General features: G+C 49.1%; 4 protein-coding genes and 1 long non-coding RNA gene across 28 annotated transcripts; 2 read left to right on the top strand and 3 right to left on the bottom strand.

The window, feature by feature from the left end:
• Positions 1-11,492: 11,492 nt before the first annotated feature.
• On the bottom strand, positions 11,493-24,769 carry RAB33A (RAB33A, member RAS oncogene family). The gene is made up of 2 exons (NM_001257646.1): positions 24,259-24,769; positions 11,493-12,005 (listed from the first exon to the last, which is right to left on the bottom strand). The coding sequence occupies exons 1-2, from the start codon at positions 24,514-24,516 to the stop codon at positions 11,550-11,552; spliced, it is 714 nt and encodes a 237-aa protein (NP_001244575.1). The 5' UTR covers positions 24,517-24,769; the 3' UTR covers positions 11,493-11,549.
• Positions 24,770-30,469: 5,700 nt separating this feature from the next.
• AIFM1 (apoptosis inducing factor mitochondria associated 1) lies at positions 30,470-67,125 on the top strand. 2 transcript variants are annotated; one of them, XM_015128171.2, is made up of 16 exons: positions 30,470-30,687; positions 39,615-39,757; positions 46,336-46,435; positions 48,358-48,482; positions 48,613-48,743; positions 50,651-50,741; positions 55,850-55,934; positions 56,596-56,672; positions 58,073-58,181; positions 59,294-59,401; positions 59,748-59,836; positions 60,294-60,434; positions 63,021-63,163; positions 64,698-64,822; positions 66,332-66,528; positions 66,867-67,125. In XM_015128171.2, exons 1-16 carry the CDS (start codon positions 30,582-30,584, stop codon positions 66,936-66,938), a joined length of 1,842 nt encoding a protein of 613 aa, XP_014983657.1. In that variant the 5' UTR covers positions 30,470-30,581; the 3' UTR covers positions 66,939-67,125. The 2 variants fall into 2 exon arrangements, with proteins under 2 accessions (XP_014983657.1, NP_001244807.1); NM_001257878.1 differs by lacking the exon at positions 39,615-39,757 and adding an exon at positions 40,937-41,067 and having other exon boundaries at positions 30,490-30,687; positions 66,867-67,080.
• LOC114674979 (uncharacterized) lies at positions 44,565-86,786 on the bottom strand. Of its 2 annotated transcripts, XR_003726071.2 has the most exons (5): positions 86,224-86,786; positions 79,974-80,098; positions 46,283-46,337; positions 45,569-45,602; positions 44,565-44,745 (listed from the first exon to the last, which is right to left on the bottom strand). It is a non-coding gene; the product is annotated as an uncharacterized LOC114674979 (long non-coding RNA). The 2 variants fall into 2 exon arrangements; XR_013413217.1 differs by lacking the exon at positions 45,569-45,602.
• Positions 85,996-133,521, top strand: ELF4 (E74 like ETS transcription factor 4). 4 transcript variants are annotated; one of them, XM_015128186.3, is made up of 9 exons: positions 85,996-86,322; positions 116,607-116,890; positions 123,728-123,896; positions 124,335-124,427; positions 126,058-126,249; positions 127,053-127,136; positions 127,240-127,432; positions 128,789-129,166; positions 130,926-133,521. In XM_015128186.3, exons 2-9 carry the CDS (start codon positions 116,816-116,818, stop codon positions 131,728-131,730), a joined length of 1,989 nt encoding a protein of 662 aa, XP_014983672.1. In that variant the 5' UTR covers positions 85,996-86,322; positions 116,607-116,815; the 3' UTR covers positions 131,731-133,521. The 4 variants fall into 4 exon arrangements, with proteins under 4 accessions (XP_014983672.1, XP_014983671.1, XP_028698096.1 ...); XM_015128185.3 differs by lacking the exon at positions 85,996-86,322 and adding an exon at positions 86,374-86,618; XM_015128187.3 differs by lacking the exon at positions 85,996-86,322 and adding an exon at positions 111,146-111,738.
• Positions 133,522-141,075: 7,554 nt separating this feature from the next.
• BCORL1 (BCL6 corepressor like 1) lies at positions 141,076-219,180 on the bottom strand. Of its 19 annotated transcripts, XM_077989590.1 has the most exons (16): positions 218,794-219,179; positions 217,398-217,508; positions 194,093-194,222; positions 188,738-188,893; positions 186,400-186,490; positions 182,673-185,936; positions 177,413-177,578; positions 175,577-175,657; positions 173,181-173,570; positions 169,702-169,928; positions 163,935-164,156; positions 161,050-161,216; positions 159,303-159,448; positions 148,070-148,147; positions 146,844-147,000; positions 141,723-142,913 (listed from the first exon to the last, which is right to left on the bottom strand). In XM_077989590.1, exons 6-16 carry the CDS (start codon positions 185,817-185,819, stop codon positions 142,631-142,633), a joined length of 5,064 nt encoding a protein of 1,687 aa, XP_077845716.1. In that variant the 5' UTR covers positions 185,820-185,936; positions 186,400-186,490; positions 188,738-188,893; positions 194,093-194,222; positions 217,398-217,508; positions 218,794-219,179; the 3' UTR covers positions 141,723-142,630. The 19 variants fall into 19 exon arrangements, with proteins under 19 accessions (XP_077845709.1, XP_077845712.1, XP_077845708.1 ...); XM_077989583.1 differs by lacking the exon at positions 188,738-188,893 and having other exon boundaries at positions 141,076-142,913; positions 218,794-219,180; XM_077989586.1 differs by lacking the exon at positions 188,738-188,893 and having other exon boundaries at positions 141,076-142,913; positions 217,429-217,508; positions 218,794-218,929.
• Positions 219,181-240,361: the final 21,181 nt, after the last annotated feature.

The raw sequence follows: 240,361 nt of genomic DNA, 5'->3' as shown, positions 1-240,361 counted from the left end.
GTTCCCGGCCGAAAACATGTAATTTTAAATAGCGGTAGTAAAGTGTTCTTTCCTTTTGTAGGACTTTCAAAATGATTGAGAAATACCTTGCTTTCTCAGAGAGTAGGGATATTTTCACTCAGTCTTGAAATTGTCCTTTTCTGTTTTCCCCTTATCTCCATTTTTCCCCTCGTCTATCTTCTCCAGTATGTCCACCTAAATAGATTATCATAACATAGAATCAAAGGAAAGTGTTAAGTCGTACAAGTTTCTTTATTCTTGATAAAATAACAGAATGGGATATTTCTATCTAGCAAACCTTCAGCGCCTCAGAACATAAGATTCCTTGACAAATTAGTAGATACCCCAAGCTTGGAAAACTCAACTACTTAACCAGTTGTCTTATTGATTGAGTCAAATCCTTAAAGGCCACAATTTGAAGTAATTTCAAAAAGTTGATTTAATTCTCTTAGTAACTTCCAAGTGACTTTGTGGTCAAGTTACTTCAGTTTTGAATAATTTAAAAGGGGGACATATTCAGCACAGCTTCATTTTTAAAACTGAATGATTGGGAACTACATGAATGATCTTCCATTTTCATTCTTTCCAAGTGTCCTTTATGTCAGGGGAATTGGATAAGGAATAATACACAAATGTTTATGCACAAAATACATTTTATATTTTGTCTAAATTCAAGGAAATCCCATAAAGGTGATTTTCGATTCCATTATGCAAATGTGGAAACTGAGGAACATCATTTTGAAAATAAATGGTTATCAGGAAGCACTGGCTTGTTCATACTATAGAGCACCATTTTTCCTGCTCTGGTTTTAATCTCTCTTCCCTTTCTTTAATGAAAGGTCTGTACTATTCAAAGCTGACTTCTGATCTGTTGACAAGTAAACAGTCCTTATCTGGAGACCTAAAACTTCATTCTCTTCATAGCTGTCTTAACATGCAATGGCCATAGAAACCAGTGCACAATCACACTATTTTTGTTGTTCAGAGGAATGGAGAACTGAAAAGGACCTTAGAGGTCATTTCTTCCCATCCTTCAAATGGTGCAGGAAGCTCCTCTAAAATACCTCTTTTTAAAAAGTTAACGGTTGTTCAAGCTGGCCCACCCGTTCCTAGACTTTCCATCCCCCTGCAGTGCCCTCCCCTCCTGGGAGGATGATTTGTTCCTCAGGAGCCTGCTCAGCCCTTACCCCCAGGTTCTGGGCCTAAGCCTGACCTAAGAATGAATTCAGCTAAGAATGAAGGGAATGAAGTTGTCGATCTCCAGATAAGGATTGTTTACTTGTCGACAGATCAAAAGTCAGCTTTGAATAGTACAGACCTTCCATTAAAGAAAATGCTCTGATTTGATTAAAACCAGGGCAAGCAAAATGGAGCTCTATAATGTGAGCAAGTCAGTACTTCCTGATAACCATTTATTTTCTGAATGACAAGTGACCTCAGTTTCCACCTCTGCAAAATGGAATTGAAAATCATTTTTACAGGATTTTCTTGAATTTTGATAAAATAATATCTGGCATCTAACATCAACTCCCATCTAATCTACTAGTTAATCCTAAATGAAGCAGAGATGGGACCATTAACCTCAGGCCCAGGAGCACATCCTCTTCTCAGAGTTGAGAGAAATAGAGAAAGATAAGGGAAATTAACATGTGGTGCAGACCATGCAGTTCTAGTCTGCTCCAACACTTGGCAGTCATGTGGCCTTCGGCAGGAAGCTTTGATCATTCTGTACCTCAGAGATAATTGTGATATGAAGATTAAGCATGATGGTCCACATTAAGCATATAACATTGTACTTAGTAGTACACAGCACTAGATAAGTGTTAGCTGCTATTAATAATTGTCATTATTTCGACTGGAAGCATCGAGACTGAAAACTAGGTGTGGTCCAATACCATCCTTCTCATTTGGTGATCTCCCTAAATAAACAGGAAGAACAATACCTGGGGTACCTCTCCTTTTTCTGAAGCTCCAGGGTTTCTACCTGAAATTGGTGAGTAGGGGTCAGGTCAGCCAGTTTTGTTTTGTTTTGTTTTGTTTGATTTGTTGTTTTGAAACGGAGTCTCACTCTGTCACCCAGGCTGGAGTGCGATGGCACTATCTTGGCTCATTGCAACTTCTGCCTCCCGGGTTCAAGCAATTCTCCTGCCTCAGCCTCCCAAGTAGCTGGGATTACAGGCATGGGCCACGAGGCCTGGCTAATTTTTTGTATTTTTAGTAGAGACAGGGTTTTGCCATGTTGGCCAGGCTGGTCTCAAACTCCCGCTCTCAGGTGATCCACCCGCCTTGGCCTCCCAAAGTGCTGGATTACAGGCGTGAGCCACCGTGCCTGGCCCAGGTTTTTTTATTTATGCTTGTACCTGAAACTTTCTCCAGCACTTTAAGATTAAATTCAGAGGGTCACAGTACCTACTTTATCGATGGGGAAGGGATTAAGTATCACCTATAGATTCAAATCAGGTTACGAGGTCCATTTCTCATTCTAGTTCAACTACATCATGGCTTAGGGGCGTCTCTCTATGCCCTCTGGTGGTTTTGTTTGTTTGCTTGTTTGTTTTTCTGAGACGGAGTCTTGCTCTGTTGCCCAGGCTGGAGTGCAGTGGCACGATCTCAGCTCACTGCAACTCCTGCCTCCTGGGTTCAAGCAATTCTCCTGACTCAGCCTCCTGAGTAGCTGGGATTACAGGTGTGCACCACCACGCCCAGCTAATTTTTGTATTTTTAGTAGAGACGGGGTTTCACCATGTTGGCCAGGCTGGTCTCGAACTCCTGACCTTGTGATATGCTCACCTCAGCCTCCCAAAGTGCTGAGATTACAGGCTTGAGCCATCGCGCCTAGCCAGTGGTCTCTCTTAAAGACTACCAGGATTGGCCAGGCGCGGTGGCTCACGCCTGTAATCCCAGGACTTTGGGAGACCGAGGCGGGCGGATCACAAGGTCAGGAGATCAAGACCATTCTGGCTAACACAGTGAAACTCCGTCTCTACTAAAAATACAAAAAATTAGCTAGGCGTGGTGGCGGGCGCCTGTAGTCCCAGCTACTCTGGGAGGCTGAGGCAGGAGAACGGCGTGAACCCCGGAGGTGGAGCTTGCAGTGAGCCAAGATTGCTCCACTGCACTCCAGCATGGGCGACAGAGCTAGACTCCGTAAAAAAAAAAAAAAAAAAAAAAGACTACCAGGGCTGCTTACCTATTTAGCTTCAAAATCTGTCTCCCTGGGCAGGTGAGGTGTTTCTCAATGTCTCCTCTCTGTCCCTCCCTGCTGCCAGGCTAGTAGGTTTCACAGACTCCCCTTAGGAGAGTTAAGCCCTAGTGATTTGGCAGAGGTAGCTTCAGGGCACTCCCAGCCCATTCCCTTTTATGAGTAACCCCTCTAGTTCCAGGTGTCTAAATGCACAGATTGGGACCAGGATTAGCTCCTTCTGTTTGAGCGTCCATCCCAGGAAATGGTCAGTACTGGTCAGAAAAATACTAGAAACTTTCCTGCCTCCTGCCTTCACTAATCTTACCAGCAGGAGGCGCGCGGCAGACATGCAATCTATTTTTTCTCAATCTCATCTTGAGCCTTATGTCCAGATTGGTTGGTACTCAGATTATTCTCGGGATTAGTCTTCGGTTGTCTCTTATAGTTAAGAGGTTCTTGCTTCCTGGTTTCAAGGGAACAACCCAGGGACATTGGGTATAACTGGAACTGTTTCACTTACCCTAAGTTTAAGGCCTGAAAAGATCCACTTTACCAGGTTGAGTTCCCCCGTTACCCAGATCGCCCTGGGGTTCATAAAGCTGGCTTTGAAGCTCTGACTCAGGAAAAGTCATTTTTGAGTTTAGGGCTCACTAGGAAACCTAAGGGAAACGACCCTGCCCCCACCCCACCCCCGCCCCAGACCTGGAGGCACATCAGAATCAGCTGTGGACATTCTAACAATACAAATTAATTCCTGGGCCTGCCCCCAAGATCTACCTGACCAGAGTGTTGGGGACTGCAGCCCCAGGAGTCTGTACTTTAGCAAGTCCCTCACTGATTTCATGCTGTCAGCTGTGAACTGGCATTTGGGAACCATGAATCTAGGGGAATCTCTGGGAACCCATCTCAGTACTTCTGCCCCAGCACCGCCTCTTAGGGGCACAGAAGTCAAGATGACTTGGAGTCAGAACAAGGTTTTTTTTGTTTTTTTTGTTTTTGAGATGGAGTCTTGCTCTGTTGCCCAGGCTGAAGTGCAGTGGTGTGATCTTGGCTCACTGCAACCTCTGTCTCCCTGGTTCAAGTAATTCTCTTGCCTCAGCCTCCCGAGTAGCTGGGACTACAGGCATGCACCACTATTCCCAGCTAATTTTGTATTTTTAGTAGAGACAGGGTTTCACCATGTTGGCCAGGCTGGTCTCGAACTCCTGACCTCAGGTGATCCACCCATCTCGGCCTCTGCCCGGCCCAGAACAAGGTTTTAACTCATGTGGCTGTGCCACTTGAATCATGCTGGGATTTTCAAGGGACTTGGAAGTGGTTCAGGAGACTAGGGAGACCCTTTCAGAGGCAGCAAGGCCCCTTCCAGTGAGGCAATGAGGGATGGTGTATAAAGGAGGGGCTCTTATAAGGTAAGGCGGCAATTATGTCCGCTCAGGTGTTACAAGTGGATAAATACTGGCCTCTCTCTGCCTCTGCTGGTGACAGTTGCAGAAGCAGCTGAGCCTTGCTTTCCAGGGAGCTCTCAGCACATCTGCGCTCTCTCCTCTGCCCCCAGCACACACTGAGGGTGGGCTCAGTCAGCTTCCCTCAAGGGGTGGGGGCTGCTCCAGCTGTTCTGGGCTGGGCATCAATCCCTGGCACTGCTCTGGGTGGTGGTGCTCAGAGCAGCATCTGGTCCTGGGCTCTCTGATGGAAGGACCCTGGCAAGACAGTCCCCAGGCTGGATCCAGGGGCGTGAGCAAATGAGCAGGTTTTGGGGGAAAGGATAGTTTGGGGGGCCCAGTGGCAAGATGCTATAGCCCCAAAGACAGGGCAGCAGAGTTAGCTGGCTGTGTGGTCCCCAGCTTCTGTCCAAGGCAAGGACATCCTGAAGACTCCAGAGCTGACAGAAGTGTCAACCCACTAGGCTTCCTGGAGGTATCCAGTCTGCGGCATCTGATTCAGGGAGGAATGTCCTAGACAGGCCTCCTGGGTAGTGAATGGCCTGCTGGCCAAGCCCCCATGGGTCAGGGAAACTGGCTGGGGTAAACCTGGCATCCCTACAAGAGTCCCAGAGCTGGGAACTGGCTAGAAAGACAGTGTAATATCATAGAAAGAGCCGAGATTGACGTGAGACAGATCCCCATTCATTACTTACTACATTGGACAAGTCACTAAGTCTCAGTGCATCCATGTTCTTTGTTTGTACAATGGAAATCAGCCAGGCATGGTGTCTCACTCTTGTAATCCCAACACTTTGGGAGGCCAAGGCAGGAGGATCACTTGAGCCCAGGGGTACAAGACCAGTTTGGGCAACATGGCAAGACCCCATCTCTATACAAAAACCGTTTTCTTTCTCTTTTTTTTTTTTTTTTTTTTTTTGAGACAGAGTCTTGCTCTGTCACCCGGGCTAGAGTGCAGTGGTGCCATCTTGGCTCACTGTAACCTCCATCTCCTGGGTTCAAGTGATTCTCCCACCTCAGCTTCCCGAGTAGCTGGGACTACAGGCGCGTGCCACCACGCCCAGCTAATTTTTTTATTTTTAATAGAGATGAGGTTTTCCCATGTTGGCCAGGCTGGTCTCCAACTCCTGACCTCAGGTCATCTGCCTGCCTTGGCCTCCCAAAGTGCTGGGATTACAGACGTGAGCCACCATGCCCAGCCAAAACTTTTCCTTAATTAGCCAAGTGTGGTGGCACACACCTATGGTCCTAGCTACTCAGGAGGCTGAGACAAGAGGATCACTTGAGCCTAGGAGTTTGAGGTTGCAGTGGGCCATCATCACACCACTGCACTCAAACTTGGGCAACACAGCGAGATCCTGTCACTAAAAATAAATAATAAAAAATAAAAATGGAGGCCAGGTGTGGTGGCTCACACCTGTAATCCCAGCACTTTGGGAGGCCAAGGTGGGCAGACCTCAAGGTCAGGAGTTTGAGACCAACCTGACCAACATGGTGAAACCCCGTCTCTACTAAAAATAAATAAATAAATACAAAAATGACCTGGGCGTGGTGGTGCACACCTGTAATCCCAGGTACTCGGGAGGCTGAGGCAAGAGAAGTGCTTGAACCCGGGAGGCGGAGGTTGCGGTGAGCTGAGATCACACCACTGCGTTCTAGCCTGGGCGACAGAGTGAGACTCTGTCTCAAAACATACATACATACATACGTACATACATAAACAAACAAACAAATAAATAAATGGAAATAATTATCCTGCTCCATAGAGTTGAAGGAGCATTAAATGAGCTAGTGAATGAATGTAGAATGTTTTAGCATGGTGCCTGGTACATTATAGGCATTCACATGCTAGTAATTATTTCTCCAGGTTCTGTCTCTGTAGCACAGGAAAAGTCCCAAAGGTACGAATGTAGATAGTGAAGGGGAGCCGTAGAAGAAAGATAGGGACCAACATGATTAGTTCCAGAGACACAGTAAGGCCAAATGATGCTGGAGGCACTCTCCTTCCTTTGAATCCCTCCACTCCTCACCAACCTCACAGAAAAAAGAGTCTCATGATTCTCTGACCTCCTGGGTCCCCTTCTACTGGGTATGCTGTGGGTCAAGGCCATTCCCATATCCTCTCCCTCAATCTGAGGGAGGCCTGAGCACCTTCATACAACCGTACTGTTGCCATCATTCATCTTCTGGGGCTGCAAAAGAGATCTCACTAGCTATTTGAGACCAGCCTGAACAACATAGTGAAAGTCCATCTCTACAAAAAATAAAAATAAATTATCTGGGCATGGTGGTACATGTCTGTAGACCCAGCTACTCGGGAGGTGGAAGGGGGAGTTGCCTGGGTTGAGACATCGAGGCTGCAGTGAGCCAAGATTGTGCCACTGCACTCCAGCCTGGGTGACAGAGTGAGACCCCGTCTCAAAAACATAAAATAGGAGGCCGGGCATGGTGGCTCACGCCTGTAATCCCAGCACTTTGGGAGGCTGAGGCCGGTGGATCACTTGGGGTCAGGAGTTTGAGACCAGCCTGGCCAACATGGTGAAACCTCATCTCTACTAAAACTACAAAAATTAGCTGGGTTTGGTGGCGCACCTGTAACCCCAGCTACTCAGGAGGCTGAGGCGGGAGAATCACTTGAACCCGGGACGCGGAGGTTACAGTGAGCTGAGATTGTGCCACTGCACTCCAGCCTGGGCGACAGAGTGAGACTCCATCTCTAAAAATAAAATAGGAAAAGAAAAGAAAACTCCCAGTCATGGCCCATAGGGCCCCCGTAGACCTGGCCTTACCTATTTCTGTACCTCATTTCTTGCCACTCTCCTTTGCTTGCTCTATTCCAGCCATCTCCATACTGGCCCCCTTTCTGTCCCTCAAACACACCAACGTTACACCACCTGCCTCTGGATCTTGACATTTGCTGTTTCTGCTGCTTGGGGTTCTCTTCTCCCTTTTTCTTTTCTTCTTCTTCTTTTTCTTTTTCCTTTTTTTTTTTTTTTTTTTTGTTTTGTTTTTTGTTTGTTTGTTTTTTTGAGACAGAATCTCACTCTCTCACACAGGCTGGAGTGCACTGGTGCGATCTTGGCTCACTGGAGCCTTCACACCCCCAGCTCAAGGGTTCCTCCCACCTCAGCCTTCCGAGTAGCTGGAACTACAGGTACGCAACATTGCACTGGGCTAATTTTAATGTTTTTTTCTAGAGACAGGGTCTCACCATATTGCCCAACCTGGTCTTGAACTTCTGGGCTCCAGCAATCCTCCCACCTTGGCCCCCCAAAGCTCCGAGATTACAGGCATGAGTCACTGCACGTGTCCCTGGTTGCTTTTCTTCATTCATTTCTCAACTTAAGTGGCATCTCTTCAAAGATGTCTTTTGTGCCACTCCAGCAATATGTTGCCCTCCCCCATATCTGTCACCTTCAATTCATTTACCCTGCTTTGAGAGTCCTTATCACTCTCTCAAATGAGCTTGTTTAGGGGCCTCATTTCTTATTTAGTGTCTGTCTCCTTTAGGAGAGCAGGACTTTGTTCATGTATGTAACGCCAGGATTCAGAATAGTGGCACATAGTGGGTTCTCAATGAATGTTTGTTGAAAGCCTAGAAGGTGGCCAGGCACAGTGGCTCACGACTGTAATCCCAGTACTTTGGGAGGCCGAGGTGGGCAGATCACCTGAGGTCAGGAGTTCGAAACCAGCCTGGCCAACATGGTGAAACCCCATCTCTAGAAAAATACAAAAATTAGTTGGGCATGGTGGTGGGCACCTGTCATCCCAGCTACTCGGGAGACTGAGGCAGGAGAATTGCTTGAACCCGGGAGGTGGAGGTTGCAGTGAGCCAAGATTGTGCCATTGCACTCCAGCCTGGGTGACGAGAGTGAAACTCTGTCTCGAAAAAAAAAAAAAAAAAAAAAAAAAAAAAAGAAAGAAAGAGAAAAGAAAAGAAAGAAAAAAGAAAAGAAAGCCTAGAAGCCTAGAAGGTGTCAGAGGCGATCCTGGTTAGAGGACTCATAACACTAGGAACGTTGTCATCCTTGGCCCCTGTAACTGAAGAAAGAGGCCTGACCAAGAGGGGTCTGGACCCAAACTGAAATGTACCCATTAGGACAGACAAATGCACCTGTAGTAACTGAGCAGTGGCCTAGCCCTGCAAGACAGGTGATGGCAACCAAAAGGCAACACAACAGCAGGTTGTGTCCTGAGCAAGGAGTCAGCGTCTGGAGTGTGAGACAAGGTAATGGGGTGTTGCATCTGGGAGAAGCATAGCAACCAGTCTTCCGGCACACAGCTCATCCACAGACAATGGGAGCCCAGCCCTTTGGGGGAGATTCTGGGGCTGGGAGTTGGATGGGGACAACTAGTAAGAAAAGCAGCTCTAACTGGAGTGGTAGGCAGATTCCAAAGACTGAGATCCAGGCAAAGTCAAGTGATGAGAACCAGACTGGTGACTGGACTGAGTCTGAGGCCACTGGGGGCGGGACTGAGTCTGAGGCCAGGTGGGGATGGGATGCGGTAGAGAGGGCTGCAAGGATGACCCAGGCGGGACCAGACAAGCTCTTTATTTGAGTGGGAAGCACATCTGGTGTGTGTTACCCTTCGCTGTCTAGGAGCAGAGCTCCATACGCCTGACAGAGGAAAGTGTTCAGGAGCTGTCTTCCCGAGACCCCCTCAGAGCGGGATTCCAGCAAGAGAGACTCCTGAAGGAGCACACCATCTTTCATGCAAAGAAATCCACCTGGAGCTATTGTAGACAAGTCTTTACTAGCCACTTTTAGTTACTTTCACAATTGGACAAGGAGCTTTCGTATCAGTAATAGGACCAGATGTATAAGAAATAACTATAGGACTCGCCTGCTGGAAAACTACCAAGAGCTCTCATTGGCTCAGAGAGCAAGTCCGGGGTGGGTGCTGTGGCTCACGCCTGTAATCCCAGCACTTTGGAAGGCTAAGGCAGGCGAATCACCTGAGGTCAGGAGTTGGGACCAGCCTGGCCAACAAGGCGAAACCCTGTCTCTACTAAAAAATACAAACGTTAGCTGGGTGTGGTGGTGGGTGCCTGTAATCCCAGCTACTCAGGAGGCTGAGGCAGGGAGAATTGCTTGAACCCGGGAGGTGGAGGTTGCAGTGAGCTGAGATCGCGCCACTGCACTCCAGTCTGGGCGACAGAGCGAGACTCCATCTCAAAAAAAATAAAAAATAAAAATAAATAAATCTCCAAACTGTTCTGCCTGATGCGCAAGCCCTCCCCAATCTCAGCTCCCACTAGCACTGTTCAGCTCTCCTTGGGCCAGATCCCCAGTTGTCCTCTCTTCCAACTTCCAAGGTTATTCCTGCCCCCCTGATTTTGCCCACTCCCCTCCCCTCTTCTTTACCAATCTAAACCTTACACGTTAGTTAACATACAAAACAAATCTAAGTATTTTCCTGTGAGCCCTCCCTGATATTGAATACATAATGCTCTCACTTCCCATGGTGCAACCTCACACTTGGTCATGTTGTCTGGTTTTTGTTTGCATGTAGTTTCAGTGTGTACATAGTTCCTGCAACTAGATCATAGGGTCTCTGAACATAGGGAACGTGTCCTCTTGTAACATTTCTTCCCTAGCACCTAGCAAAGGTCTGGGGACATGATAGATATTTGTTGCTTGAGCCCTGCCTATCCAAGAAAGGGTAGGGGTGGGGGTCACAGTGGGAACAGCCTTAGGGTTCAAGACTGATTGATGAAAAATAGGAAGCAGAACCTAACTATTCTGGAAGCAATCGGGCCCATTGGACAAACTGTCCTTTTTTTTTTTTTTTCTTTTTTTTTGACACAGTTTCACTCTGTCACCCAGGCTGGAGCTCAGTGGCACATTCTGGGCTCACTGCAACCTCCACCTCTCGGGTTCAAGTGATTCTCCTGCCTCAGCCCTTAAGTAGCTGGGATTACAGGCATGTGCCACCATGCCTGGCTAATTTTTGTATTATTAGTAGATACTGGTTTTCGCCATGTTGGCCAGGCTGGTCTCGAACTCCTGACCTCAAGTGATCTGCCCGCCTCAGCTTCCCAAAGTCTTGGTATTACAGGCGTGAGTCACTGCGTCCGGCCATACTTTTTATTTTTTTTATTTTATTTTTTATTTTTATTTTTATTTTTTTTGAGACGGAGTCTCGCTCTGTCGCCCAGGCTGGAGTGCAGTGGCGCGATCTCGGCTCACTGCAAGCTCCGCCTCCCGGGTTTACGCCATTCTCCTGCCTCAGCCTCCCGAGTAGCTGGGACTACAGGCGCCCACAACCGCGCCCGGCTAATTTTTTGTATTTTTAGTAGAGACGGGGTTTCACCGTGGTCTCGATCTCCTGACCTTGTGATCCGCCCGCCTCGGCCTCCCAAAGTGCTGGGATTACAGGCGTGAGCCACCGCGCCCGGCCCATACTTTTTATTTTTAAACTGGAAAATATGGAGAGAGTAGTCTATCCGGGCATTCAAGGCACATATCTAGGAAACCTAGGAAATACCAGTGAGTCCACATCTCGTTTCAAGACTTCTCTATATCACTCTGCCTGTACTTGCTCTCTAGAAAAACATATCTGGCCTGTGCCCCAACCCCACCAGGTGTTTCTGCCCACTGATTACACTGAGTGAGAGAATGAATTCGTCCTGAAGAATTGACTCAAGCGATGAGAATTTCAGAGAGCCTAGAAAGCTGGCAGGGAGTGTGCCACTGGCATGGGGAATATTACTCTAGTAAGACAAACTGCCTGTTCCACTCATCACAATCAGGAATGGCTTGGAGGAAAGCAAGACAAAAAGCCATGTGATAATCTATACAAATTTTATTTTGATATCAATTTTTGTATGGAAACAAGCAGGTGTCAGCATTATGCAGGCACAGAAAAAAGGGAAAGAAAAACTCCAGTGATAATTTATCTTGTATTTACACCGTTTGGTTTCAACAAGGACAGGAAGCTTTACTGTTAGCTTCCTGTGGGAACTCCAGTTTCTGCACCTTCCCCTGCTGCCTCTCAGCATCACGATATAGCAGGGATTTCTGGGCCTTCAATCGGCAAGCCAGGCACATGAAAATCGACTCCACGTTCTGGCTCTCTTTGGGGTCCTTGGCCGATGTCTCAAACAAGAGCATGTTGTGGGCATCAGCAAATTTCAGGGCTAAGTTGGAGGGCACCTGGATCTGTTCCCTCAAGTCACACTTGTTCCCCACAAGCACTTTGGGGACTAGTGGGGGCACAGCATGCCCGTTGCATTCTTGGATCCACATTTTGAGGTTGGTGAAAGATGTCATCTTGGTGACGTCATAGACGAAGACCACGGCATGTACGTTGCGGTAGTAATGCTCGACCATGCTTTTGCGGAAACGTTCCTGACCTGCTGTGTCCCACACCTGAACCTGGAACATACAAAAACGCAGAGATGGAGTCAGAAAACGGAACAAGAACAGAGAGGAGAAAACATGGTTTTGTAGCACTATAAAAATGAAGTGACACGACGGGTACAGTGGCTCACGCCTGTAGTCCCAGCACTTTGGGAGGCCGAGGCGGGCGGATCACCTGAGGTCGGGAATTCGAGACCAGCCTGACCAACATGGAGAAAGTTCGACTCTACTAAAAATACAAAATTAGCCAGGCGTGGTGGTGCATGCCTGTAATCCCAGCCACGGGGGAGGCTGAGGCAGGAGAATCACTTGAACCAGGGAATTGAAGGTTGCAGTAAGCTGAGATCGTGCCATTGCACTCCAGCCTGGGCAAAAAGAGCGAAACTCCATCTCAAAAAAAAAAAATAGAAAAAGAAAAAAAAAAATTGAGTGACAAGCCATGACACAGGAAGTGGTTCTTTGACAGATGAGCAGAATGGACTTATCAAAGCATAAAGAGAAGTTTCAGGATTTGTCAAGTTTTTCTTAAGATTGTTAACTGAAAATTTTGAGTTGAAAAAAATCTTAAGATTTTTAGTTGAAAAACTGGATGTAAATTGGTCAACTTTTCTGGAGAGCAATTTGGCAATATTATCAAGAACCTCAAAAATGTTCATAACTCTTAGGACCTGAAATCTCACTTCCAGAAATCTATACAAAAGAAATAGGGATGTGGTCAAAATTTTGTACTAATATTTTACAGTGTTATTTAGAATTTTTTTAAAATAGGAAAAACCTAAATGCTCACCAGAAAAGGAATAGCTAAAGTTCATGTCTATACAGTGGGGCCGGGCACAGTAGCTCATGCCTGTAATCCCAGCACTTTGGAGGCCGAGGCATGTGGATCACCTGAGGTCAGGAGTTTGAGACCAGCCTGGCCAACATGGTGAAATCTCATCTCTACTAAAAATACCAAAAAAAAAAAAAAATAGCCAGGCCTGGTGGTGTATACCTGTAGTCCCAGCTACTCGGGAGGCTGAGACATGAGAATCGCTTGAACCCAGGAGGTGGTGGTTGCAGTGAGCTGAGATTGTGCCACTGCACTCCAGCCTGGGCGACACAGTGAGACTCCGTCTCAAAAAGAATAAATAAAAATGAAAATATATCTGTACAGTGGGATATTATGCAGCCATTAAAAATAATGTTTTCAACGACTAAATTGTAAGAGAAATGCTCACAAAATACAAGTAAGTAAAAATGCAGAATACAGAATTTTTCTTTTTTCTTTTTTTTTTTTTTTTTTTTTTTTTTTTGAGACAGAATTTCATTCCTGTTGCTAGGGCTAGAGTGAAATGGCACGATCTCAGCTCACTGCAACCTCTGCCATATGGGTTCAAGCAGTTCTCCCACCTCAGACTCCTGAGTAGCTGGGATTACAGGCATGCACCACCACGCCCGGCTAATTTTGTATTTTTAGTAGAGATGGGGTTTGTCTATGTTGGTCAGGCTGGTCTTGAACTCCCGACCTCAGGTGATCTGCCTGCCTCGGCTTCCCAAAAGCGCTGAGATTACAGGCATGAGACACCATGCCCAGCCTCAAAATTTTTCATATGCTATGGTCTCAATTTTTTTAAAAAAATGTTAAACATAAATATATGCAAAGCACAGACTGGAAGTGTACACATCAGAACATTAATGGTTATTTATCAGCAATGAGACTATAGTGATATTTATTTTCTTCTTTTTAAATATTTTTCCTTATTTTCTTCTGCAAGTATGCATTACTTCAGGGTTTATTTGGTTTTTTGTTTTTGTTTTTGAGATGGAGTTTCACTCTTGTCGCCCAGGCTGGAGTGCAATGGCTTGATCTCAGCTCACTGCAACCTCCACCTCCCGAGTTCAAGCAATTCTCCCGCCTCAGCCTCTCGAGTAGCTGAGATTACAGGTGCCTGCCACCACGCCCAGCTAATTTTTGTATTTTTAGTAGAGACGGGGTTTCACCATGTTGGCCGGGCTGGTCTCGAACTCCTGAACTCAGGCGATCCACCCACCTTGGCCTCCCAAAGTGTTGGGATTACAGGTGTGAGCCACTGCACTTGGCATTGCATTACTTTTTATTTAAAACATATATATATATGTATATATTTTGTAGAGACAGGATCTTGTTATGTTGCCAAGGCTAGTCTCGAACTCTTGGCCTCAAGCAATCCTCCTGCCTTGGCCCCAAAATGTGCTGGGATTACACGCATGAGCCACTAGCCTGCATTACTTTTTAAAGAAAACAAAGTTAAGGCCGGGCGCGGTGGCTCAAGCCTGTAATCCCAGCACTTTGGGAGGCCGAGACGGGTGGATCACAAGGTCAGGAGATAGAGACCATCCTGGCTAACCCGGTGAAACCCCGTCTCTACTAAAAAATACAAAAAACTAGCCGGGCGAGGTGGCGGGCGCCTGTAGTCCCAGCTACTCGGGAGGCTGAGGCAGGAGAATGGCGTGAACCCGGGAGGCGGAGCTTGCAGTGAGCTGAGATCCGGCCACTGCACTCCAGCCTGGGTGACAGAGCGAGACCCCGTCTCAAAAAAAAAAAAAAAGAAAACAAAGTTAGTGTTAAAATCTCACCTTCAAACCCTATTTATTTATTTATTTATTATTTTGAGATGGGAGTCTTGTTCTGTCGCCCAGGCTGGAGTGCAGTGGTGCGATCTCAGCTCACTGCAACCTCCGCATCCCAGGTTCAAGAGATTCTACTACCTCAGCCTCCTGAGGAGCTGAGACTACAGTCTTGCGCCACCATGCCCGGCTAATTTTTATAGTTTTAGTAGAGAAGGGGTTTCACCATGTTGGCCAGGCTGGTCTTGAACTCCTGACCTCAAATGATCGAGCCTCCCAAAGTGCTGGAATTACAAGACTGAGCCACCATGCCCAGCCTCCAATTTATTTTTAAGTTCACTTTTTGGTTATGTAAAAGGTAACTTAAGTCACTGGATTTTTCTTCTGTATCTCAGCTTTTGGGATAAAGGCCAAATTGTGAAGAAAAAAACTGCTATCTGTAACATATGCAAAGACACAACTCCCAGGAGATATACATTCAGCCCAATATATTTCCTTTTATATATCCAACGTCTTGGACAAGGGAGATTCATGCTCAGAATGATGGTCCCAAGGCCCTATACAATTCTCAGTTATCAAAGAAAATTTGATTATGGCCACTAATTGACTGCTATGGCTCTTAAAACGAAGTATAGCCTTTATTTGGAGTTAGCAGTCAGTAAGTATAATCTAGTAAATATAATTGAATCTGTCGGCTGAGTGAAGATTTTACAGGGCCCTAGAGTCATCATTCCAAATATCAGTTTTCATTGTCCAGGCTCCCCATCATCTCCCTCTATTGACACGGTTTCCAAGTTCCTCTGGCAAGACCTTCAGATTGAACCCTTCTTCTATTCCGATTTCTGTGTCCCTCGGCCCTCGGCCAGACTCTTCTCTCCTCACTCCTGGACTAGAGCAAAGTATTTTGGATTGTGGATGTTTCCATTGCAGGGTCTCTTGAACACGGCTTGCTTGCTTGCTTGCTTTTTTTTTTTTTTTTTTTTTTTTGAGATGGACTGTGGCTCTGTTACCCAGGCTGGAGTGCAATGGCGCAATCTCAGCTCACTGCAACCTCCACCTCCCAGGTTCAAGCAATTCTCCTGCCTCAGCCTCCCAAGTAGCTGGGATTACAGGCGTGTGCCACTGCGCCTGGCTAATTTTTGTATTTTTAGTAGAGACAGGTTTTGCCATGTTGGCCAGACTGGTCTCGAACTCCTGACCTCAGGTAACGAAAAAGTGAACTTAAAAATAAATTGGAGGCCGGGCGCAGTGGCTCACGCCTGTAATCCCAGCACTTTGGGAGGCTGAGGCAGGCGGATCACGAGGTCAGGAGATTGAGACCATCCTGGCTAACACAGTGAAACCCTGTCTCCACAAAAAAAAAAAAAAAAAAAAAAAAAAAAAAAAAAATTAGCCGGGCAGGGTGGCAGGTGCCTGTAGTCCCAGCTACTCCGGAGGCTGAGGCAGGAGAATAGCGTGAGCCCAGGAGGCGGAGCTTGTAGTGAGCCAAGATTGCACCACAGCACTCCAGCCTGGGCGACAGAGCTAGACTCTGTCTCAAAATAAAAAATAAAAATAAATAAAAATAAATAAATTGGAGGCTGGGCATGGTGGCTCACTCCTGTAATCCCAGCACTTTGGGAGGCCCAATCACTCCTGATCCACCTTCCTCAGCCCCTGAAAGTGCTGGGATTACAGGCGTGAGCCCCAGTGCCCGACCTCTGAATACTACTTTCCACCAGTTTTCCTCAATCCCTGCTTGTATCAGCATTCCATTCACCTCTTCAGGAAACTACTGTAGCCCTCTACTGCATGTGGCATCACATGGATTCCAAATGTGGAATTCTGTCTGCCATAATTTCACCCTTCCCAACCTGGTTTCAAGCTACTCAGCTATACCGGGTTGATTCCCTCCTCTGTACTTTGGGTCATGCTAGTCCACTCCTCCCCTATAGAATCGGCTGCCCCCTCATTGCCCTATCAAAATCTCACTCATTCTTCAAGGTTAAGCTCATGCTTCTGGCTTCTTCCTCAAACCTTCGCCAACTTCCCTTCAATTTTCTTTTCTTAGGAATCTCTGTTGCACTTTGAGTCTGCATCACACCATTTCGAATAGATTTATGTTTTCTAATTGTCTCGTCAGTGCTCTTGGCATCTCTCCAGCAAGACTGTAAGCAGTCTTTTTCTGCATCAGACCACACTCGTCACTGAGGTTGTCACCATCACCATTATCAGCAGCAGCCACGTTATCAAAAGGCAGTGATGGCCTGAACCACTGAAACTACAAGCAGTCTGGCATCCTAGATATCTGCCAAGGCGATTTCAGAGGGAACGTCTGACTGTAATCACACAGAAAAAACATAAGTCCTCAAAGACTGATTTGCTTCTGCAAGCAAGAGACAGAAAATATTTTCATTTCTTCCACCTCTCCGTGGTGTTCTGAACAGGAAGAAAGGGAGAACAGACCACAGGAGGAATGGAGGTCAGTAGGAAGACAGCAGGCATAGCCCAGGAATATCATTACCACTTGGCTCCTGATCCCCACTCCCCACCTCACCCTCCCCAGCAGTCTTCACTCTTGCCTTTTGCCTCTGAAGAAGGCTGAATCCCTACCAGCCCTCAGGCATGTGGCAGATGCTTTAACACCATGAGCTCAGGACTCTAAAAATACCTGCCACTAGCAGGAACATGGGTGGGAGTGTGTGAGGTGATTGAGGCTGAGTAAGGTTGGCCATTTGGCTTTTCTTTGGCTTCATAATTGCGTATGCCGCCCAAGTTGCCGGAACTGCCAGGAGGGCCCTCTCTGCTGGAGACCTCCTCTGTCTTTCCAATGCTATTGGGAGCCTTGAAGCTTTTATTTGGAGGCTCCAAATTTAAACTGCAGGCACTGCTCCCTTCCAGCTCTTTGTAAACCCCACCCTGAGTTCTTTGCAGACGTGTCTGTCGTGAGAGGGGAGCCAGGAAGCAGGCTGCTCGCAGCAGAAAATAGAAGAACCAGTGGTGTGGCCTCAGAAGCATCAGAAAGGAAGATCACAGCAGGCAGGTTCCCTAAACACATGAAATGATCTCATTAAAAAAAAAAGTCGCCGGGCGCGATGGCTCACGCCTGTAATCCCAGCACTTTGGGACGCCGAGGCGGGTGGATCACAAGGTCAAGAGATCGAGATCATCCTGGCTAACACGGTGAAACCCTGTCTCTACTAAAAAATACAAAAAATTAGCTGGGCGTGGTGGTGGGCACCTAGTCCCAGCTACTCGGGAGGCTGAGGCAGGAGAATGGCGTGAACCCGGGAGGCGGAGCTTGTGGTGAGCTGAGATCGCACCACTGCACTCCAGCCTGGGCTACAGAGTGAGACTCTGTCTCGAAGCAAACAAACAAACAAAACATCAGACAGGGTCTCACTCAGTCACCCAGGTTGGAGTGCAGTGGCATGATCTCAGCTCATTGCAGCCTCAACTTCCCCAGACTCAGGTGATCCTCCCACCTCGGCCTCCCGAGTAGCTGAGACTACAGGCATGCACCACCACACCTGGCTAATTTTTGTATTTTTTGTAGAGATAGGGTTTCCCCATGTTGCCCAGGCTGGTCTCAAACTCCTGGGCTCAAGTGATCTGCCTGCCTGGGCCTCCCAAAGTGCTGAGACTCTACGTGTGAGCCACCATGCCCGGTCTCTCTCTCTCTCTTTTTCCAGACAAGATCTCATCATGTCACCCAGGCTGGAGTGCAGCAGTGCAATCATGGCTCACTGCAGCCTCGACCTCCTAGGCGCAAGCAATCCTCCCTCCTCAGCTTTCCGAGTAGCTGGGACTACAGGCATGCACCAGCACACCCAACTAATTTTCATATTTTTTTTTATTTCGTAGAGATGGAGTCCTCCTTATGTTGCCCAGGCTGGTCTGGATCTCCCGGGCTCAAGCAACTATCCTGCCTCGGCCTCCCAAAGTGCTGGGATTACAAGTGTGAGCCACCTTGACTAGCAGTGATCTCATTTTGTTTGAGAGTTAGGTGTTCCTGTTCTCAGCATCTTCATAAACCCCTGGCCCACGCCAAGCAGTGAACGCATCTCCTTCCTCTTTTGCAGCTGCCTCTCCCCTCACCCTTTCCTCCTTTCCTGTGGGCACCACATCCATACAGTGTATGGGGGTGAAGACTGCCTCTTAGCCACATACATGTACCCCAGATCCTTGTTTCTCTCAGATGGCCAATGGAGTATAGTGAAGTCAAACCAATTTGGGTGCAGATCTCGGCCCAAGTCATGTTAGTACATGACTTGTTAGGTGTCCTTAGGTAAGTTAGGTTACCTTAGGTAAGTCACTTTCTCTGTCTTCAGTGTCCTCATCTGGAAAGTGATGATAACAATAATAAGGTAGGGATGCTATGAGGATTAGTAGTCCTTGTAAGTACATGACCCAGTGCGTAATATACACTCTCCCTTCTTTCATGACCTGAAATCTCCACCATTCAGTCTAGATGGGCAACAGTTTGAGCAGGCACTGTTGGAAAGGCAGCAAGCATCCCAGCTCTTCTGCTCAGAAGCTGAGTAAATGCCAGACAAGTATTTTAATCTCCCTGAACTGAGCCTTGTTTTTCTCACCTCTACAATGGGACCTTGATCCTCCTATGGTTGCTGGGATGATCCAGTGAAATAACACATGAAAAAGGACTTTTGGAAAATGTCAAGCACTCTGCAAATATTAGTTGTTGCTCTGGTCTCAGAAAGGCCATCAAGCCCTCTTCTGTCGGTATGGTTCCTTGAATCCATTGGTTTCTCATCCTGGAAATCATAGAAAGCTTGGCTTCTCGAAGGTGAGACAGAGCTAAAGGCCATCCAGTGGGGAGGGGGGAGAAGAGAGGAATGCTGGCAACATGCCATGGGTGGCCCGGGGACAGGCCCGAACTGATGAGGTGCTAGAGGAGGATGGAGGGGCACAGCGTGGGGAACTGCCAAAGAGAAATCTAACCTTTTGAACTATTTTCTGGGTGAGCTTCAGCAAGCCCCCCACCCCCTGCATGTGCTCTTAGCTGACAGGGGGATTTCTTTTCCCTTGGAAACATAACTGGCATCTTTCTATAGATGAGGCATGAATGTCCTTTTGTTGGAGGCTGATGGGGGAGGGTAGAAGTGCAAAAAAAGGAGACAAATACATCTGTAACCTTTGGAGCATGCCCCAGTGGATGATGGGAAAAGTTTAAAAGAAACCTGTTTTCAACTAGCTGGACTGTCCCATCTGCATCTAAGATCTACACACAAAGCTGACACAGAGAATGGCAAAGGAGGACAGAGACAAAGAGAAACTCACACACAGAAAAAACCAGCAAGGGAGACAGAGAAACTCACACTGATGGATAATTAACCATTAAGCTAACTGGCAGAAGATAGAAGCTCAGAAGCACTAAGGAAGACATGATGTCATTCTGATTTCAGGCAGCTTCCAAGGAACACTTAGCTCAGCCTCCATCCACTTGATAATGTAACACAGGAAGGTATTTTTTTCCCCCAGTGATCAGTAGAGGAACAGAAATTCACAGTCCTGAGCTGTACCTGCCCTTAGCCACAGCTGACCTGCAGTTTATTTGGTCCCCAGGGCTGGGGCACAGGGAGTGCCCAGCCTGTGGGAGGAACCAAACTATTATAGACAGAAGTGCAGCTTCCACGCAAATTTACAAAGAATGATTCAAAAATTAGTTTCTTAGCCTCCCCTCTACTACATACCCTCCCTCCCTACACACACACACCCCTATTCAGCATTTTCTAATGCATTTAGGAGACAGACTCAATAAATTTAGCTACATCTGTAGGTGACAGACACATCACAGTCATTAAGGGAAGTTCCACTCTTCCTTTGGGGGTTGGGGGATACCTCCACCCTTCCTAGGCTAATGTCAGGAAAGATTGTCAGCTATCTCTTATGATGTCCCTCTGAATTCTTGTCATAGGCAACCTTGTGGGTTGGATGGACCATGGAGCTAGGCTGGAGAGAGGATTTTGTGCTCTTCTAAGCCAGGCAGCATGATGTGTGGAAAGACCAGAAGGGGAATTAGGAGACCTGAGTTCTAGGTCTGGCCCTGTGTGATCTTGGGCAAGTCACTTTCCCTCTCTGAGTCTCAGTTTCCTATCTGCAAGAGGAGGACACTGGATTACAGAATCTGTAACGTCTCTTTTATCTCTGAACATTCTCTGCATTTCACACCTGAGTTGAGACAATCAAAGTGCAAAAAGTAAACCCAGGGCTCCCACCTGTAATCCCAGCACTTTGGGAGGCTGAGGCAGGTGGATCACCTGAGGTCAGGAGTTCGAGACCAGCCTGGCCAACATGGTGAAACCCCATCTCCACTAAAAATATAAAAATTAGTTGGGCATGGTGGCAGGTGCCTGTAATCCCAGCTACTCGGGAGGCTGAGGCAGGAGAATCACTTGAACCCGGGAGGCCGAGGTTGCGGTGAGCTGAGATCGTGCCATTGTACTCCAGCTTGGGCAACAAGAGTAAAACTCCCTCTCAAAAAAAAAAAAAAAAAAAAAAAAAGTAAACCCAGTTGAGTTCCGTGTGTCCTGAATACAAATTGAAGGAGGCATCTGAAAGGCTCCTGAGGCCTTGGGCTATAACCCTAAGTCCCTGGCCTACAAGAAAGAGCAAGACTGGCTGACTGACATTCTACCTCCCTCTGTCAAACTCCCCCAATCTAAGGGACTGAATATTCCCCTGTAGAGTGGAATGCAGTGGTAAAGGGTATGGTCTCTGAATCTGGGTTGAAATCATGGCCCTGTAACAGGAAAGGCAGGATAGTGAGGTGGCGAAGTGCTTGGGCTCAAGAGTCAAAGACTGAAGCTCAGATCCATAGGCCATTGGGTTATTTCATCTCTCTTAGCCTCCGTCTCCTTATCTATAAAATGGGAATGATAACAATAGTGCTGATTTGATAAAGCTGCTGTGAGGAGCAAATAAGATAATGCATGTAGAGTGCCTAGCCTGGGCTCTTTGCTTATTCAATACATAGTTATTATTATTATTATTATTATTATTATTGCCTACTCATTGGAGGCTTTTCTTGGTGTTCATACAATTGAGTTCACCAGGACTCAGTTGTAAATGCTTTGATGGGGTGAGGGTGGGGAACATAATGATTGGAGACAGCAAATGGGGCTTCAATACCCTAGGGATGGCCTTGAAAATTAATTACAGCGTGACTCTAACTACACCAAATCAGTTGTCCCTAGCAGGGGTTCATGTATGTGCTACCCCGGGACACAGGCAGTCAGCCCAAAAGAGGCCACACCGTTGCTCTTAGACTGAGAAGAACTGGCTGAGACCTCTCTACCACTCTCCTGCAAGGGCTGGTATGTTACAGCCCAAAAGCCTTCTATTGCTGGCCATGGTCTAGGCCAGACCTCGGACTGTCACACCGGACTTTTCTCTCTCTCCCAAAGGGCAAAGCCCTTGGCAGTCATCTCCAAGCATGGCTTTGGCATGTATTCCTTGAACAACTTCAGGCTAGCCAGAGTGTGAGGCCAAATCTTCTCCTATCTAGATCACGTGCTAGCTGCCAGGCCCTGCCATCTTCCCACAGACATGCTGGTCTCTCGCCTGCCAGCTCTGGTCCTGAGACTGCAGCAGCTTTACAAGAAGCAGGGTCACCATCTCCCCACTCTCACACGCTGCTCTGAGCTCCTTCAGAATCTGCCCTCAGAGGACTCCTCCATGAGCAGTGTCACAAGGCTTTGTCCTCTTGAAAATATCATCTTCCCAAAAAAAGCCTGTATTAAGCACTTATCTGCACGTGGTGTTGTGCTGAGTTCTGTTTCTAGTGAGTCACACTGTCACAGGCTCTGCCCTCTGGGAAAAAGTCTGGAATCTTTGCCAGAGACTGTAAAGTCCAGTTTGGCTAAGTACTGGGGTGTCAGAAGAGAAGGAATGGTTTAAAAATTCCTCCGAGACCACTGGGTGGTGACTCTTCCACTCGTGTTCATCTCCCATCCCTCACTTTCTAGCTTCCTCCTCCCTCCTTCTTTAGATTCCCAAACACTTCATTTTTTTCCATTTAAATTTCAGATGGGCTTATTTCCCACCTTTTAAATCCAGGGAACTCTTTGGCTTACTGTAACACTTGATTTTAAGCAAATGAGAGCATTAGGTTTTTGAGGGTTTAAGAGCCCATCCGTAAAGATATTTCTACTTTGGATTACAAAGGCATGTTTTAGAAATTCTAGAATCGTATAGCCTTACATTAAAGAAGCCAGACACACTAGAGGAAGTCTTAACCAAGCAAATGTCAACAGCCCCAGGAAAGGACAAAGACAAGATGCTGCCTTTGACTTTAAAAGGAAATGTAGCAATTCCCCTTCAAAATGCAAGGGGCAAAAAAGATCACAATTTCAAAATAATGTTCTATCTTCCTGACCCTGGGGCTCTCCCTTATCAGTACTGAGCTGTCCATCTTCCTGACATCTAGTGCGTTGGCCCAGTTTCTGAAGCCATTTTTAGAACATGTTCATTTTAATAATCAAGGAGTCAGAGTCTTGCACAGTTTCAAGTGTTTCATCAGTTACTCAGCCCTTCTCTCCACGTCACTCAGAGGAGGGGCCTTGTGGTCACTTTGGCCGTTTGACCAGCAAGAAGGAGGCTTACTGTTACCCCTGACTCTGTCTAGGATCCAACCATACGCTCAAGGAAAGGCCAGCTGTGAGCCTAGAGGAGTTGTCTTCAGTGATTCCATTGCCTTTATAGAGGCCCCCCTCTGCTCCCCTGACACAGGAAGTTGCCCTTGTTATGTCCTCCCTCCCTCCATGCCCTGCACATTGACATATTCGTGTCATATCAGGTTTCTACCTTTTCTGAATTAAAGGTGAGCACAAATGGTCAGACAAGAATATTTGCACTTAGCCTATTACATAAACTCATGGAGGGGGAGGATTGAGCATTTCCCTGGCCCTCGGTTAAGTCACTGCATTTTTACAAAGACCTTCTGAAGACAATACCAACAGAATGAATAAGGAGCAGTTCATGTATTAGATACCCCAGACAAGTAAAGAAAATACCATTCCAGGGGGCCTGTTACAATAAAAAACAAGTTTTGTTGATTACAAAGGGCTGGCTGGTGACCCTGCCTCAATTTCTTTAAAAGGGCTCATGGCTTTCTGCCAGAACCACCTCACTCCACCCCCATCTCAACTCAGCCCTAATCTTAACTATAAACTGCAATTTAAAATAAAGCAGCTTTTTCATTCTCCATGGATTTCCATCCTTTCCTTCCCTCTAATGACTTGAGGCTTAGCTGAAGTGGGGTTTTGCAGCCTATCGGCACCCAAGCGGTAGAAGAGACATCAGGATGTGTAAAGTGCTTTGGGATCCATCCCACAGACTAGGACCCAGAGATGCCTCCTGCCTCCCTCTGCCCACAGGTGCCGCTGCTCGGGCTAGGGGTCAAGGATGGGATCCAACATGCTTTTCCTGGCAGGACCTGTCAGGCAGGAGCAAAGGGTAAGAATGCAACCATTCTCGACCGCCCCAAAAAACTGAGTGATATGGGGACGGGACCCCGCTGAGAGAGGTGAAAAGGGGTGAGGAGGGGCCGAGGGTCCTCGGCTCAGCAAGAGGCGAAACCGCCACGCGCTGGGACGCTGGACGATGACAACCGCTACAGCTATGCCTCGGGCGAGGTCCCCTCCCAGGTCCCTCCCTTCCTGGACCTGACCCCCGGGATCACCTTGATCTTCTCGCCCTCGATTTCCACGGTCTTCTCCCTGAAGTCCACGCCGATGGTGGCTTCAGTCTTGTCTGGGAAGGTACCCCCGCAGAAGCGGAAGGTTAGGCAGGTCTTGCCCACGTTGGAGTCCCCAATCACGATGATTTTGAAGATGCGAATCTGCACGTACTGGTCCAGCGACGAGTCAAGCTCCAGGGACGCCAGGCCAGCGGCCGAGGCGGGCTCCAGGCTCCCATGGCCCAGGATGGGCTGCGCCATCTCCCCCGGACCGAACCGGGGCCCCAACCCCCCTCGAGGGCTCCACACAAAGAGAACGTCCACGTTCGTGCGCTCGAGGCGAGCGAGCTCTGTGCGCGTGTGTGTGCGCGCGTGTGTGTGTGTCCGCCCGTGTGTGCGTGCGCCGGCACCGTGTGCGCGCGCGCGTGAAGAGGGTGCCTCTCATTCCGGGCCCCCCTCCTCCTCCTCCAGCGCACCCTCCTTGCAGCTCGGAGGCACCAACACAAAAGCCAGGGAGAGGAGGAGAGAGGGAGGAGAGTGGACGAGCAGCGAGCCTTCTGCCTGTGTGCGCCCTCGGACCGGATGCTCTGGCGAAGGACCCTACGGCGCTGCTCCAGCCGCCGCCGCGCCTCGGCCCACACTCTCCCCTGCCTGCACCCCCGAGACCGACCGGAGGGAAGAAGCCTCAGGAGGAAAGGGAGGGGGTGGGGACAGCAGCACACGCCACCCCGGGATAGACTTCTTTCTCCTTGCCCCCATTTATGTTATAAGTTTCGGGCTCCCCACCCCCACTGGCTCGGAGCGCACGGGATCAGCGGGCAGGGAGCACAGCTGGGGAGGACAAAGAGCTGCACCCTAAGGCATCACTGGATCACTTCGGCCTCCCTGGAGCAACGCAACTCTGCAGGGATGGGGTGGGGGCTAAGGCACCTCTTTCACTTCGGGAGCAGCCGGCAGCTGAGCCGCGCCTTCCCGGTCCCCGCTACCCCGTCCCCTCTACCCCCACCCTCTACCCGACCCGCGCCTTGGGATAAAGGGATGTTCTGTCTTATTGAGTGAGCAGGTGCACTCACGGGCCCCAGGCAGCCTGAGCGGGCGCTGCCAAGACACGCAGTGGGTTGTCCCGGGCCTGCACAGTTGAGAGGAGGGAGCCAGCGGGCGCGCGTGTGCGTGTGTAGGGGGTGTTACTGTTTCTGTCACAGACTTGCCAGATGTAGGGGGGCGCGTACCAGGCGCCAACATCCCCTCATCACACCACGAGCACCCATCCTCTGAATGTTCAGGAGAGCGGCTCCTATTGGCTGCCGCAGTCGGTTGTGTTTGGCTGGCCAATGGGGAAGGCTCGCCGCGGGAGAGGGCCACACAGAGGCTAGGAGAAGGGGGGAAGCTAGTGGTGGCAGTTCCAGCAAAAGGGGACTTTGTTTATGGGGCTAGCCATTACTGGCCCAGGTGGAGGATCTTGGGACATGGCATAAGCTCCACAGTGCCTTCCACTCCCAAGCCCTCCATATAACCGTAAGTCCTTCCAGAAGGGTGGAGTTTCAGAGGGAGTTGGGAATCCCTAGGAGGGTTCACTCCCCCTGCAGCTGAATGTAGAACAAAGTGGTTGAGTCTAATTTGCCAGAAGCCTAGATTATGCTTGGAAGATGATAAATGAACACAATCTCCTTACAATATTAGGGGGCTGCTTCCCAAAGCTTACTAATCATCACACACATCTTGGTCAAGACCAGTATTCCCTCTCCCTAAAGTCATCCGCAGATTCAGAATTTGTTTGAAATCGACTTTATTGGGTACAATTTACATATGATAAAGTGCACCCATTTATTTTTAAGACTTCATCTCTCCCCCTACATATTTCATAAGCTAAGGTAACACTGACACATGTCACTAGCACTGACTTGTGAGTTATTGCTAATGCGATCAAGGTCAGGGATTCAAGCATCACAGTTGAGCTGCCATCTTATTTGGGAGGCTGAGCTGCAGGAAGAGACAAATATGACCAAATCCATTTCTGCTGAGAGAAAAACAGTTTAGTGCATAAGTGATATATCTGAGAGCAAACTGGAATGTAACTACTCAAGGACGTCCAAGTTACTCAGAATGGCGTCTTCCAGTTAATAAGTTTATAAGCTGAGCTAGCAGATATATTTACAGCTATATCATATATGCAGGTCGCCCATTCCTAAAACCCTAGATTATACTACTCAGCATTAAAACTACCCAGATAAGGATTTAATCTTAGTTGGCTAATCCAAAATCATCCTTATGAATACCAGTTTTCATTGTATTATGTATCAATCATCATTGTACAGTATTTTTGGTTTTGGTTTGCTGGATCGTTCCCCTCTGTATTGGAAGCTAATGCTCCTGATGATCTTTATCTACAGCATAGCTTTAAGGCGGAGAGGGGTAACTATTAATTAGGCACATCCTGTACACAAAGTAGAAAGGGGCTTTGCCCTTTGCCAACCCACAGCTAGAATTAATGCCAACTTCCTGAGAGATATAAAAAAATAAACATATGTACATAATAAGATTATTTCAATGTATGCTTCTAGCAAAAACTTGTCACTGAGTCTACTTTTGTAAGGAAGAAACTTTGATTTCTGAAAATATGATATCTCAAAATGGGCTTCTTGCCCTAATAAAAGGTGTCTGTTACTTCTGTGGGGTGAGACTTTGGGGGACTTCCACTTATATTGTTTGGAATTAATTCAATGAGTATATATTGCTTTTGCAAAAAAAAAAGATAAAAATATAATTTTTAATTAAAAGAACAGGAAAACTACCGTATTGTACCTATTGTAAAAAAATTAAACGTACTATACAATGCCCTTTGTGTTAACTGTGCATTATTAAATTACTGACTTTCAAATACATGCAGTTGTTTTCATAGGTACCTGATTATCATGACTTTGACAGTGTTTTCCAGTCCCTTTGGCAATCAGATATAATTAACTTTGTATTTAATCAATCCATGATCACTGGTTTTTAGAAATATCAATAAAAATCAATGTCTGCAAGGCTGTTAAAATATTAAGTAAATATAAATAATTTTTACGTTACTCTGGAATTGATATTTTCAATATTTATCTCCTGGCCTAAAGTGATCCACCCTCCTCGGCCTCCCAAAGTGCTGGGATTACAGGCATGAGCCACAGTGCCTGACCATATTTTCAATATTTATCCAAAGGAGCTCTAGATAAAATGTCACCCATTGCCTGCACTTCTGAACACTGATCTACTCTGCTTAATGGGTAAGGGAACCCTGGATCATTTTCACCCAATAAAGACTACTTCCTAGGCCTGGCACAGTGGCTCACACGTGTAATCCCAACACTTTGAGAGGCTGAGGTGGCAAGATTGCTTGAGCCCCGGAGTTCAAGACCAGCCTGGGCAACATAATGAGACTGTCTCCTAAAGAAAACCAAAAAACAAAACTGCTTCCTTGGTTAAACTTCATAAAAGAATGTCTTTGTAGGCCGGGCAAGGTGGCTCATGCCTGTAATCCCAGCACTTTGGGAGGCTGAGGCAGGTGATCACCTGAGGTCAGGAGTTCAAGACCAGCCTGGACAACATGGTGGAACCCTGTGTCTACTAAAAAGACAAAAATTAGCTGGGCGTGGTGGCATGCGCCTGTAATCCCAGCTACTCGGGAGGCTGAGGCAGGAGAATTGCTTGAACCTGGGGGGCAGAAGTTGCAGTGAGCCGAGATCTGCCACTGCACTCCAGCCTGGGTGACAAAGGGAGACTGTCTCAAGAAGAAAAAAAAAAATTATCTCTTTTTCTTTTTTGAAATAGGGCCTTGCTCTGTCATCCAGGCTGGAGTGAACGGGAGCAATCACTGCTCACTGCAGTCTCAGTCTCCTGGGCTCAAGTGATCCTCCCATCTCAGCTTCCTGAGTAGCTAGAACCACAGGCACATACTACCACGTCTGGCAAATTAAAAAAAAAAAAAAAATGTTAGAGATGAGGTCTCATTATGTTGTGCAGGCTGGTCTGGAACTCCTGGTCTCAAACAATCTTCCCACTCATCCTCCCAAAGTACTGGGATTACAGGCATGAGCCACTGCACCCGGCCCTGTAATTTCATTCTTTATCCCCATCCCACCAAAATAAATAAATAAAATAAAATAAGTAACTTCATTACCTGCAAAGTTAGGGCCAAACTCTTTTCCCAGTTCAAATCTGGCCCCACCATACTTGCCTGTGCTTATCACTGCTTCTTTTTCTTTTTTTTTTCTTTTTGGAGACAGTCTTGCTCCATCACCCAGGCTGGAGTGCAGTGGCACAATCTCGGCTCACTGCAGCCTCCACCTCTCAGGTTCAAGCGATTCTCCTGCCTCAGTCTTCCCAGTAGCTGGGATTACAGGTGCACGCCATGGCGCCAGGCTAATTTTTGGATTTTTTGTAGAGACAGGGTTTCACCACGTTGGCCAGGCTGTTCTTAAACTCCTGACCTAAAGTGATCCACCTGCCTAGGCCTCCCAAAGTGCTGGGATTACAGGCATGAGCCACGGAGCCTGACCACATCAATACTTCTTAGTATGATGCCCCCTGAAAATGTGCTGGGGTTTGTTTTTTCTTAAACACTTCCAAGCCTTTTCATTTAACAAACAGCATGGTGCTTCCTCTATGACACTTTACAAATATTAGCTCATTTAGTCTTCCGAACACCCTCATGAGATTGGTAGATGAGGAAAATGAGGCACAATTAAGTGACTTGCCCAGGTGGCAGAGCCATGATTCAATCTGGGTTGGTCTGGATCCAAGGTCAACATGTTTAACAATGAAAAATGTTATCTTTGGTCCCAAAGTATTCATCATCTGAAATATCATTCCTTTTCCTCCACGATTTGAATTTTACTACTCATCCTTCAAGATACAGCTCAAATAACTTCTTGTATGAAGTTCTTCCATAGCGATTCCATCCCATAGTCTTCTCTCTTGCTCTGTCCGGCACGACACCGGATATTAATTTCAATGACCGGTGTATGTCATCTCCCCAACTAGACAGTGGCCACTTCCTATACAGATGCTACGTCCAAATAAACCCATTGTAAATTGAAAATATCTTAAGTCAAAACTGCATTTAATACCCTGACAAACCCATCATAAAGTCGAAAAAACGTAAGTTGAACCATGGTTAAATCCAGATGCTCCTCGACTTACATGGGGTTAGGTCTCATTAAACCCATCATAAAGTCGAAAAATTGTTAAGTTGAACCATTGTGAGGGGTAAGTCGGGGACCATCCGTACTTTTCATACCCACTAGAGCCCCTTTTATAGTACAATCCAAGAGGCAAATGCTCAACAAATACTTGTTAAATGAATATGTAAGTTGAATATTTGAAACAGGCACATTTCATGCTCTGCATGCAGCCAAAACATTATTTCCAATTTAGCTTATATCTGGCAGAGTCAAAACACCTATTTATACTCAGCCCCTCACCTTACTCCCATAACTGAAAGTTCTGCTTAGAAGACTTCTCTTCCCATAAAGTCTGAGAAGCACAAACGCTTTTTGCTAACATCCTGCTCTCAAGCATCCTGAAACCACAGCAGGAGACCGTGTGTATCTGTAGCACCTGGTACAGTATCTAGGACACACAACTGCACTAAAAAATAAAGGTGACAGGCGGGAAGGAGAGCGCCGAATTACTCGTCCGCGAAACGGGTTGGGTGGGAAAGAGCCGGCAACTGGTAAAAGATGGCAGTACACGCCGGATCTGGGAAGCCAGGTTCCGCGCCTCGGACTCATGGAAAAATTGGATCTGGATCATAGCAAAAGAATCAGGAAGGCTTCAGTATCAAGTAACTAGTGGCCTAAAACCAAAAAACAAAGTGCGGTGCTGGGGCTACGCTGCTGTGAGATGCTGTTATCAGTTCCTGTCACCAACACAGCGACAGCACCAGGCACAACCGCCAATCAAAGCGGCCCCACGAGTCCCTCCTTGGACAGCTTCCTTAACTCGTTCAGTCCAACACCGTGCCACCAACTCGCGAATACTGGCTACCTAGAGCCAAGGTCTTTGCGAGCGTGCAGTCAGGTAGTGCATGCGCAAATCCTCTCGCCGTGCGGACCAATCGCAATGTGGCAGCGAGTGCTACGCCTGCGCAGTAGGCCTCCGGTCGCCGTTTCTCTTCCCCGGCTCTAGCAGGCCGGCTTCTCTGTCCAATGCCCACCCGGAGCTGGGAGGAGGAGTCTGCGTAGTGTGCGTGTGAAGAGACAGGGGGAGCTGGCCGGGGCTCGCGGTGTTTGACCCGTCGGTCGTGCGTGAGAGGAAAGGGAAGGAGGAGGACCCGAATAGCGGTCGCCGAAATGTTCCGGTGTGGAGGCCTGGCGGCGGGTGCTTTGAAGCAGAAGCTGGTGCCCTTGGTGCGGACCGTGTGCGTCCGAAGCCCGAGGCAGAGGAACCGGCTCCCAGGTGATTGACCCATTCCAGGCAGCCTCCAAGTCCAAGGGCCTGGCGCCTTAGGCTCTCTGTGCGTTGCAGCCCTCTACCCTCGCGTCCCCCGAGAAACTTAACACATAGTCGCGTGAATTCCAAATTGGCAGACTCCGAACCCTGAGTCTTGCAAGCGGAGGAATTGGTTCAGCCATGCCGACCTGACCTTCAAGAGATTTGAACCCAGTAGTCGGCCTGAGGCCTTTTCCGGGGAGCGTTTGCTGTTCAGGGATCCCAGAACAACTGGCCGTCGCCGCCTCCCCGCCATCCCCATTCCCCACCCCCCTTTTTAGAGCAATGAGGTCAAGTAGACTTTATCATTTACCGAATGAGACTTTAAACAGGACGTTTAAGACCTAAGCCTAAGTTTCTTGTGTAAATGAGGGTATTATCTGCTCAGCCTCGCAAACCATAGATGAGATCCATGGATTTGAATGCCCAGTGAAATAGAAACGGTGCAAGGCAAGTAAGGAGTCGGTCGGTTGTGCACCAGACACATAGAGAATTGGCCCAGAATTAATTGGAGATGCCTGAGCCGTGTAGTTCTTGGTGGTTTTTAAGGCTTCAAAGAAACAGTTTGCAGAACGCATTGTATTTGTCCTCCGTTAAGTTGTTCCATCAAATTTTAGAGCTGGAAGGGTTTTGTGGTAAAGTTCAACCCACTCATTTTATAGATAATAAACTGAGGCACAGAGAGGTGAAACTACTTGCCAAAGGTCACATCGTTAATAGGTAGAGCTAAGGATAGTTTGCTAGTCTCCAGGTCCTTAATCCCTTTGCTGTAACTCCATACTGCTTCCTAAAGTTGACCCCAAAAAGTTAATGAATTCGGGTCTCTTCCCAGTAATTAGCCCATTGTACATCAGATATCCCTGAATTTATCTGAGCATTGCTTGAGCCTGCTTATTTTCGTACTGCATTACTTCATGGGGACAATGAATGATCCACCTGTAGGAGCTGCTTTAAAAAAAAATCAGTAATCTTTCAGTGTCCATCCCCAGGGCATTTGCAATGTCGGAAGTTATCCTTGAGGCTTTTACAATACAGAAACACCTGGGTGCTTTAAAAATAAAAAGTGGAAAATGTTTTCCTTGGGTTGTTAGGGTCTTTGCAAATGTGCATTTGAACAGTTTTTCCAGTTGCTATGCACAATGAAAATGTTTCCTGATAGGTGTATTTGAGTTATGTCCTGGGACATATTGCTCTTGGAACTTAAAACCTCTGCTTAGCTTTTAAACTAATGCCTTATCAATGGATGTCATCTTTGTGGGTTTTGTGCATTGAAATGATGGTGCTCTGTGCTTGTTGCACAGAAACTGAAATAACCTGAATTTTTATTTATTTTTATTTATTTTTTTTTTTTGAGATGGAGTCTCGCTCTGTTGCTCAGGCTGGAGTGCAGTGGATGCGATCTCGGCTCACTGCAAGCTCTGCCTTCTGGGTTCACGCCATTCTCCTGCCTCAGCCTCCCAAGTAGCTGGAACTACAGGCACCCGACACCATGCCTGGCTAATTTTTTTTTTGTATTTTTAGTAGAGATGGGGTTTCACAGTGTTAGCCAGGATGGTCTCGATGTACTGACCTCGTGATCTGCCCGCTTTGGCCTCCCAAAGTGCTGGGATTACAGGCGTGAGCCACCGCGCCCGGCAATAACCTGAATTTTTTCATCCACACTGGCCTTTCAGACTTTGAGTAGTTGTTTTGCTTAAGTCTCACGACTTTTACCAGCATTCTAAAGTCTGACCAAAAGTTCTCATCAATTAAATATGCATTTGCAAAGTTAAGTTGATGTATTAGACATTGGAAAGTGGTTGGTGATGTTAGAACTACTGAAAAATACAGACTCCAGTGGTTTTTTCCACTGCATGTCTTTGTTTGAAGGCAGTCTACTGTAGAATATATTCAGACTTCCTGACATATCCATCCACCTCTTTGCATACACTTATTCTTTGTCCTTTGGCCATGCACCAAAGTATGACATCACCTGCCTTTAAAAATGGGTGAGGGTAGTGTTACAATTTCAAAAAGAAGTTCTGATACTCTCATTATAGGAATTAACTCTGTTTTGTGGCTTGATTACTAATTGCCTTTAATCTGATTTCTTTTTCATGTAGTAGCATCTACCATGTGTTTTTGCACAGGTGAGAAAGAGCGAGGTTCGTTTATACACCATTTCTCCCTCCACCTTACCTTTAAACTTCCTTTTTTTTTTTTTTTTGAGACAGAGTCTCGCTGTGTTGCCCAGGCTGGAGTGCAGTGGAGTGATCTTGGCTCACTGCAGCCTCTGCCTGCCGGGTTCAAGCAATTCTCCTGCCTCAGCCTCCCGAGTAGCTGGGACTAGAGGTGTGCACCACCACGCCCGGCTAATTTTTTGTATTTTTAGTAGAGACGGGGGTTTCACCATGCTGGCCAGGCTGGTCTCAAACTCCTGACCTCATGATCCGCCTGCCTCGGCCTCCCAAACCTTTAAACTTTAAACCTGCCTTGCAACTATCTCATTGACATCTGTCACCATTGTCAGGTTCATTTCCATTAGATGTTGCATTCTGCCTTAAAACCATGATAGCTACTGTTTATTTACTTTATTTATTTGGATGCTCTGCCTCCTTCCAGAAATGATTGAAGGTAACTCATAGTCAACACTCTATGTCTGCATTCAGACACAGAGGAGCAGATAGGTTAGATAATAGATATTTTCTGTTCTGTAATATTTTGTTTGGTCACCAAACACTGCCGCCCATGTTATCAAACTGATCACCGACTCCCTGACTGTAGGTTCAAATGTTTGAACATTTTTCTCTATTCGGAATCCTTCTCACCTCTTCAAAAAGGAAACTGAGCTCCTTGTGGGCAAGGATCCTGGCTTTCTGGACACTGCCAAATGTGACTTCTTTTTGAAGCCTAAAGGATTAGTCTTTCCCCGTTCTTTCTGCTGAGACAAGGCTTTGCAGAAGAAATTCTTTGGCAACTCAGCCTTTTCTGTAACCAGTTAATAAGTTAGATTTTCTAGAAATTTCTAACTTTTTGAGGGAGTTACTGCATGTCTTAGCTTTCTTCTAGATCATGTTTCCAAAAGTTGCCTGGTCATGTGAATCGCGTCGAGGACCAATTCCTAACCTTCTCCAGGAGAGAATTCTGGGAATCTGTATTTTAACGAGCCCCTTGACATTCATATGATCAGGCAAGTTTGGTAAATACTGTTTTGGATGAGTAATGACTCTTCCCCTTCTGTTTCACTGACGTAAGGATTAAAAAACCAAACTGAGCAATCTAGAGTATCTTGTAATTTGTATCAAGCTCATGTTCTCATATTCAGAATAGTAGCAGCCATTCTCCTAAACTAAACACTACCTGAGGACATGGATTATGTCCTATTTATTTTTGTGTCGTTAGCATCTTGTACCATCTCTGGTACATGGTAAATTCTCATGACTGAACCCTAGTACAGCATTGTGAAGGACTTAACTTTGCAGAAGAGAGATTTTATTTTCTGTTATCTAAATAATTTTTCCTTGTGTGTCTGTCATCAGAATGGTTCACGCTGTACTATAGTTATTGCTACTCTGTTTCTTCTAAAATTCCAGCAAGGATTGGTACTAAAAAACAAAAAAAGGCTGATACCCAGGCGCGGTGGCTCACACCTGTAATCCCAGCACTTTGGGAGGCCGAGGTGGGCAGATCACCTGAGGCTGGGAGTTTGAGACCAGCCTGACCAATATGGAGAAACCCCATCTCTACTAAAAATCCAAAATTAGCCAAGCGTGGTAGCACATGCCTGTAATCCCAGCTACTCAGGAGACTGAGGCAGGAGAATTGCTTGAACCCGGGAAGTGGAGGTTATGGTGAACTGAGATAGCGCCACTGCACTCCAACCTGGATGACAGAGCGAGAATCTGTCTCAGAAAAAAAAAAAAGGCTGATAAACTTAAATAGTTGTTAGATTCCTTGTAAAGAATCATTTATCTACAATGGACAAACTAGGCTTGTCCTGTGTTTTTTGTTTGTTTGTTTTTTCCTTCAAACAGAGTCTTGCTCTCTTGCCCAGGCTGGAGTGCAGTGACGCGATCTCAGCTCACCACAACCTCCGCCTCCCGGGTTCAAGTGATTCTCCTGCCTCGGCCTCCCGAGTAGCTGGGATTACAGGCGCCTGCCACCACGCCCAGCTAATTTTTGTAGTTTTAGTAGAGACGGGGTTTCACTGTTTTGGCCATGCTGGTCTCAAACTCCTGACCTCATGATCCGTCCACCTCGGCCTCCCAAAGTGCTGGGATTATAAACGTGAGCCACCGCACCTGGCCATCCTGCGTTTTCTCCATGCTGGAAAAATCAGTTTGACACTCAGGAAACAAGTCTCAAGAACATATAGACCTCTTAACCATTGAGGATCCCTGGGTGCCTCAATTGTGAAGATGTGTTTTTGGAAAAGGCCTTTTGGGAGTATGGAAAAAACGGGAGATTGCAAAACCTACAGAAATGAGCTTGCTAGTTTAGCTACTATTCTAAAGCTAGTCTGTGATATTTGAGGTTACTCATTTATGATTAAGCAACCTGAAATAAATGGAATCTGGCTAAAACTTTTTTTAAAAAAAAACCAAAACTCTAAGTTTATTATTTTATTTTATTTATTTATTTTTGAGTAGAGATGGGGTTTCACCATGTTGGCCAGGCTGGTCTCGAACTCCTGGCCTCAAGTGATCCACCTGCCTTGGCCTCCCAAGGTGCTGGGATTACAGGTGTGAGCCATTGTGCATGCCCTGGCTAAAATTTCTTTGCAAAGGATTATTTAAAATGTTCAGTTAGCCGGGCATGATGGTGCATACCTGTAGTCCCACCTACTCTGGAGGCTAAGGTGGAAGGATCACCTGAGCCCAGGAGTTTGAGTCTAGTCTGGGCAACATACCGATACCCTTTCATTTAAAAAAAAAAAAAAATTAATAGTAATAAGAATGTTCAGTCAATATCAGTAGAATTAGGAAGAATTTCTATTTTCTTCCTTCATTAATTCAACAAATACTTATTGAGCAAACACCTACTATGCGTCAGGCGCTGTTGCGCAGGTCAAACTGGCTTCTTAAGAATGAAACCCTAAGTGTGAGGAAGAAATTGTACTGTATGTATGGTTTGACTGCAGAAAACCTAAAATAAGTAAACTGGTGCTATAATGAAAAGGAGTAAGTTGGCTTTTCTATGTTAGTAAGACAAGTGAAAAGGCATGTTTCAGTATTTCCTAACATTTTGAAGCTGTGGGGAGAAAGGTTTGTGAGGAATTTCATAGGGAAAAGAAAATGGGGGGAGGGGGAATGTAAACAGACAATACTTAGTATGTTTTACAAAATTAAAGTCACTTTGTAGGTATGCAGAAAGTTTTAAAAGTTGGTTTATTAATGATAGTAGTGTATTACATTTTTTTTCAAGCAGTAGTTTAAATATTAACCAGTTTACTTTTTTTTTTAAGTCAATTTACTTTTCCAGCCTGGGCAACATGGTGAAACCCCGTATCTACAAAAAATAGAAAAATTAGCTGGGCGTTGGTGGCTCATGCCTGTAGTCCCAGCTACATGGGAGGCTGAGGCTGGGGAATCTCTTGAGCCCAGGAAGCAGAGGTTGCAGTGAGCCGAGATCGTGCTACTGCACTCCAGCTTGGGGACAGAGTGAGACCCTGCCAAAAAAAAAAAAAAAAAAAAAAAGTCAATTTACTTTTGAATGCTTTTTTCTTTTTTTTTTGTTTTTGGCAAATTGAGACAAAAGCTGCTGAACTTTCTCAAATCTACACACTTAGTATTATCAGTGTGTGAAAAGCAAGCAGAAAGAGAATAAACACAAGTATGATCTTAAAACAAATTTGTTATAATGTCTGTATTTAGGGTCTGTCTTCTGGAGGAGTAAACAGAATTAAAAAAAAAAAAACAAAAACAAAAAACGTTTATTTTTAGTAAATGAACCAGGGTTAGGGGTGGAGGACAAACTAAATTCATTGAAATAAATCACGTGGAACTTTTCTTAACCAGTTTCCTTTTCTAAGCTCTGAGAGTTACCACTTTCTACTTCTGATGGTTCATTATTTTTGTAAGCTTCTGAAAATCAAAAGCTTGCCCAGATTGAGATAAGCTTCTGCCCCACTCATGTTTTTATTTTCATGATTTGTCATTATTTCCAAATCTCAACCATTTTATTTCATGTGGTGATGAAGAGTTCTAAAAGCAGGTAAGAACAGTAAAGAAAATTACATTTCCTTTTCTACGAGTATAGATCTAAAGTCTCTTATCTGTAATTCAGAAATTGAAATTGAAATTTTAGAATGACCAAAATTTAAGACTATCAAGTTTTCATTTCTCATTTGCCAGTAAAACCTGACCTGAACTGGAGAGAGGCTACTTTATAATCTTTTTAAAATATCACTTAGCATGATTGGTCATATTAATATGTTTGACTATGAGTTGCTGCCCTTTACCTTGCTAGCTGTCACTATGTGGTATATGCCCCATATGCTTAAGACCAGATAATTCAAAGTTCCAAAATACACATGGTCCCCAGGATTTCAGATGAGAGACCACAGATCCACACTGGGCTTGTTTTACCCGTCTGTGGCCTAACATTATGAAAGCAAGGGGGAAATTCCTTCTCTAATCTCTGCAAGTATACATGGGATGCTACTACCAGTGTCCATTCTGTTTGTCTGTTAAAGCCTAGACAGGACAGGAACATATGTGTCAGCCTCTAGGCTAAGCTTGTCCAACCTGCAGCCCAACACAAATTTGTAAACTTTTTTAAAACATTATGAGATTTTTTTGCGATTTTTTTTTTTTTTTTTTTTAGCTCATCAGCTATGGTTAGTGTTAGTATATTTTTTATGTGGCCCAGGACAGTTCTTCCTCCAATGTGACCCGGGGAAGCCAAAAGATAGGATGTACCTGCTCTAGATGGATGTTTCTCAATGTGTGGTCCCCATCCTAACAGCAACAGCAGCAACAGCAGCATCCCCTGGGAACTTGTTAGAAATGCACATTATTGAGCCCCATCCCAGATCTATTGAATCAGAACCTCTGGACCTGGGGCCTGGCCGGCTTTGTTTTATAAACCCTTCAGGGCATTCGGATACACTCTCAAGTTTGAGAACCACTGCTCTAGATTGGGGTCTGCCAACTACAGCCACAGGCCAAAGCCAGTCAGTCACCTGCTTTTGTGTGCCCCAGGAGCCATGAGCGGGTTTTGCTTTTTTTTATTTTTTTTTCCTTTTTTCTTTTTCTTTCTTTGAGACAGAGTTTCGCTCTTGTTGCCCAGGCTGGAGTACAATGGCACAATCTCGGCTCACCGCAACCTCTGCCTCCTGGGTTCAAGCGATTCTCTTGCCTCAGCCTCCCGAGTCGCTGGGATTACAGGCATGCACCACTAGTGGCCTGGCTAATTTTTTGTGTTTTTAGTATAAGCAGGGTTTCTCCATGTTAGTCAGGCTGGTCTCTAACTCCCGACCTCAGGTTATTCGCCTGCCTCGGCCTTCCAAAGTGCTGGGATTACAGGTGTGAGCCACCGCGCCTGACCTTTTTTCTTTTTTCTTTTCTTTTTTTTTTTTTTGAGACGAAGTCTCACTCTGTCGCCAGGCTGGAGTGCAGTGGCATGATCTCGGCTCACTGCAAGCTCCGCCTCCCGGGTTCACGCCATTCTTCTGCCTCAGCCTCCCGAGTAGCTGGGACTACACCTGCCCAGCTAATTTTTAAAGGGGTTTCACCATGTTGGCCAGGTTGGTCTTGATCTCTTGACCTTGTGATCTGCCCGCCTAGGCCTCCCAAAGTGCTGCGATTACAGGCATGAGCCCCTGGCCTACATTTTCTAAATGGCTGAAAAAAATTAAAGACAATTTCGTGACACATGAAAATTATATAAAATATAAACTTCAGTGTCCATAAAGTTTTATTGGAACATGGCCACATTCATTCATTTATGTATTGTCTTTGGCTGCTTTTATGCAGCATCAGCGGAATTGAGTAGTTGCAGCAGACACCAAATGGCCCAGAAAGCTGAAAATATTTACCATCTGGTTCTTTGCAGAAAAAAATTGCTGCTCTAGGTTGATAGTCAACAAACACGAGGAATAATCACAGAGAAGGTACACTGAGACCTTCCTTTATCTGAAAATGTCAGCATCTCCCTAGAAAAAGAAATCTACAGAACTCACATATTTCTATGTACGGGTGTTGTTATGATCATCACATCATTACATAGCTCTGCATAGTTTTACATCAAAATAACCTTTGTATTATTTTGGAGGAGTAAGAGCCAAGGAGTTGCTGGACACTTTAAATTTTGTCATTATAAAAAATATTTCATAGTCCAAAATTTTTTAGTTCTTTGGGGGAGAGAAACTCATTTAAAATTTTATTTTTCTGGTTTTCTTCTGAGCTTTAACATTTCTGTATTCCAGGACATATTACCTTTCATGCAAGATTGAACTGTGTCCTGGTTAGAGTGTGTTGCGTTTTATTTTGTGCAAGATTGGAGCCATTTAGATTACTCCTTAAATGGTTATTATAATGTCCCAGGTAGCCCATGGTTAACTTTGTATATCTACCTATTCAGTCATCTTTCTGTGTTTACTTCTTTTATGGGAAAGACATGAAGGGAGAGGTATCTGATGAACTATTCATGTTTTTCATGATCTTTTCTGGAAGCTGAAGATTTCCTCACTGGGCAGCATTAAATTTTACTCTTAAAAACTTCAGCAACTTAAGAGTGTTCATTCAGCTGTCTGTAGTATTTATGTATGCAGTTTTTATGATGTTTTTCTTGATCATTTAACGGTGAATATCTGTGGGCAGTAACTCTTGTACAGTGCACTGACGTTTAATCATAAATATGTATTAACTATTTTATTTTTGTATGTGTGTGTCTTAATAAATTATGTTTCTTAGGCAACTTGTTCCAGCGATGGCATGTTCCTCTAGAACTCCAGATGACAAGACAAATGGCTAGCTCTGGTGCATCAGGGGGCAAAATCGATAATTCTGTGTTAGTCCTTATTGTGGGCTTATCAACAGTAGGAGCTGGTGTCTATGTAAGTAGAAAAGCAGCGTGTGTAAAGAAGCTGCCAAACAGCTCCCATTAATAGACTCGATAGTACTCTGCTTTAAAACTTTTGCAACTAATTCCCCTTTCTCCTTTTGGAAAAAATTTCAAAAAGCTTTCTTTTAAGTGCCTGCTGCCTAATATCTTATGGGAGCCAATTCGGGAATGACTGAAATTTAATCTCATGTTGATTGATTTCTGCTCTTTTCACTTGTCTTTTTCCTCTTTACTTGAAAGCCACTGTGTTTTCCTAGATTCAAGTAACCCACAAAATTGTACCTGTTTTCTTGGATGTCACACACTAACCTGTGAATAAAGTCAAAATCCATTGCAGCTCCTTAGCACAATATTTGATTTTGACCTATTTGTCAGACATTTTATTTTTCCTCAGCTTGAGGTTCACATTAAAAAACAAAAAGCCTTCAATAAAATATATTAAGTATTCCTAAAAGGAAAGCTATCCCTGAATCTCACCCAAAGACTAAATTACAGAAGCAGGGCTAGTATCACTGATTTTAGAATGGAGTTTGTTTGAGGTGAGAAATATGGTGTTTAATTGCTACGTAGTATTAGCACCATTATATCTCCTTAAATGAACTCCGATCAGCTTAGCAGGTCACAGAGGAATTATTCTGTGGGTGTTTTTTCCCTAACTTGGCAGGGTTTACTGTGACTAAGCTGATCAGTCTAAAGTTGGATCCTGTAAGGTTGAGTGAACCAACTTAGATAACACCTAGTAACACCTTGATTGAAGCAAGCTGTTTGTTTTACTTATTAAGCCATTACAAGTTTAGGGGTTTTTTTCTACATTGGTAAGACAGTGAATTTATCTTTGTTCCTTGGTTGCTAGGTTAAAGAAAGGGACGTGAAAATTATTTGAAGCTACCTATATCCTCATGCTCTGATGTGACTCCCAAATGGACAAGAAAAGTAGATAGTTCTTGCCTGTTGTGAGTCAAATCAGAGTAAGAAATAGGTGAGAGCTGTCTGATAATGTGATTTGATGAAATATACATTCTGCAATCCTGGAGCAGCATTTTTTTCTTTTTTCTTTTTTTAGCACAGGGTAACCAAAACTGCTTCCCTGCCTTTGTATTGAATGTTTCTTCATTAATTCTTAGTGCTCTATTTCCTTTTGTTTCTCTCTTGGCCTTATCTTTACCTACAGTTGTGCAGTCTCATCACCTAGGATCCCCTTCTAGATCACTAGCATCTACAGGTGCTTCTGGGAAAGATGGCAGCAACCTAGTGTACTTCTTAATTGTAGGAGCAACAGTCACTGGGGCAGGAGTTTATTATGTAAGATGCTTACACTAAAATATATTTTGGGGTAGGGTGGGTGAGACCATGGCACTAATGAAAACTTGATACATTAGAATATAATAAAACATTCACAGCATGTGCTTTCTCTAGGTGTTTATTAAAGGGACATTGTCAGTCACTAGTGAGTCCTCAAATCTCATTCTTCAAACTGTTGAAGTCCTACCAGATATAGCTAAAGCCACAAGTCTAATGATGATCACAAATCCTCATCATTACCTCTTTCTTTGAAACTTTTGCCAATTTTATAATGATTTTGTATGATACCAAATTATATTGTGCTTTAGTGCTGCATATCTAACAAGACAGTCTCAGACTAAATGTTAAATAAGCAAATAAAGGTAATGTGAACACCGTCCATTTTTGAATCATTTTAGGTAAAATGTAATTTTTGTGTTTTGTGGGAAACAATCAGCCAGACTTTGACTGTGAAAAGGCATTTTATTGAATGCTTCTGAGGAGATCCAAAAAGCCATAGAAATTGCAATATTCTCCCTATCTACCTTTCCACCTGCAGCCTCTATTTCAAAGTAAATTCATTTGGCAGTGTCCCTTTGTAATCTCTAATTTGGTCAAAAGTGGCTGAAGCAGTACAAGCTAACACATTCATGTAGATTGCTTTCTTTAATGCCTCTCATTCGTAATTCAGATACTACCCTCTGAGCCTTACTTTTTCCATTTCATATCTCTCAACTTTTCCCATCAGTTCCACCCCATTCATTCAAAAATAGATTAAAGCCTTTGTGTTCAGTATGTTGGTAACAATTTAAACCTGATAAATTCCTGGTCTGTGTTGCTGTACCAGAGTTGGATGGCTTCCACAGAGTTGACCATGCAAATTCTCTTGATGCCAAGCTACAAGACAGGGCTGGTCACTGTTCTTTTCTCCTGCCTTAGAAATATCTAAGAAGCACAAGTTCCTCTCAAGTCATTCAGTTAAATGCCTCATTGTACTCTGTGTTTATCCAACACTGGTAATAATGAAGCTACTGTATTATAAAGTGGTTCCAGGTTAAATGATAAGCTTTTGTCTACCTACAACTGTTATTGAACTGTTATGTACAGTTTTGTTTTAAATCATTGAAAACTTGATCTGAGGTGGCTTAGTTTTTTTGTCTGAAATTGGTATTAGTCTCAAGAGAACGATGAATTTAAAATCGATGTTCAGATTTGATCGGATATTGCTGTAAGTTGTTGGGAATGTTTGTATTAGTTTATTGGGCTGCCATAACAAAACACCACAGGGCCGGGCGCGGTGGCTCAAGCCTGTAATCCCAGCACTTTGGGAGGCCGAGACGGGCGGATCACGAGGTCAGGAGTTCGAGACCATCCTGGCTAACACGGTGAAACCCCGTCTCTACTAAAAAATACAAAAAACTAGCCGGGCGAGGTGGTGGGCGCCTGTAGTCCCGGCTACTCGGGAGGCTGAGGCAGGAGAATGGCGTAAAAACCCAGGAGGCGGAGCTTGCAGTGAGCTGAGATCCGGCCACTGCACTCCACCCTGGGCGACATAGCGAGACTCCGTCTCAAAAAACAAAACAAAACAAAACAAAACAAAACAAAACACCACAGACTGAGTGGCTTAAACAACAGAGGTTTATTTTCTCATAGCTCTGAAGGCTGGAAAGGCCAAGATCAAGGTCAGACAGGGTTCAGTTTCTGTTGAGGGCTCTCTTCTTAGCTTTCAGACAGCCACCCTCTTGCTGTGTCCTCACATGGTTTTGGGGGGTGGGGGGCAGACAGGGAGAAAGAGTGAGCAAGGGAACTCTGGTGTCTTCCCTTTCCTATATGAGCTCCAGCCCTATCTGATTAGGGCCCCACCCTTAAGACTTCATTCAACCATTATCACCTCCCCAAAACCCCATTGCCAAATACCATCACATAAGGGGTTAAGGCTTCAATATAGGAATAGGAAACATTCAGTCCATAACAGTGAGCAGTATTTCTTTGTAACTTTTTTCTCTCATTTGAAGAAGTGTTCCTAACTTAAGTATAAATATTACTTTGGCAATTCCTTTATTGGGAGCTCTTTACCTCCCTCCCACTTTACCCTCCAAAAAGAAGGGAGTAAACTGCCGACTTTCAAAAATTTTTACCATGATCTGCAGTGAGAAATACATTTCTCTTACAACCCATTTTATGACCACAAATACATAAAACAGAAACAGAGCTTCAAAAACGACTCTTACTAGGTGTCATGTAATTACTCTAGCTTCTGTTCTCTTCCATTTGTGTCTGCGTCTAATGCTGGTTGCAACCTACTAAATTGACTTCACAACCCACTAACGGCATGCAACCACGGTTTGAAAAACACTGATTTCAACAGTGCTTCCGCTGCTTGGATTGTAAATATGAACTTCTGATTCGGATTGATGTGAGAGTTTTTCCTCTTTTTGCTGGTAACTTTCACTAGGACCTGAGGCAGATCCTCAAATCTCAGTCCTCTATTTTTTGTTGGTGGGCAGAGCCAAAGTAGCCTTTAGAATATTTAATAAGATTTAGTATTTGGGCCCTTTGCCATTGTTAAACTATGGGATTGCGTTGCCTCATTCAGAAAATGACCTGTTGCCTTTCAAATCCCATTAAGTTGGATAAATGCCACCATATTCATCTGTTTAGAAAAGTTGTCTTCACTAATGGTTTTCATAAATTTATAGTTTTTCTTAACCTGACATGTATTCATGTCATTAATTGGAAATCTGTGCAAACTAGGAGTACAGAAACCCTTGGGGGAAAGGTAAAGAAATAAATACATTTATATATATATCAGACATACCAACCTCATTCTTGTTCTTTCCCGACTAAACCTAGATATTTCTTGGTCTGCTCTTCCCTTCATGTGTAAGCCATTAGCAAGTGTGAGCTGGGCTTAGGCTATTTTGGGATATTCCTCTCAATGAACATGGCCCCTGTTTATTTCTCTTTTCATTCATGTTGACCAGAGTAAGCCATCTTTTTAGGTAAAACCTCATCTCTCGTCTCGTCTCGTCTCTTCTCTTCTCTTCTCTTCTCTTCTCTTCTCTTCTCTTCTCTTCTCTTCTCTTCTCTCTTCTCTTTTCTTGAGAAGTTTTCCCCTCTAGGTTTTTTTTGTTGTGTATTTGTTTTGGAGACAGAGTCTCGCTCTGTCACCCAGGCTGGAGTGCAGTGGTGCGATCTCGGCTCACTGCAGCCACCATCTCCCGGGTTCAGGTGATTCTCTTGTCTCAGCCTCCCTAGTAGCTGGGATCATAGGCGCACCCCACCACACCTAGCTACATTTTTTATTTTTAATAGAGACGGGTTTGCTGTGTTGGCCAGGCTAGTCTCGAACTCCGGGCCTCAAGTGATCCCCCCAACTTGGCCTCCCAAAGTGCTGGAATTACAGGCGTCAGCCACCGTGCCCAGCCAAAGTCCCTTTCTTAAATGTTTTTAAGGTATGAGTAAATACTGGACTTGTGTATTAGTATCTGATGCCAAGATAAAAACTCTTCCTGAAATTAATGTTAATTGAATTCGTTTATTTGATAAATTTAGTAGTAAATTCAAGGAGTAGCTATTGTCTTTTCACATACAGTACTTCTTTCTACTTCATTTGTCACAATGTTAAATGCTTCCAGGTTAAACCCAGCTCTCAGGGTCCAGGTTCCTCAATTGCAGCACATTGCCTGATGGGCTGTTCTGGAAGGAAGTCATAGAAGTATTCTTAGAATATGTTTTATGGGGTTGGGTGCGGTGGCTCACATCTGTAATCTCAGCACTTTGGGAGGCCGAGGTGGGCAGATCACAAGGTCAAGGGTTCGAGACCAGCCTGGCCAACATAGTGAAACCCCCACCTCTACTAAAAATACAAAAATTATCTGGGCATGGTAGCGTGTGCCTGTAGTCCCAGTTACTCTGGAGGCTGAGGCAGGAGAATCACTTGAACCTGGGAGGCGGAGGTTGTGGTAAGCTGAGATCACGCCACTGCACTCCAGCCTGGGCAACAGAGTGAGACTACGTCTCAAAAAAAAAAAAAAAAAAAAAAAAGAATATGTTTTATGATAGTTCCTCTGATTGTCTTTACTTTCTCCTACAATTAATTAATCTGAGATTTCATTTGACATATGTTCACTTAAATTCCTGTTTTGTTTACCCTGTGGGGTACAAAAGAGTGAAAGCGTTGTAGGTTGTTTTTTTTTTTTTTTTGAGACAGAGTCTCACTCTGTCGTCTACACTGGAGTGCAGTGATGTGATCTCAGCTCACTGCAACCTCCACCTCCTGGGTTCAAGCAATTCTCATGCCTCAACCTCCCAAGTAGCTGGGACTACAGGCGTGCATCACCTCACCCAGCTAATTTTTGTATTTTTAGTAGAGATGGGGTTTCACCATGTTGGCCAGGCTGGTCTCAAACTCCTCACCTCAGGTGATCTGCCCACCTCAGCCTCCCAAAGTACTGGGATTACAGTTGTGAGTCACCATGCCCAGCCAAAAGCATTATAATGTCAAGTCATTCTTGCCTACCTTTTCTTTAAAAGGTCTCCAATAAACTCTGGTGCTGTATGTTAAAAAAAAAAACAACACAACTAGTCATAATGGTAAAATTACCCTTTTCCAATTTGAAAGGCTAGAGAAGATAGAATATTTGGAATATAACAGGTGTTTAAGCAAGGTGTTTGACCCCCTAGTAAATAATCTGTGTGTAGTTTTTCTGAATGAGATCCCTTCTACCTTGTGAGTTTAGGAAAAGGACAGACCATTGAGGGAATGATGGGTAACTCTCTAAAAATAGAATACAGGCGGCCATGTTTCTGACCACTATGTGAGTACGCAGCAAAAGCCAGAATGTTGACCAGGAAAACTTGTGTCCCAGCTTCCTACCCGGGACCCCTATAGATTGATTTCACAGCTAGTGTCCAGCATAGTCCAAACCCCCGTTCTGTGCTTCATATAAAGATTAGCCCTTTCTAGTGCTTTATTCTTCTAGTATAAAATGTTTTTTTCTTTTTTCTTAAACTGTACATTCAGAATAAAATATGGGGAGAATTCTTTACAGAGAGCCTAAAAATCTGAAACTGGAATATTTTCATCTGCTTACACATATTTTTTCCAAGCATGTGCACACCCAGTATTTTTTATTTCTTAAGAAAACAACTTTGTCTTAGTGGTTTTGACATAGAGGAACTAACATCAGATAGACAAAAGCTTCTCATTTAATTGAAAGATAATATTACTTACAGTATGAGCTAGCTGTATGGTGAAATAAACTTTCTCCATGTTTGGATCTGCAGGCCTACAAGATTATAAAAGAGGACGAAAAAAGATACAATGAAAGAATTTCAGGGTTAGGGCTGACACCAGAACAGAAACAGAAAAAGGCCGCATTATCTGGTGAGTATTCCCTTAATTCTTGCTATGATTTGAGACTCACAAAGGGAAAGTTATAAACAGTTGGGGTGCTGTGATTCATGGATGTCTTGTAGAAGCAATGGTGGTATGAGATTGCAAGCATCTAGAAAGTATGGTATTACCCTAGAACTGGGAGTGATTTAAAGCATTTGGCTGAAATTTGGGTTTGAGAATAAAGCTAGTGATGATTATGATTGGTTGTTTTTCTGTATATTAATATTAGTCTCTTGGCTGGGCACGGTGGCTCACACCTGTCATCCCAGCACTTTGTGAGGCCGAGACGTGCAGGTCAACTGAGGTCAAGAGCTCGAGACCAGCCTGGCCAACATGGTGAAACCCCATCTATACTAAAAATACAGGCCGGGCTCGGTGGCTCAAGCCTGTAATCCCAGCACTTTGGGAGGCCGAGACGGGTGGATCACGAGGTCAGGAGATCGAGACCATCCTGGCTAACACGGTGAAACCCCATCTCTACTAAAAAATACAAAAAACTAGCCGGGCGAGGTGGCGGGCGCCTGTAGTCCCAGCTACTCAGGAGGCTGAGGCAGGAGAATGGCGTAAACCCGGGAGGTGGAGCTTGCAGTGAGCTGAGATCCGGCCACTGCACCCCAGCCTGGGCGACAGAGCAAGACTCCGTCTCAAAAAAAAAAAAAATAAATAAATAAATAAATAAATAAATAAAAATAATAAAAATACAAAAATTAGCCAGGTGTGGTGGCAGGCACCTGTAATCCTAGCTACTCGGGAGGCTGAGGCATGAGAATCACTTGAACCCAAGCAGCACAGGTTGCAGTGAGCCAAGATCACACTGCTGCACTCCAGCTTGGGCGACAGAGCAAGACTCTGTCTTTAAAAAAAAAAAAAAAAAGAAATCTCTTAAAAGGCAAGCTTAGCAAGGAAAACTATTGGAAAAGAGATGAAAACCATTTTTTTTTTTTGAGACGGAGTTTCACTCTTTTTGCCCAGGCAGGAGTGCAGTGGCCTGATCTTGTCTCACTGCAACCTCCGCCTCCTGGATTGAAGCGATTCTCCTGCCTCAGCCTCTGGAGTAGCTAGGATTACAGGCACACGCCACCATGCCTGGCTAATTTTGTATGTTTAGTAGAGACAGGGTTTCACCATGTTGGCCAGGCTGGTCTTGAAACCCTGACCTCAGGTGATCCGCCTGCTTCAGCCTCCCAAAGTGCTGGGATTACAGGTGTGAGCCACCACACTCGACCAAAAGCCATTTTTTAAATGAGGAAATTCTTCTGGTTTTGTTCCCCTGTTTTGTTCCCTTTTTGAGTCTTTGCAGTTTCGAGTTGCTAAAGGTATATTTGCTTTCCTAAAGCACATACCCTAGCCATCACTTCCATTTCACATGATTCGCTTCAATTTTCAGAGAGGAATGTTTTAATCCTTTAATAAGCCCCACAACTCTGGGTGGGCAGTTTGTTCTGCTTTTTTCAAAAGCACCTCCTTATTCTTGAACATTGTATAATAATCCCCAATTGACCCCCTGGATTTTCTCCCTTTGTTGCTAATGGAAGGTGAAACTGAGCTTGATATTTTCCTGGTGATCTCTAGGAAATTGATGGGAAGGGCAGAAGCCTACTGATGTATACTTTCTAAATGTTTTAGAAGTAACTAAATATTTAAGCCATGTCCTAGTACCAGTTCAGAACTGATGAATGAATGACATTGGTGAAATCATTCTCCTATTTGTCACTTATGAAATGAAAGGGATACTTGCTTTTCCTCTCCCATCAGGATGCTGTGAAGATTGTTAAGGTTAATGTAGGTCCTATGTTTTGCTAGCTTTATGTGGAGGATTGAGACAAGTGCAAGGTGATTTTTTTTTAACAGTGGCAAAGAATCATCTGAGACTTCAAGAAGATTCATCCAGTGTGTTCTGTTGCTTTCAGCTTCAGAAGGAGAGGAAGTTCCTCAAGACAGGGTGCCAAGTCATGTTCCTTTTCTGCTAATCGGTGGAGGCACGGCTGCTTTTGCTGCAGCCAGATCCATCCGGGCTCGGGATCCTGGGGCCAGGGTAAGGTACATGTTTTTTTTGGCTTGGTGCAGAGGGTACAGTCTGCAAGTATTTAGCTAATGTGAACGTTTTGACATTTGCCTCTTAAATTACTTGGCTCTGATAAGCATCATGATTTTTATGTCTGAAGGTGCTGATTGTATCTGAAGATCCTGAGCTGCCATACATGCGACCTCCTCTTTCAAAAGAACTGTGGTTTTCAGATGACCCAAATGTCACAAAGACACTGCGATTCAAACAGTGGAATGGAAAAGAGAGAAGGTGTGTTTGCTTATGTAAAATGAGCCTGACTAACAACTTCAGCTAAGCACAGAGAGTAGGTTAGGATTTTGCCACTGACTGTGTGCAGTGAATAGGAGGGATGACTTGGCTGTCCACTAGAGTCTACTACGGTCCACACTTGGTACAGCTTAGAGATAACAGTCTACAAAGGGCAAGAGTCCTGGATTCTGTTACCAGATCTACCAACAGTTGATGGTGTAATATTGGCCTCTGAAATACTAATGTTCCTATTTCTGGAACCTTTATGTTAAGTTTCTTTAGGTGAAGATCAACTTGGCCTGTATTGTCACTTTTTTTTTTTTTTTTTTTTTTGAGACAGAGTCTTGCTGCTCTGTCACCAGGCTGGAGTGCAGTACAGTGGCACAATCTCAGCTCACTGCAACCTCCGCCTCCCAGGTTCAAGCAATTCCCCTGCCTCAGCCTCTCAAGTAGCTGGGATTACAGGCACGCACCACCACGCCCAGCTAATTTCTTTGTATTTTAGTAGAGACGGGGTTTCACCATGTTGACCAAGATGGTCTCGATCTCCTGACCTTGTAATCTGCCCCGCCTCGGCCTCCCAAATTGCTGGGATTACAGGCGTGAGCCACTGCGCCCAGCCATCACTTCTTTATACTTGCCTAGACATGTCCTACAAGAGCAGAAGAAAAGAAACTATTTAACAGCACTCTCTTTGACAGCCTAGCAGGCATTTAGAATTTCAGGAGTAGAGTAGGAAGACTGTAAGGAAGAGCCTCTGTTAGAATTTTTGCATGACAGACTTGGAGATACAGGTCCAGAAGCTTTTTCCTTTTGAAGGACAACATAGATCTCTTAATTTTAGTACCATGTTCTTTGGGTTCCAGTTTTTTTCTCATTGGTGACCGCTTTGATACCGAACCAAATTTTGCAAACTTACCCTTCTCCCTCACCCCCACTATCATGTTCCATTTTCAAACAGGATGTATACTTTCAATTAAGTTAGTGGCTAACTTTATATGTATATTTATGCATATATACATACATACATATATATTTTTAGAGACAGGGTCTGGCTCTGTCACCCATGCTGGAGTACAGTGGCCAAATCGTAGCTCACTGCAGTCTCAAACTCCTGGGCTCAGGTGATCCTCCCACCTCAGCCTCCTGAGTAACTAGGACTATAGGTGTGTACCACCATGTGCTTTTTATTAATTTAAAAATTTTTTTTCTAGAGATGAGATCTTGCTATGTTGCCCAATCTGTTCTCAAACTCCTGGCCTCAAGTGATCCTTCCACCTTGGGCTCCCAAAGCACTGGGGTTACAGACCTGAGCCACTGCACCCAGCCAATATTAATTAATTAATATTAATATATCATAGTTGTTAACTGTTTGAGGCAGAGTCATCTCAGGAGCTAGAATTAGTTGTTCCATTGAAGAGCACCATTCTGGACAACCCATTTGGGTGGATATGTGAATACCAGCTCCGTGAGTGCTCCACTTGTTCTTACTTTGAAATGAAACTAAATCTAGAGCAAGATCCTCAGCCTCAGCACTATAGACATTTGGAGCAGGATAACACTTTGCTGGGAGTGGGGAGCTGTCCAGTGCATCGTAGGATGGTTAGCAGCATCCCTGGCCATTACCCACTGGATATGAGTAGCATCCTTACCCAAGTTGTTACAACCTAGATTGTCTCTGGACACTGGCAAACATCCCCTGGGGGCAAAATTGCCCCAGGTTGAGAACTCCTGATCTGGATGCCTGTATGTAAGCAAGTCATGACCACGATTTAATAGACTTGGAGACTTACTTTGGAAAACGTCCCTTACAGTTTCTGATAATGGAAACAGTTTTATTAAAGCTATGGGGGAAGCTGATAACAGTTCCACATGCTTATAATATTCTCCCTCTCTGCTCCATACAGCATATATTTCCAGCCACCTTCTTTCTATGTCTCTGCTCAGGACCTGCCTCACATTGAGAATGGTGGTGTGGCCGTCCTCACTGGGAAGAAGGTGAGCTAGTAGACCGCTTCCTTTGTCAGGCTGTACGTATGTGCCCACCAGCCAGTATGGTGATGTGTGTTTCCATTACCATTTATGTCTGTCCTGCCATTGTAGCTCATCAAAGAAGGATCGAGCTGCTTTAGGTTTAATAATGCTGAGTGTGTCTTTCTGGGGAGAGCACTAGTATCAAAGCCTAGGGTAGCATGCTGACTCAACTTGACCCTAAAAGCTGTTATCTCTCCTATTTGCTCTTCTACCCTTCCTCATCCTTCCTATTTTCCCACGCTAACTTCTCTCTGGGATTATTGATGAGAAAAGATTGACAAATATGTATTATTCATTATAGTAAAATAATTTGGGCATAACTCAGCATAGAAGATATTGTTAGACTTTAAAAGGTGAGTGTCTGAGTAATAAGGTCAGTTATTAGAGGGTATTTCTGGAGTCCCAGGATGGTTTTGTTATATTTTATTGTTGTTAATGGCACGTACTAGAGTGTGTGTGTAAACTAATGGCAGTGTTCCAATAGGGAGGTGTTTTCTGAAGGAGCAAAAGCCCAGAGTAGATGAGATACACAGCATAAATGGAGGGATTGTCATTTGTTAGGAACATACCCACTTCTCCTATAAGGGGACATTAGACAGAGAAGATGGATATAGGTTTGTTGATAAGCTGGTAATGAGACATTGTGTCCCCTATGTGTAAACAACACTCAGGCCCTGCCCTCTAGGGGCTAACTGTATTAGGCAGAAACATAAATACATAATCATAACACATAGGTGTGTAGTAAGAGAGATCTGTGCACTATGTTGTGGGAAATACTGGGAAGCATGCCCAATTGAGTGATGACATCAGGAAAGGCTTTCTGGAGGAGAAGGTCTTACAGAATGGGCAGTCTTATGGAATGAAGAGGCATTCACCAGACTAGAGAAGAGTGAAGAGCATTCAAGTAAAAAAGAACAGCATTTAAGCAGAAGCACAGGGGTACAAAAAAGCATGTTTGGTGCCAGGAAATAGAAGCAGCTCGGTACTGACAGAGCTGACAGAGCAGTTAGGTACAAATTAGGAAGTGGCAAGAGATGAAGCAGGGGGCCTGATTGTGGAGGGCTTTGCATGAAAGAGCTTTTTCTGCACTGGAGAGCTGGGGAGCTGTTGCATTTTAGGCAATTGAATTTTAAATAATCACTATTGGCTGTGAGGAGGATGGATTTCAGTGAGACAAGACTAGAGGGAGACCATTTCAGAGATTATTGCAATAATCTAGGCAACAGGTGATGAGAGCCCAAATTAGAATAGTAGTGGTGTGATGATGATGATGATGAAGAAGAAAGTAAGAGGTAAAATTTGTATAGTACCTATTCTAATCTTGTAAGCACAGTTATTAAATGCTTTATGTGTACCATCTCATTTTATCCTCCCAATAATCTTATGAGGTGAATATTATTTCCCTCTTACAGAGAAATAAGTTGAAATTTTTTTTTTTTTTTTTTTTTTTTTTTTGAGACAGAGTCTTGCTCTGTCGCCCAGGCTGGAGTGCAGTGGCCGCATCTCAGCTCACTGCAAGCTCCGCCTCCCGGGTCTACGCCATTCTCCTGCCTCAGCCTCCCGAGTAGCTGGGACTACAGGCGCCCGCCACCTCACCCGGCTAGTTTTTTGTATTTTTTTAGTAGAGACGGGGTTTCACCGTATTAGCCAGGCTGGTCTCGATCTCCTGACCTTGTGATCCGCCCGTCTCGGCCTCCCAAAGTGCTGGGATTACAGGCTTGAGCCACCGCGCCCGGCCGAAATTTTTAAAAATAAATAAATTTTAAATAATTTGCCTAAACTCACATAGCTAGTAAGCGGTAGAGAGAGAATTTGAACCCAGGTCTGTCTGAAGCCACAGAATTGGAACCCAGATATTCTGATTCCAGAGCCTAAACTATTAATAGCATCAGTGTACAGTGTATTAATTTTTTTTTTTTTTTTGAGACAGATTCTCACTCTGTTGCCCAGGCTGGAGTACAGTGGCGTGATCTTGGCTCACTGCAACCTCTGCCTTCCAGGTTCAAGTGATTCTCCTGCCTTAGCCTCCTAAGTAGCTGCATGCGCCACCATACCTGGCTAATTTTTTTTTGTCTTTTTAGTAGAGACGGGGTTTCACCATGTAGGCCAGGTTGGTCTCGAACTCCTGACCTTAGGTGATCCACCCACCTTGGCTTCTCAAAGTGCTGAGATTACAGGCATGAGCCATCATGTCCAGCCAGTATTACTTCTTGATAGAAAGGTGAAGAGAAGTAGGGCGCACACTTGAGGCATGCTTAGGAGGCGTGCTTGATGAGGCTTGGTGGTTGGTTAAAGGTAGGAGATGGAGGAGGCAAAGATGATTTTCTAATTTCTAGCCTGCAAGTCTGAGTGGATGGCAGGGTACCCCCAGCTGAAAAAGACATTACAAGAGGAAGAGCTAGTTTAAGGGAGAAGATAGAATTCAGTTTTGGACCATTAAGTATGAAGTGGATATCTGTGTGAAGGTGTCTTCTGGGCAGTTGGACATATGACTGCTACGCTCAGGGGACCTGGGCTCAGACAGAGAGTCGAGAATCATCTGCATATGTGTAGGAGTTGAAACCATGAGAGTAGGTGAAGCCTCCCAGGGAGAACTGATCTGGTGAGAAGAGGAGTAAGGCAAGGATAGAGCCCTGGGGAACCCCAATTTTTAGGAGGCAGGGTTAAGAAGAACCCAAAACCTGAGGACAGGAGCCAAGGATATAGGGAGTTTCAAGAAGGAGGATGTGATCCACAGTATTACTGTGGCAGAGGAATCTGGGAAGAAAAGAACTGTAAAATGCACTGTGAGATTTGGCAGTTCAGATACCTTTGGGAGGCTGAAGCAGGTGAATCGCTTGAGGTCAGGAGTTAGAGACCAGCCTGGCCAACATGGTGAAAACACGTCTCTACTAAAAATACAAAAATTAGCCGGGTGTGGTAGTGCACACCTGTAATCCCAGCTACTCAGGAGGCTGAAGCACAAGAATTGCTTGAATCCAGGAGGCGGAGGTTGCAGTGAGCCAAGATTGCATCAGTGCACTCCAGCCTGGGTGACAGAACAAGACTCCATCTCAAAAAAATAATAAAATAAACTAAAATAAAACAGATACCATTGGGAAGTTAGAAAAGAGGGTAAAGTACTCTTTCAAAAGATTTAAATGAGAAGAGAGAGATGGCAATTGGATAAAAGCGTGAAGAGGACGTAGAATCAAAGGCGGGACCTGTTGGATGGGACAAGAATGTTAATAGGCTGGGCAGGGGTGGTGGGGAGCCCTCATGCCTCATGGGAAGCTGTGGAAGATCACATCTAATGGCTTCATTTGTTTTCACAATACAATAGAACATAAGATGGTTATCTGAGAGCGAGCAACGTGAGGGTTGAGTAGCGGGATTGGATTGAAGAGGGAGCTTACCAGGGACAAATCAAAGGAGGCTAAAGAAGCTGCATCAGATCTCAGTTCATGTCGTTGCCTCTAGAAAGCTTTACCCAACCCACCCTGACTAGATGGCATATGTCATATGTTCCCAGTACTACCTGCACTGTTCTTACCACTCATAGCACATGTATCACTCTTGATTACTGTTAGTGCTTGTTAAATTGTCTTAGCCAGTAAACTCTGAAAGCAGTGAGGATCACTGTCTAAACTTGATACATAGTAGGTGCTTAATTGAATGGTCTCATAGCTAGTAAAGAGTGGAGCAAAGACTGGGTGCCTATTCTCTCTGACTCCAAAGCTCAAACTCTTAACCATAAGAAGGAGTAGGGTGCAAGGGAATTAAAGGTACTGGCAAAAGAACAGTTTGGATGTTCTACCATCAGCCCAAATTAGTTAGAATGGAGCAGCTAGTCAAATAAACAGAGAAAATTGAAAGCAAGTATAGGAGACAGACTGAGCGAAAGCTGAAGGGATGGAAAATTGTGACCAACAAGTAGGATAATTGAGGTAGAAGGAGCGGTTTAGGAGATAACAAGATGAGGAACAGTATGAGCCAGTTTCCAAGGTCTTCAGTGAATCAGGAGGAGTAGCGAGGAGGTGGCTCAAAAAAGTGATTCATAGGAATATAGGACTCCTCTGATGTCCCTCAGAAGAGAATGAAAGTACAAGAATCTGGAAGCAGCAGACCAGTAACCTCAAGAAGCTTGCAAAATGCCAACACCTCCTCCTGGCCTTGCGATGTGGAGTGTGGGGGAACTAACAGCCTCTACATGTAAGCTCTCCTTAAGAGAGAGCCAAGTTTCAGTGAAGGCTACAAGTTGGAGAAAGCATTCTGTAAAAATGTTGTAGATGTAGGAGGGTTATTAACAAAGTAATAATAAATAATTCCAAACAGCCAAATAAGAAAGGCTATTCCGATTCTCCTTTTTCACACATGGGGCAGGGCTTCAGGACTGTCATGACTTGCTCTAATGTTACCTGCTTTCTGTCTTTTCCAACATATGACTGCCTGAAAAAACTGGGTACCAGAAACTGTGGTTCCCATGATTACTTGGATATGGTTTCTTAAGGATCGCTTTAGGTCAAGAACTAATTCTTCTTATTGGGCTGACAACTTTTGTGTTTGTTTGTTTGTTTTTTGTTTTGTTTTGTTTTGAGACAGAATCTTCCTCTGTTGCCCAGGCTAGAGTGCAGTGGCATGATCTCGGCTCACTGCAACCTTTGCCTCCCAGGTTCAAGTGATTCTCCTACCTCAGTCTCCCCAGTAGCTGGGACCACAGGCATATGCCACCACACCTGGCTAATTTTTGTATTTTTAGTAGAGACGGGGTTTTGCCATATTGGCCAGGCTGGTCTCGAACTCATGGCCTCAGTGATCCGCCCGCCTCAGCCTCCCAGAGTGTTGGGATTACAGGCATGAGTCACTGTGCCCGTCCTGGACTGACAACTTCTTATTGGCCTGGAGTTTGGGGGTGGTGATGGAAATATTCTGAAATCAGATAGTGGTGATGGTGGCACAACCTTGTGAATATATTGAAATCCACAGAATTCCACACTTTAAAATGGTAAATTTGATGTGAATTATATATCAATAAATTTTTTTCAAAGCTAATTCATCTCTACCTCTTTTGTTTATGTGTGTGACTGTACCAGGTAGTACAGCTGGATGTGAGAGGCAACATGGTGAAACTTAATGATGGCTCTCAAATAACCTATGAAAAGTGCTTGATTGCAACAGGTGAGCATTTCTGGAGATGGCTTTCTTTCCTGATACAACTCATTCAAGTTTTAGAGTCCAGCTTTCTCTGTAGAAGGTATTACTACTTAAGAAAATGGAAACCCAGACTCTCTGAAGTGGGTGACTTCTCTTGGTACAAAAGCTGGCTGTGTCCAGGCATCCTGGATCACCAGCCCTTCTGGATGATCCTTGCTCTTCTCCCAGTAAAGGCATGAAGAAGTTGCCCTTTTTTCTCTCCCTGCTTAGCCTTCACCCTGTGCCCTGTGCCCTAAAAGTGATGTTGTTTGTGGCTTCATTGCCAGTTGCAATCAGAAACCAAGAGAGGAGACAGAAGCAATTCATCAAACCCATGTAGCTATGCTAGCTGGCAAATCCTCATGAGAAACTCGAAGAGAACATGGAAGCCAAAAGTAAGGCCTTTTGGCCACCTAGGGGGAGGGTGTACCCCTTGAAGACAGACTCTCAAATCTGCTTCTCAAAGACAACTGACAAAAAGCCTGCTGGGAGGCGAGCTGAAAGCAAACAAAGCCTTCATATCCTATCCTGTTGTTGCCGCCATGGTGCTAAGTGAAGAGGGCTCCACCTTTGTGTGGTGGAGGGAGTATTGTTTGGGCTAGCTCCTGCTTGTTGGGCTAAAGGGTTTTCCTTCTCTTATTTCCAGGAGGTACTCCAAGAAGTCTGTCTGCCATTGATAGGGCTGGAGCAGAGGTGAAGAGTAGAACAACGCTTTTCAGAAAGGTAATTGTCTGCTTTAGTGTTTTCTTTGTGTTGTTTTTGAAGAGGTAGTATAATCTTGAGTCCCCAAGCACCCACCCGGGACTTGGGAGATCCAAGTTCTATTTATGGCTCTTCTCCAGACTTGTTATCTGGCCTTGAGCAAGTCACTTCCTCTCTCTGCACCTCAGATACCTCACTCAAGGGTTTTAAGCTCCTACGGAAAAAATGGAGTGTTTGTATTGCTTGCAATAGATCCTTCTGATTGCTCTTCCATAGTTGTTTTTTCCTGATGTGTTTGATTCATTGGAACCCCTTATAGCCTGTTGGCATTTTCATTGCAACTGCTGTGTAGAGACTTCAGAGAAAAAAAGTACCTAAAGAAAAAGCAAGGGGGTGTTCTGCTGCTTAACACTGTGCGTATAAAAACTGCTGTCATTTTTTCAGGGATAAGATTTGTCCTGTCTTTTTTTTTTTTTTTTTTTTTTTTTTTGAGACAGGGTCTCGCTCTGTTGCCCAGGCTGCAGTGCAGTGGTGCAATCTCGGCTCACTGCAAGCTCTGCCTCCCGAGTTCACGCCATTCTCCTGCCTCAGCCTCCCAAGTAGCTGGGACTACAAGCATCCACCACCATGCCCGGCTAATTTTTTGTATTTTTAGTAGAGACGGGGTTTCACCATGTTAGCCAGGATGGTCTCAATCTCCTGACCTTGTGATCCACCTGCCTTGGCCTCCCAAAGTGCTGGGATTACAGGCGTGAGCCACCGCGCCCGGCCCTGTCTTTTTTTTTTTTTTTCCAAGACTGAGTCTCACTCTATCGCCCAGGCTGGAGTGCGGTGGCACGATCTTGGTTCACTGCAACGTCCACCTCCCAGGTTCAAGCGATTCTTGTGACTCAGTCTCCCAAGTAGCTGGAATTACAGGCATGTGCCACCACGACCAGCTAAGTTTTTTTGTATTTTTAGTAGGGATGAGATTTCACCCTGTTGGCCAGACTGGGTACCGTCTTTTAAGTTCTTCCTAGAACAAGGTTTGTCAGCCTCTGCAGTATTGGCATTTTGAGCTGGATAATTGTAGTGGGGGCTGTCTTATGCCATTGTAGTATGTTAGCAGCATCCTGGCCTCTTGTACACTAAATGCTGGGAGCACCTACTTGCTCTCACAACCAAAAATGTCTTCAGATATTGCCAGATGTCCTCCTGGGGAAGATAGGGACAAAATTGCCACCAATTAAGAACCACTGTTTATAGAAGGAATTTTACCATGAAGAAAGAAATTTGCATTAATAATATAGAAGTTTTAATTGAGTCACTTTATACAAGGAGAAAATTTACTGTTGCCAAAGATTTAGAAGAAACTACTTCCTAGTATTATTATCCTATGCCCCTTTTGGAAATTAATGGACTAAACTGATGTGGTCCTGCAGATTGGAGACTTTAGAAGCTTGGAGAAGATTTCACGGGAAGTCAAATCAATTACGATTATCGGTGGGGGCTTCCTTGGTAGCGAACTGGCCTGTGCTCTTGGCAGAAAGGGTGAGTATTGAGGAGTGACCTTGATATTCTTTCTCTAGTCTTATACAGCTTTTCTGTGAATCCCAGAGATGTGTTTGGCAGGATCCGTAGAGTTTAATTAAGGTTTATACAGTGAAAAGCTAAGCACTGAGATTAGTTCTGGTGAGGGATCCCTTGGTGACCAAAAAGCTGTCACCTGAGCAACTTAACAGCGATGCTTTTTAAATTTTATTTTATTTTATTTATTTATTTATTTATTTTGAGACGGAGTTTCGCTCTTGTTGCCCAGGCTGGAGTGCAATGGTGCGACCTCTGCTCACTGCAACCTCCGCCTCCGAGGTTCAAGCGATTCTCCTGCCTCAGCCTCCAGAGTAGCTGGGATTACAGGCATGCACCACCACAGCTGGCTAATTTTGGATTTTTAGTAGAGACGGGGTTTCTCCATGTTGGTCAGGCTGGTCTTGAACTCCCAACCTCAGGTGATCCACCCACCTCGGCCTCCCAAAGTGCTGGAATTACAGGTGTCAGCCACTGCACCCTGCCAACAGCAATGCTTTCTTTCCTTTCCTCTACCTCTATGCCAGGACTCCTTAGAAATAAAATATTAAGGAAAGTAACTTATGAAGATGATAAGAGCAATGCAGACTACAGAATTATAGGTGTCTTTCAACTGCTGCCTCGTGTAAAAAGCCAAAACCTTCTTTGGGCACATGATGGTTCCCAGCTTGACGGATCTGTGAGCTCCAGTTGGAATGTTTCATGGCAACTAGTTATCTTAATGTTCTTTTTCAGATATATGAAATCAGGGCATCTTTTCAGGAGGATGCTTCCTATTCAGAGGTTGCAAAGCACTTGTGTAAGCCTTAGGTGACTGCATGGGTGGAAGTACACAGAGTTCACCATCTGAAGCTTAATCTGGGGCCAGAAGTTCTGATACCTGTTGTATTTGCGTTACAAATGAACTTGAGCACCGAGGCCCTCATGCCCAGTGTCCTGTAAGTGGGCGCTCTGGCCTGGATTGCAGCTCTGCCCTGTCTTTAGTGAGGGCTGCCTGCTGCTCCTTTACTTCTCTTACTGTCTTCCTAGGATTAACTTTTGCTTCCTGCTATAACTACTCTGTTTCTTCTTCCCAGCTCGAGCCTTGGGCACAGAAGTGATTCAGCTCTTCCCCGAGAAAGGAAATATGGGAAAGATCCTCCCTGAATACCTCAGCAACTGGACCATGGAAAAAGTCAGACGAGGTAGAGAGACTGTTTCTATATGCTGCCACTCTATTTCCTTTGAGTGTGACCTAAGGCAAACTTCGCTTCTATGGGAACCCCCTTGACATAAGCCCTATCACCTGGCCTGTAAAATGTTTCCACCATTCTCCAGTCAGCTAAGTTCATCTAGGTGTTCTGAATCAGATGCCCCAAATTCCTGGAAGTGCTGGAAATGAGCCATGGGTGTAGGTTCTTGCGGCTCTCCAAAACTGCCTGTGTACTGATTATTGGTTTTACCATGAAGGAGACCACTGGTCAGCTTCCCTATTTCCCATGAAAGTGACAGCCTCGTAGGCTCACTCTCAGGTCTTGTTTGCCTTTACAGAGGGAGTTAAGGTGATGCCCAATGCTATTGTTCAATCGGTTGGAGTCAGCAGTGGCAAGTTACTTATCAAGCTGAAAGACGGCAGGAAGGTAAGGAAGGAAAAGACAGTCTGCCAGGAGGCCTTCCAGTTCTCCACTCCCCTTGCCTCATTCTTACTCCTTCATTTGACACCAGTAGATTATTTTTCCTGGCAGTTGCCATTAACCTGATATAATTTTCCGAATTAACTACCCCTCCATTAAAACAGAATGGTGAGAGCCAGAGTAGACACCTGTGAACCACTTTCCCTTAGCCCCTTTCTATCTGTCTCACAGAGTTTTGAGTCCTGGCTAGGGTGGCAGATTTCTGTTCGAATGACATGGGGGATGTGCATGGGATGGGGTGGTGGAGGCTTATGAAATAGAACTTAAAATCCATTTACCAGAGGTAAGTTAACCCATGATTTTTTGAAGTCCCAATTCTTAATGGCATGATGGGCCATTGTTACGCCTGTAGGCATAAATGGGAACTGTGGTAATTGACTGAATTATTTCTTTTTTGCCTCAGGTAGAAACTGACCACATAGTGGCAGCTGTGGGCCTGGAGCCCAATGTTGAGTTGGCCAAGACTGGTGGCCTGGAAATAGACTCAGATTTTGGTGGCTTCCGGGTAAATGCAGAGCTACAAGCACGCTCTAACATCTGGGTGGTAAGTGTGCTACAGCATGACCAGGCACAGTTCATTCTCCCTAGCCTGTGAACAGGTCTGCCCGGTGGTATGCTAAAGCTCATCAGCCTAACCAGATAGGGTCAGAATGTTTAGAGGCTGAGGGTACAGAATAGAAATGTGTGAACTGCTTGATTCAGAAGACCAGGTATGGCCTCATGTGCAAGCTAGTGGCAGATAAAATGAGCAGTGTGCATGCCTGCAGGAGTAGAGCTCTTCCGGTTCTACTTATTGGCATCAGCCACTGGCATAACCCCTGGTGGGCATGCACATAGCTTTCAGATGGATCTGCTGTTCCCTTTGCTCAAACGTGAATCCGGAGGATGGAGGATGAAGCAATTTATAACCTGTTCCCTAGAAAGGAAAATTACGCTGTTTTCATTTTCCTTGAGTACTATTTTTAGCTGTTTTTTACAATCTATTATGACACAAACAAGACTATAGTATGTAGGAACCATGAGGTAATTTCCCCATTGCTAGTTACAAGTGTATTGTGTTTGTTTATGGACTCTGCAACTAAGGACATAGGCACCTTGGAGGAATTTTTTTCCCCCTCCAAACCTTGCTTTAAAAAAAAAAAGATGAAATGTACTGGATTTTTTAAACTTGTTATAAAAGTAATACGTGGGCCAGGCGAAGTGGCTCACGCCTGTAATTCCAGCACTTTGGGAGGCTGAGGCAGGTGGATCACTTGAGATCAGGAGTTCGAGACCAGCCTGGCTAACATGGCAAAACCCCGTGTCTACTAAAAATATACAAAAATTAGCCGGGTGTAGTGGCACAGGCCTGTAATCTCAGCTACTTGGGGGGCTGAGTGAGGCAGGAGAATCACTTGAATTCAGGAGGCAGAGGCTGCAGTGAGCAGAGATCACGCCACTGCCCTCCAGCCTGGGCAACAACAGAGCAAGACTCAGTCTCAAAAAAAAAAAAAAAGTAATATGTGGTCAATGTAGAAGACAGACAAGAAGGCGAGAGGAAAGTCACCTGCAGCAACCATTAATATTTTGGTGAATTTCCTTCCCTTTGTTTCCTTGCATGTAGGTTTTATTGTTGGTTTGTTTTATTCATGGCAAGCATACTATATATAATATTCTGCTCTTTTCCACTTAACACCATAAATGTAAGCATTTTCTATGTTGCTTCAGACTTTGTAAACAGTTTAATGACTATATGTTCCATTAAGTGAATTCACAGTTTACTTTACCGTTGCTTACTCGTTGGATTTTTAGGTTGCTTTGGGGGAGTCTAAATAGCCACAAAGATGAACAAAGGGTTAGAGAGCTCAAATACCACATCCTTCATGAAGCTGGCCCAGTTCACCCCAGGCTGGAGGTTCTTGCCCTCTGGTTGAAATACTTGTCTTCTTTAATCTGTACCTTTCATATTGGCACATTACAGTTTACATTGCTCTGTAGTTATGAGCAAGGCTGTATCTTTCTGTACTAGGTTGTATGCTCCTCATAGTCAAGGTCCACGTCAGTTTTGTCTCAGCAACCCGGACAACATAATACTTTTGTATATAATAAGTACTCCATAAATATTTGTTGAATGAATGAATACTGAATGACAAAAAGAAATCTAAGAAAACATTTCTAGGTGAGAGGCAGTCACATCCAAAAACTGGTTTCTACATATAGAAAAGAATATTCTGCAAATCATGGTTATTAAATATCCGGTCTGTTAAGGAAAGAACAGGAAGTAGGCATAAGTAAACCGAACTATAGAAGATTTAGGTTAGCTTTATGGAAGCAGAATAGATTTTTTTTGGGGGGGGACGTAGTCTCACTCTGTTTCCCAGTCTGGAGTACAGTGGCACGATCTCGGCTCACTGCAACCTCCGCCTCCCGGGTTCAAGCCATTATCCTGTCTCAGCCTCCCAAGTAGCTGGGATTACAGGTGCTCGCCACCACACCCGCCTAATTTTTTGTATTTTTAGTAGAGATGGGGTTTCACCATATTGGCCAGGCTTGTCTCAAACTCCTGACCTTGTGATCCGCCCACCTTGGCCTCCCAAAGTGCTGGGATTACGGGCATGAGCCACTGCACCTGGCCTGGAATCGATATTTTAAAATGAGATCTCAGGCCAGGCATGGTGGCTCACACCTGTAATCCCAACACTTTGGAAGGCTGAGGCAGGGACATTGCTTGAGCCCAGGAGTTCGAGACCAGCCTGGGCAACATGGCAACACCCCAGCTCTTAAAAAAAAAAAAAAAAAAATTTAGCCAGGCATGGTGGTACATTCCTGTAGTCCCAGCTACTTGGGAGGCTGAGGTGGGAGGATCATCTGAGCCTGGAGGTCCAGGCTGTGGTGAGCCATGATCGCACCACTGCACTCCAGCCCAGGCAATAGAGTGAGACCCTGTCTCAAAAAAAAAAAAAAAAAAAAAAAAAATTGAATGGGTTATCAGCTGTTTTTGTTAGTTTAAGTACAACTCTGGCCTGTAGATGGAAAACATGAATTAGTTACCATTACAAGTGTTCTTTGAGCCCCCAAAGTTTATATTTTGTCTTTAACTTGCTTTTTTTGTTTTTAATCATGTGTTCATGTTATGTATTTGTTTCCACAGGCAGGAGATGCTGCATGCTTCTATGATATAAAGTTGGGAAGGAGGCGGGTAGAGCACCATGATCATGCTGTTGTGAGTGGAAGATTGGCTGGAGAAAATATGACTGGAGCTGCTAAGCCGTACTGGCATCAGTCAATGTTCTGGTAATAGTTGTGTGCCTTGGGGACCCAATTGATTACAGTTCAGTATCTCTAGGACCATAACACAGAGTTATGGTTTGGTTTTATTATGAGCCAGTTAGCTTTCATACAGAAGGGAAAAAAGTCCATCTCATGTCCACACATTCTACCCTCAGGTAACCATCTGGCAAAAGTGTCCTGATTGGTTTTTCACCAAACTGCTCCTTTTGTAAAACATTAAAAGAGAAAAAGAAGTTATTTTAAGTGTTCCGTCTGATGTTTGTTAGACTAGGTGAATGAATGGAGATGGCACCAGCACTTCTGGCAAAATATCTCAGAGGCCGAGGTGGGCAGATCACAAAGCCAGGAGTTCGAGACCAGCCTGACCAACATGGTGAAACCCTGTCTCTACTAAAAATACAAAAATTAGCCTGGCATAGTGACGCGCGCCTGTAATCCCAGCTACTCGGTAGGCTGAGGCAGGAGAATTGCTTGGACCCGGGAGGTGGAGGTTGCAGTGAGCCGAGATCACACCACTGCACTCCGGCCTGGGCAATAGAGCGAGACTCCGTCTCAAAAAAAAAAAAAAAAAAAAAAAAAAAAGAATGTCAGAAAGCATTCCAGTCCTAAAAGATGAAGGCTGGTCTGGTGTGGTTGCTCATGCCTCTAATCCCAGCACTTTGGCAGACCGAGGCCGGGGGATTGCTTGAGCCCAGAAGTTCGAGACCAACCTGGGCAACATACCAAGAGCTCGTCTGAATTTTTTAAATAAAAACGTTTTAAAAGCTAAAGAAAAGAAAAGTGGAGGCTAAGGGGAAATACCGTAGGTTAATGAAACCATAAAACATCTCAAATTCTGAATTCTGTAAATGTGGAACACTCTTTGAAGCTTCAAAAAGGGAATTTCAAGACGAAAGTAGTGAATAGCAAAAGTGGGGACCTCATCACTTTTCAAATGTGGCATGGGATAAAAGCATGAATAAATTGAAGAACACTTCAATCACTGCATGGATATGTGATCGTGTATAATGGCTTTTTAAGGAAAAGTCAAAGCTGTTAGGGTTAATCTTACTTTCTCATGGTCATCCCTAGATGCTCTAGCAACAGCAGATCAGTTTGGCGTCTGGTGATACGCATACTGAGTTCTTTGGTTAGCATAAGAGTGCGGTGTTGGTCGGGCACGGTGGCTCATGTCTGTAATCCCTGCACTCTGGGAGGCCAAGGCGGGCAGATTACTTGAGGTCAGGAGTTCAAGACAAGCCTGGCCAGCATGGTAAAATCCCGTCTCTACTAAAAATACAAAAATCGGCCAGGTGTAGTAGTGGATGCCTGTAATCCCAGCTACTCAGGAGGCTGAGGCTGGAGAATCACTTGAACCCAGGAGGCAGATGTTGCAATGAGCTGAGTTCTCACCATTGCACTCCAGCCTGGGCGACAAGCGAAACTCCGGCTCAGGAAAAAAAAAAAGAAAAAAAAAAAGTGCATTGTCGTGGTGAATATGTGCTACCGTGTCATTCCTTACAGTCCCTTGACAGAACACCCTCTTCTCTCTTGTTAGGAGTGATTTGGGCCCCGACGTTGGCTATGAAGCTATTGGTCTTGTGGACAGTAGTTTGCCCACAGTTGGTGTTTTTGCAAAAGCAACTGCACAAGACAACCCCAGATCTGCCACAGAGCAGTCAGGTAAGGAAGCCCCAGCACTCCTCTTAGAAAGTGTTGAGAAGCAGTGGTCCAGATTCTCCTGAACAAGGGGTTTCTGTATTGGCCAGCGGGGGCTGTCAGTGAAAGCCTCTCTTCATGTTGTGCTTTAAAAGAAACCAAACCTCAAGTCCTCACTCTTTAGTGGTCTGAGATTTGGCCAAATCAGGTATCCTGGGCAAAGCATAGATTCAAATATTGCGGGTATCTGTCCTAGACAGTGGACAGTGGCTAACTCAACGACACTGTTGTTTCGTTTGTCTCTGGGAAGACCTATCTAAGGAAGAAAACAAGAAAACCTGAACTTTTTAGGTTGCGTTTTTTTCTTTCTTTCAGTTGTCATTTTTATTATTTTGCTTCATGCGAATCTCAAGAACACGGCCTGAGAGCCTTAGCTTAAGACTGGCTGTCCTCCATGGGTCCTGGGCAGGGAGGAACTGGGCTGAGTAGTTCTTTAGCTGCCTCTCATTCCATTTGGCAGATCTTAGTGCCAGGTTTTCTTTAGATGGGAGGCACCTCTCTTGGAATGAACTTCTCTCCCACACATGTCTCTTTCATTAACTCCGAGACCTTATTCCTTAACCTTAGCTCAAGTTATTTAACCTCTGTGTCCTTTTGCCAGAGGTGTCTCAAGGGCAAGGTGCTCTTTAAGAAGGAGAAAGTAAGACATTATATGGATATGTAGTTCCTTTTCCTGTGTAATTCTAATGTATTCCATATTCCTTAATTGATCTCTCCTAGTAACCTAGTAAGTGGATTCATGTCACTGCTCTGTCCACTGGACAGTGTTATTGGAGGCTAGTGGTTCTCAGAAGGCAAGGTGCCCCCTTCCCATGCCACCCTTCCCTTCCCCTCTTATCTTTCTCTAGGAAGAAATGCCTTCACTACGGTTTTTCCATATGGAAGTGCCTTCTGCTTTGGCTAAAGTATCTGTCTAATAGCACTGTCCAATAGAACTTTCTGCTGCGATGGAAATGTTCCATCTCTGCTCTGTCCAGTACATTAGCCACTAGCCACATGTGGCTTCTGAGCTCATGAAACATGGTGAGTGCAGATAAGGAACTGAATTTTACATCTTACTCAGTTTGAAATGATGTTCATTTACATGGCTGTGGCTAGTGGCTACTGTATTTGGACCATGCCGCTCTAGAATATTTCTTAGAGGACAAGGACCAGCCTTCTGCAGTTTGAAGAAATCCAGATATCAGGAAATATTCATAGCATGAATTTAAAATGAGATAATAAGGGAGGGAAGTTTTGGGTCAGACTGACCCTGTGCCCAGGAGCTGGCAAGGAAGACCTTTCCTTGGCTTTGTCACTGGAGAGGGGCTGGTGAAGGCCAGGGTTTACTGAGGGGGCATAGAGAAACAAATCCTCTAGAAGTAGCTTGAAGCAGGCCTTGAAAGACTGTTGGCTTCTAGAATTTCCCAGGCTCATAATAACTGAAGTTTTGATTTTGCTTCTATGTTTATTTGTTTTGGGGGCTGGCCACAGGAACTGGTATCCGATCAGAGAGTGAGACAGAGTCCGAGGCTTCAGAAATTGCTATTCCTCCCAGCACCCCGGCAGTTCCACAGGCCCCCGTCCAGGGGGAGGACTACGGCAAAGGTGTCATCTTCTACCTCAGGGACAAAGTGGTCGTGGGGATTGTGCTATGGAACATCTTTAACCGAATGCCAATAGCAAGGAAGGTAGGTGCCCGTCATAACTCTTAGAGGAAGATGGGAAGTACGGCTCAGAAACACTCCTGTAACTTCATCAGGTGCCCTGAGATGCATTGTCCCCCAGGTCAAATTGTGCCTAAGCAGAACAAAGGTATAGCCTTGGCTCAGGAACATTATTTTTCACTTGGGACTTGGCTGGGTGATCTGGGAGTTGGCAGGCTGCTTGTTTGGGTTTAGCAGAGAGCTGTTCCCACACCTCCCTCCCAGTGTGATATGGGGACTGCCCCAGGTGGCCCCATTGTGTGGGCATGGCCTGAATGCACATGGAGTGAGTTAGGGACCTATTGTTACTCTCTCTCCCTCAGATCATTAAGGACGGTGAGCAGCATGAAGATCTCAATGAAGTAGCCAAACTATTCAACATTCATGAAGATTGAAGCCCCGCAGTGGAATTGGCAAACCCTCTGCCACCCCTGAGGGGTCGGATGGGTAAAGGAGCATTTTTTTATTCTGCAGACTTTCTCTGTGTATAAGTGTGAATGATCAAGTCCTTTGTGAATATTTTCAACTATGTAGGCAAATTCTTAATGTTCACATAGTGAAATAAATTCTGATTCTTCTAAATTAAATTTTGTTCTCTTGTCAAGGGGGCAGGTGGGTGAAGGAGGAAAGCCTATTAGAAAGCAAGCAAATTGCAGCACCCACCAAGGGCAGGATTTTTGTCAGCCACGTATTCGTGCCCTACTCCACCCGTGAAACTCCTTTCATTTCCAAACTTCCCTCATCCCTCCAGACCTCTTTGCACACACCTGCTGTGGCCTCGGCCCACAACACTCGACTCCCCTCCTCTCCTCTCAGGAAGTTCACTATCTCTGAAGACTTTCCCAGCCTTCCAAGCCTCATCCTTGTGTATGTGTCTCCCTGCTAGCCCATGACTTCCTGGAAGCAGGAGCCCTGACGTTAAGGCCTTGCTCACGGTTTTATCTCCAGAGCTTAGCACAGGGTCTGCTTCATACTAAGTGCTTCATAGATCATCGTCGAATTAGTGAACAAATAAATGTATGGAATAGACTCCGTTTAACCTGGAACAACTCCCGTCCCAGAACTGGATTGGGTCCTGCAGGGGACAGAAAGGGCACTTACTACAAATCTGAGCTCAGAGACCTGGTGCTTCACAGTTAAACCTGGAGACGGACTCGTGGAAGGACCATCATCTCTTGACTCTTCTGCCTGTTGTCCTCATGCCAGACATCTGTCCTCTCTTAAGCTCCTTTTTTCTAAAATACGCTTATGGGCATACCTCACTTTACAGATTATTTCCTGGGAATACAATTCAGAGTTTCACAAGTCAACTCATTGTTTGGCATTTTAGATTGCTTAACTTTTAAAAATCAAATATTATTATTATTATTATTATTATTATTATTATTATTTTGAGATGGAGTTTTGCTCTTGGTGCCCAGGCTGGAGTGCAATGGTGCAACCTAGGCTCACCACCTCTACCTCCTGGGTTCAAGTGATTCTCCTGCCTCAGCCTCCCGAGTAGCTGGGATTACAGTCATGCACCACCACGCCTGGCTAATTTTGTATTTTTAGTAGAGATGGGTTTTCTCCATGTTGGTCAGGCTGATCTCAAGCTACCTACCTCAGGTGATCCTCCCGCCTCAGCCTCCCAAAGTGCTGGGATTATAGGTGTGAGCCACCGCGCCCGGCCTAAAAACGTCAAATCTTATTTAAGAGGAATTTGTTATTACTTTCAAGAGTCCTGTTGTGAAACTCCATGTATATAAAAAGAAAATTACCACTAGTCTGGATTTTTTTTTTAATATTGGGTTTGATTAAGGGCAGTTTCAGCTTCAACCAAATCCCTTCTGAACTCTGGGAGAACAGGCCAAATCTCCACCATAAGAATTAGCAGTATAGGTATACCATGCAATACTATATGTGCAATACTATATGGATACAGGTTTAGTCGAATGTGATCATATCCAAATGATATATCCAAATCCATATGTAGAAAACTCATCTAGAGTCGGGTGCAGTGGCTCACGCCTGTAGTCCCAGCACTTTGGGAGGCCAAGACAGGTGGATCACCTGAGGTCAGGAGTTCGAGACCATCCTGGCCAACATGGTAAAACCCCATCTCTACTAAAAATACAAAACTTTGCCAGGCATGGTGGCGTGCACCTATAGTCCCAGCTACTCAGGAGGCTGAGACAGGAGAATTGCTTGAACCTGGGAAGTGGAGGTTGCAGTGGGCGGAGATTGCACCACTGCACTCCAGCCTGGGCAACACAGTGAGACTCCATCTCAAAAAAAAAAAAAAAAACTCATCTAGTATCCTGTGATATAGAAATTATTATACAGCAGTAATTGCTACTTACCGAGATGGGGGTAAGACTAAGATCCTAGTGTTCCACAAATCATTAAGAAAAGATCAAATTGTGATTTGTCTTGCTTTAGTGTTGTATACAGTTTTGTCAAATTCTTTGACAGTAGTTATCCTTGTATGGTATGTCATTGTAATTCAGTGGATTGAAATTAAATGATCTGTTCATCTAATCAGTGTTCATTGGGTGCCTACTCTGAGCTAGGTAGATGTCAGAATAGGAAGATGGATAAAACATGGCCACTGCTTTTAAGGACGACCTGATGTCGGTGAGGAATGCAGACACATGGATGCAGAACTCCAATACAATGAGCTACGTCCATAGAAGGACACAAAAAGTACTGTGGCCATGCCAGGAATGGAGAGATCAGCCACAGCAGCCATCCTGAGTCAACCACGGCTGTTAGGCCACTTCCTAAACCACCACTTGGTCCATGTCCCCTCCCTGTTTAAAAATATACAGTGACGGCCGGGTGCGGTGGCTCAAGCCTGTAATCCCAGCACTTTGGGAGGCCGAGGCGGGTGGATCACGAGGTCAGGAGATCGAGACCATCCTGGCTAACATGGTGAAACCCTGTCTCTACTAAAAATACAAAAAACTAGCCGGGCGCGGTGGCGGGCGCCTGTAGTCCCAGCTACTCGGAGGCTGAGGCGGGAGAATGGCGTGAACCCGGGAGGCGGAGCTTGCAGTGAGCCGAGATTGCGCCACTGCACTCCAGCCTGGGTGACAGAGTGAGACTCCGTCTCAAAAAAAAAAAAAAATATATATATATATATATATACAGTGACTCCCTGTCACCAACCACATCAGGTTCAAAGTCTCCTGTAGTACTAAGCCCACTCTGCCTGTCTCACCTTCCCCGTGACTTTTAATGCAGACATGCACACACGCACACCTGGTTTATTGCCACCTTTAAACTTGTGTTCATGCTCTTCACATCTGGAACGCCATCCCTCCTCCCTTTACCTATCCAAATCCTGCTCATCTTTCAAGGCCTACATCAAGTCCTCCCTTGGTGGCATGGTACCAGTTGGACTAGTGCCCATGCATGATTTCTCTCTGAACTCCAGTTGCACTTAGCACCTTTGAGTGTAATTGTTCTTTAAGTTATTCTAAAGGAATTGGCAGCTGTCTCAGAGCAGAGCCCATGTTTTCTTCTCAGGATGGGGACCATATGCTGCACCCTGGTGAGGTGCTGAGCAAGTCCTTGGTCAGTTGGCTGGATGATGCTAGATAACAGAGCTGACTAAAAATGCACCTCTGTCTTGTAGCCTCTGATATCTGTAATTCAGGTTGTTTAGGGGAGGATGTTCAGATCATAACCACTTCACTCACTGTCACAACTTGCCACTTACCCCAGGATGCATTTAATCTGCCCAAGCCCCTGAGGATCCTGGGCTGCAACTTCTTTCTTTTCTTTTCTTTTTTCTTGAGATGGAGTCTCGCTCTGTTGCCCAGGCTGGAGTGCAGTGAGTGATCTCGGCTCACTGCAACCTCCACTTCCCAGGTTCAAGCGATTCTCCTGCCTCAGCCTCCCCGGTAGCTGGGATTACAGGCACACACCACCACGCCCGGCTAATTTTTGTATTTTTTTTTTTTTTTTTTTTTTTTGAGACGGAGTCTCGCTCTGTCGCCCAGGCTGGAGTGCAGTGGCCGGATCTCAGCTCACTGCAAGCTCCACCTCCCGGGTTCACGCCATTCTCCTGCCTCAGCCTCCCGAGTAGCTGGGACTACAGGCGCCCACTACCTCGCCCGGCTAGTTTTTTGTATTTTTTTAGTAGAGACGGGGTTTCACCGTGTTAGCCAGGATGGTCTCGATCTCCCGACCTCGTGATCCGCCCGTCTCGGCCTCCCAAAGTGCTGGGATTACAGGCTTGAGCCACCGCGCCCGGCCTAATTTTTGTATTTTTAATAGAGGTGGGGTTTCGCCACGGCAAGGCTGGTCTCAAACTCCTGACCTCAGGTGATCTGTCCGCCTCGGCCTCCCAAAGTGCTGAGATTACAGGCATGAGCCACCAGCCTCTAGGGTCTGATTTCTGACTCCACAGACAAGCAGTGCCAGTCAGGGTTTGGCCCTCAATACCTGGTCTGTGATCAGCTAGACCACACCACAGTGCGGTGCAGGGCTAGTCCCACCCTGGGAAGAAGAGGCAGGCTTTGCCCAAAGAGCAGGCATCTGGAGCCCACCCATTTGACTTCAACCTCGCTTTCCTTGGCCATTTCACAAACGGTATCAGATGGTCCTTGGCACCACTTAGTGATGGTCCTAACCTCTGCCTGGCTACCTGTAAGCCACAGCAGGGAGTGTCCTAATGTTTTTAAAGGTGGAGAGGTGGAACTGAGGGAAGGAAGGAAGTTTGATTGGAAAGGGGTTAGATTAAGCCTCTTAGTGAAGGATGAGGTCAACATTTGTGATTTTTGTTGTTGTTGTTGTAATCAACAGGGCCTGTTTTGGAGACAAGAGGCTTTAAACAGAAAGGGCTGGGGGTGGGACTCCACAGTGACCTACTGCAGGCTGCTTCCTTGAAGGAAAATCAGCAGCTTCTCAAGAGACCCATTTATACAAAGGAACTCTCCCCTCCCTTCCCCCACTGCCCCTTCCCTTTCCCGCTCCTCTCCAGTTTGGCCGCTGCCACATCCCCTTCTGTACGTCCTTCCCTGACTCCACCTAAAGCCAGGCACCCTTGCTGCCCTAGAGATTGTTGGGACTCGCTCCCAGTGCCTTGCTTTCTGGGCAGAGGGGAAGTTCTGCTGGGCCCAGAGGTGAAGTAAGACTGCCTCTGGTCTCTTTCCCATCTTATCAGGGAATTCCTGGCGGGCACAGACACGCGCACACAAAACCACACACAGATACACTCAGCCCAAGCCAGTGATGACGTTCCCCTGCCTGGCTGGTTCTACATATGGGTGTGACTAGGTCAAAGAGGACAGGGAGGGTCTAAATATTTAGATACTGGACTGCCAAGCCCTCGATGGGAACCAGAGATCCTCTCAAAATGAACATTTGCAGAAAGAAAAGCAGCCCCTGGCGTCTCTGGAAGCTCGCCCAGTACTGTCGGCCAGGACTTGATGTTGCTACCAACTGGCCTGGCACTCACGGCTAGATCTGGGTGTTCTGCTGAACATACATTCATAGGACATCAGCATTATACAAGGCTACTCTGTGACCGTGGTGGATTGAGACAAAAACAAGACCGCTCCATAATCATGTGAACAGATGAAAACGTGAACATTGCCTGAACCTTGAAAATGACCAAACACCCCCCACCCCCATCCTGGTTTTTCTGAGTAGCTGCTGCTTCCTTACCAATTGCAGCTTCAGCCTCGCTCTTGTCTGCCCTCCTCTTAGATAAGATTGAGTTGATAAGATACTCAGTCCAATCACAGAATCACCAGCATCCAGTCCAGAACAAAGCCTGACTTAAACCTTCCTCCAAATCCCCTGACCCGACCTGAATCCTCTAAGTCTTTTCTAGCGCCCTCTTCCTGAGGCATGTCATGATTCCCCCATGGGGTGCCTTCTTTCTTGCCGCAATGAGCAATAAACCCAACTTGTATGACCACCGTGTTCCTGGTCTTTGACCAGAGGGAGTTGACAATTTGGACACAAATAGCCAAAATATCCTCTGGAGGACCACTATCAGGCAGAGACCCCAGTGAAATTCGCCTAGTCCTGTGCCTTTCTGAAGACCTTACCTAGTCCTGGTGGAGCCTCCAAGGTCTGTGTTTCGGTTGGGGAAAGCCCAGGAGTTGTGTCTTGTGTTGGGGGACAGAGGTACCTGGCTTCCCAGGCAGGTTCTCACCTAGGATGTCTTGGCATTTGCAGTACAACACAAAGATGCTTCTCAGGGAGCACCTAGCACAGGTATTGAATTTATAAATAATATACAAATAAATGTATTCATTTCTTTAACATTTTCTGAGCAATTAATGCATGCCATAGTACTGTACTAGGCTCTGGAGATAGGAAGATGAGTAATATATTGTCCCTGTCTTCCTTCAATGGCTTTATAACTGAGTGGTGGCCACAGACAAGTCAACAGGGATTATCAGTGTCACCTAACTGCTGGGAGTATGATATGTGAGTTCCGATTGGAACTTCATTGCTTCACCAGTTGCTTTACTGTTCTATCTATTCTAGGCATTTTTAAAAATAGAGATGAGGTCTCACTTTGTTGCCCAGGCTGTTCCCAAACTCCTGGGTTCAAGCGATACTCCCACCTCAGCCTCCCATAGTGCTGGGATTACTGGCATGAGCCACTGTGCCTGGCCTATTCTAGGCTTTTTCTTCACCGACCAAATCATAGTTCCCCCGTTTTATGGTTGTGTCTTCTCTGTCATCACTTTGGAAAGAATATGGAGAGTGCCCTGCTTCATAGAGGATGGAGCTGACATTCCTTTCACCCAGAGATTACACGTCTCCCTCTTCACTCTTCCTCAGATCTTTCATTCTCCCACGTCCTCTCAGAATCTCTGCAGTCTTCCCCTCTTGTTTTCCTTTTTTTTTTTTTGAGATGGAGTCTCGCTCTGTCGCCCAGGCTGGAGTGCAGTGGCCGGATCTCAGCTTACTGCAAGCTCCGCCTCCCGGGTTTACGCCATTCTCCTGCCTCAGTCTCCCGAGTAGCTGGGACTACAGGCACCCGCCACCTCGCCCGGCTAGTTTTTTGTATTTTTTAGTAGAGACGGGGTTTCACCGTGTTAGCCAGGATGGTCTCAATCTCCTGACCTCGTGATCCACCTGTCTCAGCCTCCCAAAGTGCTGGGATTACAGGCTTGAGCCACCGCGCCCGGCCCCCCTTTTTTTTTTTTTTTTTTTTGAGATAGAGTCTTGCTTTGTCACCCAGGCTGGAGTGTAGTTGTGTGATCTCAGCTCACTGCAACCTTCTCCTCCCGGGTTCAAGCGATTCTCCTGCCTCAGCCTCCCAAATAGCTGGGATTACAGGTGCCCGCCACCATGCTAATTTTTTTTGTATTTTTAATAGAGATGGGATTTCACCATGTTGGTCAGGCTGGTCTTGAACTCCTGACCTCAGGTGATCCACCCACCTCGGCCTCCCAAAGTGCTGGGATTACAGGTGTGAGCCACCGTGCCTGGCCACCCCTTGTTTCCCTTTTCCCTGTGTTTCCTCTTCGGGTTCCAGGGGCTGCTCCCTGCTCGTGTGTTTTCTCCCAAAGCAGAGGAGCACAGTGAAAAGAATACTCTTCCGGATTTCAGCTGCAGTGCTGCCGCTCACTGCCTGGATGGCCTTGGGCAACTAGTTTCTGAGCGCTCTGCTTCCTCATCTGTAAAATGAGAGAACAGACTAGATCATCTCTCACCTTCAGCCCTGACCTCCTGTGTATGCAACAGTCTTTCGGTGTTTGCATGGGACTTTCTTCATCTCTCCATCTCTCAGTTGCTGTTTACCTCTAAGGTCTAGAGAGACTGCCATCTCCCAGTGCCTCTGCTGTCCCTTTGGCTCTACTAGATGTACAAGTTTTGCTGGTTTCTGTTTTGTTTTTAGTTTATGGCTTTTGTTTATAGTTTATTTTTCTTTGACCTACCCAGTTACATTTGGACCTGGGACCCCCTAGAAATTGTACATTGTACATTATCTTATTTCCTCTCCATGGAGAGTTTGACAGCCTCAAAACTGGGCTCCATGAAACGGGTTATCCTTCAGCCCCTAAGCTAAAGTTTGGCTTCAAACCCAGAATTTCCCCCAAGGAAGGCTTGACAGTGGGACTATTGTCAGCCATGATCCTAGCACACGCATTCCTATGGGCTCCCAATTCCCAACAAACATGCCCTACAGAACTGCTCTGTGGACAGCCATCATAACCCAGGCTTTCAACCTAATACTAAGGTGGGAGCTCAGAAAAGCTCCCTCGTGCCATATAAGCCCAAGCCCTGAGACCAGCCCTTCTACCTCCCACCCCCCTTGCTCCTAGTCCATGGCCATTTCCATATTGACCATGGCCTTGGCAGAGCCGTACCCTGAAGTGCAGTGACAAGCAAGCCAGGAAGCTTGCAAACTTCAACACCCAGCTTTGGCTTACCGTACAGACAAAAGGAAATTGCACACAGGGAAACAATGCCAATCCAGTACCAGATTTGCTGGGTGGGAAAGGGTGCTTAAGGACTATGCCTCTCTAGAAGGAAAGGGGAGCTTTAGGTGTTTCAGAGGCCAGCAGGGCTCCTCCAGCTTGAAGCCTTCCCTGCCTGGGCCTGAGGCCCTTAGGCAGCTTGTGGAAACTAATATTCTAAGCAACCAGGGTGTGACTCTGGTTTCCCACCCCAGTGGAGAGGTGATGAGACAATCCAATCCTCTCATCCCTTCCACTGCCCTCAAACTAGTAGCACAAGGGGGTGGTATGAAAACCCAGACTTCTGGGCCTCCAAGTCACCCCCACCCTATCCTGAACTGGTCCACTATCAAGTTCCAGGAGAAAGGGCCAGTGACCTCTCAGATGATCAGCTTGACTTGCTGCTGGGGTCCAGAACAGCTCAAGGCTCAGAACACTCCACACTTGTCCCTTCAGTGGCAGAAGCTGTTCCACATCCCGCCTGAAGCAAGCCTGTGTTCTCACTTGTTCATTAAAACAGGTGTTTCCAAAGACAAGCCATCAGCTTCCAGGTGAACCCCCCAGGCAGTCCCAAGGTTCTGAAGAGGGAAGGGGATCCCCAGACCCCTTCCCTTGGGCAGGCACTCCCTGAATGCAGTGGCTAATTACAAAGGGATACCTTTGTGAGAGCTTTGCCCCATCTTGCAAACATGCAATTCCCTCCTGGCCCTGTGCACCCCCAGAACAGCACAAGTGGCCAGGTTGGAACAGGGGAGCAGAGGTCTCCATGGGGACTCCCACCCACCACTGCCCTCCCAGCTGCCCCACCGAATCCTTCCCGGGGAGCCCAGAGCCGCCCCAGTTCGCCTGTCAGGACGGGAGGAGGAAGGGAGGTGGGAACAGAAAGAAAGGAATCCAGCACTTTGGGAGTCCGAGGCGGGCGGATCACCTGAGGTCAGGAGTTCGCGACCAGCCTGGCCAACATGGTGAAACCCTACTAAAAATGCAAAAATTAGATGGGCGTGGTGGTGGTCGCCTGTAATTCCAGCTACTCCAGAGGCTGAGGCAGGAGAATCGCTTGAACCCGGGGGTGGGGTGCGGAGGTTGCTGTGAGCCGAAATCGCGCCACTTCACTCCAGCCTGGGCGAAAGACCCAGACTCCAGCAAAAAAGAGAAAAAAAAGAAAAAGAAAAAAAGGATTGAAGGGAAGTTTCAAAGGGTGTGCCGGGGAGCGGGGAAGAGTCTCATTCTCATGAGTCAGCGGATCGGGCTCAGTGTGACTTCACTGCTTCCCCAGAAGAGGCGCCCGGGGCAGGAGGCCGCTCAGAACGCAGCAGCAGGAGTGGAAGCTCGGGGCGCTGGCTGCCTGCGCCGGGGAGGGCGCGGGACAAGGCTCGGGGCTGGGCTGGTCAGGCCGCTTGGGGCTGAGGCGGCGAAGGGAGGCCTCGTGCCAGCGAGGAAAGCTGGGGGCAGAGGAGCCGATATCTCCTCCTCCTGCTGCTCCTCCTTGGACGCCAGTTCCCGCCGCTGCCGCCGCGTTCCGCGTGCAGGTGGCGCTGCAGAGGCGCCCGGCACTGCTGGGCGGGTGGGGGCGCTCAGCCCCACCAGGATCGGGGCTTGGAAGGCGCGCGAGCCCAGAAAGGGGGTGGAGAGAAAAAGGCCACCAGCCCCCGCTGCTTCTCGGGCGGTCCCCGAACTCGAGAGAAGGACGCGCTCCCACCCCAGTGGCGGGAGAGTACGGAGATCAGCCCCGCGGCCGAGCACCCCAGGTCGGAGGCTGGTTCCTGCGCGCTTCTGCAAAGTCTCTCGAGCCACCTCCCAGGTCCCGCAGAGCCCCGGGCGGCTCCTAACTTCAGCAAAGGGATTGCGGTTTCGGGCGGTCTTTGCTCTCTGGGGATGGCGCTCTTGACCCTCGGGCAGTAGAATGGAAACTTTGAGTCGTGTCTGAGGCGTTGGGGGTGGGTTTCCCTGAACAGCCACTCTCTAGCCTGGCTCCCATGAGACTTAGAACGCATCTCCAGCATAGGGATGCAGACTGTGGCCAAGGCTGGGGCACAGCCTGACACTCTGCTCGGCCAAAATGAGAGGTAGAGACTCTGCTCAAGTCCGGATCTAGAGGGACAGTTAGGTGTTCCGTGCTTGTCAACCCGGTCTTCTGCAGCTATATAAGGAAAAAAGAAAAAAAAAAAAACAAAAACAAAAAACTAAGAGGCTCATCTGGGGCTCAAACTTGCAACCTCTGTCTTCATAGATAGAACTTCCTGTCCCAACTTCTTGCAGGCCCTGAACTCTAGAAGCCATGATGCTGCCTTGGACATCCTTGTGGTGCTTGGTGGTTATGAGGTGGCTGTTTAGTTAACATATTGAGAATATTAAGGCACAAAAATAACCTTGTGGCCAGAACCTGTGGGGAAAAGTTGTTGGGGGCTCCAACCCCGCCCTTTCCAGAAGCTGAAGTGGCCACTTCTGTGATACAACTTGACATAAAATCTATGGGCAGAGTGTGTCCCTCTTTTCTGTGCCAAGAAATAAAAGCTGCACCCTGTGCTAGCATTCTGGGTGCCTCTCCTCCCCTCTCAGTCCATCCAGTTCTCCTGCTTTCAGGGTGTCCAAAACCATCTGAGAAAGTTATCTAAAGACTTTCCATAAAGAAAGGGAAGGGGCGGGGGGAATCCAAAGGATCCTAAACGTTCCCAGGTCTCACTGTGTGCCAGGAGAAATACCGTCTGTCTCCTGCCCAGACCTCAGAGCCCGGGCCTTTTTCCTACAGGGCGGTGCCCAGCTATTCCTGGAAGCCCCCTCCTTTCTACCAGCCCCCTCCCCAAGGTGTCTCCTCCCAGAGCACGACCGAGGAAAAAGATCAGATCAGCAAAGCTTAACGCCCCCTTGCCCCCTCTTTCTGTCCCCAACCTGACCTGCAGTCTCAGCCTGTGCCCTCTCCTGATGCCACGGCACCGGCTTCTTCTCCTAGAGCAGGACCTGAGCCGTGAGCTCTTCCCCAAGCCCCCCTAGGTGACCAGGAGAGGATCTGATATACTAATTTGTGTTAATGTGATAATGGGAGCTAATGGGGTCACGTGCTAACCACGGGTCCAAGTTCTAACTCAGCATCACAAACTCAACCCCAAGTTAAGGCTGCAGGGATGGGAATTTTGGGCTGACTAATCTCCACAGCTGGCTGGAGGGGGTGGGGGAGTGGGAGGAACCGAAGCCCCTGGACGATCCCAGGGTCTGGTGCCTTTGAGCTGCTGTCTCGGTTTCAGTTTCATCCTTGGCTGACACGTTCCTCTGAAGAGTGGAATTGCTTTGGTTTCCCTCCAGTCCCTCTCTCGTCCCTGGCCGCCTCCCTTTTGGATTGCTAGCTCCACTCGGTCAGCCCTTCTCTTTGTGAGGGGAGAGATGGGAAGATAATTTGGCAGTGACGATGAAAAAATGTACACGTAGACACCCTGAGACACACAGGCTCACATACCATACTGCTTCGCAGACAGACATATGCACACGCCCTCCACGAACACACACGCATGCACAAGGGGACCTGACATCCAAGACTTGAGCCCACACATACATGCATATGCACACACACGCACACCCCGAACACAGTTACACCCTCACTCACTTCTGTGAGACCCACACAGACATGCACATAGCCAGGCAAGGCCCAGAGAGCCATGTTGCACACAGACCCGCATGCACACTCACACACCCTCACACACACAAACCAGCAGCAGCCGCCGAGTTGGATGGCTTCCTCAAAAGAGGGCTGGAAAGCTTGTTTGCTGCCAGCAAAGGGGCCTAGACATTCCGTGAAGTGACTCATACTGCACCTTTATACACATTGTTATATTTTTCTGCATTCAACAACAACCACCCTCAACCCCGATGTGGGGGCAGGGTGAGGAAACCGGAGAGTGGCTGCATTTCCACTGGGCCTCTGCTATGCCTCTGTCTAGCAAATGTTTCAGGCCTGTCCTCACTTCCCAGTGGATTGTGGCAATCCCAAAGAGCAGAATTGTCTACCTCCTGGTACAAACCTCAGCCCGGGCCTGCCCCTTAGGAGAATGCAGAGTGGATGAAATTGGGGTCTAATGAGTTCCCCTCATAGACGTCTACTCCCCCATCCTACCTCATCCCTAGTCCTGGATACCTGGGGCCAGGCCCCATGGTCCCACTGTGGTGTCCCAGTCTGAGCCTCTCCTGATCTCTCCTCTCCAAGTGCCCTCCCCAACTCTCCTGAATCTGGCCTTACTGCCACCTCCTTGCACACTTCTGGGCAGTGGCATTCACTTTATATAATACATAGAGCCCTGTGCAGTGTGACTGGAGGCCCCTCCCTTCCCCTGGGTCTCTTCTCCATCTGAGGAAGAGATGCCAGCTTGATGGCTACTTGTGTCCCCATCCCCCAGCACACTCAAGGGCCTGCAGAAATTCACTTTGTGCTCGCTCTGGCAAAACCTCCCTGTGTTGACAATCTTGGTTCGCCTGCACGGAGCTGTGGGGAGATCAGCCAAGGCCAGGGCCTCCCCAGCTTCACTCTGAGGACACATCAGAGGTCAAAGAGATGACACAGGACAGGCGTTGGGCCAGCAGATATTCATGGCTGAGGGGTTAACTCTGGCACCACTGGACAGTGGCCCCAAACCCCTGGATGTTGTACTGCCTCTGATAGGAGCCCAGGGCAGGTGGGCTCTTTGCCCTGGTCCCAGGGACTTTTGCAAGCTGAGCTTTGGCTCCAAGGTAGAGGTTGGGGATCAGTAGAGTTAGAGACTTCAGGGCGCCTGCCCTCATCTCATTTGCTGACTCTGCCCAAAGCCACTTCATCCTCACTTTTTTTTTTTTTCTTTTCAAATGAACCACACGTTTGAGTCTTTCCATCTCCCCCACCCTCCAAATTTCCCACCATCCCAGAGGGCCCTCCTGAAGAACACGGAATCTGTTTCCCAAACAACAGGCCCACTCCCCAGCTGTTGGGGGTTGGGGGGTAATGCCTCCCAGCAGCCACCACGCTCAGGGTTGACGTGGCGAGCACCTACTCACGGCCAGCAGCGCCTCCTGTGTCGGCATCATCTCCTCCAGGCAGCCAGCCCTCCTGAGCTGCTGTCCAGCTTGACGACAGGTGAAAGCCAGTGATCTTCTGAAGTTTTGTAGGGGCTTTCATGGTGCTGGGAGGAGAAATATATAACTGTTTGTTTTTTCTTTTTTCTTTTTCTTTTTTTTTTTTTTTTTTGAGACGGAGTCTCGCTGTGTCGCCCAGGCTGGAGTGCAGTGGCATGATCTCAGCTCACTGCAAGCTCCGCCTCCCGGGTTCACGCCATTCTCCTGCCTCAGCCTCCCGAGTAGCTGGGACTACAGGCGCCCGCCACCATGCCTGGCTAATTTTTTGTATTTTTTAGTAGAGATGGGGTTTCACCGTGTTAGCCAGGATGGTCTCGATCTCCTGACCTCGTGATCCGCCCACCTTGGCCTCCCAAAGTGCTGGGATTACAGGCATGAGCCACCGTGCCTGGCCAATGTATAACTGTTTTAATAACTGTAAACTCAGCAGGGTGAGCTGCAGGGACCGAGTGGCTTTCCAAGAGCCCCAGTCAGGAATGCCTCCCAGCCTCTGAGGGTGGTGCAGATGAAAGTTGTGATCTGGGAAGTGGCTACCAACTCCATCCTCTCATCTGTATGCCTGTGCTTTAACCTGAGTCCACCTCCACCCCCAATATAGGCCAAGGCAACAGACCGTCATCGGTGAAGAAAAGTTGTGGTATAACCAGCCCATGTTGCACACAGATCCACATGCCAAGGAGTTAAGTGAGGGGAGGGAGGGAGAAATCAGCCACCTTGTCTCCAAAGAACCTGGGGTGGCCAGGCGCGGTGGCTCATGCCTGTAATCCCAGTACTTTGGGAGGCCGAGGCGGGTGGGTCACGAGATCAGGAGTTCAATACCAGCCTGGCCAATACAGTAAAACCCTGTCTCTACTAAAAATACAAAAATTAGCCAAGCATGGTGGCACACACCTGTAGTCCCAGCTACTCGAGAGGCTGAGGCAGAAGAATAGCTTGAACCTGGGAGGCGGAGGTTGCAGTGAGCCAAGATCCTGCCACTGCACTCCAGCCTGGATGACACAGCAAGATTCCATCTCAAAATGATAATAATACAAAAAATTAGCCAGACATGGTGGCAGGCGTCTGTAATCCCAGCTACTCGGGAGGCTGAGGTAGGAGGGCTGAGGCAGGAGAATCACTTGAGCCTGGGAGGCAGAAGTTGCAGTAAGCTGAGATTGCACCATTGCATTCCAGCCTGGGCAACAAGAGCAAAACTCTGTCTAAAAAAAAAAAAAAAAAAAGGACCTGGGGTGATTTGCAGGAAAACATGGGCTATCAGGCACTGCTTGAAGAAAGGAATTCTGTTTTGCAGCTATTCAACAAGCTTTTTAGAACAAACACTGCTTATGCTGACCAGACACAACCTTGACTTGGAGATCTCTGCATGCCACTTGGATACCCATGGCCTTGTCACGTAAACCCAACAGAGGCAAACCTGGGGTTATTGAATGCAACAGAAGAATGAGTACTGGCTTTATAGGAAGGATTATAGGGGGCTTCTCAGATTTATAGGTGGGAGGCTTCCTTTTACACCATAACCTGTCTCCCAGCTTTTGAATACACTCCTCGTTCCAAAATTCTGATCGATAGGCAACTTTCCTTTTCCTTCCTTTCCTCCCTTTCCTTTCCTTCTCTTTCTTTCTTTCTTCTTTCTCTCTTTCTCTCTTTCACAGTTTCTCTCTGTCACCCAGGCTGGAGTGCAGTGGCATGATCTCGGCTCACTACAACTTCTGCCTCCCGGGTTCAAGTGATTCTCCTGCCTCAGCCTCCAGAGTAGCTGGGATTACAGGCACCCACCACCATGCCCAGCTAATTTTTGTATTTTTAGTAGAGGTGAGGTTTCACCATGTTGGTCAGTCTGGTCTTGAACTCCTGACCTCAGGTGATCCACCCGCCTCGGCTTCCCAAAGTGCTGGGATTACAGGCGTGAGCCACTGTGCCTGGCCAATAGGCAACTTTTCTAGTATGTGTCTATGGTGGTATGTTCGGGCTCTGGCCACAGAAACTGTGGCGTTGTGGTATTTTGCTCTGGCCACAAGTTTGAATAGAATTTGTTGAGGACAAGGAGTTAAGTGAGCAGAGGGAGGGAGAAATCAGCCACCTCGTCTCCAAAGAACCTGGGGTGATGTGCAGGAAAACATGGCCTATCAGGCACTGCTTGAAAAAATAGATAAAGGCCAGGCATGGCGGCTCATACTTGTAATCCCAACACTTTGGGAGGCCGAGGTGAGAGAATCACTTGAGCCCAGGAGTTCAAGACCAGCCTGGAAAACATGGAAAAACCCTGTCTCTACAAAAAATACAAAAATTAGCCAGGCATAGTGGCGTGCATCTGTAGTCCCAGTTACCCCAGAGGCCAAAGAGAGGGAGGATCGCTTGAGCCCAGGAGTTGGAGGCTGCAGCGAGCTATGATAGTACCACTGCACTCCAGCCTGGGCAACACAGCAAGACCTTGCCTCTGGAAAAAAAGAAGAAGGAGACAAAGAGGGTCACTGAAGGCTGTTAAAGTGGAAGGACAAGTTGAGTGTGCAAGTAGGGAGGTGGAACGACATGGGCTGTGGGCAACACAGAGGCCCCTCTGCTCTTTGCAGGACTGAAGTTTTGAGACCACCCAGTCAGGGTTGGAGACTGGGGGAAGCAGGGCTGGAAGGAGAAAGGCTCAGAGTGCTCCGCTCATGGTGCAGGCTGGGCATCCATGGGCAACTCGAGAAGGGGAATTCCTGCCAAGTCAGGGAATGAGCCATTGGTAGAAACAGCGTGGCTGTCGTCAGGAGAGTGGTGATCTCAGCCTGGCTGGCCCCATCTGGCTGGGGCTCACCCAGCAGGTAAGTGGAAGAGCGGCGAGCCGTGTGGGAAAGGAGAAGGGCAGCCAGGAAGGTCATTCAGGTGGCCCACGGCTCCCCAAAGCGAGGTCAGCCTTTTTCATCAAGGTGGGTGGGGCTTGTTTTGGCTGCAATGCGCAAATCATGGGGCTGTGGTTAGTTCTGAGAGGCTGGGGAAGGTGGGAACTTATGGGATTCCCACAAGCCGTGGGCTGCAGGGCGCTGGCAGGCGTTAGGGCCAGTCACCATGAGCTGGTTGGCAGTGCCGACCTGTCTTCCTGCCCTTCCCAAAAGGAAAACCTCTCCTTGCGTGCTGCCTTGAGGCTTCAGCCTTGGTTCAAACTACATTCACTCACCGGAGGGATCCACCATTAGTCCTGAGCAACTTCAGCCCTGGCCCTGTCATACTTTCTCCTGAGAGCTGGGTTGAGAAAGGGAAATGAAGATGAACATGACGACTAAGAGAGCTAACATTTATTGAAGACTTACTAGGCACCAGACACCGCCATAGACATTTTAATCTCATTCAGTCCTTGCCACAGCCTTGGGAGGTAGGTTCGTATCGTCTCCAATTTAAAAATAAGAAAAGCGAGGCTGGGGGCAGGGAAGTGAGGATGGTTAATGGGTACAAAAATATAGTTAGAATGAGTAAGATCTAGTACTTGATAGCACTACAGGGTGCCTGCAGTCAACAATAATTTATTGTACATTTAAAAATAACTAAGGCCAGGCGCAGTGGCTCACGCCTGTAATCCCAGCACCTTGGGAAGCCAAGGCGGACGCATCACCCGAGGTCGGGAGTTCGAGACCAGCCTGACCATCATGGAGAAACCCCCGTCTCTACTAAAAATACAAAAATTAGCCGGGTGTGGTGGCGCATGCCTGTAGTCCCAGCTACTCGGGAGGCTGAGGCAGGAGAATCACTTGAACCTGGGAGGCAGAGGCTGCAGTGAGCAGAGATTGCACCATTGCACTCCAGCCTGGGGAAAAAAAAAAAAAAAATCAACTAAACTAAAAGAGTATAACTGGATTGTATATAACACAAAGAAAGGAGAAATGCTTGAGGTGATGGATACCCCATTTACCCTGATGTGATTATTACACATTGCATGCTTGTATCAAAACATCTCATGTAACCCATAAATACATAAACCTACAATGTACCCATAAAAATAAAAAACAAAAATAAAAAAATAATTTATTTTATTTATTTATTGTTTTGAAATGGAGTCTTGCTGTGTCATCCAGGCTGGAGTGCAGTGGTGCAATCTTAGCTCACTGCGACCTCTGCCTCCCATGTTCAAGTGACTCTCCTGCCTCAGCCTCCTGAGTAGCTGAGACTACAGGCACGCACCAACACACAGGTGAATTTTTGTATTTTTAGTAAAGATGGGGTTTCACCATGTTGGCCAGGCTGGTCTTGAACTCCTGACCTCAAGTGATCCACCCACCTCGGCATCCCAAAGTGCTGGGATTACAGGCATGAGTCACCGCGCCCAGCCTAGTTTTGCTTTGTTTTGTTTTTAAAGAAGAAAAGTGAGGCTCAGAGAGTTTAAGTGACTTGCCCAAAGTCACACAGCTGGTAAATAGTGAGCTGAAATAGGAACCCAGGTCTGTCTGAGGTTACAGACCACTGAACTCTTAGCAAAATGGGAAAGTGTGTGTGTGCGCGCGCGTGTGCAGACGTGTGTGTCCATTCGTGAGTTTCAAAGTCAAGGTAAAGAGGGCTTAGGGACATCTGGAACCTACCCCAAATTTGAGAGGGCACCCTAGTGGATGAGAGGCCAGCAGAGAACTGTGTGTCTCCAGGATCTGGAATCCCCTGGGAAAAGCATGCCCGCTTGTAAAAGACAAAGTGCTTGTTTTGGGGACTTGATTCCGAGTACCCAGGAGGTCTCATGGGCCGGCGCCCCAGTCCAGCCACAGGATCTTTCCCTGGGAACTTGTAATCTGCAGCCGCCTTTGTGGCCATCATCCACCACCATTCCTGTCCCCCAGTCCTGCGCCTGGGATTATCCTTTCCCAAGGCAGGAGAAGCAGGCCGATGCTGGAGGCTGAGCAGGTCCTTCAACCTGAAGCCCTTTAGAAGGCCCACATCCCCTGGGGCCCCTTTAGTCTTGCTGCTTTCTGCCAAGGCTTAGGTCTGGCTGCCCCCCACCCCCAATAAGGCCACGTGGAACTATACAGAGTAACAATTCCCAGCGGACTCTCTCCAGAGCCTCCTATCCGCAGATCCATGTAGGGGGCGATATTGATGTCGAGGCAGGTCAGAGAGGGCAAAGGGGAGATAGAAGGGGAGCGTGCGTGAGTGGCTTTCAAGTGGGCGCGTGGAGTAGAGCAGCCTGGCTTTGGACAGGGGAAGAAAGGTACGGATGGGCTTTCTTCCAGCACCCGAGCTCTGGCTGTCTTTGCACTTGCGGGGCCAGCCCCTCTGCCCCTAGCCCTTCCCCTGACTCATATCTTTCCTGCGTCCCCCACCCCAACTCCCCGCAGGAGTCCTAGACTCGACTTCCCTACGAAGTCGCCGAAACTCTCCAATCACCCCAGGTGTTCCGCCCCGGATTCTGCGGAGTCGGGCATATCGTTGCAAAATTGTATCCTCTGGGCATCTCGCGGCCTCACCCGCCGCACGGCCCGCCCTCCCGCTGGGGCCCGCACACCCCAGGAGCTCAATAATGTGGAGCGCAGGGCTTGGCCCAAAGGCGTCAAGCAAGTCTCCACTTGCACGGGCCGAGGGGGCTGGACGAAACCTTCCCGAGTCCGCGGGGAAGGGATTTCTTTGCGGGGCGTTGTGTGAGGGCTTCGAACCGGGAAGGGTGCCGAACGAGCAGAGAGCCCCGGGGCCCGCTGGCAAGAAGCAGAGTAGGGGGTGCCCGCCCGGGCCGCGGGGCACGACGCGGGCTCTGCGGGCGCCCTGCCTCGTGGTCCCCCGGGCGCGAGCGAGCCGCGAGGGGAAGGAGAGGCCGCGCGGGCCCCTGGCACGGCTCCCCCTGCCGTGCTGGCGACCGCGGCGGGCGGGCCGGGGCGGAGGGGCGCTGTTTCCACCGAGATGCCTCGTCCCTCCCTCGTTCCCTCCCCCACCCCGCCCGCCCGCGGTCCCTCCCGTCGGTCCCTCCCTCCGGCTCTTCCCTCCCTCCCGCCCTGCCTCCTTCGCGCCCGCCCCAGCCGCCGCCTGCGGGGACGTGTGTGTCTCTAGTGCAATTTCCCCTTTCGCTCGCTCGTTTCGGTGCAGGTCTGCGCCGGCTCGCGCCCCCTCCCCGGGTGCCCCCGCCGCCCCCTGTCTTGGCCCGGCCCTCCCCGGCGTCCGCCCCGCTACCCGCGCGCTCCACCCCGCCCCCCGCCCGGTTTTATCAGGGGCGCCGCCGTCTCACCTGGTATTTGCATCTCTCCCTCCAACTTGCCATTGGCGGCGCGACGTGTGGGAGAGCCCTGCGCCTCGCCCGCCCGGACCAGCCTGCCCCGGCGCCGAGGTGAGTCACGGGCGCGGGGTGGCGGGGGCAGGCGGGCGGGGAGGAAGGGCGGGCGGGGAGGGAGGGCGGGGGACGGCGGCCCCGGCGGCCGCGGGGACGGACCGGGCGCCGCGCTCAACTTCCACTTCTCCTTTCGCCGGCGCCGAGCTCCCGGCGCCACTCGCCTGGCCTCCGAGGGGAGAGGACGGGCTGGCGGGGCTGGGGACCCGCGTCTCGGCCCCCGGAGCGGGGAGGGGACCACGGAGACAGACCCTGGCCCGGCGACCAAGCTGGGCCCGTGAGCCACTCGGCCTCAGGTACGTCGATGGCGCCGGTTCTTCGAGCCTTCGGGGACCTGGAAAAGTTTGCCTGAGGGCGGAATCGAGAGCGCTGGGGCCCCGGCGTGGGGCTGGGGGCCCGGGGAAGGGCTGGAGAGTCGCGGCGTGTCGCGAGCCGCCCTGGCGTCGCCCCGCCGCGCGTGTGCTGGAGAACCCGGGCTCTCGATCCCGGGATGGAAATGGAATGGATTCCCCGAGTCGGGGAGTCGGGGTAGGGGCCCCTGTTTTCCCTCACCCCCAGCAGCTCGGGTTTCGTGACGGGGCCGATCGTGACAGCGGGGCCCCCAGAAGCTGGGCGCCCGAGGGCAGAGGAGGTGGGGCGGACTGTGGCGGAGCTGCTAGATTGATCCGACTGCCCCCGGGGCTTCTGGGGCCAGGGCTTTAGGGTCACACGCTTACACGCGCACGCAGACCTATGACTTGGAGAACTGGATCGCCAAAATAGAGACCTCTTGGCAGGGGCCGGAGTTTCCGTGTGAGCCAGCCGCCAGCCTTCCCGCTCCCGCGTTCCCGCTCTCCCCGGCTCTCCCGCCTCCCCGTTCCCTCCCGGGCCGCCGCCTAGGGGACTCAGCAGCCGCACCGTGCGGGGTCCCCTCACGCCAGCGCCTTGCTTTGGAGGCTTGAGGGACTGCTGAGGCGGTGACCGCTTTATGAATTCCTGGCTCGTCCACCGCACCCTAACCCTAACGCCTTTTTCTCACCACCGTATGCCTGGACATCACCTTCCTGACCAGAGTCACCTCCTGAACCCTTGGCACCTCGGCTCAGTGAGGTCCTCCTGGGCCGCCCCCGCCCCCCACCATACCCCAGCTGAGGGATTTGATGGCCATTTGATTCCTGCCCCTCATCCATCGGCCTGTGATAGAGAGGCCTGTCTGGTCCTGCAGCCTCTCCGGGTTAATGTTTGACAGTTCATTGTGGCTAATTATTTTAATTAGCTCTTAAAGTGGGAAGGAACAGTTAACCTTGGACTTCTCGATTTTGGCCTGGTGGGGCCTCAAATGGGAGGAGTGCTGGGGAGGTGGGGAGGTAGGAGCGGAAGTGAGGTCACCACCCCAGGGCCTGAACCACCACTGCTCAACCCCAACAGCTGGTGGGCACGCCCATTGGGGACTCACCCCCTGCGAGCTGACCCCTGGCCCGAGTGCCAGGTTGGAGGTGGGTGAAGGGAACAGTTCTAGCTCTTCCCTTTGTGGAGACTTTGGCACTGAAAATGCCCGGGGAACACGTATGCCCGGCAAGAATGCCAGTCCTTCCTTGCAGTTAGTTACACTGGGTTTTCCTGGTTATAAAGTGCTTTCTTGACCATTAATTCAGACTCAGTGCATCCAGTACAGGAGCAGCTTAGGGGGAGCTCTCTGGAGTTCAGTGAAGATTATCAGGGAGGACTTCCTATCCCAGCCAGCCGGTGTGAGGAAGAGGCTACCTTGCATGTGGTTGTTTCTGGGGCTGGATTCAGAGCCTGGGATCTCTTGTTGGGGGCTGGTGGGGGGGGGGGGAAACCATGAAGCAGGCTCCATACTACCACCCTCACCCAGCCTCTTGCTGTGAGCCGAAGGAGTGGCTTGTTTGCAACTATGTCTGGCATTCCTCCCTCTGCTGCACTGTTTGCTCGGTGGTTGCTCAGGAACTGGCGCCCACCCCTGGACAACCTAGGGGCCCAAAATCCACTCTCCCTCACCTAGTGCTAAGTGGTGACACAGTGGCTTCTGTCTTCTCTGGCGTATACTGGGATCTAAAAAGGAGGGTGCTGTGGTCTGTCTCTAGGGGCCTGATGGATAGCATGTCCAAAATGCCCCTCATCCTGCAAAAATCAGGCCCTGTGTCACAGAGACCCAGCTAGACACAGGCTGAGGAATTTGCTTTCCTGGGAAACCTCTGCTCTTCTGCTCTTAAGCTTGGCCTTCATCCTTTCAATATCCCCTACCCCCGCAATTTTCTCATCTTACATCCAGTTTTTGTTTATGTTTAGTATTTTCTTTTTTTTTTTTTAAATTCAGGGTCTCACTTTGTCACCCAGGCTGGAGTGCAGTGGCATAGTCACAGCTCACTGTAATCTTGAACTCCTTAACTCCAGTTCTTTTTTTTGAGATAGAGTTTCTCGCTCTTGTTGCCCAGGCTGGAGTGCAATGACATGATCTCGGCCCGCCGCAACCTCCACCTCCTGGGTTCAAGCGATTCTCCTGCCTCAGCCTCCCAAGTAGCTGGGATTACAGGCATGTGCCACCATGCCCGGCTAATTTTGTATTTTTAGTAGAGACGGGGTTTCTCCATGTTGGTCAGGCTGGTCTCAAACTCCTGACCTCAGGTGATCCACCTGCCTCCGCCTCCCAAAGTGCTGGATTACAGGCGTGAGCCACCGAGCCCAGCTACCTCCAGTTCTTTTTTTTTTTTTGAGACGGAGTCTTGCTGTGTCTCCCAGGCTGGAGTGCAGTGGCGTGATCTCGGCTCACTGCAAGCTCCGCCTCCCGGGTTCACGCCATTCTCCCGCCTCAGCCTCCCAAGTAGCTGAGACTACAGGCGCCCGCCACCACGCCCGGCTAGTTTTTTGTATTTTTAGTAGAGACGGGGTTTCACCATGTTAGCCAGGATAGTCTCGATCTCCTGACCTCGTGATCCACCCGCCTCGGCCTCCCAAAGTGCTGGGATTACAGGCTTGAGCCACCGCGCCCGGCCTACCTCCAGTTCTTAAAGCCTGACTGTCTAGGTTGAAATCCCAGCGTTGTTATTTACTAGCTATGTTTTCCCAGTCAATTGTATGCCCCAGTTTCCTTATCTGTCACATGAGACCTACCTTATAACACTTTGGTGAGGATCAAATACATGAATGAATACATATAAGATGCTTATTAGAGGCCGGGCGCGGTGGCTCAAGCCTGTAATCCCAGCACTTTGGGAGGCCGAGGCGGGTGGATCACGAGGTCAGGAGATCGAGACCATCCTGGCTAACACGGTGAAACCCTGTCTCTACTAAAATACAAAAAAAAATTAGCCGGGCGAGGTGGCGGGCGCCTGTAGTCCCAGCTACTCGGGAGGCTGAGGCAGGAGAATGGCGTGAACCCGGGAGGCGGGGCTTGCAGTGAGCTGAGATCCGGCCACTGCAGTCCAGCCTGGGCAACAGAGCCAGACTCTGTCTCAAAAAAAAAAAAAAAAAAAAAAAAAGATGCTTATTAGAATAGCACATGGCACACAGTAAGTGCTAGCTGCCCTTACGATATTGCCTAATGCAGCGCCTAAAACTCAGATTCAATTCGGCAAACACTCGCTCAGAGCCAGTCCTAGTACCAGGCCCCAACGAAGTGGCAGTGAGGAAAACATGGATGTGAGGAAGACACCACCTGCCTTCCGGGATTGCGTGTACCTTTTCGTGTGGGCTGGAGTCGGAGCAGGGGTATGGGAGGGGGCCAGGGAGAGAGGATACATCGTCTATATAAATAATTGTAATCGGAAGCCGGGATCAAATCCCTGAGCCAGTGTGGGGGATCAAGCACCCTAGACTTGGGGGCTTCTCTTTGCCTGAAGACCTTGGCCAGATTCTGGTCTCGATGCACCCCCCACCCTCCCCACACACGGAGTCTTGCCTAGGATTTGGGTGAATTCGAGGGAAAGGGACACTGGCTTCTCTTCTTTTCTTTTCTATTATTTTCTTTTCTTTTTTTTTTTTTTTTGAGATGGAGTCTCGCTCTGTCGCCCAGACTGGAGTGCAGTGGCGCGATCTCGGCTCACTGTAACCTCTGCCTCCCAGGCCCAAGCAATTCTCCCTGCCTTAGCCTTCTGAGTAGCTAGGATTACAGGTGCCCACAACCTTCCCCAGCTAATTTTTGTATATTTTAGTAGAGATGGGGTTTCACCATGTTGACCAGGCTGGTCTTGAACTCCCGACCTCAGGTGATCCTCCCGCTTTGGCCTCCCAAAGTGCTGGGATTACAGGTGTGAACCATCGTGCCTGGCTAGGACACTGGTTTCTGCATGAGCTACAGATGGCAATCTTGCAGGATGTCATTTGTTGGGTTCCAGGGCAGGATGGCATTTCTTAGGGACACCACCATACATCCCTATAGCCCCCTACAGTGGAAGGGCTCATGTTTGCCACGCCCCCTGTCTCCCCAGGATCCCCCACTGAGCTGGGAAAGGCCCTGGGCAGCCTTCTGTCCTCAGGGTAGGGCCTGACCCCAACCCGGGCTTGGCATCTCTCCTGGATTTCTAAGCTGCAAAGAGGTTTCTGGCTTCTCTTCCAATTTATTCTCTTTGTGGTTCTCAGACTGAAAACTACTTCTGCAGGGGAGAAAGGAAACTCCTGCAAGGTACCCACAATCCCATAGGTGCTTTCCTGGGGTCAGGGGCTTTTCTCATCAACACCAACCTGCCTGCAAATCTCTGGCTGCTGAGCCTCGTGTGTCCTGTAATAGCAGCCTCACTGCTAATGCCCTGTAGCTCGGGCCCCAGTGCTGGTTGCCAAGAAACTGCTGGTCGGGGTGCTTATGAGGGTTCTGACCTCATAGGGGCTGCTGAGTTTCAATTCAACAGACATTTGTTAACACCTACTGTGTGCCCAACCGATGCTAGGTGCCGTGGGGGAGATGAGAGGAGGAGGCGCTGGGGAAGAGATGACTAAGACAGTGAAACAATCAGAGGCGAGGACAAGCAGCCGGGCCAGTGGCTGGTCAGGTGCTAATTGTGCTTGTTGGAGCAGAGGCCAGCGCAGCCGGGACTGGAGGTCAGCAGCAGCTGGAGGAGGGAGGGAAGGCTTTGTGAGGGATGCGGGCCTAGGCTAGACCTTGAAGGGGGGGTGGGGGGAAGCAAGGGGGAGATTTGGCTCAGCAGAAAAGGAAGAAAAGACGCCTTTCTCTCTATTCCCTGGCCACGAACTGACCTTCGAAGCCTGGATGATTGTTTGGCAAGTGCGTGTCACATAAAAGACCAGGTCAGCGAGTGTGGGTGGCTCGGTGCAAACCCCTGTCTCCACTCCGGGAGATACAAACTGGCTGGCCAGCCTGCCACCCAAGCTGAGGGGATTTCATTTGAAACCCCTCCCTCACCAGACACACACACACAGACACACACACACACACACACACACACACACAGGCTCCTGGGGAGGGGGAGAGACGGCAGGGGAGACGTAGAGCACTTAAATGACAGGAAAACTGACATGCCACACGTGCTCATGGCAGTCGCAGGCTGGCTGGATCCCACGTTTCCCTAGGGTTTTGGGATTTCTCTGGAAGCCCAGAGCTTCAGGTGGAGGAGAGAGATTTTCATAATTGTTCCCCACTCCACCATCTGGGAAATGAAGAATGTAGAGTTTCGTGTGTTTCTGCCCAGACCTCTAAGGACTAGCCATATATTGCTTCCACTGATTCTGTGTCTCCTAAGGCTGGACATGGAGGAAGCTTGACCGTTGTTGGGTTTAATTGGATAAAAAACTCCCAGACATCCCCCTGCCACATGCACACACTCATCATTTTCCCTCTCTCACTGCCCTGCCCCCTCCCCAGCACATTTCAGCACCAAAGGGACATACCAGAGGGCCCTGACTTCTTGGTTGGGAAATCATGCCCTAAGGTGAGTTTCTCAGCAAAGAGACCCCAGCCTGCTTCCAGGGTAAGGAGGAGGGTCAGAGAGCAGGGAAGGGTGTTTTATGCAGGAAGGTCTGCAAGGGAAAGTGCCAGAACATTTCTCAGAGAGGCTAACAAGAAGCAAGCTAAGTAGTTTGTCTAGGCTGAGCAAGCTTTCCCTTGAGTTGCCACCTTCTTTTTTTAATTTTTTTATTTTGAGACAGAATCTCACTCTGTCGCCCAGGCTGGAGTGCAGTGGCGTGATCTCGGCTTACTGCAACCTCCACCTCCCAGGTTCAAGCAGTTCTCCTGCCTCAGCCTCCCAAGTAGCTGGGATTACAGGCGCCCACCACCATGCCCAGCTAATTTTTTTTTTTTTTTTTGGTATTTTTTGTTTTTGTTTTTGTTTTTTTTGAGACGGAGTCTCGCTCTGTAGCCCAGGCTGGAGTGTGGTGGCGCAATCTCCACTCACTGCAAGCTCCACCTCCCGGGTTCACGCCATTCTCCTGCCTCAGCCTCCCGTGTAGCTGGGACTACAGGCGCCCGCCACCGTGCCCGGCTAATTTTTGTAATTTTAGTAGAGACGGGGTTTCACCGTGTTAGGTCAGGATGGTCTCGATCTCCTGACCTCGTGATCCACCCATCTCGGCCTCCCAAAGTGCTGGGATTACAGACGTGAGCCACCGCGCCCGGCCTCTTTTTTTGGTATTTTTTAGTAGAGACGGGATTTCACCATGTTGGCCAGCCTGGTCTCGAGCACCTGACCTCAGGTGATTCACTGTCTTGGCCTCCCAAAGTGCTGGGATTACAGGCATGAGCCACCGCGCCCAACCAAGTTGCCACCTTCTTGATGGGTTATTTTCTTGGCCCAGTGTGGGCACTTCCTGCTTCTCAGAACACCTGACTCTCCTGAAGCTTCCTTTCCTCTTCCAGTGTGACCCAATATCCTTCCCAATACACGTTATTGTCTAGAGGAGGAAGAGCACAGGCTCTCTACATTTATATGCCAAACTTACTGGCTGTGTGACTGTTTGCGATTGAGCTAGTTACTTAACCACTCTGGGAGTCAGCACCCACCTCACAGGGTTGGAGTGAAGCTTAAATGAGACGATGCATATAAAGCACTCAGCAGAGTGCCTGGCATGTAGTACCCACCCAGTAAGTGTTCACTGCTGTTATTATTATTCCTGTAACAGTTATTATTATTGTCACCATTTCCCCTTCACACACCCTTGAGTTTGCCAGCCTCTAGGGACCAACCACTTCTTTGGCAATGCTGGCAGGGCATGCCACACCCATTTCTGAAACTAAGAGGGAGATTTTCCAGGTTTTTCTGCTTTTTGTTAACTCGGCCATTGCACAGGATGGGAGGAGGATGTAATAGAAGGGGTGTGTGTGTGTGTGTGTGTGTGCGTGTTTGTAATATACTGAAAGGCAGGCAGTGCTGTAGTGAGCAAAACTCAAATCGTTAATATTTGTATTAACATGGCCTTCTTTAGTCCTTCACCATTTTCATTTTGAGCATCATTCATTGCAGAAATAAGAGTAAGTTAGTTTCTTTGAGAGAAGGCCTAATGTTGTACTCCTGGGAACTGTTTAGCAATCATCAGATTGTTGTTATTACCCTACTGAGTGTAAAATTCTGGGAGCCAACTGGCTGACTACCACTCACTCTCACCCTTCACTAGAATAGATGATGGGTCCATTCTGGGCCAATGCCCAGAGGCCTTGAGTTGAGGCTGAGGCACTGCCTTTGCCCAGAAGAGCTCCCAGGGGACTAGGGGCCATTCCCCTTCCAGAGGCCTCCCAGAGAGTAACTTGGAGGTTCCATTTGCTATTGACTGGATTGTGTTTGCTTGAGGAGCCTGTGACCACCCGCAGGGACAGGCAGCCTAGGATAAACTGGACCACCCCTGAGTAAAGCACTCCACTCCAGTCCCTTGGTCCCCACCCCTCAGTTAGAACTGCTAGACTTTGGGGGATGGGATGGTGGCAATTATTCTTAACCTCCCGAAATTCCTGATGACCCGATAACAAGGAGGTACTTAGACATAGAATGAGGAGCTAATCTTTTTCCTATAATGCCCCCTGAGGATAACAGAGGCTATTTCGGCTCCGCTAATTCTGTGAGAATCTATGCACAGAAAACACCTGTCTCATTAGGTGACCACTTCTAATTAGCCATTCTAATAGGTGTGCAGTGGTATCTCATTGTGATTTTAATTTGTATTTCTCTGATGACTGATGATGTTGAACATCTTTTCATATAGTTGCTGTCCTTATGTCTTCTTTGTTGAGGTGTCTGTTCAAATCTTTTGCCCATTTTTAAACTGAATTGTTTGTTGTCTTGTAGTTGAGTTGTGAGAGTTCTTTATATTTTTTGGATACAAGACTTGCATCAGATACATGCTTTGCAAATACTTTCTCATAGTCTGTGGCTTCTTTTAATCCCCTTCTCAGTGTCTTTTGACTTCAGCAAACATTTTTAATTTTGATGAAAGTGCAACTTTTCAATTTTTCTTTTTATGGATCATAGTTTTGGTGCTGTAGCTAAGAACTCTTCCCCTAGCCTTAGTTCACAAATATTTGGTCTCATATTTTCTCTTATAGGTTTTATAATATTAGTCTTTACATTTTAGTCTATGATCTGCTGAGTTAATTTTTCTGTTTTCTCCCTCCCTCCTTCCTTCCCTCCCTCCCTCCCTCCCCTTCCTTCCTTCCTTTCTTCCTTCCTTCCTTCCTTCCTTCCTTCCTTCCTTCCTTCCTTCCTTTCTTTCTTTCTTTCTTTCTTTTCTTTTTCTTTCTTTCTTTCTTTCTTTCTTTCTTTCTCTCTCTCTCTCTTTCTTTCTTTCTTTCTTTCCTTCTCTTTCTTTCTTTCTCTCTCTCTCTTTTGCTTTCTTCTTTCTTTCTTTATCTTGGTCTTGCTCTGTTGCCCAGGCTGGAGTGCAGTGATGTGATTATGGTTCATTACAGCCTTGACTTCCTGGGCTCAAGTGATCCTACCACCTTAGCCTTCCAAGTAGCTGGGACCACAGGAGTGTGCCACTATGCCGGGCTAATTAAAAATTTTTTTTTGTAGATGTAGGTTCTCACTATGTAGCCCAGGCTGATCTTGAACTCCTGGCCTCAAGCTATCCTCCCAACTCGGTCTCCCAAAGTGCTAGGATTACAGGTGTGAGCCACTGCACCCAGCCTTTTTTTTCTTTATGCATATGAATATCTAATTATTCTAGCACTATTTGTTGAAAAAGCTATCATCAGTCTACTACCATTGTCTATATGTTGGCCCATTTCTGCACTCTGTATTCAATTCCATTGATTGGTCTACTTGTTTCTCTTTACATTAATGCCAACTGTTTTGATTACTGTAGCTTTATAATCATTCTTGAAATCAGGTAGTATTAGCCTTTCAACTTTGCTCTTTTTTGAAGTTGTTTTTGGCTAGTTTAAGTCTTTTGCGATTTCACATGATTTTTAGGGTTGACTTGTCCATGACATTTTCTTTTAATATTTGCATTTATCCCACTTGCGGTAATTTTTGTTGTAACAAATATGTTTGGTGTTTTATTTTATTTTATTTTATTTTGAGATTGAGTCCCACTCTGTCGCCCATGCTGGAGTGCCAGTGGTGCGATCTCAGTTCACGGCAACCCCTGTCTCCTGGGTTCAAGCAATTCTCCTGCCTCAGCCTCCCAAGTAGCTGGGATTGCAGGCATGTACCACCACACCCAGATACATTTTTTAAAAAAATATATTTTTAGTAGAGACGGGGTTTCACCATGTTGGCCAGGCTGGTCTCAAACTCCTGACCTCAAATGATCCACCCGCCTTGGCCTCCCAAAGTGCTGGGATTACCGACATGAGTCACTCTGCCCAGTCTGGCATTGTTTTTGTTTGTTTGTTTGTTTTTTGACATGGAGTTTCACTCTTGTTGCCCAGGCTGGAGTGCAATGGCGCAATCTTGGCTCACTGCAACCTCCGCCTCCCAGGTTCAAGCAATTTTCCTGCCTCAGCCTCCCGAGTACCTGGGATTACAGGCATGTGCCACCACACCCGGCTAATTCTGTATTTTTAGTAGAGACGGGATTTCTCCATGTTGGTCAGGCTGGTCTGGAACTCCCCACCTCAGGTGATCCACCCGCCTCGGCCTCCCAAAGTGCTAGGATTACAGGTGTGAGCTACCGAGCCCGGCTTGTTTTTTATATCTTATTTTATAATCATGTTTGTCTCTTATGTTACCATTATTTTAGATGATGCTTATCTTTTAATTGATATTCTTTTTTTTTTTTTTTTTTTTTTTTTGAGACGGAGTCTCGCTCTGTCTCCCGGGCTGGAGTTGCAGTGGCCGGATCTCAGCTCACTGCAAGCTCCGCCTCCCGGGTTCACGCCATTCTCCTGCCTCAGCCTCCCGAGTAGCTGGGACTACAGGCGCCGCCACCTCGCCCGGCTAGTTTTTTGTATTTTTTAGTAGAGACGGGGTTTCACCATGTTCACCAGGTTGGTCTCGATCTCCTGACCTCGTGATCCACCCGTCTCGGCCTCCCAAAGTGCTGGGATTACAGGCTTGAGCCACCGCGCCGGCCTTAATTGATATTCTTAGCCTAAAAAGTTTCTTAACTTTATTATGCATTTGTAAAATAGGACTACTTATTTGTTATTTGCTCTTCATTTATTACCAATTTTTGGTGAATAAATCCATGACTATCTGCCTCATACATCATTTTATAGATGCCAATCATATTCTTGTTCAGCCTCGTCTGTCCAGAAAACAAAAGGCTTCTTTAAATAAAATGTTTTCCTCATGTTCTCTTGAATCACTTTACTTCTCAGACCTGATCCAGAATGAAGTGTTTCCTGAGGGTTCAGTGATCAACCAATAACCCCAGGGTGGAAACACTGTGGTTTTGTACAAAGAGAGAATGCTTTGGTGATGACCTGATCATCAACTGCCTTCTCAGTGCCACTTGGAATAAATGACTCTAGCTAATAAATCTTGCCCCTAACAGAGGCCTGGAGCAAGAGAGGAAAAGTAACATTAGAGCCTTGGAGTCATTTGCCCAACTCTACAGCTACCTTACCCCTAGTCTGTAGCCCGAAGATCTATCAGGACCTGTGGTCTCATTTCTAGGGATCTCACTCTTGTTGAGAATTTACGTGGACTTCATTAATGAATGCCCACACCTGTATTAGTCAGAAGATGAAATGGGCTTTGATCCCATGGATTTTACTACCTGTTGGGGAAACAAGAGATACCCATGAAATAATTAAAGGGCAATTCAAGACCCTGTGGGATTAATAAATCTTGTGGTAGAATTTAAGGGTCATGGGGGTTCAGAGAAGGGGGTTCCATGGGTGCAGACCATAATTTTGAGGGTATAACCAGCTCTGTAGGTTGGGGGACGTGATTGGGACCTTGCTGGATAGGCACTATTCGATTAGCCAAAAAGGAGCAAGCAAAGGCATGGCAGGCCTGAGAAACTCCGTGAATGAGCCTGGAATGTTCCCTCAGGGGACCATGAGGAGACCACTGGGCTTCAAGCCCAGGCTTAAGTTGGGAAATCATGGGAAACAAGCCGGAGTAGGTAGGGTGGGGTCAGACTGTGAAGGACCTTTGGAAACTAACTGAGCAGATGAGTTTGGACCATAAGGCTCTGCCGAGTCCGGCTGGTGTGGTCACAGCCATCGATGTCAATGTGTGTCCTGGAGTAGGAGTTGGCGCAAGCTCAGAAGCTGAGGGAGGAGCTAGGCAGAGGCTGGGCCAAGACTGGAACTTGATCTTCCTCACTCCCAGTCAAGTGGGCTTTCTGCCGCACCAGGCCTAGTTTTTAGCTTTCCAAAGGATTTTCACATTCACTCCATATAGCTTCCTAACAGAACCCACAGGTATGGGGTATAGATGGTGAAGACCAGCTCACTCCATGGCTACTGGGATGACGGGAGGTAGAACCACCGAGAAACACCCTATTGCTCACCTGCTGGTTGGCCCCACCAGGTGACCACTTGCCCTGGAGCCCCTTCTCAGGCTCAAACATGTTAGTTCCAGATGGTCTCCTTAAATGAAAATGTTTTAAGAGCCAGGCGGTGGCTCATGACTGTAATCCTAGCACTCTGGGAGGCCAAGGCTGGTGGATCACTTGAGGCCAGGAGTTAGAGACCAGCCTGGCCAACATGGCAAAACCCCGTCTCTAGTAAAAACACAAAATTAGCAGGGCGTGGTGATGCGCGCCTGTAATCCCAGATACTTGGGAGACTGAGACATAAGAATCGCCTGAACCTGGGAGGTGGAGGTTGCAGTGAGCCCAGATAGTACTGCTGCACTCCAGCCTGGGCAACAGAGTGAGACTCTGTCTATATATATATATATATATATATATATATATATATATATATGTGAGAGATGACACTTAACACAATATCAGCTATTAACACATTAACACTAAATGGTTTATGATTTTTTTCTGAGTGGTAGACAAACTTGTTCTAGGGAAGATGAGATGGTGGCCTGAAAGCTTTTTGTTTTTTTAGTTTGTTTGTTTTTTGAGACGGAGTATCGCTTTTGTCACCCAGGCTAGAGTGCAGTGGCGTGATCTCGGCTCACTGCAACCTCCACCTCCTGGGTTCAAGCAATTCTCCCACCTTAGCCTCCCGAGTAGCTGGGATTACAGGCTCCTGTCACCACACCCAGATAATTTTTGTATTTTTAGTAGAGACAGCATTTCGCAATGTTAGCCAGGCTGGTCTCGTACTCCTTACTTCAGGCGATCCACCCGCTTTGGCCTCCCAAAATGTTGGGATTACAGGTGTGAGCCCCTGCACCCGGCTGGCCTGAAAGTTTCGATAGAGGGAAGAAATGTGGAGCCCCAATGGCCACTATGGTCAGTAAGCCTGCGTGGAGCTCTGGATAGCATGAAATCTCTAGGGAGGGAGGCCCGAGGCTGCGAGAGCCCTGTGACGTGGCATGCCTGTGGTTACATAGCCCATTAATGGCAAAATTGACTTAGCAGAGTTTTTCCAAACTTTCCTACCCAAGTGCTCCTAAACTACTGAAAACTGTATTCTAGAGACCTAGAAGGACATAGTCTCTTAAAATTTCTTGGAAGTATGACTTTTGATCTTAAATGTGAATGTTGCAATCTACTGCCTCGAGTACATTTTAAGTGATTTATCAGTGAACAAAATGGAGGCCCCTGGAAAATGAGCCCGATCCGGACTGTGGCTTTGACGCCTAGTCTGGGGCTTGGTCAGCTTTGGCATGCAGGCCCTGTCTCTGTAGGACCTGCCTACAGGTGGGTCAGAGGTTGAACTTTCAGAAATTTAGCCTCAAGTGCTGTAAGGGAAATCTGTCACCCTCAGCATCTTCATTTGCTTGTGGTCTCCATCCCTGTCTCCCTTTGTGATTCAAACACATTCGATGGAAAAATCTAGGCCTTTCTGTCCTGGGAGATAATGTTTTTGGCTCGCTCAGTGGTTAGCTCTGGCCTCATCCTAGCCTTTGGGTGGGTGCATAGATCCCAGGATGGGTTGGACACAGACAGCTTGGGACCCATGAGGCTCAGAAGCCTGGGTGTGGATTGGCCAAGATTGTGCCCAAGGACTTGCCAGCCTCATCTCCTCCATCACAGCCAGCCTGCAGCCCCTCATTCAGCCTTACCTTTAGCTTAGAGTGTTTACAGTGCTCTCCAGTAAGAAACAAATATATCTGCCTGGACTCGCAGTGCCTTCCAGCCTAGAGCTACCCTCCATCATCTCTGGGTGGCTAAGGACAGAAGAGCTGTGGAGACACTTCAGGTCAAAGTTAGCTTCCTTAGCAGCACCAGCGTCTCATTCCTGTCTCCATAGCCTGCAGATAGAGAAGGTACAATTTAAAAAGAACGCATGCCCTCTCCAGCTTGAGCAAGCTGCATAAAGCACTATGAATATTCAGGTTTAGCTCTGGCAGGCAGGGCCCCAGGCACTGCGGGCCTGTGCCAGGCAGCAATCCTTCGTCCACACCCCCTGCCTGCCTGTGGCTCAGGGGGGCTCCGGGCTGCGGGAGCCCGTAGTGACGAAAGAGCAGGTAGGGCCCTGGGCAGGCTGTCTGGGCCAGGCAGGGCGGGGGCAGCCGGCTGGGTGAGGCCCAGATCCCCCAGGCTGATAAGGCAGCCTGTAAACACCCTGCAAGGGGAGGGGGCAGAGGGCAGGCGACCAGATGGCAGGAGAGGGGGGAAACCGGAGCCCAGGCCTAGCTGCAGGAAGTGGGGCTCGATGTGGAAACATCCTGTCCAGCGGGGGCTAGGCTGGTGGCCATCAAGGATCACTCCCTCCACCACGAAGGCAAGCTCAGTGCAAGGTGGGGCTGCTGGCCTGGGCGCCAGGCCAAGAACCTGGTTCCTGACATCTCCAAAGGACACGATCAATGGGTCTCTATTATGGGTTGTTCTACCACCTAGCACTGCTGAGGCGAAATCAGAACTGAGCTGCCCCTCATGGAGACAGTCAGCAGGATTGTCTGAGAGAATTTGACTCTCAGGGGGAAATCTTCATCATCACTATCAGTGAGGAGCATCGATTCGAACACTTAATTGTGTCAAAGGCCTCCTGCAGCAACCAAAGGAGAGCCACGAATCTGACACTCCGTTCTATTCTGCCTTATAGTGCTCACTTTTTTTTTCTTTTCTTTTCTTTTTTTTTTTGAGATGGAGTCTCGCACTGTCACCCAGGCTGGAGTGCAGTGGCATGATCTCGGCTTACTGCAACCTTCGCCTCCCGGGTTCAAGAGATTCTCCTGCCTCAGCCTCCCGAGTAGCTGGGATTACAGGCATGCGCCACCATGCCCAGCTAATTTTGCATTTTTAGTAAAGACAGGGTTTCTCCATGTTGGTCAGGCTGGTCTTGAACTCCCGACCTCAGGTGATCTGCCCGCCTCAGCCTCCCAAAGTGCTGGGATTAGAGGTGTGAGCCACCGCACCTGGCTTTTTTTTTTTTTTTTTTTTTTTTTAGAGACGTGTTTCATCATGTTGTCCAGGCTTGTCTCAAACCCCTGGCGTCAAGCCGTCCTCCCACCTCAGCCTCCCAAAGTGCTAGGATTACAGGCGCAAGCCACCATACCTGGCCCCTTGCAGTACTGAACCTCAGAGGTTCAGAACTGGCCGAGCTTAGCAACACATTACCAAACTCGCCCACTTCACTTTACAGATGGGGAAACTGGGATCCAGAGAGGGGCAGGGACTTGGCCACATTAATGGCAGACCCGAAATTAAAGTCCTTGATTGGAAGTGTTTTCCACTGCTTACCCCGAGGAAAGCAGCTTGCATAAGGTTGGACCTGCCATGCATACTCCGTGACCCTGTACTTACCCTTGCTAGGATTATAGGGAGGCCGGGAGGAGGAAACAGCCTTGGAGCCATCAACCAGACGACCTTAGCTTATGCATGGCCTTCAGTGGGCCGCTGCCCCTCTCTGGGCCTCAGTTTAAAAAAAAAAAAAGACAACTGCTTTATTAGATATAGTTCAAATACCATAAAATTCACCCTCTTAAAGCGTACACTTCAGTACTTTTTAATCTATTCACAGAGTTGTACATCCATCACCAGAATCCATTTTAGAACATTTTCGTCACCCCCAGGCAGGGCGTGGTGGCTGATGCCTGTCATCTCATTTCTTTGGGAGGCTAAGGCAGGCAGATCACTTGAGGCTAGGAGTTTGAGACCAGCCTGGCCAACATGGTGAAACCCCATCTCTAATAAAAATACAAAAATGAGCCCAGTGTGGTGGCACACACCCGTAGTCTCAGCTACTCAGGGGGCTGAGAATAACTTGAACCCAGGAGGCAGAGGTTACTGTGAGCTGAGATCGCGCTACTGCACTCCAGTCTGGGTGACAGAGTGACACTCTGTCTCAAACAAAACAAAACAAAACCCAAAACATTTTCATCACCCTCAAAAGAAATCCCATACCCATTAGTATTCACTCCCCATTTTCTCCCAACCCTTGGGCCTCAATTTTGAAGATATTTCCTACAAACATGTTTTGAGGGGGTGGAGCACCCAGCAATATTGTTTAGGCAGATGGGCTACCAAGCTTACTAGGAACTTCAATACAAGGAGACTCTACCACAGAGAATAGGGTGGGCCCGTGATTAGTCCCCTGGCCCTGGGCCTGGCACCTATGAGGTGTTCAAGGCTGACTTTCCATAAATATTTGAATAAACATGTGAACCAACACCCTAAGATAAGAGCCCAGACTTACATTATGTGTAAGCCAAAAGCAAGTGTATATTTATGGGGCAGGGACCATGCTGTGGCTACTTCAGGTTTGGAGCCAGGAACTCTCTGGAAACAGCAGAGCTTATAGGAAGAGTCAGCCTCCACATCATCAGAGCTGGAAGGCTCCCCCTCCACAATACTCCGTCTCCGCAACTGACCACAAGAGCTCATATGGTCACCATTTTGGTGCAGACTGGGCCCAGGAAGTTAGAATTGACTTACTAGATGGAGCTTGGGTTGACATTGAGTCCTTGAGGGGCATGGGACACAAGCCTGGGAAGCCTCTGTTGAAGCGGCCTCACAGGGCCTCTGAAGCTTGGAAGTGGAGAGCTGTGAGCCAGACTTGAGCTAGGGATCTTAGCAGATGGTTGCTAGCATGGACAGAGGGAAAAGCAGGGACTTCAAGATCAAGGTCACACCGGCCCCAGTTTGAGTTCTGCCTCCATTCTCTGGCAGTGGTGGCCTTGATCATGTTACCTAATCTCTGAGCTTCATTTCTACTGTTTTTCAAATGAAACTGTTAAAACAGAATTATTACCAAAACAGATTTCACTGAAAACAAAGTTCATTTCATGTAGTAGTTGGAAATAAAGCTAGGTTCAAACCCCGGCTGTGCCACTGGCTGGCTCCTTTGCAGGGACGGTGTAGTGTAAGACTAAAAGGAGATACTTTATATCCAGGGCCTGGTGCTACAGCAATCCCACAGCCCGCACCCCAGAACTACACATCCCTGCCACCTTCCCTGCACCTTGTCAGTTTTACTGTTTGACCCTCCTTTTCCCAAAGCAAGGGGAGCAACTTGAAGTGGTATCAGAGAGCGCAAAAGAAAATCTTGCCCACATTTACGCGAGCACCCACGCCCCTCCGCCCCTCCCCCAGCAGGCCATGCCCGAGGCCACAGTGGCCACACCCACCACACTGGGCCCACCAGCGGCTCAGGTCACTGCCAACCCCACAAGTACTCGCCCTGAGCTGGCACCAACCTCAAGCGCTTCCACCCCCTCCACCCAAACGCGTGCCACCAGCTTTAAGCCAGGCTTGCAACCAAACCCTGGCCCTGGGTTTGTGCTGCAGATGTAGGGAGGGGCTGGCAGAAGCCCAGGTGCACAACCAGATGTTGTCTCTAAGGTTTCCTTGGTGTTCTCCCTACCAGCTGTGAAGCCGTATTCACTCCAGCTTGCAGGAGTGGACAAGCAGGCACTCCCCTCAGGGGCGGTGGGGTCCTATCTTGAAGGAACTGGTTCCTCTTTGTCCTGGGGGGACATAGAGTGAGAGGGGACAGGGAAAATGGGACCCTGCTCTCTCTCTCTTTTTTTTTTTTTTTGAGATAGAGTCTCGCTCTGTCGCCCAGGCTGGAGTGCAGTGGCGTGATCTTGGCTCATTGCAACCTCTGCCTCTGGGTTTCAAGCTATTCTCCTGCCTTAGCCTCCCGAGTAGCTGGGATTACAGACGCCCGCCACCATGCCTGGCTAATTTTTGTTTTTTGTTTTGTTTTGTTTTTTGTTTTTTTGAGACAGAGTCTAGCTCTCTCACCCAGGCTAGAGTGCAGTGGCGTGATCTCAGCTCACTGCAACCTCTGCCTCCTGGGTTCAAGTGATTCTTCTGCCTCAGCCTCCTGAGTAGCTGGGACTACAGGTTTGCACCACCACGCCTGGCTAATTTTTGTATTTTTAGTAGAGATGGAGTTTCACCATATTGACCAGGCTGGTCTCGAACTCCTGACCTCGTGATCCACCCACCTTGGCCTCCCAAAGTCTGGGATTACAGGTGTGAGCCACCACACCCGATCAATTTTTGTATTTTTAGTAGAGATGGGGGTGTCTCCATGTTGGCCAGGCTGGTCTTGAACTCCTGACCTCAAGTGATTCACCCACCTCGTCCTCCCAAAGTGTTGGGATTGCAGGTGTGAGCCACCGTGCCTGGCCCCTGGTCTCATGCCAGGAGGCCTGGCTGGACAGGGTTCTTGGCCAAAGATATAAGAATATGGCCTCCGAGCTGAGAGAGTTATGAAGATCACCTTCTCAGCCATTTTTTTTTTTTTTTTTTTTTTGCAGGCCCATCCAGAACCATCATTTATAGGAATCCCTTTAGCTTCTTGCACAGCTGCTTGAACCTCAGGGAACAATATGACCACGGGGAAGCCAAGGTGATTGTGTCCATTCACCACGAGGACCCCGAACCAGGCAGCAAGGCTTCTAGAGTCAGCATCACGTAGTTCTGGCCTATCCCCAGGAGGACTGCCAACTGGGCAGACAGGTCCAAACCCTCAGGCTGCTTATAGCTGTTCTGACCCATGGCCTTGGGAGGGTCTCACTGAGTGGGTCACCTGCCTGCACAATAACCTCACAGGCACACAGCCCTACGGCTAGGAGCCCCACCTTCCTTGCAACAGCACCTGGGAGGTACTTATGAGTGTAAGTCACCACACCAAGTCATCAGCCACCATGGAATGTGAGAGTTTCCTGCTCCATCACCCAGAAAATGCCTCTACCCTTGACCCACATGTGATATAATACAGTTGACCCTTGAACAACATGGGTTTAAACCGCACAGATCCACTTTATATGTGGATTTTTTTTTTTTTTTTTTTTTGAGACGGAGTTTTGCTCTGTCACCCAGGCTGGAGTGCAATGGCGCAATCTTGGCTCACTGCAACCTCCGCCTCCCGGGTTCAAGCAATTCTCCTGCCTCAGCCTCCCAAGTAACTGGGATTATAGGCACGCACTACCATGTTGACCAGGCTGGTCTTGAACTCCTGACCTCAGGTGATCCGCCTGCCTTGGCCTCCCAAAGTGCTGGAATTACAGGCGTGAATCACCGTACCTGGCCTATATGTGGATTTTTTTTTTTAATAATATTCCCAAGATTCGAAACCTGAGTACAGGGAGGGCCACCTTTTTGGATTTGTGGGCTCCATAGGCCAACTGCGGGACTTGGGTGTGCGTGGATTTTGGTATTCACAGGTGGTCCTGGAACCAATCCCCAAGTATGCCAGGGGACAATTGTACTTTGCCCTCCATTGTTGCCTGTGTCCATTGGTGCTAGGGACAAGGTCCCTGCAAAATTATGAAGTGACATTGATTTCAATGTCATCTGCCCCAATGAACTAACCTCTCATCCTCTTGCTTCATTAAACCTGTCTCTCCATTCGAAGCCACCCTGGGCTAGTCCCTCCTGGACATTGACCTCAGCATTTATATTCCAGTTTTTTATCCAATCCTCTAAGATCAGGCTCACTCCATCCCTCAAGGTGACAGCTAGGTAAAGTGATAAAGTCATTTCTACTCATCTGGTAGCAGGAGAGGGTTTGTGGAGAGGGTTTGTGGTAGCAGGAGAGTCCCAATCTCCCTCCCAGGTACTGCATCCGCCTGTACCTGCTCCTAGCCCAAAGTAGTCTGGTAGACCTGCCACTGGGGCGTCCCCTTGTGTAGACAGCTGTCTCCTCGGCCTTCCTGTGAGGGATCCTCCCCACTCACCACGCAGGGCCCTCCCCTCTCTGCACTCCCTGACCTGTGTGAGGCAGGGGCGGGGCTGGGAGGGCTAGCAGGCCCCGAAGGGGAAACTGCTGAAACCTCTGGGACAGGAAGTGGCAGAGAAGGGCTGTTTCCGCTGGCAGAGCAGGGGTGCGGTGAGAGCTGGCCCTATCTCCTACTCCACTGCCTGTCTGCTGTGGGCCCTGGGAGACTGGGGAGAGGTGAGAGTCCTTTCCCTGCCTCCCTCCCAGAAAAGCAGAGGCTTTTAGCCCACCTGACTGGAGGGAGGGGAGGGCTCTTTCAGAGGAGGCCATCTTCATTTTGCAAGGAGAGGAATTCTGAGAGGAGGGCAGAAAGGTCAGCAGAGGGGAAGGGTGGGGCAGGGCAGGTGAGTGTGGAGTGAGGGAGGCCCACGGGCGGGGGGCGGGGGGCAGCGGAAAACCACAGCTGGGCAGAGGACCCTTCTGTAAGCTTTTGTTCTGAGGATCAGGACGGTGCCTGCTAAGAACTGTGGGAGATGGCAATGCAGTTGATCACTGCCTGTCTAAGTCCTAGGGCTAGACAGGCCCTTAGATCACCTCCCTCATTGTGCAGATGAGGTAACCGAGGCACACAAAGCAGAAGTGACCTGCTAGAGGTCACATCATGGGCAGAAGTCACGTCTCCTAACCCCAGCCCAGGACCTTCTTTCTGATGAGAATCTGCTGAGTTGTATTTGGCATCCCACACCTCCCTGCAGGCACCTCCATCCCCAAGTGCTCTGTGACATTCTTCTCAGAAATGAACATGATTGGGTAAGTGTGGTGGCTCACGCCTGTAATCCCAGCACTTTGGGAGGCGGGGGTGTGAGGATGGCTTGAGGCCAGGACTTGGAGACCAACCTGGGCAATACAGCAAGAACCCATCTCTGAAAAAGAAATAAATACAAATTTGAAAAAATATATATTTTTTGAGACAGAGTTTCACTCTTGTTGCCCAGGCTGGAGTGCAGTGGCACGATGTCGGCTCACTGCAACCTCTGCCTCCCAGGTTCAAGCGATTCTCCTGCCTCAGCCTCCCGAGTAGCTGGGATTACAGGTGCCCACCACCACGCCCAGCTAATTTTTTTGTATTTTTAGTAGAGATGGGGTTTCATAATGTTGGCCAGGCTAGTCTCAAACTCCTGACCTCAAGCGATCCACCTGCCTCGGCCTCCCTAAGTACAGGGATTATAGGAGTGAGCCACTGTGCCCGGCCTAAAATAAATTTTAAAAAACAAATGAACTTGGTGAATTTATTCACACTGAAGCCTTTAGTCCAGCACTCAGCAAACCTTTCCTACAAAGAATTGCTTGAGCCCAGGAATTTGAGACCACCCTGGGCAACATGGCAAAACCCTGTCTCAACAAAAAATACAAAAAGTTAGCCGGGCACGGTGGTATGCTCATGTAGTTTCAGCTACCTGGGAGGCTGAGGTAGGAGGATTACTTGAGCCTGGGAGGCAGAGGTTACAGTGAGCCATGATTGTGCCACTGCACTCCAACCTGGGTGACAGAGCAAAACCCAGTCACAAAAAATACATATATGAAAAAACACTATATGTCATGAAATATTTTTCTTTTGATTTTTCCCAATCATTAAAAAATGTAAAAACCATTCTTAGCTCATGGGCCATCTAAAAATGGACCGCAGGGCTGGGTTTGGCACATGAGCCATAGTTTATAACCCCCTGCTTTGGTCTAAGAAGTCAAGCTAAGGTGTCATGAGGAAGAGGAGAGAATGTGCCAGGTGGGGAGGAAGCAAGGAAGGCTTTGAAAAGAAGGTGACATTTGCCTCAGATCTTGAAGGACTTGTGGACATTGGGCTTGCAGAAGTTGAGAAGGGGCCTGTCAGGCCTGGGGGGGCAGTATGATCACAGGCACGGAGGTGGAGGTAGGGAAGGCACTGTGGAGGTTCAACATGCTCTGCATGTGTGTGGCTGCTGCTGCTGCTGCTTCTTCCTTTTTTTTTTTGAGACAGAGTTTTGCTCTGTCGCCCAGGCTGGAGTACAGTGGCGCGATTTTGGCTCACTGCAACCTCCATCTCACGAGTTCAAGCGATTCTCCTGCTTCAGCCTCCTGAATAGCTGGGACTACAGGAGCACACCACCATGCCTGGCCCTAATTTTTGTGTTTTTAGTAGAGACAGGGTTTCACCATGTTGACCAGGCTGGTCTTGAACTCCTGACCTCAGGTGATCTGCCTGCCTCGGCCTCCCAAAGTGCTGGGATTACAGGCATGAGTCACTGCGCCCAGACAATTTTTTTTTTTTTGTATTTTTTAGTAGAGACAGAGTTTCACCATGTTCGCCAGGATGATCTTGAACTCCTGACCTCAAGTGACCTGCCCACCTCGGCCTCCCAGAGTGCCGGGATAATAGGCATGAGCCACCACGCCCAGCCGTGGCTTCATTGTTATTGGCCAGCCCTGAATCTTTGGCTGCTGTGTGTTCTTGCCAGAGGAAAGGGTTGGCTTTTCTGAGGATGCCAGGAGACAATGAGCAGGGAAGGAGGCGAGGAATGAGAATCACTTGGGAGTCACAATGCAACTAGCTGTGTCACCTTGAGCAAGTCACTTCCTCTCCTGTGGTATCTGAAGTTGGATAATAAGAGGGATGGAAGCAATGATCTTTCAGGTCTCTTATAACTTGTAACTTCGATGTCCTGGGACTCCTCTGACTCAAGGAGAGGAATTTTTTTTTTTTTTTGGGACGAGGTCTCACTCTTGTTGCCCAGGCTGAAGTACAGTGGCGCGATCTCAGCTCACCACGGCACCCACCTCCCAGGCTCAAGCAATCCTCCCACCTCAGCCTCCTGAGTAGCTGGGACTACAGGCATGTGCCACCACACGCCTGGCTAATTTTTTTTTTTTTTTTTTTTTTTTTTAGTAGAGACAGGGTTTTGCCATGTTGCCCAGGCTGGTCTCGAACTCCTGAGCTCAAGCAATCCACCCGCCTCGGCCTCCCAAAGTGCTGGGATTACAGGTGTGTGCCACTGTGCCCGGCCTTCTGTCTTAAGGAGAGGTTTTAGCAGTGCGGGTGAGAGAGAAGGAGGAACCCCAGGAGCTCTCGATGACTTCTGGAGCCGAGGCTGCCCTCCCTGTCTGGCCAGGCCCTGGTAGGCTGTCTTCCCACCTCATCCTTTCGGGCACCCCTCCCTTCTGTGAAAGGGATGCTGGAGTACTGCTCTTGTGCCTGAAGTACTGTCCTTTGCTTTTGCTGGCCTGGGGATTGGCCAGTGGCAGAAGGGCGCATTTGGGAGGAGCAGCCGGTGCCAAGCAGGCAGCAACCACACCATGGCCCCTGCTGCCCAGGAAAGTTCCAGATCTGAGCAAGGAGGCTTCGCGTTAGTTTCTAGGACACGCACTGGCCTGGCAGGGACCTTGACAAAGAACACTGTCCCTTCAATAAAAGTTATCTGACTTAATATCCTGTTGGTACCAAGTCATAGATTATCCCAGCTTCTAAAAAAACCACTAATGAATTTAATTAGTCTCTAGTCAGTGTTTGTTTTCTTGAGATGGAGTCTCGCTCTGTCACCCAGGCTGGGGTGCAGTGGCACAATCTCAGCTTACTGCAACCTCCCCCTCCCAGGTTCAAGCAATTCTTTTGCCTCAGTCTCCCGAGTAGCTGGGATTACAGGTGCCCACCACCACGCCCCAGCTACTTTTTGTATTTATAGTAGAGATGGGGTTTTGCCATGTTGGCCAGGCTGGTCTCAAACTCTTGACCTCAGGTGATCCACCCTCCTTGGCCTCCCAAAGTGCTGGGGTTACAGGCATGAGCCACCGCATCTGGCAATATCTTTTAACATTCTTACAGCGAGAACACGCTGCACATCTTGGGGTCTCTACAGCTACTGTATCTCCCCATAGTCTATCAAGTTCTTTCCTTTGGGGTGGCTCTGGGATTCACCTCCTGACTTCCAGCTACCCTACCTGGTCTCCTTCCATCTCCTCCACTCGCAGACTCATTCTTGTTTTATTTATTTATTTATTTTTGAGATGGAGTGTTCACTCTGTTGCCCAGGCTGGAGTGCAGTGGCGCAATCTCAGCTCACTGCAACCTCTGCCTCCTGAATTCAAGTGATTCTCCTGCCTCAGGCCCACTCTTATATCCAGATCAAACTGCCCTTCCTAAAGGGCTGCTTGTTATACCCCTCCCTTGCTCAAGAATCTACAGTAACTCACAGTCAGTTTCCATATTAAGTTCATATTCCACAGTTCCATGGATCCACTTATCCAGCTTCCCAAGCAATGTTCCTCTCTCCCTCTAGTCAAACTGGTTTCCTCTCTCTACCATACATTTTATAGTTGTTGCTTTTGTCCCCTCAGCCTTCATTTCATCCCGCCACCTCCATTTCCCTTTCTTCCTCTCTGTCTAGGTAAAGATATGCTTTACCACAGCCCCAAAGTAACAAATCAGACCAGGGAATTGGAAAACACTCTGGCCAGGCATGGTGGCTCACGCCTGTAATCCCAGCACTTCGGGAGGGCGAGGTGGGTGGATCACTTGAGGTCAGGATTTCGAGACTAGCCTGGCCAACATGGTGAAACCCCATCTCTATTAAAAATTTAAAAATTAGCTGGTCGTGGTTGTACGCACCTATAATCCCAGCTACTCAGGAGGCTGAGGCACACCCTGGAGGCGGAGGTTGCAGTGAGCCGAGATCGCGCCACTGCACTCCAGCCCTGGTGACAGAGTGAGTGAGACTTCGTCTCAACAAAGAAAAAAAGAAAAACACGTTTGGGGCATAGCAGAGAGCTTTTGCCTATATTAGCTCATTAGCCTTTTGCAACAACCCTTTGAGCTAAGTAGGAGATCCCTGTTTTACAAAAGACGAAAGTGACCTGCCTCAACCCCAAGGCAGAGCTGGGACTTCTAGCTGGAAAGCTGATGATCTTAGGGTCTGCAGGGGCTTCTGGGGGCTCTCCTAGGCTGGAGCTGGCAGACTATTATACTGGGGTTTAGTGGCTGCCACACACTTGGGTTTCTCCCTTTTCCTGCAGTGGGTTCTCCCGTCATTGGCTTAGTGCCACTGCCCTGTGCCTCGTCCCTGAAGCACTAGAGATGGTGATGTGGTGGCCGCAGGCACTTCCAGGGGGTGCTCTTTTGGCCTTCTCAGGGCAGCTGGGGAAATAGGTTGTCTTTGTCACTAACCCTCCCCCTCCTCTTCCTCCCTTATGGGGCTTCTGTAGTGTAGTGCTCTTTCTTGCCACATAACCACAACCCAAAGAGCTGGGGCGGGGTGAGGACAGGAGACCCATAGCGCTGCACCAGCCGCAGCAGCCTGCTCCTCCCTCCCTGCCGGGCCCCCAGCCCAGGCGAGGAGTCAGCCCCTTCCCACCCAACAGCTGGAACCCTCCAGCCCCACCCTGTGTATTCTGGAGCCAGTGGGGTCCACCGTCTGGAGCTTAATGGGGCCCACAGCCCCTGTTGCTCTCTGGGAGGTCACCTGAAACTCATCATCTGGATGAACGCTTTTTAATTTTCAAAGTGCTTTTCCACTGCCATCTTTATTCACCTGAGACTCCCTGGTGAGCGCCTGCTAAGCCTGGATTACTCACAACCCTCACCCGCTCGAAGGATGACAGAAACCACAGCCCAGAAAGATGGCCGACTTTTCCATGGTCACACATCTTGCTAGGATGCAGCCGGAACGCTTCCCTCCTCCTCCTCCTGGACCCTAGGCAGTCTACACTGTGGGTGGGCTGTGGGTCCCCTGGAGAAAGAGGAGAAAGCATCTCTTTGCCTGGGACCTGCCATGTAATCACTCCTCCTCTGGGACAGACCAAGGCCTGGAAAGAAGGTAGGGGAAGAGGAGAGCTGAGAAGGGTGTGAGAGCGGGGCCTGTAACTGGGGAAGAGTCCTGGGCCCACCTCGCCGTCAGAGTTGGGACAAGCCCTATGCTGGAATCAGGTGGTGACAGAGGAGCAAGGAAGGAAACTGGGTTTCTTGTAAATAAGCGCAGAGAAACCCCAACCAACAGAGCTTGCAAAACCTTTCTTTTTTCCCTCCCTCTTCCTGGTTTCATCTCAAATGGAGTGGGTGGTAGAAAGAAAGGAATAGGAGAAAGAGCTGACAAAATAGCGGTGACTAGGACCCCTTCACTGGGCACTTGCTTAAGGAGGAGGGTTAGCTTGCTCATTGGAGTCCAGTCGTAACTGGACTGAGGTTGTGGGTTCGAGTCCTGTGGATGGGTGAATTCTGCTTTGCTCAGGACTACAGACTGGATATAGTCCTGACTCTGGCCTTCTGTCTCTTAAATTCACGCCACTGGTCACATGGTGCAGCAGGCAGTTCCCTGCTTGAGGACTATTCGCCGGAGGACGGGCTGTTTTTCAGTCGAGGGTACAGCTGTTCCTGGGGTAGTTTCCATTTTGCTTGTGGTTGTGGGGGAGGGGTGTTGAGGGAGTGGGAAATGGCATGAAGGAAATTGTCACTTCCTTTCCAGAGAATTCCAGAAAGGTTTCATGGAGGATGAGGTATTTCAGGAGTTAGAGCTGGCTCCGAGGGGACAAGGAACCGGAGAAGGAGAATTGTGCTTTGTGGCCCAGCTGACCATCTGGCCTCCATGTTTCCTGGCATGTGTGAAAATGCCACGGGTGTTACCGGCAATTCTGTGAGAGCCATTGGCTCAGCTGAACGGGTGTAGATTTAAACTCACTCCACGGAGACTGTGGACGTGGCTTTCACATTAGGGCTATTTCCTGTAGGGGAGGCTCAGATGAGTGGTTGCTGGACACTGCCTGGTATGTTTCAGTGACAGCCCCAAGAAGGGTCTGTGCGTCTGAAGGGGGCTGAGTTGTGACACAGGAGCAGCCCAAACCACTTCTATTTTGCTTCGGTTTTGAAATGCAGTCAGAGCCACAGAGGTGTCTATTTGTGGGCCGGGAGGTCGGCGCCTTCGCCTGCACACTCCCTCCTGCGGTCCATACACTCAGAGAGCACCCAGGGGCACAGACTCTCGCACAGGCTTTGCTTTTGGCCCAAGTAAGACAGGCGCTGGGAGCCAGAGACCCTGTAGGGCCTCAAAGGGGGCGAAGGGAGTGGAGCTCTTGCCACCCTGCCAGTGGACTGTGACTGGAGCAAGCTGTGAGCTGTGCAAGGATGGGGCAAGGTAGGGGAATTCACCACCAGTTACTAAGGGTTCCCAGGCACCTCAATTCCCCGAGCCAAGTGTCCGTGTGTGCCCCCTGAATCCTCCACTCACTTGGGGAGGCAGCATCCAGGACTCTAGGCTACGGAAGCTGCATCCCAGCCAAAGGGCCCACTGGAGGGGAGCCCCTGGTGGGGGCCTCCCTGGCCTGCAGGGCGCACCTCCTATGGTGGTGGCATCTTTGGTTTCAGGTTCCTGGGAGAACGAGGTTATTTTGAAGGACTGAAGGGGGGTTCACTCCTCTGCTGGGGAGAGTGAGTGAACATGCAAATGAGCTGCTCTCCACCTCTCACTTTCAAATCCTCAAACATCTCAAGGGGGAGGGGGAAACTTTCTGGACTGGAAGGTTAGGGCGGGATGGTTTCTCAGCCTCGGCCAAAAGAGTAGGACAGCTACTTCCTCCCCCTCCAGCCCTTCAAGACCTTAGCTTCAGGCTCGGGGCAGATGATCACGAGGATGAGCCTTGGGTGCCGGGTACAGCCTCACAATACCTCACAAACTCGAGCCCTCAAAACCTGCATCCACCAAGTCCTGGATTTTGCTACTTCAACGTGTGGACACAGAAAAGAATGCCCTGGGAATCATCTCTCTTTGATTTCAAACCTCTCTGCATTGGTGACCAAGGATCCCATTCAATGCAGTGCAGGGCCCTGGCTGCCTCCCTCCCCCACCAGCTCCCTAGCACATGGACTTTGGGGGATCTCACCCCCGTGACCCATGGGCCACATAGCTGGGACTGGCATTCTCTTCCTGAGAACCCCACCCCCATCTTCAGCACAGCCACTTCCAGCCAGCATTAGCTCGGGTTTGTCATTCTCACGAAGGCAGCTGAGGCTGGCCCAGAGGAGGAACTGACAACTGAGCTTGTGGCTTTGCCGGCCAGACCAGGGCAGCCCTTTGACACACAGAGGCTCTCGTGCACACGTCTCCATGCTTGGGACACATGCACACACCCTGCACACGCATATACCTACAGTGCGCTTGCACAGCCACAGCCAACACAAATAGCGCACCCGGGTAAATGACAATGCAAAAACATACAGAGGTCACCCCAGAAGGTATGCGCATTTTTCTCATTCTCACGTAAGGCAGAGTACGTGACACCTACCCGCATCCACTGTGTACAGATAAATGTTGCCCAGAGAACACACCTCACAGTTGCTGACTGACCCATACCACAAATCTATCCATCCATCCACCCATCCACCCGTTCATCCCTTCATTCATTCATGCATTCATTCCACAAACACAAATTGAGTGTTACATGCCACACATGATGCAAGGTGCTAAGGTTTCATCAATGTACAACTCAGTTGTTCCTGCCCTCAAGGAAGCCTCTGTCTTATGGGGGAGGTAAGGAAGGTGCATAAAAGTAGCCCAGGCAGACAGCACCAGCAATGAACTCGCAAACATGAAATCCTGATCTGGAAAGAAGAGATGAGCAAGCCCAAAGGGAAGGGCTATAGCGGGTGACCTTGGGGGAGGGGACACACACAGGAGTTTCATGTTTAGACAAAGTGGGATTAGGTGAAAGTGATCACCTTTAATTTGATTAGTATGAGAATGTTTCCTGGGGGCAGACAGAAGGCCTGTGGGAGGGCGGGAGCTGCTGTGGAATGCAAGCCTTGGGGCGCTTAGGTTAGTGGCGGGAGGTGGGGGGACAGACCTTCCAAGCATAAATGGCCTTGGGAGGCTTCACAGACCAGTGGAGAATGGGTTGCAGACAGGGTCTGGTGGGGGTAGGGTGGTGGTGGGAGGAGTGAACCCAGGGCAAGGGCTGCAGGTTCCCAGGCGCCTCCTCCCAGTACTCAGCCTCTCACTCGTCCAAAGGGTAATTCAGACCTGACAGGTTGAGTTGAGCGACTTCTCCCGACTTTTTGCTGGGGTGGGTGGAAAGGTGTGGGGGTGAGGGTGGGGGTGGGGTGAGGGCACGGCCAGCCCTGTGGGCTAACGGAAAGGAAGTAGGAGAGGCCTGGGTGTCTCCTGTGGGGGAGAGCGGTCATCAGGGAGGTCACCGTGGTCCCCCTCCCTTTCCTCCCCTTTGCCCCTCTCTGAAGTTCCTCATTTCTTTCCGGGCCAGGAGAAGGTTTGGCCACCCCGGCACTGCCAAGGGAGTGTCAAGGAGGTGGAGTGCAGTGTGTGGCTCCCGCTATGGTGCATGGCCCTAATTCTTCAGGCGCTCATGGTGAGGCCAGGCTGTTCGTGGACCCACCCACATGCACATCCACACACTCAGAACCGAGCTCAGGGGACGAAAGACGTGGCGCCTGGAAGTGGAGAAGCTCCAATGATGGGGTGGAGGAGTAGAGCTGGCTGGCGAGGAGGGAGGTGGGAGGGCTGGGGCTGTGGGAGGCAGGCCTGGGTGTGACCACCCACAACACGCACATGAGGCGCCTGGGCACTGACAGCCCTGAGGAGTGGCGACAGGGGAAACAAATGCAGGCCCGGGCGCCATGTGACACCGTGAGCGCTGAGGGCACGTGGGGCAAGAGGAGGTGTGTTTGGGCTGCGGCAGACACAGAAGATTTCCTGGAAAAGGGGCCCAAGCCAGCCCCAGAGGATGGGGAAGGTTCCGCCTGCCCCTCCTCCAGCCGGGGCTCTCCTCGCCAGTTCCCAGGGTGACAGTTCAGTCTTGAAACTGAAAGCAAAGCTGAACCAAGAACACAAACCCACACACAGCACAGAGGCCACGCTCTCTGGCGGGTGGCAGCGGTGGTGGTGAGGGTGGGGAGTGCCGACAAGAACAGGGTGCGTGGCCCGCCTGTCCCCCGGTCTCCAGGCTCTCTGGAAGTTTGGCTCCATCTGAGAGTCCCATCCCTGAGAGCAGAGGCAGGCCACTGCTGGTCCTCACACAGCACAACCCCCACAGTGAGGCAGGCATGGGTGTGACCACCCCCACTTCTTCCTCCGTAGACATGGCCCCTCAGAGCTAACTGACCCCCACTCCCAAGGTAAAATTAGGCTGACTTCACCTGGAGTCAGGCAGAGTCAGAAGAGCACTCTGTATACCCACAGACCCCCACTCAGCCCCTCACACGATTCTTCCCCCAAGCCAAGGGAGTTACAGGGATTCTCCATGCTGCCACCTTGTCCATGAGGCCAGGCCGGGCGCCCTGACTCCCCCTATGGCCATGCCCTGGGGATTAGTCTTCAGGGTGGAGAGAGTGCAAAGTTCCTCCATCTGTCAGTTTCTCCAGGGGAAGGCGGGGAGGCAGGGAGGGAGGCTGTGTGTCTTTGGGACTAGCATGAGATGCCTATGCTGGTGACCCAGACAGGCACCAACACTCAGCCACTTCCCGCTGGAGGCCATTCAGTTGACTTCCTCTCTCTCCTTCTTTCTTTCCCTGACCTCTTTCTTCTCTGTCGCTTTTTTTCTCTCCTCATCCTCCCCTTTCCACCACTCCTCTATTGGCAGTCTGCCTTAGCATGGCAGGGTCCCTCTGGTTCATAGGCAGTTCCGGCAACGGAGCTCAAGGAAGGTGACTTACTCACTGTCCCCATCTCTCCCTTCTCTCTAGGTCGCTCCTGTGGTTGGTCCAGCCCAGAATGCAGCCTTGAGCCTGGCTTAGGCCACCACCTATTCCAGCTCTCTCCACCCCCTATTTTACCGCAGCTCGGGGGGTAGGCTCTAGGCTCCAAAGTACCTGGGTAGTGTCTCTTCATCAAGAAAGCCCTACAGTTCTGGAGGGCTCTGATAATCCCATTGTCAGCTCTCTGAAAAGACAGCATGGCTATTACCCTACAGCCCAGTGACCTGATCTTTGAGTTCGCAAGCAACGGGATGGATGATGATATCCACCAGGTATGGCCCCAGAGAACAGAGCACAGTCAGCCCATGTGGACAATCAGATAGACACAGACAGCCAGGCAGACAGCCAGGGAGCCAGCCGGCTGCACAGCTAACCAATCAGCAAATATCCATCAAGCACCTACTATGCTCAGGGCACTGGGCCTGCGTGCCAGCCAGTCACTCATGAGGCTGGTCCGGAGTCACCGGGCAGTCATTTAGGGAGCTGGCTGCCCACATGCCATCATCGAGCCAGCCAAACAGCTGCTAAGTACATCAGCTGGGCTGTTGGTTAGTCAGCAACATGAACCGAACGCATAAGGGGTACACTGACCATCGAATGCATTTTTCGGCCACTTCTCTTCTCCCAAAGTGTCACAGTGAGAAAGCTGTGGAGACAGCCACATAGCAAGAATGAGCGCTGCCAGCTGAACTGTGGATGAGTGTCCAGGCCCTGACATTTTCAGAGTCATCTTTTTGGCCCCAGCCTGAGGATCCGGGGCAAGCTGGAAATGAGGTCTTTTGGTGGGAGGAAGTTGGAAAATAGGACAGGATTCTGGCGCTCACTCAGGTCCTCACTGCTCCATACCTTCCCTGCACTGGCACGTTTTCTGTGCATTTAGATGTACCCATTGAATGGTGTCCTGGCAGACTCATCACTGCCCTCCATTCTCCTCCTTCCACAAAATGGAGAGAGAAGAGGCATCCAGGCACAGTAGAAGGAATGGAAGATTAGGAGTCAGGAGCCCTGGGTTCTGATCCCAGTTTGGCCACAATGTCACCTGAGCAAGTCCTTTCCTTTACCCTATTTTATTTATTTTATTTTATTTTATTATTATTATTTTTTTTTTGAGACGAAGTCTCTCTGTTGCCCAGGCTGGAGTCCAGTGGCATGTTGTCGGCTCACTGCAACCTCTGCCTCCCAGGTTCAAGCCATTCTCCTCAGCCTCCCGAGTAGCTGGGATTATAGGCACCTGCCACCACCCCCGGCTAATTTTTGTGTATTTTTAGTAGAGACGGGATTTCACCATGTTGGCCAGGCTGGTCTCCAACTCCTGGCCTCAAGTGATCTGCCCAGCTTGGCATCCAAAACTGCTAGGATTACAGGCGTGAGCCACCGCGCCTGGACCCCTACCCTATCTGACTGCTGTTTCCCCATCTTCACCAAGAGGCGATCCAGCTGGATTATCTCCAAAGGGCATTCCAGTCTAACTCAGATGCTCTCTATTCTAAATCCTGTGAGGATGGAAAACTGTCCAATCTCTAGCGGCCTACCAAAGCCTGCCCCCTAGTGGCCTTTGAGCACATTGGACATTCTGTCTACCTCCTTACCTAAAGCAGCTCTATTTTATTGAACATACGTGGTGTGCCTAGCCTTGTGGAGGGCATCAGACAAGGAGAAAGGAAGAAAAATCTACCATACATGAGTTCTCAATGCTACTTGTCATTTTTCATTTGTTTCTAGTCCACTCAGCAGTTGTTTCTTTTCTTCATAGAGGCTGTTTTTCACAGAAGCAGTTCTTACCTTCCAACCTATTCCTCCACCCTCAGTGGACAGCCTCTCCTCCAATCCACAGAGAAGTTCAAAGCCCAGGATGCCCTCAATTTCCCTCTCTTCTCTCTTTTTATCTGTAATATCTGTTCTTGTTTCCTTCCCACTGGCCCAGGAGAAAGAAATGTTACTTTTCCTTGCAAGGGTAACTCCCAACCTCTGTACTTAATCTGTTCTCTCCTGCATCCTTCAAGACCTCAAACCGGCCGGGCGCGGTGGCTCACGCCTGTAATCCCAGCACTTTGGGAGGCCGAGGCGGGCGGATCACAAGGTCAGGAGATCGAGACCACGGTGAAACCCCGTCTCTACTAAAAATACAAAAAAAAAAAAATTAGCCGGGCGCGGTTGTGGGCGCCTGTAGTCCCAGCTACTCGGGAGGCTGAGGCAGGAGAATGGCGTGAACCCGGGAGGCGGAGCTTGCAGTGAGCCGAGATCGCGCCACTGCACTCCAGCCTGGGCGACAGAGCGAGACTCCGTCTCAAAAAAAAAAAAAAAAACCTCAAACCATCCATCACATCCTGTCTCTCGTATCTTTTACTTTTCATTTTTATTTTTTGAGATGGAGTTTCACTCTTGTCACCCAGGTTCCAGTACAGTAGCACGATCTCGGCTCACTGCCACTTCTGCCTCCTGGGTTCAAGCGATTCTTGTGCCTCTGCCTCTGGAGTAGCTGAGATTACAGGCACGCATCACCACGCCCAGCTAATTTTTGTATTTTCAGTAGATACGGGGTTTCACCATGTTGGGCAGACTGGTCTCGAACTCCTGACCGCAGGTGATCCGCTTGCCTCGGACTCCCAAAGTGCTGGGATCACAGACGTGAGCCACCGCGCCCGGCCTCCCGTATCTTTTAGAGCTCTCAGATTTCTTTCCTCAACTTTGAACATCTTTCAGATGTCCCCAACCCGAAAAGAAAAACTTCTCTCCCTTCTGTCCCCACCTTCAAAATAGCACCTTTTTAGTTACTTTCTTCCAGCCAGGGTAGTCTCCACACTCTGTTTTTACTTTCTTACCTCCCTTTCACTCTTTTTTTTTTCTTTCTTTCTTTCTTTTTTTTTTTTTTTGACAGGGTCTCACTCTGTCGCCCAGGATGGAGTGCAGTGGCTCACTGCAGCCTCAACCTCCCCAGGCTCAGGTGATCCTCCCACCTCAGCCTCCCAAGTAGCTGGGACAACAGGCGCATGCCACTGCACCTGGCTAATTTTGTGTGTATGTGTGTGTGTATATATATCTCTCTACAGAGAGAGAGAGAGAGAGAGAGTTTTGCTCTCATTGCTCAGGCTGGAGTACAATGGCGCGATCTCGGCTCACTGCAATCTCCATCTCCTGGGTTTACGTGATTCTCCTGCCTCAGCCTCCCAAGTAGCTGGGATTACAGGCGCACACCACCATGCCTGGCTAATTTTGTATTTTTAGTAGAGACGGGGTTTCACCGTGTTGGTCAGGCTGGTCTCAAACTCCTGACCTCAAGTGATCCATCTGCCTTGGCCTCCCAAAGTGCTGGGATTACAGGTGTGAGCCACCATGCCCGGCCTAATTTTTGTATTTTTTGTAGAGATGGGGTCTTGCCATGTTGCCCAGGTTGATCTCAAACTCCTGAGCTCAAGCAATCCTTCTGCTTCAGGCCTCCCAAAGTGCTGGGATTACAACAGGTGTGAGCCGGCCAGGCGTGGTGGCTCACGCCTGTAATCCCAGCACTTCAGGAGGCCAAGGCAGGTGGATCACCTGAGTTCGGCAGTTCGAGACCAGCCTGACCAACATGGAGAACACCTGTCTCTACTAAAAATACAAAATTAGCCGGGCGTGATGGCGCATGTCTGTAATCCCAGCTACTCAGGAGGCTGAGGCAGGAGAATCGCTTGAACCCGGTAAGTGGAGGTTGCAGTGAGCTGAGATTGAGCCATTGCACTCCACCCTGGGCAACAAGAGGCAAAACTCTGTCTCAAAAAAAAGAAAAAAAGAAAAAGAAAAAAAAGGAAAAGACAAAGAAAAACAACAGGTGTGAGCTACCACACCCAGCCCCTTTCACGCCTCTTAGGAAACTACTTTTATTTTGAAATGTATGATAAATACAAAAAGGTGCATAAATCATATTTAGATATAGACATGTATTAAATGAATACCCAGGCCCTTACCACCCAAATTAAGAAATAAAACATTACCAGTCTCCTACAAGCCCCTGATACCTAACATTTAATGAGAGCTTAGTCTACGCCAGAACCTGCTCTGAGTGCTTTATGTGTATTGATCTGTTTAAACAATCCTAGGGGGTCAATCATGTGATCACTCTCATTTTATAAATGGGGAAACTGATACACAGAAAGGTTTGGTAACTTGCCCAAGGTCATAATGCTAGTGAGCAGCAGAGTTTGGTCTCAAGCCCAGGCACTCTGGCTCTAGATCAGCACAATCCAACAGAATTCTCTGGAATGAGGCCAGGCGCGGTGGCTCACGCCTGTAATCCCAGCACTTTGGGAGGCTGACGCAGGCGGATCACGAGGTCAGGAGTTTGAGACCATCCTGGGCAACATGGTGAAACCCCGTCTCTACTAAAAATACAAAAATTAGCCAGGCGTGGTGGCGGGTGCCTGTAATCCCAGCTACTCAGGAGGCTGAGACAGGAGAATCGCTTGAGCCCGGGAGGTGGAGGTTGCAGTGAGCTGAGATCGTGCCATTGTACTCCAGCCTGGGTGAGAAGACCAAAACTCCATCTCAAAAAAAAAAGAAAGAAAAGAAAAGAAATTCTCTGGAATGCTGGAAATGTTCTGTTTGTGCTGTCCATTATGGGGCCACTAGTCACATGTGGCTATATAGCACTTGAAATGTGGCTAGTGCAATTGAAGAAATGAATTTTTAAGCTCTCCAAAGTTTTTATTTACCTCTAAATTTAAATAGCCGCCCGTGGCTAGTGGATATCATCATGCACAGTGCAGCTCTAGACGCTAGGACCTTAATCACTATACCCAACTGCTTACCTCGGTCTGTCCTCACTGAGATCCACTGCGACTTGGCCTGGGACCCCAGCACTGCCCTCACACTGATCTAGCCAGGGTGACTGCCCACAGCCAAATCTAAAGGTCTTTTATCCATTTTTATTTCTCTGGATCCCTCAGGAACACTACACAGAGAGGAACATTCTCATTCTTTTTTCATGAAAAAAAAAAAAAAAAGAATTATCATCCACAAACAGTTCTTGAGACTAAACAACAACAACAAAAAGAATTATCAACATTCCCATGAAAGAAAATTTGGAAGATACAAAAAAAGTAGAAAGGGGGAAAAAAATCATTCAAAACTCCATAATGAAAATAAAACCATGGCCAGGTGTGGTGGCTTATGTCTGTAATCTCAGCATTTTGGGAGACCAAGGCAGATGGGTTACCTGAGGTCAGGAGTTTGAGACCAGTCTGGCCTACATGGTGAAACCCTGTCTCCACTAAAATACAAAAATTAGCCAGGTATGGTGGCAGGCGCCTGTAATCCCAGCTACTTGGGAAGCTGAGGCAATAGAATTGCTTGAACCTGGGAGGTGGAGGTTGCAGTGAGCCAAGATCGTGCCTGGGTGACAGAGCCAGACTCTCGTCTCCAAAAAAAAAAAAAAAAAGAAAAGAAAACTATGATTAACATCCTGGTACATTTGCTTCTATATAGAGGTTTTTTTCTTTTTTTAAATAGAGATAGGGTCTTGCTATGTTGCCCAGGCTCGTGTATGAACTCCTAGGCTCAAGCAATGCACCCGCCTCAGCCTCCTAAAGTGCTGACATTGCAGGCATGAGCCACCACATGCAGCCTCTATATGGAGTTTTTTTTAAAAAAAAACACATGCAGTCATACTGCTTTTTAATTTCGCTTTGCTTAATTTCAGAACACTTATGTTCTCTAGGGGTTGAATTCTCATCTCAATTTTCTTATCTACTCCAAGGGACTGAGCGACCACCAGCTCCCTTTTGAACTCTTAGACACTTATTTTTGACTCCCTGATAGGCATCTCTATTTCAGATGTCCCAAAGGTACCTCAAGCTCACCACATCCAGACATTGTAGCCCTTATCTTGGTCCACAGCCCGCTCTTCCTCCTCTTGGGCCCTCCCTTGGCATGAGCAGTATCTCCATGTCCCTGTTGAATAAAGCTGGAAATTGAACCCCTCTCCCCCATCCAGGCAGTGACTGAGTCCTGACATTTCTACTTCTATAATGCCTCTGTTCTGTCTTCATTCCCACTGTCATTGCCACAGATGGAGCCCGAAGATGTCTGAGCCCCTAACTCTGGCTGTGAACTAGGTCCCCAACCCTGACTCTAGGCTGAATCCCTCTGTCCCCCGACTATAGGTTGAGCCCCTTGCCCTTGCCATCAACTAGTCTATTCCCAATGGCCTTAGAATGAATCTAATCCTCGTAGACTGAGCCCTAACCTGGCCACGGATTAAACCACAACTACAACCAGTTAAAAATGCTTGCCTGGCCAGGCGCGGTGGCTCATGCCTGTAATCCCAGCACTTTGGGAGGCCGAGGCGGGCGGATCATGAGGTCAGGAGATGGAGACCATCCTGGCTAACACGGTGAAACCCCGTCTCTACTAAAAATACAAAAAATTAGCCGGGTGTGGTGGTGGGCGCCTGTAGTCCCAGCTGCTCGGGAGGCTGAGGCAGGAGAATGGTGTGAACCCAGAAGGCAGAGTTTGCAGTGAGCTGAGATTGCGCCATTGCACTCCAGCCTGGGCGACAGAGTGAGACTCCATCTGGAAAAAAAAAAAAAAAAAAAGAGCTTGCCCTTGGCTGGGCGCAGTGGCTGTAATTACACGCCTATAATCCCAGCACTTTGGGAGGCTGAGTTGGGTGGATCACCTGAGGTCAGGAATTCGAGACCAGCCTGGCCAACATGATGAAACCCTGTCTCTACAAAAACTACAAAAATTAGCCAGGCATAGTGGCACACGCCTGTAATCTCATCTACTTGGGAAGCTGAGGTAGGAGAATCGCTTGAACCCAAGGCGGAGGTTGCAGTGAGCTGAGATCATGCCACTGCACTCCAGCCTGGGCGACAGCGAGATTCTGTCTCAAAACAAAAAGAAAAACAAAAACTTAAAGTGCTGGTGGTGCAGAGCTAACCCATCTCTGTTGATCAAGAACCCACTGAAAGCATCACCTAATGAGGCTGGACCCAGAGTGATGTCATCCTATACAAAGGACAGTCCCTGATGAACCCAAGAATAAGGACTTGCACAGAGGGCCAGATTCTGGTAGGGTGGGTTTGCTGGAAGAGCTGGGTGGGTCTTGAACCACATCCCTATCTTCTCCATAGCTGGAAGACCCCTCTGTGTTCCCAGCTGTGATCGTGGAGCAGGTACCCTACCCTGATTTACTGCATCTGTACTCGGGACTGGAGTTGGACGACCACAATGGCATCATAACAGACGGGACCTTGTGCATGACGCAGGATCAGATCCTGGAAGGCAGTTTTTTGCTGACAGGTCTGTTCCCTTCCTGGGCAGAGAAGGTGTGGTAGAAAAAGGGGTTGTGTCTTTAGGGAACAGCAGCCCACAATGGCTTCTAGTAACCCCGTGCAGAATGGGCAAGGCCACCAGCCAAAAAGTTGTGCTGCTTCACAGAGGAGGGAACTATCTTAGTAGATTCATGGTCTGTGGAAATGGGGTGGGACGATGAGGAGTGAAGACCAGATGAGGGGGTGGAGAGTTAGGTCAGGAGGGGTGCTGGGCCCTTCCTGGCTGTCCCTCAGTACCTCTGGTCAGGGTCCCCTGCTTCTCCCTCACTTAGCACTCACTTCAGGGTCAGCCTGAAGGATGCTTACCACCATCCTTTCTTCGGGCTGGCCCTGATTATAGCTGTACCCCCTGCCTTGTGCCCTGAGGGAACTTTTCTTCTCTCCTCCCACCATGGAACCGGACCAGATGACAATGAGGCCACCTCGCACACCATGTCAACCGCAGAAGTCTTGCTGAATATGGAGTCTCCCAGCGATATCCTGGATGAGAAGCAAATCTGTAAGTTTGAACCCCAGTGCCTGAACTCAAGGCAACAAAATAATTCCATTTAAAAATATGAAATCCATGTATTGGTTTCTCAGGCATGTGTGCGCACAGGTATACATGCACCACACCCACCGATATACATATGACTTTTATCCTTTTGTATTTTGCTGACGGGTTTATTTCAATTAGCACGATGTCCTCAAAGTCCATCCATGTTGTAGCATGTGTCAGAATTTCTTTCCATTTTCAGGCCAGGCACAGTGGCTCACGCCTGTAATCCCAGCACTTTGGGAGGCTGAGGTGGGTAGATCACTTGAGGTCAGGAGTTCGAGACCAGCCTGACCAACACGGTGAAACCCCATCTCTACTAAAAATATAAAAACTTGCTGGGCATGGTGGTGCAAGCCTGTAATCCTAGCTACTCAGGAGGCTGAGGCAGGAGAATCACTTGAACCCAGGAGGCAGAGGTTACAGTGAGCTGAGATCGCGCCATTGCACTCCAGCCTGGGTGACAAGAGTGAAACTCCATCTCAAAAAAAAAATTTTTCCGTTTTCAGGCTGAATAATATTGGCCAGGGTGCCTTTCTCAGGCCCCTCTGCTCTTTTGCTTAGCTCCCAGGAAGACTGAGAGATGCAGCATGTGGCTCTTTTAGAAATAAGTGATCCGGGCCGGGTGCGGTGGCTTACACCTGTAATCCCAGCACTTTGGGAGGCTGAGGTGGGCAGAATATGAAGTCAGGAGTTCGAGACCGGCCTGGCCAACATGGCAAAACCCCATCTCTACTAAAAATACAAAAATTAGCCTGGCGTGGTGGCACATGTCTGTAATCCCAGCTACTTGGGAGACTGAGGCAGGAGAACCCGGGAGGCAGAGGTTGCAGTAAGCCAAGATCGTACCATTGCACTCCAGCCTGGACAACAAGAGCGAGACTCTGTCTAAATAAATAAATAAATAAATAAATAAATAAATAAATAAAATAAGTGATCCCTGCCCATCCTACCAAGATCCTAACTCCCCAGAGGGCCCCCAAAGCAGGCTCTTCCCAATGCCCCTCAGGCAGATACACAGGAGGGTCCCCCCAAATTGCCTTCTCCCAAGGGGTGCTATGGCACAGTGAGGGAAAGCAAACCATAAAGCTGAAATATGAGATATTTCTAGTCCTGACTCTCCCCAGTATTCATCCAGGATCCAACAATCGGTGCCTATTTGTACTGGGCACAAACTTACTATGTGATCTTGGGTACATGACTTCCCCTCTCTGGGCCTGTCTCAGTTTCCTCATCAGGAAAACACAGGAATGGGGCTACACGATCTCTAAGGCCCCTTTGAGTCGTAAAATGAGCCAAGGACTAAATTAAGGTGGCCCTTTACCTGGGGTGCCGCCTAGATCTTCCCCACCACCAGCAGTGGGCTATAAATGCGGCAGCGGTGATTGGGGCCAGCTCGTGCCCACAGCTCTGCAGATGTTTCCTCTCCTTGTGGTACAAGCCACATGAAGCATTTTCAGGTGTATCCTGTGTCTGGGGTTCGGGGGAAGAGCCCCCCTGCCCTCCCTTGGAACCTACCCATCTCTCCAGCTCTGGGAGACCCCGCTCCAGCCCTGCCCTGGGCCCCGCCCACCTCAGGCCTTTCTCCTTGCAGTCAATACCTCCGAAATGCTTCCAGACTCAGACCCTGCACCAGCCGTCACTCTGCCCAACTACCTGTTTCCTGCCTCTGAGCCCGATGCCCTGAACAGGGCAGGTGACACTAGTGACCAGGAGGGGCATTCTCTGGAGGAGAAGGCCTCCAGAGAGGAAAGTGCCAAGAAGACTGGGAAATCAAAGAAGAGAAGTAAGTGGGGAAGAGTGAGTGTATGTGTGTCTCCGAGGGGATGGGCGGGGCGTGGGGGGCGGTCAGGGCTTATGGATGTGTTATGAGGCCAGCTCTCCGGCGTGACACGGATGGACCAAAAGGCCTCCCTTCTGTAAAACCTGGCCTCATCCATTAGTCTGCCAGTAGCCTGACATTTCCCGTGCTGCCCCTGTCTGCCCTGGATCTGCATAAACTCTTTCAGAAACATTAATGATCTTGATAGGTTGAATCCTAGGCTCGGCGTTTGGACACCAGGCTCGGACCCCTGGCCAGTCCCTGGACCTCTGGGGCCTCAGCCTATAAAAGACTAGTCATGCCGGGTGCTTATCTCCCTCTGCAGAGCTTATAAAGCCGAGCCATATATGAGAGAGGACTTTGGGCTTTCCCAAGCCCCGGTGTTATTGATTTACTCAGGCGATGGCTGCTTGATACTGCCTTGTCAGCATGGCAACCAAACCTCAGCACCGCACTGACCTGCACAACAGCGGTGCCTTTAGGCTGCCTTTCCATATCAGAAGTTAGGCTAGGCAGATTCTGTTCTCACAAAGGTGACTTATTTGCAAGCACTCGGTTTCTCCACATTGTAGCCATGTTGCAGTGCTACCCTGGGGGCCTGAAAATGAGGGTGCAGAGGCCTGAGGGCCGTGGCTGTGGAGAGCAATCTGGGGCCTCCAGCCCCAGTGACCTGCCTCCTCCTTGTTGGCCTTGTCACAGCCAACTCGGCCAGCTCCCGGGCCCTCTCTCGGAAGCTGCTCCTCATCCTACTCACCTTTCCCTCATAGTCCGGAAGACCAAGGGCAACCGAAGTACCTCACCTGTCACTGACCCCAGCATCCCCATTAGGAAGAAATCAAAGGATGGCAAAGGTACGGACAGCTGGGACTCAGGTGAGGTGGGGAGGGAGCCCCTTCCCTGCTGCCAGGGTGCCCCAGCTGCCCAGGCTGCCCCTCATGGCCTGCCCCTCTGCAGGCAGCACCATCTATCTGTGGGAGTTCCTCCTGGCGCTTCTGCAAGACAGAAACACCTGTCCCAAGTACATCAAGTGGACCCAGCGAGAGAAAGGCATCTTCAAACTGGTGGACTCCAAAGCTGTGTCCAAGCTGTGGGGGAAGCAGAAAAACAAGCCTGACATGAACTATGAGACAATGGGGCGGGCGCTAAGGTAGGAGCTGTTGGGACACAGAACCCCTGCCCTGGGGATCACCAGCCCTTCCTTAAGTCCAAGGAGTCCTCCTCGCTTTTGTGGAGACCTGATTGATCATAAGGAAACGAGTCTCGTAACTTAGCTTGCTCCTATGTCCATTCCCCAGGCCCCCTCTGGGAGGAAGAGCCCCCCGTCCTCTTGTATCTCTGACCTGGCCTTTTTTTTTTTTGTATTTTCTTTTTTCTTTTTTTCTTTTTCTTTTTCTTTTCTTTCTTTTTTCTTTTTTTTTTTTTCCTGAGACGGAGTCTTGCTCTGTCACGCAGGCTTGAATGCAGTGGCACGATCTCGGCTCACTGCAACCTCCACTGCCTGGGTTCAAGCGATTCTCATGCCTCAGCCTCCTGAGTAGCTGGGATTACAGGCGGATGTCACCACGCTCAGCTAATTTTTTGTATTTTCTTTTTCTTTTCTTTTCTTTTTCTTTTTTTTTTTTGAGACAGAGTCTCGCTCTGTCGCCCAGGCTGGAGTGCAGTGGCACAATCTTGGCTCAATGCAAGCTCTGCCTCCCAGGTTCACGCCATTCTCCTGCATCAGCCTTGCAGGTAGCTGGGACTACAGGCGCCCGCCACCACGCCTGGCTAATTCTTTTGTAATTTTAGTAGAATCGGGGTTTCACCATGTTAGCCAGGATGGTCTCGATCTCTCGACCTCGTGATCTGCCCGCCTCGGCCTCCCAAAGTGCTGGGATTACAGGCGTGAGTCACCGCACTTGGCCTAATTTTTTGTATTTTTAATAGAGATGGGGTTTCGCCATGTTGGCCAGGCTGGTCTTGAACTTCTGGCCTCAAGTGATCTGCCCACCTTGGCCTCCCAAAGTGTTGGGATTAGGGGCCTGGCCTCCTTTTTGCTTTTTATAATGGAAGAGCAGTTCAGCATCCCCTCTTCCCCAAGAAGGGCTTTCTTTACATCTGCAAGCCAGGGCCCCAGGGAGGTGGGCTTGAGTTGTCCTAGAGGTGGTCTCTCAGGCTGGGGGATTGCTGTCCTCGCCATCCATCCCCTCACTCTCAGTTCCCTCCTTCAGTCATTCCCTGTCCTCTACCCCAAAGCAGGGGGTTGGAGGGGGTGGCATCTGAAAACCTTTCTGTGATCCTTTGAGTCCTCAGGGGGAAATCTCAGGAATGTCATAAAAGCCTTCCAAGTCCAGGTGTTGACATATCCTTTCCCTTGCCCTTGGGCCCTCAGCTGGCTCCCCAGCCAGCCTCACTCAGCCTCATGCTTGCCTAGCCCTGGGAGAGGAGCGCTGGGGAGATGGAGGTAGAAGGTCTCCCACCCAGCTCCCGGCTAACTCCCAACTCCCCGCCCCTCTTCCTCTAGATACTACTACCAAAGAGGTATCCTGGCCAAAGTGGAAGGGCAGAGGCTGGTGTACCAGTTTAAGGAGATGCCCAAGGACCTGGTGGTCATTGAAGATGAGGACGAGAGCAGCGAAGCCACAGCAGCCCCTCCTCAGGCCTCCACGGCCTCTGTGGCCTCCGCCAGTACCACCCGGCGAACCAGCTCCAGGGTCTCATCCAGATCTGCCCCCCAGGTCAAGGGCAGCTCTTCTTGGGAGAAGCCAAAAATTCAGCATGTCGGTCTCCAGCCATCTGCGAGTCTGGAATTGGGACTGTCGCTAGACGAGGAGATCCCCACTACCTCCACCATGCTTGTCTCTCCAGCAGAGGGCCAGGTCAAGCTCACCAAAGCTGTGAGGTAAAGGCACCCAGGTTGCATGAGTCTTCACATAGTACATCACTTTGGGGTTCAGTTTTCTTTTTTCTTTTCTTTCTTTTTTTTTTTTTTTGAGATGGAGTCTCGCTCTGTCACCCAGGCTGGAGTGCAGTGGCATGATGTCTGCTCACTGCAACCTCCGCCTCTCGGGTTCAAGTGATTCTCCTGCTTCAGCCTCCCGAGTAGCTGGGATTACAGGTACCCACCACCACACCCAGCGAATTTTTGTATTTTTAGTAAAGACGGGGTTTCACCATGTTGACCAGGCTGGTCTCAAACTCCCGACCTCAAGTGATCCGCCCGCCTTGGCCTCCTAAAGTGCTGGGATTACAGGTGTGAGCCACTGCACCCGGCAGGGCTCAGTTTTCAACTTCTTGCCAAGCTCTGCTCTGTCTCCAGGCTCATGGGATCCTCCCAGAGCCATGGAGAAGCCAGTAGGGCACTTGTTGGTCAAGAGAGGGAAAGTCACTTGCCTGAGGTCACATATCCGGGGGCTTACACAAGAGCAGCTCCCCAGGGAGCCACCAGGGCCTCCGTGTCCTGGCCCATCCTCCTAAGCCTCCTCTATTCTAGAAAAGAAGCAACAGAGAATGTTCTAGAGCCGCCTGCTGTGAACCCCTTGGGACCTCCAGGCGTACCCGGCAAGCTCTCACTACTTCTCATCCCCACTAAGGGGCCTCCGATTTTCCCTGAGAAGGTTGGACTTGTTGGGTTATGTGTATGGACCTCCCACTAAGCTGGCGCGGGTCAGTGAGACACCCTTTCGAGGAGGGCAGGCAGAAGAGTGGAATGGTGAGGAAGATGAGCTCTGGGGTCACAAGGCCTGCTGTGTAGTGCTTACTCACCTATGTACACTCGCTGTGTAAGCACTAGAGCAGGGACTCACATCGAGGCCTTGTGAGACCCCAGCATCCCCACTTGGAAGAAATCAAAGGATAACAAAGGTATGGCTGGTCTTGGAGCAAGTTATTAATACATAACCTCTCTGTGCCTCACTTTCCCCAATCTATAAAATCAGATTGTTCTTATTCCACTTGTGGGCTGTTTTCAGGATTGAGTGAAATGCCACATGTCAATCACTTAGAATGATCCCTGACCTATAAACCTATATACTAAGTACTTAATAAATGTGAACTACAGCTGGGCACGGTGGCTCACGCCTGTAATCCCAGCACTTTGGAAGGCCAAGGCAGGTGGATCACCTGAGGTCAGGAGTTCAAGACCAGCCTGGCCAACATGGTGAAACTCCGTCTCTACTAAAAATACAAAATTAGCTGGGTGTGGTGGTGCTTGCCTATAATCCCAGCTACTTGGGAGGCTGAGGCAGGAGAATCGCTTGAACCTGGGAGTCAGAAGTTGCAGTGAGCCAAGATTGCGCTACTGCACTCCAGCCTGAGTGACAGAGCGAGACTCCGTCTCAAAAAAATAAAAATAAATAAATACATGTAAATAAAAATTAGCTGGGCATGGTGGCACACACCTGTAGTCCCAGCTACTTGGGAGGCTGAGTCAGGAGGATTGCTTGAACCCAGGGCTTCAAGGCTGCAGTGAGCAATAATCGTGTCACTGCACTCCAGCCCGGGCAGCAGAGTGAGACCCTGTCTCTAGAAAAAGAAAAAAAAGCAACAAAACAGCAAAGAAATCGACAAACACCTTCAGCTCCATTCCTCTCTGCCCCCCTTCCTAACCAGCTGGGGGACACCTCCTGCCTTAACCAACTCTGTTCTCTGTTTCTTCTCAGTGCGACTTCGGTGCCCAGCAACATCCACCTAGGAGTGGCCCCCGTGGGGTCGGGCTCGGCCCTGACCCTGCAGACGATCCCGCTGACCACGGTGCTGACCAATGGGCCTCCTGCCAATACTACTGCTCCCACTCAGCTCGTTCTCCAGAGTGTTCCAGCGGCCTCTACTTTCAAGGACACCTTCACTTTGCAGGCCTCTTTCCCCCTGAACGCCAGTTTCCAAGACAGCCAGGTGGCAGCCCCAGGGGCTCCACTGATTCTCAGTGGCCTCCCCCAACTTCTGGCTGGGGCCAACCGTCCGACCAACCCAGCGCCACCCACGGTCACAGGGGCTGGACCAGCAGGGCCCAGCTCTCAGCCCCCTGGGACTGTCATTGCTGCCTTCATCAGGACTTCTGGCACCACAGCAGCCCCTGGGGTCAAGGAGGGGCCACTGAGGCCCTCCTCCTATGTTCAGGGTATGGTGACGGGGGCCCCCATGGAGGGGCTGCTGGTTCCGGAAGAGACCCTGAGGGAGCTCCTGAGAGATCAGGCTCATCTTCAGCCACTTCCAACCCAAGTGGTTTCCAGGGGTTCCCACAATCCGAGCCTTCTGGGCAACCAGACTTTGTCTCCTCCCAGCCGCCCCACTGTTGGGCTGACCCCGGTGGCTGAACTTGAGCTCTCCTCAGGCCCAGGGTCCCTGTTGATGGCTGAGCCTAGTGTGACCACATCTGGGAGCCTTCTGACAAGATCCCCTACCCCAGCCCCCTTTTCCCCATTCAACCCTACTTCCCTCATTAAGATGGAGCCCCATGACATATAAGCAAAGGGGTCAGGGCAAGTGTGACCCACCAGGCAAAATTGAGCAGCATTTTCATAGGGACCGACTTCAGTAGCACACCTGCCCCTGCATTTCAGTGGGATGTCAACACACTTGACCCCCAGTTCCCCAGCTCTGCCTGGTGTCACTGTGGCCAAACAGTGCCCAGCTTAAGCATCCCTGGCATCAGACTATGGCCTTCAAGAGCACTAGGGGATATGCTTTTGCCAGCATAATGGGCTGACTTGGTGATGGAGGGAAAAACCCTTGGGCCAGGCAGAAGTTTGTGGCCAGGGTCTGTGCAGCAGTTTCGTGAGAAGAGCGCTTCTACTTGGCTCTATCTCACCGGCTGCATTCCCTACACAGGGAATTTACTACCCCGTATGTGACTATCCCTGTATGTACTTGTGTGTACTTGTTGGTCTGTATCTTAGTTTCTTTGGGGAGGACAGGGCTGTAGCTGTGAGGTCTTGTCTCCAAAGGTGTGTGTATGTCTCCGTGGATCAGCCACAGGGATAGGGATTTTGTTTTTAAGGGAAAGCATTCTCTAATTCCCTTTGTTCATGCCAAGATTCAGTTGCTCTGAGACTATGGGGTACAAGTTTGATCCCCTGAATCTGGAGATGTTGTAGAGCTGGAACGAGTGCAGAGTAGGAACGCTTTGATGCGCATGCACATTGGGGAAGATGCGCTCCTCAGGGACACGAAGGCCGAGTAGGATAAAACCACGATGGGAGGGAAGGGAAGTCAGCTCTGGGAGCAGCACTCACTGGCTGGACCAAGGTACTCTTCCTAGAGTTTGCCGTGTTAGCAACCACAGTCACCATGCGGTCAGGCTGGAATCGTGGGCCACCCCAGAGTGCTTTGCTGAAGGATTAGACAGGGGTGAAGTGCCCTCCAGCCTCAGAGCTAGCCACAAAGCCCCCAGTCAGAGCTGAATTCATTGAATATTTGTGCCTCGGGCTTGGGCTGTTTGTGTGATACCAGCCCCCCGCCAGACAATAGCCTTTGCTGACACCCCAGCCTACTTCCCCGATCCTGGGCTCCCTCTTGATAACTTTTTGACATTTTCCAGCTGTCAGGCGTCACTGGGGCTAGTCCAGCAGCGACCTATATGGGGCCCACCCCCATTCCTGCTCAAGCATGGGCACCTACCACATGGTTTCTGCTGCTCAGCCTGCCTGCAACTCACCTCAAAGGCGAACCAGCCTGCCTCCATGATGACTGCAGCAGACCTCCTCGGGTGGACCGATGCCCCTCATCTCCCACTTTCACACCTAACCCTGACTCCTTCACCAAGAAGACGGGAGTCGGCAGCCGGGAGTTCCCATGGCACCTCTCTCTCTTCGTGGCTCCCTGCTTCCCCCTTCCCTCTTTCCAAGGAAGGGTCAACCTATTCTCTCTCAAAGCCAACCCCTAGGCCAATGGCCTGGATCTCCTCCCCTCTCCCTTCTTTAAACGAGCTTGCTTCCCTCTTGCCAAGTTTGGGGCAAGGCTAAGAAATTTCAGCCACAGAAACAACTCTATTATCTGGTGACTTTGGGTAATGTGAATCAGTGCCTGAGGACCTTTGCTGTGTCCTTGGTACAAAACCATCCACTTGACCTAACTACCTCCCCTGGCCGCGCTCTCGCTCTTCTCTTCTTCGCCAAGCCAATTATCACCCTCTCCCACTCTCTTCTTCTCCCTGCCCCCTGGAGGGCACTGCGTTTAGTTGTGCAAATGTATTTTCTATGCGTGTTTCCAGCAGTTGGCATTAAAGTGCCTTTTTCTAATAAAATCAGTTTATGATGAGTTTCCTGATGGTTGAAAGTGAGCATCTTGATAAAGGGTCACCATTAAAAAATTTTGCACAAAGGTGCTGCATGGGTTGGGGTAGCCCCGTCCCCACCTGAAATCTGGTTTCTGCCACCCCTACTCCAACTCCATGGAAACTCATTGCTGGAAGGTCATCAGTGACCTCGTGGTGAAATCAAATGTCTTCTTCACAGTCCTCGACCCTCGTAAGCACACACTAGCTGGGCTCTCCTGCGTCCCCCATCACCCTTTCTGGGGCTGGTTCTTCACCTACCACTTCCAATGTGGCTGTTCTTCAAGAATCTCATCCATTTGGGGCTCATTGTGGCTCCTCGGAGATGGGTCTTAAATCTAGAGCTCCAGTCCCACCCTTTCTCCTAAGCACCTGGCTCACATTTCCAGCGATCTGCTGGACATTTCCACATGGATACTTGTCAGCCTCTTAAAGATAGCCCCTCTATTGAGTCAGAGTCTTGCTCTGTCGGCTGGAGTGCAGTAGCATGATCTCGGTTCACTGCAACCTCTGCCTCCCAAGCTCAAGCGATTCTCCTGCCTCAGCCTCCTGAGTAGCTGGGAGTACAGGCACACACCACCATGCCCGGCTAATTTTCGTATTTTTAGTACAGCCAGGATTTCACCATTTTGGCCAGGCTGGTCTCCAACTCCTGGCCTCAAGTGATCCACCCACCTTGGCCTCCCAAAGTGCTGGGATTACAGGCGTGAGCAACCACGGCTGGCCAACAATGGATTTTTTAAATTATTTCCACACTCAACAAAAAACCTTTCCAAGATGATGGGTTGATGGGTGCAGCAAACCACCATGGCACATGTATATCTATGTAACAAACCGGCACATTCTGCACATGTATCCCAGAACTTAAAGTATAATAATAATAATAATAATAAATCAAGCAAACAAAAAGGCCATCATGACTTGCCTATTTCTGTTAATGGTGCCACCGTTTTCCTGACCTCTTAAGTTTGAAATTTCAGAGCCGTCTGATCGTTCCCTTCAATTCACCCCCATTCCCCTCTCCCATCTCCTGAAGTCCAGCGTGTGGTTTGCAATGTCCGTAAAACCTCGCCTTTATTCCACATGCCCAGAAGCCTCCACCCCAGCTCAGACTACACACAGAGGCTCCCGGTGTGATGTCTCAACCCCTCCCATTTGCCCTTTGATAAAATGCCCTCAGTGACGACTCCTGGCCTATAGGTAGGGGTGATACTCAAAACACTTCATCTCTAATCCTTTCTATACTTAATCCTTTCATTGCTGAAGCCAGTCCAGGGGTCCTGGAGTAGGGATGGGGGAGCACTTGGGCTCAGGGCAGTAGCTCCGGAAGTATTTTAAGCTTAGCATCAGCCCTGTCTTCAGGACAAAGCTCCAAGTCCTTGGCCTGCCATCAAGACCCTTCACCTTTGGGTCCTAACTGACTTCCCCAGTCAACTCACCCTGCTCCTCCTGCCACCACTCATACCCCAAGGCACTGCTCCAGTCAAACTGATGGATTTGCTGGCCTGTGAACATGCCTCTGTTTACAATTTCCAAACTCTGTGCTTTTGCTCTTATTATCTACTATATATAGTCTAAGCCATTTTAAACCTGGAAACCAAGATCCTCCATTTATCTTTTACCTGCTCTAGGCAATACAGACAAACTCAACATTATTTACACACTCTTGTGTTTTCTTAATGAATAATCCTCCCTTCTATGTATCTTTTCCTTTAGAAATACAATCCACTGGCTGTGCATAGTGGCTCATGCCTGTAATCCGAGCACTTTGTGAGGCTGAGGCGGGCAGATCACGAGGTCAAGAGATCGAGATCATCCTGGCCAACATGGTGAAACCCCGTCTCCACTAAAAATACAAAAAGTAGCTGGGCATGGTGGTTGGCACCTGTAGTCCCAGCTACTCGGGAGGCTGAAGCAGGAGAACCCAGGAGGCGGAGGTTGCAATGAGCCGAGATCGCGCCACTGCACTCCAGCCTGGCGACAGAGTGAGACTCCATCTCGGGATGGGGGGGGAAACACACACACACACACACACACACACACACACACACACACAAGAAAAGAAAGAAAATCCATCCCCAGCCAGGCACGATGGCTCACACCTGTAATCCCAGCACTTTGGGAAGCTGAGGTGGGTGGATTACCTGAGGTCAGGAGTTCGAGACCAGCATGGCCAATATTGCGAAACCCCATCTCTACTAAAAATACAAAAATTAGCCGGGCTTGGTGGCACGTGCCTATAATCCCAGCTACTAGGGAGGCTGAGGCAGAAAATCCCTTGAACCTGGAGGCAGAAGTTGCAGTGAGCCGAGATTGCACCTGGGTGATCAGAGCAAGACTATCTCAAAAAAAAAAAAAAAGGTACAATCCATCCTTCAAGATCTGATTGGTTCCGCTCAATCAGAATGTCCTTCCTATCCTCCTAGTACCAATTAAATTGTGTCCCTCCTTCAAGACTCGATTCATGGACTCTGCCTCCCCAGACCAGCCTGTCCTAAGTGAGCTATTTTAAACTTATTGTAATTGCCACTCTTTCAGCAACTGATCATGAACACCCTGTGACATCTCTTCCATTATAATCACAAACTGTTACTTAAATCTTCAATGACCTGTACCTATTTAGTGTCCCCAATTAGTACATTACCTCCTTGAATAGCGGGAGGGACTGTATCAACCACGTACGGTGGCACAGTACAAAGCATCAAGGAACGGTTACTGATGGAGCCGGTGGGAGATGGGGACCAAACTTTGAGGTAGGTGGCCTCTGACCTCCCCTCTGCCCAGGCACTCGCCCCAGGTGCTCCACTGCTCTGGGCCTGCCCTCCCTGGCTCAGTGCCCTCATGGTATCCCCAACCCCACCCCCCACCTTAGCACTCAAACTTTGTTACTATTTTGAACATCCTCTACCTCTAAAGCAACTTCCCTGTCCAGTTTCTTTCTTACTCCAAGTGTGAAACTAGCTAAACTGATTAACCTGTGCTGATATAGTTATGGGAGAGGGCTAGAGTAGAACCTCAGGAGACAGGTTAATTTTAACCAGAGTCAAGTGGCAATAAGTCTCTGCCTTTTCGTGGTTTAATGGAGTCAGGAGTCAAGAGATGACCCTCATCTCCCAGCAGCTGATGTTACTCCCTCCTCTGGGTTCCCACAGCACTTCGTTTTATTTTTCTGAGATAGAGTCTCCCTCCCTTACCCAGGCTGGAGTGCAGTGGCGCAATCTTGGGTCACTGCAGCCACTGCCTCCGGAGTTCAAGCAGTTCTCCTGCCTCAGCCTCCCGAGTTCAAGCAGTTCTCCTGCCTCACCCTCCCAAGTAGCTGTGACTACAGCTGCGTGCCACCACGCCCAGCAAATTTTTGTAATTTTAGTAGAGACAGGGTTTCACCATGTTGATCAGGCTGGTCTCGAACTCTTGACCTCAAGTGATCTGCCCACCTCAGCCTCCCAAGGTGCTGGGATTACAGCCCTGAGCCACCTCACAGCACTTTGTAAATACCTCTTATGGTAGCACTTAGCACACTGCAGTTCCTTAATGACCTGTTTATGTAGGGTTCCCCGCCAATAGACTGTGGAGCTCCTCAAGGACAGGGACTGTGTGTTAGTCGCTGATGTATCCCCCAGTGCCTAGCACAGTGCCTGACACACAGTAGGTTCTTTTTTTTTTTTTTTTTTTTTTGAGACAGAGTCTTGCTCTGTCGCCCAGGCTGGGGTGCAGTGGCCGGATCTCAGCTCACTGCAAGCTCCGCCTCCCGGGTTTAGACCATTCTCCTGCCTCAGCCTCCCGAGTAGCTGGGACTACAGGCGCCCGCCACCTCGCCCGGCTAGTTTTTTGTATTTTTTAGTAGAGACGGGGTTTCACCGTGTTAGCCAGGATGGTCTCGATCTCCTGACCTCGTGATCCGCCCGTCTCGGCCTCCCAAAGTGCTGGGATTACAGGCTTGAGCCACCGCGCATACAGTAGGTTCTTAATAAATGCTTATTGAAAGAATGAACGGGTCCTGATTTTAATTCTGGGACCTCTGCCCTATGCTACGGCAGGCAAGAGGAGAGGGAGGGGGACAATCCACACTTGGGAGCTAAGGCGGCTTTCTGCCCGCTCCTATAACACTGCAGGGGGCTGCTTCCTTTGCCCCTGGAGTGTTACAGACACCCCCGGATCACAGGGTCCACGAGGAGCCCAGGGGCTGCTTGCCAGCTGTGCGTTGCTGCCACCAGGTGCCACATGCAACTCCTGAACTCCCGCCCTTTGCTGCTGCCCGCTTCCAGGGACTGCCTCGCCACTATTTCCTCACCCTTGGGTGGGGCTGTCGGGTGGAAGTGTCAGCTCCAGTGGGTGGGGCGGGACAAGAAGTTATTCTGAGGGTCACAGGCCTTTCTGATCCCATCCTGTACTCCAAAAGAGGCAGTTGCCTCCAGCTCTGAAGTCGCTGAACCTGGGGTGAGTGAGCTTCTTCCCCTCCTGGACGGAGGTCCCAGCCTCCGAGAACTTCGGTCCTGGCGCGCCGGACGTGGAGGCCGACGTCCAGCAGGTGGCGCTGTCGAGCCAGCGATGGCGGGCGAGTTGCCCGGCGGGGCCCGGGAAGGGAGGGGCACCCAGGGCGGGGCCTACCGTCCCTGGCGGAGGCGGCCGCGGCCGCGGCCGGCGTCTTCCAGTCCCTCGATCATGCCCCTGCGCCCACAACTGTCCCCGGACGGTTCCGGCCGCCACCAAAGCCCTCCGCTGTTCCGGAGCTTCGAACTTTCCCCTCGGCCCCCGCCCCCTTCACTTTCCAGGGGGAATTTAGCTGGCCGCCGAATGCGCTCCCCCATTGGCCAACTGCGCTCTGGCCCCGCCCCCGGCGCCCCCTCCCCCAGCCTCGCGGACCAGCAGGTGAGCACGCGGCGCCGCAGCCACCCGGCCTGCCCTTCGCTCCCCTCGCGCGCCGCTGCCTTCTACCATGAAGCGGCAGAGCGATCGAGGCGCCCTAGACAGCCGTTTGCTAGCGGAGGGACCTGACCGCCGGCCGCGCGAGCGCGGCTCCCAAGGACCGGCGCGGAGCCTAAAGACGTCGCTCCAGCGGCCGGACGCTGCGGCTCGGCCGGCTCCCCGCGCGGTGGCAGCCGGAGCGCTAGGGAAACAAGTGGAGCCCCGGCCCGTCCCTGCTGCGGGGTCCAGAAGGCCCGAGCACTTCGCGTCCCCCTGCCCAGCAGTTGAGCAGATGCCCCTGGGGCGGACCCCACCCTTCCCCAAACACACACACACTGGTCTTTGCATGGGTGGGACACAGTTACCCACCAAGGCCTCCCGGTTATTGGGTTAGAGTATGGAACAGGGCAGGAGTTTACTGCCCCATTCACCATCGCCGCCAACCCCACCTACCCCACGCCAAATAGGGATGCAGAGATGATCCCTCCTCCCACCAAGACTTGAACAGAGCCTCTCTTTCAAGCCCAAAGAGCTTTCTGATAAGACCCTCATTAACCATAGGCTCCTGAGCTCTGCATGAAGGAGGAACTAATGTTGGCTAAACAGATCTTTTTGGTCCTCAGTGTGATGCTTTGTCAGTAGGTGGGTACATTGGCCTCCATTTGGCTGATGGAGCAATGAAGGCTGGGAAAGATTAGGTTCTCGCCCAAGGTCAGCCTAGGTAGTTAGGAGTGGTGCTGGCTCTTTCCTCTACACCATACTAAAAGGACTGGGAGATATTTAATAAGAGGCCACCAAGCCATCCTCACCCCAATCCTGACCGGGGATGTAGATTTAATGCCACGGCCCATACTTCCTGCCTTAATCTTTCCAACCTGGCAGAAGGGCAGTGGGACTCCAGGTAAGCTGTGGGCAAAGAACCCAAAAAGCAATAAAACAATCTGCTGTTTGGTTTTGCTTTTAACTCCCCTTGTCTCCAAGCCTTTGCTCAGATTGTCCCTTCAGTTCAAACACTCTTTCCCTGCCACCTCTAATTCCTAGATTTCTACCTTTTAAAGTATCAACCAGGCATCACCTCTTCTAGGATGTGTTCCCAGGGCCCTTGCCCATCCCTCTGAGATCCCATAGCATCCTGAGCCTAGTTGAATTCTTATACTCACCACATGGCTTTCATAACCTATCAACATGTCAGATTTCTGGACTTAACTGCAAGTTCCAAGCACAGTATCGACCTGAATTCAGAACCACTGTGGGCTTGTTTAGGAATCTGACAAAAGTGGCTATTGCATAGGGCCTTGGGATCAGAAAGTGGGGAGAGGAGGACCAATGAGGAAGATTAATGCTATGGTTCAAAGAGGATGATGCTTGGGCCTGGGTCGAGTCAAGCTTCTGAGGCTTGAGCAAAGACAGCAGCTTAGAGTTCACTCCTGGGGATGGCTGGACTCCAGCCGGCCGGATGCACAGATCCCTTCGCCTCTACACTCTCTGACAGGGCTCTCCAGACTCGAAAGCCACAGTGAGAGGCCCTAAGAGAAAAGAGCTTCAAAAGGCCTCATCCCAGGCCTCTCGAACATCCTCTTCCTCTGTCACTGGTGCATTCTGGAACCAGCAATCACAAGAATCATAGCTTCTACCACTGTTTTTCTGAAGTGGGAGGAAAAACTGCAAAATCTAGGATGGGCATCTTGCCTTCATGGTAGCTTGGTGGCAGGAAAACAGAACCGTGGAAGGCCTGCACTGTGGGCGGGGAGCGCTGGCACAACAGTGAGGGCAGTGATGAGGCCATGCAGCCAGATGCCACCTCGGCAGGGTGGCCCAGGGCAGGCAGAGGACTTTCTTGAGGCTTATTCCCACAGCCACCAAAGAGAGGGCTACTTCCTCCAACCCTGTTACTCCTATGGAAACAAGGACTGCCCAGGCACCTGCTTCAACTCCAAACCAAAGCAACAGGAGCCAGATGCTCCATTTGCCCCACTGGCCCCGCCCCCAGGATTTGCCCCTTTCTTTTTCTTTCTAGATACTGACCCAACGTTCACTAGTCACTCCACCTTGCCTTCATTCATCGTACCTCTCGGGACCCACAGCTGCAAAGCAGGATGGTGGGGACTCCCTATTTACTGAATCACAATGCCCACCTTCTGAAACCACCAAAAAGTCCCAAAGGGGAGGAGAGAAAAAGAGAGACGGGAGACAGAAGCCCTGACACAGGTTTTTCAGTATGCAAGTGTTTTTGACTCCACAGCCAGTTGCTTAAAATGAAACATAAAGGGCAGCCAGAATATACACCCAAATGCGAAAAAAGGAAAGGCAAACAGAACATGAAATAAACTACACAATACCAGGAACCCCAACAAAACCAACAAATTAAAGTCCAAAACCCCTCAACTTTATATATATATATATATATATATATATGTATGTATATATATATGTATTTTTTTTCTTAAAAAGGGAAAACAACTGTTCAAAACCAACTGGGCAGTACGGTGGGGGTGGGGAGCAGTCCTATAGAAGGGGCTGAGAACTTCTCCCCCAGGAACAAAGAACAAACACAATACAAAGAAAATAACCACCAATGCTCCCGCATGGCTCAGGAGCCTCTAGAGAACAGATTGTCCCATCCTCAAACTGGCTTTTTTTTTTCCTTTTTTTTTTTAATCTTTTTTTTTTTTCCATTTTCTTTTTTTGTTGTTGTTGTTTTAGCACCTGTACAATAAAACTGTACCATCTCCAACCAGAGCCGGCCACGGCGAGGCCCTCCTGCCTTTGGATGGTACATACTCTACAAGGATTGTTCGGAAAAATAGCAATTGGTAGAAAAATAAGAAGAGTGGGAGGGACAATGCCACAGAGGGGGTGGGGACAGGGAAGCAACCCAAGCTCCTCTCTCTCTCTCTCTCACTCGACAAACCCAGCACTGGAGGCCCGGAGGCCAGGAGGAGGCCAGGAGGCCGGGGGAGGCCAGGCGGGGCCACCACTCAGCCCCAGGCCCCCAGGCAGGAGTGGAGCAAGGGCTGGAGACCACTTTCCTGCCCTTGCCTAGGAAACAGCTGACACCTGGATTTCACATCTGGCAGTCAGTCCCAGAGCCCTCTGCAGATTCCCAAGGAGAATGGGGGGCTGAGGGAGGAGGAAGGAGGAGAGGAAGGAAACGGGTGCTATGAGTCTGAAAAGGGGCAGGGATGGGGGTGATAAGGGCTGGGAGGTGAGAGGCTCAGTATCTTGAGACAGGGAGGCCAGAACGGGGTGGGGGAGTGGAGGCAGGAACAAACTCGTATTGTGCACTCTGAGGGGGGGCAGTGAAGAAGGCATGAGGAGGGGGCACCCTCACCCCTCAGATCCCTTCTCCACGCTCCTTTATTAGAGTAATTTATTAACCCCGCACCTCACAATCCTCCCCTCCCCGTCAACACTAATCTCAAGATAGCAGGGCTGCTGCAAAAGGCGGGAGGGGGCGGGTGGGGGAGCACCAAAGCCTCAGGATTTACCCCCAAGCCCCCAGCCCTGGGCCAGCAGCAGCCAGCTTCGTTAGTCACAAGTCCATGTCCCCCCACCCCATTCCTCCCCACCCCCTCCCCAGTGGGGGAAAAAACACCTGGGAATAGCTTTGTCAGAGCTCATCAACAAAGAAAAAGAAAAGGAGGTACAGAAAGTCCCTCAATACAACAAGTTGTCTCAAATCGTCACAGTGATACAGACTTATCAGAAACCAATGAAACAATACAAATTAAATACTAATAAAATAAATACTACAGAAGACAGAAGAACACAGGGGAATGGAGTTGGGGGGCGCTCAGAGATCTGGGATTTTCTCATTTCTCCTCGGGACAGGCCAAGGCCACCCAGGGCCCAGGTTTGGTCTTGGTCATAAACAAGGAGGCCAGTCCAAGGGACCCCAGCGCCACCTCCCACCACCCCCGGGACCTCTTGTCCTCAGACGTGGAGTTCAACTTTCCACCCCCATCACCAACCACGATAACAATGACGACGACAGGGAGATGAGAACTAATTGTAACCAAAAAAACAAAAACAGTCCAGTCGCTAATGCTGGCATTGATAAGGCGGCTTCTTGTTGGTCCATATTATTGCCTCATTCTGCAGTCTGGTGCTCGGTGGGGGAAAGACAAGGAGGTGGGGGAAGGGCGAACTCGGAAGGAGAAAGAAGAAGAGGAGGGGCTGTTTTCCCGGTCAACTGTTGCAAGACTGGAATTCCACCTCAGACCCTAGGAGCCGAAGTAGGTCTGGCTCGTACCGCACCAGCTCCACAGTCTCAGAGGAGCCTGGGGGGGATCTGTCGTCCAAGCCTCCAGGCCTCTCAGCAGGGGTCAGCAGCTGACTGGAGGCCACCTGCCTGTAGAACTCAGCCTTGGGCATGGTGGTGATTTCAAAGTGCGGGAACCGGGCCTGAAAGATCCTCGAGGAAAGCTTCAGCCTCTTCAAGACATCAGAAAAGAGGAACCAGTTGCAGGGCCTGCAAAGGCAAGGATGGGAGTTATGGAAGGAGCTAGAGGAAGCGGTGGGGGCACTGACCCAGAACACTCTGCAAAGTCCACAAAGGCTGTGTGACCACCAGTGTTCCCCATTATAACTCACTGCCAGTCTGGCTCCCCTGTCCCCTGCTAAACCACAGGCTCCTTGGGTATAGCTGAGGCAAATGTCTTCTGTCCCCTGCAATGCCTGGCCCAGCTTTCAGCTAAATGGCGAGCACGCAGTCGGTGACCACCTCTTCCAAAATAACACAAGCAGGAGGGAAAGGGGCCTTCTAGAACCTAAAACTCTTAGCAGGCTTCTTGGGGACTTACCCTGTACCCCTGTGACCTGGCATTTGCCATCTATTGGGACCAGTCTTTCCCCCGACTCCCGCCCCTGCCAACCCTGGCTGGCTTCCCTCTCCTGTTCTCACTCTAGCTTCCCTGGCCTCCTTGTGCTCCAAGATCTTCCCCAGCAGAGGGGGAGCCGTGGAGAAAGGCCTAAACTGCGGGTAATCCAAAAGGCATTTCTCTTTGGCTCTGGAATGCATTAGACGAGTGTTTTCTCCGGCAGCACCATCGTTTCTGCAGGGCCAGAGCTCACATTACAGAGAGTCGGAGTCTGACTTTGCTGAGCACACCCGACTGGGTGGCAGCCTAGGGACAGCTGGGAGGGGTGCTGGAGAGGCTGATCCCGGGCCAAACGCTTACATTGACTAATGCGGGAAGAAGCGCTGCCTCCCCACATGAGTGGTCCCGGTTCACAGGGTTTTCCCTCCTCGCTATTCCACTATCCCAGTTCCAGCCTTTGCCACTTCTGGCCTGGGCTCCGTCTTGTCAGCCTCCCAACCAGTTTCCCTTTGCCAAGAGTCACTCTTCTGCACCCCCACCCACCCTCATTGGATCTTCTGTTACCATTATGGTTTTCTTCTTTTTTTTTCCCCCAAGACACAGTCTCTAGGCTGGAGTGCAGTGGCGCAATCTCGGCTCACTGCAACCTCCATCTCCCCGGTTCGAGCGATTCTCCTGCCTCAGCCTCCTGAGTAGCTGGGATTACAGGCGCACACCACCACGCCTGGCTAATTTTTGTATTTTCAGTACAGACGGGGTTTCACCATATTGGCCAGGTTGGTCTCAAACTCCTGACGTCCAGTGATCCACCCGCCTCAGCCTCCCAAAGTGCTGGGATTACAGGCATGAGCCACCATGCCCAGCCACTAGCATGATATAAGACCTTCTAACCTCTTCAGCCCAATGTCTACCCAATCTCTCTCTCTCTCTCTCTCTCTCTCTCTCTCTCTCTCTCTCTCTCTCTCTCTCACACACACACACACACATGCCACATTGTATCCCCCACCCCTCCAAGCACCAGCCACATGATAAAGGACTCCCCCTACTTTCTGAACTTGTATGTTTCAGTGCCTTGCTCTCCATCCTTCTCTCCTTCCCAGCCCAGCTCAGGTAGATACTGTATCACCTGTGAAACCTTCCCCTGGTGTAACTCATTGTTCCTCCATCTCCCATGGTCTCCTGGCATTTGATTCACATCCCTATTGTAATATTACTAACAAAGCCCATTTCTGAAAGGATTGCAAAAGAACCTTAAACTGTGGTTCACTCTGCAGCATAGCAATGGGGGCTCAGGGTGGACTGGAACTTTTTGTATTTGGCACCCTTCTGAAACTATTGGAAGTTTTTGTTTGTTTGTTTGTTTGTTTGTTTACAATAAATCTGCTTAGGATATTTTGTCTTTTATTAGAGTTAATTATATACTTGTCTGTCTACTGCACTAGACGGTGGATTCTTTGAAGGCCAGAGCTGAGTTCTGGTCCCCAGGGTTTGACCTGGTGCAGCTGTTTAAGACATGTTTATAGAATCAAATGTTCTGTTCCAGTGCCTTAAACATCTAACCAGACCCACAGTCCTCATCCCTAAAATGGAACATTTCTCCCAAATGACAGCAGGCTCTTATCTCACATGATTAGGAAATGGAGTGCTCTGGGTTAAGAAAAGGAGACTACAGATATCATACACTTGGACCATCACTTCCAAAGAATGGGAAAAAAGCCCTGAGAACATTCACACTAGTGATGAGAATTCAGTCTTGCTTTCGTGATTCAAAAGGCCCTTCTGCACCCCATAGGGCCTCAGAGGCATCATTCTACGCTAGCAACCCCACCCCCAACTTCTTGAAGAACAGACATTTTCACAGTGTGCTGCAGCTTTGGGGAAAGGCAGCTCTAGAGCGAGCGTTAGAGGATGTCACGTCAGGAAAACCAGCTTTGCTGCTACCAGGCTCTGGGCTAACCACATGCCTGCCACCCGGCTTGCTGAGGGGCATGCAGCCCTCTGTGGCCCGTGTTCTGTCCGTACCTAATGCAGACTACCCTGGTCCTTTTACTGCCTGAAGCCCAAGATCCTGTTTCAGAGAGGGAGGTGCTGAATACATCGGAGGAATTAATTAACCCTGCAATACTATATCCCAGAGGCCCCACCCTGCCCTCAGGGATCAGCTTATGTCCAGAAGAATAAGGACCAAAAGCCCCTGAAACTTGATCCCTACTAGTGCCATCATATATGCTATTTTTATTCTGATCAGGCCATGTGTGTGGGGCAGTTGGGGGGGGTGCGGAGGGAGGGCAGGGAATGCAAAGAAACTGCGGTCTAATGATTAGAGCCCTAAACAGAGGCTCTCACTTAAAGACCTCCCCATCCATCGTCTACCCAGCTCCCTATCCTGTGTACATCATGGTGGTTCACTGGCTTATTTTATTATTTTATTTTATTTTGTTTTGAGACAGAGTCTTACTCTGTCGCCCAGGCTGGAGTGCAGTGGGCAATCTCAGCTCACTGCAAGCCCCGCCTCACAGGTTCAGGCAATTCTCCTGCCTCAGCTTCCCATGTAACTGGGATGACAGGTGCCCACCACCACATCCAGCTAATTTTTATATGTTTAGTAGAAACAAGGTTTCACCATGTTGGCCAGGCTGGTCTCGAACTCCTGGCCTCAAGTGATCCAGCCGCCTTGGCCTCCCAAAGTGCTGGAATTACACCGGCCATGCCCGGCCACTGGTTCACAGGTTTTTAACATAGAGTTGACATTCAAAAAATAGATATCAAAGAAAAATTATCCTTACAATTGTTTGGAAAAGTATTTGAAATACATGAAGACACCAATCAGAGAGAAAAAAATCATGGAGGCTAAGAACAAAAGGGCAGTTGAGCCTGCATTCTTCTTCTCTCAACCAGCACTTCCACACACTGACATGTGGGGAAACCCAACAAGAACCATGGCCCTGCCGGCTGTCGAACTCCCTCCAGAACCATCAAATAAATATTAAATTGGGTTCAATCTAATGTTACGTGTCAGGCATATTCTATATTCTAGTCTCCTTAAATGAATGGGTGATCCCCAACATAATATGCACAGTCATCTAGGCTGACAATGTTGGCACCACCGCGCTACTAACATTATGGCACTGAGAAACTAGGCTGTAGATTACTGAAGGACCCCAGTGGCCCCACGGCTATGGCAACCATATGTCCTGGCTTTTCCAACAATCTCAATTTCAAATATTCTATCTGTTTACCCTCAGAAACTACAAAAATGTTCCAAAGATTCTAGCAGTTCATCGGCCCAAGTATCTCTCAGATTATCTTTTATACCCAGTAACAGTGCAAAAAAGCCTTCTGAGAGAGAATCTAGATTTAAGGTTCAGGAAATGCAGATAGTCAATGTCCATGGAGCCTGTAGCCTCTAGTTTGAACATGACTACTCTGGGCTAAAAGGGCAGGTTAGCCTTTGTCATGTGTAATGGCACTTGTTGGCCAGGTCTTCACTTCCTCCTGGAGAACTCCACTTTCCCAGTGAGGTGGTCCACTGTTGCCAGGATCCTGGCACTTAGTCGCCATTGGATCTCTCAGACACTTACCCACGGGACACTGACACTTGGAGGTTGTAGCAAGGGAGAAGAGGCTTGTCTGAGAGTTCGAACATGAAATCATCCTCCTCCATTGGATCGTCTCCTTCTTGATCAGAGCTCCCAGGAGGATTATGTAGGAGGTCACAGGCAAACCCGTCTTTTTCCTCTGTAAGAGGAGCATATAGGGGATTAGGACTCAGATACATGTACAAAACCGAAGAAAAGAAATGAGCCAAGCAGATAAAGGGGCATGGGGGGGGTGGTAGTTGGGAGGTAAATGACAAGGCCACAGGCCCCTAGTCAGGGACGAGGTTTGCCGGTCCCATGGCTCACATCCTTCAGAGGGCACATGAAAGTTCTAGTCCTGAAAGAAATCATTGTGTGGCCAGAGATTTATTATATTCCTCCCCCCTCCAACCGGCAAAAGCAAGGTGACATCAAGGATGAGCTGCCCAGCTGTTGGGAGATGGAAGCCTGAAGATACTATCAGCAGACAAGGGCAAGGTAAAAACACCTGTCCTTCTCTAGCTGCAGCTTTCCCAAGCCATCTCACTGCCTGCAGGGCTCCCACAAAGCCCAGAGGGGGCTCGGCGGGTTCCTTTCCCCAGCCCACATTCTGGGTGTGGCTGGTTGCATTCCATCCTGACTTTCTCCCCTCCAGCTTCCCCCAAGGGTAGGAGTGGGTGTTTCCTTTCATCTTCAGCCCCTAGCCCAAAGGACGAATGCTAGATGACCACCATGGATAAAGACGTGCTAGTCTTCCAAGAGAGGAAAACTGCGGCCAGAAGGCTAAGGGCTTCGGAAGACAGTAGCTATTTCGAAAACTGCGTGTGCATCATGGGGGCAGGGTAGGGAGGGAATGGTAGCTGTCAGGTGACGGGTGGGGTCCCTCTTGAGTGTCAGCAATACTGGAATAGGTGACAATGCTCATAGGGGCTTCTGGCAGGGTTAAGACAAAGCCAGGGAGAAGAAAGGGACCTCAGAAGAAAGATAATTTTTTAAATGCCCAGGGTGGGGAGTGGTAGAGGGCTAGTGAGGGATGGCTGTGTCCAAATCAGTGCTGCATTTCCTGGTTTCGGCAAATGACTTCTTCTGAGTCTGCAGGGGAGGATGGGTTCGGGTTTGGGTTCAGTCTGAAAGGGTCTGTAAGCCACTAAAAGGTGAAGAAGGGATACCACCACAGGGCTACTCCTGTCCTTGAGAAGAGGGTGGGAAGAATCCCACTTAAAACTTACCCAACACAGAACTGCTGTAAAAATCCCAGGATACACCGGGATCACCCTCTGCCCGGCCCTGAAGATCCGAGAGGTGATCTGATGAAAGAAGAGCAGGCAGTGAGACAAGGAGGTTAGGCTGGGGAAGGAATGCCCAAGTGAAGTCCATGCATATGGGGCTAACGGAATGGGAAAAGGGAAGGAAGGACCACAAGAGAGGCCAGGAGTGATGAGAGAGACACACACTTCCTGTTCTCAGTCAGAGACTGCAAACAAGGGGACAGGAGACCAATCTAACCCACTGACTGCCTGGTGTTTGACCCAGTACTTTAAAAGAAAAGAAAAAAAAAATCCCCATGTGCTTCCAACATTTTAATTTTTTTTTTTTTAGGAGTCAGGGTCTTGCTCTGGCACCCAGACTGGAGTGCAGTGGCATGATCATAGCTCATGGCACCTTGAACTCCTAGGCTCAAGTGATCCTCCCACCTCAGCCTCCCGAGTAACTGAGACTGCAGGTGTGCACCACCACACCTGGCTAATACTTTTTTTACATTTTTTGTAGAGGATGGGGTTTCCCCATGTTGCCCAGGTTGATCACAAACCCCTGAGCTCAAGCGATCCTCCCACCTCGGCCTCCCAAAGTGCTGGGATTACAGGCATAAGCCACCCCGCCTGGCCCCACTTCCAACATTTTTAAATTTTAAATTTAAATTTTCACTTAAAAATCCAGATTTCCCAATATTTCTGTGGAAAAAAAAAAATCTGATCTGTCAACATTGTGTCCAAATTCCTGCATGTCAACAGCCGGCTGGAGGGAATAGCAACACATGCTGGCTCCAATTCGCCACTCCCCACCCAGCCTGCTTCTCCCTTTTAAGCCTGAAGGCATTCAGGTTTGGGACCTCCACTTTACATGGTGTAGAGCTTTAACCCTGCAAGCAGAATCTTAGACCTATCCCAGGATTTTAATTCCCTGCTGGTCACAATGTTCATTTATCGAATCACAATCTCTCCAATTTATAGTAATATAAATAAGCATAAGTCCTTCTGGTTCATCTTTGAAGAACATGGGGAAATGGCCAGGTTTATCCTCATAAAATCCTTTTGCTTCCACTCCTAGGTATATATCCTGAAGAACTGAAATCAGGTGTTCAAACAAAAACTTACACATGAGGCAGGGCACAGTGGCACATGCCTGTAATCCCAACACCCTGGGAGGCTGAGGTGGGTGGATCATCTGAGGTCAGGAGGTTGAGACCAGCCATGGCCAACATGGCGAAACCCAGTCTCTGCTAAAAATATAAAAATTAGCCAGGCGTGGTGGCACACACCTGTAGTCCAAGCTACTCAGGAGGCTGAGGCACAAGAATCTCTTGAACCTGGGAGGAGGAGGGTGCAGTGAGCCAAGATCGTGCCATTGTACTCCAGCCTGGGCGACAGAGCAAGACTCTGTCTCAAAACAAACAAGCAAACACAAACCCTTATACAGGAATGTTCACAGCAACTCCACTCACAAAAACCAAAAGGTGGAAACAATCCAAATGCCCATCAACTGATGAAATTTGTGATGGAAATATACAGTGGTTCAGCTGCTGTGGAAAAGTTTGGTCATTCCTCAAAAGGTAAAACACAGCCTTACCATATGACCTAGCAATTCCACTCCCAAAAGAACTAAAAACAGGTTATCAGACAAGTACCTGTCTGTGCGCACATTCATAGCAATTCTATTCATGGCAGCCAAAAGGTGGACACAACCCAAACATCCATCAATGGATGAATGGATAAACACACAAAAATGTGGTATATCCATACAGTAGAATATTATTCAGCCTTTAAGAGGAGATTCTGACACATGCTACCCACATGGATGCTATGTGACAGAAGCCAGACACCAAAGGTCCCATATTGTATGATTCCATTGAGATGAAATGTCCAGAAGAGGCAAACCCATAGAGACAGAAGAAAGCAGATTGGTGGTTGCCAGGGCCTGGGAGGCGGGGGGGAGAGGGAGGGGACGCTTAATGGGGACGGGATTTTCCTTTAAAATTATGGCAAAGTTTCAAAACTAGATACTGGTGGTAGTTGCACAACATTGTGAATGTACTTACTATCACTTAATTGCACACTTTAAAATGGTTAAAATAGTAAACTTTGGGTTCTATGTATTTGACCACAATAAAAGTTTTAACAATCTTTTGTTTACTTGCTCTACAGACAAGGCAAGACAAATGAGGAGGCTAAGGCCACCCCTTAGCCTCCTCATTTCCTAGCTAGGCACTATCTAGTGGAATTGTTTCACCTCTTAGTCCTACCTGGACAAAAAGCAGGTCCATTGGCTTTTGTGACAAATCCAACTGTATCATCTCTGGGTACATGGCTCAGCCAATATGCCACACCCTGTACAACTGGCAAGCTGACTAAGTTGTATATGATTGCCACCAGCCCTCAGGTGATACCTGGGCAACCAGACAGGAGACAGTCCAAAGGGCACAGGTGAGGTGAGAGTGCCCCCTGAAAAGCAAATCCCAGGAGGAAGTTGGCAGCCAACTTAAAGAAGCAGAGCGAGTTTCTCCCAATGGGAAGCACCACCATGACCCAATATCCCTTTGGGATCATCCTATCAACAAGAACACCTATTAGCATTGTGAGCTACTGAAATGATTCATTTCTTTAGCAACCTTCTAGGTGATGCAGGATTTCCCCCAGTAGGAAAAGACAGCCAGAGAGAAGCTTTCAGAGTCATGGCTGAGCAACCAGAGTGGGACACCTCTAGTCATGCACATTAGATCTTCTGTGCACTCCCTGTAAAACAACTGCAGTCCCTCTGTCGGCTCAGGTGCTCCTCTGTGCCCCATGTCACTTGAGGGTTGGAAGTAGTTTCTTCCAGAAACATGTGTCAGTTAAGTGGGTGTCTCTTCTGTGCTAGCCCTGTGTAAGGTGTCATGGGAGATTATGGAGTGAGAGCATAAGTTCTAAAAAGACAGCGGCCATGCCTGTCCTGTCTACCATTGTCTCTGCCATACCTAAGCCCAGTGCCTGGCACATAGTAAGAGCTTAATTAATATACGGAGAGGAAAGGAGGGAGGAATTCCTACAAGGCGAGACTAGAAAGTGCTTGCTTAACCAACATGCCAAAACATATGCATTCAAATGACTGATGTCCCCCTCCCCCCACAAGAGGTCACACAAGGATTCCATCAGAGCAGCCCTAGCTCACCACATTCCTGGGGCTCCTCTCTGGGAACTTCCTTCAAAGCCTCCGGCACATTCCTCTAATTCTCTTCACTGACTACCAATCTTTGTCATTTGCAGGTGAATTTGCCTTTTTGAGACAGCCAAAAGTTAACTGGCATGAGCAAAGATGCTAAACCTCAAACAGGCTCATGAGTGGCACACAGGAGGAGCTCCAACATTTGGTCAGTGGTGCGGCTTCCATTCCCATTTCCTCACGGACGTTCACAAACAGTCCAGATGAAGAGGGACCTTCCTTTCCCTTGATTCCCCCCACCCCAGCCACGCTTCCAGCCCTTTTCTCTTATCCCTTCCTTGAAAAAGTACCCTAAGTCCAGTAATTCCACTCCTAGGTATATGCCCAAAAGAACTGAAAATGGATATTCAAACAAGTATTTGTACATGCATGCTCACAGCAGCACCATTCAAAGCAGCCAAAAGGGGAACACAGCCCAAATGTCCATCAATGGTGTATATATCCACATAAGAGAATATTAGTCAGCCATAAAAAGGAATGAAGAATTGAAACCTTCTAACACACGGCTAGACCTTGAAAACAGTATTCTACCTGAAAGAAGCCAGACACAAAGGCCCCATACTGTATGATTCCATTGATATAAAATGTCTAGAGTAGGGAAATCCATAGAGACAGAAAGATTAGTGGTTGGGCGGGGGGCAGGGAGGAAGGGGGAATGGGGAGCAGCTGCTTAATGGGTGTCGGGTTTTATTTTGGGGTGATGAAAATGTTTGGGAGGCTGGGTGTGGTGACTCACGCCTGTAATCCCAGCACTTTGGGAGGCTGAAGCATGCAGATCACGAGGTCAGGAGATTGAGACCATCCTGGCTAACACGGTGAAACCCCATCTCTACTAAAAATACAAAAAATTAGCCGGGCGTGGTGGTGGGCACCTGTAGTCCCAGCTACTCGGGAGGCTGAGGCAGAAGAATGGCATGGCGTGAACCCGGGAGGTGGAAGCTGCAGTGAGCCAAGATCGCGCCACTGCACTCCAGCCTGGGCAACAGAGCCAGGCTCCATCTCAAAAAAAAAAAAAAATTAGCTGGGCGTGGTGGTACATGTCTATAATCCCAGCTACTCAGGAGGCTGAGGCACGAGAATTGCTTAAATCTAGGAGGCGGAGGTGTCAGTGAGCCAAGATCGTGCCACTGCACCACTCCAGCCTGGGTGACAGAGTGAGACTCTGTCTCAAAAAGAAAGAAAAAAAAGAAAATGTTTTGGAACTAGATAGAGGTGGTTGCACAAGGTAGTGAATATACTAAATGTCACTGAATTGTTTGCTTTATTTTTTTGAGACAGGGTCTTGCTCTGTCACCTAGGCCGGAGTGCAGTGGCATGAATACGACTCACTGAACCTCGACCTCGTGGGCTCAAGCGATCCTCTTGCCTCAGCCTTCCAAGTAGTGGGGACCACAGGTATGTGCCAATATGCCCAGCTAATTTTTGTTGTTGTTGTTGTAAAGATGAGGAATCACTTTGTTGCCCATGATGGTCTCGAACTCCTGGGCTCAAGTGATCTACCTGCCTCGGCCTCCCAAAGTGCTGGGATTATAGGTGTGAGCCAGTGTGACCAGACTAATTATTTCCTTTTAAATTGTTGATTTCATGTTGCATGAATTTCATCTCGATAAATTCTTTTTTAAAAAAGCACCCGCAGGAGCTGGGTGCAATGGCTCACACTTGTAATCCTAGCGCTTTGGGAGGCCAGGGCAGGCAGATCCCCTGAGCCCAGGAGTTCAAAACCAGCCTGGGTAACATGGTGAAACCTGCCTCTACAAAAAATGCAAACATTATTTTGGTGTGGTAATGTGTGCCTGTAATCCCAGCTATTCGGGAGGCTGAGGCAGGAGGACTGCTTGAACGTGGGAGGTCGAGGCTTCAGTAAGCCCAGATTGTGCCACTGCACTCCAGCCTGGGTAACAAAATGAGACCCTGTCTATAAATAAATAAGTAAACAAATAAATTTTAAAAAATAAAAATCATCCTAAGGCCTCATGGTAAGAATAGAGCCTCTCACCTCAATTCAAGAGGCTACCCCAGCACTTTGTCTATTTCTCAGGGTCTGATCATACCCCTCCCCATCTCCTCTAACTAACTCACCAGCTGAGGGACATGAAAGGCTAGAAAAACAAAAAACAAGTAGTCTTCAACATGGGGTCATATGGCAGAGAAAAACAAGAACCTGTGATTCAGTGACCTCAAGCGGTAAACTGCTAACCCTTTCATAGGTGGAAGGCAGAGTGTCCTGATACTTCCTCTGATGTCCCAAACCAAATCGAATCAACTCCGGGTAAGCCCTACATTCTTTCCGACAGATGAGGAAAAACAAGTCTATTTTCCTTCAGCCAGCTTGGATATTGCTCTTTTCTTCAAAGGGACAAAGGTAAATCAGTCACATACCTGCCTGTAATTTGGCCAGAGGGGGAGGCCTTCCAGAGGCCTCTCAGGGAGTTTGGATGGTGTGGCGCTCCAAGCCCAAGCATAAGATAGAAAGAGTTCACTGTCTGGCCTCCTGTACTCAGGACAGCACCTGAAATCTAATAGGTGCTCACTAAATGGATGGATGAACGAATGAATAAAGGAGTGCCACTCCATCCTTCATGATCTCAGGAGAAATGCGCCTCACTTTAAGCCAATCCAATATAAGAAAATCTACATTTACAACCCAGATGAATTATCTATCTTCTGCTTTACAAAAGGACTCACTTCAGGATACGGGAACATAGTGACATTTCTTTGTACTTAGAAAAGGATTTACTGCCGGGCGCAGTGGCTCATGCCTGTAATCCCAGCACTTTGGGAGGCCAAGGCGGGCGGATCACCTGAGGTCAGGAGTTCAAGACCAGCCTGACCAACACTGTGAAACCCCATCTCTACTGAAAAGACAAAGTTAGCCGTGCATGGTGGTGGGCGTCTGTAATCCCAGCTACTTGGGAGACTGAGGCAGGAGAATCGCTTGAACCCAGGAGGTGGAGGTTGCAGTGAGCCAAGATCACGCCATTGCACTCCAGCCTGGGCAACAAGATCGAGACTCCATCTCAAAAAAAAAGAAAAGAAAAGAAAAAAGAAAAAATGAAAGGATTTGATTCCCCCAACAACTTTTCCAGAACAGGGGCCTTTGCACACAGCCAGGGAAGTGCTATATGAGGCATAATCCTGACGCTAATGCTCACCTTTTCCTCCCACCAAAAATAGAGCCCTGTGCACCCTAAAGGGATTCTTCTTCATTTTCTGCCCAGTTGGACTCCACTAGGGGAGGATGAAGACAATTAATCGACAGAGGGTCTAGTCAAGCAAATGCTTGGGGACAAAAAGCCAAAAGCATTTTAAATACCTCGGCCAGACAGCAAAGTAAAAAAATTAAAATCAGGGCGGGCATGGTGGCTCACGCCTGTAATCCCAGCACTTTGGGAGGCTGAGGCGGGTATATCACGAGGGTCAAGAGATCAAGACCATCCTGGCCAACATGGTGAAACCCCATCTCTACTAAAAATACAACAAATTAGTTGGGCATGATGGTGGGCACCTGTAATCCCAGCTAGTTGGGAGGCTGAGGCAGGACAATCAGTTGAACCTAGGAGGCGGAGGTTGCAGTGAGCCAAGATTGTGCCATTGCACTCCAGCCTGGTGACAGAGCAAGACTCCATCTCAGAAATAAATAAATACATACATACATACATCAGAAGTCCATGTAAATATATCTAGGTGTAGGGGCTGAGGAGGTAGAACAGTGGAGGAAAAAGTTTTCCCAGCCTCCAGTCTCCATGCTCGGGTGCTCCCTGCAGCCACCCTACCAGCCTACCCAGTGGTTCCTGGAGATTTGGCAGGGAGGCACACAGGCATGAAAAATGAGAGCCAAACACTCAGTCCAAGGCATCCAAACAGCCCGAGGTTGGCTGCACAACATTAGGAATGTACTAAATGGGCCGGGAGCTGTAGCTCACGCCTATAATCCCAGCACCTTGGGAGGTCAAGGCGGATGGATCACTTGAGGTCAGGAGTTGGAGACCAGCCTGGCCAATACAGTGAAACCTACCTCTACTAAAAATATAAAATTAGCCAGGCATGGTGGCGCACACCTATAGTCGTAGCTACTCAGGAGGCTGAGGCAGGAGAATCACTTGACCCTGGGAGACAGAGGTTGCAGTGATCTGAGATCATACCACTGCACTCCAGCCTGGGTAACAGTGAGATTTGTCTCAGAAAAAAAAAAAAAAAGTACTAAATCCCACTGAATTTTTCACTTTATTTTTTTTTTAATTAATTATTTTTTGAAACGGAGTCTCGCTCTGTCACCCAGGCTGGAGTGCAGTGGTGTGATCTCGGCTCATTGCAAACTCTACCTCTTGCGTTCAAGCAATTCTCCTGCCTCAGCCTCCCGAGTAGCTGGGATTACAGGCGTGCACCACCACGGTCCAGCTAACTTTTGTATTTTTAGTAGAGACGGGGTTTCACCATGTTGGTCAGGCTGGTCTCCAATTCCTGACCTCAAGTGATCCACCCGCCTTGGCCTCCCAAAGTGCTGGGATTACAGGCGTGAGCCACCACACCCGGCCTGAATTGTTCACTTTAAAATGATTATGCTAGGTAAATTTTACCCCAATTTTTAAAAAAGTCCCTGAGTGTTGTCCTCTCACACAACCTACAAACAGCCTTTGGGCCTAAGTGCCCCTGCTTCTTGAGAGCCTGCTGACTCCCACCAGTGCCTGCCTCCCTGGGGTGGTAGGCCAAGGTCCCAGGCTGCCTTTGCATGGAAAAGAGCTGGTGTACTTTATAGCAACCCATTGGCTCCTGATTCCCATTATTAAGCCAGTTCCATGCCCATAAATTGAGCAAAAGGTCTAAATGAAGACTGGGCGTGGTGGCTCACACTTGTAATCCCAGCACTTTGGGAGGCCAAGGCGGGAGGGAGGATGGCTTGAGCCCAGGAGTTCCAGACCAGCCTGGGCAACATAGCAACACCCCGTATCTCGACAAAAAGATAAAATACAAAATTAGTTGGGACCGGTGGCACACACCTGTGGTCCTAGCCACTTGGGAGGCTGAGGCAGGAGGATTGCTTGAGCCCAGGAGTTTGAAACTGCACTGAGCTATGATCGTACCACTGCACTCCAGCCTGGGTGATACAGCGAGACCCTGTCTCTAGTAATTTTTAACAAATCTAAATAAAGGTGCTCAGCCAGGACAAGTTAGGAAGTGCTGGAGTCTCTAGCCTTGGCAACACAGCAAGACTCTGTCTCAAATATATATAGACACATATACATACACACACACACACACACACCCCACATATCTGAAATACTAGAGTTAAGGAAAGTCTCCTCTGGGGTTGGGCGCGGTGGCTCACACCTACAATCCCAGCACTTTGGGAGGCCGAGGAGGGCAGATCACGAGGTCAGGAGATCGAGACCATCCTGGCTAACACGGTGAAACCCCGTTTCTATTAAAAATACAAAAAAATTAGCCGGGCGTGGTGGCGGGCGCCTGTAGTCCCAGGTACTTGGGAGGCTGAGGTAGGAGAATGGCGTGAACCCAGGAGGCGGAGGTTGCAGTGAGCTGAGATTGCGTCACTGCACTCCAGCCTGGGCGACACAGGGAGACTCCATCTCAAAAAAAAAAAAAAAAAAAAGTCTTCTTTGAATTCTGCAACATAGACTGGCATTCAAGTTAGTTTCAGGAGGTGTCAAAAAGCTGGCTAGCAGAAGTTCAAGACCAGCCTGGCCAACACGGCAAAACCCTGTCTCTACTAAAAATTCAAAAATTAGCCAGTCATGGTGGCAAATGCCTGTAATCCCAGCTACTCAGGAGGCTGAGGAACGAGAATCGCTTAACCCAGGAGGTGGAGGTTGCAGTGAGCCAAGATCACGCCACTGCATTCCAGCCTGGGAGACAGAGCAAGACTCCATCTCCAAAAACAAAACAAAACCAAAAGATAGCTAGTAGTTGGGATGAGGAGACAGAAAGATAAGAGAAACATGTTTATTTCTCTCTCTCTCTCTCTTTTTTTTTTTTTTTTTTTTTGAGACACTGTCTCACTCTGTTGCCCAGGCTGGAGTGCAGTCACCATACCTGGCTAACTTTTTAATTTTTTTTTTTTGCAGAGACAAGGTCTCCGTATGTTGCCCAGGCTGGTCTCAAACTCCTGGCCTCAAGCAATTCTCCCACCTCAGTCTCCCAAAGTGCTGGGACCACAGGCATAAGCCACTGCACCCAGCCTATTTCTCATTTTTTAACTACTTAAAATGGTCTCCACATTCCAACTCCTTTGGGGTTTTGGAGAAGGGATTGGGGAAGCAAAGAGTTCATCTGCTTACTAAGGTGGTCAGAGTGGTATTTAGATCTAGGAGCCCTGAGAGCCTCAGGACAGCAGTTTCTAGCCTAAGGAGGCCTCGGGACTAGACCAGTTTCTCAAAGACAGAGCTGTGTGTGGTGCCTTTGTCATATCAAGATGTCTGGATGCTTGCTGGTCTCAGATTTTCCTGGGAATCCAGTGGAGTGCAGATAGCACGTGTATGTGTCTAAGAGAGAGTGCATGTGTGCACAGCATGTGGGAGGGAGCCACCAATGGTGGCTTGCCCCGAGCCCTGCACCCCTAGGGATGGTTCAGCTAAGGGGAGCAACAGTCACCACTGGCCCAGGACAAATGACTGAATGAACATTCCAAGGCTGCTCTGCCTCTCAAGGACAGGGGCTTGGGAACCCAGAGCTGGAGGGAGGGAAAACAGAAAAGGCAGCCATCCTGTCCCCGGCCTGGGAGAGGCTAGTCAGGCTGTACAGGCCTGAGGCCTGTGCTCCAAGGTTTAGTCAGCTCAACTGAGACGTGGGTGGAGGCTGGCTGAGCAGGAGTCAAGATCTCCCACAACAGCCTCCCATTAGTCCCCCTCACCCCCTATCTAGTCCTCGCCTTCCATAAGAGCCTTTAGTTAGGTCCTCTTTGTTTCTTCCTCCATTATCAACTACTTAACCTTTGTCGGATAAACAAATGAGCCCCTGGTTGGGAGCCTGGAACCATATATCTGGGGGTGTAGTGGTTCGGGACTAACTAGGGCCAAAGCCTGGGTGAGAAGAGGGAGCAGCCTTGGGCCAATCCTTAGTCCTGTTGGCTCCTGGCCAGAGAGGGGTTCTAACCATAATACAAACACTGCAGCCTCCAAGGAGGTTCAGAGATAAACTCCCAGCTGCTCTGCAGCTCAGGCAGTCTGAAGAAGTCACTGTTAGAGCAAGGGCCAAACTGTGATGTCAATAAGAGGCGGGGTTCCTTTATTCAGAGGTCAAGTCTGAGGAGATTCCTACTGAGCATGCCCAAGCTAGTCTCCCCTCCTTCCCTCCTCCCCCTGCCCAACTCAGTAGAGCTATCTAACTGCAGACAAACAGCTGCTATCCACTAATGAGAAAATAAATGCATGTTGGCTTGTGGTCCTTGCCATGGGCCTCAACACCAGACACTTTCCAGAAGGGGCAGGTGAGGGAGGAAAAGAAAGGAATGGAAGAAAGGGGGACCCTGGGATGCAGAGGGAACACCACAGTTCCCACAGGCAAGGGCTGTAAAGAATGAAGCTTCGGGAAGCATCCCAGGGGTTCTACTTTGATTACAAGCAAGAAATTGCAAACACATAAGCAAAATGCTAAGTATCACTTCGTTGCAACTGACATCCCATTCAAAGCACAGGTCAACACATTCTGTCCCCCAGCTAGGTCTGCTAGTGGGGCTGCTGCCCTCACACAGAGGCCCACCCTAGATCCCTATCTACGAAATAGTTCCCTGTGGGCTCCCAGGGCCCTGAAGAGGATGCACACATTTGCAGTAAGGGGATAAGAGGAAGTGGCCTTTGGACTTTTTCAAGCAAACTGAGATTCTTGAGATCTTTGAAGGAAAGCAGGTGAAGAGTGCAGATGGCCCTCATGGGAGCTGTTCAAGGTGGAAGGAGATGAAGAGGATGTCCTCACAAGTTCAGGAATCAGAGGCTGGCCCCAAGGACAACAGTGTCAAGTCTGGACCACACTTACCACTGAGAAAGCGCTTCATGGTGTCGCTGCTGGCCAGCTTCATGGCTGTCTGACCCGAGTAGGTAGCCAGTGTGGGATCGGCCCCATAGGACAGTAGGAGCCAGATGGTCTCCAGGTTGTCGTTGACCACCGCGTCATGAACTGGCCTATGGAGGTGATACAGGATGAGGATAACAGGGCCCAAGTGGGAACTGGGGTGTCTAGACTTAAGGCTACCGCACCAGGGGAAAACACTGAGCTGACCCCAGGTAACCTTGGTGTAATATGGTTTAAGACTTAGGACAGGGGAACCACCTGTAGCCTTGCCACTCTCCACTACCATCTCCCCAACTCCTCCTCTGTCTGCACCCCCTTTTCCTCCCTTCCATTACTCTCTCTCTGACGTTCCCCCGACATCTTGGGACAGTTCCCATGGCACAGTGGAGCTCTATTGGTAGTTGTGGAGTTCACTAGAGAATGGGTCCTTGACCTACAATAGAGTTCAGGCAGCTGCAGGGAGCCGGGCGCGGTGGCTCACACCTGTCATCCCAGCACTTCGGGAGGCCAAAGCGGGTGGATCACTTGAGGTCAAGAGTTTGAGACCAGCCTGGCCAAAATGGTGAAACCCCATTTCTATTAAAAATACAAAAATTAGCCAGGCGTCACAGCGGGCACCCATAGTCCCAGCTACTTGGAAGGCTGAGGCAGGAGAATCCCTTGAACCCGGGAGGCAGAGGTTGCAGTGAGCCAAGATTGTGCCACTGCATACCAGCCGGGGCAACAGAGCGAGACTCTATCTCAAAAAAAAAAAGGGGGGTGGGGGGCAGCTGTAGAGGGATACGAACTGCAGGCCCTGGGTGACTCCCTGAGAGCAGAGATGAGCAGAATGGTTCCACACGCCAGGCAGAACCCAAGTGGAGCCCCCTCCTGCATCTGCAGCTCCTGTCTCTAAGTTGCCCAGGAAGTAGGCTCTCTGGTAGAACAGAGGAGAATGGGTACAATTTCTCCAAGACACAGCAGGTATATTTTTCTTACAGTGTCTAGAGATCAAATTTTAAAAATCAAATCTGGATATTACCCTCAGGTCAACCTCCCAGTTCCTACTCTGTCTGAGACAGGTCCCCCACCAGGATGAGTTGAGGGAAGGCCGAGTGGTCTTCCTGGTGACAGCTGCACATGATGCGATGATCCCTAGACAACCGCAGCCTCCCCTTAGTAACTGATGTGGTCTGACCATCTGGGAACTAACTCATTGGCTCCTGCCCTAAACTGGTTCCCTCTCGAGCCTATAGAAGTCTTTCCAAAACTCCTCCTGTCAAGGCCTCTCTGCAACTCACAGTCTGGTGTGCTACGAAGGTTCAGGTTGAGGCAAGGTCTTTATTTTTTTACTTTTTATTTTTTATTTTTTTTGAGACGGAGTCTCACTCTGTCACCTAGGCTGGAGTGCAATGGTGTGGTCTCAGCTCACTGTAACCTCCGCCTCCTGGGTTCAAGCAATTCTCCTGCCTCAGCCTCCTGAGTAGCTGGGACTACAGGCGCGTGCCACCACACCCAACTAATTTTTGTATTTTTAGTAAAGATGGGATTTCACTATGTTGGCCAGGCTGGTCTTGAACTGCAGACCTCATGATCCGCCCGCCTTGGCCTCCCAAAGTGCTGGGATTACAGGCGTGAGCCACCATGCCCTGCCAGCAGCAGGCAAGGTCTTTTGAGAGAGAGGCTGAGCTGGGAGTGAGGGCAGGACTCGGGGGAGATGTAGCCCTCTTGCCTCGTGCCGTCCTGCGCGCTGCAGTTCACGTTGGCCCCGTGCTCCAGCAGGATGTTCAAGATGTCGGTCCAACCCCGGGAACAAGCCTCATGCAGGGCTGTGTAGCCAGCATTGTCACGGTGATTCACGTCCTCACTGTCTTTCTGGAGGCAGTAGAGAACAACATCCTGTGGGGACAGGGACAACTCCATGAGCAAAGAGAGGGCTAATTCTTGAACTTATAGAACCCTGAGACTCAAAGCTCCCCAAATATCTGAGGAGTCTCAGAGCCTGCTCTTTATAGCAGGGACACACCTCAAAATCTTTCATTAACAACATCAGTCCTGAGCCACTACTGCCAGCGCCCCAGCTCTGGGCTGTTTCCTTGGCAGCAGAGAGACTTTTTTTTTTTTTTTTTTTTTCCCCGAGACAGAGTCTCACTCTGTTGCCCAGGTTGGAGTGCAGTGGTGCGATCTCTGCTCACTGCAGACTCTGCCTCCTGGGTTCGAGTGATTCTCCTGCCTCAGCCTCCCAAGTAGCTGGGACTACAGGCGCACACCACCATGCCTGGCTAATTTTTGTATTTTTAATAGAGACGGGGTTTTACTATGTTGGCCAGGCTGGTCTTGAGCTCCTGACCTCAGGTGATCCGCCCACCTTGGCCTCCCAAAGTGCTAGGATTACAGGCGTGAGCCACCGTGCCTGGCCTGGAAAGACATTTTTTTATGGCCAAGGACACTCATCTGGGTGGTGGTATTTGAGGTGAGGTCCTCAGAGAGGCTGACCTGCCCACCCAGAGCTCAAGCACTCAGATCTTGACTCCCTGAGCCTGGCAAGCCAGCCCCAGACCAGGGAAATGAGATGTGGTGGACAGCACAGTTTCTGGTGGCAATTCAAGAATAAGGAAGACAATTGTTTTAAGGACTATCCCTGGATGCGGGTCTCGGCAGGACCAGTGTTCAAGCCAGGACAGTCAGTTCTAGCCCTCCCCTCAAATCAGGGTAATCCAACAGGCCAGGTGCAGTGGCTCATGCCTGTAATCCCAGCACTTTGGGAGGCCGAGGCGGGCAGATCACCTGAGGTCAGGAGTTTGAGACCAGCCTAGCTAACATGGCGAAACCCCCTCTCTACTAAAAATACAAAAATTAGCCTGGTGTGATGGCAGGTGCCTGTAATCCCAACTACTCAGGAGGCTGAGGCAGGAGAATCCCTTGAACCCAGGAGGTGGAGGTTGCAGTGAGCCAAGATCGCGCCATTGCACACCAGCCTAGGCGACAGAGCAAGACTCCATCTCAGAAAAAAAAAAAAAAAAAAAAAAAAAGGATAATCCAATACTGCCATTCATCCACACTTTAATGACTGCCTTCCTTGGGTTGAGATGATGAAAGGACTACAGGTGGGACCCCAGGGACTTGCAGCACCCTAGCTAGCATGGGCTGAAGCTGGGTGAACGAGGTGAGGAGGGGAGAGGCCGGCAGCATTAATGGCTGCCTGGCTTTCCAAACAATGGCCCCACAGCTACACCACTGCCAGTCCTCTCTGGGGCACTGGGGAGATGGGCCACTCCACCTTTCTGCCTGACAGCTCACAGGCTAGCTGGCTAGAGTGACTGTGTGTGCAGCCTGTGTCGGGGGTGCTGCTGCCTGTATATAGAAACTGTCAAGCTCCTTTACCTGGGAGAAAGCATAAGGCTTCCCACCCTCCTCACCAGTGCAGATGTTTGCCTTTTCCCCAAGGCCTAAGAGGGCTCCTTCCACCCTCCCTGACAGGCTGCCTTAGTGCTCCAGCCCTGTCCCATTGGCCCCTCCGATGGTTTCCTGTTTGCTGGTTTTGCCCAGGGTACAAGACAATTAAATTAACCTTGACGGCAGGGATTGGTCTTCATTTTTGTTTTAGGTCTCCCTTGGCAGCTATCCAGGCACCCACACTAGGTGCTTATGAAAGATGGGCTGCTTGCCAGTGAGACACTGTCACGTCAGCTCCCCAGGGCTGACCAGTCTGGCTGGGAGCGTGGCTGGTGTGAAACAAGTCAGGTATAGGGATGGAAAGCCTTAAAACAAAAGGTACACTCTGTAACTAACCCAGCAACTCCACTGCTAGGAGCAAACCCTGAGGAAATAATCCATATGGTAGGTAAAGATACACACTCAACAAAAAGTGGGGAACAATGGAAACGTCCAAGGTGTAACTGAATTATGGTGAATGAGTCAGTCTTCCACCTACCCCGGCACTTGGGAATCAAAAGACCTTGGTTTGAATTCAGACTCATATACGTAGTAGTTGAGTGATCTTGGACATATCATTGAACACTGCAAAGCCTTGATTTTCTCACCTATAAAATGGGGATAATAAATCTACTCCCTCGGCTTACTGTGAAGATTAAATAATATAAAGTAATCAGGCTCTTAACATGACAAAAGAAGTGCTCAATAAATGCCAGCTTCCTTTCTTGCCTTTTTTCTAATCTATAGGGAAGTAGTATAAGGTGGGGTTAGCTCAGCCTCGCCCCTCAAACATGATCCTGGCCCCTCTGAGAGGCAGAAATGAGGGGAAGCTGGAGGAGGAGATGAAGAGTGAGCAATAAATCACCCCTTGTTCCTTTCTGAGTTGGGAAACCACCATACAGAGAAATTCAAGACAACGTGGATATCCAAAAATTGCGTTCCTGGTCTAGGAATATACTGCATGATACCGTTTCAATTGCATTTATCCCAAATTGACATTCAAACAAGTTTGCATTCTCACACACTGAGATCCGAGTGATGAGGGGCAAGGCAGTCCCAGGGCAATCTGGGGTGTAGTGGGAGGCCAGCCTGGGTTCAAGCACCAGAAGAGCCCATGGAGAAAAGCTTCTTCATAGATGCTCAGACCAACGGCGCCCTGTGGTCGGTGGAGAATTCCCTTACCTTATAGCCAAGACGTGCCGCCCTCTGCAGGAGGGTCTCACCAGCATTTTTGTTCACTATGAGCCGACGTGCCTCTGGGGGGATCTGCCGGGCTGTAGGTGACTCCGAGGCCTCCTCTGAGCTGGCACTTCGGGACTTAGAGGGTGTACATGGTTCTGTGGGTTTCACTGGGGTGGGAGATTTGGGAGATCGTGTCTTCTGCTGGCTCCAGCGACCTTTGCCCTGGAAAGCAGAGATGCAGTCCTAGGTCAGGTCAGGCCAGGCAGCTTATCCATCCACCAGGGTCATCACTGCCTTCAGCGGCCAAGGCCATCTCACCTTATCTGTGTCCATGCTGTACTTTGCTTACACTACCCCAAATGGCCAAGACTACTGTCAGGTTTGAGGCCAGAGGCTGGGCCAGGCGCTAACCATGTGAAGTCTCTCCAGGATCAACACAGGTTCCCATGAGTTTCTAGCCGGTGGGGAGATATGAAGAGGCTCAAATGCTCAACCCCATAAACCAAGGAATGCCACGGGAATTGTAAATCAGAGATTGAGGGGATATCCCAGCTTCTCTCAAGACTCTGCATGCCTTCTTTACCTGCCTCAATCACCATTTATTGAGGCTTTTACAAGTCCTGTCTGTAAATAGGCAGAAGCAAACTCTGAGAGTGAAGAGAAATGAGACAGCTATCTTTTTTTTGAGACCGAGTCTCACTTTGTCACTGAGGCTGGAGTGCAGTGGTGTGATCTCTGTTCACTGCAACCTCTGCCTCCCAGGTTCAAGGGATTCTCCTCCCTGAGCCTCCTGAGTAGCTGGGATTACAGGCATGTGCCACCACGCCCAGCTAATTTTTGCATTTTTAGTAGAGACGGGGTTTCGCCATATTGGCCAGGCTGGTCTCGAACTCCTGACTGCAAGTGATCCGCCTGCCTTGGCCTCCCAAAGTGCTGGGATTACAGGCATGAGCCACCATGCCAGGCCAGCTATCTTTGACTAGTCACAGCTGCTAAAGCTTCACACTTGTAGCAAAAAACCTTCCTTCCACATCCAGCCCTCACAGAATGTTCCCATCTTCCATCACACTGTGTCCCCATATCATACTCAGACCCCCCTGGGGTGGCAGAAAGATCTAACGCAGACCTGGGTTTGAACCTTGTCTCTGCCATCCCCTAGCTACAAGATCTGGGGCAAGGCCCTCCCTCTCCGAGCCCCATTTTCTTCCTTGCAGGGTCTCTGAGATAATGAACAGGGAACAGGGTAGGTGCTCACAAAACACTAGGAGAGGCTGGGAGTGGTGGCTTATGCCTGTAATCCCAGCAGTTTGGGAGGCTAAGGCAGGCAGATCAGTTGAGGGCAGGAGTTCAAGACCAGCCTGGTCAACACAGTGAAACTCAGTCTCTACTAAAAATACAAAAAATGAGCTGGGTGTGGTGGTGCACGCCTGTAGTCCCAGCTACTCGGGAGGCTGAAGCATGAGAATCGCTTCAGCCCGGGAGGGAGAGGTTGCAGTAAGCCAAGACTGCAGCACTGCACTTCAGCCTGGGTGACAGAGTAAGACTCTGTTTCAAAAAAAAAAAAAAAAAAAGAAAAGAAAAGAAAAGAAAAGAAAGAAAGAAAAAAATGCCAGGCATGGTGGCTCACACCTGTAATCCCAGCAATTTGGGAGGTTGAAGCGGTTGGATAACCTGATGTCAGGAGTTCGAGTCTAGCCTGGCCAACATGGTGAAACCCCATCTCTACTAAAAGTACAAAAAATTAGTCGGGAGTGGTGGCAGGTACCTGTAATCCCAGCTATTCCAGAGACTAAGGCAGGAGAATTACTTAAACCTGGGAGGCGGAGGTTGCAGTGAGCCCAGATAGAGCCATTGCATTCCAGCCTGGGCAACAAGAGCGAAACTCCACCTCAAAAAATAATAATTAATAAATAAATAAAAGAGATTCTCAACCTGGAGTTGATGCTATAATTGGATGAAGCTTTGGGGGGCACTGGGAGAGGTGGCATACTTTGCATGTGGGAGAGACAGGAATCACTGGGGAAGGCCAGAGGGTAGACTGTGGGAGTCAGCCTCTAAGATGGCCCCAATGATCCCCTGATCTTCATGCTCTTATGTACCCTCCTCCTACAGTAAGTAGGGCTGACCCGTGTAACCAACAGGAGACTGCAGAAATGACAGTAGGTGCCTTCTGAGGCTAGGGTCTAAAAGACACTGTGGTTTCTGCCTTGCTGTCTTTTGGATCACTCACTGTGGGGAAAGCCAGCTGCCGTGTCCTGGGGACCCTTGAGCAGCCCGTTGGAGAGATCCATGGGGCAGGGAGAGGAGGCCTCCTGCCAACAACCAGCATCAATATGCCAGCCATTCGAGCAAGCTACCCCAGCAGTAGATCCTCCAGTCATGCCCTCAGAGGAATACTGCCCTGGCTGACACCTGACTGCAACCTCACGAGAGACCCCAAGCCAGGTCCAGCTAAGCCCCTGAATTCCTGACCCCAAGAAACTGTGTGAGATAACATATGCTTATTGTTGTGTAAAGCTGCTAAGTTGTGTAGTCATTTGTTATACCCCAATAGATAACTAGTATTTCCGACTTATCCAAACCCCTCAGAACATCAAGGTCTCACTTCAATCCTCTGTCTTCTACCATATTCCACAACACTCTAGGCCCTCTTCCTCTGTGTAGCCAGAATACCAAGTCTGAACCACGTAATCTGATGCCTCACTTTTTTCTTTCCATCCAGTTTCATGCATAAGTCTCACCTCTCCTGCTAGATTTTAAGCTCCTTGGGGACAGGGTTCATATTGTCATCATTTTTCTGTTCCTTACAGCACTTAACTCAGGGCTGGACACATTATTATTATTATTTATTATTTTTTGAGACAGAGTCTCGCTCTGTCACCCAGGCTGGAGTGTAATGGCACGATCTCGGCTCACTGCCTTCAAGCAATTCTCCTGCCTCAGCCTCCCAAGTAGCTGGGACTAAAGGCACCCACCACCACGCCCGGTTAATTTTTGTACTTTTAGTAGAGACAAGGTTTCACCATGTTGCCCAAGCTGCTCTCAAACTCCCAATCTCAAGTGATCCACCTGCTTCAGCCTCCCAAAGTGCTGGGATTACAGGCGTGAGCCACCATACCTGGCCACATTATTACAACAAATATTTGTTGACCTGTTTCAAGCCAGCTGTATACAGAGCCCTGGATGGCCAGAACAGTTGCCTAAAAAGATATTGAGTCAGGGAAGGAGCAGTAGAGAAGAGAAGATGAGGGCTCAAGGCATTTGTTTCCTCTGGTTAATCCCAAGACAGCGAGAAGCCATGATCAGTCCCCATCCTGAAAGGGCAGAGAGGTATAAGCCTTAGCAGGAAGGCACTAGCTATGAGGGTACAATGCTGCTTTATCTCCAGGAGGATAGAGTGTACAATGGCAGGACTGGAGGATGCTGGGTAAAGTACCAGGGTTTCGCTAAGCCAAGCCAGGAACCAAAGGGTGACTCTCCTTTCTGGGGGCCAAAGCTGCCAGAAAGCAGCAGCGAGGCAAGTTGCCTGGGAGGGGGAGGAGCAAGAACAAGTGGGGGGACCCCTCCCCCCTCCTTCCCCCTGGCTCTGAGCCCCTGTGGGAAGAAGCCCTTGGCCAATGCCCCGCTTTTAGTGTTGCAGGAGCGTTCCCCGCCCTCCCCCACCCTTGCTTCCTGCTACAAAGCCCCATGCCATGGGGGCAACCGGAGCAGGTGGTGGTGGCTGGGAGAGAAAGGAAGGTGGGAGGGAGAAAGGAAGGTCATGGGGAGGGGCAAAAACCTCTCCAGGAGAACACTGCAGCAGACACACTGCCAGGCAGAATAACCAGACAGAAGCATGTGAGTGTGCTGCTGAATCTTGGGCGCTGGTTACCTTTGTGTGGGCTGAGGCCATCCATCTGAGTGTCTGGGGAGGAACGGGGGAAGGGGAGGGGAAGCAGGAGCCTGTGACGCCCACCTTTTCCCAGTGCTGCTTGTGGTGGCGGCATTTTCTGTCCAACTGCCCCCCTCCCCCAGTGTCTCCCAGATACAAACAGAAGCCACCCAATTCAGAGCCTGAGAGACATATGGAACGAGCCAGGGATCCAGAGGCAGACAGGCCTATTTCACATCCCAACTGCATCACTCAGGAAACCCAGTAACCTCACACCAGTCCCTTAACCTCCTTGAGCCTCAGTTTCCTCACTACAAAATGAGTATAATAAAGGTGCCTACCTCCCAAGTGCCACTGTGGGAATTAAGAGCGATAATGTGAATGAACTGCTTGGCACAGACCAGAGTTCCCTGCTCTTTCCCTGGGCCCCTGTCCTCCCACTCTGGGGGGTCAAGGGAATGAATGTTGCTACCCTGCCATGCCATGCTTCTATTCCCTCATTCTTGCTTCCGTCCGAAGCACAATGATGCACAGCAACCCTCGGAGAGTACTTTATGGTTATCAAAGCCTGTCACAGACATTGCTTCCTTTGTTCCCCCAAGCACCCTTATGAGACAGAAAGGGCAAGAAGCAGCAGCTCCATTCTTCAAGATGAGGAAATAAGCTTGAGTCTTGTCTGAGCTGGAAAGAGGTTCTGGGAGGGGGAAGGGGAAAGGAGAGGAGACGAGCACCTGGGGCTCCCACCTCTTGCCAGTGCCATTCGGGGATCCCAGTAAGAATCATGACCACCAAAGCGCTAGGCGTGATGGCTCACGCCTGTAATTCCAGCACTTTGGGAGGCCAAGTCAGGTGGATCACTTGAGCTCAGGAGTTCGAGATCAGCCTGGCCAACATGGTGATTTTTTGCATTTTTGTACTAAAAATACAAAAAATAGCTGGGCGTGGTGGCGGGCGCCTGTAATCCCAGCTACTCACAAGGCTGAGGCACGAGAATCGCTTGAACCCGGGAGGCGGAGGTTGCAGTGAGCCGAGATCGTGCCACTGCACTCCAACTTGGGCGACAGCGCATGACTCTCTCTCAAAAAAGAGTGAGAGAGAGAAAAAAAAGAAGAATCATGACCACCAAAACAAGCTGAAGATGGGCTTTTGTTTTTGGCTGTCAATGACAAATACATATTATGAGTATACATTTGAACCTGGACCCTCACTTCTCTCAAATGTAAAGTTCACCCAGGTTGAGGACTGATTTTTTCTAAGGTTACAACATGCAACCTAACACCAATGGCATGAACATCAGACCCAAAAGAGATGTTGATTTGGGATGAGGGTTTTAGGAATGCTTGCCTGGCCGTTGATTGGTAACTGCCCACTCACTGCCTCCTATGCTTCCATGAGAAGCTAACGAACTGGGGAGCAGGGGAAGGGAGAAGTAGCTAGAATCTGGGCCCCAGTGGAATTCCTTCAGCCTCACCCTCAATCAACCTTTGTCTGGACCTTACAATCCTTCCTCCTACAAGTTGTTTTCTACCTTGATTGACTCAGAATGTCTCATGATTGGTTTCCAGTAAGTTAAACCCAGACAAAAGCTTCTTGATTGGATGTTAACAAGCTACTCAGGCTAACATCCTGCCATATTCTTTAATTCTTCCTTAACTCAAAGAAGATCTAAAGATTGTAGAGGAAAAGTCATCATGGGCCAGAACTTATAGTTAACTATAACTTTAGTTCCCATTCTTCAAATCCACCCCCAACCCTTCGAGAACTAGTTTGAGAATGCCTTACTAAATATGGGTTAATTTGATCCTCCCCATATCCCCCCATCCCTCCCTCCCTCCTGCCTCCTCTGCCCACCTCCCACACACACACCTTATACAATACCCCTTGATGGCTACGCACCTTTACCTCTTCTGAGACGGTTGCCATGTGCTTGGTCTTGCACTTTCGTTTTCCTGATGGCTTTTCTGAATTTTCAAGGCAGGCTGGCTCCTCCAGGTTATTTGGGAGGAAACCATTTGGTGAATCCGAGATCCCCTGGGCTTTGTTGGGCAAGAGAAGGTTCCTGTTCCTGAGGCGGTGCTCCAAACTTTGGGAGGAGGAAGTCTTCTGCTTACGGGCCTTTAAATCTGAAGGCAAGAAACAGGAAAAGAACGGACGTCAAAGAAATGGAACACAGAAAAGCAATGCCTTCCTCTAAGATGAATCAGAGGACTTTGGGGATTAGAACTGCAGTGCAAAGTTGTATAACTATCAGCTATCGATATCCAGTGCAGTCCTGACTATTCCACTAAATGCCTCTTGAATGAACATACCATACCTCAACATCGAAGTCCCTCCTCTACAAGCAGGAGACAGCTCCCAGCCCTGCCAGCAGGGGGCGGCCCATCTGGCTAGCCCTAAGATGAGGGTAATTTTAACAGGATTTTACCCAGAGCAAATCAGAATTTCTTTTCACTTTTTTCCCCATTCCCTTTGTCTCTTTCTCCAGTCCCATATGAAAGCAAATCTGGCGGTCCTGCTGACATTAAATATCAAGTACATGGGGAACAGGGAGGAAAAGGTAGAAGGCTGCCTTCATGGCCTCAGCTCTACTCACCTGACTGTCCCATTTGTCACTCTCCGAGGACACAAAAATCAAAGCTACAGGAACTCCCTGAAACTAGAAGGTACCATGAGCCTACTTAGCTGGCAGTCAAGGGCAGAAACCTGCTGCCCTTTCTGGGTGAAAATCAAGTCACTGGTGTCACTAGAACACACCAGCAACATCTCTAATTTAGCCACAGCTTGCTGAACAAAGCACATTCTAATTTCAAAAAGGCCTGCCGGGAACTCCATTATCAAGAGCTTCATCCCACAGGGTCCGTCCTAACCCTGTGTGTAGGGGCGACTGATTGTGTGTTTAGCCTCATCTCTCAAGATTAGTGCTGCTTGGCTTGGCCGTCAATTGTGTGATTGGCTGGGCTCAAGTCCTAATTGCTCTGAGCCTCAGTTGCCATATCTGTAAAATGGGGAGAATATAATCTACATCACAAGAGTGGTATGAGAATGAAATAAGGTAATACATGCAAAATCCCTTTCAAAAAGTGTTATAACAAGTAAGGCATCATTATTCTGTTATTTAAGCACAAGCTCTTGAGGTGGACCCATGCCCGTGTGTTTTCCTCCCCACGAAATGAACACCATGCCTAGCAATTAGTGAAATGAAGGGACTGAGATTGAAGAGTTCTCAACTCGCCTCCCCCAACCCTGACATGGGCTCTCACATGTGACATTGCCAAAGGCAGATCCAGATGTGGGAGCCATCATTCCAGCATGAGGAGTTGGCTGCAGCTTATGTACAGTTCCTGGAAGGCCAGCTGTCATGCCACCCCTTTCTCCCAACTAGCCTCAGCCCACTAGTGGGGCCCCATAGCCTGTCCAGGAATTGCATGCAGTACTACATGGTCTCTAATAGCACTTCCAATCAGAATGTTCTAAACTCGGGCTTTTGATGCAACACATTTGGGCTGAGACAAAAGAGGAAGGAACAGAACCATGCCTTGTGAGGACTCCAGGAAACATGAAGAAGTCGTATTACAGTGTTCAATGCTACAGGCAAAGAAACAGCCCACCTTGTTTATCCAGGGCAGGGCAGGCTTGGGTGTTTATTCAATTACAGAGAAGTGAAGGCTTTATAAGTAGCCTACAAAGGACCAGACAGCGGAGGTGGCAGGTGTGTGAGTGGAAGTGGCTCTGCCTACCTGCTCTGCGGGTCAAGAAGGGACATAACCAAAACCAGGATGAAAAGAAAGTCAGGAGGCTCAGACAGAAGTGTAACCTGCCTCATTTTGGCCTTTGCCAAATTCCTGCACGAAGATGCCATCATCAGATCTGGAGGAAAGTGACCAGACCACGTGCCAAATCCAGCTGCCTCAATGCAAAACCCTTAGACACATCCATGGAGGAAGAATGACCTACGTTCCAACAACTGAAGCTCCCCCCAAATCAAGTAGGATGCCTTGATTGGTGGTGTTCTCTGCATTACTGGAGGTGTGTTCATGAAAAGGCTGGCTGGCTACCTGTCAAGAATGCTGTGGAGATCTCTATCTCTGCATTGGGTGGCAAACTGGACCAGGCAACCTTGAAGGTCCTTCTGGTTCCAAGTGCCAATACGTTCCACAGGAAGCTTCCATGCTAGGAAACCAGGTGCCATTAGAGAAGATTAGGTGATACACAAAAGCTCCTCTTCATCCTAACACAAGTGGCTGAGGCCAACAGCTTGACAACTTATTCCTGATCAATCTATTATTGCTCTAGCAGAAGAAAGAGAAAATTGTTCCCACTCTGTCACATAGTTGATGAAAATTAGCTCAATTACTCTCTTGAACGTAGAGATGGGTATCATATATATCTCCACTTAAACAGAGCCGGAAATGAGGTTAAGCCGTCTTTGCATTATAGCAAACCTGGAATCTACTACCCACTCAATATGAGGTTATTCAGTTTTAGCTAAAAAGGAGACAGCGGATGTTTACTGGCAGCTCAGGATGAATACATTATAGGAGGCAATCAATTGCTGCTTCCAGGGTAGAGGTCAGAGAACGAGAGTGAGAGACAGAGGTGTTCTTATAAAACCCAGAGATGTGCTTTTTGCTTATTTAGAAATCCACTATAGGAATGGGCCTGAACAGTACTCAGTGGAACATACTGATACTAGCGTCTTGTGACAGTCTGTGCCTCCAGGATGGTATATCACAGCATTTGATGTGATCAGAGAAAGCCTGGTTTTCTCTTTGGGCTGCCTGCCTTCTTAACTCAGGTCCAACAAAAATGATGCCACTTTGGGTCACCTCAAAGCTTCACTCAGTCTCTGAATAATCACTGTGGCTTTAACGGATAAAGCAATGCTGTGCCCGTTTCTACTTGAAGTTCTTCTGTTGGTTTGAAGAACCCACTGTACTTCTTTTTAGCTTAGAGGCTGCAAGTATCCCAGGAAAGGCAGCCGATGCCCTCTGTCTTCTTGAACCCAAGATTCTAGGAGAGAGAACCCGTCCTCCCAAAAGACTCGACTCCCTCAAGCCAACCAGAGAACTCCCTGGTATCCAGTTGTCCCATGCCAAGGATGTCACCGTGGCCTTGCCCACAGGTTCAGACTTCTATAAGAAACTGGAGGGCTTGGGCCTTCATGTCCTCTGCTCACCTGCAGGCCAATCCGAACTCATTCAGTGTCAACCCAAAGCCAAAGGCTGGGAGCTGGAGTTGAGTGACCCCCTCTGGCAGCTGGAGATCATAGCACCGGGTTTCTCTGGGTCCCGAAGCCTTTGGCTGGCGTAGAGATGCCCGAGGGTTCCCAGAAGCCAAACAGGCTGCGGCGACAGCAGAGCCCTGGCCAGCCTTACCTGCTCTCCCTTTCCGCCGCTGCTCATCTTCTTGCTCCGTCAGGTACTCCCCAGTCTGATATTTTCGGCTCTTCTGCCGTCTTCGTTTCTTCCTCTTCAGCAGGCCCTCCTCCTCCTCTTCCTCCTCCTCCTCATTGGTGTCCCACATTTGCCGGGCAGCCTCTGTCCTCCAGGGCATTTCTCGGGCTCGCCACAGGTGCCTTCGACCCTGGCTCAGCAGAGACTTGTCCTGGGCATGGTGGCTGCGATACTGGGTGTCCCGTTGGGTCTTTCTCACCTTTCGACGCTTAGCTGGGGTGGGGGTTACCTCTTCTTCTTCTTCTGTGGGGAAGACTTCCTGGCTTCCCATGTCACTGTCTGCCATGCCAGCAAAGGAGCTACAGATGCTTCCTGTGGACGGGATGTACAGAGGATGGTCAGGTACTTCTTCAAAGGACAAAGCATGGTGTCGAAGTGAATGCCCTGGACTAGGAGTTTGAAGGTCTGGGTTCAAGTTCAGGCTCTGCCAGTAATAAGCTGTACCCTTCGGGAAAGTTCCTTCAGTGCAGTCTCCTCATCTATAAAATGGGGATACTGTTCTCCCCTTACTGACCTCACAGGGCTGTTTTGAGGCTCAAATAAGATCTTTCACGCATATGTGCTTTACAGAGTCCAATATACCAGACAACATCAAGTATTAAAAACATACACCCTTACTCATCCACGTTACAGTGTTACCTGAATTCACACCCAAAACGCTTGCTTAGCTCTTATAAGGTGCCAAGTATTTTGTGAAGGGCAGGAGAGGGCCACAGGTCCCTGGGAAATCAGGGGCTAGGAGAGGGCAATTGGGGTCTCAGACAGGGCAAGGGAGGACATACTCCTTTTGTGGCACCGCCAATCTTGGGGACAGAGCCACCCAGGCCAAGCAGAATCATCACAAGAGAAAAGTCTCAAGAAAAGCAAAGCAAGAAGGAGTCCCTTTCCTGTGATCTGTGAGAGTCTGGTTGGGTCACGCCCAAATGCACCCAGGCACGCCCACTTCCCTTAAATTGACCCCACCTCCTCCTGACTTGCCAAGAGTTCAGGGGTGGAGCTTCCTCCCAGGCGCCTCCCTCCACCGGGTTGTAGCTGTTCCTCACTGCTGGACAAGCGCTTCCCCCTCCTCCCCCACCACCCCAGGATGGATGATACCTTTCCTGCCTTCCTCAGCCACCTTGCCAAGAGGACATTTTCTCTGTCCACTCTTTCCTTCAACTCTGCTAACAACAAAAGTACATCCTAAATTGGCCTGGTTTCACACTACAGGAGATTTGACACCTTCCTCCTCGGAAGCAGCTGTGAGATACCACCATCTTTCTCCCAAGGCCCAGCTATTAACTCAACAGTCCCCAGACCCAAGCAAGGTCAGCAGAAGAAAGAAATGGTTCGAGGCAAATAGAGTAAGTAGCCCTTGACCAAAGCTTCAAGTTAGTCAGACTGCTAAAAGACAGCAAATAACAGCATACTTTCCGTTATATAGGCCAGGCAAAACAAAGTGCTCTGGTTAATCTAATATTCTGGTTAATACAGAATCATCATAGAGATCACAAAGGAATCACCAATTTCCAAAGAATCAAATACGGTACAATGTGTTTAACACTAAAATAGAACTGGCTGTAATGTAGTCGCTCTTTGATAATTCAGAGGACACTTCAGGATTTTGCAAGGCCTCCAGGCCATCATTATGAGCCCCAATTACCACCTCACTTGCCATGTGCTAAGGTGCTAGTTAATAGAATGTCAGATAACTGAGTTTACACTATACCTTGCTTCCCCATTCTATCCAATTTGCATGGAAATTGGGTGAATGGGGCAACCATCTCCAGCTCTGGATACCAGTGTGGAGGCTAGCAGAAGGTAGTGGTGGCTAGAAAGGGCTAGCTTCTTTTAGTCCCTGGAGGTTGACCAATACAAATTCAGGGAGCCAAATGTGATTCTGCCAGCCCTGACGATTCAATGACTTTTCCAGTTTTGAGGATGCCTGTCACACAGGGCAATAAGACCAAGGTCAAAAGTTAAAAGTCTGTGCCTGAGATTGGCCCCAGTAATGACAAGGTGCCAAAGCTTGGAGTTGAACAGGCTTTCCTGAGTGGCACAGGCCTTACCTCTTTCCACCATCAGCTCCCAACAAGAGATGCCAAATCCCTGCTCTGAAAAGTTGAACAAATAGTCCTCAAAGTGGGCAATATTTGAGGACTCTTTGTCCCCTGCCCCCACCCAGGGCTCTCTTATCTCTGCAAGGAGCTGGGCATTGTGGCACAGCGAATCAAATTCCCAACTCGACACCTGGGCCCATGGTAAAACTGCTCAACCAGATTTAGATCTCTCTTTTCATAGAGGATGCCTAGAGGGGCCATCACCTTAGTCTCACTCACCAGACTGACTGCGCGTGCGGGTGCTCAGAACCACAGGAATAAAGTCACGGAAACTGCTCTTTGCTTTCTTTTCCAAGGAACCTGGAGTGATGTGTGGTTTGGGGACAGAAGGCAGCAATGTTACAATCAAAGCCTAAAGACCAGAAAGCCCACCTATAAGGCTCAGGGCGGGGAGACTGAGAAAGAGTTTGTGTTTACCCTGTGGTTACTCTGGGTTACATTTATTTGGTCCCCTTACATGACCATGTGTCTCTCGTAGACAATGCATGGTTCCAGGTGGTTTTTAAAAACTGGGAGTTTGGTCACTTTTGCTGATATCAGAAAAGGCAGTGCACAGTATCAACTGGATGGTGTGCCAGAAAGTAGGAAAGTAGGAGGCCCCACTGCCCTTAGGACTCTGAGGTTGCTGCACCTCAACAAAGTTCTGCTGGGCATGGTGGCTCATGCCTGTAATCCCAGCACTTTGGGAGGCCGAGATGGGTGGATCACCTGAGGTCAGGAGATTGAGACCAGCATGACCAACATGGTGAAACCCTGCCTCTACTAAAAATACAAAAATTCGCCGGGCATGGTGGTGCTCACCTACATGTAGTCCCAGATACTCGGGAGGCTGAGGAAGGAGAATCACTTGAACCCGGGATGCAGAGTTTGCAGTGAGCTGAGATTTCGCCACTGCACTCCAGCCTGGGTAACAGAGTGAGACTCCATCTCAAACAAAACAAAACAAAACAAAACAAAACAAAAAAAAGTTCTACCTGAGCTGGAGCAGGTCACAGAGGAGGGCAACCTCAGTGAATCTTGGAGGATTGAGTGAGGCGGGAAGATGGGAACAAGGAGCCAGTGAACAGAGAAAAACGGCTAAGAACAGATCAGGCCGGACGCGGTTGCTGACGCCTGTGATCCCAACACTTTGGAAGGCTGAGGCAGGGAAATAGCTTGAGCCCAGGAGTTCAAGACCAGCCTGGGAAACATGGTGAAACCCCATCTCTTCAAAAACTACAAACATCAGCCAGATGTTTGTGAGTAGCTAGTACATGCCTGTGGTCCCAGCTACTCAGGAGGCTGAGGTCGGAGGATCACTTGAGCTCAGGAGGTTGAGGCTGCAGTGAGCCGAGATTGTGCCACTGAACTCCCTCTAGCCTGGGAAACAAAGCGAGACTCTGTCTCAAAACAAAAAATCAAAACAAAACCAAAAAAATAGACCAGAAGAGGCAGGTCATAGTCATGTCAGATGGGCAAGACCATGCACCTGGACTCCTATGCTCAGGAATGCTGGGGATTCTCTCCCTGATAAGGGTGCCCAGAAACTATTAGTGGCAAAACGGACAGGTTAGGGACACATACCAGCCCCTTCCTCCCAAACATTCTGTGTGTCCCTAAGTGACAATAAACGTTTAAGATTTCTCTAAACTCTCCTAGCTAACTAGCTAACTATTGATTTTTATCTTTTCAGAATGGCAGTTTTCCAGTATACCCAAAGACAGCATAATGAACCCCCATTCTGTGGTTTTTGTCTAAATTCTCCTTAAACTTGTTTCTTTGAGCCTAGACCCATCACGGGGAAATGGGTCGGCTACTGTGTTGTGGGCCTGGTGTTTGTGTCTGAAAACCACTTCCTTCAGCCTTATTCTAGCGCCCAGGGGGAGCAGAAGGGGCCCCTGATCCTTGCTCGCTCACCTTAGACTTCAGAGGGGTCAATCATATCTTCTTTCCACACTGAAGAAGTCTCACTTTTCCAGAGTGAAGGAGTCAGCGCCTGAGCCCCTCTGCCCTCACCACCGTGCCCCGGGGATCCCTCTGCAGGCCAGCCCAGAGGGCCAGGGCCTCGGGGCCTACCTTCCTCGTGGCCGACGGCTCGTTTTCCTGGAGACTGGGACTCCGGCTTTGTCGGCTTCCGGTGCTTGTGCTTTCCCCTGACTCCATTGTGCTCTTTTCCTGAATCTGAAGCCCCCCTGGGGCTTTTCTTGGTGGATTCCTGGGGGTCACTGGGCAGCTTCCGGCACTGTGGAGAGGTAGAGGGTCAGGTCTGAGATCAGTTTCGCTTCTTAAGAAAGCTCTCCCAGGGTTGAGCTGGGTGTCCTGTTTCTGACCTGGAGGCATGAGCTGCCCAGAGTGGGGGACCAGGGGCAAGGGGCCGTGCGCTGCCTTCCACAGTGGGCGACAGGGGTTCTTTTGGACTGAGTCCAGGGCCCCAGCTAATCCCCGTAGGCGTCCACACCCCATCACTTTAAAGAGGTCTACAGAGTCTGCGTTCACAAGCCAGTGAATAAACACCCAAAGTCATTTTAAAAGGTGCAAAGTCAGGCCCCATACTCTCTGTACCCAAACACCAATGGAGAGACCGGCATTAAACAAAATGCCTCTTCTGCAAGTTGGGAGACTACATTGTTCAAATAACTTCACTGTGAATGGTATTGCACCAACAACTGAAAATAATTCTCAGTACAGGCCAACTCAAGAAAAATTGTCTCTTTTCACGTGTAAATTAATACCAGAAAATAGATTCAACTAAGGCAAGAAGAAAAACATGACACCGGAGCAATTCAAATATCCTCATATTTATAAAACCCAGTGAAAAGGCCCAGGCATTATTCATAATGCCACTTTATACTCTGCAGCACTTTCAGCTTGTCCAAATGCTCTCATCTCTATTATTGGATTTTATCCTCCCCACAACCCTGGGAGGAGAAGCTAATATTATCCCCACTGAACAGATAAGAAAACGGAGGCTCTAAGACAAAGGGTTGAATGACTTGTCCAGGGTAACACACAACCCCATGTGTCCACTGGCTCAGGGACTGCCACTTACCAGGCCAACCTGCAAGTTAGCACATTTGTGCTTGCAGTGAGAAAGACCCAGGACTGGGACTGGGACCTGGGGCTCCTGGCCCCCAGCCCAGGCCTCTGGGCATCAGCTCTCACTACCTATCTTCCCCGAATCACTTCCTTGGCTGCTTCAGCTCAGCTTCTCCCACGCCCACTGCCTGGCACATCTAAGAGGCACAATGGCTGTGCTCATACACTGCAAGGACACTCTCAGCCTAACAGTCACGTATTCTCATGAGCTTTGAGGTCTCTCTGTGCCACTAAACAAGAAATAGGGCAATGTAGGGATTTCCAGTATTCTAGTATGCAGGGAGTGCAGAAAAAGCAAAACGTTGGAACAATAAAAGCAGGTCCGAGGAGGAAAGGAAGGGTTAAACTTGCTTGAGTTGTTTTTTCCCTAAGCTGACCCATGCCTCGCCTGCTAGAAGGTTATCGTGGTGTACCTCCAGCTAAGGGGATGGCACATACCTTACTGATGGAACATCTTCGGGGGCTGGGGCCTCCTAATTCTCTAGGGACAGGGAATCACTGCTACCCATCAAATTCCAGGACTCCTCCTATCCCATGAACTCCTCCTGCTTCTTATTTTCAGCAGAGGCCTGAACTAAAAATTCAAGTTCAGTTTCCCCCTTGGCTCGCTGCCAGTTCCTACAAACCAAAGTGTTAGGAGGAGGAAAGCATTGGTTGCAAAGAGGAAGATGGGGAACTGCTGCTTAAAAACTGACCTTCAAGTATGGCTGGAGAAAAACTATTTTAAGTCAGGGGGAATAAAGTCAAATGCACATACATTTGAACATGTCCTGTTTATTTCTGAATATCATTCTTAGCTGGCTCTTTCAAATACAGGTCATTAACTTTTACTTCCTAAGACAAAAACAAGTAAAACAGAACATCTAGCAGGGTGCGGTGGCTCAAGCCTGTAATCCCAGCACCTCGGGAAGCTGAGGCGAGCAGATCACCTGAGGTCAGGAATAAAAATATTTCGCACACTCCAACTTATGCATGAAGTTGGAAGGATGGGGAGACTGTGTGAGACGAATGTTCTGGTTAACAGAGTTTTGAAATATTTTCCAAAGAATTTTCCAAGGAATGAGAAGACAATAAAATACATCCAACACCAAATGAAGCAGAACTTTTTCTCTGCTGGTGATGCAGAAGGCCCTTTAAGATCCCGAGAGGACTTGGGCAGGTGGTATTGGCAACAGGAGACTATTTTCATTCTTGGCCAAGCCCTGAAAGGGGCTGTTTCAAACAAACCCCTGATCTTAGTTTGCTGATCAACAGTTTCCTTCTCAGGAAGGTGGCATGTAAAAAAGAATGAAGTGATTTGCACTTCCAAAAAATAGACATTTACTAAATCCTTACAGGCAGTTGTGAAGAGCTGCTTCCAGGCCCCTGATCTTGTAATTTTATTCTCTGCCCTCTGCATTTGACAGTGGGCCCACTGAACTGTTCATCTAATACAGGATGGAGCAGTGCCCACCTGTCACTGAGTCATCTGTAAGACATAAGCTTCATGAGAGGCGGGACCACATGTATTTTGTTTGTAATGCTAACAATAACAGCAACCACTAACGCTAACTGAACACCTACTATGTGCCAGGTACTACTCTACACACTTATGTATATCGCATTCTTTAATCGTTTTTAAAATGACAGCTTTACTGAGATATAATTTATTGAGACATACCATGCAATTCACTTAAGTGTAAAATTCAGTTGTTTTTAGTATAGTCATAGAGCTATGTAACCATCCCTACTTATCTAGCTCCAGAACTTTTTCATCACCCTGAATGGAAACCCAGTACCCATTAAACAGTCACTTCCCAAATCTTCCATCCTCCCCAGCCCTAGGCAACCACTAGTCTACTTTCTGTCTCCATGGATTTGCCTATTATGGACATTTTATATCATCATCTCATTTAATCTTCACAACAACTCTATGAGTAGGTACTATTATTGTCTTGTGTATAGATTAAGACACTGAAGGCCATAGAGATTAAGTAGCTTGACTAATAGCACATAGCTAGGAAGAGGTGGGGCCAAAATTCAAACCCAGGCTCTGTGTCTGGCTCCAGGGAGCATACTCCTCATCAATCTACGATACCACCCTCCTGAAGATGTATTCCCATTGCCTGGGAAGGACTGGCATACAGTAGCCATGCAACAAAAACTTGCAAAACATTCAGTGAAACAGTTCCATGGGCGGAGAGTAGAAGACAGTCAGGTGCAGTGGCTCACACCTGTAATCCTAGCACTTTGGGAGGCTGAAGCAGGAGGATCACTTCAGCCCAGGAGTTCGAGACTAGCTTGGCTAACATAGTGAGACCTTGTCTCTACAAAAAATAATTAGCCAGGTATAGTGGTACACACCTGTGGTCCCAGCTACTTGGGAGGCTGAAGTGGGAGACTGCTTAAGCCCAGAAGGTGAAGGCTGCGATGAGCTGTCTTCGAGCCACTGCACTCCAGCCTGGGTGACAGAGCAAGACCCTGACTCAAAAAAAAAAAAAAAAAAAAAAAAAATGGCCGGGCGCGGTGGCTCAAGCCTGTAATCCCAGCACTTTGGGAGGCCGAGACAGGCGGATCACGAGGTCAGGAGATCGAGACCATCCTGGCTGACACGGTGAAACCCCGTCTCTACTAAAAAATACAAAAAACTAGCTGGGTGAGGTGGCAGGCACCTGTAGTCCCAGCTACTCGGGAGGCTGAGGCAGGAGAATGGCGTGAACCCGGGAGGCGGAGCTTGCAGTGAGCTGAGATCTGGCCACTGCACTCCAGCCTGGGCCACAGAGCGAGACTCCGTCTCAAAAAAAAAAAAAAAAAAAGAAAAGAAAGAGAGTAGAAGATAATATGGTGGTATAGCTGGCTGAAGAAGAACATGGACTTTGGAACCAGAGACCAGAGTCTGAGTTCTACTTCTGCCATTTAGTAGCTGTGTAACTGGGTAGTGTATCCTCTCTGAGCCTCTGTTTCATTTATTTTCTCACCTGTAGATTGGTGTAGCATTCACCTCATAGGGTTACTGTAAGGATTAGATAACATATGTAGAAACACAACTCTAACGACATGAATTATTATTCTTATTACCACCGAGTGCAGATGGCAGTTACCTGCCAAATGTTATATGCTCTACTGCGTCATGACCCACGTTCCTACTTCATGTGTCTCTGACATACCAGGGTGGTTGTGAGGTTTGTGAGTTAAAAGCCACCCAAACACCTATCTCAGGGGTTCTTAACCTGGAGTCCCTGGGTGGGCTTTGGGCGATGGGGCAGAGGTCAGGTCCATGAACCCCCTGAAATTACTGGCAAAATTTTGAGGTCACGTTTCTGGGGACAAGTTCTATAGCTCTCATTAGCTTTTCGAAATGGTCTATGGTCCAGAAAAGACCATAAACTTTTGCCACAGACAAATTCACAGTGCTCTAGCCAGAAATTTGTCCCTTAGTGTACGTCAACATCGAACTTGAAAGCTTGCTAACAGAACTTCAAGCTGTTCTAGATTTTCAATAAACCCTATCCTCAAATGTTTCAAGATTCTCCTTGGATCACCAGTGGCCTCTGGTCCCTTCTAGGGGACCAGGGGATTCTCATCAAGTGTTCCTGGCCCACCTTTTTGCCTAGAACTCTGCCACCATCCATAGCCTGTTAAGACCAACACCCAGACACCCAACCTGCCTTGCCCATCCAATCCCCAATGGGCCAAAACCCAAATCTGCTGCTTCGAGCATTTGAGCGGGTAGGAAACTGATGGATTAGCACAGAAGCCAAATTGGCTCTGACCCCACAAGGCTCCCAGCAAATCCCAAGCAGGCCCCCCACCAGCGGTGCAAGGAACAACCCCGTCAGAGGCCCCTGCTCTCCCCATCCCTAAGTTCTCAAGGCCAGTGTTCTCTCAGTATAGGAAAAGGAAGAATGGTTATTCAAGGAAGAGCCTGTTATTCATTGATTTCCCTCACCAATACCTTCTTCCGCTTTCTGACCTCATCTGGGACAATGGTTTCCCTACCCCAGGGACGGAATCATTTCCCACATCCTACAAACTACAAGCCAGCCTCTCCCCAGGCTGAGACACCGTATATGGAAAATGTGACCTAGGGAGGGGACAGCAGGTTATTATTCCTTTTACAAAAGCCTTCCAATCCGTTCAGTTCACATAGCTGCGCAGCAGCGCTGTGTCACAGGGTAGGGGTCACAGGAGGTTGCCATCCACAGCACGAAGTAGACCAGCAGTGTCTCGGCCCCACCCTGGACCGTAGCTCGGCACTTACCTTGGGTCTGTGGGAACTCCGGACCATGGCCTTGGCTTGGGGCTGCAGCTGCTGCTCTTCGCCGTCCTTCTCTTTGCCACACTTCATCTTCTTGGGCGGCAGAGATTCCGTCACATCATCTGGCTGCCACTTGTTCTTGCAAGCAAAGACCCCTACACTTTCCTGTTTCACTCGCGCCTGCCCGGTCTTACCCCGAACTTCAGCTTGGCCCCTTTGGGGAGCCGCTGGGAGGCCATCAGCCCGGAAGCAGGTGGCTAAATTGAAGACCACATCACCATCCACCTTCTCCATTTTCACTCGCCCCAGATCCACCTGGCTTCCAAGCTGTGGGCGCTCGGTGCTGGAGCCCCTCCTGCTGCTCGGAACCACGTCCAAGGTAAGTTCCTTGGGGTGGCTGTCGTGAGGTAGCAAAGGCAGCTCAGGCATCTTAGGCAGGTTCTGGGGGGTGGCCAGGACCAGCTCATGGGACATGTAGGTGGCCAGCACTTGGTTCTTAGGCTTCGTGTCTCCTGCCAGCTTCAGGCCACAAGCCCCCTGGGGGCCTTCCATCTTAGGAGTGCTGTCAGAGCAGAGGTGGCTCTCTGATTCCTCAGGCCCCTGATTCATTCGAATGTCCCCACTGCTAGGCTGAACAGACAGTGCCAGGGTCCCAGTCTGAGGGCTGAGGGTCAAGAGGACAGGATTGACTTGTTCTTCGTAAGGCTTGGCAGCAATCCGGCAAGTTTTGTTCTTTGTAACAGTGTCCTGCTCTGGAACAAAGGAGCCCCCAGGCCGTGGCTGCCCCTCGGGAAGTCCGTGCACGGCTTCGCTGGAGCTGAGAGATGGCACACCAGAAAACTCCGAAACAACGCTGGTGGGCTTGATGGGCGCCCCCTGACTGGGGGTCAGCTGCCCAGCACTGGAAATGCCAATGGAAAGCAGAGACGCCTGGTGGTATGGGGACCAGCCAACAGGCAGGACCTGGGTGCTGGTAGGTTTCCCATTGACTGAACACCGGGGATAAATATTTGCCGGCCCCGTGGGTTTCCACAAAGAGAGTTCCTTGGTTTGGCACCCTGGCAGCCCAGGGGCAATGCGGGCTGGGGTGTATCGTTTCACTGTGCTTGGCTGTCCCTCAGCACCAGCCTGGCTGCCCTTTTTGCCACATGTGGCACCAGCGCCCTTCGGCTCTCCTTGATCAATGATGGAGATGGGCTCCTGCTTGGGGAGATGGCGGGGGTCACGGTTGAGGCCCAGGTTGGGGTCTTTGTTCAGCAGCAGGGATGCAGGCACTGGGTTGGCCACTCCCACGTAGGTGCCAGGAATGGTGCTAATCAGCGCGGTTGAGTTCTTCACCCAGGTGCTCGGGTCCCCATTCCTCACGATCTCAGGAAATATGACAAAGGGTGAGGAAGTGGAGCCCAGGCAGGAGGTGACGTTGCTGCCGGCAGCCTGGGTCGTGCGCTGAGACCTAGACAGGACTGTGGAGAGGAGGGCCTTGCTGCTGGTGTGCACGGGGGTCAACACAGGCATGGGGGGTGTCTTGCGCTGGTTCGGCAATGGAAGCTTCTGGCGGTTGGACTTGGAGGACAGATCAAGGGGCATCTCGCTGCACTCAGGTGGAGAGGCCATCTCTCGTTCCAGCTGTGGCGGTGACTTAAGAGGAGAGAAGGTAACGGAAGTCCCTTCTGTTTGCTGCTCGGTGCCAGTGGGCATCTTGGAGGGGTGTGGTGGGGCTGAGCTCCCACTGGGGGCTGGCAGCAGAGGCTGTGGAGTTGGAAGCACCTTGGCAGAAGCAGTGACGAGGGACGTATCTGCCAAAGGCCCAGGGACTCCGTCGGGTGCAGGCTGGGTGGTGGTGCTACCGGATGGGGAAGTGCAAGGGAGCCTGTTCACCTCCAGAGACACCAGCTTGGAATCCGAAGTCAGAGGCCGGGCCACAGAAAATGCGTACGGGTAAGAACGGAGCTCTGGGGAGGCTAGCACGCCTGGGAGACACCTGTCCTGCAGGTAGGACGGCAGGACAGGGAGCGTAAGAGTGGAGGAGACCCCTAGAGTGGTTGGCAGTGTGGCCACACTGAGCGGCTGCCCACAGCTTGGAGGTGGGATATATACCAGCGGCTGGCTCGGGGTCAGCACTGTCCCGGGCTGAAAGGACAGGGGTACTTTTTGCATAGCTGGTGCCTGAGCTGCAGGAAAGCACACTCGACTCAAACTGAAGGAGGCCGGGATGGGTGCAGAGGTGGGAATGGCAGCTGGCGTGGCAGCAGGCATGGGTGTGGGGGCTGGAGTAAAGATGGGGGCTGGGGTGGGTGCAGGCACCGGCGTGGGAGCAAAGGCGGGGATGAGGGTGGGGGTAGAAGGTGGGCCGGAAGACGGGGTTGGAGTGGGCATGGGCACAGACGGAGGGGCAGGGGCCGCTGGAGGTGTGGATGCCGGCATGGGAGCCAGAACCGGAGTGGGGACAGGAGCGAGAACCAAGGTTGGAGCTGAAGGGGGCACAGGAGCCTGGATGAGAGCCAAGGGAGGAGCTGAAACTGGGACTGAAAGCGGGGCAGGAGCTGAAGCCGACAGGGGGACCGGGCCCGAAGGGGGAGCAGAAGCTGGCACAGGCACCAAGACCGAGGCTGAAACGGAAAGGGGGTTCGAGTCAGAGATGAGCGTGGGCACCGACGGTGGCGCCGGAGCCAGAGCCGGGACAGGTGCTAAGGGAGGGGAAGGAGCTGGAACTGAAGTGGCAACTTGGACTGGAACAAGCCCTGAATGGGGGACTGGGGCAGGGACGGAGAGGGGAACCTGGAATGCATCTGGAACAGAGGGGGGGACAGAGGCTGAACCGGGAGCAGGGGGACAGATAGGGGCTGGCAGAGGACTAAAGTTAGTGGTAACCAGAGGCAGGGTCCCCTCCACAGGGACTCCGGTTCCCAGAGTTGCCAAAATGAAAGTATTCTTCTCTCCAACACCTTGCCGAGAGTCCAAAGCCTTTACTCCAGCAGGCGAGCAGTCAACCTGTTTGCTCATTTGGGTGTTGAGTGGAGTCCAGGAGCAGTCGGCCCCGCTGTTGCTGGCCTCGGTGCTGTCAGATGAGGGAAGCTTGAGCCCGTCTCCCGGGCTGCTCAGGGGCACCAAGAGGCCCTCGGCCTCTGCCACGTTCCCAGCATAGTCCATTTTTGGCTGGGGATCGTCAGGCTTGTCTTCTGACTTGTGCCCAAGTTTTTCTGTAGCACTGCCATCTGGGTCTGCCCCCCGGGCATTGCTGCCACTTCCAACTGCCGTGAGCTCCACCTGAAACGACAGGATAGCATGCACATTTCAGCCAGCTCGCTGAAGATGATGCAAGTGTTCTGAGAGCCCTGAGAGGCAACTGCTGGTCTTCTCTGCAACTCGACCAACCAGGTCTCGGAAGACGCAGAGGGCAGCCAGCCAATTTGTGTCCCACCAACACCAACTCCTGGGAGAGACCCTGTCCCTTTCTGCCCACTTCTTGGGATGGCAGGCTGGGCACACCTTCTGGGCAGCTCAACTCCATCCTTTGGTGGACAGCACGTGGCTCCATAAAGCCTCTTACCTTGGAAAAACTGCTGCTGACACAAAAATCCTGAGATCCAAAGTGCTGGCAGTCGCCTGTCCCTGGGGAGAGACCCTGTCCCTTTCTGCCCACTTCTTGGGATGGCAGGCTGGGCACACCTTCTGGGCAGCTCAACTCCATCCTTTGGTGGACAGCACGTGGCTCCATAAAGCCTCTTACCTTGGAAAAACTGCTGCTGACACAAAAATCCTGAGATCCAAAGTGCTGGCAGTCGCCTGTCGTTGACTCCTCATCAGAAAGAGGTGCTCTTCTAGCATGGAAGATACAACCAGAGAAGGGACATGAGGCCCAGGATTAGAGCCACCACCACCTTCCCCAGAATGCCTCTTGCCTTCCTGGGTCCCCATAAAACCTTCCTGTCTCACTTCCTGTGAGGTGAGATTGTGAGGAGGATTACAAGGAACTGGGGGTTCTTGGTTACAAAGTGGAGGCTCCACACCTAGCATTGGAAGTCCCTGCCAGAGCCCAGTCTGACTAGACTCCCTTCTTTGGACTGTTTACCCTGTTTTCTAGGGCTCTTGCCAGGAGTGTGGACACCCTAGCACTTTTACCTTTTCCCTGGAGCTTACCTGCCAAAATGGCCACCCAGGATGTACAGGGCATTGCTCAAAGGGGAGAGACATGAGAACCACCGAATGCCTCAAAAGGTATGCAAAACCCATTTTTCTTTTAAATACAATCTTATTTTAAGTATCTAAGGGCAGCTGGCTAAAAGTGTCATATGGGTAATCTTCTTCTAAAACAAATAAACCCCTGTTGTGTTTTCAGGTCTACATCTGAATCATCACCTATTCACCTCCTGGCTTGCCTAGAGCAGAGACACGTTTATTAGCACTGGTAATGATACCACTTGGAGGCCACCAGGTCACTGGGTGCTGAGAGGCATTATTTTTTTTTTTTTTTTTTTTTTTTTTTTTTTTTTTGGGACGGAGTCTCACGCTGTTGCCCAGGCTGGAGTGCAGTGGCGCGATCTCGGCTCACTGCAAGCTCCGCCTCCTGGGTTCACGCCATTCTCCTGCCTCAGCCTCCTGAGTAGCTAGGACTACAGGCGCCCGCCACCGCGCCCAGCTAATTTTTTGTATTTTTAGTAGAGACGGGGTTTCACTGTGGTCTCGATCTCCTGACCTTGTGATCCGCCCGCCTCGGCCTCCCAAAGTGCTGGGATTACAGGCTTGAGCCACCGCGCCCGGCCTGAGAGGCATTATTTTAAGAATACTACTTTTTTCCCTCCAGGAGACACTGCCCCCTTTTCTAGAGTTCTAGGCAACGCCCTCCCTTCTACCCTCCTTCTATCCTTGCCTACATCCTATCTCCGGCCAGTGCCCCCCCACCCCCCCATCAGTCTCCCAGCACCACTTTGTTCTCTCCCGTCCGAAAGGCCTCAGACCCCAAATTCAGGTTCATATGCCCCAGAGAAAAAGACTCAAGGCCAGACAGTTGGGTCCCAAAGGAGGAAAACTCAACTGCATCTCCCCCTGCTCAAAAAGTCTTCTCCAAATTTCAGGTAAGCATCATAGAAAATGGTACATCCTAACCAAAAAAAAAAGGAGGGGGTGGTATTAGACTGGAAGGGTGAAGTTACCCACTGAAAGTCTGGTATTTTAAGTACAGCAAGAACTATTAGGCCAGGCACGGTGGCTCACACCTGTAATCCCAGCACTTTGGGAGGCCAACCCAGGTGGGTACATCACCTGAGGTCAGGAGTTCCATATCAGCCTGGCCAACATGGTAAAACCTCAACTCTACTAAAAAATACAAAAATTAGCTGGGTGTGGTGGCAGGCACCTGTAATCCCAGCTACTTGGGAGGCTGAGGCAGGAGAATCGCTTGAGTCTGGGAGGCAGAGGTTGCAGTGAGCCGAGATCCCACCACTGCACTTCAGCCTGGGCGACAGAGTGAGACCCTGTCTCAAAACAACAACAACAGAAAAAAACTATTGCCCCCTGCCCTTGGGAGCTGTGGGTGGGAGTGGCCAAAGAGGAGGTTGAGGTTAAAGAATAAAACCCCAACATAGATGCTGCAGTGCGTTTCCTGGGTGGGCAAGGCATAGGACTGCTCTGTGTGCCCCTGGGGAAATACACTGTGCCTGAAATCACCTCCCTTCTTTCTCTCCTTTTTTTCCCTGTTTTGGTTTTTTTTTTTTTTTTTTTTTTTTTTGAGATTGAATCTCGCTCTGTCACCCAGGCTGGAGTGCAGTGGCGCAATCTCGATCTCGGCTCACTGCAACCTCCGCCTCCTGGGATCAGGCAATTCTCCTGCCTCAGCCTCCTGCGTAGCCAGAATTATAGGCGTGCGCCACCACGCCTGGCTAATTTTTGCCTCCCTTCTTTAGAGCCTCACCCCAAGCTCCTGAAGACAGCCCTGAAGAAGCCAGCTCCCGCCTCCCCAGTCACCCTAGCCAAAGGGCAGTCAGGGTGCTGAAGCCAACCCCAACAAGAAGGGGGAGGGTGCTGCTAACTCCCTCCCTCCCACTGAAACAGGGACTCCAAAATTGTACCTGGGGCAAGAGAAGCAAAAAAGGCAAGGGGGATCACCACGGGCCTCTCCCCATCTTTTCAGGGATCCAGAAGGGGCTAACCGAGGGGGAAAGGCTTGTTCCCTTTAAAAGGCAGTTAGGCTGGCAGAAGTGGGAGGGCTCCACTGCTGGAAGTGACTGTTGGTGACAAACAGAAATGACCGTAAGGAGAGGCAAGGGCTTTAGATGCAGTCAGGGTGGTCTCGGGAAGGGGAGGGAGGTAGGGCCTGAGGGAAAGGGAAAACATACTTTCACATCAACTCCTAAGAGACCACAAAAGTGAGACCTATGCCCAGCCTTGGGCCAGGGGGAAGCGTGTTCCCACTAGAATTGCCAGGGATGATTTTGGGGGGAATACTCCAGGGAAAACAAGCAGCACCTTCCCCAAGCAACCCCACATGGGAAGGTGCTATTTATTTATATTCTTTCCCCTCCTGGTCATACAAAAGGCAGTGGGCTGCATCCTCACTCCCCCCTTGCAAGCTCCCACGCTGCCTGAAATCACACCTTGAAAGCAGAATCCCTGCTCTCGAAGGCAGCTGCCAGAGAACCACAGAACCAGGCCAAGCAACAGCAGTCCTGGCTACTCCAGCCATACCCACGCCTGAGTGCCAGCCCCAAAGGCGCTGCAAAATGTCATGCAGCCGTGTTTCAAATCCTCTGAGAAGAGGGGTGGGCAGAGCTAAGCAAACATTAACTTGCTCCATTGAGAGAAGAGCCTGGGACAGGAGTAACTTGCAGTGGAGGGGGCCCGGGAAGAGCTGGGTCAACCAGGCAAGGTTATGACATGCAGCTGGCGGGGGCAGGGGCGGCAGGAGGGTACAGAGATCATAGCAGGCTTCAGTCAGGACTGAAAATCAATCCTGCTGTTTCTTCCCACCACAGAGGAGGCAGAGCTGTTATGTTCAAGGTTTTGTGGAACTTAAACCAGAAACGGCCATGACCCCTCAGGGCTGTTTCCCTAATTATTAAGGGCTAGCACCACTGTCAAACCAGACCCTCTTCAGTTCCTGCTGGGCCCAGACTACCCATAAGAGAAATATACCACCCCGCACACACCAGGCTCCTTACCTTCCAGTCCTGGGAGATTTTCCCTGGTTCGAGTCCCACAGTACCCCAAGACTGCCTTCATTCTGACTCGGACCTTCCCCAAACACACTGAGCTTTTTTATTTTTATTTATTTATTTTTTTGAGATAGAGTTTCTGTCTTGTTGCCCAGGCTGGAGGAGCACAATGTGTGATCTCAGCTCACTGCAACCTCCGTCTCCTGGGTTCAAGCGATTCTCCTGCCTGAGCCTCCCAAGTAGCTGGGATTACAGGCATGTGCTACCACACCAAGCTGATTTTTGAATTTTTAGTAGAGACGGGGTTTCTCCATGTTGGTCAGGCTGGTCTCGAACTCCCGACCTCAGGTGATCCACCCGCCTCGGCCTCCCAAAGTGCCGGGATTACAGGTGTGAGCCACTGTGCGCCGCCACACTGTGCTCTTATTGTCCCAGGGAAATACCAGCTCTCACCTCAAACTCCTACTCATTCCTCAAGCCCGGGCTCAAATGCCACTGCCTCTGGGAAGCCTTCCCCTATTCTCCCACCGGGAGGTTTGTCAATTCTTGCATCTGGACTCCCACCGGACCCAGACATGCTACTCTAGGGCACTCACCACCAATGTACTAGGACTATTGGTTTGCTCTCATTATGTTGAATAAATGTTTGTTGAATGAAGGCATGAATTAATCCTAGAAGGGATGCAAGCAGGCAAGCAGACACATTTAGCTGTAGGTTTGCCTAGAGACAGCCACCTGGGGCCAGCCTATGCCTCCTGTTCTGCAATCCTCAATCGCAGCTACCAAAGCTGGCAGGCCTCTAAAACATCACTTTAAGAGTTGAACCCCAGGCACAGCTTTGTACCTCAAATTCCTAAATTCTACAAGTTGTAAAAGGCCAAGGAAAAGGATTTTTAAATAAGGTGAGATTACATTTTGGAAACCAGTGATAACATGGCCTAGACTGTATAGCAAGAAGGTGATAATAAAGGGTGGATGAGATGAAAAGTGACAACACTTAAAAAGTCATCTTAGGCCGGGCGTGGTGGCTCACATCTGTACTCCCAACACTTTGGGAGGCCGAGGCGGGCGGATCACCTGAGGTCGGGAGTTCGAGACCAGCAGGACCAACATGGAGAAAACCCGTCTCTACTAAAAATACAAAATTAGCCGGGTGTGGTGGCACATGCCTCTAATCCCAGCTACTCAGGAGGCTGAGGCAGGAGAATCGTTTGAACCCAGGAGGCACAGGTTGTGGTGAGCCAAGATCACACCACTGCACTCCAGCCTGGGCAACGAGAGCTAAACTCCGTCTCAAAAAAAAAAAAAAAAAAAAGGGTCATCTTAAGCACCAGGCACAGGTTTAGAAGGAGGGAAAATCTGGCCAGGCATGGTGGCTCACATCTGTAATTCCAGCATTTTGGGAGGCCAAGGTGGACAGATTGAGATAAGGAGTCTGAGACCAGCCTGGGTGACATGGTGAAACCCTGTCTCTACTAAAAATACAAAAATTAGCCAGGCATGGTGGTGCACACCTGTAATCCTAGTTACTCAGGAGGCTGATGCACGAGAATCACTTGAACCCAGGTGGTGGAGGTTGCAGTGAGCCAAGATCGTGCCACTGCACTCCAGACTGAGCAACCAAGCAAGACTACATCTCAAAAACAAAAAACAAGATGGAGGGAAAATCAGATTTTGAGTCTACTTCCTGCTCCCTTCTTGGCAGGGATTTACAGTAGATGGTGAACTAAGGTAACTTGTCTATTGGTCTTTTTTTATTACTATTTAATTTTATTGTTTTTGAGACAGAGTCCTGCTCTGTCACCCTGGCTGGAGTGCAGTGGTGCAATCTCGGCTCACTGCAACCTCCACCTCCCGGGTTCAAGTGATTCTCTTGCCTCAGTCTCCCCAGTAGCTGGGATTACAGGCATACACCACCATGCCTGGCTAATTTTTTTGTATTTTTAGTAGAGACGGGGCTTCGCCATGTTGGCCAGGCTGGTCTTGAACTCCTGACCTCAGGTGATCCACTCGCCTTGGCCTCCCAAAGTGCTGAGATTACAAGCATGAGCCACAGCGCCTGGTCCTGCTGGTCTTTTGAAGGATCTAGTCCAGATTTCTGCATCAAAGTCTCAACTACTTATAACTAGGTCAACATGACCTGCCAATGAATACTTATGCAAATCATTATTATCACCCTGCCTTTCCCTAGATCATCTCCTAGTGATCATCTGAGGACATGCTTCATATGTAAAGGAAAACACTTTTCTTCCTGAGCACCTGAGAATTTCATCTCATTGTCCATGGTCTTTACTCTTGTATCCTAAAATTAAATTCCTTTTAAGCCCATCTCTAACTTGTTTCTCAGTACAGAGAACATTAAGCTATCAGGCACTAATGGCTTAAGAAAATAGAAAGGTCTATTCTGCTAACCTTGACCTCAGATAAGTATATACTTCTTCGGTTAGGAACAGAAGAAGAAAGTAGATAAACACAAAGACTTCCATTCCTTTTCCCCTCAAAATCACCAATACTCCCCCATATGCACACACACACATTTCTAAAGTTTACCCAAGAAACGTCAAATCTTGAATCCCAGGGAAAGCCATATTGTTCTGTGTCTTGGTGATTTATCTGATGTATATTTGAATTTAAACAGTCAGTGGGTTGAAACAACAGAAAAACACCAGCAAACATGAAAGAGCAGTGCCTTCTCTAAAAACGGGAGAGGCGGCCGAGTGCAGTGGCTCATGCCTGTAATCCCAGCACTTTAGGAGGCCGAGGTGAGTGGATCATGAGGTCTGGAGTTCGAGACCAGCCTGGCCAACATAGTAAAACTCCATCTCTACTAAAAATACAGAAATTGGCCAGGTGTGGTGGCATGTGCCTGTAGCCCCAGACTCTGTCTCAAAAAAAAAAAAAAAAAAAAAAAAAAAAAAAGGCCGGGCGCGCTGGCTCATGCCTGTAATCTCAGCACTTTGGGAGGCCGAGGTGGGTAGATCATGAGGTCAGGAGATCGAGACCATCCTGGTTAACATGGTGAAACCCTGTCTCTACTAAAAATACAAAAAATTAACTGGGCGTGGTGGCGGGTGCCTGTAGTCCCAGCTATGTGGAAGGCTGAGGCGGGAGAATGGCATGAACCCAGGAGGTGGAGCTTGCAGTGAGCCTGAGATCACACCACTGCACTCCAGCCTGGGAGTGACAGAGCGAGACTCTGTCTCAAAAAAATTTAAAAAATGAGAGAGGCACTGCAGCCATCACACACAGCTCTTTGATCAAGGGTTATGAAAGCCAAATGTAAATTCTGAAGGCCATTTTGAGTGCTTTGGGTATGGGCATGATCAGGAAATAGCACATCTTGGTCAACCAAATATTCTGGGGAACAGATAACTGAAAACACACATGTCAGGCAGGTGTCACCAACTCTCAAGACTATGCTAGGCGGTCTCAACATCCTTTGATACTTCGTAAGGATCTCACTTCAAATTGGAATTAGCCTCATGAGGTGGGAAAGCGCTGACCACCAGAATGCCTAATGCCAGTTCCCAGCAGAAATCTGAACAATAAAACCATCTTTCTTCCAGACCTAGATCAAGGACTGAAAATACCTTATATATATCCTTGAGCACCAAACTTTGAGGCAGCAAATAAAAACTGCAATCGCTGGCCGGGCATGGGCAGTGGCTCATGCCTGTAATCCCAGCATTTGGGGAGGCTGAGGCAGGCAGATCACTTGAGCTCAGGGGTTTGAGACCAGCCCGGGCCACATGGTGAAACCTCCGTCTCTACAAAAACTACAAAAAAAAAAAAAAAAAAAAAAAAAATTAGCCGGGCGTGGTGTTGCTCGCATGTGGTCCCAGCTACTGGTGGGGCTGAGGTGGGAGAATCACTTGAGCCCAGGAGGCAGAGGTTGCAGTGAGCCAAGACTGTGCTGCTGCCCTCCAGCCTGTGTGACAGAGTGAGGCCCTGTCTCAAAAGAAAAAAAAAAAAAATTGCCATTGCCTGAGCTTCCCCTTACTCCCCAGTCTGACAGTTGTTAATGAGTAGACAAGTGCTAGCTGGCAAAAGGTCATTTTTTTGGCCTCCTCACCTTCGTCTGAAAAGAGATAGCATGGCAGATCAGGCCACTCACACAGCCCCATCCCCATCCCACCACAGGAAAATTAGAAACAACTAAGAGTCTCCTCCCCACGGTCCCTCCCCAGGCCCTATTGTGTGCAGCTATCCATCCCTCTGGTGATGAGGTACCACTCACTGGAGGCCAGCAGCGGCCACCTTCCGCCTCCTCACCTCTCCTCGTTGATGCCACACATGCGAATCCGGTCAGAACTGGTCCAGTTGTGCACGCCGCTGTAGAGCGGTGCTGTAGAGATCATGACAGCCACTCACCACCAGATAGGACCTGCTGTGGCCACTCCCCCTGGGGAAAAGAATTCCAGAAAATCAAAACTCGTAACAGGGACAGCTGCTTCAATCACCTTTTACACAGCAATGTTTCAATAAAGGTAATTACAGCATCAAAATGTTAAAGCAGCCAGCCTGCTATGGAAAATTAAGGTCTAAACCGGGAAGAGGGAGCACTAGCTTTCTAGGAATCCATAGGTTTCAGGATGGAGATGAGGACATTGTTAATCACCTAGAGTGAGTTTTAAATTATCTTAAAAGACAGATATGCTTGAGTGTTCAAGGAAATTCAATCTATTTCAGACAAATGAGATGACAGTATATTTTTCTACACACATTTAGCCTAACCAACTACAATTAGAGAGTCATACCCATATATGAGTGGTGCACTGAAACACTACTGGTGACCTTTTTCTCTTCTACTCTCTAATCCATAGGTACTGAAGTATTTGAGTGACGTAGCCAATTTACACTCTTCAGAGGAAGCACATGCTGTTTTTTATAAGTCCTTCAAAAATACTCCATTGACTTTGACTTGGACATAACACATGTATCTAACCTGGTTTCAAGCTCCCTCCAAATCAGGTGTGGTATTCCTTGCACACTGACCACCAACAAGCAAACAAACAGAAAACAATGTTCCATCAAGAACCACATGTTTCGGCAGGGCGCGGTGGCTCACGCCCGTAATCCCAACATTTTGGGAGGCCAAGGCGGGTGGATCACCTGAGGTCAGGAGTTCGAAGCCAGCCTGGACAACATGGTAAAATCCCGTTTCTAGTAAAAATTTAAAAAATTAGCCTGGCATGGCAGTGCGCACCTGTAATCCCAGCTATTCGGAAGGTTGAGGCACAAGCATTGCTTGAACCCAAGACGCGGAGGTTGCAGTGAGCTGAGATCGTGCCAGCACACTCCAGCCTGGGCCACAGAGCAAGACTTCATCTCAATAAAACAAAACAAAACAAAACACGTGTTTCCGTCCTTGTCCCTTCCTATCAGTCTGTTGTCTCCATGCTCCAACACTCTCTTCACCAGCCAATGTCCCTCTCTCGCTTTCACAAGCAGGGCACAGTCAATTTACCTTCTAGAAAAAATGAGCCACCAAGAAAAAGCTTTATCCAATGAGCTTGTCTTGAGACCCTTAAGCTCTCAAGTTAGCTTATTAACTAAAATCCTTATTCATTGAAGTTCAACTGAACAGAACCCTACAGTTATCAGAATTGTATGTTGTTCTCCACTTTCCAAAGAAGTGAATCACAGTAAGATATAGTTGTATGAGGGATTTGTTTCATGTATCCGTTTTTCAATTTTCAGAGATTGTCCACATTCAACACAGTATCACAATTTATTGCATTCCTACTATGAGCCAGCACCATCCTATGTACTGAGGATTCAACGATTAACAAAACAGAACAAAATCCCTGCCCATGTGGAGCTTACATCCCAGGGGGATGACATGGACAATAAACATGTTAAATACTTCTATGTCACAGCATGTTAAATAATTGTATGTCACGGCATGTTAGAAGATAGTACAACAGGTTAGGTGCAGTGGCTCATGTCCGTAATCCCAGCACTTTGGGAGGCCAAGGCAGGTGGATCACCTGAGGTCTGGAGTTCAAGATCAGCCTGACCAACATGGAGAAACCCTGTCTCTACTAAAAATACAAAATTAGCCAGGCGTGGTAGTGCATGCCTGTAATCCTAGATACTCAGGAGGCTAAGGCAGGAGAATTGCTTGAACCCAGGAGGCAGAGGCTGCGGTGAGCCGATATTGCGCCACTGCACTCCAGCCTGAGCAACAAGAGTGAAACTGTCTCAAAAAAAAAAAAAAAAAAAAAAGGAGGAGGAGGAGGAGGAGATAGTACAACACAGACTAAGGGGCAAGGGCACAGTCTAAGGTGGGAAGGGCCACTATCTGAAATAGGGTGAGCAGGGTAGGCCTTGCTGTAAAGGAGACATTTAAACCATCGGAATGAAGTGAAGGAGGAGCCACGCGGATATTTGGGAGAAAAGCATTCCAGGCTGAGGGAAGAGTGTACAAGAAAGTCCTAAGGCGGGAGGTTGCCCACAAAGATCAAGGGAGAGCCAGGAGGCCAGTGTGGAGGTGGTAGGAGAAGAGAGAGGGGCATCCACCCTACCTGGGCTTCATCCTCCTCCTCATCTCTGCAGAGCGGCATACCGTTGCCCTTGCCCCTTCTCTTTATTCTCTCCCTTCTCTTGTCTTTCCTGATCCACTGCCTGATGGCTTCTCCGGGGCCCTTCTCTTCCACTGCCCACCCCAAAGACTTGGGCATTCACTGGGGCCTGGCCTTTCCCTTGATTTCTGTCTCTCTTCACCTCTGCCACCCTCTCCCACTTCCTCCCCTTCCTATCTTTCAAGGCTCCTTCCCTCTTTCTCCTCATCCCCCTACCCAGCTCTCTCTCTTTACTCTTCCTCCTCCTCACCTTTCTCTCTCCCTATTATTCTCCCAGCTGTTCACCTTTTGCCTTTCTCCTCTCTCTCTCTCTCTCTCTCACACACACACAATCCCCTCTCCTCCAACTTTCTCCCCGTTCCCACCTCTCTCCTTCCCTTTCTTTTTCTTGCTTATCTCACCTTCCCCATTTCCCTCAGTCTCCCATTCATTCTCTCCTCCCTCTCCCCCTCCTTTCCCTTCTCCCTCTCCTGTGCCTCCCCCTCCCCTCTACTCTTTGGCCTTCAGTCTCCCTCTTCTGGTCCCTCCCTGGTCTCCCTCTGTCTCTTTTCCTCCTAGTCTGCCTTTTGCCGGCTCTCCCTGGCTTCCCCCACCCATCTCTCTCCCTCTATGCCAGTTGTCAGCCCTGCCCCGCCTTCTCTCTCAGCTCATGAGCTTCCACAGTTTCAGCTCGCCCCTTGATGCGCTGATGACTCCCAAATCTGTATCTCTAGCCTTGACCTCTCTCCTTAAGCCCAGACCAGAATTTCCAGCTGCCAGCAACTCGCTGTTAATTGGATGACCACCAAGCCCCTCCAACTCAACGTGTCTCAAACCATACTCATTATCTGTTCTCATAAACCTGCTCCCCACCCCCTATGTCCAGTAGCAGCGTGTTTCCTAGCTTACTTAACAGCACTACTGTCCCCTAGCCTGGAAATTTCCGCCCTGTCGTCTTCAACTCCTTTTCTCCCCTGCCGCCCATATTCAATCAGAAGTCATGCCTTAATAATGCCATCTCCAGCCTTGCCTTCTACCCTTCTTGCCACTACCCTGGTGCAGGCCCTCATCAGCTCTCACCCAGACTATTACAATCACCTCTTAACTGCTCCCTCTGCCTTCAATTTCTTGATTCTACAATAAATTCATCTTCTAAAGCTCCAGGTCGATCATGTCACCCCCTCCTTCCTCAAAAGCTTTCAACAGCTTTCCCCGGCCTCTAGGATCTAGCCAGCCATTCTCAGCATAGCCTTCAGGGCCCTCATGACCTGGCCTCAAACCTCCTCTCCAGCCTCCTCTTCCACCACATCTTGCCATTTCCCCACCACTCTCACCACCCCCAGCTCCCAACCCTTCCTAAACACACCATCCAGTTTCAGGACTCTTCTCCCTCCTCACCCTGAAATGGCCTCTCCTGCTTCCCCCTCTTCCTCTCCCTGTCTTCTCTCAAGACCCAGCTTAAATGTCATCACATCATCCCCCTAGCCCTGGCCCTAGAGTTCAGTTAACCCCTCCCTCTCTGGTTATCCTCAAGCATTTAATCCCTACCTCTTCCACAGCACTGGTTCTTATTCTCCTCTCTAGCTTGGTTAGTTGGGGACAAGGCATGTTTATCTCCCCCACCAGACAATCAGCTACCTAAGGTAAGAAATAGCATCCTTGGCCAGGCACAGTGGCTTACGCCTGTAATCCCAGCACTTTGGGAGGCCAAGGCGGGCACATCACCTGAGGTCAGGAGTTTGAGACCAGCAGAGCCAACATGGGGAAACCCCATCTCTACTAAAATACCAAATTAGCCGGGCATGGTGGCACATGCCTATAATCTCAGCTACTTGTGAGGCTGAGGCAGGAGAATCGCTTGAACCTGGGAGGTGGAGGTTGAGGTGAGCTGAGATTGCGCCATTGCCATTGCACTCCAGCCTAGGCAACAAGAGTGGAACTCCATCTCAAAAAAAAAAAAAAAAAAAAAGAAAGAAAGAAAAAGAAATAGCATCCTTTTTTGTCTTTTGTTCCTCCACAACACCTTACATATAGTAACTACTCAGTAAATGCATGTTATACGGAACTGAATTCTGGATAAGAACTGAAGTGACGGCCCTGAGAAATCACAAGAAGCAAAATCAACACCCACCCCCCCGACACACACACAAAGCATCCACCATGTTTGCTTACTACAGAAAAACCTTTGTACTCCAATGAAAAACCTATGCACTATCTATAGTATAACCTTCTGGGCTATCTGATTTTAGCTCAGGTTATTGTCTTCAAGCTATTCTGCATCTCTGTAAATTGCAGGTAACTGATGTATATGCGAAGTCTGTCTTGTCCCATAGAGTTTGGATTGACTTTCCTCCCCACTGTAGAAAAACTACTTTTGCCTCCGTTTGCAATTTAGTTCCTTTACTCCACATAAATTTGTGCTTTTTGACTTTTGTTTGAACCAGCTATAACATCTGTCTGGTTCTCTTGTTGATTAATGAGTAAAATAAAATCTTTAACACGTGTTCATTTTTATATCTGTACGAGAGTCATGATTTTTTACCTTTTTTCTGACAATTATCTTTTAACATTACAAAGACAGTTATGTGGGTTAGCATAATTTTAGAAACATTTTTAACAGGGACCCCGTTCCCTGAACATCCTGGTTAATCAAGTTTTGACTGTTTCTTAGAATATCTTGGAATATCCCCATTTTAACAAACAACACTGGCTGGGCACAGTGGCTCACACCTGTAATCCCAGAACTTTGGGAGGTTGAGGTGGGAGGACTGCTTGAGTCCTAGAGTTCAAGACCAGCCTGGGCAACATGGCAAAACCCCATCTCTACAAAAAATTAGCCGGGCATGGTGGCGGGTGCCTGTAGTCCCAGCTACTTGGGAGGCTGAGGTGGGAGGATCACCTGAGCATAGGAAGTCAAGCATGCAGTGAGCTGAGATTGTGCCACTGCATTCCAACCTGGGTGACAGCGAAACCCTGTCTAAAACAAAAATAAAAATAAAAACAAAACCAGCTCAGCCTATTGGCTGATACCCCAGGTACTCATTTCATCTTTTCTCTCTACTAAGCATTACAGGACTCGGCCAGGCATGGTGGCTCACATCTGTAATCCCAGCACTTTGGGAGGCCAAGATGGGTGGATCACCTGACGTCAGGAGTTCGAGACCAGCCTGGCCAACATGGTGAAACCCCATCTCTACTAAAAATACAAAAAATAGCCGGGCATGGTGGCAGGCACCTGTAATCTCAGCTACTCGGGAGGCTGAGGTAGGAAAATTGCTTGAACCCGGGAGGCAGAGATTGCAGTGAGCCAAGATTGTGCCACTGCACTCCAGCCTAGGCGACAGAGTAAGACTCCGTCTGGGGGGGGAAGAAAAGAATTAGAGGACTCAAGCAATGGAAGGGGCTGTTCTTGCCATAAAATGCATTTCAGGCTGGGGTAGTGTCCTGTAACCCCACTGTGATCATGCCTGTAATCCCAGCACCTTGGGAGGCTGAGGCAGGTGGATCACTTGAGCTCGAGTTCAAGATCAGTCTGGGCAACACGGCAAAGCCCCATCTCTACTAAAAATACAAAAAATAGCCAAGTGTGGCTGTGCACACCTGTGGTCCCTGCTACTTGGGAGGCTGAGGTGGGAGAACTGCTTGAGCCCGGGAGGCAGAGGTCACAGTGAGCCGAGATTGGGCCACTGCACTCCAGCCTGGGCAACAGAGGGAGACCCTATCTCAAAAAAAAAAAAAAAAAAAAAAAAGATGTGTTTCAACACAAAGTACAAGTTTCAGTTGCTACTAAATATCTATAGGCAGCAGGTATTAGTGACACTGGATTTTTCACTCTCAGGTTTCCTATTGTTCTATTCAGAGAGGATTAGGATTAGTAGTATGTAGGGTCTGAGACAGAAATCAGAGGGGGAACACAGGCATTTGGAAACAGAACATCATACAACATCACCTAGATAAAGAGCTTTTAGGCCAAAAAAAAAAAAAACCACACACAAAATAAAACCAAGTTAAAATATCAAAATAATTACTATATAATACACGTGCTATGACCACGTAGAGAACAACGCTGATTCTGGATACCCCCATTTTCACAAGATCCTCAAGATGGAGCATCCACTTAAATCTTTGCCTCCCAATTTTTTATCATGATTTCGTCCCAGATAGCTTCCTATCTGAAGCCCACTGTTGCTAATTAACAGTAGCCTTTGCAGATGAGAGGAGAGAAGGGGAGGGATAAAACACGGGCAGGAGAACACTGACACTGAGCTACATGGTCTATACAAGAAGGCAAGATTGGTCTTCCCCAGCCAGAGGGAAAGTAAAGGGAACCTCTAAAGCAGCCCTAGAGAACAGGCTCCTGCCTGCGCGAATGCTCACAGAAGGGAGGAGTCAGGAGGGTCAGTGTCAACCAATGTTTCCCAGCCAGAATCACCAAGGAGCTTGTTCAAAATACAGATTCCTAGGTCTCAGTCCTGGAGATTCTGATTCAGTAGGCCTAGGGGCTTGTTTTATTTTATTATAGCCAATCAAATTAGTATCCCAGGAGAGGTGAGCAAAAAGGAAAAGCCTTGTAGGCATGCCACACTTGGTAGGTGCCGCTGGTTTACACACTTGTATGCTGGCTTTTGCTTGAAGCACCGGTACTCATGTGTTCTCCCTTTCCACCTCCCCCCACCACCCCGCCCACTCTCCCTCTCTCTGATGGAAATCATCACATCAAAAGCAAAGTTCCAAAAAGGAACTTGGAAGAAACCTGGTAATCCCAAATGACCCAGGAAGCACAGGCACAAGGATATGAAATACCTCAAAGGATTTTCCCAGATGTCACAACCATGTAATTGTTAAAGAAATGAACAGCTGCATGGCCCAAGAATCAACGCTGGTCACTGCCTAGAAGGCAGAGGAACCACTGTGAGCTATCCTTACTTTGGGGGGAAAAACTCAAAAGATATATCCAACTCACGGTGAGGACAAAGGAGAGCACGTGCTCTGCCAACCCAAAGCCATACGTGTGGCTGGAAAAAAATATATTTATATATGTAAAACTTCAATTTAGGAGGCATACGCACAGAGAAGTAAAAGGCCTGCCCAAAATCCCAGGAAATGAATCCAACAAGTGGGCAGCCAAGAGCAGGTAGCCAGAGACAATCACCACACTACAGAACAGGGGAAACAAACAAAAAAAAAAAGAACTAATGGGAGAGAAATAACTTTTTTTTTTTTTTTTTTTTTTTTGTGAGACGGAGTCTCACTCTGTCACCCAGGCTGGAGTGCAATGGCACGATGTTGGCTCACTGCAACCTCCACCTCCTGGATTCAAGTGATTCTCCTGTCTCAGCCTCCTGAGTAGCTGGGATTACAGGCATGGGCCACCATGCCTGGCTAATTTTTGTATTTTTAGTAGAGACGGGGTTTCACCATGTTGGCCAGGCTCGTCTCGAACTCCTGACCTCGTGACCAACCCATCTCGGCCTCCCAAAGTACTGGGATTGCAGGCGTGAGCCACCGCGCCTGGCCACAATAACTTTAAGATGGTGAAAAATAGCAGCTAAGCTGAGGGCGAGCAGGTAGTGGAAGAGAAACTATAATGAAGCAGAGATCTTTAAAACAAATCAAAATAGAACACACTGGAAGACAAGGGCAGGTATGATAAGCATAAAAGAAAAGCCCATCACATGTAACAACCAAAAGGAAAAAAAATGAAATAGGGGAACCTGAAATATTTCACCATCATGGGCCAAACTGAAACACTGTGGGGAAGCACTGAAGACAGACATTTTAGAAAAGTTTAGAGAGAATGTGTTCTCAAAAGGGGAAGAATAACATCAAATTATAGCCTATGTCAGGGCTGGGGGAGTTAGTAATAGGGGATAGGCAGCACTAAAATCTCAAAGGAGATTTTACAGATGGGATAGGATTTTTTTGTTTTGTTTTGAAATGAAGATGCCAAAACATGCAGATTTCACAATAATTACAAGCGAAAGCATGGTTGTCATCATGCATATGAGGAAGAGAAGGACATTAAAGGAGGTAACAGAGAGAGCATCTATCTGACAAATGTTTTTGACTGAGGTAGGCACTGTTTATGAGGTTTTTAACCTTAAACAGGACGAGGCCAGGCATGGGCTCATGTCTATAACCCCAGCACTTTGGGAGGCTGAGGCAGGAGGATTCCTTGAACCCAGGAGTTTGAGACCAGCCTGGGCAACATAATGAGACCTCATCTCTATAAAAAATAAAAAAAAAAAAATAGCTGGGTATGATGGTGCACACCTGTGGTCCCAGCTACTCAGGAGGCTGCGGTGGAAGGGATCCCTTGAGCCCAGGATGTCGAGCCCGCGGTGAGCTAAGATCATGCCACTGCACTCCAGCCTGGGTGACAAAGAGAGATCCTGTCTCAAAAAAATAAATAAATAAAAGAAAATGATCAGACAGGGTGTTCATGCAGCTGACAAATACTTCAGGATCATGTAGTTCCCTTTGTGGCCAAAGACCCCTTAAGTGCAGAACACTCAGAGCTGGCAACGTGTGGAACACAACTCGGTCTTCTACACATAGCATGAAACCTACCCATTTATTCATGCTTGGACTCTACCATCAAGACAGTAAACTAGAAACCCAAGCTTAAGAAGTTCTCAATAAAACGAAATGTGGTCCTGCTCCCCCAGGTTCCTTTTGTTTCATAGTGCCTGGTGACCTGGAAGCAATTATGACTTTAAAAAAATGAAAGAGCCGGAAAATATTCATCTTGAAGCCTGGCCCTGGATCTGTCCTCGAGAGGATAGGCGTGGCCAGTAGACAGTTTAAGGAGGAGGGCTGGGTCAGTGATGACTAATAAGTAAAGAAAACCAACTTTGGGACCTACTCCTCCAATAGAGACCCAGAGCTCTTGGTAAAGCTCCCATAAGACAGAGGCGAACTTTACAGCAGCAAAAGGAGAGGCCACCTCATCATTCCACTTGGGAAAAACAGCATCCAAGACACCCCTGAGGAGATCCAAAAGACCACTGACACTGAGATCTCAGGGCTAGAGGGAAAAGGCCATGACTTCTGCCCAGAAGTCTTTTAGAGTGAAGGCAAATCTGCTCATTGTTTTCCACAGGAAAATGTATACACACCCAGCAAGGACAACTTTACCCGGCTTTAGATGTGGAACTCCTACTACAGAGCTTGCCCTCCTGATTACTCTGCCTTCTTCCATGTGTATTCAACAGAATGTGTTAGAAGACTAACATTCCTGTTTTCCCTACTTGATTACATACCGCAACCCGTGCCCCCAATGAGGAAGTTACCCCAATTTAAACCGTTCTGGCCGGGTGCAGTGACTCATGCCTGTAATCCCAGCATTTTGAGAGGTGGAAGCAGGTGGATCACTAGAGGTCAGGAGTTCTAGACTAGCCTGGCCAACATGCCGAAACCCCATCTCTACTAAAAATACAAAATTAGCTGGGCGTGGTGGTGTATGCCTGTAATCCCAGCTACTCAGAAGGCTGAGGCAGGAGAATTGCTTGAACCTGGGAGGCAAAGGTTGCAGTGAGCCAAGATCAGGCCACTACACTCCAGCCTGGGTGACAGAGCTAGACTCCATGTCAAAAAATAAAAATAAAAATAAACTGTTCTTTAATGATCTAATACATATAAGGGTATTCTAAAATTCTCCTCAATCTTTCCCCCCAATATCTATATTCCCTCATCTTTCCCTACCATTAACCAAATATCATTCCCTGAAACTCAAGAGTCCCATAGACAGGCCAGACGTGGTGGCTCATGCCTGTAATCCCAGGACTTTGGGAGGCTGGGGTGGGTGGATCACTTGAGACCAGGAGTTCGAGACCATCCTGGTCCACATGGTGAAACCCCATCTCTACTAAAAATACAAAAATTAATCAGGCTTGGTGGTGGGTACCTGTAATCCCAGCTACTCAGGAGACTGAGGCGGGAGAATCGCTTGAACCTGGGAGGCAGAGGTTGCAGTGAGCCAAGTTCATGCCACTGCAGTCTAGCCTGAGCAACAGAGTGAGACTCTGTCTCGAAAAAAAAAAAAAAAAAGTCCCATAGACATGCCCCCAAACACTTTACTTTGCTTCCCTTCATGCCAACTTGGTCCCTCTACTACTGCACACACAAAATCAACTAGAAATAATCTGCCAGGCAATTTAAAGGAGGAAGAAGGGCCTTTGTGCTGTTCATCCCAAACTTTTGCCTGACTAAAAATCTATTCTAACACTTTCTACTTCCCCTGGATTTTTTTTTCCTATCCAAATATTTCCACGGGTATCTACCCCAAGGGATCAGTCTTATAAGGCATATTGTATCTTTTGCCCAGATACATTAATTCTGGTATTCAGTGGGAAGGCTAACTAGTTGCCGGCACACAGGTCTAGCACGGACACCTTCATAGACTCTTTGGGTACTTCCATGTCTAAAACCTTACCTATAAACATTTATGAGACTGGATACAAAGGAATGTTAACTGCCTGTTAAATGCATGAGTGTTTACTCATTCAAATGAATGTAGTTACCCCAAAGTAGTCACCTCAGGAGGCTGGACAGTCATCTCAGCTGAGCGGCCAGGGCTTGCAATCTCCCTGGAGTTCCTCTGTGAGCATTAGCATCCAGACCCATGCTACGCCCTTTTCACGCTCCTCACTAGTGCTGGATCCCATCTTTTCAGGGTCAATCTGATGTTTAGGAACATCCAAAATCCATTCAGAACCATCTACTCAAACAGCAGCAATATTAAACAGAACCATCTAATCTAGTAATGCCTTGAAAAGTGATACACTCTAGGACCCATAGCCTACACTGCGGTGGGAAAACTTGGAGAACACTCCCAGTCCCCACTTCTCAGCCATCTCAGACTATCTCTCTATGTCCATTTACCGTGTCACCTGCAAAATGGGAATGAACTACTAGTCCCTACTAAAAATTCGGAATAACATGAAAGCACTTAAAAAAGGACCACAGGCTGGCCGGGCGTGGTGGCTCACGCCTGTAATCCTAGCACTTTGGGAGGCCAAGGCGGGTGGATCACCTGAGGTCAGGAGTTCAAGACCAGACTGGCCAATATGGTGAAACCCTGTCTCCACTAAAAATACAAAAAATTAGCTGGGCATGGTGGTGGGCATCTGTAATCCCAGCTACTCGGGAGGCTGAGGCAGCAGAATCACTTGAACCCAGGGGGTCAGAGCTGAGATTGTGCCATTGCACACCAACCTGAGCTACAAAAGCAAGACTCTGTCTCAAAAAAAAATAAATAAATAAAATTAAAATTAAAAAATAAAAAAAGGACCATAGGTAATCTATTCCAAGAATGAAGTAGTCAAATGCAAAAGTTTTAATCTTTTGCTTACATTTTGTTTCTTTCTTTGAGACAGGTCTTGCTCTATAACCCAGGCTGGAGTACAATGGCATGATCATAGCTCACTGCAACCTTGACCTCTCAGGCTCAAGTGATCCTCCCACCTCAGCCTCTCAAGCAGCTGGGACTACAGGTGTGCGCCACCACACCTGGCTAATTTAAAAATTTTTTCAGTACAGTCAGGGTCTCCCTGTGTTGCCTAGGCTAGAATCAAACTCCTGGCCTCAAGCAGTCCTCCTGCCTTTGCCTCCCAAAGTGCTGAGATTATAGGCGTGAGCCAGTGTGCCTGGCCTCACTTACATTTTCATACCGCCAGATTCTTTTTGCTTTCTACCCATTGCTATACTTTTTTCCTATTATTCAAACAGTACTCACTTCCATTTCCTGCTGTAAGAAAATTACTTTACTCCATTTAACGAAAACACCTCATCATAGCTTTATAATAGACCTAGGCTCTGGATACAAGATTTTATACAACTTCCAGATGTCACACAAAACTTAAGTGATCATTGTGAAATTAATCAGTCCTTTCAAAATGCAAAGCAACCTCAAAATGTCACCCTAAATAGCTAGGGTCATTTTTTGAGTACTTCTAATTTCTGCTAGACCAAAAACACAAATTGGCTTTCCTCAATCTTGGTCTTCAGCAGGACTATATAAATATTTAGTGCTTTTTTCACACTCTAAAGTTGAATCACTGTAATATGAGACATTCTGAATCCCTTTTGAGATGCTTCTGGGTCCTCCCTGCCATAGACTGTGACAGTGGCCCTCTGGTGTCTCCATTTCAGTATACCATATTCATGATATGCATTTTTTCACCTAAAGACAATTCCTGGCCGGGCGCACTGGCTCACGCCTGTAATCCCAACACTGAGAGGCCAAGGCAGACGGATCGCTTAAGCCCAGGAGTTCCAGACCAGCTTTGGCAACATGGTGAAACCCTGTCTCTACAAAAAATACAAAAATTAGCCAGTCTCATAACCCGGTTTCTCTCTCTCTCTCTCTCTCTATATATATATATGTGTATATATATATAGTTTTAAAAAGACAATTCTTCCTCACCCAACTTTTGCTTTTATAAAAGTCTCCTGGACTACATACACAGATATTTGGAGAGACCATTATCAGGTTATTCTTTCTATTTTCTCACAACAGAACAGACTCAGCTATGGGTTCAACCAACTTTATATATATTACTCATTCAAAGGTGTATCTATACAGCATTCATTAAACAGTATTAGCTCAAAGAGTTTTTGTTGTTGTTGTTATTGTTGTTGTTATTTTGAGACTGGGTCTCAACTCTGTCGCCCGGGCTGAAGTGCAGTGGCATGATCACAGCTCACTGTAGCAGCGCTCCCGGGCTCAAGTGGCCCTCCCACCTCAGCTTCCCAAGTAGCTGGGACTATAGACACACGCCACCATGCCTGGCGCCACCAAGCCCAGGTAATTTTTGTATTATTTTGTAGAGACAGGGTCTTGCTACATTGCCCAGGCTGGTCTTGAACTCCTGGGTTCAAGTGATCTGCCAGCCTCGACCTCCCAAAGTGGTGGGATTACAGGCGTGAGCCACTGTGCCTGGTCCAAAACTTTTTTTAAAAAATCAACTGTGCCTGGTGGTATGGGCCTGTAGTCCTAGCTACTCGGGAGGATGAAGTGGGAAGATCACTTGAGCCTGGGAGGTCGAAGCTGCAGTGAGCCGAGTTTGCACCACTCTACTTCAGCCTGGGCAATAGAGCAAGACTCCATCTCAGAAACAAAAATAAAATAAAAAGAATATTTTCTGCTAGGCACAGTGGCTCATGCCTGTAATCTCAGCACTTTGGGAAGTTAAGACAGGAGGAATGCTGGAGCTCAGGAGTTTGAGAGCAGCCTGGGCAACACAGGGAGACCCTGTCTCTACTAAAAATAAAAATAAAAACAATTGTCCGGGCGTGGTGGCCTGTCCCAGCTACTCGAGAGGCTGAGGCAACAGAGCCAGACCCTGTCTCAAAAATAAATAAATAGGCCGGGCGCGGTGGCTCAAGCCTGTAATCCCAGCACTTTGGGAGGCCGAGATGGGCGGATCACGAGGTCAGGAGATCGAGACCATCCTGGCTAACACGGTGAAACCCCGTCTCTACTAAAAAATACAAAAAAAAAAAAACTAGCCGGGCGCGGTGGCGGGCGCCTGTAGTCCCAGCTACTCAGGAGGCTGAGGCAGGAGAATGGCGTGAACCCGGGAGGCGGAGCTTGCAGTGAGCTGAGATCCGGCCACTGCACTCCAGCCTGGGCGGCAGAGCGAGACTCCGTCTCAAAATAAATAAATAAATAAATAAATAAATAAATAAATAAATAGGCTGGGCGTGGTGGCTCAGACTTTGGGAGGCCAAGGCGGACAGATCACTTGAGGTCAGGAGTTCGAGACCAGCCAGGCCAACATGGCAAAACCCCATCTCTACTAGAAAAAATACAAAAATCAGCCGGGTGTGGTGGTGGGTGCCTGTAATCCCAGCTACTCGGAAGGCTGAAGCAGGAGAATCGCTTGAAACCAGGAGGCAGAGGTTGCAGTGAGCCAAGATTGCACCATTGCACTCCAGCCTAGGCAACAAGAATGAAACTCACTCCCAAAAAATAAATAAAAAATATAAATACAAAAATTAGCCGGGCGTGGTGGCTCACACCTGTAGTCCCAGCTACACAGGAGGCTGAGGCAGAAGAATCACTTGAACCTGGGAGGTGGAGGTTGCAGTAAGCCGAGATCACACCACTGCACACTTTCAAATAAATAAATAAAATAAACACAGCAACCCTTTTCAGAAAGCAAAGGTTTTTAAAAATGTCACCCATGGCCTGAAATGTTCCCAAGTTTCAACTGGATATACACTCCTCAGTTCCTGTCCTGAACTACTGAGCAGTGTTACAGCATAGCTGTTAAAGAAGCCGCCACTTCCATCTCAAAGGTGGATGCAGTGATGAGTCAAGCTCTTTCTTCCTAGGACGTTGTAAATGCTAAATGTGTACTAATACAACAGGAATATGAAGAAAGAGGACAGAGAATCAAGATATAAGGGGACCACCAAGAAGCTGTTGATAGTTTTCACGCTGCCACCATGTTTACTATAATATAATAGGATACAATTGAACAAGAAAAATTAGGTAATAACATAATAATAGGTCCCATTTATTGAGCACCTACTATGGGCCTGGGATGATTCTGTGTAATCCTCACAGCCCTGTGAAATTAGTATTATCATCTCCATTGTATAGATGAGAAAACTGAGGCTCAACAAAGTTAAGTGGGCCGGGCACAGTGGCTCACGCCTGTAATCCCAGCACTTTGGGAGGCTGAGGCAGGAGGATCACCTAAGGTCAGGAGTTCGAGACCAGCCTGGCCAATATGGCAAAACCCCATCTCTACTAAAAATACAAAGATTAGCTGGGCGTGGTGCTGGGTGCTTGTAATCCCAGCTACTCGAGAGGCTGAGGCACGAGAATCACTTGAACCTGGGAGGCGGAGGTTGCAGTGAGCCAAGATAGCACCACTGCACTTCAGCCTGGGTGACAGAGCAAGACTCCATCTCCAAAAAAAAAAAAAGAAGAAAAAGAAAGAAAGTAAGTTAAGTGAAGACCTGGTACGGTGGCTTATGCCTGTAATCCCAACATATTCTGGGAGGTTGAGGTGGGCAGATCACTTCAGGTCAGGAGTTCGAGACCAGCCTGGCCAACATGGTGAAACCCCATCTCTACTAAAAATACAAAAACTAGCTGAGCATGGTGGTGGGCACGTTTAATCCCAGCTACTCAGGAGGCTGAGGTGGGAGAATAGCTTGAACCCAGGAGACGGAGGTTGCAGTGAGCCGAGATCGCACCACTGTACTCCAGCCTGGATGACAGAGCTAGACTGTCTCAAAAAAAAAAAAAAAAAAAAAAAAAAAGGCTGGGTGCAGTGGCTCACACCTGTAATCCCAGCACTTTGGGAGGTTGAGGCGGGTGGATCACGAGCTCAGGAGATCAAGGCCATCCTGGCTAACACAGTGAAACCCCGTCTCTACCAAAAAAATAATAATAATAATACAAAAAATTAGCCGGGTGTGGGCCAGCGCCTGTAGTCCCAGCTACTTGCCAGGCTGAGGCAGGAGAATGGCTTGAACCTGGGAGGTGGAGCTTGCAGTGAGCCGACATCGTGCCACTGCACTCCAGCCTGGGCGACAGAGCGAGACTCTGCCAAAAATGAAAGAAAGAAAGAGGAGAGAGAGAGAGAGAGAGAGAGAGAGAGAAAGTTAGTTAACTGACTTGCCTCCTGCCACACAGCTGGGAAGTAGAAGAGCAAGCACTCTAACCTGAGGTTGTCTGTCTCCAAAGCCCACGCCCCACCCCACCCCAGGCAATTCTGAGGAGCTCAAGTCTGAGAACCACTGTACTATACTAACTGGGGTGTGGTACAACCAAGTTAAACTGAGTAAAGCCTCATTATCAGAAGACAATCATCTCATGGATTCAGGTATAGAGCGCATCAACTCACCTCTGTGATCATAGTCATACATGGTGCACTTCTCTACAAAGCTTGGAAAAGCAAAAATCTGCTTGTTCTCCTTGTCCCTGGACATCAGCATTATAACAAAACTCAACAGTACCCTTAAATGGCACTAACACTATGATTTCTAGGCATACCTTAGTAATGAGGTAACCAAATTTTGTTTCTTAGCAGACCGACGGTAAAGAAGCTCAAAACACAAAGCTTTCCCTGCTCCTTGGTACTCTGGATTCCTCATGGACCTTTAGCTTAAGGTTTTCTTAAAATACAAATGAAGAGGTATCCTGCCTCACATACTGTGATGAGTAAATCTGAAAATTACCACATTTTACAAATAATACATCAGCTGTATTCAAATTCATCACAATTCATTGACCAGGGAAAATATGACCTTGACATGCAGCCTGCATGTTACCCCTTTTTAAAAAAAAAAAAAAAAAAAAAAAAAAGATCCTTTTTATGTTTTATGGGGAAAGGGTGGCTTCTGCTTAGAATAAAAAAGAAGAAAATTAGAACAGCATATTTGAATTATGGGGATAGAAACACAGAGTTAAATTTTACTCTTGACCAGAATGAAACTTCAGTTCGCCAAAGAAAGTTCTCATCATAAAAGATTGCTTTTAAGTTATGAACAGTGGGAAAGGGAATGATTTAATTTAGAAAAAGAACCATTTCTACATTATTTTAAGGATAACCATTCAAAAATGGGCATTAATAAAGCCTAGCTCATATGTAAAATTCTATCAAATACTGTACTAGCATCCTAGTGGCCAAAAAGGAGATATTACCTCCCTCTTTGGCCATCCTGACACTAAACACTCTGGCAAGCATGGACTCACACCTAATTTAAACTCCAGCATTAAGAAACTTCCCTTCTCTTTGAAAACCCGAAGGCCTAGGGTCTTTCCTCCGGGTTATGTAATCATCAGTGGCTTCTCCCTTTTCCTATTCTACCCCAACTGTTGTGTCACTTTCTCCAGCGCCCTCTCCGTTCCACTCTGGTGTTCACTTTCCCACCCAAACTTGACCTCGAACTTCTTCACTCTGATTCTGATGCTGATGGGCCCTGAAGAACAGCTCTCTACTCTCTTTGGCTGTTCTATTTCATCCCAAGCTTAGCTCAGCCTAGAATCAATGAATTACTCTATATGGCCTCCAGTCCAAGCCCTGATTAGAGCCTCTCTTCCATGCCCCTAACCCCACCCTCCAATTCTGGCCCACAGGCTCTCATGCCACTCACTGTTCTTTATCCAGTTTCACCCTGGAATTTCCATCACTCATCTCCTCATACCTAGGATCCTTCCCACCTGCAGACTGGAAACACTGGTGGATTCCTACTTTTTCCTTCTTTCAAGTCCACTCTATTTAGGACAGTGAATCCCTCCCCCCATTCGGTATCCTTACTTTAGTCTAAATTTTCTAATTAATGTTTAGATGTGTAAGGCCTGGATCCCAGCTAACCTCTGCTTCCTGGGCCCTCCCAGGGCAGTGGCTGTCAAAGGCAAGCTTTCCCGCTCCCTAACACCAGCTCCAAAAGACATCTGAGTGAATATCTTCCTCCTTTGGCTCTTAATTCCTCTCTTTTTCTCTCACATTCTGCATTTTAACCTGTATATAATCTCTAAGTTCCCTATTTCCTTATGGATAAATATGCTTGTATTTCTCTCTAAAAGCCAGTTTCTCCCCAACCCTACTTTTACCCCATATCTTCCTTCTCTCTTGCCCCAACCTTAGTGATTCCAGCATGAAATTGTAAAGAGCTTTAAGAGTTCTTCAGAGTTTACTTTGGAAAACATTGTCCTGGCGATTTCAAGGTTTGACTTTTTCCTTAGTTGGCCCTTACGTGGGACCAGTGATGATCACCTTTCTTTTCCCTTCATTGCTCAACCAGCCCTCTTCCTGACTTCTTCTTGCCTTCCTTCTCTCTAGTGTCCAAGTCCTTTTTTCCCATAATTCTGTTTCTCTCAAACAAGCCCTTCTCTACAACCCATAATCCAACTAATAGTGTCCTGAGATCTTCCAATCCCCGTACTAAACATTTATTTCTTTTTCTTTCTTTCTTTCTTTCTTTTTTTTTTTTTTTTGAGATGGACTCTCGCTCTGTTGCCCAGGCTGGAGTGCAGTGGTGCGATCTTGGTGCACTGCAACCTCCACCTCCCGGGTTCAAGCAATTCTTGTGCCTCCACCTCCCAAGTAGCTGGGATTACAGGAACGCCCCACCACACCTGGCTAATTTTTGTGATTTTAGTAGAAACGGGTTTCACCATGTTGGCCAGGCTGGTCTTGAACTCCTGACCTCAAGTGATCTGCCTGCCTCAGCCTCCCAAACTGCTGGGGTTACAGGCCTGAGCCACGGCACCCAGCCCATTTTTTTCTATTTCATGAACTGCATCACAAATGAAGCAGAGCCCTCTGGAGGACCCCTCTTTTCTTCCCAAGAATGTCTATGTCACTGAGAAAGGGATCCTCCCTCTTTATCTACACTTTCCTGACAAATCAAAATAGCCAGACCCACATGAGTGTTCTTGGTGCAGCCATCATGTCTTGTAGAACTCCCTCCACTCTGCCCAATGCAGACTCCAGCAGCAGAGCTTGCCGGGGCCTTAGCTTTTCTCTGCCTTATGCCAATGATTTGATTTGCTGTCCCTTCCTTATTGGCCTATTCTAAAAAAAAAAAAAAAAAACCAAAAAAAATTAAAACCAAAAACTAGTCCTCCTGAACTCAGACATCAGTGTCCCCTCTCCTTCCTCATCAATGACTTACAGCCAGGACAAAAATAAACCGGGCAGGCAGATCACCTGAGGTCAGGAGTTCAAGACTAGCCTGGCCAACATGGTGAAACCCTGTCTCTACTAAAAATACAAAAAATTAGCCAGGCATGGTAGCAGGCGCCTGTAGTCCCAGCTACTCTGGAGGGTAAGGCAGGAGAATCACTTGAACCCAGGAGGCGGAGGTTATAGTGAGCTGAGATTGTGGCACTGCACTCCAGCCTGGGCAACAGAGTGAGACTCCATCTCAAAAAAAAAAAAAAAAAAAAAAAAGAAAAGAAATCTACCCACCCTTCTTGCAAAGCTGGTATCAGGATCAGCCCTCTTAAGGTCAATTTTACTCAAGCTGTGTGCCCCAAGGCCTGTACCTTTCATCCCTCACATCTGCCCCAAGGGCAGTTGCCTAAGTTGCCCTGTCAAAAGATGTCCGCCTAACAATATCCTCATGACTTGGTCAAGATGGCCACATCCCTGAACTCTACTATCAACCTTCAGATTCTCTTAACTTGACTCACCAAGCCCCTTGCTCCTCCCAGCTCCCTCAGTCTTTGCTACTAACTTTTCGCCTCCATCAAAATTGTACAGGCTCCTCCCCAGCCTTTTGCTTCTATTTGGAGCCCCGGGATGATTCTTAAAATTAGGTTATCCCATTTAATCCCCAATGGAATCCCCCAAATTTCTCTCCTACATACTGTCATCTTTAGTACCACATGGTGACATCACCATCCAATTAAAGTACCCTAAACTCTGCACCAGACATCCTCCACTGTGCCATCTACCATCTTCCCCATAATAAAGCTCCCTGAATTCCAACATTCAAGGACAGGACATATCAACAGAAAAGTAAATAACCTTAAAACTCCCTTCCAACCTTGAAATTTTATTATCAACCTAATCCACTCCCAACCCCAAATACATCCACATTTATTTTCCCATGTAACTCAACGGCATGCTTTTGAGAAAGAGCCTTCTAAGTTGAAAGAACCACAGGGCTAACCACTGTAACGCTAACCTACAACTCATCTCCAGAAGTCTCACTGAATATTTTTGCAATTGTACTCCACCTCTGTACCAAAGGGACGACCTCCAAACTGCCTTAACAGTAGTCAAGCTGTGGCACAAAGTTACCGGGCCCCCTTCCCACACTAACGTAAAGAGCCTCTAAACCCTGGGCTAGATGCTTGCTCGCCAAATGATGCCTGTGCTTACTGTCTACTCAGGAGACATCAAGAATGAATATCACCCCATCGACAGTTTCGATCAGCCAACATTGAAAATTTCAAAACAATAAAACGAAACATAGTGCTTCCACTCAGGGAGGGAGGAGGTGCGAGCGGAATAGAAGGGCACCCCCACGGGCCTGTGCTGTTGGCCTCCCGGGTTTGCAGTGTTTCCCTCCCACCTTTCCCCTTGACCACGTCTTTCCCTACAACAATCTCCCGCACCTCCATAACGCGAAATCCCCAGCCGAGGTGCGGCCGGCTCCTCCCAGCCTTGCCCCGGACGTCCCTCTGGCCCAGCCTTCCTCTCGGCGGGACCCCGGCGAGGAGGGCCCCCTCCACCGACCCGTTCACCTCCCTATCCCTTCCCCGGCCTCTTGGCGCCCCTGCAGGGCTCTGTCCCGAAGCCGAACCTCGAGAAGCCAAGCCCACGAGGCCCGTCGTGGGACCCACACCCCCCTTCCTTCTCCCAGCACCTCGTCCTCCATGCACCCGGCCCCCGGGGCTCCTCGTCGTCGTCGTCCCGGCTCGTACCGCCCCCCGTCGGGGGCTCCACCCCCCCGCCTGCCCCCGCCCCCAGGACGGCCCCCTCCCCACCGCGCGCCGCCTGCGCCCTCTGCTCCGGCACGGGACTCTCTTTGGCCTCCGTTCCCCGCCCAGAAGCGGCGGCGGCGGCGGCGGCAACGGCTGCGGCGGCCCCAGCAGGAGCAGCAGCGGCGGCGGCGGCGGCAGCGGCGGCGGCAGCAGCGCCGCCCCGGCCCCGCCCCGCCGCCCGCCGGAGCCCCACGCCCCGCCCGCCCGCCCCGCCGCCGGACTGCTCCCCCCGAAGCCCACCACTAAGCCCTCCCACTCCCCGGCCGCGATCCGCTCGAATCCAGCTCCGCTGGGCCTGCTGTCCGTTCCTCACGCCCCTTAGGACCCGGGGTGGGGGAGCCCTGGGGTTCGCGGCCATCCCTCTCCCTCCTTCTCCAAGGGCCGGGGGATTGCCCCTGATCCCGAAACCCGGCCCCGTAACCGGAGCCTCCCTCCTTCCAGCCCTCGGCTTCGCTCGCCGACCCCTTGCCTCCAGGCCTGGCGCGAAGCGGGTGGAGGGCTTGCACGCCGGATCTCCCCTCTGGCTTGCCGGTGCTAGTGTGAATTGCCCCCGATCTCATCTTCCTTCAATTTAAGCCCCCTCCCCGCCGCGCCCGGCCCGGCGGCCCCCGCCCCTAGAGCGAGGGCAGCGGAGCCAGGGCGCTCCGAAGTCATCCCCCGCCTTTTTTCCAGGGACTCGGATAATTGCCCCTGCCCCCATCACAGCACTCCCACTCCCGAACCCAGGCCCCGCCGCCACCTAGGGGTACCCCTTACCCTACGGTTCCCGCACCCCAGCGCCGGGAAGAAAGCAGCCCTGAAGAGCACCCGTCGCACCTCCCCTCTGAGGTTGGAGGGTATTTTCTCCTGGTCTCTTCAAGACTTCATCACGGACACCCCCCCCCAAAAAAAAAAAAAAAAAAAAAAAAAAAAAAAAAAAAAACCTTTTCTCGCCCTGCCCTGCTAGCCAGCCTCCCTTCGGATCGTCGGATCCCTGGATCGGGGGTTGGGGTCAGGTAGTTAACAAGACCATAGCCTCCACCTCCTTTTCTGAGGAGTGGGGTAATTCCTATGGTTTCCCCCCCAGGATCAACCGACCCCCGTTTCCATGGAGACCCCCGCCCAGCCGGGAAGAAGACTCTCGGATCGTGGCGAACGAGTCTCACCTGGCTAAGAGAGAAGGGGGTCGAGGAGGGGGTAGGGCAAGTCAGGGGATGGGGTACGAAGGTGGGAAGTAGAGGGGAGCTGTCCCGAAGGGAGGGGCGAAGACAGAGCCAGCTCCAGGGAGCGCTACGTCCGGGGACACGAAGAGGACGGCGCCCCCGGGGGGCAAGCCGAGCGGCCGCAGGGAGAAGAAGGAACAGGGTTGGAGAAAGGCTTAAGATAGAAAGAAGCGGGTGGGGGGATACGAAAAAGCCGGGGAGTCAAAAGGGGTGGAGGGGTTGGGGGAGAGAGAAAAAAGACGCACCTGTTCCCGGGTCGGCTCCGCGGGGAGGCTCAGGCCGCCACCCGGGCTCCCTCTTACTCCCTCTTAACCGCCACCCGCCTAATACTGCCCCGATCTGATGCCGCCCTCCGCCCCTTATCGCCACCGACCTCCTTCTCCTCTCTCTCGGCAGCGGCGGCGGTCGGACTCTAGGAACTGAGAGGAAGAAGGGAGGGCTCAGCAAAGCGGAGGAGAGACAGAGCCACACACTGGCAGCAGCCGCGGCGAGCGAAAGAGTGAGGGGGAGAGCGGTGTGTGTGTGTGTCTGTGTGCGAGCGAAGCCTGGTGGAGTGGGTGCCGGTCGCAGGGCTCGACGGGAAGTGGAGTCCGGCTGGGTCCGCGGGCGGCGCCAACCCCCGCGCCACCGGACTACAACTCCCAGAATGCCGCCTACGCGGGTGGGGGGGAATGGGGAGGAGGAGGCGAAGGGAGGGAGCGAGCAAGAGAGGGAGGGACGAAAGCAGGGAGCAAGCGGCGGCGAAGGGGGCAGAGCCAAGCAGCCCCGGTGACACTGGGAGGGGAGGAGAGGAGGAGGGGATCGCTGAGAGGACCGAGCGGATTCCGGAGAGGGAGGCAGCAGTGGCTGCAGCAAGCCGGGCAAAAAGCTAGACTCCCGAGAGAGGCGGAGGCGCTCAATCTGCGGGGCTGCAGGAGCCCCACGTCGCCCCCCCCGCCTCGACGCCCCTCGAAGGGGGAGGTTGAGGAAGGGAGAGGGTCAGTGGGCCGCGGCCGAGGGGTTCCCTCTCTTTCTTCCAACGCTCTCCACCTTATGCCCCGACCTGACTTTCTCAGGCCACTGGTGCCCATCCAGTGTGCAAATCTCGAGACCCCAGATCTCCTCTGCTGGGCAGCAGAGAACAGACGCATTCAGTCCCCTTCTCCCAGGGGCCTGAGGGAGGCTCCCCTTGCAGGCAGGGCGTGACTCCCCCTTCTTCCCGCCCCCCTCTACCGTCGTCGCCACCCCCCCATCTCCCTCCCCGGAACCCCTCCCCTGAAGCCGGGGCTCGCCTCTCTGTCTCCCCGCCAAGACACGGAGTCCCTCTGGGGACAACTACCCAGCCCCCTCCTTTATACTGGGCCCCTACCCACCAGTATCCCCTTCTTAGCGTTGCCCCCTCACCGAAATAATGGTGGGGGTGACCCGAGTTGGACTGGTGGCTACTTTCCCTCCAAGGCTAGCCGTCCTTCCTCACGCCGACCCTGTGTAGAAATAGAGAAGCATATTAATACTCCCGTCCCCCCTCCCCCCCAGGTTTGGATACCCGTGGAAGTGGCTCACAAGAAAGAGGGGTTGGTAGTGGAAGTGAGCTGGGGTTGAATCCCAATCTTCAAACCTCATCCCTGCCATGGAAATCCAGGTATTCGCCTTTTGCTTAACAGCCATTAAATCGCTTGGGTGGGGGGTAAATTATCTAAACCCCAATGTCCACGCGACTCGAAGCGACGCTACCTTGTAGGAATAAGATACGAACTAGGTTGTCGCCGCGGGAAGGAAAGTATCCCCCACCCCCGTCGCCGTCCACCCCCAAAAACACATACCCCTAGGAGAGTCAGATGGCTGAAGAAGGGGAAAGGAGGTGGGAGTGCTGGAGAGTAAAAAGACTGTGGCGGGGAGGGTCCGCGGCCCCCACTATGAGAGCAGAATCCAGATGCTAAGAGGTGGGTGGGGGGTGCGGCATAATCGCAGACGGTGTCTTTCCTCGCTTTTCCCGGAATCGCCGCTCGATCACCGTCTAACACTCGGAGTTGCTTACCACTCAGTCCCCTAGCCCCATTTGTGCGCGTGAGGCGGCCGGAGCCCGGGAAGCCCGGGCACAAACTCCGCGGAAGCTGGCCTTCGCTGCCGCCGCGCTGCCGCGGGCCTCCCTCCCTCCGCTCGCGGCCCCGCCGATCTACCTTCGCCCCCGGCCGAGGCCAGACCCCGCTCCACAACTCCACGCCCCTACTCCACCCCCGGCTCTCCCTCCCCTCGCCCTCTCCCTGCGGGTCCGGCCCAGCCCCTAGCGCCGCCCCGCCCTACCGCTCGGTCCAGAGCCCAGCAAGTGCCCCGAACTCGCCCCCCGCCCCCACGCCCAGGCCAGTCCGGCCAGGCCTGGTTTCCCCCTCCCGCCGCGCCCCGCCCCCGAATCCACGTCCTACTTCGCCACCCAACTCGGCCCGGTCCGGGTTCGGCCTGCGCCCACGCCACTGGAGTCCCCGATTCGGTCCGGTGTACGGCCACCCACCCCGCCCTTGCCTGGGTGCTGGCCTGGCCCGCTGCCTGCGCCCGCCGAGCCGACCCAAGCGCGCGGTCCGGGTCCGGGTCCAGGTGCCGGCCTCGGTCCCGGCGGTGTTGCCGCGACTCGCCACGAGGGCTCGTTCCACGCAAGATCGGAACCCACGCGGGGTGGGGGCCGCGGGAAGCAAGTTTCTTTATCCTCCCCCCGCCCCCGCCGCAGGGCCGCACCGTTCGCCCACCACCCCCGCCTCACGGCGCCCCCTTTACCTGGGCAGAGCCCCCAGCCGCTGTCGCAACTTTGCTCTTCTCCACGCCGCCGGGGAAGCGGGCGAAGCGGGAGGAGGGAGGTGGCGGGGGGTGCTGGGATCAGGCCGCTGGGCTCCGGGAGGACACGTGGGGGAGGAGGGGAAGGAGGAGGAGGAAGGGGGGGCGGGCCTGCAGTTCTCGGGGCTCCCCCTGCCAGCCCGGGGAAGCCGGAACCTCGCCGGGCAGCCGCAGACCCCGCACTGGCCACGGGGGAAGAACGGAGCCACCTTCCTCGGCCAGCCCCCGGCTCCAGGAAGGGGGGGGGGTCGAGCAACGCGCTGTTCGGGTCGGAGAGCGAGCGATTTCGCTCGTGCTCTGTGTGACTCTCTTCCCCCTGTTTTAGCCTCAGTGTATGTTGGGGGGGCGCAAAGGGTCTTGCATGCGGTGGGGAAGACGTCCCCGCCGGATGCCCCGCCCCTCCCCCGGCCCCCTACTTCCCCACCCTGGGCGACCTCAGTGCGTGGTTCTGGCGCTCAGGCTCCGAGGCCGCCCGCGGGCGCAGCCCCAGCCCCGGCGCCGAAGTGGGACAGGTGCTGGGGAAAGGAAAATGCCGGGGCTCGCCGCCTCGCCTCTCGTCTCCGGGGCGGCCCACCCGTGGTGGCAACCTCCCCGGCTGCAAACCCCCTGGGCCACCCTCAGTGGGCAACACCACCTGGGCGTGGAGGCATCTGGGGATGGAGGCGAGGTGGGGGGCGGGTGGCGAGAGACCCGAGGGAGGAAGAAGGAGGAAGGGGATGAAAGGTCTGTGTAAAGTGGGAAGCCTGCACGATTCGGAGCCAAAAGCCCAGCTCTAAGAGGACTCGCTTCTGCCGGCTTTCCTTGGGCTCCTCAGTCACCAATCCGAGCCCCCTTGACCCTTACCCTTTACCCTAACGACTCTCTGCCTGGCCAAAGGAATAAACCCTCGTGTGTGTTTACATCCCAGATCATCCCTGGGACTGAAGGGCTGAGAAGCTTGCGGTCCACATTCGAACTCTGATGACTTTACATTGACTCCGAGGAGAGCAGCTAGCAGCTTGCGAAGAAGCTGAAGCTGCCGGCCGATTTGCTTTCAGTCTTAGGGTGTTTCTTAGCAGCTCCAGCCCTGAGCCCGTGATAGGGACTTCAAAGGCATCGCCTCAGCCTAGAGGGTATTAGGGGAGGTGCCCAGCAGTTCCTGGAGGATTCAGTGCTTTGTAAACGGAATTTGAAATGAATAGCAGGAATTCGAAAAAAGTCTTTATGTGCAGATATATTGATATTATTTGTTATATATTTATCCATGCTGAGGAAGTCAGAGGGTCATTTGGACTAGAAGGAAGCCCTGCCAGATTAATGTCTTCCTCCTCCTCCTCCCCACCCCACCTCGATCCTGCTAGGCCCAGAGGTTCCATCTCTTAGCTTGGATGTGTCTTCTCTCCTTTGGAAGTACTTTAGAGATGGCAGTTGAGCCTTGCCTGGTATGTCTCCCTCACCTGGTGTGAGGGATGTGGGTGAGCATTGGAGCAAGCTATCTAAGGCTGCAGTGGCTTTGCTGTTGCCTGAGGCCTGGTGTTCTAGGACCCCTCTTGCTTGTGCTCACCACCGTCAAAAGCTATTGCCAGCAACGTGGACATGGCGCTGGCCATTTTATTTTGCTTTGGGAACCTCTCCTCAAGACATTCTACTTGGCTACTCCTAACCTTTCATGCACCCCACCCCTACTCCTGCACACCGCATATACACACACATACACACACACCCCTTAAAAATATTTGGCCTAAGTTGCATCAAGGGGAACGTGAAGATTTGGAAATGATCTGTTTAAGCCAATCAATATGTGAACTCAAAATGCATTATTAGGGAGGAAATCGCCTCCGTGGGGCCTAATGATGCAGACCCCACCAATTCTGCTTTGATTTAAGTTGAGTTTACTGTCATCGCTGATTTTAATTAACCCAGAAATTACTAAATCTCCATTTCTTGAAAGCCCTTAGGGCGTTAGGGCTACTTTGCTCCTTGGTTTGAGGCCGAAACAGATCCTGAACACCTCGATTCGCACTAGTCCGTGTCTCACCATTTGGCTGCCTCATTTATCTGGCGAAACGAAGGTTGGGGCAAGATGATTATTTCCTGGCTGAAGCTCTAGCTCCTCTGAGCCCTTTCCTGTTGGGGGCCAGGCTTCCTGCCCTACAGGAGATGATGGGAAACCAAGGAGCAGGGTGGGGAGAGCTGTGGGAAACCTTGTGAAGAATGTAGATATTAATGATTATTTTATTTGAGGCTAGAACCACAACATAACCATAATAATAATAATACCTACCTTTGTATAGCATTGGAGTGTTTACAAAACTCTTTCACTTGTGTTATTTCATTTGTTTCTCACTATAACTCTCCATGTTGTAATTGAGGAAACTGAGTCTATGAGCATCTGTGAGTGGCTTGCTCAAGATCACATGGCTGGTGAGTTCCTGAGCCAGGACTCAACCCCAGTAGTCCTAACTCTACATCCAGGGTTCTTTTCAGTATGGTATAGCGCCTCCATGTAATGCCAAAATAGTCTTTTTCAGGCAGATTGCTTTTCTTAATTGTTTCTCCCATCAGTAACATCTACTGACCAAGGCCTGGACTCTCAGAGAGGCAGCTTGGTGTAATGGAAAGAGGGGTGTTTGGGAAAGTGCTAAGAACCAGGTCCTAGTCCTTCCTTACCCATCGCTAGCAATGGGACCTCAAGCAATCCCTGACATTTGACTGAGTAGTGCCAGCCTGATACCACGGACTGTATTTTGGTCTTCTCTTTACCTCTTAAATATGGATATCAACGTACCTGCCCTACCTCCCTCACAGGAACATCCCGTGAGCAATGAGGTACGGATGGGAAAGAGTTTTGTATACTGTAAACTACTGGATTCATGCTGGAGTTTTTTTGTTTTTGGTTTTTGGGGATTTTTTTTTTTTTTTGAGACAGGGTCTCACTCTGTTGACCAGGCTGGAGTGCAGTGGTGCAATCATGGCTCACAGCAACTTCAAACTCCTGGACTCAAGCGATCCTCCTGCCTCAGCCTCCCAAGTAGCTGGGGCTACAGCATGCACCACCACCACCACACCCAGCTAATTTTTTTTTTTTTCACTTTTAGTAGAGACAAGGTCTTGCTATGTTACCCAGCTGGTCTTGAACTGCTGGACTGAAGTGATCCTCCAGTCTCAGGGTCTCAAAGTGCTGGGGTTACAGGTGTGAGCCACTGCACCCGACCATGCAGGAGTTATCAGTGTCAGCATCACCAAACTCCTTAGGTGTAGCACAGAGGCCTAAGGGTGATACGGGCCTGGGCTCTGCCCTCCTGAAACTTACTAGATAAAGCAGGACATTTCGGGGGTCCCAGGGTAATTTAGGCCCCAAACCAACCTCTAACTAAATCCATAGGTAATTAGTTTAATCCTCTGCTTTGTTCTGTGATCAGAGCCCTTGTCTCGCTGGTAAAACAGCCCAGCCCTATGCCCCCACCCCGCCCCCCACCCCCCCAGAAAAATTCCAGTGGTTAGATCTTTAGAGTTATCAGAATGAAGCAAATTTGAAGCTTCTAGTTGTCCCTTTGTTCCCTGCACCTCAATCAATTGAAGGTGAAGTTAGTTTTGGAACTTAGGATCTCAGGACTGCCAAAGGGCTCATTCTAAGTTACCTGTCTTGAAAGGGAACGGGTTAGGGGGGCGGGGCGGGGAAACAGAAAGAGCTGTGCAAACTGCAGGAAAGAGTGACCATGTGTTACACTGTGAGCTCTCTAGTGTTTCACTTATGTTTCAGGGGACAAGTGGGGTAGGGGAGGAGTCCTTGCCCCTATTTGTTATTGGTAAATTTCAAAGGCATGAGCCTTTTTTGCAAGAAGGGTTGCTAAGGTAGATATATTCCAGCTGCCTACAGAGTACTGGATACTAAGTACTGGCTCCCAGAGAACAAATGGCCTGGTCTCTGCCCTCTGAGAGCCCCAGGTGTGGATGGGGAGACAGCATGTCCGGATAAACTGAACTCTGTAAACAATCAATAACCTTTTTGGATTTTATAGCCAAGGGAGTGAAAATGAGGAAAGGGGCTGAAATCACCCCGGAGGCCTCACCAGGTCAAGCTCTTCAGCTTGCTGACCACTCGCCTCTTCCCTGAGACTCCTAGGCTCTAAACAAAGTTCTTTCTTAAAAATTAATTTTTTTTTAACATTAGAGATGGGGGGCAGAGGGTCTTGCAATGTTGCCCAGGCTGGTCTGGAACTCCTGGGCTCAAGTGATCCTCCAGCCTTGGCCTTCCAAAATGCTGGGATTATAGGTGTGTGAGCCACCATGCCCAGCCAACAAAGTTCTTAATCAAACATGCAGTGCTAGAAGTGGAAGGGACTCTAAGAAATCTGCCCTCCTGAAAAACTGGTTATGGTTGGCCACTGCCAACAAAATCAAGTCCATGAGCCTTCATCTAGCCTTTAGGGCCCTCCCTGATCTACTTCTAGCCTCCTTTCCTTCCATATCCCTCACAAGCCCTCTTTTCTGACCTGACTGGCCCCCTCGGCATTCCTTGGATAACGCATCCATTTTGTCAGCTCTGCTTCCTCAGCCTTTTTTTTTTTTTTTTTAACACTTAAAAAAATTGTACAGATGAGGCTGGGTGTGGTGGCTCACACCTGTAATCCCAGCACTTTGGGAGGCCAACGTGGGTGGATCACCTGAGGTCAGAAGTTCAAGACCAGCCTGGTCAACATGGTGAAATCCCGTCTCTACCAAATATGCAAAAATTAGCCAGGCGTGGTGGCAGATGCCTGTAATCGCAGCTACTCAGGAGGCTGAGGCAGGAGAATCGCTTGAACCTGGGAGGCAGAGGTTGCAGTGAGCCGAGATCGCGCCATTGGGCTCCAGCTTGGGCAACAAGAGCGAAACTTCATTCAAAAAAAAAATTGTACAGATGAGTTCTTGAGTTCTCGTTTGTTGCCCAGGCTGGTCTTGAACTCCTAGCCTCAAGCGATCCTTCCCTCTTCGCCTCCCAAAGTGCTGGGATTACAGGTGTGAACCACAATAGTGGCCTCACACACTTTTTGTTGTTGGGTTTTTTGTTTTTTGTTTTTTGTTTTTGAGATGGAGTTTTGCTCTTGTCGCCCAGCCTGGAGTGCGATGGCGTGATCTTGGCTCACTGCAACCTCCCTCTCCCGGGTTCAAGCAATTCTCCTGCCTCAGCCTCCTGAGTAGCTGGGATTACAGGCACGTGCCTCCACACCCAGCTAATGTATTTTTAGTAGAGACAAGGTTTCACCATGTTGGCCAGGCTGGTCTTGAACTCCTGATTTCATGTGATCCACCCACCTTGACTTCTCAAAGTGCTGGGATTACAGGCATGAGCCATCGCACCTGGCCCCTCCCACAGCTTTTTACATGTCCTTCTCAGCTTATTGAAATCTCACTCAACTGTTACTCAAGACAGCTCTCTCAACCGGGTGCGGTGGCTCACGCCTGTAATCCCAGCACTTTGAGAAGTCAAGGTGGGTGGATCACTTGAGGTCAGGAGTTCAATACCAGCCTGGGCAACATGGCAAAACCCCGTCTCTACTTAAAATACAAAACTTAGCCGGGTGTAATGGCACGTGCCTGTAATCCCAGCTACTTGAGAGGCTGAGGCAGGAGAATCGCTTGAACCTGGGAGGCAGAGGTTGCAGTGAGCCGAGATCCTGCCGCTGCACTCTAGCCTGGGTGACAGAGCGAGATTCTGTCTCAAACAACAAACAAACAAACCAACAAAAGACCATTCTCTCATGCCCCTTTCCCTGACACCCACACCCTCCCTATGGAAGTTGACTGCTCCTCTGGGGTACCCCCACAGTTTTTAGCTTGTCCCTTTAGTTAGCACTTCTACACTCTGCCTGTCTATCTCTCCGACTAGATTTTAAGTTCCTTGGATAAAAGGACTCAGTACTTCTCATCTGTGTATCACAGCCTCCTTCATCTCCCCCCAAGACCTCCCACCTTGGCACAGAGTAGGACTTGTTTTAAGAAGCTGAGGCCCAGACTTGACTTCCCTTCTTGCCGAAGACTCATTTTAAAGTCTGGGTCTCTTGTGGTCTTTCTCTTCCCACTCAGTGGTTAAGCACACAATCTCCGAAGTTAGACAGACATGGTTTGAATACTGGCTCCACCACTTCCTAGCACTATTGCCTTGCATACTTTTCTCTGAGCCTCAATTTCCTCATTTGTGAAATGGGGGCTAATAAGTACCTCCTGAAAACATTATAAGGGCCGGGCGCAGTGGCTCATGCCTGTAATCCCAACACTTTGGGTAGCCAAGGCGGGTGGATCAGTTGAGGTCAGGAGTTCGAGATCAACCTGGGCAATATGGTGAAACCCCATCTCTGTATATAGAAAAGAAGAAGAAGAAGCAAACGTTATAAGGATCACATGAGTTCTTGTATGTTAAGCACTTAGAACAGTGCCTGGCACCCAGTAGATGCTCCATAGTAGTTTAAAAAATAATAAGGAATTTTTAGAGTTCAGAACTTGAGAGCACCTGCTTCATTTAAGCCTAGGAATAAAACTCACAACCTGAACATAAAGAAAAAGAGGTATTTTTCGGAAGGAGAATAGAATAAAATTTAGCAAGAACTTTCAGCAAAATTATTACCTCTTGCCCCAAAGAGACTAAAGAATATTGAAGAACAGCACCCATTTCAGTGGCCCACATTAGTGGGTACTCAACAAATTCCACTGAATTCGGGGTACTGCTTTTCTCTTGCCGTGGTGGTGATTCTGTACAGGCTTAGGGATGTTAGCAGGGACTGAGGTGCCTTGCAGAACCCACTTACATCATTCTTGATCCATTTAATGTACCTACACCTGAGCTCCCCTCCACCTGGCCAAATCCTTTGAGCCCCACCTACATGAAGCTTTCGGGTAATGCCTTTGCCTCTGAGAAGTCCTCTCGTCCCTGAACTCTTGGCCCTGTAGGTAAGTACTGCACAGTTTAGCACTCTTCTGTGCCTGTTCCTTAGTTAGACAGCCCCATCTGAGAGCAGGCATCTTGTCACAGAAGTCAGCATTCCCCATAATGCCTGGCAGCATTTGTGCAGACCACACTCCATGAATACTTTGGGATTGACTGACAAGTAGGCATTCATGAGGAGCAGTAGGGGCATGGGTCCCCTCAAGTCCTGCCCACCATGCCTTCTATCAATCCTCTGTCCCCACACACACCACACTTCTCAAACCAACCACCTACAGACACCCCAGTATAGCCATCTTGTCTCTTAGAATTTGTAAATATCTGGACAGCAAGGGCCACGTTTTCCTGTGTCCTCCACGCAGCACAGCATAGAGCTTCTAGCATTAACAGCAGAGAGTAAGCACATAGTGTCACGAGCTATAGATAACTCAGTAAAGATACCATTCTTAGTTCGGCTCTCTCTCTCTCTCTCTCTCTCTCTCTCTCTCTGTGTGTGTGTGTGTGTGTGTGTGTGTGTGTGTGTGTGTATGATGTGTGTTTATATGTATTCTTGTGTGCCTGTTCTTGCTCATTAAACTGCAAGAGCTCCACGGGAATTGTCCATTTTGTGATGAAAGTTAGAAGATGATTTAAAAACAAGTTAAAACCTGGGATTTGGATTTTTTTTTCTTTACAATCTAGGGAATGAATGTTCTGCCTTTAGTACACATTCAGTTTATACTCTTACCAAATTTTCTCAAACTTTAATGTACATCAGAATCACCTGGGACAGCTCCCTAAAATTTAGATTCCAAGGCACCATCCCACTTAGGGTTTTATTGAATAGGTTGGGGTGGTGCCTCTTACTTTGCATTTCAAACAATCTCTACAGTAAATTATAGAACCAGTGGGTTCTGGGACTACATCTTGAAGGACATTAAGCACTTTTTTCCTTTTCATCTTTACCATAGATCCCCAAACGTTTCACTACCAAGGGTTTTTTATTATTTCTTTCCCTTCATGGACCCCATTTGACACACAGTTATATGTCACTTAGTATGTGCCAGACACCGATCGAAGGACTTTACAAATATTAGCTTATTTAATACTCATAACAACCCCATAATGTAGATACTATATCTTTCCCCTTTTATAAATGAAGAAATTCAGGTACAGAGAGATTCAGTGATGACTTGCCCAAGCTTGTCCAACTAGTACATTTTTAGTCAGTTGAAGTCAAATTCATATGAAATTAACTGCCAGGCACAGTGGTTCACACCTGTACTCCCAGCACTTTGGGAGGCCGAGGCGGGCAGATCACAAGGTTAGCAGTTTGAGACCAGCCCGGCCAATATGGTGAAACCCTGTCCCTACTAAAAATACAAAAATTAGCTGGGTGTGGCAGTGGGTGCCTGTAGTCCCAGCTACTACTCGGGAGGCTGAGGTAGGAGAATCACTTGAACCCAGGAGGCGGAGATTGCAGTGAGCCAAGATCGTGCCACTGCACTCCAGCTTGGGTGAGAGATTGAGACTCCGTCTCAAACAAACAAACAAACAAAAACACTTTAAGATGTAAAATTCACTGGTATTTAGTACATTCCCAGTGCTGTACAACCACTACCTCTCTAGTTCCAAATTGTTTTCATCACCCTAAAATGAAACTCCCTACCTGTCAAGCAGTTGCTCCTTGTTTCCCCCTCCCCTCAACCTCTGGCAATTACCTATCTTTTTTCTGTTTCTGTGGATTTGCCTATTCTGGATATTTCATTTACATGGAATCATAGACCAGGCACAGTGGCTCAAGCCTGTAAAGCCAGCATTTTGGGAAGCCAAGACAGGAGGATCACTTCAGGCCAGGAGTCCAACACCAGCTTGGGCCATATAGCAAAACTCCACCTCTTTCCTTAAAGAACTAAAAGTAGAACTACCTTTTGAACCAGCAATCCCACTACTGAATATCTATCCAGAGGAAAATAAGTCATACTAGCCAGGCCCAGTGGCTCATGCCTGTAATCCCAGCACTCTCTGAGGCTGAGGCGGGTGGATCATGAGGTAAGGAGTTCAAGACCAGCCTGGCAACATAGTGAAACCCCCATCTCTATTAAAAATACAAAAGTTAGCTGAGCATGGTGACACATACCTGTAATCTCAGATATTCAGGAGGCTGAGGCAGGAGAATCGCTTGAACCCGGGTGGCGGAGCTTGCAGTGAGCCGAGATCATGCCAGTACACTCCAGCCTGGGTGACAGAGACTCCATCTCAAAACAACAACGACAACAACAATAACAACAACAACAACCAGGGTGCAGTGGCTCACACCTGTAATCCCACCACTTTGGGAGGCCAAGGCGGGAGGATCACGAGGTCAGGAGATCGAGACTATCCTGGCTAACATGGTGAAACCCCGTCTCTACTAAAAATACAAAAAAAAAAAAAAAAAATTAACTGGGCGTGGTGGCAGGCACCTGTAGTCCCAGCTACTCAGGAGGCTGAGGCAGGAGAATGGCGTGAACCCGGGAAGTGGAGCTTGCAGTGAGCCGAGACTGTGCCACTGCACTCCAGCCTGGGAGACAGAGCAAGACTCCGTCTCAAAAAAAAAAAAAAAAAAAGCCGGGCGCGGTGGCTCACGCCTGTAATCCCAGCACTTTGGAAGGCCGAGGCGGGCGGATCACAAGGTCAGGAGATCGAGACCATCCTGACGAACATGGTGAAACCCCGTCTCTACTAAAAATACAAAAAATTAGCCAGGCATGGCAGCGGGTGCCTGTAGTCCCAGCTACTCGGGAGGCTGAGGCAGGAGAAAGGCGTGAACCCGGGAGGCGGAGTTTGCAGTGAGCTGAGATCTGGCCACTGCACTCCAGCCTGGGTGACAGAGCGAGACTCTACCTAAAAAAAAAAAAAAAAAAGTAAAAAAAAAAGTCATACGTAAAAGATACTTGCACAGGCATGTTTATAGCAACACAATTCAAAATTGCAAAAATATAGAACCAGCCCAAATGCCCATCAATCAACGAGTGGATAAGGAAATTGTGAGATAGATAGATAGATAGATAGATAGACAGACAGACAGATAGATAGATATGCCGGGTATGGGGGGTGGCTCATGCCTGTAATCCCAGCACTTTGGGAGGCCAAGACAGGCGGATCACTTGAGGCCAGGAGTTCGAGACCAGCCATGGCCAACATGGCAAAACCCTGTCTCTACTAAAAATACAAAAATTAGCCGGACGTGGTGGCACATGCCTGTAATCCCAGCTACTCAGGAGGCTAGGTCATAAGAATCGCTTGATCCATGGAGGCAGAGCTTGCAGTGAGTCAAGATCGCACCACTGCACTCCAGCCTGGGTGACAGAGCAAGACAGTCTAAAAAAAAGAAAAAATTGTGAATGTGTGTATATATATATATACACACACACACACACAATGGAATACTACTCAGTCATAAAAAGGAACAAAATAATGGCATTTGCAGCAACCTGGATGGAACTGGAGACCATTATTCTAAGTGAAGTAACTCAGGGATGGAAACCCAAACATCATATGTTCTCACTCATAAGTGGGAGCTAAGCTATGAGGATGCAAAGGCATAAGAATGATACAAAGGACTTTTGGGTCTCAGGGGAAAGGGTGGGAGGGAGGTGAGGGATAAAAGCCTACACATTGGCCGGTGTAGTGGCTTATGCCTGTAATCCCAGCACCTTGGGAGGCCGAGGTGGGCAGATCACTTGAGATCAAGAGTTCGAGACCAGCCTGGGCAACATGGTGAAACCCTGTCTCTACTAAAAATACAAAAATTAGCTGGGTGTGATGGCGTGTGCCTGTAGTCCTAGCTACTAGGGAGGCTAAGGCAGGAGAATCACTTTTGAGACTCTGTCTCAAAAAAGAAAGAAAGAAAAGAAAATTCCAAAATCTGGTATGTCATTCTGCCTGAGTATTCTAACTAACTAGAATTTCACCACTGAACCTGGGCACGGTGGCTCAAGCCTGTAATCCCAGGACTTTGGGAGGCTGAGGCGGGTGGATTGCCTGAGTTCAGGAGTTTGAGACCAGCCTGGGCAACATGGCGAAACCCCGTCTCTACTAAAAATACAAAAAATTAGCTGGGCATTGTGGCGGGCACCTGTAATCCCAGCTACTCGAGATGCTGAGGCACAAGAATTGCTTGAACCCAGGAGGCAGAGGTTGCAGTGAGCCGAGATGGCGCCACTGCACTCCAGCCCAGGCAACAGAGCAAAACTGTCTCAAAAAAAAACCAATAATAATAATTTCACCACTAAGGATGCACATGGCTATGTCTTGGGGGCCAAATATAAAGCCCCTTAACTGCCCCCCAAAAATGTGACAGCCTGTGCTGGACTTACCAGAGAGGCCTTCCAGACCTGAAGCTGAGGTGAGAATGCTGTCTCAACACAAGGCCGATCACATGATTTTGTCTCCTGAATTTTCAAGGGTGTGGACAAAAAGCAACTCAAACAGGCTTGCATCTCCTCTGGAGTTTTGTGATACCCACTGCCCACGGCTGAGAGCCCCATTTGATGTTCTAAGTGTTGCCCTCTCCAAAAGGGTCCCTTGTTGCTCCGAGACCGAATAACCAGGCTGGATTCAAAACCATTAGCCCCGCCTTTGCTTAGCAGAATAAAATGAACATCAAGGCAAGCCTTGAAGGGGGAAGATGCCACGAAACCTGTGCTGGAGAGGTGAGGGGTGAATGAGGAGCAGTGAAGGCTTCTTCATCTCTGTAGTGCCAGGACCTAGCAGAAAGCCTGGCACCAATACGAAAGCGTTCAATGTGTGTTTGTTGACTGAATGTCTGACTGAAAGAGAGCCTTCTTCTTGGTCTGGAGGTCATCATGGAGGCATTGTAGAGCTGCTCTGTGGGGACAGAGAATGGAAGGAAGTTGGCACGGGTCTGGAGTGTCCTGCCAGGACCTACACAGACCATGTTTTTCTCTGCCTGAAAATTTCTCCCAGGCCTGCAAATCTCAAAAGTAGATTCCTCCAAGCTCACGGTGTACTTTATTGGACTAAACTCAACTCAGGGAAACTTAACAGTGGCATAGTGTTGTGAGGAGAATCCAATGAGAGCACCTATATAAAAGCATATTGAGGCCTGGCGCGGTGGCTCACGCCTGTAATCCCAACACTTTGGGAGGCCAAGGTGGGCAGATCAAGAGGTCAGGAGTTCGAGACCAGCCTGGCCAATATGGTGAAACCCCGTCTCCACTGAAAAAAATTCAAAAATTAGCCGGGCGTGGTGGTGTGTGCCTGTAGTCCCAGCTACTCAGGAGACTGAGGCAGAAGAATCGCTTGAACCCAGAGGCAGAGGTTGCAGTGAGCTGAGATTGTGCCACTGCACTCCAGCCTGGGAGACAGAGCGAGTGTCCGTCTCAGAAAAAAAAAAAAAAAAAAAAAAAAAAAAAAAGCATATTGAAAAAGATAGAGGGGCAGGGAATTCTTGATAACTCACAAATATCGACTTTGTGTGGTCTAAGTGACCCTTTGTATGTGCTATTTGGCCAGGTAGGTTTCTATGTACAGATCCTAACCCTGAACATGCACACGCACGACAGGCACTCCCACACATACACATTTTATAATGCAGTAGACTCCTGTGTGCCAAAACCCAAATAACTACAATCCTCAAAGAATCGGAATGCTTTTTTTGCAATACAATGCAATAATCCCTTACATTTGTATGGGGCTTTGCGGGTCACAAAGTGCTTCCCCATCCATGACCCCATTTGTTTGCTGATTGATGTACAGAACGGTTCCAAGGCTTTGCAGGATCCTGAAGGCCCTTGAAAAGACTCAAATAGCAATAACCTGTGGTGTGAATGGCCTTGGCTGTGTGCTGAGCCTCTGAACACCAAGCCTCTTGTGACAGAGACATCCAGGGGTACAGCAACCTGCTGCCACAGACTTGCAGGGACTCAGCAGCACTTGGGAGACTGGGTTTGTAGGACATGATTCCTGCAGCTGAAAGGAGCTGAGACCCATCTGTACAAAATCAGTACTATACCAGCAACAGAGGAGGCCAAAGGGTTGGCGCACCCCTCCCTGATTTCATTCCATCAGCCATTCAATGGACAGACAGTGAACACTTGAGCTCCTTTCTCTGGCTCGTTCTGGGTATTGAGGGTACAGATATAGCAAGACATGTTTCTCTCTTTCTCTCTCTCTCTCTCACACACAGACACACACACAAGGCTTCATCTGGAGCTCCAAACCCCCAGGGCTAACCTGCCTCTGCCATGCTCCTGTATTAAGAAGAATATTGGGGGCCAGGCATGGTAGCTCACGCCTGTAATCCCAGCACTTTGGGAGGCTGAGGCAGGCAGATCACGAGGTCAGGAGATTGAGACCATCCTGGCTAACACGGTGAAACCCTGTCTCTACTAAAAATACAAAAAATTAGCCAGCCGTGGTGGTGATTGCCTGTAGTCCCAGCTACTCAGGAGGCTGAGGCAGGAGAATGGCGTGAACCGGGAGGCGGAGCTTGCAGTGAGCCAAGATTGTGCCACTGCACTCCAGCCTGAGCGACAGAGCGAGACTCAAGCTCAAAAAAAAAGAAAAAGAAAAAGAAAAAATAGAAGAAGAAGAATATTGGAGGCCCGTGTGGTGGTCACGCCTGTAATCCCAGCATTTTGGGAGGCCGAGGCGGGTGGATCACGAGGTCAGGAGATCAAGACCATCCTGGCTAACATGGTGAAACCCTGTCTCTACTGAAAATACAAAAAATTAGCCGGGTGTAGTGGCAGGTACCTGTAGTCCCAGCTACTCGGGAGGCTGAGGCAGGAGAATGGCGTGAACACGGGAGGTGGAGTTTGCAGTGAGCCAAGATTGCACCACTGCACTCCAGCCTGGGCGACAGAGCGAGACTCCGTCTCAAAAAAAAAAAAAAAAAAAAAAAAAAAAAAAAAAAAAAAAAGAATAATATTGGATAAACCAGATCCATGGGAGAAAAATGAAATTTTATAATGCATATTAAAAATAATAGTAATCCCTCACATCTGTACACAACTTAATAGTTTACAAAACACTTCCATCCCTATTCCTTTATTTGATCCTGGGTCCTGTCGTCGTCCTTCATATTCAAAGACAATCTTCTGATTGTGATCTCTATCTCCAGTGCGAGTGAAGCAAGGCTAAGGCAGGACCAGGAGGCCCTCCTGCACTCTATTAACAGACAAACATAGTGGGCTTTTTTCTCTTTCTCTTTCTCCCTCTCCTCCCCTCCCCTCCCCTCTCTTTCTCGCTTTCTCTTTTTCTCTCTTTCTGGAGTCTCTCTCATTCTGTTGCCCAGGTTGGAGTACAGTGGCACGATCTCAGCTCACTGCAACCTCGACTCCTGGGTTCAGCTGATTCTCCTGCCTCAGCCTCCAGAGTAGCTGGGATTACAGGCCCACATCACCACACCGAGCTAATTTTTGTATTTTTATTAGAGACAGGTTTTTGCCGTGTTGGCCAGGTTGGTCTCGAACTCCTGGCCTCAACTAATCCACGCCTCCCCTCCACCTCCCAAAGTGTTGGGATTACAGGCGTGAACAACTGTGCCTGACCGGCTATTTTTTTTCACCCTTTTCTTTTTCTTCCTCCTTCTTTCTCTTGCTGTGCTGTCTGTGGAGCCTGAAGTTGCCTATGACTCAGCTTCCCAGTCTCCAGGGAGCCTGGCACCCTGGGGAAAAGGGCTGTTGGCCAGCTAGCCCCCCAAGCTGGGATGCCAAGTCTTTAACTCATGCAGAGTGAGGAAGGGAGATCCTCCTCTTTAGGCAGCCCTAAAGTGAGCCCCAGCCCACCTCAGCAAATTGGGCAGGCCTGCCATGGGAGAAAGGGAGCAATTTCAATAGAACAAGGAAAGGAGGGTTCCCTGAAGCTATTAGGAGGATGTGAAATGGGGCTCTGAAGCTGGGGAGGCAAGCCCTAAATTCATGCTTCACAAAGTGCAGACATAGGAACCTAGGCTTGCAGGAGAAGATGCTGGGGAAGGGAAAAGAGGAGTCCCCACTATGGTGGCTCACGCCTGTAATCCCAGCATTTTGAGAGGCCAAGGCGGGCAGACCACTTGAGGTCAGGAGTTCAAGACCAGCCTGGCCAACATGATGAAATCTTGTCTCTAATAAAAATACTAAAATTTGGGCCGGGCACAGTGGCTCACACCTCTAATCCCAGCACTTTGGGAGGCTGAGGTGGGCAGATCACTTGGGGTCAGGAGTTCCAGACCAGCCTGGCCAACATGATGAAACCCTGTCTCTACTAAAAATACAAAAATTAGCTGGGCGTGGTGGTACCTGTAGTCCCAGCTACTTGAGAGGCTGAGGCAGGAGAATCACTGGAACCCGGGAAGCAGAGGTTACAGCGAGCTGAGATGGTGCCATTGCACTCCAGCCTGGGTGACAAGAGCGAAACTCTGTCTCAAAAAAAACCAAAAAACCAAAAATTTGCAGTGAGCTGAGATGACCCCACGACACTCCAGCCTGGCAACAGAGTGAGACTCCATCTCAAAAAAAAAAAGAAAAAAAAGAGTCCCCCACTGTATCTACTGGGTTTCTGGGCCTTTTAAGAAACCTACTTCACTCATCCATCCCCATTCCCTCACATACTCAAGTTTTTTTTGTTTGTTTTATGTTTGCTTGTTTTTTGAGATGGAGTTTCGCTCTTGTTGCCCAGGCTGGAGTGCAATGGCACCGTCTCGGCTCGCTGTTAACCTCTGCTTCCCGGGTTCAAGTGATTCTCCTGCCTCAACCTCTCAAGTAGCTGGGACTACAGGTACCACCACGCCCAGCTAATTTTTGTATTTTTAGTAGAGACACGGTTTCATCATGTTGGCCAGGCTGGTCTTGAACTCCTGACCTCAGGTGATAGATCTGGCTCGGCCCCCCAAAGTGCTGGGATTACAGGCGTGAGCCACCGCACCCCGACTAACGTATGTTCTTTCATTTGTCCAGTCTATTCGCTGAGCCCCCTTCTACCTCCATTCCTCTAACGTAGCCCCAATTTTTTGAGCTAGCGATGCTTTCAGTGAAAGCCCAACCCAGAGAGTTCTGAAGTCATCCCACCCAAACATTCTCAAATTCCCCCATCCATCCCTCTCTCTACATGGTTCTCAGCCCATAGCTGTGGCCATACCAGTCATGCCCTCCACCTGGCCCAGAGCCGCCCCAGATGGGAATGCCTAAGAAATGAGGGAGGAGTAGGGGATATAAAAACCACGGTGCTGTGGTGGTTTGCAGTAGTAGAGGATCAAAGCCCATCTTCTCCTGGTGGGAGGGATCAGAGCTGTCTGTCTTGGCAGTTGCGAGCAGGGGGCCCAAGCAGCTGGGAAAGCTGCTGTCAGCTAGTGGCCAGGTTAAAAAGAGATGACGGTGTGAGTGACTGCCATGTCGGGGTGGGGAAAGAGACCCACGACCCCCTCCCTTCATCCCTGGACGTGACCAGCAATCCGTTGAGGCTTCCAACCTAGGCTAACGTCGGAAACTCCCTTCTCTCAGGAAAAGAGCTTCGTTCCAGCCCAGGAGCTTCCCTGGTTGAGCCCTCTTCTAGCCCTTGCCCTGACGTTTGGGGCCAGCCGAATTAGCATTGTCACTCTGGCAGTGGCAGCCAGTGTGGGGCGGGAGTGTGTAATTGCAACCACTTCCTGCCCCAGCTTGCCCTCGGGCTGGCCCCGCCCCTGAGGACAGTTGGGGCGGGGCCCAGGTATAGTGAGGGAGTCCAGTAGCGGATGGGGGGCGCTGGCTAGTGGGGCCGCCCTCCAGGGAAATCAGCTGAGACTCATAAAAGGGCGAGGGAGGGGGACGCCTTAGTTCCAGCCAACCATCACGAGAGGGCTGGGGCCTCGGGGCATTCTATTGGCACAACCCGTCCCTGCAAGGGAGGATCTAGACAACAGCCCCTCTCCGACTAGTATACTAGTATACGACTAGTTCCAATATTAGCTTTATTCATGAGCTCCGGACACGCTGAAGCCCCAGAGGAGAGGGGGAGGGAAGAGCTGGGGTCTACATGGAGGGATGCTCTCCTCTCTGCCTTGGCACTGCTCTCTGCCCCAGCAACTTGAGTCAGATAGAAGGGCCGGGAGCTGCGGAAGACTCTGGTGGTGCACACCACCATTAGCCTGCAAGTGTCTCCTGTCCTGGAGTTTCCCGGATTCCCTGGCAGGTCTGTCTGGCTACCCTGGCCTGGGAATGCCCAACATGTACAAAGCCAGTCCTATATCAGGTGCTCTGGAGGTATAAATGAAGCAGAAAAATGAGTTTGAGGCTGCACTGTGCTATGACTGCACCTGTGAATAGTCACTGCCCTCCAGCCTGGGCAGCATAGCAAGACCCTGTCTCTAAAATAAAAATAATTTTACTTTTTTTTTTTTTTTTTTTGAGACGGAGTCTCTCTCTGTCGTCCAGGCTGGAGTGTGGTGGCACAATCTCGGCTAACTGCAACCTCCGCCTCCTCAAGCTATTCTCCTGACTCAGCCTCCCGAGTAGCTGGGACTACAGGCCTGCACCACCACGCCTGGCTAATTTTTGTATTTTTGTAGAGACAGAGTTTCACCATGTTGGCCAGGCTGATCTCGAACTCCTGAACTCAAGTGATCCGCCTGCCTCAGCCTCCCAAAGTGCTGGGATTACAGGTATGAGCCACTGTGCCTGGTCAGAAAATAATAATTTTTAAAAGAAAAAAAGCAGCAGAATGACAGCCCCCTCCTTTTGAAGAGCTGGATATCAACTGGACATTAGGGTGGCAGAGTGGACAGACTGTGCTTTGTAGTCAAAGATGGAGATTGTAGACCTGCCCTACCCCAGTGCATCAACTGTGTGACCTTGGGCAGCTTGCTTATCTTCTCTGAGCTTCAGCCTCCTGGTGTCTAAAGTGAAGCTACTAATACTTGCCTTATGAGGTGTGGTAAGGGTGAAGTAAGACATGCATGGGAGAGTGCTTTGAAAGCTGTGAAGCACTATACAAAGACAGGGATGATAGTATTAAATGGGGTGGAGGTGGGAGACAGGACCCTAATGGGAAATATGAGCAGGCACCCATGATTAGGGTTCACACTCTCCACTGGAGTGTTACAAGAGTGTGCTGTAGTGAGGCTATCTGAGGCAGGCGGGGGGTTAACTCTGCGCAGATTTCCAGTTGGAGGTGGGTCTGAGAGAGGAGATCCCCTAGGAAAAGGCGGTCAGGCGAGGTGGAGAAAAAGCCATAATTTCTCTCCTTTTGAGAAGGGCTTGCTACGGTCCTGGTTGCCTTAATCATGCCCGTGTGAAGAGAGGCCAGTGGTGGGTGACGGCGGCCCCACTACACAGTTTTGTTTAGGGGGAGGGGGTGGCCTGTCAGCCCTCAAAGTATAAGGCAGCAGCTGGAAGAGCGCCGCTTACTCACATACCACGCCTGCAGCGTGCACACGGCTCGCTGGAATGAGCCGGGAATGTCTCCTCTCCTCGCCCTCTGCAGACCGAGAGACGGAGAAGAACCGAGGGGAGCTGGGTGAGCCGAGCACATTCAATGACAGCTGCAAACCTATGGGCTTCTCGGTCCCCTTCACTCTCTGGCAAGGGCTGCCCAGCCCAGGTGACCCCTGCCTTCCCTTCTCTGATCAGCAACAGCCAGCCCTGCCTCCCCCTACGCTGGGATAGGGCCATCTTCACTTGCTTGGTAAGTTTTGGGGGAAGGGTGTACCCCTGTGTCGTGGTGGCACACGTGGTTGGGGATGCAACCATGTTTATGCATGTCAGCAGCCATGTGTGCAGGTTCAGGCAGGTGTCTGCATACAAACGTGTCACACATGTGCAAGCTCTAAGTGTCAAGAATTACAGGACTGACATTTCTGCTCCTGTCTGACTTTGGACCAGGGACCTTCTCATCTGTAAAATGAAAAGACTTGTACCAGAGCATCTCAGGGCCCTTTCAAGCTCAGATGTTCACTGTTTCTACTATGTAGGGCTGTGGCTGCTTAAAAAGTCAGGGCAGTGAAACAAAATCAGCCCAACCAGTTATGACGTTGCCTGTCGACACTTCAGATGTTTAGGTTTGGAGATTCAACTTTCAAAAGGCCATTTACTTGGCATCATGTAACATCTGTTCACTTTCCAAGGAGTGACACCCCGACTGTGGCATGATGGTATTTTGTGTATTTGCTTTGTTTGTGTGTTTACATGAACGTGAGAATATCTGTGGGCGCATGTTTAAGTTGCATCACAGGATATTAGTGCTGAACAAGATCCTGAAGTTCATCCCGTTGGATCCCCTTCCATTTCTAGTACGTTTATTCAATATCTCTTTTGTAAGCAAGGATCTGTGCAGGGAGCTCTGGAGATAAATAAGGCATAGTCTCTGCCCTCCAGGAGCTCCCCATCTATGGGGGAGAGAAACATGTCAACAAATAATTACAATACAATGTGATAATAGAGGTATAAATTCTAATCTATGGGAGCACAGGGGAAAGCCCAATTAATTCTGCCTGGGAATGTCTGTAATGGAAACTCGGCCGTGACAGTCTCACTTTACAATCATTCTACAGTCAATGAGTTTTCATCTTCAGTTTTCCACCTCCAAAATATTCTTCCTAGTTCTTCACTCCCCACCACCTCCTCTCAGCAAATCTAGGAAGATGCAATGAGTCGATGGCATCAAGGAGAACTTGGAAACCTCTAGTGAGCGGGAAGGGAGAAGTCCCTGGCTGGCAGTGTGAAGCTATAGAATGAGTATGTCCACACAAACGACTAGTCTGCACAAGCCGAAAAGGATTGGCCAGATGGCATACTGATATCAAAATGGCCCACTGGGATCAACTGTGACCCACACTCCTTTCAGCTACAGGCCAGCGAGAGGTTCATGTGGGGACAGTTGAGGTTGCCTGGGTCAGTGGTTTAGCTAACGCTGAGGTAGGGTGGGGATTGAGAGGGAAGCCAAGGGAAGTGAGAGTCCAGTCCTTCCTGCCTGGCCAAAGGGGTGTGCGAATGGAGATCACTTTCAACAGGCATGCCCTTTGTGTTCTCTGCACTAGGAATGGGGCTCCCTTGCCCGGTGCCCCTGGTGAGCAGCAGCGCAGGTCTGTGAGATGGTGCTGAGGATAATGGGGCAGCCTAAGTCAAAGTGGAGGGCAGATTAGAGCAAAGCTAACTGGCCGTGGGAAGGAGGGCCAGTAAGTCCGCACTCTGCCTCAGGTTCTAACCACTGCCCCAGGTTCTAACCACTGCCCTATCCGCTCAGGAATTGACCGTGGGAGACAAATCTCCAGCCCCCCAACCTCCACCCCAGTCTAGCGTCCTTCCCCCTCTCGGCGGGCAGAAGACAACGCCCCCTCGGAGACTACCACCCCACCAGGGCGGGAGCACTCCCTCCTCCTCCCACCCCTCGATCCATAAAGCCAGGAGATGCTACCGCGAAGGGAACCCTGGGAGTGTGCCTTGAATGACCCCCAAACACATCTGGATTTTCGGAGTTCAGGCCAGCCCCCGAAACGGACCCCAGGGAAGTCCGCCAGAGGGAGGGAGCGGGGGAAGGGAGAGGCAGCACGGAGTTCAGGGCCTGCCTTTTAGGACTCCCGGCCCCACGACTAGGACCGTCCCAAACTTCCTGTTTCTTCCGGCCGCTCTGACCCCGGGGCTGCGGCTCCGAGATAGCTCAGGGCCTGGAAGTGCATGCTGGGTAAGCGCAGACGGACGGAGTAGGCGAGCTGCTCGCTGTCGCCGCGGCGCAGGGCCGGTGTGGGCGCGCGCGCTCGGCTTCCTTCCCCGGCGGTCACGCTTTGCATGTGGGATGGGCAGCGGGCAGGTGGCAAGGAGGCCCCCACGCCTAGGGCTCGGGGAGGAGCCGGGGCCTGGGCGGGGGCGGAGGGGGAGGGGGAGGAGGCGGCCCGAGGGGCGGGGGCGGGGGCCGGGAGTTGCTGCATTTTAAAGGGAAGCGGAGTTGCCTTCGTCGGAGGCCGAAGTTCGAGCCGGCCTCGCCGCGTCGAGTGCAGGAAATCCTGGAGGGGCAGCGCAGCCTGCTCGGCCCCCGACCCAGACCCGAGCTCTCGGGCCCCCGCTGAAGCCCCAGGGGGTAGTTGAGGACGAGTAGAAGGAAGTCCTTTACTCAGACTAGAGAAAACTTAAGGAAACTGTTAACCCCCTCCCCAAAGGGGGTCCAGGTTTGGGATTTTTTTTTTTTTTTTAAAGTGCAGGCAAATGCTCGACTCCGGGGAGAAACTAAGGCGATCCCAATTGTTGAGGGGTGGAGGTCGGAAACGACAGCCCATTCCTCAGTACTTGGTCCTTAAGATCGGCTGCTTAAGGTTGCGGGGATGGGGTGGGAGGGGGGTGGGGAGGGAACCTATTGCTGCTACTTAGCTCCCGCTTCAACGTTAGAGAGAGGAGGAGCTTTGGAAAGATGGTTAAATCCATGAAGGTGGTTAATTCCGAATAGAGGTTTAACCCCTACCTTTTCCCGCACCTTCCTTTGGGGCCACACCCCTTGCGCGAAACCCCATCTCGCTTCCACTCTTTCCATCTCTCATTATTCCGTACTCTCCAGCTCTGCCACATGTTTGCGTTGTATCTTAAGGGAATTGGTCTTATGCCGTCGCACGGGGGTTGATGTTGGACATAGGACGAGATGGGAGATAAGGCGAGATGGGAGATAAGAGCACACAGCACA

The sequence above is a fragment of the Macaca mulatta genome, chromosome X (assembly GCF_049350105.2).
Source record: "Macaca mulatta isolate MMU2019108-1 chromosome X, T2T-MMU8v2.0, whole genome shotgun sequence".
Classification (NCBI taxonomy): domain Eukaryota; kingdom Metazoa; phylum Chordata; class Mammalia; order Primates; family Cercopithecidae; genus Macaca; species Macaca mulatta.
The sequence above is the reverse complement of the archived record's forward strand: the minus strand, read 5'-3'. Positions and strand labels throughout refer to the sequence as shown.

Excerpts from the sequence above, each read along its gene's own strand:
- AIFM1 (XM_015128171.2), top strand. The coding sequence starts at position 30,582 with ATGTTCCGGTGTGGAGGCCTGGCGGCGGGTGCTTTGAAGCAGAAGCTG. Across the intron at positions 39,758-46,335 it reads CAGTAGGAGCTGGTGTCTAT|GCCTACAAGATTATAAAAGA; the intron begins GTAAGTAGAAAA and ends TTGGATCTGCAG. Across the intron at positions 55,935-56,595 it reads AAAGTGCTTGATTGCAACAG|GAGGTACTCCAAGAAGTCTG; the intron begins GTGAGCATTTCT and ends TCTTATTTCCAG.
- RAB33A (NM_001257646.1), bottom strand. The coding sequence starts at position 24,516 with ATGGCGCAGCCCATCCTGGGCCATGGGAGCCTGGAGCCCGCCTCGGCC. Across the intron at positions 12,006-24,258 it reads TCGAGGGCGAGAAGATCAAG|GTTCAGGTGTGGGACACAGC; the intron begins GTGATCCCGGGG and ends TGTATGTTCCAG.
- ELF4 (XM_015128186.3), top strand. The coding sequence starts at position 116,816 with ATGGCTATTACCCTACAGCCCAGTGACCTGATCTTTGAGTTCGCAAGC. Across the intron at positions 116,891-123,727 it reads TGGATGATGATATCCACCAG|CTGGAAGACCCCTCTGTGTT; the intron begins GTATGGCCCCAG and ends TCTTCTCCATAG. Across the intron at positions 127,137-127,239 it reads GAAATCAAAGGATGGCAAAG|GCAGCACCATCTATCTGTGG; the intron begins GTACGGACAGCT and ends GCCCCTCTGCAG.
- BCORL1 (XM_077989583.1), bottom strand. The coding sequence starts at position 194,178 with ATGATCTCTACAGCACCGCTCTACAGCGGCGTGCACAACTGGACCAGT. Across the intron at positions 186,491-194,092 it reads TGTGGCATCAACGAGGAGAG|AAGAGCACCTCTTTCTGATG; the intron begins GTGAGGAGGCGG and ends CTTCCATGCTAG. Across the intron at positions 148,148-159,302 it reads CATGAAGCGCTTTCTCAGTG|ATCACCTCTCGGATCTTCAG; the intron begins GTAAGTGTGGTC and ends TTCTTTCATCAG.